Below are 278,602 nucleotides of genomic sequence, written 5' to 3' on the forward strand. Positions count from 1 at the left end.
CGGCATACCGGTGATGGCTCTCTTGGACACTGGATCACAGGTAACCACCATACCATACACATTGTACCAGCGGTATTGGGGGATGGACGAGCTGGCACCCCCAGATACTAGTATAACACTAATTGCTGCCAATGGACTCCCATTGACCCAAGTGGGGTATAAACAGGTGGCTATGACAGTAGGGCAAGCTGAACTGCAACACCAGGGTATGATTGTGATCATGAATGAACCCAGTGATCATAACTCGAAGATAGTGCTAGGAACCAATGTGATGGAGCACTGTATGGGTTATGTGTTGGCCCTACTGCAACAGCTGGCCGCCACGGCGGCGGGGAGCCGACAGAGAGCTGTACAGCGTGAGATCCGAGCCTTGATGTACCGCCAGCATGTAAACTCAACAGGAAGAGAGATTGGTGGAGTGAGAGTGATGGATGTTGCTCCGTTGATTGTGCCCCCTAGGAGTGAGATGATGATTTGGTGTAGGGCAGCAGTAGGGCCTCAGGGGCGTGACTACCCTGCCATGATGGAGCCCATACCCTCCGAGCACTGGCCCACTGTAATGGCCGCCCGAGGGGTGGTAGATGTGAAGAAGGGGAGAGTGCCCGTGAGGGTGCTGAACTGTGGGGAGGAAGAAGTCAGGCTTCCCCGGTATGCCACCATTGCCAAGCTGCTCACCCTGGATCCCCACACCATCCACGAAGCCAGTCCCTCAGTCTCTCCACCTACTACCAGCACTTCCCCACCTCCAGGGGAGGTAAATGAGTGGCACCAACAGCTACACGTGAGCACTGATGATACCCCTACACATCATAAAGCAGGAGTATACAGGGTGGTGCGGGAGTATGAACAGGTGTTCAGTAAACATCCACTAGACTTTGGGCAGATCAAAGGGGTCCAACACCATATCCCCACCGGTGAACATCCCCCTATCAAAGAGAGGTACAGGCCTATTCCCCCTGCACATTACCAGTGTGCCAAAGATATGTTGAGGAATATGAAGGAGGCAGGGGTTATTCGGGACAGCTGTAGTCCCTGGGCCGCTCCGTTGGTACTGGTCAAGAAGAAGGATGGTACCATGCGGATGTGTGTGGATTACCGGAAGATTAATCAGATAACCCATAAAGATGCCTACCCACTGCCCCGTATTGAAGAGTCTTTGGCCGCACTGAGAACTGCAAATTACTTCTCTACCCTTGACCTCACCAGTGGGTACTGGCAAGTGGCCGTGGCCCCGGAAGACCGGGAGAAAACCGCCTTCACCATCCCGATGGGGCTCTGCGAATTCAATAGTATGCCGTTCGGGCTGTGCAGTGCCCCAGGAACCTTCCAACGGCTGATGGAGTGCTGTCTGGGACACCTAAACTTCGAGACCGTCCTATTGTACTTGGATGATGTGATTGTTTACTCCCAGACGTATGAAGCCCATCTGGAGCACCTGGCCGAGGTATTCGCATCCCTTGCCAAATACGGGATGAAGTTGAAGCCCTCTAAGTGTCACCTGCTGAAGCCCAGAGTGCAGTACCTGGGGCACGTGGTAAGTGCAGAAGGTGTCGCTCCCGACCCTGAGAAGATCACTGCCATCCAGGGCTGGCCGAGACCAACCACCGTGAGGGAAGTAAGGCAGTTTCTGGGTCTGGTGGGATACTACCGGCGCTTTATCAAAGGGTACACGAAGATGGCTGCCCCCATGCAAGATCTCCTCGTGGGACAGACCAAAGGTGGTAGACCCATCGGAGCCCCACTGGTGTGGGAAGAAAAGCATGAGGAATCCTTCTGCCAGCTGAAAGCGGCCTTGACCGGAGAAGAGGTCCTAGCGTATCCTGACTATGGTTGCCCGTTCATCCTCTACACAGACGTCAGCAATGTAGGACTAGGAGCAGTCCTGTCCCAGGTCCAGGATGGGAAGGAGAAAGTGATTGCTTATGCTAGCCGGAAGCTTCGGCCAACTGAAAGGAACCCTGAGAACTACAGCTCCTTCAAGCTCGAGCTCCTGGCATTGTTATGGGCTATCACAGAGAGGTTCCGCCACTACTTGGCTGCAGCAAAATTCACCGCTTTCACGGACAACAATCCGTTGACTCACCTGGACACGGCCAAGTTGGGCGCGTTGGAGCAGCGGTGGGTGGCCCGGCTAGCCAACTATGACTTCACCATCAAGTACCGTGCTGGTCGTGTCAACATTAATGCTGATGCACTCTCCCGAATGCCCCATTTGTAAGAGGAAGGGTGCGAGGATGACGACCTCGAGGAGATCGAGTTGCCTGCATTTCACCAGCCACCAACTGAGAAGGTACAGGTACATCAACAACGGGTGGACCTGGACCCACGGCCCAGTCAAGAGTGGCAGGAAGCTCAAAACCAGGCGCCGGCTGTCCGCCTCGTCAAGACCCTGGTGGAACAAGGTGCTGTTGGAATGGACCCTGCCGCCCCAGCTGAAGCCCAGCGCTTGTGGAAGGAACGGAAACGGCTGTATCTACATCAAGGGAAGCTGTACCGTGAGCTGATCAACCTGAAGACTCATGAGAAAATCTGCCAGTTGGTTATTCCCCAAGCTGATGTGGCTACCGTTTTGCGGGCATACCATGATTGTGCTGGACACTTCGGGTGGAAAAAGCTGGAGATGCTGTTGAGAGAGCGGTTCTACTGGAGTCGGTAGAAGCCTGGTGCCGAGAGTGTGGTCCTTGCACGCTGAGGAGGAAGGACGAGACCAGCCAGAGGGCGCCCCTACACCCAATCATCACACATCAGCCGCTGGAACTGGTCGCCCTAGACCATGTCAAGCTCACCCCCAGCCGAAGTGGGTACGCCTACGCGTTGACCATTGTCGACCACTATTCAAGATTCATGGTGGTTGTCCCCGTCAAGGACCTAACTGGTCGAACTGCCGCTCGAGCGTTCCAGGCTTATTTCTGCCGACCACATGGATATCCAGAAAAGGTGCTTACTGACCAAGGCCCGGCTTTTGAAGCGGAGGTGTTCCATGAGTTCTGCCAGTTTTACGGCTGTAAGAAGATCCGGACCACCCCTTACCATGCCCAGACCAACGGCATGTGTGAGAAGATGAACCACTTGGTCCTGGGACTCCTCAAGACGTTACCGCTGGAAGAGCGGAACCTCTGGCCGGAAAAGCTACCCGACTTGGTCGATATGTACAACAATATCCCGTCCAGCTCAACAAAGTGCACCCCAGCATATCTGATGAGGGCTTGCCCCGGCCGCCTGCCGGTGGACCTGGAAATGGGGTTGGAGGCCCCAGAAGCACTCCCTTCGACAGCTGAATGGGAAACTCGGCGTAGAGCACAATACCGGCAGATTCAAGAATATGTCGAGAAGAACTTAAGTCGGAGTCGGGAACTGCAGGAGCAGCGCTTTAATCAAAAGGCATCTGCTGGCCCTTTTCAGCCCGGAGACGTCGTACTGAAGCGGAAGAGGAGAACCCACAAGCTGGATGATCAATGGGAACAGAACCCGTACGTCATACAGCCCACAGGCTGGGAAGATGGGAAGGCCTACCAAATCAGCCGTGATCAAGGAGGCACTTTGGCCACAGTTTCCCGGGACCATCTGAAAAGGTGCCCACCAGCCTTAAGAGCGGCGGCAGAAGTACCGGTTCCCCTACCAGCGGATAAGGCGAAAGAGGTGATCCACACTGCGATGGGAGACTTCCCAGCAGACTGGTCTACACAGAACGGCGCGGTGATTCTTCCAGTGATACTGTTCCCACAACCTGTGGATGAAGAAGTGGTGGAAGCGGTCAACCGTGAGCCAGAACCAGTGCCAGTGCCCAGGGATGAATCTGTGCCCAGCTCCCCTATGCCTCCGCCTGCCCCACACGATAGCCGGGAGGAGGAACCGATTGTTCCCTCTGCCCCACTGCCTAGCCACACTGACACCAGACCCCGGAGGTCCACCCGTCCCAACCTAGGTAGGCCCCCACTTAGGTACAGGGAAACCGTTCTTTAAAGGGGGAGGGGAAAGAAAACAGGGTGTTAAGTGTGTTTGTTTGAAAGTTTAAAGTGATGATAAGCAAAATGATTACCGTGAAAGTCATCTGATTAACCGTGATTGTGAGGAAACCGGCCGTTGCCGGCACCGTTGTCCCCATGGGGACCGTTCAAAAGGTTGCATGAGGAACTGCTCATGGACAAGCCCGTGAACTTGCAGGGCAACCACAAGCGTTAAGTGGTATGTAAATAAGTTGTTTTACCGTTACCGTTTCCACATTGCCGCCTCCGGAGAGGCAGGTTGGAGGGAGGGCCCTCAGCAGAGCAGGCTGGGGCCCAGCCACCACAGGAACCGGTGGCTACCCTCTGGAGGGGAAGGACAGATCCCGCTCGGGTAACTTGTGCTGGACTTGGGTCAAGGGGTGCTGCCTGTGTTTTAGGGGCAGCATCAGGGCCAGGTTGCTTGGGTGGGAGAGAGCGGAGACCGTAACCGTAAACCGTTTTGCAACGTTTAAGAAATGTGCCTCCCGTTGTGGGATGATGTTATAATTTATATTATGTTACCGTTTACCTTTTTTATATATTTTACAGAAAATAAAACCGGTGTTGGACGGGCAGCCCGCGGACGGTCTGCATTTTGCTAAGGGGGAATGTGACGCCCTGGGCAAGCCAGGGGTCACAGGTCATCACACCACCACACCCTACAACCCAGTTAGGAACACCAAGGCTACCAAAATCCTTGTTGCCTTCCTCCAGGGGCTGATGTTCACACCAGGGGGTGGGCCAGGCAGTTGGCTCCGCCCACCGAGGAGTTCACAGCCCTGGAGGCGGGAGGAACCAGGCAGTTCAGTGAGGGGAGTGAAGTGGAAGGAAGTAGTAGTGGAGCTCACGAGAAAAGCTGAAGTGACAGGAAAGTGGCAGTAGTAAAGCCTGAAGTTAGTCCGGGTGTGTGCCCTGGACTGTGTCAGCAAGGTCAGCAGACGGCGGTGATAGTCCGCAGGGGTGACTGCTCGGAGGTTGCTGGAAGGACCGCGGACGGGTAGTGGCCCGGCGGTCTGGAGCAGTATACGAGGAACAGTCAGCACCAGGGCAGGGGCCTTTCGGATCCCGGCAAGGCTAGGAGTCGCCATAATTTGCCAAATCCGTCAGTGAAGGGGAAGTCTGTCTCCTAACAACCAAGTCCCGATTGAAAGCAACAGTCCGACCGTTACAGAGAGACACCGCCACCGCCAGGGCACCAGTTTCTCAGGGCCAGCGCCTGCGGGCAAAGTAGGGCTCCTCCGGCCCATATCCAAGCCGGGGAGCGGGTTACCGATGGGAACCCATCGCAACCATCCTCAACTTAGGTGCATGACAGAGGGACCGTCATCGTCACCTACTGGGGAAAGCAAGTGCAGCCGTCCGTGGGAACCGTCTTTCCAGCCGTGTGTTTTACCGAAAACTGTGTCAACATCTCAGGCTGAGTGAGTACCACAGTGCCGCAAGGCACAGCGCTGCCCCCGCGTCCCTGCACCTGTAACGGGGGCAGGGGGCGCCTCAGGGGGTGTAGTCGTGGTCTCTCGCCCAGGGGGCGGCAGGCTGACCCCCGGCCCGGCCGTCACTGTTAAAACGGAGGTGTTGTTTGTGGGGCAGAGTGTAGGTGGCAGGGACGCTTCCATGTGGGCAATTTGCTTCTCGGTAACACCTTTTTCTCTCGGCTCACAGGCCTCTTCACCACTCCCAGTATAGAGCCACAGACAGGCAGTTGATGAACTAAGAAACATTTTATTGATCACAACTTCCGCTCTTCTTTACACCCTTCAGCATCAAGTCACTTCGGATTACAGCTTACACTTCTTGCTGACGGTTTCCTCTTTCCCCGGTAACTTTCCCTAGCCTGCAGGGGACATGCGTTAACCCCCTAGTAGCTGCACACTGAACCCGGATTTACTATAGGGCAGATCTAGCACAGACTACCGGCTCCGGATAAGTTCTCACCTCTCAACTTCTTTGCGGGGGAACTACTTCACTTGTTTTCTACGGACGTTTCCATTTACCTTCACGTCTTTGTCAGGGCACTACCCTTCGCCTGCAGGGGCCACTTGTTATCCCCCTGATAGCTGCACTGCACTGTAGTACACACTACCGGCTTTGGGACTAGTCTTGACTCTTCCACTTCTTCTGCCACTGCACCACTTCCACACTCTGCCCCGTCACCTCAGACTTCTTTCTCCAGTCACATCTCTCTGCACACTGGACTCTGCATTCAGAGACCCTTCCTTCCCCACCTAGACTGCCCTGCCCCTTCCTTCCCTGCCACTGTTACCAGGGGAACCACTGCTCTACACTGGTACCTAGTGGGGAAACAGTTTGACAGGTAACATTTTACCATTAACATTTACAATTTGCCACCATACTACTGTGGCGTCTTCAGGGGGGGAAAAACCGCTCCTTCACTACCAGGGGTCCGACCACCCCTTACATTCCTCTCCTCTTTAACCTCAGCCTCCTGGCGAGGTTCGTACCTGCAAAACAACACATGTAGGAAAACACACAGACTGGCACACACGTTTGGTGCCCGGAGTCCCTCCAGGGAAGCTCCCGGTCTTAGTCGCACATCTGCCCGGAGTCCCTCCAGGGAAGCTCCCGGTCTTAGTCGCACATCTGCCCGGAGGCCCTCCTCAGGCGCTCCCGGTCTTAGCTGACCTTCTGCCCGGAGGCTATTTCCAAGCGCTCCCGGTCTTTGGTTGGGCAGAAAACAACAAGACAACAAGATTCCTTCTTAACAGTCACGGAAGGAGTCCACGCACAGTTCTGCATTAAGCTCCTCCCGGGTTCAGTACTTTTAACGTTACTGTAACTGGAAACATTCACCGGCTTTCAAAAGTACCGGTTATTAACGGCAAACAAATCACTCTTCCGGACGATTACCTCCTCACTGCGGGGCCCGGCCATCATTTCTCTGGCTACCGTCTCAGCCAGGTGTCTCTCCTGCACTGGATCTACTTCGGGCGGTGCGGACTGTCTTTGGGTCGGGGGCGCCGGCTTCACGGGTTCCCAGACGAACCCCAACTCATCTACCTCTGGTTCTGGGATATCTTTCCAGTACGGGGCCTTAACTCCTGAAGGGGGCGGAGGGCCTACCTTAACAGACGTGGGCGCCTCCGGAATCTGTACGGATGCTCCTGGTGGCCCGCTCCCCAGAGTCAGCCGGGACTTGTAGGTGGCCCGGACTTCCGTCGTCGTTTCCCCGGTAACGGCATCCCATGAGCTGAACCACGTGACCTTCGCTGGTTTCTCCAAGACTCCAGTCACGGCCAGTATCATGCTTGCCGGCAACGTGATGGTGGGTAACTCTCCCACCGAGCTCTCAATCGGACGTCCTCTTCCGTGTCCTACGGGCACCAGCGCGCCCGCTACGGCTTGCTTGTCTGTCCTGGCCTCCATTCTGTTTAGCGCAGGTAACTGGAACTGTTGCTTCTGCTGCTGGGATTGCAATGGCGCCTGGGAGGGTGGAGGCGGTTCTTCTTTTCCCACTTTTGCACACACTCCGCCCCCGGCTTCACCCACCAGGTCTGCATATCGTTGGTGACGCCTTTTCTTTCTTGCGGCGCCGCCCACGTCTCTAGACCTCTGCAGCTTCTTAGGGGCAGGTACCTCCCCTCTTTGGGCGGTGCACTCCGGGCTTCTTCCTCCCAGGCCAGCCCAGCGTTTTTCGTTTGGCGCCAACTTTTCGCGCCTCCGCTGAGTCCATGAGGACGGCCGCCATCTTGCCGCCATCTTGTGGCCTGTTCAGCACGTCAGGCACCACTTGATCTTCCTCACAGTTTCTGGTCGGGGTTTCTTGCATGCAGACTTCATCCTGCCGACTACGCCAGTTTGTAACGGGGGCAGGGGGCACCTCAGGGGGTGTAGTCGCGGTCTCTCGCCCAGGGGGCGGCAGGCTGAACCCCGGCCCGGCCGTCACTGTTAACACGGAGGTGTTGTTTGTGGGGCAGAGTGTAGGTGGCAGGGACGCTTCCATGTGGGCAATTTGCTTCTCGGTAACACCTTTTTCTCTCGGCTCACAGGCCTCTTCACCACTCCCAGTAAAGAGCCACAGACAGGCAGTTGATGAACTAAGAAACATTTTATTGATCACAACTTCCGCTCTTCTTTACACCCTTCAGCATCAAGTCACTTCGGATTACAGGTTACACTTCTTGTGACGGTTTCCTCTTTCCCCGGTAACTTTCCCTAGCCTGCAGAGGACATGCGTTAACCCCCTAGTAGCTGCACACTGAACCCGGATTTACTATAGGGCAGATCTAGCACAGACTACCGGCTCCGGATAAGTTCTCACCTCTCAACTTCTTTGCGGGGGAACTACTTCACTTGTTTTCTACGGGCGTTTCCATTTACCTTCACGTCTTTGTCAGGGCACTACCCTTCGCCTGCAGGGGCCACTTGTTATCCCCCTGATAGCTGCACTGCACTGTAGTACACACTACCGGCTTTGGGACTAGTCTTGACTCTTCCACTTCTTCTGCCACTGCACCACTTCCACACTCTGCCCCGTCACCTCAGACTTCTTTCTCCAGTCACATCTCTGCACACTGGACTCTGCATTCAGAGACCGTTCCTTCCCCACCTAGACTGCCCTGCCCCTTCCTTCCCTGCCACTGTTACCAGGGGAACCACTGCTCTACACTGGCACCTAGTGGGGAAACAGTTTGACAGGTAACATTTTACCATTAACATTTACAATTTGCCACCATACTACTGTGGCGTCTTCAGGGGGGGGGGGGAAACGCTCCTTCACTACCAGGGGTCCGACTACCCCTTACACGCCCACCAAGCCCTGCATCTCCCACCTCATCACTGTGCCCCGGGATCACCAACCCCTACCCACGGAGGGGCAACACAACAACTGGCTGCTCCATACCACCACTCCCGGGATCCCCATACAGAGCAGCGGTGGTGTCAACAAATCACCACAACCGTGGGTGGCGTCACGGACAATAACCAATCCCCACACCCAAAAACCCCCTTTCACTCACGGGCGAGGAGCGCCGCTCGAGTCCCCGGGATCCGGCCCATCGCTCGAGCCACCGAGCAGCGTCAGGCCACAGCAGCCGCGGCAGCCGGACCCGAGCAGTGGGAGAGCGCGGCGTCCCCTCCTCCGCCCGTGACAACAGCATCAGGGGCGCCACACATACACACACGCACGCGCACACACACGCACACGAACACACACACACACTCAGCTTTATATAATAGATTAATGGAGCCCTTTCATTAACAAAAGACAGTGTACATTTATGAGCAGAGAAAAGGGTACTGTAAGGCCGAGGTCATCAACGATCGACAAACAGTGTTAGTGAATGGGATTTTATACAGATTCCCTTCCGCATGCTGCTCTTTTGGAAGTGATTCTTGGTGTTTTCATAGTTTAGCAGAATTGGGATGATACTTAAGATATCCTAAAATTTCCATTGTGTTATTTTCCAGGTTTAATTACCAAAATATCTTCTTTTATGAACCAAAAAAATCTCAATTCAGTTCTCCAAGTGGTTATAAATTAGGTATTCTCCAGAAAAGCTTAAAGGGGGTGTGGAAGTGTGTATATATATATATATATATATATATATATATATATATATATACACATTAATTTACATTTTTATGCCTAAAATAGTAAGTTATCCCTTATTAATAAAATAACTAATGAATGGAGCGGAGGTTGAACATTTGCATCTACACTATTCAAGATGGTTCTCCGCAGAGCCTGCTTCCTGGTTTCCCTTTTCTCAGGATTGCTGATGGTCCCAGAGGTTGGATTCTCAGCACTCAGTAAGTTAAGGGGGCTTTACACGCTGCGACATCGCTAATGCGAAGTCGTTGGGGTCACGGAATTGGTGACGCACATCCGGCCGCATTAGCGATGCCGTTGCGTGTGACACTTATGAGCGATTTTGCATCGACGCAAAAACGTGCAAAATCGCTCATCGGTGACATGGGGGTCCATTCTCAAAAATCGTTACTGCAGCAGTAACGAAGTTTTTCCTCATTCCTGCGGCAGCACACATCGCTCCGTGTGACACCGCAGGAACGAGGAAGCTCTCCTTACCTGCCTCCCGGCCGCTATGAGGAAGCAGGTGGGCGGGATGTTACATCCCGCTCATCTCCGCCCCTCCGCTTCTATTGGGCGGCGGTTCAGTGACGCAGCTGTGACGTCGCTGTGACGCTGAACGAACCGCCCCCTTAGAAAGGAGGCGGATCGCCGGTCACAGTGACGTCGCCGGGCAGGTAAGTAGTGTGACGGGTCTGGGCGATGTTGTGCGGCACGGGCAGCGATTTGCCCGTGTCGCACAACAGATGGGGGCGGGTAAGCACGCTAGCGATATCGGTACCGATATCGCAGCGTGTAAAGCGGCCTTTATTCCCTATTCTATGGACATAAGATAACATACTATCTTTGGAATATCCCTTTAAAGAGGATCTATCACTAAGTTTTTGATATGTAATTTGACAGGAGCATGATGTAGGGGCAGAGACCCTGATTCCAGCGAGCTGTCACTTGCTGATATGCATACTGTCATTTTTATGCAATCACTATTTACTCTTCTGGAGATCTAGCAGTGCTCAGGATGGTGAGCTCTGTATAACCCCACTCACTTCACTGATTGGCAGTGTGTAAAGGCAGATAGCTGCCAATCAGTGGTGGGCGTGGGTTTACAAAGAGCAGTTGACCAGAAGGCACTAGACACTTAGCTCTGTAATGATAACCTCCTGCTGATAAAACATTCATTTTATTGAAACATCAACAAACAGTCCACTAAGTGACATATCACTAAAAACATGCAGCTCTCAGATTACATAACAAAAACCTGGTGACAGATTCCCTTTAATGAGTTACTTATATTACTTACTAAAATAATTAAATTAGGCCGTGAACCCCTGTTGCTGGTAGCTGCTTGATCCTAGGATGCTTGGCTTACAGTCCTTTGCTTTACACAGAAACAGGACAGCAGCATGATCCAGAGCTGTATGTTCAGGGGACTGGTTGTAAAGTGGTGACTAAAAGGGTTTTACCAGACCCCCCAAAAAACGCCAGCAGGTGCCACAACACTCAGGGTATACAAGGGTTACAATACAACAGAAGACCCTTGCGCTAGGGAGAGGAGAGCAGGGTCAACACCTGTGAATGTACCCTGGACAACTTGACGTCCCTGTACGGGTTTTTTCACCCCGTTGTCAACCACATTCCTAAGCCCTAGCTTGCCCTAAACTCACCCTGACTAGTGAGCAAGCCGATAAGAGCACTAGTCTCGCCTCTACAATACAGAAACATAAGGGTAGGAAAACAGACAGGGGAAACAGATATGAAAAGGAAAAATACTCCAAACAGCTTCAATGCAGCTAACACCACAGCTGCACATGACACGAAAAACGTCTTCCACAGCAGGCTCCTTCCAAAGTGGACCATATAGAAATGAGGGAATCAGTGTCTATCGCCGGCATCAGCTGATCAGGCATAGGACTCTAAATAGTGAAGGGGAGTGATAACAAAGAGCTGCACCTGGGATTAAAAGTTACGTCCAGCAGCCAGGCAGGAAAGGGTGCTTAAACCTTACAGCTCTACTAGCAAGAAGATGTAATTCAGGTATCAGTAGTGGATTGCCAAGCAATAAGGTGTTGGAACGTTCTGGTTCCAGACTCGCTAGAGGTCTCCCCCAGGCGGGACATACACATGCCACTGGTTCACTGCTTATTTCAATAGATAACCCACGCTCATTGTTGGTTTATGTTTACTGAGAAGGGGCAGGCTTGGCCACAGAATCGAGCCCCTAAACACACAGATCTGAGCCATGTGCTGACACAAAACAGCACAGGATCAACACTGATAGAATGGCTTCAAGAGTAACAATTGCGTCGCCCACTTGCAGCGGTCGCCCCAGGGACACCACTCCACCTTAGGGAACGCCACAGGGTCTTCACTTTGGTATTTCTGGCAACAGGTATGTGGATTTAATTTACATGGGAGTCGTGACGCCACTCACGGTTTGTGGTCAGGGATATGGGTGACCGCCACTGCAGGTTTAACGAGCGTCTGGGGCTGATGGGGTCTGCAGTTGGGTGGTATGGCCTCCCGTGAGTGAGGCTGACCCCAGGGGCTCGGGTGTGTAGAACAACAGGTCCCAGAATATCTCAGTCTCAATTCAAGATGTCTTTCAACTTGTTTTACTCACTTTCAGTTGTTCTGTGAGGAACCCGGGCGATGCTGAGATTAAACCAGGAGAAACCAGGTATCCTTTAGGCTGGTCTAAGGGTAACCGTTAAATCGCCTTACTAGCATTTCTTGTTTCGGATAACCCCTGACTTGAAGTACTGTGGGATTCATCCAGGGAAGTCGCTACTGCCTTTTCTCCCCATTCTGGCCCGTTTGCCGTAAGCGTGGATCAAGGAAGATGGCTCCAGACTCGATCCTCCTTATGTGCCCCCTCGTTGCTGTTGATGGTCGGTCTCTAGTTGGTTGGTGTGGGACTTGTGGTTCCCCCCACCGGCAGGTTTAACAGACCAAATAAACGGACATCTACTCTAGGGACCTGTTCCCCGTGCGTGCCTAGCCACCAGGAGTCTCCGTACACGACCAGCTGACTTCCTCAGTGTCTTTCTGACCAACTTGCTGGTAACTGTTCTCCCCCGCTAACGGCTACTACACGTGCAGGGTCTGACTAGCGTGTCCGCACACGTTTCTCTTTTCTGCCACTCTTTTGCGCTTCTCCACTTCCAGACTGGCTAACTCCTCCTACTTTCCTGACAGCCACTGCTACCTTAGCTTCCAGCCCCTCCCCTACACCCCTAGCTGAGATGTGGAGGAAAGCCCCCTCTTGGGTCTGCCCAAGGGTCCCCTCTAAGGTGTGGGAGACCTGTTTGCTATGTGTCTGTGCGTACACACCCTATTCTGGCCTTCAGGATTACCTGGAAGTACTGTCCCAGCATGGGTGCAGTACTTTGTGGCGCCTGACCAGGTCAGGGGCGCCACACAATGACATCTGGCCTTATTGATATTCATTACTTGTACAACTTACCCTTTAAAAGCTCATTTTTGTATTTGTTTTGATTGATAACCTTCATAGATGGTACTATGGTGGTCTTAAAATATAACAAAAAAGCCACATACTCAACTGCCATTGTCTCACCTGGATTTCTTTTTCAGTTGAGGGCATCACGTGATGGCTGCAGCTAGTCACAAGTCATTGATTGGCTGCAGTGGTCACATTCAGTCCAAGCTAGGAGATTTAGCAGTTTCTTTCATCTCGGGCACAAAGTGACCACTGCAAAGAATTAGTAAAGTAGCGGACAGCCCCTTTAGGTGTTTCTTTGACATTACATACATAATCAGGATAACATGACTGCATATAACTCATTAAACATTCACATAGAGTATATTTATTTTTTAATAATTTGCATTAATTTACATTGTCTTCTCCCATATTTCATTTTTAATCCTGTGTCCTGGGAGATTTGCCTTCATATTACTTACATCTTGTCATTTTCACGTATGTATATATCCTACCCACTTGTCATGTAGGTAATTGCATGTTAAAAAAATAAATCCATAGCTAATTTAAATATGTTAATTCAGGATGTAATGAAGTGTGTGCAGGAGCAGAACGATGCACCCTACTTACAAAATGAAGCGGGAATTGTGAGCTAAACTGCCACCTAGTGAAGGAATAGATGTATGATCATTTCATTTATTAATATAATAATAATATTTATTCATTTATATAGCACTATTACTTCCACAGCGCTTTACATACAATGGCAACACTGTCCCCATTGGGGCTCACAATCTAGGTTCCCTATGAGTATATTTTTGGAGTGTGGGAGGAAACCGGAGATCCCGGAGGAAACCCACGCAAACACGGGGAGAACATATTTATTACAGGCCATACAGTACACGTCCATAATTTCCTTTCCAGAAAATATTAGAGAATTGCTAAACCATTAATCAGTGGTACATGTAGAACCCATGGGGGTCCCTCAAAGCAAAAATAAAAATCAGATCTTGACATATGCCTTACCACCCAGGACTGGAGATCTCAGTGACCCTATTTTATATTTATGATTCTGGTACATTTTCTGGCTCATGTTTCTATACCATCTAGGGTTTTCTGCTTTCAGTAAGCCTCTTTCTCACAGGTTTATGTTTGTGATGCTACTCACTACTTACGGATAGTATAGACGGAAGGGTAGTCAGACAAGCCTTGGTCAGGAAACACGAGGACACGACAGGACACAGGGAGTAAGCAGAAATGCAGTCAAGTCACAGGCCGAGAGTCAGAATTCCAGAAGAGTATTAGATTCTGGGAGCAGATAGAGACGTGGTCAGGTAAAGGTCCAAGATCAGAAGCCAGGAGGTAATGACAAGGACAGGGAGTCATGCAAATCAAAAAGGTCTGTGGAGCCTCTGTTAGGAGTCTCAACACAGAAACCAGCCAGATATCCCTCCGGGAAGGGCCCAGCCAAGGGGTGACTCGTTTTAGGAGACCACCATAACCACCATATTAAGTGGCCCTTTTAGTCAATATCCAACTTTTTGACAAGTTTAAAGATATGACAAGGGAAATACCAAGGCCAGGTATCCATCCACAGACAGCTGTTTCGGGTGTTGCCCCTCATCAGTGTGGAGTAGGATTCTGGCTGGGTGGGAGCAATGCCTAGTAGACCAACAAGACAAAACAATCACTGATCTCGGGGAGACCAGCCAGAGAAAACACTGCCGGCAGCCAGCGAGGGCGCTCAATACAGTGAAGTCCTAGGTACATTGCCCCCTGGGAAATATGCAAATCAAAAAGGTCCGTGGAGCCTCTGTTAGGAGTCTCAACACAGAAACCAGCCAGATATCTCTCCGGGAAGGCCAAGGGGTGACTCTTTTTAGGAGACCACCATAACCACCATATTAAGTGGCCCTTTTAGTCAATATCCAACTTTTTGACAAGTTTAAATATATGACATGGTTTCTGTGTTGAGACTCCTAACAGAGGCTCCACGGACCTTTTTGATTTGCATATTTCCCAGGGGGCAATGTACCTAGGATTTCACTGTCTTGAGCGCCCTCGCTGGCTGCCGGCAGTGTATTCTCTGGCTGTTCTCCACGAGATCAGTGATTGTTTTGTTTTGAAGGACAGGGAGTCGGCAGAGAGAGATCAATAAACAGTCCGAGGTCAAGAAACTTAGATCAGAACACAAACACTAGCCAAGAGCACAACTGCAGAACCAGAGAGTATGACTGGTGAGGGTCTGGGAGAACAAGTTCAGTAATGAAACAGAGCAATTACCAGGAATGTGGAACACCTGAGTAAAAGCACCTCCCAGAACCTGCATGGATACCTGTGCTGTCAACAACACAGCAGAGCATCTCCAAATTCAAGATGCTCTGCACAAAGGAATCATGTCACTGCCGGCTCTTTAATTCAGGAAGGCACGGTAGAGCATCACAGTGTGCAGTGTGTCACATATGGTGGAGGACAGAGATGCTTTGGGGGTGTTTTGCTGCCTCTGGTACTGGGGGCCTTGATTGTGTGCAAGACATCATGAAATCTGAAGATTACCAAAGATTTTGGATGACAATGTAGTGCCCAGTGTCAGAAAGCTGGGTTTGCATCCTAGGTCATGGACCTTCCAGCAGGACAATGACCTCAAACATACCTAGCGATGTCGCAGCGTGTAAAGCACCCTTAAATCTCATTGACACCTGTGGAGAGATCTTAAAATTGTTGTTGGGAGAAGAGAAGACGCCTTCAAATATGAGACACGGCCATTACATAGGACATGGCAGGGGCACATTTCTAACATTTACAGAGTCCAAAATAGGGAAGGGACGGCACTCACCAGGATCCAGCAAATTTCTTTATTAGCATGAGGTGCAATAAAAGCAGCAGAAGCAGAGCAGACAGCGAGCCCCCTCACGGATGACGGCCGTTTCGCGTATGAATACGCTTCCTTGGGTCGCGTTTCATACGCGAAACGGCCATCGTCTGTGAGGGGGCTCGCTGTCTGCTCTGCTCCTGCCGCTTTTATTGCACCTCATTCTAATAAAGAAATTTGCTGGATCCTGGTGAGTGCCGTCCGTTCCCTATTTTGGACTCTGTCAGTGAACGCTAAGTTGCTTTGGACGTGCACCTCGTTGCCAGCCAGCTAGGTGGAGGACCCCTGTCCATACCCTGGACTGTTGCCTTTGCTGATGTATGTCGGTGGGTTGGTGCGGCAATTTTTCTCCGTGGATTAATACATTTATAACATTTTCTCAGCACGAGAACATTTTTTTTAAACACGTCTAATGGTAGAAATTATTTTATTCTAAGATCTATTGAGCAAAGTGAATGTGGCTGAGGTGCAGTACCAGTTACAGCCCATGGACGAGAGTGGCGCTATTTCTGGAACAAAACCAGAGCCTATTTAATCTAGTTTCAAATGACCCTTTTTATATTGAATGTATAGAGGTTCTCTTGTGTTATGTTATAGGCTACAGCTTAATAAATCTTTTTTTTACAATCTTCAGCGTTAGAATCTTTTGGAACCACCTGTAATTTTATATGGATTTTTTATGTATTAGGTAATTGCTCTTTAAGTAATTGCCTTATATTTCCAATTGTTCCCTTTTCAAGGCAGTTGCAAAATTCACTGAAATATGTGAAGAACTATCCTAAGTAATAAATTTAGAGCGTTATTAAATAAAGTCCAGACAATCCAATATTCCTAATTTTCTGTCTTTTCCCTCGCCATCTTGCCCCGCTCCTGTTCTTTCTGGTCTGTGTTTTCGCTGTCCCTTTGTCCGCATTCCCGTCTGTCGCTCGGACGCTCCTTCCGTGCCCTGATTTCTCTCTTTCTCATTCATTCTGTCCCTCCAGTGCTTTTGTGTAAATGCAGTGTGGCTGAAAGAGATGGAGAGGTTTACATTTCAGCAATATCCTTTGTGTCCTTATGCAACATAACAGCCATCTGAAGCGAGGATGGTGGGAGCCCCCTCCCAGCATGGCACTGCCTGGCAGGGGACCAGCATACAAAACTTTACCATGGCACTGTTATGGCAGCACATTTGAATCAGTTTTAAAGCAACAGTACGTCTTATCACAAATCTGCACTCTTTTAATAGGTCGTACAGAGCACTGAATATGCTTTATTAGAAGCAAAATTAAAGGGAATCTGTCACCAGGTTTTTGCTCCCCCATGTGAGAGCAGCCTAATGTAGAGACAGAGTCCCTGATTCCAACGATGTGTCACTTACTCAGCTGTTTGCTGTCACGTTGCTAAAATCAATGTTTTTTTTCCTGCAGAGCTCATGACTATGCTGGACTACCTGCAGCACACCAAGTAGTCCTGTAATGATAATCTACTGCTGATTAAACAGTGATTTTATCAAAACTACACTAAGCAGCCCAGTAAGTGACACATCACTGGAATCAGGATCTCTTACCCTACTCTTTGCTCCTCTCAGATTAGGTGGCAAAAACCTGGTGACAAAGTCCCTTTAAGCAATGTGAGAAAACAAACATAAAAGCATAGATCATCCAATCATAACTGTAGATGTGCATGTCCATGTGGATAAATACATTGAATCTTATTCAAATATGTATACAATTCTATATCGATGGAATATATAAAGTTTCATGTGTATGTGATGCTCTATGTATAGGATACAGCTCGTCTATGTATTTAATATATGTATCCAATCCCATATGGATAAAAATGGAATGAATCAATTCTATACTGGCCGCGTGCCCCGTGGTGATGATTTTGAAACCTCTTGTCCCCAATTGGAATTTATTGTTCAAAAAACATTAAACATACAGAAATAAACAGTTACAACGCGTTTCGGTGGAAACAACCGCCTTCCTCAGGTATCAAGCTAGGAGATACCTGAGGAAGGCGGTTGTTTCCTCCGAATTGCGTTGTATCTGTTTTTTATTTCCGTACATTTAATGTTTTTTGAACAATAAATTCCAATTGTGGACAAGAGGTTTCAAAATCACCACTACGGGGTGCGCGGCCAGTATAGAATTGATTCATTCCATTTTTAACCTTTTCACCTGTGGGAATCTGTGGCTGGATTCCCACAAGATCAATTCAAGGCACGCAGCAGACCCAGATAAAGATTAGAAGCGTGAAGAGGCTTTGGAAAAATCATATATGCTTGAAGTTTTGTGGCAAAAGGTAAGTGCATAAATCTTCATTTAAAGGGCACCAGAGAGTCGCTTTGATAACGCACTGAGATTGGCGCCGCGTGTTTGTTTTTTATTATATACCCTGCAGGGAATCACATTCCTTCAATCCTATATGGATCACATACATAGAATCTTATGTATTTATTATGCATTAAAATGTATGTATCTGCTGTATGTATTAGAAACCATATTAATTAGATTAATAATCACTTGCATGTATCCAATATATGTATCCAATGCCATATGGATGGTGTCACAAGTGTGTTACGGCCTGATGTGATATCGGAGGGATATGGGATGAGAAGGTCACAGCGTAATTTGGATTGTAGATCCGTTTTAGAGCCTACTCGTCATATACCTTGAATTGGAGTGCATTTAATTCCATCCGATATAGAAGGAGTTAAGGTCTATTTCTATTCTGCATTGATCTAACTGCAGCTGCAGCCACTCCCCTCTGCTATAAATATCCACTCCTCACTCCTCCCTATGCTGGCTATAGCTCATACCTATGCTGTCCATGTAGTAACAGCATGGTGCTGCTTTGCTGAGGTGTCGTTTCTATTGCAGCTGCAAAGTTTCCTGGTGAAGAAACCAAGGAGTGCTATTTATTGTGTCTTTCCCCACCTGTTTGTCTTACCTTCCTCGTGTTGTCTTATTGAGTGGCGAGACTAGCGTCTCACTGGCCCTCACTAGTCAGAGTGAGTTTCTGGTCAGCAAGAACCTAGGCATGTGATCGGCGCACAGGGAAAAGGACCCATCTAGGAACGTTAGGGAGTGCAGGGATCAGCCTCAGGTAACTGTTAGGAGGTGACCCAACTCCCCTCTCCCTAACACCAGGGTCTTCCTTTGTATCGTTTTTCTGGTGTACCCTTTGTGTTCTGTCATTCGACGGGGTCCCTGCTCCTCCGGCATGTCAGAGTATAGGAAATTCAAGGCACGTATCTAATGCATATATCTCATGCTGTTTAGATGGGATACGTATCTGATATATTCTTATCGACACAATATAAATGGGGTAGATCAAATCTTATGTATGTGTTCAATAAATGTTACATAAAATCTCATGTAATTATATGATATATGAACATATTGTGGTATAAATGAGATACATCAGATACATAAATTATATTCTTTGTATGTGCCATATTAATGCCGTGCATCAAATCTTATGTGTCCATCTGATGTATGTATCCAATGTCATATATTATATTTATATAATGTATGGGATATGGTATGGATGGGATATATAGAATCTCGTAAATATACTGTATCTATGAGGAGATATGATATTATGTATGTATCTAATGCCATATAGATTGGGTATGTAAAAAAAAATCATCTATGTATCTCATACCATCTAGTTGAGATACATAAGAGGTAATGCATCTGATCCATTTTGAATCGCAGCCATTGTGCCTGGAATCGGCATTTGGGCCTCAGCTTCTTACAGAGCACATACAATGGAGTGAGACCACTCACTTTCTTAGCTCAGCTGTCTTTATTAACCAGTTTAGGGCCCTTTAAATGATGCTTTGTTATATAGATCCTCGAATCAATAGATTAATTGTGAAAGTGAATATATTCTCTTGTGAGTATAGCTAGGTGCCTTATCCTATGCCATAGACCTGAGTCCCCTTCCTTGCTAAGCACCTGTAATCCCGAGCCCCCTTTGATGGTGCTGATAGGGTGAGGACAGAGGAGGGGGATGCGGGCAGAGACGTCCAGCCATTGGTGGGCAGTGAAAGCCCCAGTGTAAGGGGAGAAGGAATAAAAAAAGATTTCTGTACTAAGTCTCTGGGAGAGGGAGGACCAGAAGGAATAGGCATTAGGATCTGATGTTTTCTTTCGGTATATTAAATCCCTCTTTTTCTGAAACATTTCTCCCCCTTAAAACTCTTACCATCATTCCTAATTATTCTCAGATTCATACTTCACATGCTTATCAATATAAGTTCTCCTTCTACAGGACTCCTCTCCTTCTCGAAATTCTCATTGTGTTGTAGTTTCACACTGATGTGTGTTCTCAGACTTCTCCAAGTTTTCCATCTTCTCATGGTTATTTCTCCTCAGTCTTAATTGTTCTACAAATTCTCTCTCTTCTTCATTGTACATTGTTGTCTTCATCCTTTATGAAGTTTCCTCTGTATTCCTTTTGTCTTAATCCTTTACAAGTTCTCTCATCTTCATCTGGTCTTCTTCCTTCTACATATTTCTATATTCCTCATCTTCATCTTGTCTTCTTCCTTCTAGATATTTCTATATTCCTCATCTTCATCTTGTCTTCTTCCTTCTAGATATTCCTGTCTTCATCTCATCTTCATCTTGTCTTCTTCCTTCCACATATTTTTATATTCCTCTCATCTTCATCTTGTCTTCTTCCTTCTAGATATTTCTGTCTTCCTCTCATCTTCATCTTGTCTTCTTCCTTCTAGATATTTCTGTCTTCCTCTCATCTTCATCTTGTCTTCTTCCTTCTGGATATTTCTGTCTTCCTCTCATCTTCCTCTTGTCTTCTTCCTTCTAGATATTCCTGTCTTCCTCTCATCTTCATCTTGTCTTCTTCATTCTAGATATTCCTGTCTCCTGTCATCTTCATCTTGTCTTCTTCATTCTAGATATTCCTGTCTTCCTCTCATCTTCATCTTGTCTTCTTCATTCTAGATATTCCTGTCTCCTGTCATCTTCATCTTGTCTTCTTCCTTCTAGATATTCCTGTCTTCATCTCATCTTCATCTTGTCTTCTTCCTTCTACATATTTCTGTCTTCCTCTCATCTTCATCTGGTTTTCTTCCTTCTAGAAATTCTTGTCTTCATCTCATCTTCATCTTGTCTTCTTCCTTCTACATATTTCTGTCTTCCTCTCACCTTCATCTTGTCTTCTTCCTTCTAGATATTTCTGTCTTCCTCTCATCTTCATCTTCTTCCTTCTAGATATTTCTGTCTTCCTCTCATCTTCATCTTGTCTTCTTCCTTCTAGATATTTCTGTCTTCCTCTCATCTTCATCTTCTTCCTTCTAGATATTTCTGTCTTCCTCTCATCTTCATCTTGTCTTCTTCCTTCTAGATATTTCGGTCTTCCTCTCATCTTCATCTTGTCTTCTTCTTTCTAGATATTTCTGTCTTCTTCTCATCTTCATTTACAAGTTGTCTTCCTTCTTCTAGACTATCTTGTTCTGCCTCTTCTTTTCCTTCTTCTTCAAGTGGTCTGGCGTCTTCTTATCTCTATCCTTCTACAAGTTCTTTGTCTTCTTCTTGTTTTGATTCTTCTGAAATTTTTCTGTCTTCCTCTTGTGTTCATCCTTGAAGACGTTCTGTCTTTCTATTGTCTTTATCCTTCTACAGGTTCTGTCTTCCTCGTTTTCCTTCTTTCTCTGTCTTCATCCTTCATCCAACATTAGATGTTCTCTGTCTTCCTTTTGTCTTCATCCTTCTACAGGTTCTGTCTTCCTCTGTCCTCATCCTATTAGATGTTCTCTGTCTTCCTTTTGTCTTCATCCTTCTTTGATATTCAGCCTCTCATGTCTTCATTTATCTTTCGAGTATTAACTCTTGTCAGTCCATTCTTCTTCAGCTCTTTTATCTCCTTCTGGCCAGTACTCTTAAATTCTCTTCCCTGTCTTCATCTTACTCCTGAGTGTTAACTCTTGGAAGTTTTTTCTTTTCTTCTTAGTATTGCAATTCTTAAATTCTGTTTCTGTCTTCTCTTATTTTCCTGAATTTTAACTTTTGTTAATTATTTCTGCCTTCCTCTTGCCTCAAATTCTTTTTTTTTTTTAGTCCTGAGTTTATTGTTCTCCCGATATTAAGTCTTGTCTGTCCATTCTTTTTCGCAAGCTCTTTCTTCTTTATCCTTTTCTTGAGTATTAACTCTTCACATTCCGTTCTTCTGTAAGTTGCCTTTGTCATCTCAGCATCTTTTAGTATTAACTCTAGACATTGAATTCTACAAGTTCTGCCTTTTCCTTGCCCTAATCCTTGAGTATTAACCCTTCCTAGTTCATTCTTTCACAAGTTTTCTCAACCTTCCCTCTCCAACTAATTCAAAGCCCTTCTTGCTTGCCTTGATGCTGCTGTAGAATCTCATGTGTCTTATGTGTCTTGATTATTCTCTTCAAGATCTCTCTTAATTCTTAACCTGCTAACTCTATATCTTCTCTTTAGCTATCACCCTGCTTATCCCAGTGCTAAACCTTCTCTGTATGAATTTGCACCATGACTTCTGTCGCTGTGACCTTTTTCCTATGGTTGGCCGGACAGTCATGTCTCTGGCCCCTGGCACAACTAGCTGAAAGGGACTCAGGTGTTACTATGGAAAATGATCTATCGATTTCTCAAACCAATGGATCACTTCTTGATGTGATGAGTTCTACAATCCAATGGATCAATAATCAGACGACTCGTCCAAATCCTGGTGGGAATAAGAAGAAAGTCATATTGAAAAGAGTAAATAAAAGGAGAAAGTCAAATCAGAAAGGACTCGCAAATGTAAGGTAAGAGGAAAACCCACCCTAATAACAAGTAGCAGCCTGCACATTAGGAGGGGATGAGAGGTTTTGTGTTTGGTTTGTCATGTGTGTTCGTAAAATATAGTAGGATACGGTGGGAGAAAGATTTGCAGCACCACATTTTGCTTATGTGGGTATATTCGTGTGCTCATAATCTTCAGTTTATTGCATACATCACTTCTAACTGTATTTAAACTGCCTATTTCTTCTATACACAGTAAGCCTATGTGCACACGATGCGTTTTTTGATGCATTTTTTTGAGAAATCTGCACCAAAATCTGCAAGCCTATCCTAAAGCCAGCAAAGTCTATGAGATTTCTAAAGTGCTGTGCGTACGTTGCTTTTATTTTCTTGCAGATTTGGTGCAGATTTTGGGGCAGAAAAGATCTGCTAATTGTTAGGGCGTTTTTTTTCCCCTGCGTTTTTAAGCTCCTCCAGCCATTGACTTCCTAAAAAAGCACCAAAAATGTATGTGTTTTTTGGTGCGTTTTTCTGCCAGAAGGTGTAGATTTCAAGCAGAAAATTTCTGCAGCGTGTATGTCCAGTTTAGAAAACATACTTTCATTACCTTTTAGGGAATTCTGAGTTAAGGGAAGACAGGAGAGTCCTCTGTTCAGGATCCTCATCCCTTGGTCAGAGCGTAGAGCATTTGCATTGATCATTTCTCCCCTTGGGGGACCTGTCCTATCCTATATTAGGGTCTTTGTGCACTGGGTTTCTTAAGCAAAATCCGCATCCTCTGGCAGAAGTCTGCACCTGCGGCAAAAAACGCACCCAAAATCCACATGCGGTTTTACAGCGGTTTTGGTGCGGAATTTCCGCGATTTTGTCCCTGCGGTTTTTAACCATTTATTAATGACAAAACCGCAGGTACCTGCGGAAAAGAAGTGACATGCTACTTCTTTTTGCTGCAGAAATTCTGCAGCAAAACCTGTAAGGAAAAAAAACGCAGTGAGTGCACAGCATTTTGGTTTTGTCATAAATTTTACTGGGGAAGGACTGCAGGAACATTATGAACAAAAACCGCATCTTTTCTGTAGCAAAAACTGCGGCAAATCCGTGGCAAAAAAATGCAGTGTGCGCACAGGGCCTTATACAGATAATCTATTGCTGTGTATGGGCATTTTTTAATGCTTCGCTTGCTGCAAAGTTTTCTTGCAGATGACAGCTGATCACTACTGGTACCAAAAAGAAAAAACTGTGATCAAATTTTTGTGCAAGGACCTTTAAGCCTGCTTTACACGCTGCAGTTAATCGTGCGATCGCACCCGCCCCCATCGTTTGTGCAGCATGGGCAATTTGTTACCCGTGTCGCACAAAGTCGGTAACCCCCGTCACACGTACTTACCTCCCGAACGACCTCGCTGTGAGCGGCGAACATCCTCTTCCTGAAGGGGGAGGGACGTTCAGCATCACAGCGACGTCACACAGCGGCCGGCCAATAGAAGCGGAGGGGCAGAGATGAGCGGGACATAAACACCCCGCCCACCTCTTTCCTTCTGTATTGCCGGCGGGTCGCAGGTAAGCTGTGTTCATCGTTCCCGGGGTGTCACACGGAGCGATGTGTGCTGCCTTGGGAACATTGAACAACCGGAACGCAGAAGGACGTTCGATATTTTGAAAATGAACGACGTGTCAATGAGCAACGATAAGGTGAGTATTTTTGCTCGTTCACACTCACTCGTAAATGTCACACGCTACGATATATCAAACGATGCCGGATGTGCGTCACTTACGACGTGACCCTGACGACATATCGTAAGATATATTGTAGCGTGTAAAGCCCGCTTTACAAGTATAGATTGTCCAACGGTGTAATGTGGTCAGTGTTGTTTCAACAAACGTTACACAAATCAGTAGTGCAAAAAAATATAAGAAACTTTGCATTATACAATGTGTGCAGAATTATTAGGCAAGTTGTATTTTAGAGGATTTTTTTTTATTATTGATCAACAACTATGTTCTCAATCAACCCAAAAGACTCATAAATATCAAAGCTTAATGTTTTTGGAAGTTGGAGTGGGTTTTTTTTAGATTTGGCTATCTTAGGAGGATCTGTTTGTGCAGGTAACTATTACTGTGCAGAATTATTAGGCAACTTAATAAAAACCAAATATATTCCCATCTCACTTGTTTATTTTCACCAGGTAAACCAATAGAACTGCACAAAATTTAGAAATAAACATTTCTGACATGCAAAAACAAACCCCCCAAAAATTAGTGATCAATATAGCCCCCTTTCTTTCTGATGACACTCAACAGCCGACCATCCATAGATTCTGTCAGTTGCTTGATCTGTTTACGATCAACATTGTGTGCAGCAGCCACCACAGCCTCCAGACACTGTCCTGAGAGGTGTACTGTTTTCCCTCCCTGTAGACCTCACACTTTATGAGGGACCACAGGTTCTCCATGGGGTTCAGGTCAGGTGAATAAGGGGGGGCCATGTGATTATTTTTTCATCTTTTAGACCTTTACTGGCCAGCCACACTGTGGAGTAGTTGGATGCATGTGATGGAGCATTGTCCTGCATGAAAATCATATTTTTCTTGAACAATACCGACTTCGTCCTGTACCACTGCTTGAAGAAGTTGTCTTCCAAAACTGGCAGTAGGTCTGGGAGTTGAGCTTCACTCAATCCTCAACCTGAAAAGGTCCCACAAGTTGACCTTTGATGATACCAGCCCATACCAGTACCCACCTCCACCTTGCTGGCGTCTGAGTCGGAGTGGAGCTCTCTGCCCTTTACTAATCCAGCCTCTGGCCCATCCATCTGGCCCATCAAGAGTCACTCTCAATCCATCAGTCCATAAAACCTATTTCTTGGCCCAGTCTTGACGTTTTATCTTATGTTTCTTGTTCAGAGGTGGTGGTTTTTCAGCCTTCCTTACCTTGGCCATGTTCCTGAGTATGGCACACCTTGTGCTTTTTGATACTCCAGTAACGTTGCAGCTCTGAAATATGGCCAAACTGGTGGCAAATGTCATCTTGGAAGCTTCACGTTTGATTTTCCTCAATTCATGGGCAGTTATTTTGCGCTTTTTTTGCCCAACGCGCTTCTTGCGACCCTGTTGACTCTTTGCCATGAAACGCTTTATTGTTCGGTGATCACGCTTCAAAAGTTTGGCAATTTCAAGACTGCTGCATCCATCTGCAAGACATCTCACAATTTTGGTTTTCTCAGAGCCCGTCAAATCTCTCTTCTGACTCATTTTGCCAAAGGAAAAGAAGTTGCCTAATAATTAAGCACCCCTTATATAGGGTGTTGATGTCATTACACCGCACCCCTCCTCATTACAGAGATGCACATCACCTGATTTACTTAATTAGTAGTTGGCTCTCAGCCTATACAGCTTGTAGTAGGACGACATGTATAACAAGTATCATGTGATCAAAATACTCATTTGCCTAATAATTCTGCACACAGTGTATCTTTATGAGAAAAATCTGCTTCTTTCTCCTCTTATGAGCCACTTCTCCATGGCTCCTGAAATCTTCATTAAATCTGTCAAACTGCCAAAATATTGTCTTGGTCAAAAAAAATCTCATTAAAAGGGTCAGAATACATCTGACTATTAAACTGCTAAATATTGGTCACATCAAAACAGAAATCTATCTAATTAAAAGGGTCAGATTGCAGCTGCCTATTAAAGTTTATGGAGAGGGGAGGAGGAAAGAGTCACAAATCTATAGAGATAATGCTACAGCTTTTGAAGTATTTATCTCAAGCCAGTGCTGGATTCACAGCTACACTGCTAAGTACTTCTGTATAATGACCTCCATGCTGCTGCTTCTTCTGAACATGTGCCACAAAGAGATAGGAGAGAAGAAATCCCTAATTTATGTGTACACTGTTTAAAGGAGACAGCAAAAGGAGTCAGATTGTATGCAATAGCTCGGAGACAACTGAAAAGCAGAGACAGAACCTGCAGTGGGGGAAATCTGGTGAAAATGCCATATACAAGTCATATAATGGCCAGTAATAGTGTTATTCCTCTTGTAAATAGGTTACATGAAATGACATGGACATTTTAAGATAAGCAGAAGATAGACATAGCTTTGATTTCTAAGCACTGATACAAAACTATAATCATCAACTACTTAACTATTATATACCCTGGGATCAGAATAGTCATTTGGTCACTTAAAGCGGACTTGTTGTCACACAGAGTTTTGCACAAAACTCGCCGACTGTCATGGCGGTGTCAGACTCTGTTCACACTGCAGATTCTGACATTATGGCCAATGGTTTGTCTAGTGCTTCTGATCAACTCAGGCAGACCCAGGCGTTGACGTGCTCATTGACAGACAGGCTAGCAAGAGTTAACCTCTGCTAACCTTCTTTGATCACATATTGTAAGGAAGCCACTCACTTTTGCTCCTGTCATTTTTAGGCTGGAGGAAATCTTTTACCTATGCCAACTATAGTTAATGCTTTGTTGGTCTGTGAGTTATGGTGCCCACACTTGTTGAAGAAAGAGTTGCTTTGTGCTTGGTGTTGTGGTGGAGTTACCTGTCATGTTGTTGTTTCCACCCTGCTCTTGTTTTCCTCCTAATCTTTTATTGTGTTATACCTGTGTGACAGTTTTTTTTATCCTGTTTGTCTATTTCTGTGGGTTAAACTACACTCTGGGGTAGGAGGAGAGGGCATAAGATCAGGGCTGGTCAGGAGCAGGGCCAGGAAGGAGACTCAGACATCCCCACCATTAGGGGTATCTCTGAGAATAGGGATAGCACTGGGCCCCCCTAGTCTGAGGGTCAGCTTAGAGGCCCTGGTTTCCCACAATCCCCATACTCCCTCATGACACTTGTCCCCAATGAGTTCACTCTTAAGTTTCATTTGGAAAATATTATGTCCAGTGGCGATAACATAAGTAGAGTTAGGGGTTCAATGGAGTTGAAAATACCTAATAAAATACCGTAGCCCGGTTCTGGTTCCGCATCACCGCCGGCAAAATTGAGAATAGCAGTATTACTCACCAAGGAAGCAAATATGCCCTAATCCAAATCTGGACAAGGTTACCATATACCATTCATAATCCTGATCTTCTTATAAGGCAGAGGGTTGTTTGGGCACCCTCAGATACCGGGTCATGGATGCACCTGCTACCTTTGCACCCCCCATATTTAAGCCTGTGATAAATATGAACTTGAGTAGGATAAATCCCCTTATTTTCCATTCTCTCTTTCTTGCTAGCACAATATAGTTATACTCATGTAGTGATATCCATCTTGGCCGCAGTTTATTTTATCTGTATACAATCTCTCTTGTAGCCCCGGAGTGTCTGTTTATACTGGCAGCTCTACTATAACACCCATCACAGCCACAGCTTATAAAATACTTTCCTAATAGTGCACACAATACACAAAGATGTGACCCCAACTTGTTATTACCGAATTGTATAAACCCGCAGACATATTAAATCCCACAGTCATAAAACCCAGGTATTGATACTAGCCACAAGTTCACCCCACGCCTGAGATATTGAGACTGATAAGCGGCATGGCTTCTTGTATAATCCGGGCTTGATGACAGACTGGCACTGGTCACACCTTATATTGCTCCGAAAATATCTCAAGGACGATGCCATTAAACCAAGAGGGGAGCTGTTTGGGAACGACTAGTCAATTATCTATTGTGATATACACAAAAGGTGGTATTATATACCAAAAACGGCCCAAAAGTATGAAAGATTGCGTAGTGTTAATACATGGTTACCTTGTAGTATATAAGATATTTGTATATACTAGAGGGTAGGTTTGCTCAACTCAAAGGTAATGGACTCAAGGATATAACCACATAAAAAGTGCACACAGTAATGTCATAATATTGGGATAATTTATCAGGGCCATAGAGTACAATACCGCTCTACAGTATGATACCCCTCAAACATTATGATGGCCTGATGGACCCAACAGTACAATACCCACCACAAAATATTATGTCCCCCACAGTATATTTCATGTCATACAGTATGATGCCTTCACAGTATGCTACACACAGTATGATAACCCAAATCACCCCTACTCACAGTATGATGGCCCCAATCTCCCCTACTCACAGTGTGATGGCCCCAATCTCCCCCACACTATATGATGCCCTCACAAGTCCTTCACAATGATGCCTCCACAGTCCCCTACACAGTATGATGCCTCCACAGTCCCCCTACACAGTATGATGCCTCCACAGTCCCGCTACACAGTATGATGCCTCCACAGTCCCCCTACACAGTATGATGTCCACCAATAGTCCCCCTACACAGTATGCCTCCACAGTCCCTTTACAAAGTATGATGTCCACCAATAGTCCCCCACACAGTATGTGTCCACCAACAGTCCCCTTCCCACACAGTATGATGGCGCCAACAATCTCAAACACATATAATATGATATCCCCAACAGTATGATGTCCCTAGTGTTTCCATAACACAGTATGTTGACTCCACAGTCCTCCACGCAATATGATGCCCACTAACAGTCCCCTTCGCACACAGTATGATAGCCTCAATCCAACAATCCCCTTCACACACAGTACAATAGCCCCAACAGTATGATGACCCTAGTGTTTCCACCACACAGTATGATGCCTTCAGTTTTGTCACATTAAATGATACTCAAAGTGTCCCCTTTACCCTGTATGATAATTTCACAGTCACACATAAGCTGCTACAGTCTTACCACACAGTATTATGTCCCCATATACAGTATGATGTCCTTTCCAGTGCCCCCACTACAGACAGTATCATGTTCCTCCCACACAGTATGATGCACCTATTCTCCCAACACACACAGTATGAGTCCCACACAGGCACGGACTGGCCCACAGGAGGGCAGGAGAATCCTCTGGTGGGCCCCTTAGCAGTAGCATGTCACATACCCCCTCATTATCAGTAGTTGGCACAATACTTTTGTTTAACCATTTACAGTCAAAGGAAGGATCTCTTTATTCATTTTACAAAATACCCAATATATTATTATTTAGAAATGTGGCGCCCTGGACAAGCCAGGACGTCACAGGTACTGCAACAACACACCCCACACCCCGGTTAGGCACATCAGCCGCACACACAAAATCATTGTTGCCTCCCTCCAGGGGCTGATGTCCACACCAGGTGGGGTGGAGCCAGGTGGTTGGCCCCACCCACCGAGGAGTTCACAGTCCTGGAGGCGGGAAAAGAGTAGAGTTGAGTTGGAGAGTTGAGTTAGGACGGTGAAAGTGAAGGAGTGAAATGGTAAAGGAGCAGTCTGACCGTGTCCGGGTACGTGGCCCGGGCACAGAAACAGCAAGGTTGGCAGACGGTGGTGACCGTCTGCAGGCGAGGCCGATTGAAGCACAACCGTAAGGACCGGGGACGGGCGGTGGCCCGCCGGTACCGGACCGGGGAGCGAAGAGAGGCCAGCACCATTCGGCAGGGCCTACGGACCCCGACCAGGCTTGGAGTCGCCGTTAAACCGGTCAAATCCGTTAGCGACGGGAACCTCCGGGGTTTCCCAGCAATAAAGACCCGACTGAAGGCAACCGCTCAACCGTGAAGGGAAATACAGCTACCGCCACAGCTAGAGTTCCCAGGGCCAGCGCCTGCGGGCAAAAGGGGCTCCTCCGGCAAACATACCGCTGGGGAGTGGGTTACCGGTGGGAAGCCATCGGGGCCGAGAACATAACACCGATGCAGGGAGAGACAGTTACCGCCAACCTAATGGGAGTGACCGTCGCAGCCGTCTGTGGGACTCGTCCATCCAGCCGTTGTTTTACCAGGGACTCCGTGTGCATTACTGGCTGAGTAAGTACCACCGTGCCGTCTGGCACTGCGCTGCCCCGGGACCCTGCACCTGGTCAAGCCCCGCAATCCATCAAACAGACAACCACTCCGGGCCCCGGGACTACCACAACCGCCCTACCCACGGAGGGGAGGAAAACATCCCAGCTGCTCCCTGTCACCGCTCCCGGGATCCCCGTACAGAGCAACGGTGGTGCCCCAACCTCACCACACACCGTCACAAACCGACACCCCAAACACCAACAAAACACCCCTTTCACTCTCGGGCGAGGAGCGCCGCTCGAGTCCCCGGATCCGTCCCACCGCTCGAGCCACCGAGCAGCAGCAGCAGCAACGCCGGACCCGAGCGTGGTGAGCGCAGCGCCCCGCCGCCCGCGACAGAAGCATAGGTAACTTTGTGAATTTAATATTTCCACGTAATTGAGAGGGTCCGCAGAGTCAAAGTTACTGGTGGGTCCCCAACGCCCCAGCCTGACACTGGTTCCTCACACATAGTATGATGCACCCAGAGCCTCCCTGCCTATACAGTACATTACCCCCATAACCTCGCCATCCACACAGTATGATGCTCCACACTAGCACCCCCTTGGCTTTGTGTCCTGCTTCTCTGCTGCTGAGTTGTCCTCTGATGTAGTCACCTGAAGGTCCTTCAGTCTCACCTCAGACTGAATGGTGGGACCGCACACAGATGGCTTCCTCCAGCACAATTATATGTAGCTGTATATGTGTCATCAGTGGGCCCTGATAGAGATTTTGAATTGGGCCCAAAAGCTTCATGTTAGACCACTGCATTTCATAATTAGTAGTCACCAGTAATTGCCCCATAGATGCTGTAATGTAATTACACCTATGCTTTTATTTTAACCTCAGACATCTCTATAGCAAGTGAATCTCCATATAGTGGCACATACCACCATATTGTTATATAGCTTGATGTAGCCTTACATAAAATCGTACAGTCAGGAAACCTCCATATAGTCACATACACCATTGGACACATAGAATGCAATTATATATCCTCATGCACAACCGTATATTCAGTAGATAGATAAATACCTGTCACGCTCCCCGGGTCCCCTGCTCTGCTCCCCGGCTCACCTGCCACGCTCCCCGGCTTCCCTGCTTCGCTCCCCGGCTCCTCTGTCAGGCGTCCCCCGCTCCACAGTCTCCAGCCTCCATCACCTGCGGTCCCCAGGCGGCCCGGTCCCCGCTCCCGGCGCCCGTCGGCAGCTCTGCTCCAGGCCGGCTCCCCTGCTTCCTATACACCGCTCCCTGCCCTGGCTTCTGGCACCCGGGCCTCGCGCATGCGCATTAGGGCGCGCGCGCGGTCATTGACCCTCTCTTAAAGGGCCAGCGTCCACTGACAGGAAATTGAACACACAGGTACAGGGTATAAAGGGGTTTAATGTCCAAGTGGGCGGGGCCTGTTCTTCGTGTTTCCTAAGCTAGGGGTCAGGTCTCCTTGTGTCTGTGATATACTTACCTATCTCTCTTCTAGAGCCGCTCCTGCTTCGCCATCCGGTCCTGCCGATTCCCGAACCCCGTACGCTGACTATCTGCCATCCCGTCAGTCCGTACCATCTCTGATCCCTGTGGTGATCCGTCCTCTCGCTCCATCGGTTCCGAACTCTGCCTGACAACATCTCGGTCTCCGAACCTGAGCTCCGTCACCCGGACTACCATCAGTGACTCCGTAGTCCCAGGGACTTCTCCATTCCACTCTTTTGCACGGACTGTCCTGCTACCCGTAGTGCTCCGGCTACCGGACCCCTTGCCTTCAGTAAGGTGTTCGGCCCAGTGGATCTACCTCCTGGGTCTGCCCGTCCACCTGGCCCTAACAGTAAGAACAGGCCATGGATCCCGCCGAAGCACTAGCGGCCTTGCAGGAAGAACTCACACGCCAGCGTGAGACCCAGACCCGCATGCTGAACTTCATGTCTTCTGTGGACGCCCGCCTGAACACGCTGCAAGCGTCGGTCACATCTTCGGCATCTCGAGCTTCCACTGTACAATCCACGGCCACAGCTCCCGTGGCAGCCTCCTCGGATGCTTCCAGACTTCGTTTGGCCTCACCACCCCGGTACGCCGGAGATCCCAAGACCTGCAGGGGTTTCATCAATCAATGCTCTCTCCATTTCAAGCAGCTGCCGCACTTGTTTGCCTCCGACCAAGCCAAGGTCGCGTTCATGATGTCCCATCTAGAGGGTGAGGCACTGGCCTGGATGAACCCCTTGTGGGAGAAGGAGGATCCGGTGACCACCAACATCCAGGAGTTCCTGCAGGCATTTCGTGGCACCTTTGACGAGCCCGGACGCGCCTCCGCATCTGCCTCATCTCTCCTCCGGCTACGTCAGGGGACTCTGACGGTGGGCCAATATGCCATCCGTTTTCGCACCTTGGCTTCGGAACTCGGGTGGAACAATGAGGCTCTAACCGCCGCCTTCTGGGAAGGACTCTCGGGTCGAATTAAAGATGAGCTGGCTGGTCGTGACGTGCCGTCCACCCTGGATGCCCTGATTGCCCTAGCGACTCGAGTGGATCTTCGCTTTCAGGAACGATCCAAAGAGGTGTCCCGTGAGAGACGTCCGATACGGCCTTCCTCTCCTCCGCAGAAGCCCGCCGTACTTCAGTCAACGTCATCTGGTGTCTCCGTCCACGAGCCCATGCAGATCGACCGTTTGCGGCAGTCCGAACAACGCCGAGCAGAACGGCTCGCCAAGGGCCTCTGCTTCTACTGCGGAGAGGGCACACACCTTCTACGCTCCTGTCCAGAGAGGCCGGGAAACTCCAAAGCCTAGGGTTGGTAGGAGAGGGCACCCTAGGTGCTGGGACTCTCTCAGACCCGGTTACGTGGACTGTTCAAGTGACAACGGGAGAGACGCGGTTCACGGCCGAGGCGTACCTCGATTCCGGGGCAGCAGGCAATTTCATCCAGCAGGTCACGGCGGACAAGTACCAGGTGCCTGTTACTCCACTCGACAAACCCCTCGTGATTGCCTCTGTGGATGGGAGACCCCTCTCTGACACCATCTCGTGGATCACCAAGCCGGTGGAACTGCGTATCGGTGCCCTGCACACCGAGAACATCGCTCTCTATGTCCTCCCACACATGTCTCATCAAATCTTGCTGGGACTCCCCTGGTTACGGACACACGAACCGTCAGTCAGCTGGGGTACTGGTGAAATCACCCGATGGGGCTCCTCTTGCCACGAGAACTGTCTGAAGACTATACAACCCATCCGACGACCTCCGGTTCCAGAGTCCCTACCGGGACTGCCCTCGGCCTATTGGTCCTTCGCGGACGTCTTTGATAAAAAGGAGTCAGAGGTACTGCCGCCACATCGTCCTTACGATTGTGCCATCGACCTGCTCCCGGGAACTACACCACCTCGAGGACGGATATATCCGCTGTCTCCTGCCGAAACAAGGGCCATGTCTACCTACATCACAGAGAACCTGGCAAGGGGATTCATTCGGAGATCCTCCTCTCCTGCTGGAGCAGGCTTCTTCTTCGTTAAGAAGAAAGAGGGCGACCTACGCCCATGCATTGACTACCGGGGATTGAACCAAATCACCGTGAAAAATAAATACCCCCTGCCGCTCATCCCCGAATTGTTTGATCGGCTTAGAGGAGCTCGTGTGTTTACCAAGTTGGATCTTCGGGGTGCCTACAACCTGGTCCGCATCCGCTCTGGGGAAGAATGGAAGACCGCGTTCAATACTCGCGATGGGCACTATGAATACTGTGTGATGCCCTTCGGCCTGTGTAACGCACCAGCAGTCTTTCAGGAATTGGTGAACGACATGTTCCGGGACCTTCTCTACGTCTGTGTGGTGGTGTATCTTGATGACATCCTGGTCTTTTCTCCGGACCTCCAGACCCACAGAGAGAACGTGCAGCTGGTACTACAAAGACTGAGGGAAAATCGTCTGTACGCCAAGTACGAGAAGTGTGTCTTCGAGCAGTCTTCTCTTCCCTTCCTGGGTTACGTAATCTCCGATACCGGCCTGCAGATGGATCCGGAGAAGGTCTCTTCCATTCTCAACTGGCCCCCTCCTTCTGGACTGAAGGCAATCCAATGCTTTCTGGGATTCGCAAACTATTACCGTCAGTTCATCCCTCACTTCTCTGCTCTGACTGCACCTCTCTCCGCCTTGACCAAGAAGGGGGCTAATCCAAAGGACTGGTCACCTGCGGCCGACGCCGCGTTTGGCTCTCTGAAGCGGGCATTTGCTTCCTCCCCTGTGCTCCACCGTCCGGAGTTAAACCGACAGTTCACCTTGGAGGTGGATGCCTCCTCCTCGGGAGCCGGAGCAGTGCTCATGCAGAAGTCCTCCTCCGGGAAGATGGTTACTTGCGGTTTCTTCTCCAAGAGCTTCTCAGCGCCTGAACGCAACTACACCATCGGTGACCGAGAGCTATTGGCAGTCAAACTGGCTCTGGAGGAATGGCGCTACCTTCTGGAGGGAGCAGTGTACCCCGTGATCATTTACACGGTCTACAAGAACCTGGAATACCTGCGGTCTGCTCAGCGACTGAACCCACGGCAAGCCAGGTGGTCCTTGTTCTTTGCCAGGTTCGATTTCCAGCTCCATTTCCGACCCGCGGACAAGAATGTACGCGCAGATGCCTTGTCCAGGTCATTCATGCCCATGGAGCAGGAGGAGGAGACATCCCAGCCCATCATCCCTGCTTCGCTCCCCGGCTCCTCTGTCAGGCGTCCCCCGCTCCACAGTCTCCAGCCTCCATCACCTGCGGTCCCCAGGCGGCCCGGTCCCCGCTCCCGGCGCCCGTCGGCAGCTCTGCTCCAGGCCGGCTCCCCTGCTTCCTATACACCGCTCCCTGCCCTGGCTTCTGGCACCCGGGCCTCGCGCATGCGCATTAGGGCGCGCGCGCGATCATTGACCCTCTCTAAAAGGGCCAGCGTCCACTGACAGGAAATTGAACACACAGGTACAGGGTATAAAGGGGTTTAATGTCCAAGTGGGCGGGGCCTGTTCTTCGTGTTTCCTAAGCTAGGGGTCAGGTCTCCTTGTGTCTGTGATATACTTACCTATCTCTCTTCTAGAGCCGCTCCTGCTTCGCCATCCGGTCCTGCCGATTCCCGAACCCCGTACGCTGACTATCTGCCATCCCGTCAGTCCGTACCATCTCTGATCCCTGTGGTGATCCGTCCTCTCGCTCCATCGGTTACCTGCCTCATCTCTCCTCCGGCTACGTCAGGGGACTCTGACGGTGGGCCAATATGCCATCCGTTTTCGCACCTTGGCTTCGGAACTCGGGTGGAACAATGAGGCTCTAACCGCCGCCTTCTGGGAAGGACTCTCGGGTCGAATTAAAGATGAGCTGGCTGGTCGTGACGTGCCGTCTACCCTGGATGCCCTGATTGCCCTAGCGACTCGAGTGGATCTTCGCTTTCAGGAACGATCCAAAGAGGTGTCCCGTGAGAGACGTCCGATACGGCATTCCTCTCCTCCGCAGAAGCCTGCCGTACTTCAGTCAACGTCATCTGGTGTCTCCGTCCACGAGCCCATGCAGATCGACCGTTTGCGGCAGTCCGAACAACGCCGAGCAGAACGGCTCGCCAAGGGCCTCTGCTTCTACTGCGGAGAGGGCACACACCTTCTACGCTCCTGTCCAGAGAGGCCGGGAAACTCCAAAGCCTAGGGTTGGTAGGAGAGGCCACCCTAGGTGCTGGGACTCTCTCAGACCCGGTTACGTGGACTGTTCAAGTGACAACGGGAGAGACGCGGTTCACGGCCGAGGCGTACCTCGATTCCGGGGCAGCAGGCAATTTCATCCAGCAGGTCACGGCGGACAAGTACCAGGTGCCTGTTACTCCACTCGACAAACCCCTCGTGATTGCCTCTGTGGATGGGAGACCCCTCTCTGACACCATCTCGTGGATCACCAAACCGGTGGAACTGCGTATCGGTGCCCTGCACACCGAGAACATCGCTCTCTATGTCCTCCCACACATGTCTCATCAAATCGGACACACGAACCGTCAGTCAGCTGGGGTACTGGTGAAATCACCCGATGGGGCTCCTCTTGCCACGAGAACTGTCTGAAGACTATACAACCCATCCGACGACCTCCGGTTCCAGAGTCCCTACCGGGACTGCCCTCGGCCTATTGGTCCTTCGCGGACGTCTTTGATAAAAAGGAGTCAGAGGTACTGCCGCCACATCGTCCTTACGATTGTGCCATCGACCGGCTCCCGGGAACTACACCACCTCGAGGACGGATATATCCGCTGTCTCCTGCCGAAACAAGGGCCATGTCTACCTACATCACAGAGAACCTGGCAAGGGGATTCATTCGGAGATCCTCCTCTCCTGCTGGAGCAGGCTTCTTCTTCGTTAAGAAGAAAGAGGGCGACCTACGCCCATGCATTGACTCTGTGAATTTGTGCCTGAGTGAGTACCACAGTGCCATCCGGCACTGCGCCGCGCTGCCCCTGCAACCCTGCACCCCAGCCCTCCAGCCTCCCCGTATCACTACCGGGCCCCGGGATCACCAACCCCTACCCACGGAGGGGGAAACAACATCCTAGCTGCTCCCTGCCATCTCTCCCGGGATCCCCGTCACCAGCAGCTGTGGTGCCCACTATCACCACGACCCGTGGGTGGCGTCACGGACTATCTCCCCAAACAAACCAACCCCCTTTTGACTTGTGGGCGAGTCACCGGGCCCGGCCCACCGCTCGAGCCACCGAGCAGCAGCAGCAGCCGCGGACCCGAGGAGTAGCGAGCGCGGCCCCTCCGCCCGCGACACATGTACAGTTAATTGATCGGTGGTCATTTAATAGCCTGCTTAGACTGATCACTCACACCTTCATGCACACAAAACAATCATCAATGCAATCATTGTGTGAGCATAGAATGTAATTGTTCTCATCAGCACATACCCTGCTTATCTGAGGTGATGTGCTGCCAGGCACTTTGATTTTTCATCATTCCCCTCCCCCACGATCCAGCATTTTTTTTCAGCTCATTGGGTGATTGGGGGGCTGTTTAGAAAGGCCAATAATCTGGAAATGGGCATTTCCAATTATTGGTCAATGTGAATGCACCCCAAGGATTCGCTCACACCAACATATAAAAAAAATTATAATTAATTTCTGTGAAGGTAAGGTGGTGTATATCCAGTACCCGCAATAGAAAATACAGATATTTAAAACATCACGTGTATTGAAAAATAGTATAAAATGGATGAAACAAATGTAGACTCCGTCTACGCTTTTCAAGCTTAACAGCTCTTAATCATTTTAATTAAGACCTGTTTAGCTTGAAACGCGTAGACAGAGTCTTATATTTGTTTTATAACAATTTTATACAATTTTTCAATAAAGTGATGGTTAAAATATCTGTATTTTTTATTGCGGGTACTGGATACACCTCCTCTTACCTTTATTTGGATTCTTCGCCCAGCTAGTCAGTGTAGCCGTGTTGGTGGAGAGCAAGGGACTGGAGCTCCTAGACTAGCCCTCAGGCTAGGGTACCATAGCTATCCCTCAATATAGAAGGACCTCTTATGGTGAGGATATCTGGGCCGCCTTCCTTGCCCTGCTTCTGACCAGCCCTCATCTTATACCCCTTCCCCCCAACCCCTAGAGACGGCAGGAGTGATAAAACTAACAGAAATAGACAAACAGGGGAAACCAAATCTCTAACTAAAGGCAAACACACGGCAGCATAAGACAAAAAAGGATTAAAATAAGAGCAGTGAGGAAACAAGACAATGGGAGAACTCCACAACAACTCCACAGACAAAGTAATACAATCACCACCAGGACGGGGGTACAACAACACACGAGCCGATTTAGCAAAAAGCTATAGTTGGCATGGGAAGAGAGGCTCCTCCATCTTAAAAAGGTGGTGAGTGACCATGATAGGCTTCCTACAACATGTGATCCAAGAGGTAAACAGCAGGCTAGCAGAAATTAACTCCTGCAAGCCCGATTACTAATAAGCACACAGCTGGTCAACGCCAGAGCTTGTCTGTGTAACTCAGAAGCACCAAAGGAGGCATAGTATGGAGTGTCAGGCTCTGCAGTGTAAACAGTGTCAGATGCTGCCATGGCACTCGAGTTTAGAGCCAAACACCATGTCGCAGTCGGACTGGACATCCATGTTCACCTCCTCTATTGTGGTGTCTTTGCAGTGAGTGAGCTACAGAATGGTAATGTATACATAAAAAACGGATGACACACAGATGGTCCACAGGTGTACCGTCCGGTTTTTTTTCTAACATTCATAGACTTTCATTGGCGAGTCTTGTCCGATTTAGGAGGCTAATGCTGAAAATTTTTCCTCATACCAAGTACAGCTGAGAAAAAAAACACAACTCTGCACTAACTCACAGAATAAAATTGGTCCCAGTGCAATACGATTTTTTATCAGATTGCATTTGTTGTATTTATATGCAAGTGTGAGCAAATCATTAGGAGATGGGTATAAATAAGTGTAAACAATGGCTTTGGAGCCTTGACGTTAGAATATCAGTTTTTTGATGGGTTTTGACATCAAAAAGATTATTTATGGGTTCCTCCGGCATAACACAGATACAAATGCGATGGTGTTGCTGTCCTTTAAGGACCTCATGCACTTTGTTACACCGAGACAAGTTTTAATTAGCAGAAATATCCTGGCACACATTGGACCCCAAATTGTCAACAAAACTAATCCTTTTAAAGTTTGAGGCACGTAACCATATTAATGACACGTTTTCTGGGTCTCCTAGGTGTCCTTATTCCATATTTCCTTGCACAAAAATGAATAGGTACATTCCTTCTATAAAACTTTAGTTTTGGATATCTTAGATCATAGCAAAAATCCAAATTAAATAATGAAACACTCACTCTACCTAAACACACAACTTTGATAGAGGCTGAGTCCTTTTCAAAGTTAAAAAAAAAAAAAAAAAAAAAGAGTATTACCCTACAAGAATAAGTGATGTATGTGTACCGCCCCGCGGGCTCGGCTGCGACCGCCGAGCCGCTCGGATCCGTGCTCATACGGTGGGTGGTGGCTCGAGCTCCTCACGGATCCGGGGGTCACGTCGCTCTGCAAGGGGGTTGGCGCTACTGTGACGCCCTGGGCAAGCCAGGGGTCACAGGTCATCACACCACCACACCCTACACCCCAGTTAGGCACATCTAAGCTACCAAAATCCTTGTTGCCTTCCTCCAGGAGCTGGTGTCCACACCAGGGGGTGGGCCAGGTGGTTGGCTCCGCCCACCGAGGAGTTCACAGCCCTGGAGGCGGGAAGAACCAGGCAGATGAGTCTAGGAGGAGGAAGTGAGAGGAGTAAACAAGGAGTCGAGTTAAGGAAGTAGTAGAAAAGCTAAAGAGAAAAGCTGAAGTGACAGTAGTAAGCCTGAAGTTGGTCCGGCTGAGTGCCCGGACAGTGACAGCAAGGTCAGCAGACGGCGGTGACTGTCTGGAGGGGTGACTGCTCGGAGGTTGCTGGAAGGATCGCGGACGGGTGGTGGCCCAGCGGTCTGGAGCAGTATAAGAAGAACAGTCAGCACCAGGGCAGGGGCCTCTCGGACCCCGGCAAGGCTAGGAGTCGCCATAATTTGCCAAATCCGTCAGTGAAGGGGACGTCTGTCTCCAAACAACCAAGTCCCGATTGAAGGCAACCCGTGGTAGAGAGACACCGCCACCGCCAGGGCACCAGTTTCTCAGGGCCAGCGCCTGCGGGCAAAGTAGGGCTCCTCCGGCCCATATCCAAGCCGGGGAGCGGGTTACCGGTGGGAACCCATCGCAACCAACATCAACATAGGTGCAGGACAGAGGGACCGTCACCGTCACCTACTGGGGAAAGCAAGTGCAGCCGTCCGTGGGAACCGTCTTTCCAGCCGTGTGTTTTTCCGAGAACTGTCATCGTCTCAGGCTGAGTGAGTACCACAGTGCCGCAAGGCACAGCGCTGCCCCCGCGTCCCTGCGCCCACCAAGCCCTGCATCTCCCACCTCATCACGGGGTCCCGGGATCACCAACCCCTACCCACGGAGGGGCAACACAACAACTAGCTGCTCCATATCATCATTCCCGGGATCCTCATACCGAGCAGCGGTGGTGCCAACAAATCACCACAACCGTGGGTGGCGTCACGGACAATAAACTATATCCCAACACCCAATCCCCTTTCACTCACGGGCGAGGAGCGCCGCTAGAGTCCCCGGGATCCGGCCCATCGCTCGAGCCACCGAGCAGCAGCAAGCCGCAACAGCCGCGGCAGCCGGACCCGAGCAGCAGTGGGAGAGCGCGGCGTCCCCTCCTCCGCCCGCGACAACTTGGCGTCATGAACAGGATCTTACCGCTCTGCCGTCTGGTAGAGGTACGCCTTGTTACTGCCGGAGGTGTCCGGCCAGAAAATTTCGGAAGCCGCCATCTTTGGCGCGAAAAGTTCCCGCTCGAGCGTCTTCTCGAGTAGCAGAGGCGCGAAGGCCGAAACCCCGCCCCGAGAGAGGAGGGGCCGGAAAGAGCTAAGGGGGACGGAAACAAGATGTCTGCGCCCGACGGAGCCGCTGGAGGAGCGGCGGTCGCAGCCGCAGTGGCACCCGCGGGTGGGAATGGGCCTGCCCAGGCCCCGGCCGCGCTAGCGGGAGGTGCCGCGGCCCCCGCACTCGCTCAGGTGATGCCGTTCTCCTTGCCCTATGCGCCCGGAGCTACCTGGCTACCGCAGTATGACGGGAAACCTGATGCTTTACAGGTCTTCCGGAAAAAGCTTAACCCGTTGCTAGAACTGTACCCCCTGACCGATAAGCAACGGGCGGCGGTAGTGCTGGGCCAGTTAACCGGCGCGGCCGAGCAGGAGGCGGAGACCTGGGTCGAGGGGGATCGGCTCTCATCTTTGAGAAGCTACAGACTTTTTTGAGACCCGAACTGAAGCTGAGCTGAGGATGCAGTTTTACCAGTGCCGACAACGGGCTGTGGATAGCATTCGGGACTATGCTTTACGTCTGCAAACTGCCCTCCGCACGCTAAAGAGGGTGAATCCTATCAACGAGGTGGACAGTAATAAGATGTTAGTAGAGCAATTTGTGCAGGGGATGAGGTCCCCTGAGGATCGCAAGCAACTCCGGCTCTGGGCCCTGGAACACCCTGATGTGGACTTTGCCGTGTTAAAAGAGCGGGCCATTAAAGCACTACAGCCCTCAGCTTCAGAAAACTTGGAGCCAGCCCCGTGGCCCATCGAGACGGCCCCCGTTGTGGTGGCCCCGGCCCTACCAACCTCTCCAGTACCTGCAGCCCCAAGCAGCACAGTGGAAGAACTGGCAGCCCAGGTCCGTCGCATGGACGGAGACCTCGCCAAGATCCTTGCTGCACTCCAACCCTTGACCAGATCTCAGCCTCCAGCACAGATACAGCTTGCTGACAGCCCTGAGGATGTCCCCTGGATGCAGCGGAGAAGTGCTAACAACCCGCGGAGCAGACCTCCAATCTGCTACAAGTGCCGTAAGCCTGGGCATTACTTCCGACAGTGCCCGTTAAACGAGCAACCCCTGGGGCCCCGGGCCAATCCTCAGGAGTAGAACACCGTGGCCCCCCAGACTGGCGGGACCGATGTATCGGGGCCCGGCCCATCATCCCCGTGGCTGTGGACGGCATACCGGTGATGGCTCTCTTGGACACTGGATCCCAGGTAACCACCATACCATACACATTGTACCAGCGGTATTGGGGAATAGACGAGCTGGCACCCCCAGATACTAGTATAACGCTAATTGCTGCTAATGGACTCCCACTGACCCAAGTGGGGTATAAACAGGTGACTATGACAGTGGGGCAAGCTGAACTGCAACACCAGGGTATGATTGTGATCATGAATGAACCCAGTGATCATAACCCGAAGATAGTGCTGGGAACCAATGTGATGGAGCACTGTATGGGTCATGTGTTGACCCTATTGCAACAGCTGGCCGCCACAGCGGCGGGAAGCCGGCAGCGAGCTGTGCAGCGTGAGATCCGAGCCTTGATGTACCGCCAGCATGTAAACTCAACGGGAGGAGAGATTGGTGGAGTGAGAGTGATGGATGTTGCTCCGTTGACTGTGCCCCCTCGGAGTGAGATGATGATTTCGTGTAGGGCAGCAGTAGGGCCTCAGGGGCGTGACTACCCCGCCATGATGGAGCCCATACCTTCCGAGCACTGGCCCACTGTAATGGCCGCCTGAGGGGTGGTGGATGTAAAGAAGGGGAGAGTGCTCGTGAGGGTGCGGAACTGTGGGGAGGAAGAAGTCAGGCTTCCCCGGTATGCCACCATTGCCAAGCTGCTCACACTGGATCCCCATACCATCCATGAAGCCAGTTCCTCAGTCTCCCCACCTACTACCAGCACTTCCCCGCCTCAAGGGGGGGTAAAAGAGTGGCACCAACAGCTACACGTGGGTACTGATGATACTCCCACACATCACAAAGCAGGAGTATACAGGGTGGTACAGGAGTATGAACAGGTTTTCAGCAAACATCCACTAGACTTTGGGCAGATCAAAGGGGTCCAACACCACATTCCCACCGGTGAACACCCCCCTATCAAAGAGAGGTACAGGCCTATTCCCCCTGCACATTACCAGTGTGCCAAAGATATGTTGAGGAATATGAAGGAGGCAGGGGTTATTCGGGACAGCTGTAGTCCCTGGGCCGCTCCGTTGGTACTGGTCAAGAAGAAGGATGGTACCATGCGGATGTGTGTGGACTACCGGAAGATCAATCAGATAACACATAAAGACACCTACCCTCTGCCCCGTATTGAAGAATCTTTGGCTGCCTTGAGAACCGCGAATTACTTCTCTACCCTTGACCTCACCAGTGGGTACTGGCAAGTGGCAGTGGCCCCGGAAGACCGGGAGAAGACCACCTTCACCACCCCAATGGGACTCTGCGAATTCAACAGTATGCCGTTTGGGCTGTGCAATGCCCCGGGAACCTTCCAACGGCTGATGGAGTGCTGTCTAGGACATCTGAACTTCGAGACCGTCCTGTTATACCTGAATGATGTGATTGTGTACTCTCAGATGTACGAAGCCCATCTGGAACACCTCGCTGAGGTGTTCGCGTCCCTTGCCAAATACGGGATGAAGTTGAAGCCCTCCAAGTGCCACCTGCTGAAACCCAGAGTGCAGTACCTGGGGCATGTGGTGAGTGCGGACGGTGTTGCCCCCGACCCTGAGAAGATCACCGCCATCCAGGACTGGCCAAGACCAACCACCGTGAGAGAAGTGAGGCAGTTTTTGGGTCTGGTGGGGTACTACCGGCGCTTCATCAAGGGGTACACGAAGATGACTGCCCCCATGCAAGACCTCCTCGTGGGACAGACCAAAGGTGGTAGACCCATCGGAGCCCCACTGGTGTGGGAGGACAGGCATGAGGAATCATTCCGTCAGCTGAAAGCGGCTTTGACTGGGGAAGAGGTCCTAGCGTACCCTGACTACGGCTCCCCATTCATCCTCTACACAGACGCCAGCAATGTGGGTTTGGGGACAGTCCTGTCCCAGGTCCAGGAAGGAAAGGAGAAGGTGATTGCCTACGCTAGTCGAAAACTCCGGCCGACTGAAAGGAATCCTGGGAACTACAGCTCCTTCAAGCTCGAGCTCCTGGCACTGGTGTGGGCTATCACCGAGCGGTTCCGCCACTACTTGGCTGCAGCAAAATTCACCGCTTTCACGGATAACAATCCGTTGACTCACCTGGACACGGCCAAACTGGGTGCATTGGAGCAGCGGTGGGTGGCCAGACTAGCCAACTATGACTTCACCATCAAATACAGGGCCGGTCGTGTCAACATCAATGCTGATGCCCTCTCTCGGATGCCCCACCTGTCAGAAGGTGGGTGGGAGGATGATGACCTCGAGGAGATCGAGTTGCCTGCATTCCATCGGCCACCAACTGAGAAGGTACATGTCCACCAACAACGGGTGAACCTGGATCCGCTGCCCAGTCAGGAGTGGCAGGAAGCTCAAAATCAGGCGCCCGCTGTCCGCCTAGTCAAGACCCTGATGGAGCAAGGCGCTACTGGAATAGACCCTGCCGCCCCAGCTGAAGCTCAACGCTTGTGGAAGGAGCAGACCCGGCTGTGTCTACATCAGGGGAGGTTGTACCGTGAGCTGATCAACCCAAAGACCCACGAGAAAATCCGCCAGTTGGTAATTCCCCAAGCTGATGTACCCACTGTTCTGCAGGCGTACCATGATGGTGCTGGCCACTTCGGGTGGAAGAAGCTGGAAATGCTGTTGAGGGAGCGGTTCTATTGGAGTGGGATGCGAGAGTCGGTGGAGGCCTGGTGTCGAGAGTGCGGTCCTTGTACGTTGAGGAGGAAGGACGAAGCCAGCCAAAAGGCTCCCCTACGCCCAATTGTTACACACCAACCGCTGGAGCTGGTCACCTTGGACCATGTAAAGCTCACCCCCAGCCGAAGTGGGTACACTTACGCTCTGACCATAGTAGATCATTACTCCCGGTTCATGGTGGTTGTCCCGGTCAAGGACTTAAACGGCCGTACCGCCGCTAGAGCGTTCCAAGCTTACTTCTGTCGACCTCATGGCTACCCTGAAAAGGTGCTTACCGACCAAGGCCCAGCCTTTGAGGCGGAGGTGTTCCATGAGTTCTGTCAGCTGTACGGCTGCAAGAAGATCTGGACCACTCCTTACCATGCCCAGACCAACGGTATGTGTGAGAAGATGAACCATCTGGTCCTTGGCCTCCTCAAAACGTTGCCGTTGGAGGAGCGGAACCTGTGGCCGGAAAAGCTGCCTGACTTGGTCGATATGTACAAGAATATCCCGTCTAGCTCGACGAAGTGCACCCCAGCGTATCTGATGAGGGCTCGGCCTGGCCGACTGCCGGTGGACCTAGAAATGGGACTGGAAGCCCCAGAGACCCTCCCCTCAACGGCTGAATGGGACACCCGGCGGAGAGTGCAGTACCGACAGATCCAGGAGTATGTGGAGAAGAACCTGAGTCGGAGTCGAGAACAACAGGAGCAGCGCTTCAATCAGAAAGCGTCGGCGGGCCCTTTCCAGCCTGGAGATGTGGTGTTAAAACGGAAGAGGAAAACCCACAAGCTGGATGATCAATGGGAACAAATCCCGTACGTCGTCCAACCCACAGGATGGGAAGATGGAAAGGCCTACCAGATCAGTCGTGACCAGGGGGGTACCTTGGCCACGGTTTCCCGGGACCATCTGAAGAGGTGCCCACCGGCATTGAGGGCGATGGTTGAAGTACCGGTTCCTCCACCAGCAGAGAAAGCAAAAGAGGTAATCCACACTGTGATGGGTGACTTCCCAGCAGACTGGCCTACACAAAACGGCGCGGTGATTCTTCCAGTGATACTGTTCCCACAACCCGTGGATGAAGAAGTGGTGGAAGCGATTAACCGTGAGCCAGAACCAGTGCCAGTGCCCAGGGATGAACCTGTACCCAGCTCCCCTATGCCTCCGCCTGCCCCACACGATAGCAGGGAGGAGGAACCGATTGTTCCCTCTACCCCATTGCCTAGCCCTACTGATACCGGACCCCGGAGGTTCATCCGTCCCAACCTAGGTAGACCCCCACTTAGGTACAGGGAGACCGTCCTGAAAGGAGGGGGGGAGAGTGAGGAAGCCTGTGTGAGTTGTTTTGTTTGTTTGACGAGTTTTGAAAGTTGAAAAATGATAAGCAAAGATGATTACCGAACAGTAACCTGATTCTACCGTGATTTGGAAAACCGGCCGTTGCCGGCACCGTTGTCCCCGTGGGGACCGTTTAAAAAGTTATGCATGGAGGACGTTCCATGGACAAGCCCGTGAACTTGCAGGGCAACCACAAACGTTAGTGGAATGTAAATAAGTTGTTTACCGTTACCGTTTTCCGCATTGCCGCCTCCGGAGAGGCAGGTTGGAGGGAGGGCCCGCAGTAGAGCCGGCTGGGGCCCAGCCACCACAGGGACCGGTGGCTACCCTCTGGAGGGGAAGGACAGATCCCGCTCGGGTAACTTGTGCTGGACTTGGGTCAAGGGGTGCTGCCTGGGCTTTAGGGGCAGCATCAGGGCCAGGTTGCTTGGGTGGGAGAGAGCGGAAACCGTAACCGTGAACCGTTTTGCAACGTTTAAGAAATGTGCCTCCCGTTGTGGGATGATGTTATGATTTATATGTTACCGTTTACACTTTTATATATTTTTCAGAAAATAAAACCGGTGTTGGACGGGCAGCCCGCAGACGGTCTGCATTTTGCTAAGGGGGAATGTGACACCCTGGGCAAGCCAGGGGTCACAGGTCATCACACCACCACACCCTACACCCCAGTTAGGCACATCTAAGCTACCAAAATCCTTGTTGCCTTCCTCCAGGAGCTGGTGTCCACACCAGGGGGTGGGCCAGGCGGTTGGCTCCGCCCACCAAGGAGTTCACAGCCCTGGAGGCGGGAAGAACCAGGCAGATGAGTCTAGGAGGAGGAAGTGAGAGGAGTAAACAAGGAGTCGAGTTAAGGAAGTAGTAGAAAAGCTAAAGAGAAAAGCTGAAGTGACAGTAGTAAGCCTGAAGTTGGTCCGGCTGTGTGCCCGGACAGTGACAGCAAGGTCAGCAGACGGCGGTGACTGTCTGGAGGGGTGACTGCTCGGAGGTTGCTGGAAGGATCGCGGACGGGTGGTGGCCCGGCGGTCTGGAGCAGTATACGAAGAACAGTCAGCACCAGGGCAGGGGCCTCTCGGACCCCGGCAAGGCTAGGAGTCGCCATAATTTGCCAAATCCGTCAGTGAAGGGGACGTCTGTCTCCAAACAACCAAGTCCCGATTGAAGGCAACAGTCCAACCGTGGTAGAGAGACACCGCCACCGCCAGGGCACCAGTTTCTCAGGGCCAGCGCCTGCGGGCAAAGTAGGGCTCCTCCGGCCCATATCCAAGCCGGGGAGAGGGTTACCGGTGGGAACCCATCGCAACCAACATCAACATAGGTGCAGGACAGAGGGACCGTCACCGTCACCTACTGGGGAAAGCAAGTGCAGCCGTCCGTGGGAACCGTCTTTCCAGCCGTGTGTTTTACCGAGAACTGTGTCATCGTCTCAGGCTGAGTGAGTACCACAGTGCCGCAAGGCACAGCGCTGCCCCCGCGTCCCTGCGCCCACCAAGCCCTGCATCTCCCACCTCATCACGGGGTCCCGGGATCACCAACCCCTACCCACGGAGGGGCAACACAACAACTAGCTGCTCCATATCATCATTCCCGGGATCCTCATACCGAGCAGCGGTGGTCCCAACAAATCACCACAACCGTGGGTGGCGTCACGGACAATAAACTATATCCCAACACCCAATCCCCTTTCACTCACGGGCGAGGAGCGCCGCTAGAGTCCCCGGGATCCGGCCCATCGCTCGAGCCACCGAGCAGCAGCAGGCCGCAGCAGCCGCGGCAGCCGGACCCGAGCAGCAGTGGGAGAGCGCGGCGTCCCCTCCTCCGCCCGCGACACTACATGCAGGGACTTGATGGAGAAGGTTTGGTTTGGGATGTAAGTTCGTGACACCACCCACGGGTTGTGGTGAATGGATGGACACGATCGCTGCCGTTAACTAGGCCTCCCCGGGGACGGTGTTGCGCAGCTTGGTGTTGACCCCTCCGTGGGTAGGGGAGTGATGGTCCCGGTGGCCCGAGGGAGGTGCCGAGGCGTGGGAGCGGGTGCGGGCGTATGCTGAAGCGGTGCGGCGCGGTGCGCAGCCCAAAGGCACTGGTGTACTCACTATGACACAATACACTGGAGTCTCTAGTAAACCAAACGGGATGATGAACGGGGCCCGCAGCCGGCTGCAGCTTCTCCCTGAACGAGTTGATGGTTTCCGCCTTTCTCCTGCACCTTTTATATGAATGTTTGACTCCTATGCCTAAGCAACGGTAGTCTGCTCCCCGACTTGCTGGTTGTCGGAAGAGCCCTGTTTGCCCGCAAACGCTGGCCCTTTGGGTCTCTATGCCTTGGCAGTGGCTTTACCCGGTATGGTTGGGCTGTTGTCCTCTAACGGGTCTTGTGTGGGAAAGGTCCTTAAGTCCTGACCTCAATCAGTTGATTTGACTTGGCCCTGTCAGTTCGGGGCTTTGTACTGGGTCTGAGTACCCCTCCTGGTGCTCCGGTTTCCAATCGGTTCCCCGGTTCAGTACCGGCGGGCCACCGCCCGACCCCGGTCCCTACGGTTCCACCAGCTGTAATCCCAGCTCCTGCAGGCAGCCACCACTGTCTGCCTCCTTGCCAGAGGTGACTGGGCTCCGACCCAGCCACCTGAGTAGACTGGTGGCAGGCCTGGACACAGGTCTGCCCTTTAACTCGTCCTCCCTCCTTCACTGTCAAGGCTACTCTTCACTCCGCTCTGGAACTTCTGACTGAACTTTTGTCTTTTCCACCTCCAGGCCTGTGAACTCCTCGGTGGGCGGAGCCAACCACCTGGCTCCGCCCCCTGGTGTGGACATCAAACCTGGAGGGTGGTGACAAGGGTTTCTTGGTTGGCTGCTGTCACCTACTCGGGGAGGGGGTTGTGTGTGTGTGTGACTACCTGGGACGACCTGACTAGTCCAGGGCGTCACATATGAATACATGGGAAGATTTTAAGTAGGAACAGATATAGAATTCACAAATTATGGAGTTTCTTGAAATGTTATTACTCAATTACATTAGGAATAATAAACAGTAATGTGGTATTATATAGGCTTGTGCCCCTCTAGGGTCAACTAGTGGTGTGACCTATATAAGTTGTCATGTCTGTAAAATGCCTATGTGCTTTAATATTAGGTGCATCACCACCATCATTAAAAGCAGGAATCCTTTTCCACTTTAGCATTTGGGTTGTAGTTAAAAGGGTTATTGGGTGTAGAACCCCATGTTCAATTGCCCATATAAGAGTACCCTGCCGGTGATGTCATCCACATCACTGAGAAAAATCTCGCACCTGCGCAGAGAACTCGCCGGTCCGCGCAGGTGCAGCTATGTTTTCGTCTCTGCCCGCAACGGGGCAGAGCAAAGCGTGCCTGTGCAAGCTGGGAATATGGAGATTTTTCCCGCCTACATGGATGGCGTCCGAGGCATCATCCACGTCAACCAGCACAGGAGGAGGGCGAAAGGAGGGACAGGAGGTGCAGATTAGGACACCCATTGGTCCGGACCAGACAATTTATATGCAGGGCGGGGTCTATGGGGGTGCAGGGGGTAACGTGCACCTTTATAGAATGCAGCACAGGTAATGCTTAAGGTGCTGGTTTTAGTTTAGAAGGACAAAATCTGATAGGTTCCCTTTAAAAATGCCTTCTAAAAATCCCGATTTCTCAGTTATAAATTCCCTTAATGGTAGAAAGTTTACATTCATCTGATCGCACTATCCAGCAGACATCTACTTGAGACTTTCCCACACTCTGGGATAATAAAGCTTCATGTCTCCTCTTTACTACCCCCAGATTCCCCCTTTGTAGAGACTAATAGTTTTCCCACTTTAAGCCGTACAGGAGAGTCCGTCTCACACAGTTTCACTGCTGCCAAGGAATACTGGAGGTTATTTATCCACAGTGCGTGACAGACCCCGTGGCTGACCCCACAGTTGAGAACCACATTGGGGGAATTAAAAGGATTTGGGGGGAACATACAATGTACATATTGTAAAGTCTCCCTACTTCATTCAATCTCCTGGCTCTTTGTCTGAAGTCGTAGAACTTAGAACAGAAATGAAATACCATCTGGGTTCTACATACAGTTATGACCACATCATGGAAAAGAAGGATCAGGCATGAATTTCTGCATGCCCAACTCCTTTTTTCCTCATGGTGTAAGCAGCCACCAGAGGTGTCAAGCATCGGTTTACTCCCCTCTCCTCCTCCAGGACACAGGCATGCCAGGCCAAGAGTTTATGTGTATGGAGGGGTCAAGAGATGCTGGACAAACCTTTGGCTGACAGCTATCTGATTCCTATAGACAACTTACCTGTAAGTGTGGCGCCCCTGAGGCTCCAGGCGCCACAGGGTATTGCACCTGACTTAAGGTGGGATATTCATCCCAGGTTCGGAGGAGGACAGTGTTGGTTCCACTACATCCAACATCACACATACACACCATTTCCCATTCCCTCACCGGGAACCAGGCTAGGGTCGGGTCTGTAGGGTGTCCACCTAATGGTAAGGGCCTCCTACCCACTAGTCCAGGTCTCCAGGATGGGGAGGGGTGATGTTCGGGAGAGGAAGGAGTCAGTAAGAACAGGGAGAGAGCCGAGGGGAGTGAGGAGGAGACGAGTGGAACTGGTGAGACGAAGGAGAAAACGGTCGCTGAGGGGATACAGAGTCAGCTCCCCCAGGACCAGTGCAGACGGGGTGCAGAGTCCTAGGTTAGAGGGAACTTCATGGCCTTTAACAAATCTGCCGGGTGAGGAGATTTCAAGTGTCCTTCACACATCTCAAGTGCCCGGGGCACAGCAGCAAACAGAGCCAGGAGCCGGGACCACGGTTCGGTCCAACAAAAGACTTGCGCTGCATGCTAAACGGGACAGAACTTAAAAGTACAGAGAAGGGACACTGTGTAGCTGTAGGTCACGGGGACCCATTACACACCGCGCAAGAAGGTAGGGCTCACCGTCCACAACACCGGCACTGGTCTCCGAATTATCCGGGATCGACTGGAGCCCATCTTGGTGAAAACCGGCACTCCAAGGGTGATAATCTGACTGTGCGTAACGAACTTGAACCGCAGACCCTGTGTCGTCCCCATCATTGCCATAGCCGTCGTGCTCCAGCGCTAGAAACTACCACAACCATCATCCTCCCTGAGGCCTAGCTCTACCTGTGGAGAACTGAAACACCTGAGCTGTGTTACCATCCGCCCCAGCAGAGAGGGACCTTCCGCAGCGGCAGATTCCCTCATAACTGCATACCACAGGTGGCGTCACAAGACAACTACTCCCAACATCCCCGACCGCCTTCATCTTTTATTGACACCTCGGGGCCACGGAACTGGGCCAGGCCACTGTGAAAACCCAAGCCATCGCAGAGCTGGTGACAAGTGCAATCCAAGGCCCTGTGGGCACGTCATAAGCATTCTTGTGGACCAAAAAGCAAGGAAGTGTCACACGGAGGTTTTACAAACATCGCTGACTGTCATGGCAGCGTCAGAATTTGTGGAGACTACATACAGACTCTGGCACTTTGCCTGCTGACTTCTCTGATGTCTGTAATCAGCGCAGGCAGACTCAGACGTCGACCCACAGACTTGTTTTCATAGGCAGGATTGCAAGAGTTAATCTCTGCTGGGCTGCTTCTTAGTCTCCTTTGATCACATGCTGTGGGAAAGCCAATCACATTTGTTCCCCTCCTATATATGCTGGCTGGACTCTTCCTTTAATGCCAGCTATAGCTTCTCTATACTGGTCTGATAAGGTTGTGTGATCCAAACTAATTGTTGGTTTTAGTACTTTGTTGCTGTGAGCGGATGGGTTGTTAAACCTTGTTGTTCTTTTGTTTCTGCTTTCCTTCTCTTGCTTTTCTCCTTAGTTTCTTACTGTCTCTTCCTGTGAGTTTGCACTGTGTCTGAATTCTGTTTTTTCCCTGTCTGTCTTTATCTGTGTTGCCATCACACCCCTGCTGTCTTGGCATGGACTAAGGGAAGGTCCGGTGTGAGTTAAGACACACAACAGACAGAGGTTTTACCAATACAAACAAGGGGTACACCGGGGACACATTGACAACGGTGGGCACTGATGCTAGTGAGAGGGAAGATGGACACTTCCTCCACTTACCTGCCGCTGTATCCTGCACTCTTAGCCAGTCCCTATACAGGTTCCTCACCTGTCCCCGAGCAAGAACCTGAAGCCCTAAGAGACCTTGCAGTAAGCCCTGCCTAGTGAGTGGGAAGGTAAGGATCATTAGTCCCACCACTGCACTAAAACAACACACCAAGGGAAGGTAAGACAGACAGAGGGGAAAACAACAACAGACTGACTTCAACTAAGCTGCAATCAGGCACCAGTACTGCAGCCTACACCGCTACCAACAGCAAGGACTCCAGCAGCTCCAGGCCCAGAATCCAAATGGCAAAGAGAATAACTGGCACCCTCTGCAGCCAACAAAGGGTATATAATGGGACTGGGAGTGGTCCCAAACACCTGACCAGGAGTCAGGAGCTGCTGGGAAGGAAAATTGACACTAACCCTTGCCACGTCCAAACAAAAAAAAAACCACATTTAATATGTGGAGTCTCAGATGACAAGGAGAGACTCTAGTCCTGATCCCATCATTAGTCTCAAAATACAGAGAGACGACCGTGACATCTGCCCCTTCTTTCCCTGTGGAAGGGAACAAATTAGCACTGATCAGTAGAATAGTAAAGCATGGGACTCTGCCATCTCCACCATCAGGGGTAATCCGAAGGTTAGGTATAGTCTAGGGTCCTCTAGCTCGAGGGACAGTATAGAAGCCCCGTGTCCCTCGTTATCCTACAGTCACAGTGACAGGAAGGCACCTGATGAAGGCCCCAATCCGAAGCAGAAACATTTTTAGCATTTTTTAATGCTTATAAATAAAACTGCTATACAGCGGATTCAGTCCAATCTTTGGGATTTTCCTTTTCTTTACATATCTCTACTCCTAATGGAATATCATGTGATTGCCGAAATATTTTTCCTATTTACACACTGGCTGGATACCCCCGATGATCCGGCAAGGCTTGAACCTCACAATCATTGTCGTGTCTCATATGTAGTATGCTTATTAGTTTTTCTTTTTTCGCCGTGTCTGCAAATTCAAGAGTACAAATTATCAGAAGCCCAAAAAGTGTCGGACAGCCCCTCTAAACTAATTAATTTGTATCTGGATATCACTCTTTTTTGTCGGGACATGAATCAAGATTTGAAGGTCAGTCTCAGAAGGTTTTCCAGACGTCTTTAGACAGAAACTGATATTTTTTTTGTCTTATAATTGTCTATATTTCAACAGATTAAGTGAGAACTGAAGGAAATACGAATCCTTCCGTCAACCTGACACTGAAGTCACTAAGGCAAAGCAGCAGAGAAGTCAATACTGTTCACAGGGATATCAATTATCACATATAAAACAATTTACTTCCTAATGGCTTCTGTGTGCAGATCAGCATCCCCTCCGTCAAGAAAAGCCTTAAACCCATTAGGACTTTTGGCAAGAACAGAAAGCTCGTCCACCGCCCCCGACCCTTCACTGGTTTTCTCATTTCCAGAACTCCAGGGAAGCAGCGGGGGTATGAGAGGAAGCACCTGAGCCGGTACGCCGGATGTCCTCCAGCTCATTACAACAATCTGGATATAAAGCGCGAGCAAACGCATGGAAATCAAGGGATTATTCTATTTCATGTACGTCTTCATTATTTCCTATTAACTGATGATCTGCGGTAACTTCTCCTATAGGCCTAAGGGGTACTTTGCACGTTGCGACATCGCTACTGCGATATCATTGGGGTCAAATCGAAAGTGACGCATATCCGGCGCCGGTAACGACGTTGCAATGTGTAAAGCCTAGTTGCGCCGACAAACGATTGCAAAACCGTTGAAAATTGGTGATCTGTGTAGCGTCGGTCATTTTCATAATGTCGCACCAATAGGAGATACGATCTTGTTCCTCGTTCCTGTGGCAGCACACATCACTGTGTATGAAGCCACAGGAGCGAGAAACATCTCCTTACCTGCCTCCACCGGCTATGCGGAAGGAAGGAGGTGGGCGGGATGTTTACGTCCCGCTCATCTCCGCCCCTCCGCTTCTATTGGCTGCCTGCCGTGTGACGTCACTGTGACGCCACACGACCCGCCCCCTTAGGAAGGAGGCGGTTCGCCGGCCAGAGCGATGTTGCAGGGCAGGTAACTGCGTGTGAAGCTGCCGTAGCGATAATGTTCGCTACGGCAGCTATCACAAGATATCGCATGTGCGACGGGGGCGGGGACTCTCGCGCTCGGCATCGCTAGCATCGGCTAGTGATGTCGCAGCGTGCAAAGTACCCCTGACTCCTAAACCAGACCGGAAGGTATTTATTCATACGTTTTCCTCCATCTCCTATCATCATGGGGTTAAAATACCTGTGCGGATTCACGTCGCTTTAAGAAAAGAAAATATTTAAAAAATTTTAATCCATGAACATGTCCCTACTTGGAACCTGCTCATTGGGTCATATTTTACTTCCATGGTCTCAGTATACAAATTACTATTCGTTGACTTATAAACCATGGGAATACATAAAACTTGGCAACAATGTTTTGTGTATGGGGGGGGGTACCCTATGTTCCAAAATGGCACATGTTGGCAAAAAAAGGATGGATAGAACACAATGGAGATCACACAGTAGATAAGCCACTGACTAAGGGCTGGTTCACACTAAAGCTGGGTTTACACACTGCAACATCGCAAAGGACATCGCTGTAACGTCACCGGTTTTGTGACGCAATAGCGACCTCCCTAAGTCTCTGTTAAGTCGCTGGTTAGCTGTCAAACAGGCAAACCTGGCCAACAACGCAACAGCGATCCGGACCTGCAGAGCGACCTAGCTGGTTGTTGGGGACGTTGATAAGCAGCTTTTTGAAAGGGAAGTTGCTAACAAAGTCGCTGCAAAGTCTTCACACACTGAAACTTCATGCTGCACAGCGGGAAACAAAGGATCTAGGAATGGTCCTGAACGACTTGTAGCGATCAGCAACTTCACAGCAGGGGCCAGGTCGCTGATAGGTTTCACACACTGCAACATCGCAAACAACATCGCTATTGCGTCACAAAACCGGTAACGTTACAGCGATGTCGTTTGAGATGTTGCAGTGTGTAAACCCAGCTTATGCGACAGCGAGGTCGCTGTTACGTCACCATTTTCTGTGACGTAACAGCGACCTTGTAAGTCGCTGTTATGATCGCTGCTTAGCTGTCAAACACAGCAGACGCAGCAGCGATCATAACCGCGAGAGCAGGGAGCCGCGCACACTGCTTAGCGCTGGCTCCTTGCTCTCCTAGCTACAGTACACATCGGGTTAATTAACCCGATGTGTACTGCAGCTACATGTGCAGAGAGCCAGAGCCGGCAGCACAGGCAGCGTGAGAGCTGCGGAGGCTGGTAACTAAGGTAAATATCGGGTAACCACCTTGGTTACCCGATGTTTACCCTGGTTACAGCTTGCTGCAGCTGCCAGATGCCGGCTCTTGCTCCCTGCTCGCTTCATTTCGTCGCTCTCTCGCTGTCACACACAGCGATCTGTGTGTCACAGCGGGAGAGCGGCTTTGAAGAAAACGAACCAGGGCTGTGTGTAACGAGCAGCGATCTCGCAGCAGGGGCCAGATCGCTGCTCAGTGTCACACACAGCGAGATCGCTAATGAGGTCACTGTTGCGTCACCAAAACCGTGCCGTAGCAGCGATTTCGGTAGCGATCTCGCTATGTGTGAAGCACCCCTAAGGAGTCTGTTGGTGGCGGATTCCTCTCTCCCCATTGAAATATAAATGCCTCATATGACTGATGGAGTTGGAAGATAAAACTATAGGCCAGATGGGATGGGTGTGGACCCACTGCGCCACAGGCCAGGCTTACCTCAGGGGGACGAAACTAAGTGCCTACCGGGTATTCACCAGATCCTCTGATGGCGAGTTGGGCTTGGCTGCCGGTAGACACCAGGTACCACTCACACCACAATATTCCTTTCATCTCTTTTAGGACTGACTGAATGCATGGTCGCCCAATCCTACCTTCAAAAATAGGGATTGAGGGCCCTCCCTTTTTTGCAATGATAGACAGCTCAGAGGCAAGAACATCACTAAAGGGGTGGTTCACTAATCACTATTAGTGGCCACATCGCTGAAAAACTCCTAGGAAAGGCTTTTGTCAAATACCTTGTTCAGCCAATTCTGCCTCTGAGTGGTGGTATTGCATCCGCTCATCCCCATGTAGTGACCCCCGGTCTCCGTGACCTCTGAAATTCAGTGATGTCACGTCAACTTCCTGTTGACCCAACATCACCGAGGTGGCACCAGTCTTCCTGAGTGACTGGGCTGTGGGAGGTGTTTCACCACTTTTCCAGCCATGTATCTCTCGTGCTCTCTACTTCACTTCAGGGCGCCGCAAACAAGAGCGAAGCTGGGCTGTGACGAGCGGGGAAACGTCACCCACAGCCCAGTCACTTAGGGAGACTAGGGAGGGCTGTGGTGATCTGGAAGTTGACGTGACATCACCGGTCCTCAGAGTTCACACATCCCCGGGGTCACTTGATGGGGATGAGAGGACCGCAATAACGCAGCCCCGAGGCAGAGAAAAACCTTCCCTAGGAGTTTTACAGCGATGTGGCCACTAATGGGTGAGTAGTGAACCACCCCTATAATCTAAATGATAAAACCTGTCTGACCTACATGATATAAAAATAATATAATAGTTTAGACAAATGATGAATATGGCTCATGTGGCAATTGTATTGACACATTTGCCATTGGTTATGGTTGGTCATCAGTTGCTAGGCATTTTCAAGTTAATAAAGCTATGGCAAACATAAAGGGTTAAAAGAAGAGATGGCACAATGACCCTATAGTGGGTTGAGATGATAGGAATATATTTGTGAAGAGAGGTGCTATAAAGAATGGTCCATACAGACAGGTGATAAGATACAGGACGTGTTAGGCTATGTGCACACAGTGCGTTTTTCTCGGCGTTTTTGCGCGTTTTTCGGGTGCGTTTTTGGCCTCAAAACTGCATGACTTTGCTTCCCCAGCAAAGTCTATGAGTTTTCATTTTTGCTGTCCCCACACAGCGTTTTTTTTTCAGCTGCGTTTTTGTGGTGACCACAAAAACGCAGCATGTCAATTATTCCCGCGTTTTTCACTGCGCTTTTCATCCATTGAGTTCAATGGGATGTTGAAAGACGCAATGAGAAACGCAAATAAAATGCAGCTATAAACGCAGGAGGTGGGTAGTAAAGTGACGTGTACAGGAAGAGGATTCCTTCTGTCAGTATATACAGAAGCGTGAATCCTCCCGGTACCGTCACCGTCGCTTCCACCTCCCGTCCTGTGCATGTATGCTGCCGTGCGGCGCCATGTCTGGGCGGGAGGTGGAAGCGGCTGCGAAAACAAAAGTGTACAGTAGAAAAAAAAAAAGTTACACTCACCTGTCTGCAGCCTCCCGGTGCCATGCCCGCTCCCAGATCCTCTCACGGTATCGCCACCCCCGCTCCGGCTGTGTGCAGACGGCCGGGAAAGCTCCGATGGATTCAGGACCTGGCGATGGATCACCTGATGCAGTCACCTGACGCATCAGGTGATCGTAAGTATCGCGGTGACGCGGGCGCCCGGCCGGTATCAGCGGATGCGTCAGGAGACTTCATCCCTGATTACCGGCAGCTGCTGCAGCGATCGGAGGGGATCAGACTCCCGCCCCATCGCTGCAGGAGCTGCCGGTAATCAGCACATAAGTGAGTATTATTTTTTTATTTTTTTTTGCACCGATGCATCAGCTGATTGTATAATCGGCGTTTATACAATCAGCTGATGTGTGATGGGATTCAGGCACTTGATCCTGACACATCATCTGATCGCTTTGCCTTCCAGCAAACCGATCAGATGATATTGGATCCGGATTGGACGGCGCGGGACCCTAACCCAGGATTACTGCGGAGGGGGGTTCTTTATTTCAATAAAGATGGAGTCACTAATTGTGTTGTGTTTTATTTCTAATAAAAATATTTTTCTGTGTTGTGTTTTTTTTTTATCTTTACTAGAAATTCATGGTGGCCATGTCTAATATTGGCGTGACACCATGAATTTCGGGCTTAGGGCTAGCTGATAATATACAGCTAGCCCTAACTCCATTATTACCTAGCTAGCCACCCGGCTTCAGGGCAGCTGGAAGAGTTGGATACAGCGCCAGATGATGGCGCTTCTATGAAAGCGCCATTTTCTGGGGTGGCTGCGGGACTGCAATTCACAGCGGGGGTGCCCAGAAAGCATGGGCACCCTGCACTGTGGATTCCAATCCCCAGCTGCCTAGTTGTACCCGGCTGGACTCAAAAATTGGGCGAAGCTCACGTCATTTTTTTTTTAAATTATTTCATGAAATTCATGAAATAATTTAAAAAAAAAGGGCTTCCCTATATTTTTGGTTCCCAGCCGGGTACAAATAGGCAGCTGGGGGTTGGGGGCAGCCCGTACCTGCCTGCTGTACCCGGCTAGTATACAAAAACATGGCGAAGCCCACGTCATTTTTTTTGTTTGGGGGGGGCAAAGAAATCCTGCATACAGTCCTGGAAGGAGGATGCTGAGCCTTGTAGGTCTGCTCCCCCTGACTCTCCCTCAAGCATATAGTCCTGGATGGAGCATGCTGAGCCTTGTAGTTCTGCAGCTGCTGTCTGCTCTCCTGCATACACTATTGGATGGAATATGCTGAGCCTTGTAGTTCTGCAGCTGTCTTCTCTTCTGCATACACTAGTGGAGAATGAAGAACACATTGAAGAAGGAAATGACATCAGACCTTTTTTTTTTTGTTCACTGATAAAAAACGCATAAAGACGCAGTGAGCAAAAACGCAGCAAAATGCAGCAAAAAAACGCACCAAATCGCGGCAAAACACGTGCGGTTTTTGCCGCGTTTTTTCGACGCAAGTGCGTTTTTGTGCGTTTTTAGCGGCCAAAAACGCACAAAAACGCAGCGTCAAAAAGATGCAGTGTGTGCACATAGCCTTATGCTGGATAAGAAGAACTGGAGGTACTTTGTTGTACTCCTTTGTAGTGCAGCTCTCTGCCCAGATAATGTGGCCTCCCGAGGAATCGTGTGTCCTAGTGAGGAGGTGTAGGCTGAAGACACCTTCTAGCACCCATGCACGACATGTCCACTAATCTCTTATTCTGATACTTAAGAGCAAAGCACAATCATAGCAGATAATGGAAAAGTGCTTAATGCACTGGCTGGGGCCTTTTGTCTTCAGATGTCTTTCCTAAGTGTCTAAGAATAAGGAGGCAATGTGGTAAAAGTTCACTATCGGATATGTTCCATAGTGCATGGACCCAACTGCCCAAAACATGACTTGAGCCTTCACAGATTTTTGTGGTTTGAGGAGTCTACAAGTCATTCATCATCTCTTGACCCAGAACATTTTTTGGCCATAGACAAAGAACATTAAGTCAGATGAGAGCCATCTATGTGCCCTAATGGTGAATATGACATGCGCTAAGGAGAAACGTAAGGCATAATAGAGTCTAATCCCAAATAAAGAATTGTGAAGAAAGTTGGAGTTGCTCATCTGGAGGGGTTGTGTGATGGCGAACACAAGAAAGCTTGGAAAATTTTAAGAATGTTAAGCTGGCACATGCACGTGCTACTGCCCTAGTGATAGAAGAAAGGTGGTCCAAGTGTCCTCCCAAAAGCAATGACAGGGACAAGAGGCCTGACTGCTTGGAAGTATAGGACACCTTGGGTTACAACGAATTTGGGTTCGGCTAAAGTAAGGAGTGGGGAACTTTGGGACTCCATAGTTTCTATCCTTAACCCCTATATAGAGATCTGGAATCTGCGCCAGGTCAGGTCACGGGTGACAGACAGTCATGTGGTTTCTGGCCATAGAAGGTCATAGTGTTTGGCTGCGCAGAATGCTCCCTGACTTTACATTGTTTGTGCTGTCAGTAGCTAGTTTTCCTGCTGGATTCATCTCTCCCCTTTTGGACTCAGCAGGAGCTCACTTTCCACCCAGCTGCTGATCATCAGCATTCACCACTTCCTTCCTTGCACTGATGCTGGTGATATTACTCAGTTCACTCAAGCCTTGGTTCCAAGCAGGTGGCTTCCTCCTTGTATATTTGCGGAAAACTTTGCTGAAATTTTACCTATGTCATCTGTTGATAAGTAGATCATGCATTTTCCCCCGTGTGTCCATCTTGTGTCATCTATAGTGTTTAGTGGGGTTAATGAGCTCATCCTATCCATTCCCTATTTAGAGCCCAGCACTAGGGATATCTAGGGTCAGGTATCCGGCTCGGCGCATAGGTGCGGAACCTATCTAGGGTGGTGAGGGAGCCCAGGGACCAGCAGTAGGTTTGGTCAGGGGTCACCACCTTCCCTTTCCCTAGACACAGGGTTTCCCTTCCCTCTCGCCACTTGCTTGGTACTCCCCCCGTACCTAGCATGACACTCCCAGACACGTGACATAATCGACACCAAGATGTAGAGTCAAGATAAGTTCCATGTTAAGTAGCCAGAAAAGCTGGGGTCAGGGCAGGCAGAGATCAATCCATATGGTACACACTAAATGAAGTCTAGCGGCAGTCAAGGAGTAAAGGGCGCTTTACACACAGCGACATTGCTAGCGATGTCGCTCGTGAAAGCACCCGCCCCCGTCGTTTGTGCGTCATGGGCAAATCGCTGCCCGTGGCGCACAATATCGCTAACACCAGTCACACGTACTTACCTTACGTTGCTGTGGGCGGCGAACAACCTCTTCGTTAAGGGGGAGGTTCGTGCGCCGTCACAGCGACGTCACACAGCGGCCGACCAATAGAAGCGGAGAGGCGGAGACCGGCCGCATTAACGACACGTGCGGACAAGAAATAAAGTACCTTTTACTAACGCAAGGAACATTCAAAGTATCCTGGGTCAACTGAGCATACTATAGATTGATGGACTAAAATGCACAGGAGTCAATGGTAGAGGCAGGTTCTGGCTGCAATGGGAGTGTAGAAGAACAGGGAGGTGGAAGAGAACCGAACCATACCAGAAACAAAAGTGTAAAATCTGTGTTCCTCTGATGGGGTCCAGGATAAAATTTGGCAAGTCATCCACCACGGGGGTCCACTGTGACTGCATCATTTATAAAGGACCCGTCACTTGCTTCAAACATTTAAGTTACATAGCGTGTAAAAATGATTGTGTTCCCCTGATCTTGCACCGTTATCCGTTTTGCTCTGCGTCGCTCCATTGCAGAGATGTTCCCATTTCATACTTTTGGAGCGCAATATGTGAAATCTCTGCTTGTGGTGCAACTGGGCGTATCTTCAGAGTCTTCTTTGGAGGCGTGTGCTTTCACCCCTCTCACCCTAATGCTACCAATCACAGCTCGGTAGCATCTGAGACTCTTGATCAGCTGCTGAGCTGCGATTGGCAGTGCCTGAGAGGGAGGGGTGAAAGTGAACACCCCAAGAGGAAACTCTGAAGGACCACCCAGTTGGACTGCAAGCAGAGATTTCACATTATGTTCTAAAAGCAACAAATATGAGTATCTCTGCAATGGAGTGAAACTGCATAAAATAAAAGAGTGGCAGAATCAGGGGAGTACAGGGATTTTAGAAGGTTTTTGACTATTTTTTTTTTTTTTAGCAAGTGACATTTTCCGTGAAGCCAGCCCTATTCGTGTGTAAAAACTTAGTGAACTTAATCTGAAATACTAATGTAGCTCAAAGCTAAACAGACCTTGCAAAGGACATTGTCACACGGAGTTTTGTACAAACTTTGCTGACTAAAATATTATATACCCTGGACTTTGCAGTCAAGGATCAGAATAGTCATTTGGTCACTTAAAGGGGACTTCTTGTCACACTGAGTTTTGCACAAAACTCGCCTACTGTCATGGCGGCGTTGGGCTCTGTTCAGATTGCAGATTCTGACACTCCGTCCGATGGTTTCTCTGGTGTCTGGGATCAACACAGGCAGACTCGGGCGTTGACCTGCTGTGTGCTGATTCATAGGCAGGCTAGCAAGAGTTAATCTCTGCTGGTCTGCTTGCTTTTTTGATCACATGTTGTGGGGAGGCCTATCACATTTGCTCCCCTCCTATTTATGCTGGTTGAATCCTTCCACCCATCCCAGCTATAGTTCGTGAGGTGTGGTGTCTCAGACTTACTGGTGAAAGTTGTGCTTGTTGCTTGGAGCGGTTGTAGAGTTTATCCCTGTTTTGTAGCTTCCTTCCTGCTCTTGCTTTTCCTCCTGAATCACTTATTATATTATCTTTACCTGTGTGTGTGTGTGTGCGCTGTGTGACAGAGTTTTGGTTTTCCCTTGTCTGTCTTTATCTGTGGGTTTCATTTCACTCCTGTCATGTCACTCCCTGGGGGAAGAGGGAATTAGATCAAGCCTGATCAGGAGCAGGGACAGGGATGAGACTACGGTATCTCCACCATTAGGAGTATCCCTGAGATTAGGGATAGCATAGGCCTCCCTAGCTTGAGAGACAGCTTAGGAGCCCCGATTCCTCACTATCCCATAGTTAACATGACAGACACTAGAAATACTGTGTATATAGTGCAAAGATGGTAGAGTTAAGGGCGCCTTACACGCAGCAACATCGCTAGCGATGTCGCTCATGAAAGCACCTGCCCCCGTTGTTTGTGCGTCATGGGCAAATCGCTGCCCATGGCAAACAATATCGCTAGGCCCAGTCACACATACTTACCTTCCTAGCGTCGTCGCTGTGGCCGGCGAACAGCCTCTTTTCTAAGGGGGAGGTTTCTGCGCCATCACAGCGACGTCACACGGCAGGCGTCCAATAGAAGCGGAGGGGCGGAGAGCAGCTGCATGAAAGACACGCCCACCTAATTGCCGGAGGACGCAGGTAAGCTGTGTTCATCGTTACTGGGGTGTCACACGTAGCGATGTGTACAATCAACGATTTGGTATTTTGCATCGTTAGCGGTCGCTCGTACGTGTCACACGCAACGACGTCGCTAACGAGGCCGGATGTGCGTCACGAATTCCGTGACCCCGACGACATCTCGTTAGCGATATCTTTGCGTGTAACGGGGCCTTTATATAACTAACGGTCATAAGAATATTAATGAGCAGTTTTATATCACTAACCTATTCTTCAGTGTGGTAGAGAGAAGCCGTATTATCGATTCCCTGCACTATATGATTTACAATATGTAAATATGTGTCCGAACGTTACATTAGGAAATGATTTCCAGTGTGATCCGTAATGCAAAAACAATGTCAAATGTACATCAGCCATGTCATGTCTCGCCTCCTTACAGGTCAGCCAATGCTAACATACAACATATAGGCAAACAAACAAAGCGACTAAGAAAGGACACACATGCTGTGAATAGCGCACACATACAAACACACATAACACACACTCTGTCCGCAAGAATATAAACATTGTAAAGCAAATTGCTGCAAAAACAAACAACAATTACACATAAGTGGACGTCGGGGATACAGATCTGAGCAAGACTACAATGAGCAGCACACATGGATGTATCTTCCACCGTTAGTGAATGCAGCTCATGTGCTGACCTATTTGTCTTCAAGGTTACTGGCTACAAACAAGCTCCATATTCTGCCCGCTTGTGCTGATGGCTTTTATTGTTATTATGGACAAAATCTTGGTGCACATTGTAGTATTATTTCATCCTAATGTATACAATTTGGCAGCATTATTTGTATTTTCTATATAGTGACATTGGTTTTGAACACAGTTTGGCAGCATTATTTATGTGTTTTGTATAGTAGCAGTAGTTATGAGCACAGTTTGGCAGCATTATTTATGTGTTTTGTATAGTAGCATTAGTTATGAGCACAGTTTGGTAGCATTATTTATGTGTTTTGTATAGTAGCAGTAGTTATGAGCACAGTTTGGTAGCATTATTTATGTGTTTTGTATAGGAGCATTAGTTATGAGCACAGTTTGGTAGCATTATTTATGTGTTTTGTATAGTAGCAGTAGTTATGAGCACAGTTTGGTAGCATTATTTATGTGTTTTGTATAGTAGCAGTAGTTATGAGCACAGTTTGGTAGCATTATTTATGTGTTTTGTATAGGAGCATTAGTTATGAGCACAGTTTGGTAGCATTATTTATGTGTTTTGTATAGTAGCAGTAGTTATGAGCACAGTTTGGCAGCATTATTTATGTGTTTTGTATAGTAGCAGTAGTTATCAGCACAGTTTGGTAGCATTATTTATGTGTTTTGTATAGTAGCAGTAGTTATGAGCACAGTTTGGTAGCATTATATATGTGTTTTGTATAGTAGCAGTAGTTATGAGCACAGTTTGGTAGCATTATTTATGTGTTTTGTATAGTAGCAGTAGTTATGAGCACAGTTTGGCAGCATTATTTATGTGTTTTGTATAGTAGCAGTAGTTATGAGCACAGTTTGGCAGCATTATTTATGTGTTTTGTATAGTAGCATTAGTTATGAGCACAGTTTGGTAGCATTATTTATGTGTTTTGTATAGTAGCATTACTTATGAGCACAGTTTGGCAGCATTATTTATGTGTTTTGTATAGTAGCAGTAGTTATGAGCACAGTTTGGCAGCATTATTTATGTGTTTTGTAAAGTAGCATTAGTTATGAGCACAGTTTAGCAGCATTATTTATGTGTTTTGTATAGTAGCATTAGTTATGAGCACAGTTTGGTAGCATTATTTATGTGTTTTGTATAGCAGCAGTAGTTATGAGCACAATTTGGCAGCATTATTTATGTTTTTCATAACAGCATTAGTTATGACCACAGTTGGCAGCGTTATTTGTGTTTTGTATAGTACGGTAGCAGTCAGGGCTGTGGAGTCGGTAAGCTAAACCTTCGACTCCGACTCCTCAATTTCTCTTGCACCGACTCCTACATATATTGCTTATAGTTAAGTGAAAAATGTATTGTAGTACATGAACATGTGTATGTGAACATCAGACATTTAATAATTTTTATAATACAATAACCAAGATATTTGGATAGAACATAAAATATATTTATTGGATACAACTTTAGAATACAAAAAACTTGTAAATATATAATACACTATTTAATATACAGTAGATTACATATACAGTGCCTACAAGTAGTATTCAACCCCCTGCAGATTTAGCAGGTTTGATAAGATGCAAATAAAGGCTACTTTACACACTGCGATATCGGTCCCGATATCGCTAGTGTGGGTACCCGCCCCCATCTGTTGCGCGACACGGGCAAATCGCTGCCCGTGTCGCACAACAGCGCCCAGACCCGTCACACATACATACCTGTCCGGCGACGTCGCTGTGACGGGCGAACCGCCTCCTTTCTAAGGGGGCGGTCCGTGCGGCGTCACAGCGACGTCACTGAACCGCCGCCCAATAGCAGCGGAGGGGCGGAGCTGAGCGGGACGTAACATCCTGCCCACCTCCTTCCTTCCTCATAGCGGCCGGGAGGCAGGTAAGGAGAGCTTCCTTGTTCCTGCGGTGTCACACGCAGCGATGTGTGCTGCCGTAGGAACGAGGAACAACCTCGTTACTGCTGCAGTAACGAGATTTGAGAATGGACCCCCATGTCGCCGATTAGCGATTTTGCAAGTTTTTGCAACGATGCAAAATCGCTTATCGGTGTCACACGCAACGGCATCGCTAATGCGGCCGGATGTGCGTCACGAATTCCGTGACCCCAACGACTCCGCATTAGCGATGTCGTAGCGTGTAAAGCCCGCTTAAGTTAGAGCCTGCAAACTTCAAACAAGAGCAGGATTTATTAACAGATGCATAAATCTTACAAACCAACAAGTTATGTTGCTCAGTTAAATTTTAATAAATTTTCAACATAAAAGTGTGGGTCAATTATTATTCAACCCCTAGGTTTAATATTTTGTGGAATAACCCTTGTTTGCAATTTCAGCTAATAATCGTCTTTTATAAGACCTGATCAGGCCGGCACAGGTCTCTGGAGTTATCTTGGCCCACTCCTCCATGCAGATCTTCTCCAAGTTATCTAGGTTCATTGGGTGTCTCATGTGGACTTTAATCTTGAGCTCCTTCCACAAGTTTTCAATTGGGTTAAGGTCAGGAGACTGACTAGGCCACTGCAACACCTTGATTTTTTTCTCTCTTGAACCAGGCCTTGGTTTTCTTGGCTGTGTGCTTTGGGTCGTTGTCTTGTTGGAAGATGAAATGACGACCCATCTTAAGATCCTTGATGGAGGAGCGGAGGTTCTTGGCCAAAATCTCCAGGTAGGCCGTGCTATCCATCTTCCCATGGATGCGGACCAGATGGCCAGGCCCCTTGGCTGAGAAACAGCCCCACAGCATGATGCTGCCACCACCATGCTTGACTGTAGGGATGGTATTCTTGGGGTCGTATGCAGTGCCATCCAGTCTCCAAACGTCACGTGTGTGGTTGGCACCAAAGATCTCGATCTTGGTATCATCAGAACAGAGAACCTTGAATCAGTCTGTCTCAGAGCCCTCCAAGTGATCATGAGCAAACTGTAGACGAGCCTTGACATGACGCTTTGAAAGTAAAGGTACCTTACGGGCTCGTCTGGAACGGAGACCATTGCGGTGGAGTACGTTACTTATGGTATTGACTGAAACCAATGTCCCCACTGCCATGAGATCTTCCCGGAGCTCCTTCCTTGTTGTCCTTGGGTTAGCCTTGACTCTTCGGACAAGCCTGGCCTCGGCACGGGTGGAAACGTTAAAAAGGCTGTCCAGGCCGTGGAAGGCTAACAGTAGTTCCATAAGCCTTCCACTTCCGGATGATGCTCCCAACAGTGGAGACAGGTAGGCCCAACTCCTTGGAAAGGGTTTTGTACCCCTTGCCAGCCTTGTGACCCTCCACGATCTTGTCTCTGATGGCCTTGGAATGCTCCTTTGTCTTTCCCATGTTGACCATGTATGAGTGCTGTTCACAAGTTTGGGGAGGGTCTTAATTAGTCAGAAAGGGCTGGAAAAAGAGATAATTAATCCAAACATGTGAAGCTCATTGTTCTTTGCCTGAAATACTTCTTAATACTTTAGGGGAACCAAACAGAATTCTGGTGGATTGAGGGGTTGAATAATAAATGACCCTCTGAATAAACTTTTCACAATTTAAAAAAAAAAAATAAAAATAAAAAAAGAAATAACATTCTTTTTTGCTGCAGTGCATTTCACACTTCCAGACTGATCTACAGTCCAAATGTCACAATGCCAAGTTAATTCCGAATGTGTAAACCTGCTAAATCTGCAGGGGGTTGAATACTACTTGTAGGCACTGTATATCGTGTGTGTGTGTGTGTGTGTGTGTATGTATATATATTATATATATATATATTACATATTGTATTACATATTTCCAATTTATTCGTTTTTTGTGTTCTAAAGTTGTATCCGATAAATATATTTTATGTTCTATCCAAATATCTTGATTATTGTATCATAAAAATGATTAAATGTCTGATGTTCACATTGTACTACAATACATTTTTCACTTAAATATAAGCATTATACTAAATGTTATTATTTAGTAAAATATTCAGCACATTCTGCATTGCACTACTGTCCCCAATTTTTTATATATTTTAGGAGTCGGAGTCGGTGCATTTTATACCGACTCCGACTCCACCAAAATGAGCTCCGACTCCGACTCCAACTCCAAGACTCCGACTCCACAGCCCTGGTAGCAGTAGTTATGAATACAGTTGGCAGCATTATTTATGTGTTTTGTATAGTAGCATTAGTTATGAGCCCAATTTGGCAGCATTATTTATGTGTTTTGCATAGTAATAGTAGCAGTAGTTATGACCACAGTATGTGTTTTGTATAGTAGCATTAGTTATGAGTACAGTTTGGCAGCATTATTTATATGTATTGCATAGTAGCACTAGTTATAATAATAATAATAATTTTATTCATTTATATAGCACTATTACTTCCACAGCACTTTACATACATTGGTGATACTGTCCCCATTGGGGCTCACAATCTAGAGTCCCTGTCTGTATGCCTTTGGAGTTATGAGCACAGTATGTATTTTGCACAGTTTGGCAGCATAATTTATGTGTTTTGCATAGTAGCAGTAGTTATCAGCACAGTTTGGCAGCTTATTTATGTGTTTTGTATAATAGCAGTGGTTATGAGCACGGTTTGGCAGCATTATTTATATGTTTTGCATAGTAGCAGTAGTTATGAGCACAGTTTGGCAGGATTATTTATGTTTTGTACAGTAGCAGTAGTTATGAGCACAGTTTGGAATCATTATTTTTGTGTTTTATATAATAGCAATAGTTATGAGCACAGTTTGGAAGCATTAGTTATGTTTTTTGTATAGTAGTAGTTATGAATACAGTTTGGCAGCATTATTTATATGTTTTGCATAATAGCAGTAGTTATGAGCACAGTTTGGCAGGATTATTTATGTTTTGTATAGTAGCAGTAGTTATGAGCACAGTTTGGCAGCATTATTTTTGTGTTTTGTATAATAGCAATAGTTATGAGCACAGTTTGGAAGCATTAGTTATGATTTTTGTATAGTAGTAGTTATGAATACAGTTTGGCAGCATTATTTATGTGTTTTGCATAGTAGTAGTAGTTATGAGCACAGTTTGGCAGCATTATTTATGTTTTGTATAGTAGCAGTAGTTATGAGCACAGTTTGGCATCGTTATTTTTGAGTTTTGTATAATAGCAATAGTTATGAGCACAGTTTGGAAGCATTAGTTATGTTTTTTGTATAGTAGTAGTTATGAATACAGTTTGGCAGCATTATTTATGTCTTTCACATAGTAGCAGTATTTATGAGCACAGTTTAGCAGCACTACTTATGTGTTTTGTATAGTAGCAGTAGTTATGAGCAGTTTGGCAGTATTATGTATACGTTTCGTATATAGTATAGTATATAGTTACAGTAGTTATCAATACAGTTCTTTATTATACAAAAAAGAGCAATAAAGGCAATAATCTCACCTCCAATAAAGTAAAGTTATTTTATTGGTGCACGGAAACCTCCCAGAACAGATATCCAGATTGGTGAAAAATCCAAATAGAATCATAGGAAGAAAAAAACAATGTGCTTTGACTGCACTCATGGTATAAGATGAAGTGAAAAAAGGGGCAGGTAATATAGGTTAGCAAATATCCACTGACAGCTAAGAAATCTGTTATTCTATATAGTGATGGTAGATAAGACCACAGTTTAGCAGCGTTATTTATATATTCTACATAGTGACAATAGTTATGAGCACAGTTTGGCAGCTTTATTTATGTGTGCTGTATAGTGACACTAGTTATGAGAGCAGTTTGTCATCTTTATAATGAGTTCTATATAGTGGCATTAGTTATGAGTACTGCATGGCAACATTATTTATTCATTTTACAGTAAAGACACGGATTGTCTATACTAAGTATGCATAACCTTACACATTGACTTCCCTTTTATGTATTGTGTAAATTCTGTATTCAGTTCTCATAGCAAATTATTTGTGTCCAGGCAATTTTCTGAGAGCTGAATAGTTTGTACTTCAGGTGTATACACTGTTTTTTTTGCTTTCTCTTATAAAGGAGATGATCCATGACCACTGTAGCCAGTTAGTAGCTATAGCGATCACTGATTGGCTGCAGCAGTCACTAGGTGTCCCAATACAGAAGAGTGGTGGGGGATCTGTAGTTGTTGGTTGGGGGGTGTTATCATTTTTAGAATATGCTGTGTCCAGTGAGTTTAAAAAAAAGGATGGACTATCCTTTTAAGATGTATTTAGAAGCAATGGGAACGTTGATGAGCAATTTTTTATTTTTTTTTGCCAAAATTACCATGTATTAAAGAAGTATGTGTCATGCCTTGGATTTGATCTGGCAGCCTCCTCTGCTGTGGTCCATTTCTCTCTTCACTGAGCCAGTCAGGTTCAGTTACTGTCCTGGTTCTGAACTCTTTGTCTCTGTGTGGTCACTTTGTGTGTTCACTGCCTTTCTACCAACAAGTGTTTCCTATGCTATAATTCAGTCTGCCCTATCACCCGGCAGGTGTAAGGCTATGTGCGCACGTTGCGTAATTACATGCAGTTACGTTGCGCTTTGTAGCGCAGCGTAACTGCATGCATCCTGCGTCCCCTGCATAATCTATGGAGATTTTGCAGGGGCTGTGCGCACGTGGCGTCTTAGAGTGCAGCGCTTCGGCTGCTGCCCGAAGCGCGCGTTCTAAGAAGTGACATGTCACTTCTTCTGTGCGCTTTGCCGGCAGCCCCTGCTCTGTCTATGGCAGGAGCTGCATGCAGAGTGCACGTTCTCTGCCGGCACCATGCGCTTCAGAACGCAGCTTTTCAGCTGCGCTCTGAAGCGCACCTTTTAGGTGCAGTGCAGGGCGCACACGTGCGCACATAGCCTAACTATTAAAAGCTTCCTCGGGCTTCCATTTTCTGCCGGTCATATATTGTTTTTTAAGTGGACCTTGCTTGGAACTACAGGCTGTTTGTTGTGTGTTTTTCCTGGCAGATTATGACTTTTGGTGTACCAAAAGTATGACTTTCTGGTACACCATAATCTGTACTCTGTACCTTCCCCTGGATTTTAGAAGCGGTACTTGGAACCTTTCATGGTTGCTGAGAAAGCAAAGGTCCAAGCGGTCATCTGAGTCATCCAGTTAGGGTTGTTTCAGTCTGTGCAGGGACCTTTAGGGACTGCGTCGCTGGGACTTCTAGTCTGTACAAGAACTGGGCTGGTTAGGTGCAGTAGTTTTAAGACCTTACTTTACATTATTTACCACATCTGCACTTTAGTGCGCATAACAGTGTGGCGCCCTGGACAAGCCAGGACGTCACAAGCACAACACCAACACACCCCACACTCCCGGTCAGGCACACCGAAGTCAGACACAAAACCCTTGTTGCTGTGGCGCCCCTGACCTGGTCAGGCACCACTGAGTACTGCACCCATGCTGGGGACAGTACAACACAGGTAATCCAGAAGGCTGACCGAGGTGTGACTACACAGGCGCATAGTGATCAGGTCTCACACATGTACCTTTGAGAGGACCCCTGGGGATCCCAGGAGGGGGCAAAGCCTTCACCTCCACTTGAGGAGTGGAGGGGGCGAAGCCTCCATCTCCACTCAAGGGGTGTGGTAGAGAGCCTGGTTGCTAGGTGGCGTAGGCAGGCACAAGGGGAAAAGAGAAGGAGGAGTGAGCAGTCTGAAGCAGAGTGTGGAGGAGTGAGGAGCATGGAAGTGGAGCTCAGACAGGAGCAGCAGTGCAGGTCCCACGAGTGAGCCGGTTTAGTGCAGCAGTCCAGGGAGAGCAGACGTCAGGAGCAGACCCCTGGGGCTGTTGCAGTCTAACAGCGTCCGCGCAGTGACTACCGACGGGGGAGAACGGTCACCTGGTAGTGCTGCCCGAACACCACACACAGCTGGAGAGAGAGCCGCGTAGTGGAAAGTACGGAGACTGCCAGGGAGTACCAGGCCCAAACGGGCGGCAGATCCCGGTGCGGGGATAGATCCACCTTTCCTTGCTAAACCTGCCGGTGTGGGGCCCTTAAAGCCCACGCCACAACACCACAAAAGCCGCAGCCACGTAGCCACAGTTAGGGCCCATAGTTCACAGGAGGCAAGCAGCTGGAGTGATCTGGCCCAGGCGACAAGCAAACGGCAAACAAACGAGGGGAGCAGTTACTTCCCTGGGTGACCCCCATAGGGACTAAAAGTCGGGGTTACCACAAACCACAGAAGGGCTAAGGAAGGCGAGTCGGTAGCCACCCTCATCAGTCAGCCTGAAGGACACCTGGTTCCAGCCTGGTTCATCCCAGCTACGCCCGGGTTACTCACCCTGCCACCTTCTGTGAGTAAAACCCCTGAAAGACATTCTGCTTGTGTGGAGTTATTCTGCGCCTTGTGGTTCTACACACCTACACAGGGCCCTGGGGCTTGCCTCACTCTCAGGAGGCTATTACAACTGACTGCACCCACCATCAGCCCCAGGCATCCCTTAACCTGCAGTGGCGGTCCCCACTGACCGCAATTCTGAGAGTGGCGTCACGACAATCCTAAAAGAAGATCTCCTACCTGTGACAAGATCCAGCTGAGTGGAGTCCCTGAAGGTAATGCACCGACACAATACTTGCGGGGCTTCACATTGCCTTCCTCCAGGGGCTGATGTCCACACCAAGGGGTGGGCCAGGCGGTTGGCCCCGCCCACCGAGGAGTTCACAGTCCTGGAGGCGGGAAAAGTAAGGCAGATAGAGTTTGGAAGTGGAAGTGGAAGGAGGAAAGTGGCGGTTAAGCAGCCTGAAGTTGGTCCGGGTGTGTGGCCCGGACAGATCAGCAAGGTTGACAAAAAAGACTGACTGCACTCCTCGACCTGACGTGTGAACAGGTGCATAACTGAACATGACATAAAATACAAAAAAACAGTTTGCACTCTGATAATGCTAAAGTATGGAAACCATGAATATGTGAACATGGACCTGCATTACTGCTAAGGAAAATCTGAGAAAAATATGAGATATTTAGCATATATAAATGGCCATTTGTATATCTGCCCAGTTGCCCCTTCACGGCATATCTCGTAACTGGGTCCCTGACGCTATGCTGAAGCGTCCTAGAGAGAGGCTTCAGCATAGTGTCAGGGACCCAGTTACGAGATATGCCGTGAAGGGGCAACTGGGCAGATATACAAATGGCCATTTATATATGCTAAATATCTCATATTTTTCTCAGATTTTCCTTAGCAGTAATGCAGGTCCATGTTCACATATTCATGGTTTCCATACTTTAGCATTATCAGAGTGCAAACTGTTTTTTTGTAGATCAGCAAGGTTGGCAGACGGTGGTGACCGTCTGCAGGAGTGGCCTATTGGAGCTAGCCGTAAGGACCGTGGACGGGCGGTGGCCCGGCGGTACCGGACCGGTACGCAAAGAGAAGCCAGCACCATCCGGCAGGGGCTTATGGACCCCGGCAAGGCTGGGAGTCGCCGTGAATTTGCCAAATCCATTAGCGAAGGGAACCTCCTGGGTTTCCCAGCAGCCAAGTCCCGACAGAAGGCAACAGTCCAACCGAGAGAGGGAAACACAGTCACCGCCAAGGCTAAAGTTCCCAGGGCCAGCACCTGCAGGCAAAAGGGGCTCCCTCAGCATCCATCCAAGCTGGGGAGCGGGTCACCGGTGGGAACCCATTGGAACCGTACACGTTACACAGGTGCAGGGAAAGGCAGTCACCATCAACCTGCCGGGAGGAGAAACACCACAGCCGTCTGTGGGACCCGTCCATCCAGCCGTGTGTTTTACCGAGAACTGTGTCCTCATCATTGGCTGAGTGAGTATCACAGTGCCGTGCGGCACAGCGCTGCCCCCGTGACCCTGCACCTCACCAGGCCCCGTAGCCCGCCTGCAATCCATCCCTACCCCATCACCGGGCCCCGGGACAACCAACCCCCTATCCATGGAGGGGAGAACTAACATCCAGGCTGCTCCCTGTCACCGCTCCCGGGATCCCCGTCCAGAGCAGCGATGGTGTCACCAATATCACCACGACCGTGGGTGGCGTCACGGACAATATCCAATCCCCACAATCAATCCCCACCCTTTTCACTCACGGGCGAGGAGCACCGCTCAAGTCCCCGGGATCCGGCCCATCGCTCGAGCCACCACCGAGCAGCAGCAGCCGCAGCCGGACCTGAGCAGTGGGAGAGCGCAGCGTCCCCTCCTCCGCCCGCGACAACTGCATGATTATTTTCTTATATAAACAGAGGTTCTCGTCTCCATAGATTCTGTTTAGGATTGGTCCGTATATGTTTGTATTTAGCAATGCATTCACATGAATTAGACTGACCTGCAATACTACACACAGCCTATAGGCTGAAGTGGCGCTTGTTCCTGAAGAAAGCAGCATTGTTTTTATAATCGTAACCTCTTTAATTTACTGATATGATATTTGCATTTCTCTCTTTTAGTTCCAACCTCTGCGGAGATCAGTGCTGTCCAGGATGGAGCGTGGCCCCTAATACAGGGACGTGTACAAGAGGTAAGAATTCTGGAAACTGGTGTACGAGTCTAAAGAGTGAACTTCTATCTTATTCCTGTCCATTTCTTCTATTCCACAGCTATATGCACCCCAAAGTGTAAAAACAGAGGTGTCTGCAGGAAACCCCAGAAATGTACATGTAAGGTGGGCTTTCAAGGGTCTCGTTGTGAAAGAAGAACTCCACTGCTTATGACCAGATCCACACCTCTCGCAGGGGTGTCTATTTCTTCTCCTTTTGGTATAGGAGACAAGGCAGCGGCTATCTCAGGAGATATACACTCTGCTACATTTTATCCGATACCCCTCAACTTTTCTCTACCAACCACTCGGATGCCGTCTATGGACACCATGTACTCCTCCAGCCCAGTGCCCACCATCAGCACTTCTAGCCCGGTGCCCACCATCAGCACCTCCAGGTCATTGCCCACCATCAGCACCTCCAGTCCTGTGCCTACCATCACGACCCTGAAATCTGGAGACATCCAGAGGCTCAACTATTCAGCTAAGAGCAGCACATCCCTAAACTGGCAGCTACTCACGTAAGTGTCTTGTTATCCTCTAGGCCAGGGATGGGGAATCTTTTTAAATCACAGGAGGGGCTGGGGACATATACATCACTGGAGGCACTGGGGGCATATATGTAATAGGGTGTCCAGTGCCTTACCGCCCCCACTTCGAGCTGGTGACTTGTAGCATTGTGATGTATGTGTTTTCTTTTACTGCATTACATTGTATTATATGAAATCACCTCCTGTGTAATACGGCCGGCTGCCACCAGGTGTCACTGGTTCCCGGGTCCCTTAGTGGGAAGGGATGGATAGGAAGTGACAGGGAAGCAAGGGTTAAGGGAGGGGGGTGGTTCACCAGCACAAGAAGAGATATAGGGCAGAGAAAGGAGCTCGTCTGCGGTGAAGTGTAAGTCCAGGGAGCAGAGAAAGGAAAAATTGGGCGCCCCTACCTTAGACTGGCACCTGCTAGTACTTGAGGGAACGCAGTCGCAGCAGGAGGGCAGCTTAATCCATCCGTTTATGAGCCGAGCCGAACGATCCGCCATCATGGTGAGGGATTGGGTTAAAAGCAGGAGGACAAGTCGCCCCCTGGTGGCCGTCACTGTAGAGCTGAGCCGGGTACAGAAACTAATGACTGTAAATGGTGATGATTATGATGATGATGATGACGACAAATCTGCCTTAAGAGAAGTGAAAGCAACTGTAAAACGCTTGTTCAGTAAAGTTATGGAAGTTTTACCTGGCGGTCGTCTCCTTACTGATCGTACCGGGCGCAAAGCCCATGGAAGTGAACGGGACTCAAAAGTACAGCAAGAGAAAGGTGCAATCTCCACATTCACTCCATACACCACTCTGCCCCCACTGTTTGTACTGTGTCGGGGTGGGTTGAGGACTGCAACCCTCGCCCACGACTGCCCCTCCCTGGCACTGTCTATATACATCTGTCCGCTGGCCGGACGTTCCCCGCCCCTGCTCTAGGCCACGTTCTCATGGGGCAGAGTTATTGAAGATTCCACAAGTATGATATATATGAAAAAACTGACTGCTGGTGTTAACATTCGGGGGTGACGCTGCCCCCTTTGACACTGTCCAATCAGTGATGACAGCAAGGACCCCCTTTTTGTGTCCGCCAGTGGGTACCAGGATATAGCTCCTATTATATATCTGGGGATAGGGGGACCCAGGACCCTACAATCCGTCATGTGTAAACAGTTTCAGAGTTGTCTTTATCATCTCATTAATTAAATAGAGATGCAGAACATACAAAATGACGACCAGAGGAATTTCCAGGGTAGATGATGTCCTGTTAATGCTGCCATAATTGAGAACTGTAATACTGCCCCCTGCTGGATACAGTGAAGACACACACGTGTGCTCAGAAACGTTTTCAGTTTACAACTGTTTATGATCCTGCCTTTCCTCCCTCTGACCAGCAGGTGGCAGGATTGGACCAGTGTTTGCCCCGTCCATCATTTCTCCATATCTGATGGCTGCAGAAGTGTTGGAGCCACAAGTTGAATTATATATGGATGTATAATGGTTTAGCATGTGAACGATTCGTACCCGTAATCAGGATAGAGCAGAATGCAGAGGGGGAGACGCAGGAGGGCGATTTTGGGCAAATGTTGATGGATACAGGACAGGATGGCTTAACCCTCTGAGTTCATTTTATCCTAATTTTATCATTTTATCCTATAGTCTTTGGTTGCCAAATTAGCACATTATTACATGTAAAAATAGACTAAACTAGATGTAGTGTTTATGCTAAATTGTGGACCAACTGGCATTTAAAGGGAATTTGTCAACAGGTTTTTGCTAAGTAATACTAAAACAGCATGATGTAGGGGCAGAGAGTCTGATTCCAGCGATGTATCACTTACTGGGCTGCTTAGTGTAGTTTGGGTAGAATCCCAGTTTTTTCTGCTGTAGATGTAGCAGAGCTCGGAATGCTGAGCTGTATATAACCCCGCCCACATTCCATTCGCAGTTTCCTGTGATTTGTGAGTAAACTGCCAATCAGTAGTGAGGGCGGGGTTACACAAAATCGCCTGACTGCATGTGAGACCTAGTCCGGCAGTGATAATCTCCTGCTGATAAAATAATGATTGTGTTGAAACTACAGCAAACAGTCTAATAAGTGACATATCCCTGGAATCAGGTTTTCTTGCCCTATGTTATGCTGCTCTAAGATTAAATAGGCAACCCTGCTGAATGATTCCTTTTAAAGGAGTATCTAAAACTGTTATGGCAAATCCACAGGATAGTCTGGACAGTGTGCAACAAGGCTTTGTTTTTTTAGATAGATGCTGTTGCAAGGGTGGGACCCCCAGATTATCTGACATCTATGATTATCCTGAAAACATGCCATACATGTCAGAGATGGGACAACGCTTTTTAAACATAAAATTCTGTTTTCCTGCAGCCACCACTAGAGGGAGCATTGGAGCCTTCTGCATACTGTAAATTCAATAACACAGTATGCAGCAAGCTCCCATGCTCCCTCCAGTGATAGCTACAGGAAAACCAGAAATATATGTTAGAATTAGAAGTCTATACCCTGGGTTTTAATACTTTTTACAAAATAACTATGGTGTCATTAAGAGCTATATGACATTTTTGCAACCATTTTAGTTGTCATTTGGAAAACTGAAATGGCTTGCTTATGGTTTAAAATGGATCAATTAGCTTTGGGGCATTGTTGTAAACACTATTTTTTCAAAAAGATCATTTCCACAGGAGGCCTTATATTTTTCTGCTTTCCTTGCCATACAGCCACCACCAGGGGGAGCTCACTGTATTCATACACATATGGTGCCAGTAGTTTCATTCCACATGACGTGAGCTCCCCCTAGTGATGGAGCTGTACAGCCACCACCAGGGGGAGCTCACTGCATACATACACATATGCTGCCAGTAGTTTCATTCCACATGACGTGAGCTCCCCCTAGTAGAGGAGCTGTACAACCACCACCAGAGGGAGCTCACTGCATACATACACATATGCTGCCAGTAGTTTCATTCCACATGACGTGAGCTCCCCCTAGTAGAGGAGCTATACAGCCACCACCAGGGGGAGCTCACTGCATACATACACATATGCTGCCAGTGGTTTCATTCCACATGATGTGAGCTCCCCCTAGTGGTGGAGCTGTACAACCACCACCAGGGGGAGCTCACTGCATACATACACATATGCTGCCAGTGGTTTCATTCCACATGATGTGAGCTCCCCCTAGTGGTGGAGCTGTACAGCCACTACCATGGGGAGCTCACTGCATACATACACATATGCTGCCAGTAGTTTCATTCTACATGACGTGAGCTCCCCCTAGTGGTGGAGCTGTACAGCCACTACCATGGGGAGCTCACTACATGCATACACATATGCTGCCAGTAGTTTCATTCCACATGATTTGAGCTCCCCCTAGTGGTGGAGCTATACAGCCACCACCAGGGGGAGCTCACTGCATACATACACATATGCTGCCAGTAGTTTCATTCTACATGATGTGACCTCCCCCTAGTGGTGGAGCTATACAGCCACCACCAGGGGGAGCTCACTGCATACATACACATATGCTGCCAGTAGTTTCATTCCACATGACGTGAGCTCCCCCTAGTAGAGGAGCTGTACAACCACCACCAGAGGGAGCTCACTGCATACATACACATATGCTGCCAGTAGTTTCATTCCACATGACGTGAGCTCCCCCTAGTAGAGGAGCTATACAGCCACCACCAGGGGGAGCTCACTGCATACATACACATATGCTGCCAGTGGTTTCATTCCACATGATGTGAGCTCCCCCTAGTGGTGGAGCTGTACAACCACCACCAGGGGGAGCTCACTGCATACATACACATATGCTGCCAGTGGTTTCATTCCACATGATGTGAGCTCCCCCTAGTGGTGGAGCTGTACAGCCACTACCAGGGGGAGCTCACTGCATACATACACATATGCTGCCAGTAGTTTCATTCTACATGACGTGAGCTCCCCCTAGTGGTGGAGCTGTACAGCCACTACCATGGGGAGCTCACTACATGCATACACATATGCTGCCAGTAGTTTCATTCCACATGATTTGAGCTCCCCCTAGTGGTGGAGCTATACAGCCACCACCAGGGGGAGCTCACTGCATTGCATACACAAATGGTGCCAGTAGTTTCATTCCACATGATGTGAGCTCCCCCTAGTGGTGGAGCTGTACAGCCACCACCAGGGGGAGCTCACTGTATGTACACACATATGCTCCAAGTAGTTTCATTCATGATGTGAGCTCTTAATATTGGGGGACATATACAGCCACCACCAGGGGGAGCTCACTGGATACATATACATATACATATGCTGCCAGTAGTTTCATTCCACATGACGTGAGCTCCCCCTAGTGGTTAGAGTTATACAGCCACCACCATGGGGAGCTCACTGCATACATACACGTGCTCCCAGTAGTTTCATTCCACATGATGTGAGCTCCCCCTAGTGGTGGAGCTATGCACTCAGAATGATAAAATTTATCAAGTAAAAATAAAAAAAACTCCTATTGATACATATAATGAAATTTACCAATTAAAATGGCATGAGATAGCATTAATATAGGAAATTTACTAACAGCTGAGGGCCATGCTCAGGATAGAATTTGTGGAAGTGCTTTTATTGCTGCTTATTAATTTCACATATTGTTAATTATTAGAATTAATTGGTTTATTAATGGTCTTGTGGTCAGTGTACAGGAGCTACAGTCAATTCTGCAGAGGAACGGCTTAGCAAAAAAAGACAAGATGGCCGCGCTACTGACGAAGCACCTCGAAACGCAAAAGAGTCAAACCGCAAAAGAAAGCTGGAAGGAGAAACATCGGACGCCCAATAGTATCCGGACAGCTAGAGGCGAATACAATATTCTCAGGCAGTCCCACACAAATGGTGAGTGCTGGGATTTTACAAGGGTGGATAGTGACTTTACGACTCTGGGGTCTTGGGATGGTGCAGGGATTAATGGTGCTGGTTTAGGACAGGAAGATGCCGCTATATTTTAACCATATTCCACTAGTGTAGTTCCCACACTCTTTATGAGGTCAGAGCTCAGTTTTTCTGATACAGAGCTCCAGATCCCCAGCTTCTTTTCACATACACACATAGACATGGCGTTACCTGATAAAATTCTGTCTGCCTGCAGCCACCACTAGAGGGAGCTCACTGTCCTTCAAGTGACGTGTGTTCCCCCTAATAGTGGTCTTTTTTTTTTTTCATGGAATCTGCCATTGATTTCTGCCACCCAATCTGAGAACAGCATAATGTAGATAGAGGGAGACCCTGATTCCAGTGATGTGTCACTTACTGGATTGCTGGCTGTAATTCTGATAAAATCACAGTCTTATCAGCAGGGGATTATCACTAGAGAGCTGGTAAACCTGCTGCCATATTCATGAGCTCTGTATAACCCCACTCCATCATTGATTGCAGGCTTTCTGGATATGCACAGTGCACACAGGAACCTGCCAATCAGTGATGTGGGCGGAGTCATACAGAGCTCAGCATTCAGAGAACTGCTAGATCTGCGGCAGATAAAACAGGGATTTTATTTTTTAAACTAGGGTGTGTCTAAAGAATACAGGTGGATAGGTGATAACTTGTTGATTGTGGGGTCCGACCACTAGAACCTGCACTGATCTGCAGAACAGGGAAGATTTTGTTCTCGTTAAAATTGAGCTGCAGTGGACATGCTCGACCAATTCTTATATATGGGGCTGCTGAACGCTGCGCTCAGGTTTTTCTGGGAGCCCATTAGAGAATGAATATCTGACTTGCTTCTCTGAGTTAGGGTTCGGTTCCACTTGCACATAGCTTGTGATGCGAGAGCATCAGAACGATATGCTAATGACCCTCTGCTGCGAGTGTCAGCCGATGGTCATGCGACTGTGATCTGATCTAGTGATCAGATCACAGCTGTGGAGGAGAAGAGGGAGGAAGCACTTTCTCCCCATCTCCTCCGCGGTCTGTCTCTGCGTAAATCGCACTGTGTTCGGATGACATACAAGTGCAGTGCGATGTTTCACACGCTCCCATAGACTTGTATGGGGGTGCGTGAGCCGAGACTCGCTGCCAAACACAGCATGCTGTGATTCATTCCACATGCCGCTGTGGCGTGAGAAATCAATCACAGATGGATGCTGCTGTGACACCCCCATGCTAGCAGCCAGCGCTGCTCGGCTCCGGGACCCACGTTACGGCTCGAGGGGTCGCCCGGACCCGGGGGGCGCGCGGACATTCCAAATAAAAAAGGGGGGGATGTATTTATACGGGGATGTTTGTAGAATGTTCGTGACGCCACCCACGGTGTGTGGTGAAGTGGGACACCACCGCTGCAGTTGTAGGGGACACCTGGGGACGGTGTAATGGCAGCTGGATGTTAACCTCTCCGTGGGTAAGGGTGGGTGCCCCGGGGCCCAGTGCAGGGTATGGCGTTGGCAAGGGCTTGCACGACCGGAGGGACCGGGGAAGAGTTGTTTACTCACTTTGGAAGAAATCACACGAGTCCTTTGGTAAACCAAGGGTTGGTGGCCGGCCGCCGTGGCCGGTTGTACTTTGGTCCCCCACCCGGGCTGGTGGTCGCCGTCCTTTCCTCTGCACTAGTGTGGTTGTGTAGTTTGACTTCCCGGTGTAGAACACGTCTGCTTTCGGCTGGATGTGGCCTGTGGAACCGTGCCCGTCTGACGCTGACCCGTGGGATCTACAGGCCCTGGCGGTGGCCCTATCCCTTTCGATGGGTGGTTGTCTACTTTTCGGGACTTAGGTTGGGACAGGACCTATAATCCTGCCCTCAATCGGTTGATTAACTAGGCCGCTATCTTCGGTCCTAGCTTCAGGGTCCGAGTACCCCCTGTGTGCACGGTTTCCAGTCGGGTCTCCGGTGTCAGTACCGGTGGGCTCCAACCCTTCTCCGGTCCTCCTCGGATCTGCCGAGCCATCTTCCCGTCTCCTGCTGCCGGAGACCACCGTCTGCCACCTAGCCAAGGCACCAGGGCTCCGACCCTGGCACCGCTCAACTTGAACCTCCTCGGCTGGAGCTACACCTAGCCCCAGCCCACACTCCTCTCAACTTGAACTCTACAACAGATCTGCTGTCTAGACCCCTAGGTGGGCGTTCCCTAACCGCCTGGTCCCGCCCACTGGTGTGTCTGTCTTGCCCTACAGGGGGGGTGACTAGGGTTTCAGGTCGGCTGTGCGTGTCCTAGGTGAGGGAAGGGTGTAGTGTAGGGGCCTACCTGTGACTACCTGGTTTTGCCAGGGCGTCACACTGCCTTATAGTTTTGCATTAGAGTGAGAGCAATCCCATGTTTTATTGGATTGCACTCATCTATGCAAAACACAAGTGGATCCGAGGCCTCAGTGGATGACTTTCTCAGGACAGACCCCAATTTAACTCATGAATGTGGACTCCAAGAAAAAGGAACCCCCCACCCCCAAATACACTCCTTAGGATGGTGTATAGTGGTGTATGGAACTGTATATACCACAACAAGGGGCCTGGAAGGATGTTAGGAAACATGGAGGACGTAACAGGGTCAGCGGTGCAATGTTTCCCTATTCTGGTTTACAAAGGAACTGATCACTTCCTATTAGATTCCAGGTGATCGTGACCAAAGGGAAGGACACCTTCTGCGTTACACTGTGTTCAGACGTTGCATTTTTTGCTTTGTTTTGGGGTTTTTTTCCAGCATTTTTTTCATGGGTTTTATGAAAATTTAAAAGCCGCTAATTACAGTATGAGCAGAACCATGAGATTCCAGAAATCTCACGGAAATGTGGTGCCAGCATGCCAGATTCTGTAGTGGGTCATGCAAAAGATTTGCTGTGGATCTTTTTTTTGCTGAATCAAATAGTAAAGAAGAAATCCATATTAAAGGAGTTGTGCAACTTTTGACATTTTTATTATTTAAATTTGAGCAATTTTGGATAAAAATTATTTTTAAAATTGTTTTTTTTAAAATTTTGCACTATTTAAAGGGAGTCTGTCACCAGAATTTGCCACCTAATCTGAGAGCAGCATAACATAGGGGCAGAGATCCTGATTCCAGTGATGTGTCACTTACTGGGCTGCTTAGTGTAGTTTTTATAAAATCACTGTTTAATCAGCAGGAGATTATCATTACAGGACTACTTGGCGTGCTGCAGGTAGTCCAGCATATTCATGAGCTCTGTCTAACTGCTAGATCTGCAGCAGAGAAAACAATGATTTTATCAAAATGACAGCAAAAAGCTCAGTACGTGACACATCGCTGGAATCAGGGTCTCTGCCTCTACATTATACTGTTCTCAGATGTGGGAAAAATAACCTGGTGACAGATTCCCTTTAACGTCTGTGTTTTGCACTGGGCGGCACGGTGAGTCAGTGGTTAGCACTGCAGTCTTGCAGCGCTGGGGTCCTGGCTTCTAGTCCCACTAAGGACAGCATCTGCAAGGAGTTTGTATGTTCTCCCCGTGTTTGCGTGGATTTCCTCCAGGTTCTCCGGTTTCCTCCCACACTCCAAAGACAAACTGATAGGGAATTTAGATTGTGAGCCCCAATGGGGACAGTGTTCCTGAGGAATGAAAATGTAAAGCGCTGCGGAATATGTTAGCACTATATAAAAATAAAGATTTATTATTTGTTGACTGTAGAATGAGTTATTTGAGAATCCATCAGTGAGTTTTTTCTGACTGTCCAATGGGAGCGTTTCTAACATTTTTTTTTTCTTTTTAGCTGATTTACAATTACAGACCGCAATATAATTGAATGTGACACAAAAGACTCTGCAACATGAAACAGCAATTTTAAAGTAAAATGGTTCAAATTTTAATTAAACCAAAATTCATATTATATATATATATATATATATATATATATATATATATATATATATATATATATATAAAAATGTATTAATTTTTTTTTTTTTAGCCTAAAATACATGTATTTAAATAAAAAAAAAATGTTGCCAGAGATGTACAGCCCCTTAAATCATACTGTTATGGCTGCTGCAAATAATTGTTTAAATCCGATCTGTTTTCAGAGTTAAAAGCACAAATTGCATACACTATAAAGATATTAGACCTGATGAGGCGGGTATACTGATGTTGAAAATCCTTGTCAGAATTGCTGTATAATTTTCATATAGATATCAAAATTGTAATAGTCCTGCTAGACCTGGACTCATAAACATGCTTATTCTAATATGAGGCATGGAAACTTTTCAAAAAAGACAGCGGGGAACTGTCAATCATGCTAGAGAGGTGGAGATTGAGTTTACATTTTCAAAACGGATTATACAGCCATTCTGATGTGGATTTTCATAGTAAATACACCAGCCTCATCCGGTCTAAGATCTCTATTCAATAATGTAGTCCATATCGTAAAATCTGGTGACAGATCCATGAATAGGATGGAAATATAAAAAACTTTGTGCAAACCCTTTAAAATGAAAATTCAGTGCATCCTCCTCGCCCATCCCTTGGTCATTCATGGTGATAACTCTGGTCCTCACCTGTTTATTGACCCCCAGCGTTGACATGTCAGATGGACACATGAGCCCTGTAGCCTTGCAATACATTTTTTTGGTGTTTTTTTTTCGTGTGTCCTGAGCAGGGTAAGTATATGGCTGACCTCAGTCTTATCACCAGCATAGAAAGCAATGTAAGGTTTAGCTCCAATCTGTGTCCTGTCTTTGTTTTTCTGTCTGCTCCCAGGACTTAGGGCTGAAAACGCCCAGCAGAAAATAACATTATTCAGATTGATATGAATTTCCTGCAGAATTCCATTAAATCAGACTGTGATGACAGATAGAAAACTCTCTTCCCGCCCAAATCTGCTTATTACCGCTCCATGACAGTTCATTTTATTCTATGGTATCTACTTGTTTGAGGCGCTCCCCCAGAACGAGACAGATCTTGTAATTGAACCAGCAGTTTATGAAACAGAGCCACAACCTTTAAAAATGGGCCTTAAACCAACAATGAGGATCTCAGGGTAGTCCATCAAGCAATGAAGGTTATATCGGGGTGGTCCTTCAACCATAAACAGAGATCTAAGGTTGATTCTTCAACTAGGAGTGTGGATCTCCAAGTGGTTCTTCAACCTGGGAGAGAGAGTCTCGGGGTTTTCCTTCAACAAGGAATATGTTGCTATGGGTGGTCCTTCAGCCAGGGATATGGGTCTCAGGGTGATTCTTCAATCAGAGATGAGGATCTCAAGGTGGTCAATCAAGCAAGGAAGGGTATATCAGGGTGTACCTTGAACCAGGAACAGGCAATGAAGGTTAGTTCTTCAACCAGGGATGTGGATCTCTGAGTGTTCCTTCAACCAGGGAGAGAAAGTCTCAGAGTGTTCCTTCAACAAAGAATAGGCTGCTAATGGTGGGCCTTCAACCAGGTACATGAGTCTCAGGGTGGTTCTTCGATCACACATGTGGATCTCGGGGTGGTCCTTCAGCCGAGGATTGCATTGGGGGACTTTCACCAGATCCGTGGTTCTCAGGGAGGTCCTTCAATCAAGGAAGAGAATCTCAAGGAGGTCTTTCAGTCAAAAACAGGGAGCTCCGGGAAGACCTTCAACTAGAGACAGGTATTTTAGAGTGGTCCATCAACCAAGGATGGTGATGTTAGGATGTTCCTTAGAATAAGGAGGAGGACCTCAGCATGGTACTTAAACCAGGGAAAGGAATCTCAGGGTGCCCTTAAACTAGATAAAGCAACCTTAGGGTAGTCCTTCAGAAAGGGACGTGGATCACAGAATGGTGCTTCAACTAAAAACAGGGCTCTCTTTGTAGTCCCTCAGCCGAAGATATGGATCTCACGGTGGTCTATTAACAAAGACAAGGGATCTCAGGGTTCCCCTTCATCCATGGACCAGGATCTTAAGGTGGTGCTTCTACCTCAGATGCAGATCACAGGGTGGTCCTTAAGTCAGAGACAGATATCCCAAGACCAGCGACGAGAATTCCCACTGGATTGGGCTGATAGTAGTTCTTTGAGGACCCTCTACCACAGCCTGCCATTTAAGATGTTTATATGCAATATCTAGTCAAATAGGTGGGGGCCCAGAGATGGAAATTCCATTACCGAGATTATTTTAGATGAGGTAGCCACATCAGGAGGAACAATAGATGGAGATGCAATGGGACGCTTTAAATTCGGGTCTATGGGTGTTATGGAGACTGGAGAAGCTCGAGAATCTTGTGTAGATATACGGGTTCTTTTATTTTTAAGAAAGACTTGGATAGATTACCAATGTAGACTGCTAAAAATGGACAATGACATGAAAATGATTGACTGTTTAGTGCCACCACTCAAAAGTCAACATCACCGATCATTAATCCATGTTACTGCCATCGTTTTTTTGGTTGATTGTCCAATATTATCCCACGTGTGGACAATACTGTGTGAACCTCTTCAGGTTTTATTAAGAACACGTGAGATGTGAATACATCTTGCAGACACGTGGGTATCGCCATTAAGTTAGCAGTTGCAGAGCTGAACTCACTGGTATCTCCCATTCCCTCATGCGTCACCACTTGCCCTCTCGCTTCCAGTGTGAGCTGTTTGCCGGGCAGTGAAATCATCCGGTATTGCAGCGTATGACTTCACGCTCTGGCCGGCATATACAGTCAGATTGGATAATGGCTAACACTTGTGGCAGAGCCGCACTAGAGAATCACGCCAGCTGCTTGTCAGAAGCCATTTGGGGCCTGACATTCAGCTGCTGTTTGTTTATGAGGGACAGAGGATGTGAGCGCGTTGCCTGGCACTTAAGAGGTAATATTAACTTAAGTGATCTGAAGCCAGGACCCTGGGGGGCATTTTAAGCATGTAATTTGGCAAGGAGTGGAAGGGAGGTCACCGGAAATTTTGGAATAAGGCATCAAATGGTCATTTTTATTTCTGACTGTCCAAACTGTGACTTTTTGTAGCCCAGGTTGGCATCCATTGTCCGTGACTTGACCATCTCTGATATTTCATCTATACCCTACCATATATTCCATTTTTGCAGGCTGTATTGGACTTGGATTTATTACAGTCCTTTGGTCTTCAAACTATGGGTGAGACCTGCCAAAGCTCCAGAAAAGAAGATATACTGAGGTCTTGCCAGAAGGCCCCAGAGCTTCCATCAGACCTGGCTTAGGTTGAAGGCATCAGTGTCACGCTAGGTACGGGGAAGTACCAAACGAACAGAGAAAGGGAAGGGAAACCCTGTGTCTAGGGAAAGAGAAGATGGTGACCCGTGACCAAACCTACTGCTGGTCCCTGGGGTCCCTCACCACCCTAGATAGGTGCCGGATACCTGACCCTAGGTATCCCTAGTGCTGACCTTAAATAGAGAATGGATGTGATGAGCTCTTTGTCAACCCCACTAAACACTATAGACAACACAAAGAGGACACACAGGGGAGAATGTGTGAACTACTTATCCACTGATGACACTGTTAGAAGTTTAGCAAAATTTTCAGCAACGATACAACAGTACAATCCACCTGCTTGCAACCAAGTCTTTAATTAACTGAATAATATCACCAGCATCAGTCCAAGGAAGGAAGGAAGGGGTATTTAAGCACCAAGAGAATATTGATGATCAGCAGTTGGGTGGAAGGCGAGCTCCTGCTGGGTCCAAAAGGGGAGAGATGAATCCAGCAGGAAAGCTACCTATACCAATGAATACTGACAGCAGGAACAATGGAAAGTCAGGAAGAATTCTGTGCAGCCAAACGCTGTGACCTTCTATGGCCAGAAAACACATGACTATCACCCATGACATACCTGTGGCAATCAGATTCATCATATTTAAGTCAGATGAAAGATACAGAATTCTGTATCTACAAAGGCCAGGAAATGTACAACTTAAGGGTAGAGTTGGTGAAAATCAATTTGTCAAATCCAGTCAAACAGCTACGTCAGTAATCTGGGGGCACTGGACAAGAGCCCTAAGAACCTCATTTTAGATGATGGCATGCCTGGTCTCCTGTTTTCTTTAAGCAGCATGGAGCACATCATCGTAATGAACATGTGGCATCAGACCAGGCCTGCTAGTCAAAAAAAGAGCCAGGAGTACCAATCAGGAAAGAGGCAGTTTCAGGGCTACCTTACAATGCCCGCAGATTACAAATGCACTCACTTGACCATGCCAATTCACACCAAACACACTTAATTGTACCTCTACATGGTGTCATGGGTGGTATGGAGATAACAGGGGATTCTTAGACTGGCCCTCAGGCCTGTTTCCAGAGATACCTAGAGATACCTCTGAAAGTGAGGATGTCTGGGACTCCTTCCTGGCCTGCCCTGATCTAATACCCTCTCTCCCCCTCCACAGGAAAGGACCGGGACAGGAGTGGTTGAGCCCACATAATTAGACAAACTGGACACCAAAACTCAATCACACAGCATGCTCACACAGAGGTATTATACAACAAGTGCTATGGAGAAAATAAGAGCAGGGAGGAAGCAAAGAGAGACCTCCACAACACGCCAAGCAGTATACAGAACAAACACCTGCAAATTGGGACACACAGCACACGGACCGGTTTAGTAGAAGCTATAGTCGGCATGGGAAGACAGATTCTACTATCTTAAAAATGCAGGGAAAAACTGATTATGCAAGTCAGAAGCACCAGACAAACCATAGTGTGGAGTGTCAGAGCCTGTAGTGTGAACAGCGACTGATGCTGTCATGACACTCGGCAAGTTTTGAGCCAAACTCTGTGTGACACATGGTTTGGGTGAAAACTGATCACTGAGGGACTGCCAGCCAGATTACTGATTCTTTCTGAAGTCTATTGAGAGGAGAAGGGGCTGAGAGAGGTTGACAGATTGTGCTCCTTTTTTTATAGTAAGTGTTTATCTCACCCAGAGTTGGATTCACAGCTCCACTGTTCAGTATTGCTCTACAATATCCTCTATGCTGCTTCTTCTGAACAGGTCCTACAGTGAAAAGAGAGCAGGACTCCTCCATGTCTGTGTGTGCTTTAAATGGGAGAACTGCTAGCAGCTAGTTTCTACCCAGTAGCTCAGAGACAACTGAAATTTTGTGATTGCTACTGAAGAGGAGCTATTTTTGAATAAAAATAATATCAAGGCCAGAAATGGTGTTATTACTCAAATACACACACATAAAAGTTTAGTCTACAATGTTACTTGAAGTAAAAGTTATGTTCTAGTGGTAAAAAAGATCTTAAAAGTGTACGTACTGGGACATATAAATAATTTACCAGTGCACATCTCGCATCATATGCCACTCTATAATGAACTTGAGAAAAGACAGAAAACGAAGGAGCATTTAAAGGCTAATTATAAAAATATCAACTTCATTAAGTACAAAATTGTAAAAAAATCCAATTTTTTTCAAAATTACAATATGATGGTGCTAGATGTTATGATGGATGAAAACCCACATGTTACTGGGGGACCAAGGCAACCAACACAAGAATAATGGGAAGTCCAAAAAGGGGCTCTGTATATATATAATATAATATGGCTGACAAAAATGCCTCTAGCCGCTATGAAATCTAGAAGGATTTTAGCTTAATACATATATACCTTCCCTGAAGAAGCTAAAACATCTACTGTTCCGCGAAACGCGCGTTGGAGGGTCTTTCATGTTGGTGTGGGACTTTTGATTGACCACCGCTTGAGTTATGGGTAAGTCTTTGGGCGATTGATCCATCTTTGGCTGACTATTTATGCTGCCTCATAGATATATTTAGACTGACTTGGTCATCTGTACGGAATTGGATGTATTAAGCTAAAATCCTTCTGGATTTCATAGCGGCTAGAGGCTTTTTTGTCAGCCATATTATATTATATACAGTACAGACCAAAAGTTAGGACACACCTTCTCATCTCTAGAACAACTATTAAGAGCAGACTTTGTGCAGCAGGCCTTCATGGTAAAATAGCTGGTAGGAAACCACTGCTAAGGACAGACAACAAGCAGAAGAGACTTGTTTGGGCTAAAGAACACATGGACATTAGACCAGTGGAAATCTGTGCTTTGGTCTGATGAGTCCAAATTTGAGATCTTTGGATCCAACCACCGTGTCTTTATAGAAAAGGTGAACGGATGGACTCTACATGGCTGGTTCCCACCGTAAAGCATGGAGGAGGAGGTGTGATGGTGTGGGGGGGCTTTGCTGGTGACACTGTTGGGGATTTATTCAAAATTGAAGGCATGCTGAACCAGCATGGCTACCACAGCATCTTGCAGCGGCGTGCTATTCCATCCGGTTTGCGTTTAGTTGGACCATCATTTATTTTTCAACAGGACAATGACCCCAAACACACCTCCAGGCTGTGTAAGGGCTATTTTACTAAGAAGGAGAGTGATGGGGTGCTACGCCAGATGACCTGGCCTCCACAGTCACCAGACCTGAACCCAATCGAGATGGTTTGGGGTGAACTGGACCGCAGAGTGAAGGCAAAAGGGCCAACAAGTGCTAAGCATCTCTGGGAACTCCTTCAAGACTGTTGGAAAACCATTTCCGGTGACTACCTCTTGAAGCTCATCAAGAGAATGCCAAGAGTGTGCAAAGCAGTAATCAAAGCAAAAGTTGGCTACTTTGAAGAACCTAGAATATAAGACATATTTTCAATTGTTTTACACTTTAATTATTTCATTCCACATGTCTTAATTCATAGCTTTGATGCCTTCAATGTGAATCTACAATTTTTAGTCATGAAAATAAAGAAAACTCTTTGAATGAGAAGGTGTGTCCAAACTTTTGGTCTGTACTGTATATACAGAGCCCCTTTTTGGACTTCCCATTATTCTTGTGTTGGTTGCCTTGGTCCCCCAGTAACATGTGGGTTTTCATCCATCATAACATCTAGCACCATCATATTGTAATTTTGTACTTAATAAAGTTGATATTTTTATAATTAGCCTTTAAATGCTCCTTTGTTTTTTGTCTTTTCCAAAGTGTACGTACTGTAAGATTAATAAATGCACCAAAAAAATGCTGAAAAAAATAATAAAATATTATTGTGAAAATGCATAATTTTGGAGGGGGTTTGGGAATGCTGCCAAAAAAAGTCTAAATCAGAAGAGGATATGTGGTTTTGCCTGAGCTCTGGTGGTGCGCGCGTTCTCCAGACGTGGAGGTCATACAATGCCACTCCGAATCTCCTATAAATGACTTTTTGCCATAGTTTATTGGAAATTTAATGGTGCTCCACCCATTAGCAATAGGGTCAAGAGTATATAAGCCGCCCAGAATAATTGGGTTTGATAGCTTTGTAATATATCTTGGCAGCAGAGGTGTAACTTGAAGCCCCCCGGCCCATTTCTAATACTGGGGTCTTCTTATGTGGCAGAGGGCCTTTGGGCACCAGACAATAGGGCTTGGGTGTGACTGCAATATAGTGAATTGTTACGCCCCTGCTTGGCAATTGTAATACATGGATAATAAATATCACAGCATCAACCAACTGTTATAAAATATCTATTAGTGTTGGAGGCTATTTTAGTGTTTCTATTTGCAGAAAGCTGCTTTTGTCTTGGAAGAAGCTCGGACATAAATTCCTCCCGCTATCCTGGACTAGGAACCTTTTAGCAAAGGCTTTCTAAGTATAAAGTATAAGCAGAGAGTTTGCCTAAGGGCACGCACAGTGCTAAATAAGGTCCTGCACGTAGCCGAAATTACCGGAGAAGTTATTTCATAAAGATTGTGCACATAAGACTTCCTAAAAAGTCAAGGAAGACTTTTTTTCTTCTTCCCTGCAATGCCTAAAGGGGCAGAAGTACAGTATGATGCTCCTCATGCGATCATCTGACATGTCTGGTAGTATACTCTATACTTGCATTCCTTCAAATTTACAATTCTGGAACATTATTTCTTAGGCTACGTTCACACATCAGTTTCTTGGCATCAGGCACAATCCGGCGGCGTGTGCCTGATGTAACGGATCCGGCGCAGAATATGCAAAAACGGATGCGCCTGATCATTTTTTTGTATGGATCCGGTATACCGGATCTGTCAAAAAACTGATCCGGTGCATCCGGTTCGTCCGTTTTTTTGCTGGATCCATTTTTTCAATAAATTGGAGCATGCTGTCACGCTTCCCGGTCCCCTGGCCCCGCTCTCCGGTCCCCGTGGCCCGCTCCCCGCTCCCCGGCGGCGTCCCCTGCTCACCACTCTGGTCCCGGCCTCCTCTTCCCCGCCTGCGGCCTCCATGCGTCCAGCTCCCCGCTCCCGGCGCTCCTCTGCGACGTGGGACTTCTAGCCGGGCACCCCTGCTTCCTCCGCACCGCTCCCTGTACTGGCTTCTGGTACTCGGGCCTCGCGCATGCGCATTAGGGCGCACGCGCGGTCATTGACCCTTTCTTAAAGGGCCAGCACCTAGAAATAGGAAATTGCATAGACAGGTACAGGGTATTTTAAGATGCACTTTCCTGGTGGGCGGGGCCTGTTCTACGTGTTTAGCAAGCTAGTGTTCAGGTCCCCGTATTGCTTTGCCCTGTGCTTTGCCTTGTATTAACCCTGTCTGTCTCGCAGAGCCTGCCCTGCCACGCCAGCCGCTCCGAACCAAGTCCATCCCTGGACCTTGACGGTGACTTCGGCGGATGTTCCACCACCTCTGCAGCTCCGCCAGTCTCCAGTCCCTGGCTCCGTTCGGTGACCCGTTCCATCGCTCAGCAGGTTCCGGATCCCGCCTGACCCTACAACCCGGCCTCGGACCCTGAGCTTCGTCACCCGGGCTACCGTCCAGAACTTTGTGTGCTCTGCGCCATCCACCTTTCCTGCTCCTCTACGGACTGTCCAGCTACCAATTGTGCTTCGGCTGCCGTGCATCAGGACCCTCTGGAGGGGTGACCGGCCTGGCTGCCTCCTCAGGGGAAATCGGTGTACGGTCCAGTGTTTCCACCACCCGGTCGTAACACATGCTCAGTTTAAAAAAACGGATCCATAGGCTTCCATTGTAAATCATGCCGGATCCGGCGAGATACGTTTTTTTTTCAGAGACCAAAAACGTTCAATGAGACGTTCCATCCGGCCGCCGCATTGAGTAATTACGCCGGATCCGTCAAAAGCCGGATGCAACGCAAGGCCATCAGACAATCCGGCGCTAATACAAATCAATGGGGATAAAACGGATCCAGCGCTGGATCCGTTTTATCCGTTTTTTTCCGGATTGTGCCTGATGGAAAAAAACTGATGTGTGAACGTAGCCTGAGGACTTATGGTATTCCTTCTGAAAATGTATGAAAAAGATGAATGCTGGGTGATAGTCTTCCCCTTATAAATGGGACATATACCCACCTACACAAGGGGCAATTGACAAGGGAAATAGTGTTCCCCAGTTATCAGGGGCATTCATACATTTCCAAGAGCCATAATGGAGGAACTTCATAATTCAGGTTTTCTAAGAAAAGATCTTCCAAAATTCCTTTTCATTTTTTTTAAGGAATTGTCACTCACGTGCCTGGAAACCCCCCAGAAGATGTTACAACACACAGGGAACACATGGGTTTCGATACAACGGAGGTCCCTGCCGCTTGAGAGAGGGGTGAGGGGACACCTCCTGAACTCACCTCAAGCTGATTCGTGAGCTCCCTAGTGTCTCTATACAGGTTCTTGCAACCTGTGTGTTACGTCACCGCCGGAGTCTGCTCCAGCGACTTCTGCTCCGATCGCCAGGCGACGCCGTGTTCCTGCCGTGGATGGTGCTGGTGATGGGAGAGGAGTCGATGCCAGCGGCACTGGTGGGCGCAGGCTCCGATCATCCACTGGGCTGGGTTATCTTGGGATCTGCAGTACCACTGGCTGACTGTGGGTGGCGTGTGTCTTCCAGCTGAAGTTGCCAGCGTTCAGCTACAGCCAATGGGAAGACACCACACCCTTCTTATTCCCCCTCCTGTCACATGACCACTGCCAGAGATAGTTCTGATTTCCTGGCTCCTGGTCCGCCCTATTCTGTTTTGGGATTCCTGTGTGCTGACTTCTGCGTGTTTTCTGACTACCCTTCTGCCTGCTGTTTTTGTACCTCGCTGCCCGATCCGGATTTGACCTCTGCTCCGTTTTCTGATTACATCCTTGCCTGCCGATTCTGTCCCTGTTCTGCTATTCCTGGTTTGATCCTGCCTGACGACTACTCTCATCGGACTGCAGCCTTCCACAGGTAGTGATCTCCAGGGCCCTGTGTAATTCCAAATCCCTGTATAGGGGTTAAAGAGTTTCAGGGTTCTGGGGGTCCTGCTTGGTGAGTGGCTTCACTCTAGTCTGTCCATTACATCCCCCTGAGTCTGTTGATCCAGGCAGGCGTTACACTGTGCCAAGACAGATACCTTAGGCCCTTAGCTAGCCCTCTACTCACCCTGGCTAGTGAGCAGGCTGACGAGATCACTAGACTCGCCACTACAATACAGAAACACAAGGGAAGGAATACAAACAGGTGAAATAGACATGCAAGGAAAAGACACTCCAGGCGGCTTCAATGCAGCAAACACCATGACAAACTTGTTCCAGAGCAGTCTCCTTCCAAAGGGGACCACATAGAAATGAGGATTCAGTTTCTATCACAGGCATCATGTGATCAGATTATATGACTTAAATAGTGAAAGAGAGTGATCCCAAAGAGCTGCACCTAACATTGGAAGCTACAGCCTGCAGCCAGGCAGGAAAGGATGCTTATGCTTAACCCTTTTATAGCACTATAAGCAAGGAAATTATTATTATTTTATTATTATTATTTATTTATAGAGCACCATTAATTCCATGGTGCTGTACATGAGAAGGGGGTTACATACAAAATACGTATACAAGTTACAGTAGACAGACTAGTACAGAGGGAAGAGGGCCCTACCCTTGCGGGCTTACATTCTATAGGATTATGGGGAGGAGACAATAGGTGGGGTGTAGGTCAGGCGGCGGCTCCGCACGGTGGTCGGGCGGCAGCTCCGCACGGTGGTCGGGCGGCAGCTCCGCACGGTGGTCGGGAAATGTTATCAAATAACAGTCGTGAACCTGCCAACGGTAAAGCGCTGTGACCTTCCGACACCAGATTCACCCGGGGTCTCAACCAAGCGACATACACTCATGACAGGAATACAATTATTTGCAAAAATAGGCATGTAACAAGAGGTGATTAGAGGGTTATTCTAAAAACAATATCAAATAATCCCCTAACCATGGTGCAAGGGAAAACCTGCTGATCACTTGATGACCAACCACTGGGACCCCCAGTGATCTCCAAAATGGTTTCTAGAAACCGAGAACAGATCTTTGGTGCAGTCGGCAGTCCCATGAACTATGAATGGACATGCGCATCTCCTCTTCAATCAAGATGGGGCATCCGAGCCATTAACAAATTAAGGTAGCCTCTATCTTATAGATAGGGGATAACTTGCTACCTACTTGGGGTCCGAACACTGGGACCCCCAGCGAGCTCCAAAATGGTTTCTGGAAACCAGGAACAGGTCTTTGCTACAGTTGGCAGTCCTGTAGACTATGAATGGACATGCGCGTCTCTGCTGTAATCAGGATGGGGCGTATCAGCCATTTTCTCCCACCGATCAACAAATTAAGGTAGCCTCTATCTTATGTATAGGGGATAACTTGATATTTTGGAAATAAACCTTTAAGTGATATGACTGCCGGGACCTGTATTGACGATGTATTTGGCATTTTCTGGCAGCCCCTTCATGAATGAATTGAGCGGTGATTGTGGATCTGACTTAACGCTTCATTCTAAGGAGGATATTAATGCCGATAAAAGTTTCTTGCTGAGCCGATCTGGGTCCCACCGGTCGGACCCCCACCAATCGATGGTGAAAATTAGTTTTCATTGGACAGCGCCTATAATCTTAAGATATACAGTTTTAGATTTTATTTGCTGATAATGGTGGAAGGTCTCACGGAGCCCTGAAAATTTGATTTTATGGGGTTCTGAGTCATTATGCTCCAATTTATTCTTCAAAGTCTGAGAAACAAGGAAGGGATGTGTAAGAGAAGGGAAGTGTTTTCGGTGTATTTTTTCCACCACGTCCTAGAATACAAATAGCACAAAATAGTTGTCATGGACAAACTGACTTTATGAGGTGGCTCTGAAGACTCCGGAGAGATTGTGTTTGGTTTATTGGCTCAGCTGAAACGCGTGAATAGAAAAATAATACTTTGCTTGACAGTATTATAAATATAAGAATATGGCAGAATCCTTCATCAGTCCAGCAGATATTAGGTAGTGCTCTGTATACAGACATGGAATCCGCCTGTGAAGCTTATGAGCCCAAGTGGGCTATGAATGGCACAAGGATTCTCCCTTTATAGCCTGCGTCATGTATCGCCCCCTAAGGCAAAGTCAGATGTTTGTGTATCGTGACCCGAGTCCGGACTGGCCGTGAATCTCCGGACCCTAGCGTAATGCCAAATACATCCACTCCAAATTGGATTTGGGGATGTTGGCAGGTTGTAGGTGGATCACAGGGATCCCATCCAGCGAGCACAGGATCTGATGTAGCTGCTGGACCAGGGTCTTGGGGATCAATTTGCTCATTAGGGAAGTTAAAACACTCGCTGCCAGGTTCCTCTACCCATTACAAGTAATTGAAATCCCAGTGAGAGCCCTCAAAGTGTGAGGAGCTGAAGTAGTAGCTCCCGGGGAGCTAGAGAGGCGACAGGTTGGGTCGCAGACAGTGGTCCGGGACCAGAGGAGTCGGGGATCGGTTGCAGGGACGTTAAAGAGGGGTGTGACGGACGTAGTCTTGGAGGGACTGTCGGCACCAAGAAGGCACAACAGAACAGACCGTTACCGAGCATGATGGGGTACAAGACCGTAGGTCAGGAGCCGATTCAAGGTCCTGGCAATTAACCTGCAGAGGGAGAGGATCTTCAGGACCTTCCCTGAGAGCTCAGAGGTTGAGGGCATCAGCACACCGCGGGGGACAGGGTTTTCCAAACAAAGCAACCCACTGAAATCCCAAGTGCCAGCTCTCAACAGCACAGCTCCACTACACATAGTGAGCGAGGCCCCCCAACACCTTCAAGCCACAGGGACCACCAACAGTTAACAAGCTGTACACGGAGGCAGGCTCCGGATCACTAAGTGACACTGGTGGGACTGGGTACTTGGACGGGTTCCCCGCAGCGGCACTCAGAGACTTTGGTTTACCTACAGTGTGTGTGACTACTTTATAAACCTCATCCAACACCACGACTATCCGCAGTGAGTACCCTGTTCTCCCAAAGCTGTCCTCCCAAACCTACCAAACCCCAGAGTCCGGGGCGTTCCTTACCTGCGGAGGGACTGACACCTTGCTGCTTCACACCATCTTCCCTGGTACTCCTACCAGCAGCGGCGGTACTCCCATTACCGCAACCCGCAGGTGGCGTCACGAACTTCTCCCTTGTAAATAACCCCTTCTCAAGTTTTGAGTGCTCGCCGAACCCGGCTCCGGACCCCTCGAGCCACGAGCACCCCGGATCCGAGCACCCCGGTCATCACCAGGGCGGCACATTCATATGCCATTAAACTTTGTGGAAAGGCTGCAGTGCAGCCAAACAACAAACTCTTCAGCATTTGGAAGATGCCTGTATGCTGCTGTGAGCAAAATAAATGGAAAAAAAAAAATGACTTGGGGACCCCCTTTTTTGATAACAGCCAATGTAAAGCAGACAAGGGGCTGGTATTATCAGGCTGGGAAGGCCCATGGTGAGTTTGCCTTTCACATCCTAAAAATAGCAGCTGCCCCAGAAGTGGTGCATCAATTAGATCCGCCCATTTTGGCACTTTGCCCAGCTCTTCCCGATTGCCCTCGTGGTGCGGTGGCAATCGGGGTAATACCTTTGGGGTTGATTTCAGCTGTGAATTTACAGCTGGCATCAAGCCCAAGGGTTAGTAACGGAGAGGTATCTATCAGACACCCCCATTACTAACCCGGAAAGTGAAGAGTTAATAAAACACAGACATACACAAATAGTTTATTTGAATAAAGACTCCTCCACACTACCTAGTTCACTAGTTTATTAATTAAACAGAAATCCTCAAAGTCCTGTCATAATCCAATAGTGTAATGTCCTAGAATGAGCATCGAATCCTATGGAGCTTTGTTCTAAGAACGAAGCTCCATAGGATTCAGTGAGCATTGTGGTACATTTTATTGCAATTTTGGCACTGTGGATTGCATGTCTCCAAAATTTTCTGCTGATCCATGGGTAATCTGCATCACTACAATATAATTGTGAATTTTTATTTTCCGTTTGAAGTCAATGAGTACAATCTACCTCCAAAGGGGTTGTCCAGGGCATAACTTTAGCACACCGGGGCACAGAAGAAAACCTCTTTCATAATCAGTTGGAGAGTGGCAAATGGAGGAGGTACTCAGTAGTGATGGGCAGTCTGGCTCTTTTTGGAGATCCAGCTCAGATGGCCAGCTCATTCGGATCCTAAATTGATCCCTAGTAAATAAGTGTTCACCCCAGGGAAACACATATTTAAGATATTAACGCTGCCAAATCCCATGCCCACCCGCTGATAACCCCGCCCACTCACATTGGGCCAATTAAATTGTTGAGTGGGTGGGGTTTAGTTCAGGTGGGCAGGTTTTGTTAAGTGAACGCTTGACTTTTAAGGCGAGAGCCATTTAGAGAATTTAGTGGCTCTCACTGGGATGCCGGCTCCTGTCAATCACAGCAGAGAGTCAGATCTTTGTGTCAGATTCTTCGCGACCGACACATCACTAGTATTCAGTTTAAATTTAGAAAATCCATGGAAAGATCCCCTTTAAGTGGCTTTCATTAGAAAACAGATCCAGCACCTCGATTATGTACTCCTTTAAAAATTGGTGAATTAAGCCTTATATTGGCTCGACATAAATGCCAGAAATACGCCATCATGGCCAGGGGCACCTCCGGTTATGCATGCAGAGGTAACAATTTCCCGAGGTCCCTGGTACATGAGAAGGTAAAATCTGAAGATGTTGATATTATCTGCGTCTTAAAATCCGAATATAGCTTAACAGGAGGTGGAGAATTGGAGAGGGTGGGCTGGCGGCCTGTTGGCTGCCACTCTGTGTTGGCGGGCGGTCGGGTGGCTGTGCGGACTGCGGTGGCTGTGCGGCAGGTGTCCCAGTCTGTCCGCGATCCCGGCTTCAAATGATGGCGCTGGGAGTCAGCACATGTGCATCTGGAGCTCTTGGATGAGAGGTCCATCTGTGCATGCGTCGCTTCGGGCGCCAATTCTTTTAAGCCCGGACCGCGGACAGACTGGGACACTGGTTGTACCACCACACAACCATCGCGGCTTCCGCTGCCACCACTGACCCGCCGCTGCCACCACTGACCTGCCGCCGCTACCACCACTGACCCGTCACCGCTGCCACTACTGAACCACTGCCACCACTGACCCCGCTCCACCACTGCTGTCACACCCCTCGGGTAAGACAACACCGGAGTATAAGACGGACCCCATATTTTTTTTTTATCTCTAAATTTGGGGTGCGTCTTATAATCCGGAGCGCCTTATAAAACGAAAAATACGGTATGCTAAATAAAGGCTGTTGTGGCCATTTCATCCAACTTTGTTGTCTGTGGTTATATTGCGGCGTTGGGTTAAGGGGTTAGATGGAAAAGGTATGTTTAGGGGGTTCACCGGAACTCGACTATACCAAAGTCATGGAGCTGAATCTTGGCCATAATATTACTAAGTGAAGTGTCAGCTTAGAATATTACGTTGATGGGTGACCCTTGTGGCTGATATTGGTTGGAATGAGCACCAGTGTGGGGAATATTGGAGAGGAGTGATCCTTCCGTGCATGGGAAGGAAACATGTTGCTATCTATATTGCCCCTGCTGTTATCTGCACTGAGAGTGTAAAATAAATGTTTAGAAGCAGGGAGTGAATGGGGTTAACGTGAGCCCAACTAATGGCTGACGGGATACCCTTGTAAACATTGTTGTTGGATGGGTGCCCAGTGACTGTTTTTAATTAGTTGATCCACATTTCATATTGTAGCCAGCATGCTGTGTAACTGTTCTCGCTTTCTGTCACTCCCTCATCCGTCCTCTCGCACTCTCCCTCTTTTTTTTTTTTTTTCCTTCCTTTGCTCTAATAAAGTCAGAGTGTCATTCAGTCCCAGTCTCTATTCTCCCGTATTAGGGACCCCAAAAGGAGCCCGTACCCAGATCCCCACATCTCTCTCTCCCCCCCCCCACCACCACCATCATCATCCTCTCTCCCTCCTTTCCCCTTCTACGTGAGAGGCAGGAGGAGTTCAGGAAGAACATAATCTCTGCAAAAAACCCAACACAGCCCCCAAGAAGAAAACTTAACCCCACTCCCTGAGGCCCCCATCCCCCCAAGAGCTAGCAATCTACCGGGGCCTCTGGGAGTAAGAGATCGCAATGGAGGGGAAACTAATTCTTCTTTCTGTGTCTCTTTGCTGCTTGGGGTGGATGCCAGCCTCCGGACAGGTGGAGAAGGTCCGAGTGATGTTCACACCTATGATATGTCGTGTGCACTGCGTGAGCAACCGGTGCACCAACGTGTGCGAGAAAGGGAACATGACCACCGTCTACAGCGACGAAGCCGCCAGGAACAATGGAGAACATGGATTTCGAGCCTGTGAGTATCCATTTATTATGTCACTGACCTGTGGCTTTGTCCAATCTGTTACTACTTATATTCAATGTCTATATTTTCCAATAATTTTTATTGAATTTTCAGTTATTGCTAAGCCTAAAATGTGTTCGCGCTCTGATATAATGTCCTAGCAGCCGCAATATTCAATCACATTAAGGACCATCAGCATTTCACATTTTTTGCCAAATCATTCATCAACGTTAACATTAGAGGAGGCTTATTAATGATTCCAAAGCACGAATGCAAAAAGGGAGCAAATAAACTGCATTAATCCAAATGGTGCAAGCATTATATTTTTGGACCAACTCAACGGACATGTTGGGGTTCATGGAGACGTCCGGGAAACTGGGTCCGAGTGTGGACTGCAGTGCATGGACCATCCATGGGTATACTGATACAAACATGATAGCCTTGTGCTTGGGCTGAGTTTTATGGGCGTCTGCATGGGACCTTTAACACTTCTCTTCTTTTTGGCATAAGTCACAAAAAATGTTTTAAAATGCATGATCAATAGAGTAGAGCAAATGGATTCATAGGACCCTAGTCCAGTGGCCACGTTCTGGACCAGAGCATTGTGACTCTCTTAGTACCTGTGGCATCTCCGCTGCTCCTCTGGTTAAGAGGCCTCCACAACGTCATATGGTGCATTATATCGGGGATGCTGTAGGTAGTAGGGGTTCGCCATGCTCTGGTCCAATGGCCACAGAACCCCAACGTGGCAACTGGACCAGGGTCTTGGGAATCTTTTTGCTCAACTCTAATAACTAACTATCACAAATCCTCTGTGCAGAGCCTTGTGCACACAGGTGATGCTCTGCTGCACCTTCCTGAATTACGGAGCCAGCAGTGACAGTATTTCTTTGTGCAGAGCATCTTGCACACACGTGATGCTCTGCTGCATCTTCCTGAATTACGGAGCCAGCAGTGACAGTATTTCTTTGTGCAGAGCATCTTGCACACACGTGATGCTCTGCTGCATCTTCCTGAATTACGGAGCCAGCAGTGACAGTATTTCTTTGTGCAGAGCATCTTGCACACAGGTGATGCTCTGCTGCGTCTTCCTGAATTACAGAGCCGACAGTGACATTATTCCTTTGTGCAGAGCATCTTGCACACTGTGATGCTCTGCCGCGCCTTCCTGAATTACAGTGCAGGCAGTGACATGTTTCCTTTGTGCAGAGCATTTTGCATTTGGAGATACTCTGCTTTGTTTCTTTAAGCACTAGCTGACAGGTTGTTGACAGCACAGGATTCAAGCATGTTCTAGTAAGTGCTTTTACTCAGGTGTTCCATCTTCCTGGTATTTGCTCTGTTTCATTACTCGTCATGACCTCCCAGAACCTCGCCAGTCATACATTCTGGTTCTGCAGTTGTGCTCTTGGCTCGTGTTTGTGCTTATGTTCTGATCTCAGTTTCTTGACCCCGGACCGTTGTTTCACTCCTCCATGTTCTTGTTGTTTCCCCCTGGCTTTTGACCTTGCACCTTTACCTGACCACGTCTCTGCTCCCTGACTCTAATACGTACTCTCCTTGAATTCTCACTCTCGGTTGTGACTTGACTGCGTTTCTGCTTACTCCCTGTGTCCTGTCGTGTCCTCCTGTTTCCTGACCCTGGCTTTTCTGACTACCCTTCAGTCTATACTATCCGTAAGTAGTGACTAGCATTACTCCAACTTAGCACTTGGCACAAGCTCAATTAATCTGATGCCGTTTACTAGTATTTTCTCTTCCACTGTTTCTGATTGGGATGACTAGTAAAAAGATGAAGTGAAACATTAACGTTCCTTGGTAGGTTTCCTAATATAAATTAATAAAGCTATATAATATAGTTTAGTTATGAAAGCTGCATCGGTTCAGCGTTGATTGCTCCATTCCTTGCTGAGCTTCCTCCTCTTCCCTATGTTGGGAACTTGCAAGAATTGAGGTTGGCTGTCCGTCACAGTTTAGTGGCTAAACCATCCATTTTTTCTGCATCAACCAAAATGAAGCTAATGAACTGAGCCTGACCCGGACCAGCCCAAGGCTGGAACTGCTCAGAGTTGCTGAGCTCAGTGATTGGCTGCAGCGCTGTTAACGAGATGTCAGCGCTGCAAAAAATAACAGATACTGGGAGTAGTGGTGGAGAATTCGTGCGGGACCTGGGGAGGGTGAATAAAGCACAAACTTCAGCCAGAGTATAGGGATTTTTTTTTTTTAAAAAAAAAAAAAACTGGAAAACTGCTTTAAATTACCACTCCAGTGTGTTGGTTTTTTTTTCTAATTTCAGCACTAGTGTGGTGCTTGAAATGTAAGACCCATGTCCCTGGTCTTATACTCGCCTGCCACCATCTTCATCTTTTTCAAACGTCTCTCCGTCAGTCTCCAGCGATTTGTGACCTATCGGCAGCTCCATTGTTTCATGGAGCACGCTGGACGTCACAACTCAATACAAGTCTATGAGAGCCTCATTCTTGCTCTTATAGACTTGCATTAAGTGCTTGTGATGTAACTTTTAACTTCCGGCCAGTCAAAAGTTACGGGTACAGGATTGCACCGTGGGATAGAACCAGCGCCCAAAAAAAGGTGAAAATGCCGGAGGGTGAGTATAAGACAGGTGGCTTAGATTTAAAGCACCACTCCAACTCTGAACAAAAAGGAAACGCTGGAATGGTGCTATTAGACATTTTTCGGGTGGTGAGAAGTGCCTTAGAGCTAAGACACTTCTCTCCACCCCAAAAATGTCTGATAGCACCACTCCAGAGCTTGTTTTTTGTTCAGTGCTGGAGTGGCGCTTTAAATCTAACCCCCTGTCTAGGCTATGTTAACACAGGGCAACTTTTACTGCGTTTTTGGTGCATTTTTGAGGTCACAAATGAGGGGTTACTGTGGCTCGAGGGTCTCCGGACCCGGGGGTTTGCGGCCACTTCGAAGTGTAAAAGGGGGTATTTACAAGGGAGAGTTCATGATGCCACCCATGGTTCGCGGTAAGGGGAGTACCGCCGCTGCCGGTGGGAGTACCCGAGGGAGATGGAGCGGGGCAGCCAGATGATGTCACCTCCACGGGTAGGGTGGACCCCGGGAGTCTTGAGGATAGATGGAGGATGGCATGGTACGGGCTGTGGGGCAGGCAGGACGCAGGGTGGGCAGTGTACTCATTCAGGCCGTGTGGATGTTGGTGCAACCATGAAGCAGACTCTGACACAGAAGTAAACCAAGTCTCTGGGTGCCGCTGCCACTCTGGGGAGCCCATCCGGGAATCCGTCCCCGCTAGTATTGTCTGGTGGACTGGAGCCTGCCTCCATGCACTTGTAGATAGAGGTTTCTGAGTGACCCCTCGGCCTGAAGCTTTCGGGGTCCCGCTCCCTATAGTTAAATAGGGGAGCTGTGCTCTCGATGGCTGACACTTGGGATTTCAGTGGGCCGCATAAGCTGGAAAGCCCTATCCACCTCGTTGTGTGTTGGTGCCTTCGATCTCTGAGCTCTTGGGGAAAGTTCATAAAGAGACTATCCTCCACAGGTGAATAACTAGGTTGCGTGAAGCTACTCCCTGATCTAGGGTCCTGTACCCCGCCGTGCTCGGTACCGGTCTGGTTCCTGGACTTTCCTGTGCCGACCGTTTTCCAGAACTAAGTCTGGGCACCCTTCTCCAATACCCTGCGACCGGGTCTCCGACTCCTCTGGTCCCAGACCACCGTCTGCAACCTAACCAAAGTCTCCCAGGGAGCTACAACTCCCTCAGCTCCTCACTCTCTGAGGGCTACTCTAAGACTGACTATGTCCCTCCCACCAGTCTGCCTGACCCCTAGGCGGGTAGCCCTTTTCCAGCTAGACCAGCCACTGGTGTGCCTGGCAGGGTGTGGTGCGAGGTGTGGTGCTAGGTGTGGTTAGGATTTGAGTGCTGATGGAAACAATACCAGAGTTAGGATCCCAGAACTATGGAGGGCAAGTTCTGCACCATAAGAGAAAGGAGTGCAGTTCCCTGTGACACCCTGATGAGGTCAGGGGTGTCACAGAAAGATGCACCCAAATGCATGCATTTCCTTCCCTCAGCAAAGTCTATGAGATTTCTATTTTGCTGTCCACACTGGGCATCTTTTTTTGGCTGCATCTTGGCTGTGTTTTTGAAGATGCAGCGTGTCAGTTCTTCTTGCATTCTGCGAGTATTTTTGAGCTCCTTCAGTCAATAGACTTGACTTAAAAAAAACGTATTGGGCAAAATGCGGTTAAAACGCGTCAAAAACACATTGTGTTTTTGGATGCGCTTTTGCCGCGGGTGTGTTTTTTGGGACCAAAAATGCTCCATCTTTGTGGTCAAGAAAAGATGAACATAGCCTTATACGTAACCTCCGGCATTTTCACCTTTTTTCGGCGCCACTTCTAGCCCACGGTGCCATCCTGTGCCCGTAACTTTTGACTGACCGGAAGTGTCTGCCTACGTGATCTCCACCTTATCTTCCATATCTCTGTTGCTAAAACCCTACGGAGACGTTTCCATTGATCCGTGTGAATAACATTAGCAGCTCTCTTTAGCATTTAGTATTTGTGCCTCTTTAAATTTCTGCCTTAAAGGATATCCCTTGTCCTTGCTCCACATCCTTACAGGAATTCAGGCTAGGGATACATGCCGCAGAGCGGCGGGCAGACGTACATGTGTGAGGATTCGTGAAGCGCAGCGATATGATGTCATACAGGATGTTTCAGGAAAGGTTGTATGGGATAATGGATGTGAAATAAACAAGTCGCTGGGAGAATAAAAGGCCTCATTACGGACTGACAATCTCACAATAAACAGCGTTCATATAACTGCGTATGAGCATGTCGAAACCAGTCTTCTTTTGGAAGGCATTTGGAAAAAGTATGGGACTACTTATCTAAGGAGGTCAACCTCAGTTCATAAGTGATGAGATACAAAATCTTCCAGTGTCAAGGTAGTCATCTAGTGGATCCTGCAAAACAATATATACTGCATGTATACCGACTTTACTGTGGGAGTCCACGGAGGGGTTACGCACCTGTGTAGGGACAGTAGCACTTTTGAGACATATGTTCAGCAGTGAATGTGCACGGCAAACGGTTCCCCGAGGGGACTTTATGTTTTGTCATTGTATCCCACTGTAGAAGAAAGAACAGCAGGACAGGGGTTAAATACTCGTCACCGGGCCGGTGATGTCTGGTCTGGGATGTCACGGGTGGCCCTGCCCGGCTTCGTGGCTCAGAGGCGTACAATAAAGGGGGTTGAATGGAGGATGGGATGGAAAGGATGAGGGTAGTAGTGGATGAGGGTGAGGAGGATTGTCTCATGATGCCACCAGGGAATTAGCCGCCGCTGCGGTCACTGTCCTCCGGGGTGGATGGTTGTAGCAGCCAAGATGGTTCTGCTCCCCACAGGTGGAGCGGGCCCCGGGTAGGATGATGAAGGTGGTAGTCTATGGTGTTGTGCACTGGGGAGCGGGGCTAAGGACGCCAACAGTAACTGGATGACACAGGCTGGTAGTTTCCTTTACCTTTTACTGGTCAGTTGTTATGATCCCAGGTTACAGTGGTCCGGTCAGCTGGGAAGCCCTGAGGAACCCCTTCTCTGCCAGGTACGTTGGAGGCCTTCCTTAGTGCGCTCTCACTGTAGGTCGCTGTGGCCTGGAGCAGCACAGCGTCCCTCTTCCTAGATGTGATTTTCCTTGTCCCTTGTGGTGGGCAGCGTGAGTCAGATATAAGGCCCGCCTGTATTTCTGTGGCCCCTAGCTCTATTATGCTACTGCACCTTTGGAGTCTCTGTTGGGCCAGGCGGTGTGGAACCTCCTGCCCTCTGGGTTTACTGCTGGGCCTTTAGTACCCAACAGTCGAGGACCCCGGTGTTTTGATTCAACGCTCGGTCCTGGAAAGCTTGAGACAGCTTTCTAACAGCGACCATTCTCTTTCACTGCTACTAGAGTTCGGAGTTTTCTCTTCCTGTTCCTCTCTCTAACCCCTACCCAGCCCAGAATGCACAGGGAAGCTTGCCCCAAACAGGACTTGGGCTCCCCCTTCTGGCCTGGATTAGGAAGTGTTGTGTGTGTGATTGTACCTGGCATATAGGTCTCCCCGCTGCTTCCAGGCATCGCATTGCCCTCCGGTGAGGAGAACGATGCCACTGTGGCTCCCATGACCACTGGGGTGCCACATTTGTATAGGTGATAAATATTTACTCTGGTGCCCTATGATTATTGTGTATGCTCTGCTTTTATATCATTACTATTGGAGCAAGTGTAATTGGTTAATTCTTGTTCCATGGATCATAATTGAATGTTGCATTGTTGCACTCTATCATTGAGCGGCCAGATGTTTCATATTTGGCTGGTGCACAAATGTCTTCCAGGGGGGTTGTACAACATTTGTCTTTAATGTAAGTACCATTCCTCCGTTGTATGAAAATTGACATCTGGTATCCTGCATTACTGATATCTCACCATCCTCTGCGATGTCTGATCTAATTACATACTTCACTATGATACAAAACAGAGCGAAAATCAGCAGAGCAATTGTAAAACGTCCCATTGGAAGACAGGAAATTATAGGTATCGAAATGTAATAAAAATGCATAAAATTACATTTTTATTTATATGATGGTTTACATTTAGATAAGGCTAAGACGATAGCATACCATTACAATTAGTATAAGAAAACTGGAAAAGTCAATGGAGGCACTGAACTGTAAATCCCTGTGTCTGAGCCAAAGCAGACATCCATCTGGTGGGCAATGTAGGAATATCCCACCAGCCGGACAGTCCTAGATAAACTGTGGCCCTTGGCAAAAAATTAAAAGTGGGGCCCCAAATGCTAACAAATTGCATTGTCACACAAACATTTACATAAACCGTTTTCAGACCATTAAACCTGTGCCGATCGATTATATTCAAGTTCTTCTTGTCACTCTCTACAAGGAGAGAAGTTACACCTTTGATCCCAGTCAGTCGCCTCTCACCCAGCCAAATCAGATCTCTAGCATTGCACTGAGGAGGGACAATACCCCGAAACATGTCTGCAAATGAAATATCTGGTTTGGCTTTTATCCTGAGTCAAGGCAAGGCTCATTGAAGGATTGATATTGACTTTTTCCGACGCTATTTTCAGTAGGTGGCACTTGAGATCTAGTCCTCTTCTGAAGGTGGCACTAAAGATCTAGTCTTCATCCTTTCTGAAGAGGCAATCTGTGTACATTGACACGGATATGCACAAGAGCAGTTTTCAAACTGTTAAATGTATGCCAATCGATTATGTTCATGTTATTATGGTTACGCTCTTCATAAGGAGAGAATTTATACCTTTGACCCCAGTCAGAGGCCTCTCATCTAGTCAAATCAGAGCTCTGGCATTGCACTGAGGAGGGACAATACCCCAAAACATGTCTGCAAATAGGATAAAAGCCAAACCAAATATTCTAAGTCAAGGCAAGGCTTGTTGAAGGATTGATATTGACTTTTACAGTTGCTATTTCCAGTAGGTGGCACTAGAGATCTAGCCCTCTTCTGATGGTGGTACTAGAGATCTAGCCCTCTTCTGTAGGTGGCACTAGAGATCTAGCCCTCTTCTGATGGTGGTACTAGAGATCTAGCCCTCTTCTGTAGGTGGCACTAGAGATCTAGTCCTCTTCCGATGGTGGCACTAGAGATCTAGTCCTTTTACAAAGGTGGCATTAGAGATTTAGCCCTCTTCTGAAGGTGGCAGTAGAGATCTAGACCTCTTCCGATGGTGGCACTAGAGATCTAGCCCTCTTCTGAAGGTTGCACTAGAGATCTAGTCCTTTTCCGAAGGTGGCACTAGAGATCTAGTAATTTTTCGAAGGTGATCTAGCCCTCTTCCGAAGGTGCCAGTAGAGATCTAGTCCTCTTCCAATGGTGGCACTAGAGATCTAGTCCTTTTACGAAGGTGGCACTAGAGATCTAACCCTCTTCTGAATGTGGCAGTAGAGATCTAGTCCTCTTCCAATGGTGGCACTAGAGATCTAGCCCTCTTCTGATGGTGGCACTACAAATCTAGTCTTCCTTCCTTTTTGAAGAGGCATTTTGTGTACATATACACAAAAATGCATAAGAGTAGTTTTTAGACCCTTAAACGTATGTCAATCGATTATATACAAGTTATTCTGGTCACTCTCCACAAAGAGAAAAGTTACACCTTTGACCCCAGTCAGAGGCCTGTCACACAGCCAAATCAGAACTCTAGCATTGCACTGAGGAGGGGCAATACCCCAAAACATGTGTCTGCAAATAGAGTATCTGATTTGGCTTTTATCCTAAGTCATGTGGCATAGCTCGTTGAAGGGTTGATCTTGACTTTTACAGTTGCTATTTCCAGTAGATTGCATTAGAGATCTAGTCCTCTTCCGAAGGTGACATTAGAGATCTAGTCCTCTTCCAAAGGTGGCACTTGAGATCTAGTCCTCGTCCGAATGTGGCACTAGAGATCTAGTGCTCTTCCCAAGGTGGCACTAATCTAGTCCTCTTCCGAAGTTGGCACTAGAAATCTAGTCCTCTTTTGAAGGTGGCACTAAAGATCTAGTCCTCCTCTTTTCTGAAGAGGCAATTTGTGTACATATACAAGAACATGCACAAGAGCAGTTTTCAAACTGTTAAATGTATGCCAATCGATTATATTCATGTTATTCTGGTTACTCTGTTCATAAGGAGAGAAGTTACACCTTTGACCCCAGTCAAAAGCATCTCACACAGCCAAATCATATCTCTAGCATTGCACTGAGGAGGGGCAATACCCCAAAACATGTGTCTGCCAATAGAATAAATAACAAACGAAATATTCTAAGCCATGTAGCAAGGCTCGTTGAAGGGTCATTATTGACTTTTATGATTGCTATTTCCAGTAGGTGGCACAAGAGATCTAGTCGTCTTCCGTCCTGAAGAGGCAATTTGTGTAGTACAGACAAACATGCACACAGTAGGTGCTCTCCTCTTCAGTTCCTCCAGATTCTTGCAGTGTGAAAGACAATAGGTTTCGTGACCTAAGGTCCTTCTATACTGCTAACCTCTGAAACTGCACTGTCAATGCAGAACAGGTATTATCAGTGCAGTTTCTAGCTGGGGGCCTTTTTGGGGATGTGGGTCTTGGGTAATTGCACCATCCCACCCACCCCTCACCTCCACCCATACAAGTAAAATAACTTTTTTTTACAATATTGTAAATCCCAACTGTTTGGTGTTCTGAAGGTGGAACTAGAGATCTGGTCCTCTTCCGAAGGTGGCACTAGAGATCTAGTCTTCTTCCAAAGCTGGCACTAGAGATCTAATCCTCTTCTGAAGGTGGCACTAGAGATCTAGTCCTCTTCTAAAGGTGGCACTAGAAATCTAATCCTCTTCTAAAGGTGGCACTGGAGATCTAGTCTTCTTCTGATGGTGGCACTAGAGATCTAGTCCTCTTCTAAAGGTGGCATTCATCATAATGCTGGAGGATTCATCATAATGCTGATAGAATTATGAAGATGGATTGCAGAGGAATCAATTGTCAAGGCACAAATAAGTGCAGATCACTAATAAAGAAATTACATGAGATGGAAGGTATTTCAAAATAGATTTAATGTCCCACTGTCACAGTCTCTCTTTCGGATTGGACCACACAATTGCATTAAACAGGCCCCCCAATGAGGAGCTAATTGAGGGTCATCAGATTTTTAAGGCCTTTCCTGCTAAATCATCTTTTATTGCTGGGGAGGTAGGCGATTCATTTTCATGGAGCAATATATGAGCAAGCTGGGACCCCCAAATGGAGAAAGGCTCTTTGTAGCAGCTCTGGCTATTAAAGGGTGTCCCACGTAGGGTTGTAGTCTAGTCTTTATTACATCCATATGCCATAATAAGGCATATGTGAACCAGACAAACATCCTTTTTTTTTCCAAAGATGTAAGGTGTATGAAGTTCTTTCAGAACTAATCTTTTTTTTTTTGGTTGCAGAATTTTCATTAAAGATTACCTGACTCCAAAATTAGAAAAGTTTAGTGGACTTACGGAAGAAGGATGTCTAAAGGAGGCATATAATGAAGGGGCAGGAACGTTACCATTCAGGGTGGAGGGGTAGTTGTACTTGAGCCTAGGGGTATCCCAACGATCTCCCTCCAAGAAGACACCAAGTTTTATAAATTACTTTTTATCGATACCCAAGAACATTCGGGACATACAGTAATTAAGCTCAAGAGCAGTGTGAGGTGTTTCCTTCTCCTTGAGGTACTCACAAAGCCAGGAAAAAGGGAGTGAAGTATCACAACTCCTTAAAAAAATGTTCTATTCTCCAGTTATTCTATTTCTTGAAGAAAGATTTGATTAAAACGCACACGAAGGTCGAGCCCTCGTGTCTTTCTGTCTGCCAAGTTTCGGTCAATTGTTGGAAATCTCTGCCAACACAACCTACAAGACTCCACTGTAAAAAAAGTAATACAATTCCTGTGTGAGGCCTTATTGTTTTCTTCTTTGACCTGAAATGGCATCCGGGGTCGATCATTAATGAAAATTGGCATTCTCCGGAGATTGAGATATTTATTTATTTATTTATTTTATTTTCTTGAGGAGATGATCCTTACTTATGTTTCTTCTGATCCTCTGAATGTCTCGAGAAGAAGGTTTCACAATGTCAATGCCTGGAGAGGTGGACTGATATATTTATAGAGGTTACGTAGGCTTAAAGTGAGAGGTCATGGAAGTATGTCTCTGGTCAGACAATAATGAAGGTAATTAAGACAGGAGAGAGTCTAGTTGGCGTGAAAAGTCTGACTTCAGCTGTACTGGATTCCAGGTGTGAGCACGATCTCCAGGTTTCAAAGGAAATTCCATTGGAGTGAAGTTCACATCATGACAATAGGAATTAATACTTGGACTGGATTACATGCCGTCTTCGGACACATTGGACACATTTTATATTCATAGATGGATAGATAATTGGCTTGCTATGAAGCTGCAGGTGTTCTTCAAGCTGTTTGCAAGGAAATACAGTATTCATTTGCCAGATTACAAGACTACAAGTCACTTCTGCCTTTGTGTAGTGTGAGTGGCATACACATCATACTAAGTGAGCAGTCATTGGAGAAAGACATTATTATGGTTGGAAGAATAGAAGGAAAAAGGCAAAGAGGAAGACTAGCAACCTGATGGCTTGATACTATCAACATAACGACGGAGAAGACCCTGGTGGACCTATCAAGGTGGAGAAGATCCTGATGGACCTATCTAGGTGGAGAAGATCCTCATGGACCTATGTAGGAGAAGATCCTTGTGACTTATCTAGGTGGAGAAAACCCTGATGGATCTATGTAGGAGGAGAAGACCCTGGTCAACCTATCTAGGCGGAGAAGACCCTGGTTGACCTATCTAGGTGGAGAAGACCCTGGTCGACTTATCTAGGCTGCACATGAGAGAGTTCATCCATCAAGTCGCCATGGCTTGAGATCGAGCTGAAGGCCATTAATAAGAAAAAAAGACCTGGCATACAGTCAGTATACACCACTCTAAGGGAATGTTTACACAGATTTTTTTTTTACTGACAAAAATTATGAGTTTTCTAGTGGAAACTATGTCAGGAAACGCTCCTATTTTGGGGTATGGTCTTTGTCAGTTGGATTCCGCCTAGAATCCGCCTGAAAAAAACATTACAAAAAGGCAATAAATATGAACATAATTGTCAGGCTAGGAACAGGGAGGTACCAAGCAAGTGGCAAAAGGTAAGGGAAGAGGACCCCTGCGTCTAGGGAACGGGGAGATAGTGACCCCTGACAAAGCCTACTGCTGGTCCCTGGGGTCCCTCACCCAACTAGATAGGTTCCGCACCTATGCGCCAAGCTGGATACCTGACTCTAGGTATCCCTAGTACTGGACCCTAAATAGGGAACGGGTGGGATGAGTTGTTCGTCAACCCCACTAAGACAACAGATGACACACAGGGGAAAATGCATGAACTATTTATCTACAGATGACTTAGGCAGGAATTCAGCAACGGTACTACTGATGAGAACAAGCCAACTGCTTGCAACCAGAACTTGAATAAACTGAATAATATCACCAGCATCAGTCCAAAGAAGGAAGGAGTATTTAAACACCAAGAGAATTCTTATGATAAGCAGTTGGGTGGAAGTCGAGCTCCTGCTGGGTCCAAAAGGGAGAGAGATGAAAATCCAGCAGGAGAGCTGCCTAATACAATGAATAACTGACAGCAGGAACAATGGAAAGTCAGGGAGAATTTTGCCCAGCCAACCACTGTGACCTTCTATTGCCAGAAACCACATGACTGTCTGTCACCCGTGACAATAATGCACTGCAATGTCAAAACGGCATGGTGTGCACATGTTCCGTTTCACAAGACATCTTTTTAATGCTTCAGAGTTCAGAAAAGTGGTTAAAAGAAGTGGTGCGTTCATTCTGCGGGCGGCTTTCGCCAAGAAGCCATCTGCTCTCTATACTTAATAATATAGAGTAAGAAACGCTTCCACGAGCATGACAGTGAAGCTGCCTCAGGCAAATGATCACCAGTGTTTTCCTGGAGCAGCTATGACTGGGAAAACTTGATAACTGTGCCTAAAAGACACCGTGTGTGCATAGGTTTGGAGGGGTTTTGCATCTCCTGAAAATTAACTAAAAAAATGCATTGTGTGAGCATACCTCAACACCACTTCATACACATGGACCCTGGAGCGGATTTACAGTTACAGCCATAGGAGGTAAAGGGATTGTCCCATAACCAGACCAGACCGCAGCTAAGGGGTTGCTCGGGGATGCTCGGATCCGGGGCTTTACTGTGGCTCGAGTGGGAACCGGACCCGGGCTCGAGCAGCGGTCCGCCACCCACAAGTGAAAAAGGGGATATTGACAAGGGAGATTTTCTGTGACACCACCCGTGAGTTGCGGTGATGGATGGTGACACCACCGCTGCCTAGATATGGGGGTGCCCGAGGCTGATGAAGCGGGGCAGCAAGGTGGGATCCCCTCCACGGGTAGGGGAGTTGAAGTCCCGGGGCCCAGTTGGGAGTTGTGGTGATGGCAGGGATTACAGGGAATAGTACACACACAGCTCGGTTGTCCTGGTGCTGGATGAGGTTGTATTGATGTGGACGGTCAGTAAACACAGAGTCTTTTGTAAACCAAATTGCTGGTAACTGGTGCCCTCGGCTGCTGTGAGGACGGGCCCCTCACCCAGGGGTGTACTACAGGTGCTCTTCTCCTGCCTGAGGTCTGTGTCTGCTCCGTGCACAGGTTCGGACCGGGTCCCGACAGTCGGCACCGGGGGGCCACTACCCTGTCCCGGTCCACTTCGGGTCCCACAAGCAGCTGGCCTATTCCTGAGGCCCTTACTGCCCCTCTTGCAAAGCTCCACACAGGAGCTCCTTCCAGACTCTACGCTTCCTGCAGACTGACTGCTCACTGCAAACTGGAAACTCCCTATATAGTTCCCTCCCAGACACTTCAGACCTCTAAGCTCCGCCCACTGGTGTTGTGTGTCACTGTGTTAGAAACTCCCCAAGGGAGAGTGAGATCTGCACCAGAAGATGGATGCAAACCTCTGTGACACCCTGGTTTTGCCAGGGCGGCACAAATGCATGACAGCTGGAGGCTTAGCTGTAATACCAGACACAGCCCACGGCCAAGAGTGGCTGAAAAGGTGTAAAAACAGGTTAGGAAACCTGAAAGCAAAGGGTGGCATGCAGTTCCCCTAAATTGCTGTATAACTCAGCCACTTGCCCTCATCTCCTTACCTTGATTCTCTTTTGGGAATCCATTTGCAGGTTCTCACCACCTCTTAAAAAGGATGCTGTGAACTTGATCCAAGTTCCCCATACAGATGACATGGTGACCACTCTTGGTATTATGCTTTTACCACCTAAGACAACATTTTTAAGTTCCTGGCTCAATGTGAAATCTGTTTCTGAGCCCTCAAAACTCACATACTGCCACGCCAGGTACAGGAAAGTACCAAGCGAACGGCGAAAGGGAAGGGAAAATCTGCGTGTAGGGAAGGGGGTGACCCCTGACCAAACCTACTGCTGGTCCCTGGGTTCCTTCAGCACCCAAGATGGGTTCTGCACCAAAGCGCCGAGCCGGATACCTGACCCTAGGGATCCCTAGGACTGGACCCTAAATCAGGAACAGGTGGGATGAGGTCTTCGTCAACCCCATTAAACACTAAAGAAAACATTGAGGTTACACAGGGAGAAAATGCACAAACTACTTATCCACGGATGACACAGATAAAAGTTCAGTAATGTTTCAGCAACGATACCACAGAGGAGTACAAGCCATCTGCTTGCAACCAGAGCTTGAATGAACTGAATACTATCACCAGCTCAGTCCAGGGAAGATGGGAGTATTTAAGCATAAGGGGAATACTGATAATCAACAGTTGGATGAAGGAGAGCTCCACTGAGTCTTAAAGGGGAAGAGATAAGAACCCAGCAGGAAAGCTACCTAATACAATGTATACTAACAGTAGGAACAATGGAAAGTCAGGGAGCATTTTGTGCAGCCAAACGCTGTGACCTTCTATTGCCAGAAACCACAGGACTGTCTATCACCCGTAACACACCTGTGAAACATACATTTTATAGCATTTTGCATAATGTAGAGAAGTCTTTGGGGCTCCACATGCAACAGGACCAGACTACGGCAATATTCTGTGTAATAGCCACAGCTTGGCCACGAGACGTTTCTTACGTATATGTCTGCAGACATCTGTTTTAGATTGTTCATACGGTAATTGGTGTAGTTGTCGCGGGCGGAGGAGGGGACGCTGCGTTCTCCCACTGCTCGGGTCTGGCCGCTGCTGCTGCTGCTCGGTGGTGGCTCGAGCGGTAGGCCGGATCCCGGGGACTCGAGCGGCGCTCCTCGTCCGTGAGTGAAAAGGGGAATGATGGTGGGGATTTATTGTTATTGTCCGTGACGCCACCCATGGTTGTGGTGATTTTGGTGATACCACCGCTGCTCTGGACGGGGATCCCGGGAGCGGTGACAGGGAGCAGCTTGGTTGTTAGTTCTCCCCTCCGTGGGTAGGGGGTTGGTTGTCCCGGGGCCCGGTGATGGGGTAGGGATGGATGGCAGGCGGGTTACGGGGCCTGGTGAGGTGCAGGGTCGCAGGGGCAGCGCTGTGCCGCACGGCACGGTGGTACTCACTCAGCCCAATGATGAAGACACAGTTCTCGGTAAAACACTCGGCTGGATGGACGGGTCCCACAGACGGCTGCGGTGTTGTTTCTCCCGGCAGGTTGATGGTGACTGCCTTTCCCTGCACCTGTGTACGGTTGTTGGTTCCGATGGGTTCCCACCGGTAACCCAACCCGCTCCCCAGCTTGGATGTGGGCTGGAGGAGCCCCTTTTTGCCCGCAGGCTCTGGCCCTGAGAAACGGTTGCCTTGGCGGTGGCGGTGTCTCCCTCTGTTGGTTGGACTGTTGCCTGCTGTCGGGACTTAGCTGTTTGGAAACCCAGGAGGTCCCCTTCACTAACGGATTCGGCAAATTCACGGCGACTCCTAGCCTTGCCGGGGTCCAAAAGCCCCTGCCAGATGGTGCTGGCTTCTCTTTGTGTACCGGTCCGATACCGCCAGGCCACCGCCCGTCCACGGTCCTTACGGTAACTCTGATAGGCCACTCCAGCAGACGGTCACCACCGTCTGCCAACCTTGCTGTCTCGCCCGGGCCACACACCCGGACGCTGTCAGTCAGTTGCTCCTCTACTACACTTTCCTCCTTCCACTTTCACTGTCAAAACTAATCTGAGTTCTTTTCCCGCCTCCAGGACTGTGAACTCCTCGGTGGGCGGGACCAACCGCCTGGCCCTCCCCCTGGTGTGATCATCAGCCCCTGGAGGAAGGCAACAAGGGTTTTGTGTCTGACTTCGGTGTGCCTGACCGGGAGTGTGGGGTGTGTGGGTGTTGTGCTCTGTGGCCCCTGGCTTGTCCAGGGCGCCACATTATTTCATGTTTTGGGTGGGATACAGTGGAGAGAGAGGGTTAAAATCTGGTCTCCAAATTCCATAAATTTACAGCATTTAGTGTGAAGAATGAAATTTCTAATATCTGCTTAAACATCATTTTTTTTTAACATATTTTATTTGATGTCAGCAAGCACATATCATCATTTTTACATTACTATACTTTGATATATCCCACCGCCTGCACCCACCATATTCTATTTTCCAGCTTCATCCATAATCGGGGTCTCGAGTTTATTTTTGATGTTCGTGTGAAGATTATTAACTGCAGAGCTCACATTCTCCGAACATGTAGGAAAGGACTTTCATGTTCCCCACTTGTTAGCTGGATATAACACACGCCGTGTCCCTGTGGAGTATCAGCGGTGTGAGCTCATAGCTGGAGACGTAGCACTTAGCCGCTCTGACACTATGATGGGCTGCCTGCCAGCTATGTCGCCCCTCTGCCCTACACCATACACGACATGGGTTACTCCCTTTAAGCCAATCAGATACATAACATAATATATAGGGAGGGTGCCGGCACATGGAAACCACACGTTGGGCGTCTCTGAGTTTCCATGTGCTCACTTGCTCGCCCAGTGGGCATTAATTTGGTGGAATGGGTGGAATGTCACAGTTGTAATGAGGTACAGGACCTCCTGGAGCATGTGTCTCTCTGCAGGAGGGAAACCTTCACTAAAGCTCAAGTGTACCCTAATCATAAGCAGATCTACAGACTGTAACATGGCTCTTGTTTACCAAAGGCAAAGATTTAGTTTGCGGTCATAAAGAAACTGGGTTAAGACAGAATGAGTTGTTGGTGATGCCGGCACGTGGTTCACATGTCCAGCAGACCCTTTCACTCATTGCTATGCCTCTGCCACAAACCCTAGCTTAAAGGGGTTGGCCACTACTATCCTTGGGATAGGTCATCAATGTCTGGTCGGCCAGGGTCCGACACCTACCACTCCCGACGATCAGTTGTTCTTGCTGCCTGCGGCGGTAGCAGGAAGCTGGAAATAGTTGTGGAGCTGCCCTGTTAATTGTTAGTGGCCGCGGCCGGGTACAGGAGGTGGATGTACAGTACCCAGTCTCGGCTGCTATCAGAGGATGGGGCCGCTCCGGAACTGTGCGCTTCCGGCCACAGATTGCCACCGATGATGGAACGATACAGGTTGGACCATTATACCTTGGACAACATTTCAAGTCTCTAACAACAAATAAATATTAGCAGAAATACAATATTGAAGCAGTGCTTTTTACAGGTCCTCCTGAAACTGGGCAGATGGTAAGAGAGTAGATTTTTGGCCAGAATACGGAAGGATGTACCATTATTGCATTATATCTGAATATGCTCTTTCTGGATTGCCATGAACAAGGGTCATGCTGCTTGCCAAATATCTGCCATTGTCTCATAATGTAGAGTCACATAGGACCCGAGGATCGTTAGATCTAGTCCTGTTTACACAAAACGTCAATATGACTAAAGAGGAACAATGATTAAAGGGGTTGTCCACTACTTTTATATTGATGGCCTATACTTAGGATAGTTCATCAATGTTTGATTGGCCAGGGTCCGACACCTTGCACCCCCACCAATCAGCTCTCTTCAGTCTTCTGATAGCAGCTGTGGCCGGATACTACACATCCGCCTACCATTCTAATCAATAGGAGGATGTGCAGTACCTGGCCTTAACCCTTATCAGAAGACGGAGCAGCTCCGGAACTGAGCATTTCCAGCTGTCAGCGCCGGAACCGAGAACAGCTGATCGGCGGGGGTGCGGGATGTCGTACTGTGACCGATCAAGCATTGATGACCTACCCTAAGGATAGGTCATCGATGTAAAAGTAGTGGACAACCTCTTTAATGAAATTTCTTTTTGCTCTTTGGATGTCTTCATGTAGACCTCTGTTCATTTAGAGTGCCACCTTCTCTCCTGGGAGGGCAGTGTTTCTGTAGGAAGAGCAAAGCAAGTCATCAAGTCTATAATAGAAGTGAACATAGGACTTAAGGGGTCCTGTAAAGACTACTTTTGAATAACAAAGGGTACTGTCATTCCACAGAGTACTTTACTGTTTGTGTGGATGGGAGTGAAGGGAAAACAGTAAGTGAGAGCAAACCTCCCACTTCGCTGTTCACATTGACTTCTTTATTTTAGGGGTCACCACTTTTATATACCAAACGCACTAGTTGTCAGGACTTGTACCCAGAGACACCAGGCAGAACCTCGTGATTTCCTAGTTGACTCCAGCCTCTGATCTCATGATTGAACACCATATTTAAACCTGGTTTTCCCTTCCTTCCTTGCGTGATAATTGAGCTCCCGACCTTTAGTCAAGCTCTCCGTCTACCTGCTGGTTCTCCATGCAATACTGCTCCTCCTGTGTACCTACCGGTGACTTCCCTGACTACGCCACCTTCCTGTGGTTGCAGTACAAATTCTCCAATCAAGGCCCAGACCATAACAGAATAATCTAGCTCAAAATGATGTCCATTGTAACCACCTTGAGGCAACAAGTTGCTGAACTTCAGTATCTGGTTTTGTCCCTCCTGATACTGACCCAGCTTTGTTTGACCATCCATGCTTGCTTGCTTTTGCGGCCATCAGCTACTCTGTGAATGCAACCAAGAGGACCCTTTTGATAGTCCAGATCCTTGTATATGGATTTCCTGTGGCATCTACTAGATGGAATGGCATGAGCCAAGTATGTCCAAAGTAGGACTGACAGCTTTTGACAGACATCATATTTTAGCCAATTTGCTTTGGGAGTGTGCAAAATGTAGCAAAAATATACAAACTCCTACTGGCCATTTCTTGGAGTTGTCCAGTAGTTTACTGTTAAATGGACCTCTAATTAGAGATGGGCGACCCGCAGATGTTCAGCGGGTCCGTCCGGCCTTTAAAAAATAACAAAAAGTCCAGTTCGGGACCGGACTTGAACTCGAACTTGAGCCCAAACCCCATATCAGTCTATGGGAACCCGAACTTATGTGCTGTAAGATGGTAGTAGTAAGGGCTATGGGGCTACAAAAGGAAGCAGAACAAGGAATAAAGCAGGACAGTTAAATGTTCCAAGTCTCCGCACAGCTTCCGGGTCCACTCATTAAAGCTTATGAATATTCACTGCTTCCCCGCCCACTCTCTGTGACAACGTCTTTTGATTGGTTGCAGTCAGACTGCCGGAGTATGTGATTGGTTGCCCTCACACTAGCTGGCTGGGTCCACAGAGTGGAGAGTAAAAAATAAATAAATAATTGGGAAAAATGGCATAGGTTCCTCCATATTTTGATACCCAATGCAAATGGACCATTACCCACTACCAAACTCGGGCTTGATGACAGCTGTGATTTTTTTTTTTTATAAATCACAGCTGTCATTAACCCTTATTACCTCGATTGCCATAATATGGTGGCAATCGGGAAGAGTTGGGTAAAGCACCGAGATTGGCACATCAAATGGATGCGCCAATTTTGGGGCAGCAGCAGGCTGCTGTTTTTAGGCAAAGAAGGGCCCAATAACCATGGACGTCTCCAGCCTGAGAATATCAGCCTGTCTGCTTTATCTTGGCTGGGTATCAAAATTAGGAGGGACTGCACTCTTTTTTTTTTATTTATTTAAATAATTTAAAAAAAAAAAAGCCACATGGAGTCAATTGTATTTTGATGCACAGCCAAGATAACGCACACAGCGTTTTTACACTCCACTCTGGGGAACGAGACAACTAGTGTGAGGGCAACCAATCACAGATGCTGGCAGTCTGACTGCAACCAGTCATAGACGCTGTCACAAAAGATGGGTGGGGGAAGCAGTGAATATTCATGAGATTTAATGAGCACATCCGTATGCAGTGTGACAGCTGTGCAGAGACTGTCCTGCTTTAATAAAATTTTTGCTTCAGTTTTCTTTTTTCTTGTTTTTCTTCTTTTTTTTTCCAGGTGGCCGAATCCGAGCAGTAACACAGACTACCCTGAGTAGTCCATTTTCAGGGTTCTGTGCAGACACTAGGTGTCCGATATGAACCCTGAACTTTACAGTTAGGGTTCATACATCACTACCTGTAATATATCCCTCATTGTTACCCTTAAAGCATAAAATTAATTACAATACACTAATGTGACGTGGCTGATTCCTTTCCAAAATATGGCTTCAAATACAACCATTTAGAGCTTGGCACATGGGTACTATTATATCACTGCATATTTCTGAGTTATTTACATATACGGAACATTTTATATATATAATCACTTGCATATCCAATTGCTTACATATTCAGAACTGTTAGCAATTATGTGCATATATTAAATTATACGTATTTACTAACGACCTGAATATGTAATTGTATATATACAGAAAATATTTATACTGTGCATATCTGTTTAGCAGTCTCTAGGGCTTTAGAAGGAGTCAGGCCCTTGTACTTGTCCATCTTGGACCTAACCTTGAACTTTAAACCCTTCTACATCAGATGGAGTCAGACCCTTGTACTTGTCCATTTTGGACCTTTGCTTGATCTTTACACCTTTCTACATCAGATGGAGTCAGGCCTTTGTAATTGTCCATCTTGGACCTATCCTTGATCTTTACACCTTTCTACATCAGATGGAGTCAGGCCTTTGTACTTGTCCATCTTGGACCTATGCTTGCTCTTTACACCTTTCTACATCAGATGGAGTCAGGCCTTTGTACTTGTCCATCTTGGACCTATACTTGCTCTTTACACCTTTCTACATCAGATGGAGTCAGGCCTTTGTACTTGTCCGTCTTGGACCTATGCTTGCTCTTTACACCTTTCTACATCAGATGGAGTCAGGCCTTTGTAATTGTCCATCTTGGACCTATCCTTGCTCTTTACACCTTTCTACATCAGATGGAGTCAGGCCTTTGTACTTGTCCGTCTTGGACCTATGCTTGCTCTTTACACCTTTCTACATCAGATGGAGTCAGGCCTTTGTACTTGTCCGTCTTGGACCTATGCTTGCTCTTTACACCTTTCTACTTCAGAAGGAGTCAGGCCTTTGTAATTGTCCATCTTGGACCTATGCTTGATCTTTACACCCTTTTACAGTAGATGGAGTCAGGCCTTTGTACTTGTCCATCTTGGACCTTTGCTTGCTCTTTACACCTTTCTACATCAGATGGAGTCAGGCCTTTGTACTTGTCCATCTTGGACCTATACTTGCTCTTTACACCTTTCTACATCAGAAGGAGTCAGGCCTTTGTACTTGTCCGTCTTGGACCTATCCTTGATCTTTACACCCTTTTACAGCAGATGGAGTCAGGCCTTTGTACTTGTCCATCTTGGACCTATGCTTGATCTTTACACCCTGTAGAAGGGTGTAAAGATCAAGGATAAGTCCAAGCAGGGCATATAGCAGACGTACAGACCTGCTACAAGTACCTCAGCATCCCACCGGAGTATGATAATCATGATGAAGAGGCAAGAAAAGCAGCAACATCCAAATACCATCAGGGTAAAACAGATCCTGAAGAGCCAGCTCAATGGGTAGTATAAGATACACGCTATTACTACATGCGCTCTGCCTGCTATTAGATACCCTTAAGCCATTGTGTGCAGGCCAAAAGTAGAGATGGAAGCTGCAGATGTGAATACCCGGAAGCTCCTTACAATGTATGGAGGTTTCCACTCTAAATCGAACACCCAATGATTGTATACCAACAGATAGGAGGGTAGTTGGGGTTTGAATGATGTCCAAGCCAGCATCACAGGCGAAACAAGGAGCATCCAAAAATACATCAGAAAAATGGCATCAAATGATGAGATGCTAAGTGACAGCCTAAGGCCCCCTTCACACGTCCGTGAAAAACCATGAACGTTTTTCACGGACGTGTCAGAAGTGCGTGTTGCTCTCCGTGACCCGTGTTTATTGCCTACGTGTGTTCTCCGTGTGTTATCTGTGATAACACACGGAGAGCGAGTACTTTCTACTCACCTGTCCCTGGTGTCGCTGTCCGTGGTTCTGATCGTCGGTCTCCGGTCCTGCCGACTCCCCGCAGCTGCTGCTTCCGGCAGTGAAGTGAATATTCAATAAGCATAATGAGCGTCGGTAGGCAGCAAGTGACAGCAGCGGCAGAGACAGGAGGGCTGGAGAAGGTGAGTAAAGTTTTGTTTTTTTTATCTCAGACACATGTGTTTTCTCCGGCGCGGGTCACACGGAACACCTCCATGTGGTCCGTTTGCGTTCCGTGTGACACCCATGATGCGGACATGCTCCCGTGCTTCACGCACCAACAAGCGTATCACGCACACGGACACACGGACCATATGGAAAAATGCACGTGTAACTCCATACATTGATTAACATTGGAGTACGTGTGCCCGTGTCTCCGGTACGTGCAGGAACGGACCTAACACGTACCGGAGGCACGTGCGTGTGAAGGGGGCCTAAGGCAGCGATAACAGCAGTCCTAGAAAGAAAGAACAGGAACATGGAGTCCCATGGCAAGATAAGCCGCTGCATGGGATGTACCATCGACAGATAATGAAGGTGGCTGACATGGAGAAATCCTACCAATGGCTGGAAAAAGCTGGACTTGAAGACAGCACAGAGGCACTAATCAGCGGCACAAAAGCAGATGCTAAGTACCATATCCGCAGGGATCTACCACACAAGAAAAGACACAAGCTGCAGACTATGGAAAGACACCTTGGAATCAGTACAACACATAGTGGCAGGATGCAAAAGCATGAACACCGTATACCGAACGCCACAACCAAGTAGCGGGAATTGTATACAGGAACATCTGTACAGTGTATGGGCTAAGTCCAGGTGGTAGACCCTAGAAAAGGTTGCAGAAAATGAAAGGGCTAAAATCCTGTGAGACTTCAAGATCCAGACTGATAAGCAGGTGGTGGATAACCAACTAGATATAATGATAGTAGACAAGGATCAGAAGATGTGGCAATGCCAAATGATGGTAACATCAGAAAGAAGGAATATGAGAAGCTGGAGAAATCGAAGGGTCTCAAAGAAGAACTGGAGAAGATGTGGAAAGTGAAGGCAACTGTGATTCCAATAGTGATAGGAGCACTTGTAGCTTACTGGGGCGTTCTGGAGCAGGGTCAGAGGAGGCAAAAGCAATGCTGGGGCTGCGGTGGCTGTGCTGCTGGAGGTGCGGACGGTGAGGGCTTCAAATAATGGCGCCTGGAGTCGGTATGTGTGTACCGCGCCAGCAGCCAAGCCGCCGCTCGGATCCGGATTCGCGGTGGCTCGAGGGGTCTCCGGACCCGAGTGGGGTCGCGCGGACACTCGAACTAAAAGGGGGGTATTTACAGGCGATTTTGTGGTTAGAGTTCGTGACGCCACCCACACTGTGTGGTAAGATGGGATACCACCGCTGCTGTTGGGAGCGCCCAGTGGCGGTGGAATGGCAGCCAGATGTTTAACCCCTCCGTGGGTAGGGGGGAGATGCCCCAGGACTTGGTGATGGTGAGAGGGGGGCACTGTTGGAGAGGAAAGGGGCACTGCGTACTCACTCAGTCCAATAACGCTGACACCGACAACTTGTAAACCAGAATTCTTAGCACCGCTGCAGCAAGGAGGGAGCACGCTGGGATCCCGTGACCTATGGTGTTGCCTGTTAGCCTGTGACCTTGACCTTGGCACCTCTGTCTGTAGTTGCTCCCTCTCAGCTTGAAACTGAACGGGTCCCGCTCACCCGTATGGCTAACGGAGTGAGTTCGCTCTCAGGGTTCACGCTTTGGATTTTCTGGACTGTATATTGGGAAAGTCCTATCCCCCTCGTTGCGCTAGTACCCCGATTTTGGAACGGGTGGAGGACGAATCGTGAAGTCTTCGCCCTCATCGGGTAAATTACCAGGATGCGTGAAGCTACTTCCCGGCCTAGCGTCCACGTACCCAGTCGTGCCCTGGCCCCTGCCCGGAGGTGGCTCAAGGCAGCCGGCTGCCCTGCTCGGCAGTTCCGTGCCCCTTGACACGATCCCCTGCGACCAGGGTTCCAGCTCCTACCAGGCCCAGACCAACGTCTGCCACCTAGTAACTGAGGAGCCCAGCTCCTAACCTCCTCCAATGGCTTGTGACCTCTCCTCTCGAGAGTCACCACTTGACTGACTACTCCTGACACTCCTGACCTCCCCTTACCAACCCCCCAAGTGTCCAACCCTATTCCCTTCAGGCTGTCCACTGGTGTGTCTGGTGGGTCTGGTGCAGAGTGTTTCTAGGATTTTGATTAGCTTGTTCTTAGCAACACCATAGGTTAGGGATCCATAACCAAGGAGGAGATTGACCCCATGCAGAAGGGCAGATTGCACAATGTCCTGTGACGACCTGATAGGCCAGGGCGTCACATTTGCGCAGATGGAGCTCTCGGCTCAAGATCTCATCTGCTCACGTGACGCCTTTGGTCCATTGATCTCTCAGCAGCGGACTTAAGGAAAATGGCACCCAGAGGTGGCGCGTGCGCAGATGAGATCCCGGCATGTCATTGAGCCGATTGCTCATTCTGCGCACACGCCGACCAACATCATCTGGGACACCTGCCGCATCGGAACACTGGGACAGCATCTGGGACACCCACCGCAACCCGACGCACCACCCTCAGCATCACCCTGCTCTACCACCGCCTCTGCCTTCTGTGACCCCACTCCACCACCGCTACCGCCCCCACCCGGTAAGAGACCACTGGATTATAAGACAGACCTCATTTATTTTTCACCTTTTTTTCTCTAAATTTGGGGTGTGTCTTATAATTCGGTGTGTCTTATAAACCGAAAAATAGGGTATACTCATATATTTTAAACTCTAAGAAGTGGTATGATACCCACATCCCCAGCTCTTTCTTTACCTCTGTAGCAGTATACATAGATTTTATTTTTTTTCTCACAGGCGACCTTTAAGTGATCGCAACTAAATACTACTTGCCATTAGACATGCATTTTTATATCTGGCGCCATTAGCATTATTGTACTTGGCATCGGGCATGACATTATTATATCTGGCAATGATTAGTGTTATACTTGGCAGTAGTTACAGCATTTTTTTACATGGCAACGGCACTGAACATGAGACTTAGCACTTTTATTTAGGGTGCCTCTATTATAGGTGATAATAGGCACGGCAGTATTTTTCTAGGTGGCAGTGTTATACTTGGCAGTGATGAGAGTAGTACGACTAGATCGACATACATCAGGGTTGTGACTGAATTGCTAACGGCAATGCAAAAATGTGATTGGAATAGTGCAATGACCCAATATACTGCATGTCATACATGTCGGTGCGCGCTAGATATATACTAGTACCATATATTTAGCATCACATCTAGTTCAAAATTTGACTGCATAAAAATTTTGAAGTTCCCCGCAAAAGGATGCTTATATCTGATAACTCCTGTGTCTTAAAAAAAATGGGGGAATGTTTGTCCCGGAGAGCGCCAAGTTGGCATGGGGAGACTTATAAGCCAGACAGTGCTCCCTGAGAAACAGAAATTGCAAGTTAGCACTCTTCCAAAAGGAAAAAAGCAAGTTTTTATTACCAACGATGTAAAGTAGCCGGCCTGTCCATTAAAGGAGTCTCCTTGAGCAACCAGCATCCTACCCTGCCTCCGATTCTCTGGTGGCTCGTCTGTGCGTTCTCTCCTTCCAGGGCAGGGGGGGGACTTCTCCTTAATCAACCCGGGGTGCTTGTCTCCTCTGGATGGCGTCTCTTCTCATTTTTGGAATCAGGATCTTCCCAAACCGGTACTGGTTCGGCGGACATCAGGGCTCTGTCATGGTCCGGCTTGCAATGTCTCTCGCAGCCCGGGACTGTAGCTGTCTCCTAACCGCCATTCTCGGAACGTCTCTCTGGTAATCTCTTCAATCAGGTGACCCAACGTTTCCTGTTCCCACCCCAAACTCCTCTCCCACTTTTTCTCTCCTTCCCACACTTTTAGGGAAGGGTTCGTCCAACTGCACAGTTCAGAGGGGAGCGCCGACTCTGCCGGCTAGTCTACAGGTAACCACTGTCTCTTAAAGGTGTAGCATGCTTAACCGTTCATAGGGGTAACACCCCTACATTGTGGTGAACATAAGAGGAACAATCCTAAAGGCGAATATGGGGCCTGAACTTGAAAAATTGAAAACACAACGATGCACCATCAAGTTAGTATATAAACAATAACTTGTAGTAGGTGGAGGGGGGTAGAGTTGGATACACAACTCTATCCAATGGTTTGGGTTGAGTAGTAGACAGATGCTGTCAGTGATGGATTGATGCCACTGATGCTTCAATCCCTTAGAAGCCAGGGTCCACCAACCTTGCCGGGAAATACAATGGACTTGATTGTTGGGTCCAACTGAGGTGATGCCAGTGAAAAGATGAGTACATGAAGACACAAAGTTGGAAGTTTTAATAAACTCTATTGCGTATTACCATCACGGTGGACATTCTTAGCTCCTTCACATACTCATCTATTTACTGGTATCAAATCACTTGGATACAATAATCTAGTTCTAGATCTCCTGACTGGCTTTTCCACCAAAGACCCTCTTCACGTTGTTTCCAGGTCCTGTTAATTAATTCCCAATCAAATATGTTTCTAATTCTTAAGCAGAGACGGAATCTTTGACTTACGGACTTTTGTGAAGGAAAGACTATATCCAACTTTCCGGATAGGGTTTATTATCTGCTGCGTCTACGGTATCTACGTTCTTGCCTAGTTGGTACCCAACAGGCCTCCTTGGCCTAGTAAATTGCTCAGATGCCAAGCATCTACAAACTCACAACACTGTTTTCCATGGTTGGCATTTATAACATTGGTTAGAGCCGGTCGGTTCCAGGCACTTCATTTTACCAGTCCAGATCATCTTCGTGTCTGATTAAACCTGTCGGGATTGTTACACTAAGCAGGTGTCTGTCTTCTGGAGCCAATATTTTAGTGGTAGGAGTTTATCAGAATACATGTAGGCAGCCATTACTCACGTAGATTAAACTTGTCAAACCACTCAGACATTATTAGAGTGACCTTCGTGAGAGCCAGACCCCCACCAGATCTCTCACGCCTAGGAATGAAAATAATGCAGAGAAGTTGGCAAATCCAATCCCGTCTGAAGCTATTAATAAAGACTTCTTAATAATTCCTTCAAGCGTTAGTGCTGTAATCATTGCATATTCATAGCTTTTAACAACTGTGGAAATGTACAAAGATGTATATACATATATGCACATATTATATACAGCCGGTAAAATAAATTTTGAACAGATCACCAATTTTCTAAGTTAAATATATTTCTAAAGGTGCTATTGACATGAATTTCTCACCACATATTGGTAACAACCCATCCAATCCACACAGGCAAAGAAATCAATCCATGGATATCCATAAATTAAGTTATGTGTAATAATTAGAAATGACACAGGGAAAAAGTATTGAACACATGAGAAATAGAGGTGCAAAAAGCCATGGAATGTCATGACATCAGTAATTAGAAAGCAATCCTGCCACTTAGTGAAAAATAACATCAGCTGGTTCAACTGATGGCCTACAAAAAGACGTCTTATTGCCAAGGTGTCACACAAGAAACATCTCAAGAAGGGTAAAACCAGTGAGCTGTCTCAGGACCTTTGCAGCCTTATTGTTGCAAAATATACTGATGACATTGGTAATAGAAGAATTTCTAAGCTACTGAAGGTTCCATGTGAACTGTTGGGGCCATAATTCGGAAGTGGAAAGAACATCATTTAACCATACACCAGCGATGACCAAGTGCTCCCAGCAAGATTTCAGGCAGAGGAGTGAAAAGAATTCAGAAGAGTTATTCAACAGCCAAGGACCACCTGTGGAGAGCTAGAGAAAGACCTGGAATCAGCAGGTACAATGGTTTCATAGAAAACAATAAGTAATGCACTCCTCTCCATGGCCTGTATGCGCGCTCACCACGCAAGACTCCATTGCTGAACAAAAAGCAGGTTCTAGCTCGTTTAAATTTTGTTCAGCAACATTTAGACAAGCCTGTAAAACACTTGGAGAATATAATCTGGTCAGATGAAACCAAAATCAAACTCTTTGGATGCCATAATACACACCATGTTTGGAGGCCAAAAGGCAGCACTGCATATCACCCTAACGGGTACTTTGCACGCTGCGACATCGCTAGCCGATTGTAGTGATGCCGAGCGCGATAGTCCTCGCCCCCATCAGAGATGCTATCTCTTGTGATAGCTGCCGTAGTGAACATTATCGCTACAACAGCTTCACACGCACTTACCTGCCCTGCGACGTCGCTCTGGCCGGCGACCCGCCTTCTTCCTAAGGGGGCGGGTCGTGCGGCGTCACAGCGACGTCACCTGGCAGGCGGCCAATAGAAGCGGAGGGGCGGAGATGAGCGGGACGTAAACATCCCGCCCACCTCCTTCCTTCGCAGGTAAGGAGATGTTCCTCGCTCCTGCAGCGATGTGTGCTGCCGCAGGAACGAGGAACAACATCGTACCTGTCGCTGCAGCAAAATTATGGAAATGACCGACGCTACACAGATCACCGATTTACGACGCTTTTGCGATCGTTTATCGGTGCTTCTAGGCTTTACACGTTGCGACGTCGTTACCGGCGCCGGATGTGTCACTTTCGATTTGACCCCGACGAGATCGAAGTAGCGATGTCGCAACGTGTAAAGTACCCCTAAAAGTCTGTTAGCATCTACCAGGATGATGAAGATGAAACGAGGGAAGACATTTCATCAAGACAATGATCTGAAACACCCGGCCAAGGAAACTCAATTGGTTTCAGATAAAGAAAATAACACCTACAGCCTAAGGCTATGTGCCCACGTTGCGTTGTTTCCCGGCAGAAATTTCTGCAGCGATTTGAACAGCACACGTGCGCTTCAAATCGCTGCAGAAACACTGCGTGAAAAAGCCGATTTGATGCGCTCTGGATGCAGCCCCCACCATAGACAGAATGGGAGCTGCATGCATAGCGCACGAAAGAAGTGACATGTTGCTTTTTAGAATGCAGCGATTTGGCAGCATGCTAATCGCTGCGTTCTAAAACGCAATGTGCGCATGGATTATGCACAATCTTCATAGATTGTGCTGGGGACGCAGGATGCATGCAGTTACGCTGCGGTGCAGAACGCAGCGTAACTGCATGCAATACGCACACGTGGGCACAGAGCCTAAAGCGGGCTTTACATACAGTAACATCGCTAGCGATGTCGCTGGTGAAAGCACCCGCCCCCATCGGTTGTGCGTCACGGGCAAATCGCTGCCTGTGGCGCACAACATCGCTTACACCCATCACACGCACATACCTGCCTAGCAACGTCGCTGTGGCCGGCGAACCGACTCCTTTCTAAGGGGGCGGTTTGTTCGGCGTCACAGAGGCATCACTAAGCGGCCGCCCAATAGAAGCGGAGGGGCGGAGATGAGCGGCCAAACATCCCGCCCACCTCCTTCCTTCTTCATTGCCGGCGGCCGCAGGTAAGGAGAGGATCCTCGTTCTTGCGGTGTTACACGTAGTGATGTGTGCTGCCGCAGGAACGATGAACAACCTGCGTCCAGCAACAGCAACGATAATTGGGATTAGAACGTGTCAACGATCAACGATTAGGTGAGTAATTTTGATCGTTAACGGTCGTTCCTGCGTTTCACACGCAACGACGTCGCTAATGAGGCCGAATGTGCATCACGAATTCCGTGACCCCAACGACATCTCGTTAGCGATGTCGCTGCGTGTGAAGCCCGCTTTAGACTATGTTTTGGAGCAGATTTACTTTAAAATTTTGTAAACTGCATGAAACATTCTTCCTACTCATTTCTATTGGAAATCCAATTTGCTGTTCATATAAGGAGGGGTTTTTTTTTTTTTTAGCTTTTGTTTCCTCTTAAAAAGGTTCTTAAAAATTCCTGTTGTAAAAAAAGAAAAGAAAAAAGGGGTCATCTCACTTTTTTGAAGCAAATCGAACAGAAAACCTCTCCAAACTGGGCACTATCACATCAAACTAAAGGCTAAAAAGAACACTTCAGGGGGAAAAAAAAAACTATTGCAAAACTACAAGAGCTTGTTCACACTACCTCTTTTTTCAGTGGTCAAAAACCTTTGCTTTCTGAGCGGAAGAGTCTTCAGGGATTTCTTTTTTTTTACTGAGGATTTCTCAGCGCCTTTTAATCCTGAATGCTTTTTTTTTAGAATTTTTTTTTGTCCTGGGCAGTGCCATTTTCTGAAGTAATGACTAAGACATCAACGTTTTATTTTTTGTGAGCAAATATGCTTACTAAACGCTCAAAAAGACATCTAGAAGTCTTCCAGGATTTTTATTATTTTAGCCTTATCATTGAATTGTGTTGTAAAGTATGGTGCAGCTTCTTACTGGAAAAAAGCTGAAGAATGGTCAAGTAATTTCTTTGAAATACTTGGAAGTTTTAAAATCGTAAAGTGGGCGGTTAAAGGGAATTTGGTTTTTGCTCCCCCATCTGAGAGCAGCAAAATGTAGAGACAGAGACCCTGATTCCAGCAATGTGTCACTTACTGAGCTGTTTGCTGTCATGTTTTTTCTTCTGCAGTTATGCAGAGCTCATGAATATGCTGGACTACCTGCAGAACGCCATGTAGTCCTGTAATGATAATCTACTGCTGATTAAACAGTGATTTTATCAAAACTACACTAAGCAGCCCAGTAAGTGACACATCACTGGAATCAGTATCTCTGCCCCTATGTTATGCTGCTCTCAGATTAGGTGACAAAAACCTGGTGACAGATTCTCTTTAAATGATATTTAAGAGAATGATATTTGAAAGCCTGAAAAAGTGGTTTGTGTTTAGAGATGAATAGGATGATTGTTTTGAGTATTTTTCAAGACCTTATTCCAGTTATTTTTGAACGTGACTTGTCAAAAAATGCCGTAAAAATTAACCCCCGCAGTGTGAACATATCATAAAACTGCTCCAACAATAGAAAACTCTTCCTCAAAAATGGAACGTTTCCTGAAAAAGTTTTTAAACCTCGTTTGAAAAAACTAGTGGTTTCAGAATGCCAGAAAAAAACTCACTCAGTGTGAACATCGCCTTACCTTTCCTGCCGCGGTCTCTGCTGCATTCCTTAGCATTTGGTTAGCCAAACCCGGTGTATTGGCTTTGGGCCAGGATAGTGTCATACTGAATCCTGTCAACTTGCAGCCCTCTCTCTGCTAGGAAAATACATTGATATAACCTACATCTAAATCTAAACTTACTATATATATATTTTTTTTTTAAATGTTAATTATACAGTGATCAGTACTACGGTACCAAATATCACAGACTTTATCTTTAGTGTATGAAACTATTAACAAAAAAAAAAATCACCGTATATCCAGGAGTTGAAGGGTTAATCAGCCCAGGAGGAAGGGGCCTCGATTATTCATGTAAACAGCTCCAGTCTCCATCTGGATCCGAGCCTCGGAAAATAAAATGTGCACTGTTATGTGTTCCCTTGTTGATGTGTATACAATAGCAAAGCTTGGAAATGGTACAGGGAGATTGGGGGGATTTCGAGGGCGGCCCCATAATGATGTCCATTTGCAGAATAAACATTTAGCAGGAAGCGTCCTGGCAACAATTCCCACTAGACCACTGCCGGCTGAAAAGTTTCTCCGAAGCCAAAAAAGTTTTAGAGGCGGAAAAGCATCTGAGCGGTTACAGCACTAAAGGGGGCTTTACACGCTGCGGCATCGCTAACAATATATCGTCGGGGTCACGGTGTTTGTGACGCACATCTGGCGTCGTTAGCGACATCGCAGCGTGTGACACAAACGAGCGACCTAAAACGATTGCAAAAGAGGTCAAAATCGTTTGCCACGGAAGGGTCGTTCTGAAACAAAATATCGTGGTTTGGGCACTAGCGATGTTGTTCCTCGTTCCTGCGGCAGCACACATCGCGGGCGGTGACACCGCAGGCGCGAGGAACATCTCCTTACCTGCGGCCGCCGGCAATGCGGAAGGAAGGAGGTGGGCGGGATGTTATGTCCCGCTCATCTCCGCCCCTCCTCTGCTATTGGGTGGGCGCTTAGTGACGTCGCTGTGACGCCGAACGCACCTCCCCCTTGAGGGAGGGATTTTTCGGCGGTCACAGTGACGTCGCTGACAAGGTATGTGCGTGTGACGCTGCCGTAGCGATAATGTTCGCTACGGCAGCGATCAACACATATCGCACGTACGATGGGGGCGGGTGCTATCGCGCTTGACATCGCTAGCAAATGCTAGCGATGTCGCAGCGTGTAAAGCCCGCTTTACTCTATAGGGGGCTTTACACACTGCGACATGGCTAGCGATTGCTAGCGATGTTGCGAGCGATAGGACCAATCGTTGGTGCGATATTTGGTGATTGCTGCCGTAGCGATCATTATCGCTACAGCAGCGTCACACGCACTTACCTTCTGTGCGACGTCGCTGTGACCGGCGAACAATCCCTCCTTCAAGGGGGAGGTGCGTTCGGCGTCACAGCGACGTCACTAAGCGGCCGACCAATAGCAGAGGAAGGGCGGAGATGAGCGGGTGGAATATCCCGCCCACCTTCTTCCTTCCGCATTGCTGGTGGACACAAGTAAGGAGATGTTCGTTGTTCCTGCGGTGTCACACATAGCGATGTATGCGGCCGCAGGAGCGAGGAACAACATCATACCTGCAGCAGCAACGATATTAAGGAAATGAACGACGTGTCAACGAGCAAAGATTTTTCAAGTTTTTACGCTCATTGATCGTCATTCATTGGTTATTCACGCTGCGATGTCACTAATGGCGCCGGATGTGCGTCACTAACGACGTGACTGACTCGGCCACCACAGGGCCTTAGGTGACTCGGTGTCGGGCCGGACTAGTCCGGGGTAGTCAGCGGTGGCGGGTCCCGACTCCGTGACCCTGGTGGGGTCAATTAAAGTGGCCGTATGGAGGGGTGATGATCAATAATAAAGTTTGTGGAAATATATATATTCGTGACGCCACCTGTGGATTGCGGCTATGGAGCCGCCGCTGCTGGATAGAGCCTCCGGGGCTGATGTAATGGCAGCTGGGATGGTTCTGCTCCCCACAGGTGGAGCGGTACCCCGGGGCAACCGTTGGTGCTTATGAAAGTCTATGCAATGGTGGGGGCGGTGCAGGGCCAATCAGGTAGTGTAAAGAACCGACACAAACAACAGTCTCTTCACCTTCTTTTCCTTGGCAACAGTTTAGTCCTGGGAGACCGTCACAGGTGATAAGGGTGATCCAGTCGGCCTGGAAGTACCTGGGGTGATCTCCTTGGCCAGTCGAGTAATGAGGCCTACTCCCTGCTCCTTCTCTGCTTCTACAGGACCGTGCAATCTTGGTTTAGCAGTGGCCCTCTTGCTGCTGGGACTTGTGGTACGTCCCTTTCCCCGTGTGGTAGGCTGCGCAGGCCCTCTCTGGTGTTTCTCTGCTGGAGTCCACACCAGGCCCCTGTGATGCAGCTGGACCTTCGGGTTCTTTATGGGGCCAGGGGACCTGCAGCCCTCCTGCCCGTCGGATTCGGCTACTGGGGAAGGGTTTTACACCCTGGCAACCACAGACTCCGATGTCTGATGTTTTGTTGCGTGCTCTTCCGAGGCGAACAGGTTCTGACCCGTCCTCCTCTAGCGTCTTCTCTACGTGCCTCGCTACGGCTCCTGCTTTCCTGGGTTGAGCTCACCTAGCTCCACACCCCAGCTCACAAGACTGTACTACTCAGCTCCTCTCTCCTTGAACTTCCCTCACAGACTACCTAACTCCGCCCCCAGGTCAGAGCTTAAGCGATCCTCCCTGGAACTCCAAGTTTAGAGCTCCCCCTGCTGGCCTGGGAGAGGAACGGTGTTGGATGTTGGTACTTACTGGCCAATAGACTTCCCCAATTACCTCCAGGCTCAGCATTAACCCTTTGGAGGGGCAACACTGTTGTGGCAACCAGATGCTGGGGCGCCACATGACCCCGATGATATATCATTACCGATGTCGCAGCGTGTAAAGCACCCTTAAGAAGGAGAAGAGATCACAGATTGGTGGAAATTACAGAACAGGGAAAGGCACAGAATGGCTCGTTTAGTAAGGAGACCATAGGGTTTTCTATGAAGCGCGAGGATGTGCATCATCCCAAAATAAGGAAGGCTCCTGGAATATAGGGGAAGACCTTACAAGCTCCTGGAAGACTTAGCAATAGTGATGAGCGGGCACTACCATGCTCGGGTGCTCACTACTTGTAACTAGTACATAAGTATAAGGCTGCACATCAAAGCTAGATAATAGTATAATGCTATAAGCATACCGAAAAACATTGAAGCATACAATGAAAAATGCCACTTGCTAACTTCAAAGTGTGAATAATGAATTGCATACCTGCCATGAATATTAGGAAAAAGGAGATATTTAGCAATCGCATTGATCAATGTAAATGAGCCCCAAAACCTCGTCAAGGTATATCTCTATATTGTTGCCCCTAGCTCTATGACCCTAAAGGTCCAGTCACACTAAACAACTTACCAGCGATCCCAACAATGATAGGGATCGCTGGTAAGTTGCTAGGAGGTTGCTGGTGAGATGTCACACTGCGACGCTCCAGCGATCCCACCAGCAACCTGACCTGGCAGGGATCGCTGGAGCGTCGCTACACGAGTTGCTGGTGAGCTCACCAGCAACCAGTGACCAGCCCCCAGCGCCGCGTGGAAAATGCTGTGTCGCGGGCGGAGGAGGGGACGCCGCGCTCTCCCACTGCTCGGGTCCGGCTGCCGCTGCTGCTGCGGCCTGCTGCTGCTCGGTGGCTCGAGCGATGGGCCGGATCCCGGGGACTCGAGCGGCGCTCCTCGCCCGTGAGTGAAAGGGGTTTGGTTGTTGGGATAGTTTATTGTCCGTGACGCCACCCACGGTTGTGGTGATTGTATGGACACCACCGCTGCTCTGTATGGGGATCCCGGGAGCGGTGACAGGGAGCAGCAAAGTTGTTAGTTCTCCCCACCGTGGGGGTGGTTGTCCCGGGGCCCAGGGATGAGGTGGGGGATGCTGGATGGCAGGGCCGGTGCAGGGCTTGGTGGGGTGCAGGGACGCGGGGGCAGCGCTGTGCCTCACGGCACTGTGGTACTCACTCAGCCTGAGACGGGGACACAGTTCTCGGTAAAACACACGGCTGGAAAGACGGTTCCCACGGACGGCTGCAGTTGCTTTTCCCCAGTAGTTGACGGTGACAGTCCCTTTTCCTGCACCTAAGATGATGATGGTAGCGATGGGTTCCCACCGGTAACCCGCTCCCCGACTTGGTTATGGGCCGGAGGAGCCCTACTTTGCCCGCAGGCGCTGGCCCTGAGAAGCTGGTGCCCTGGCGGTGGCGGTGTCTCTCTCTAATGGTCGGACTGTTGCCTTCAATCGGGACTTGGTTGTTGGGAGACCCAGAAGTCCCCTTCACTGACGGATTTGGCAAAATCACGGCGACTCCTAGCCTTGCCGGGATCCGAAAGGCCCCTGCCAATGGTGCTGACTGCTCTTCGTATACCGCTCCGTCCACGGTCCTTCCGGCAACCTCCAAGCAGCCTCTCCTGCAGACAGTCACCGCCGTCTGCTGACCTTGCTGTTCTCAGTCCGGGGCACACACCCGGACCAACTTCAGGCTTTCTTAACTGTCACTTTTCTGTCACTCTTACTCTTCTCACTAGCTCCTCTACAACTTCCTTCTCCTTCACTCCCCTAGCTTGAACTGCCTGGTTTCCCCGCCTCCAGGGCTGTGAACTCCTCGGTGGGCGGAGCCAACCGCCTGGCCCACCCCCTGGTGTGGACATCAGCCCCTGGAGGAAGGCAACAAGGATTTTTGGTTAGCTTTGGTGTACCTATCTGGGGTGTAGGGTGTGGTGGTGTTATGACCTGTGACCCCTGGCTTGCCCAGGGCGTCACATTCCCCCTTAGCAAAATGCAGACCGTCCGCGGGCTGCCCGTCCAACACGGGTTTTATTTTCTGCAAAGATATAAAAGGTAAACATACAAATAAAATAACTTCATCCCACATCGGGAGGTTCATTTCTTAAACGTTACTAACATTTTAAACGGTTGCAGCTGCCGCTCTCTCCCACCCAAGTAACCTGGCCCTGATGCTGCCCCTAAAACCCAGGCAGCACCCCTTGACCCCAGTCCTGAACCAGTTACCCGAGGGGCATCTGTCCTTCCCCTCCAGAGGGTAGCCACCGGTTCCTGTGGTGGCTGGGCCCCAGCCTGCTCCACTGCGGGCCCTCCCTCCATCCTGCCTCTCCGGAGGCGGTAACGGTTAGCTGCAACAACATATTTTATTTACAAGCCACTAATGTTTGTGGTTGCCCTGCAAGTTCACGGGCTTGTCCATAGAGAGTTCCCTATGCAGCTAGATGGTCCCCAACGGGGACTGTGCAACGGTGCTCCGCTGCCCTACTCAGAGTCCTCAGCATAACCTGAGGGAGGGGGCTCAGCGCTCACACGGGACTCCTGGCTGCCCCTTAACTTGGCATCCAGCGCGAACCACCCCCTCTCCCCACAGTGCCGGGTGTACTGGACCAAGTCGTCCGGCATCAAGTTCCGACCAGGGTGCTCCTCTGGCAGGTGAGCATTCACATCCCGTTGGGCTATAAACACTTCGGCCTCCAGGCCCGGTTCATAAATAAATCCATAGCCCCGGCGGACATCAAACCGCCTCACCTGCCCTTCATACAACGGGCCCCGGACACGGAAAGTTGCCTGACGGAGGTTCTCTTTTTCCCGGATCGCACGTGCCACCAACTCCGCCTTCTTCCTTTCCCTCTCTTCAATCTCCAGGCCCAACGGTACCGGCTCCCTGTCCCAGTACGGCGCTGCTGCGAGCTGCGGCGCACGGGTCGGGCCCCGCGGGACATTTTGAACGCTGCCCACTGTTAGGGATCTGGGCGGCAGGTCCCGCGGCTTCTTGGCCTTGGACGCCGCCTTGCAGCGGCAAACCGGCGCAACTTCAGCCGAGGTGTGGGGGATGGGCACAGGGGCTTTCCGCGGTTGGGCCTTCGGCACGGAACGGGTTATCAGCTCCGGCTCGGGGGACTTCTCAGGGAATGCCTCCGGTTCAGACTTCGGGGCCTTCCATGGCAGCACCTCCAGTTTGCTACGGGCTCCGGCTACAGGTCGGCCCGCCGGGGCGGGCACGCTGGGTATCGCTACACCGGTTGCGGTGGCAGCGGGCCTAGTGGCGGGGTCACGGCTTCCGAGACGGGTGGCGAGGGAGGTAACAGGGCGAGAGGGTTTAGACCGGGTCCCGCAGCCGCGATGACCGGCCCTTCAAGGGCATCGGGGCGTGGGTCACTCACCCTCCCTTCCTCAGCTTCCTCCTCACGTCTCCGCACGGTTGCTATCACGTCCGCCATGTCGGTCTCCCACTCCTCCATGAGGAGCTGCATCTTGACCTGCAGCCTCTGGTAGAGCTGCGCGGTCCGGATCTCCACCCACGCCGCGGTTCCCGGCGCGGGGGCTACGGTGCTGTGGGACGGCATCCACATGTTGCTGGCGGCTTCTCCCAGGAACAAGATGGCTGCAGAGTCCTGGCGTCCCTGCTTTTATAGCCGTGGCTACATGCACTCAGTCGCCATTTCGTCCCCCTTAGCCTCTTTCCGGCCCCTCCTCTATCGGGGCGGGGTCTTGGCCTTCGCGCCTCCGCTACTCGAGAAGACGCTCGAGCGGGAACTTTTCGCGCCAAAGATGGAGACTTCTGAAATTTTGCGGCCGGACACCTCCGGCGGTAACAAGGCGCACCTCTACCCAACGGCAGAGCGGTAAGATCCTGTTCGTGACGCCAAGTTGTCGCGGGCGGAGGAGGGGACGCCGTGCTCTCCCACTGCTCGGGTCCGGCTGCCGCTGCTGCTGCGGCCTGCTGCTGCTCGGTGGCTCGAGCGATGGGCCGGATCCCGGGGACTCGAGCGGCGCTCCTCGCCTGTGAGTGAAAGGGGTTTGGTTGTTGGGATAGTTATTGTCCGTGACGCCACCCACGGTTGTGGTGATTGTATGGACACCACCGCTGCTCTGTATGGGGATCCCGGGAGCGGTGACAGGGAGCAGCAAAGTTGTTAGTTCTCCCCTCCGTGGGTAGGGGGTGGTTGTCCCGGGGCCCAGTGATGAGGTGGGGGATGCTGGATGGCAGGGCCGGTGCAGGGCTTGGTGGGGTGCAGGGACGCGGGGGCAGCGCTGTGCCTCACGGCACTGTGGTACTCACTCAGCCTGAGACGGGGACACAGTTCTCGGTAAAACACACGGCTGGAAAGACGGTTCCCACGGACGGCTGCAGTTGCTTTTCCCCAGTAGTTGACGGTGACGGTCCCTTTTCCTGCACCTAAGATGATGATGGTAGCGATGGGTTCCCACCGGTAACCCGCTCCCCGACTTGGTTATGGGCTGGAGGAGCCCTACTTTGCCCGCAGGCGCTGGCCCTGAGAAACTGGTGCCCTGGCGGTGGCGGTGTCTCTCTCTAACGGTCGGACTGTTGCCTTCAATCGGGACTTGGTTGTTGGGAGACCCAGAAGTCCCCTTCACTGACGGATTTGGCAAATTCACGGCGACTCCTAGCCTTGCCGGGATCCGAAAGGCCCCTGCCAATGGTGCTGACTGCTCTTCGTATACCGCTCCGGTACCGCCGGGCCACCACCAGTCCACGGTCCTTCCGGCAACCTCCAAGCAGCCTCTCCTGCAGACAGTCACCGCCGTCTGCTGACCTTGCTGTTCTCAGTCCGGGGCACACACCCGGACCAACTTCAGGCTTTCTTAACTGTCACTTTTCTGTCACTCTTACTCTTCTCACTAGCTCCTCTACCACTTCCTTCTCCTTCACTCCCCTAGCTTGAACTGCCTGGTTTCCCCGCCTCCAGGGCTGTGAACTCCTCGGTGGGCGGAGCCAACCGCCTGGCCCACCCCCTGGTGTGGACATCAGCCCTTGGAGGAAGGCAACAAGGATTTTTGGTTAGCTTTGGTGTACCTATCTGGGGTGTAGGGTGTGGTGGTGTTATGACCTGTGACCCCTGGCTTGCCCAGGGCGTCACAGCTGCGCTTGGTAACTAAGGTAAATATCGGGTAACCAACCCGATATTTACCTTGGTTACCAGCGCATGTAGCTACACGTGCAGAGAGCAGGGAGCAGCGCACACTGAGCGCTGGCTCCCTGCTCTCCTAGTTACAGCACACATTGGGTTAATTACCCGATGTGTGCTGCAGCTACATGTGCACAGAGCAGGGAGCAGCGCGCACCGGGTGTAGCTGCACAGGGTACATATATAGGGTATAGAGTACAGGGTGCAGCTGCACAGAGCAGGGAGCAGCGCAGAATGCTTAGCGCTGGCTCCCTGCTCTCCTAGCTACAGCACACATCGGGTTAATTAACCCGATGTGTCCTGCAGCTACATGTGCACAGAGCAGGAGCCGGCACTGACAGTGAGAGCGGCGGAGGCTGGTAACAAAGGTAAATATCGGGTAACCAAGGACAGGGCTTCTTGGTTACCCGATGTTTACATTGGTTACCAGCCTCCGCAGAAGCCGGCTCCTGCTGCCTGCACATTTAGTTGTTGCTGTCTCGCTGTCACACACAGCGATCTGTGATTCACAGCAGGACAGCAACAACTAAAAAATGGCCCAGGACATTCAGCAACAACCAACGACCTCACAGCAGGGGCCAGGTTGTTGCTGGATGTCACACACAGCAACATCGCTAGCAACGTCACAAAAGTTGTTCGTTAGCAGCGATGTTGCTAGCGATGTTGCTTAGTGTGACTGGGCCTTAACTGTGTGTCATCTCATTGCAATTAAAAACTGATGTGTGTGGAGAGGGGTAACCAAGGACTTTCTTATATAGGAAATGGAAAAAACATGGCCGAAAGGGGCGGAGCTGTGTTCACATTCAGAAAAAAAACTTCATAATAAATCGCATTGATCAATGTAAAATCAATTGATCAATGCGATTGCTAAATATCTCCTTTTTCCTAATATTCATGGCAGGTATGCAATTCATTATTCACACTTTCAAGTTAGTAAGTAGCATTTTTCATTGTATGCTTCAATGTTTTTCGGTATGCTTATAGCATTATACTATTATCTAACTTTGATGTGCAGCCTTATCCTTATGTACTATGTATTTTTTTGGCTTGCACTCATAATATATATTAGTGCTCACTTCAGTTATCCTATTCAGTACTTGTAACTAGTGATGAGCGGGCACTACCATGCTCGGGTGCTCGGTACTCGTAATGAGCAGTCAGACGCTCAGATGGGCGCAACTCATGTACCGAGCATAATGGAAGTCACTAGGGAACCCGAGCATTTTTCCGGAAAATCTAGTGTAGGGACCGCTCATCACTAGTTACGAGTACTGAGCACCTGAGCATGGTAGTGCCCACTCATCACTAGTTACCAGTACTGAGCACCCGAGCATGGTAGTGCCCGGTCATCACTAGTTACCAGTACTGAGCACCCGAGCATGGTAGTGCTCGCTCATCACTAGTTACGAGTACTGAGCACCCGAGCATGGTAGTGCCCACTCATCACTAGTTACCAGTACTGAGCACCCGAGCATGGTAGTGCCCGCTCATCACTAGTTACCAGTACTGAGCACCCGAGCATGGTAGTGCCCGCTCCTCACTAGTTATGAGTATAGAGCACCCGAGCATGGTAGTGCCCGCTCATCACTAGTTACGAGTACAGAGCACCCGAGCATGGTAGTGCCCGCTCATCACTAGTTACGAGTATAGAGCACCCGAGCATGGTAGTGCCCGCTCATCACTAGTTACGAGTACCGAGCACCCGAGCATGGTAGTGCCCGCTCATCACTAGTTATGAGTATAGAGCACCCGAGCATGGTAGTGCCCGCTCATCACTAGTTATGAGTATAGAGCACCCGAGCATGGTAGTGCCCGCTCATCACTAGTTATGAGTATAGAGCACCCGAGCATGGTAGTGCCTGCTTTTTAAGTGTGTACCTGGAGTAACTTGCTAGAAAACCACTAAAAGTGAGTAATGCACAGCCTGGTGTGTAGTAAAAAACGGCAGGTTAGAGTTCAGCGCAGAGAACGACAATCTGTTCTGCATCATTATACATGTGGATATGGATAAACCTGAAACACATGGTGCCATGAAATCCACTGCAAAACAAATGTGCAATAAGACGACCGGTTCATATATTTTTTTTATTATTCCCCTATGAGGGAATCAGCGGGAAAGTAAAGGGGCTGCAGGCGACGTTCACTATAACGGTGGGCCAGATTTACAGCGTTTTTTCCCTCTAAATCCATACTTGGTTAGAGCAAAATGTGCCAAATTTACGGGTTCAGCAAATTAACAGAAAACACTGGCTATTTGTGATGAGGGACCTTGTTGGGATTGATGATCACAGGTTTCCTTGAAAGGGTAGGTTCACATGGGGCGGATATGTTGCAAATAAATTGTTTCCCCAAAAATAAGACAGAGTCTTATATTATTTTTTTCTCCGAAAGATATTCTAGGGCTTATTTTCGGGGGATGTCTTATATTTTCCAATTCACATTTATTCAAATCTAATCCTATCATGACATTCCAAAACAGCGACATTTTGCATTAATCCTATTACTGGATCAGATTCACATTTTCTTATCTGATCTTCTATTTTCATGGTGCAGGACCAGTCCTATAGTGGAGGGTACAATGGTGTAAATTACCTGCTTAAATGTATTATTCTCTATGTACTGCTAAGTTTAGCCAGAAAAGAAAGCAGACACCCCCTAAAAGAATCGCACTTACCAGACCCCAAACAATTAGAGTTGGTAAGTGAATGGGCTCTCACATACAAATCTGCATCACTGTGAGGTCCCCTGTGTTCTACAGCAGATGGCTCCCCCTGGTGGTTGGAAGCAGTATCACTCACGCGGAGTGATCTTGGTACCTGATCTGTGTGTGAGAGCTGCAGTGCAATACAGCTGGAATGGAAAGGGACCTGACAGCGATGCAGATCTCTGTGTGAGAGCCCATCCACCATCAGCACTTGCCAATTGTAATTGTTTGGGGTCTGATGAGAGCGATTTTTTTTTTTGATTTTTTTTTCTTCCTTGGGAGGTGGGGGGTATCTGCTTTCTTTTATGACGAGTCCTACTGTGTTGTTTAACTTTTTTAGCTGCTTGGACACTTTCTTATAGAACAGCAACTAGGGCTTATTTTTGGGGTAGGGCTTATATTATAGACATACTCAAAAAAGCCTCCCAAAAACCCTACTAAGGCTTATTTTCAGGGCAGGTTTTCTTTTGGGGAAACAAGATAATCAAAACAGGTTCCTTATCTTTATTCGTCAAAATGTGTGCACAATATTGGATGAGTTGGTGCAAATTCAAAGATGTTTTTTCTCCTCCCTTTTTTTACTTTGTGCCCACGATGAATTTTTAACCCTGCGTATTTTAACTTTGTAAAACGTAGCAAAGTTGATGGGATTTTTTAGAAATCTCCGGCCCTACGTGCTATTTTTTTTTTTTACGCAACGTAAACTGTTTAAAATCTGCAACGTGTCCATTTTTCTTTGTATTTCTCTTGGTATGCTGAGTTTTATGTGCAGATTAAAGAAAACTCCTATGTGTTTTTGAGGCTTTTTCGATACGAAAATGCACCAAGACCACATGTAATCCGTACATAAGTGTATTGCCAAACTTTTTCAAAAGCCAAATACCAGGCAGTATTAAAAACCAAGCAGTTTTGTTGAAAACAAAAAAAACAGCGTCAAAAACTCAATAAAAATGCACTCAAAAATACAAGTGACCTAAGTTACATAATTGTTTCAGAAAATCTGCAAAATCAAAGACCCAACAAAAGCTCATGGTGGGGACGGAGCGTAAAGCCCAGCTGCAAGTGATGATCTAACATGTTCACTTTTCAGTATCTAGAGTCCTATTTGTGGACTGTTGGAAGTATGTTACTGTATGTGAATATATTCCCTGCACATATACTCATTATCTATCACCTTATGGAGAGCGCAGGTCTGGAATGACCCCGGAGGGATATTACACTCAGAGGGTTTATTATTATAATTAATGGCTTATACAACAAATCCAAGAATGATTAATCCCAGCGACTTACACCGGAAACCAGCGTCTTAGGGAGAGAGCGTGATCTGGTAATGCAGGGCTGGAGGGAGGTATGTGCAATGCAGGGGGCTAATACATGACGATGGGGATGGGGGGGGGGGAGTATTTTTCCGCACCAGGAGTATGTTTTCCTTTATATTGAAGGTTGGCATTTTTAGGGTGTGAGTTTGTGTGTGTATATATATCTAAGGTACCCCACAGATCATGTAGTTCTTAAACGGTTTGTCCATTTTATTCTCGAGAAAGTAACTGTTTTTTCAGAATTTGTTACAAAATGCCATTCTTATAGCTTCATGCATCGCTCAATGACTCCAGTTCAAAACATTAACCATGACATACAAAGCCATCCACAACCTGTCTCCTCCATACAACTGTGACCTAGTCTCCCGGTATCTACCTGCACGCAACCTCAGATCCTCACAAGATCTCCTTCTCTGCTCCTCTCTTATCTCCTCTTCCCACAATCGCGTACAAGATTTCTCCCGCGCATCCCCCATACTCTGGAACGCTCTACCTCAGCACATCAGACTCTCCACTACCGTGGAAAGCTTCAAGAGGAACCTCAAGACCCATCTCTTCCAACAAGCCTACAACCTACAATAGCCCTCAGTCCAGTAGACCACTGCGCAACCAGCTCTGTCCTCACCTATTGTACCCTCACCCATTCCCTGTAGACTGTGAGCCCTCGCGGGCAGGGTCCTCTCTCCCCCTATACCAGTCTGTTTTGTACTGTTAATGATTGTTGTACGTATACCATCTTTCACTGTAAAGCGCCATGGAATAAATGGCGCTATAATAATAAATAATAATAATGTATACGTCACAGTGTCAATCATGTCCGTACATTAGAAAGGTTATGGTATGCAGTACGGGTAGATGATGATGGTCAATGGTAGGATGGATAATATATAACTATTAGAAAGACCACCACACTGTTTAGTTGTACGGTAGTGTAGAAAACTACATTTATTGATGCATTGGCATGTCATTTTGAGGGGTTCCATCATTTTCAAGTTGGCCAAGGTTTTGGTCAACACTGACCTTGGTTGCAATATCTTTGGGACAATGTAGTGGACGCTCTTTGGAGAGGAGGACGTCATGTGGTATCTGACTGCCGCACCATTAAAAGTCCATTATACTGCATCTAGAAGGTCATGGCTAGAGTTCGTGTGAATCGTTTCCCAGAACCAGGTCCCTCGGCCACATCGGTAATCTGTGACAACTGGATGGGAGCCCTAAGAGTTGCCACCTACCTCCTTGGAATCTGTGACACTTCTTGAGATGTGATGACACATCCAAACCAAGACTTTGCTCTAGGCCAACCAATCACAAGAAATGCCTGGTATGTTGGGAGGTAGGAGGTGTTTCTCAGGACACAGATTCCTGACGTGGCTGATGGACTGTGTCCTGAAAATTGATTGGAACCTACTCTGATCATCACGTTAGTCATCTTGTAATAGGCCATGACCAAGGTCCTGGTGGATCAAAACGTTGGCCATCTTGTAAAATGTGGACCCATTGGACATGACATGCTAACACATAAATGAACCTAAGCTACTGCTCATATAGAGAGGTAATGAGTCCACTCCTGTACAGGAGCCCACCAGGAGATTCTCCTGTACCCCTGTGGGCCAGTCTGACACTGATTATGTACAGTACAGTATATGACAATAGGGGAAAATGAACTTCACTCTCAATCATTGTGCTAAATGTTATAGGGCCTATACGATCCCACACATGGGTATGGACACAAGGAGTATTTTGAGGAGTCTTTTGGAACACGTCTGATCCAAAAGACGCCTGAATGATCATTAAAAAAACACCTCAAATACCCCTCTCATTCATTTATTATGTAAAATCGCTTTGTAAGTCTTTTCAGCATTTTTTCCGCTTCAGGTTTCAAAAAAGGCCTGGTTGGGAGAAGAAGTGCATGTCACGTCCCTGAAGTGTCTCCTGGTGGGATCAGTACTGATCTAAGCACAATTCAATCAGAAGCCTGCAAACAAAAAAATCTTAAGGAAAAAACTCTCCAAAAATGTATCAGGAAATGCTTCATTAAAAGGGAACAACTCCTCTAAAAAATTCCCCAACTAAGGAGCATTTCCTGAAGCAGTTTCCACTAGGAAGCCTGTTGTTTTTTACCCCCTGAAAGAAGCTTTGTGTGCACGTTGCCTTATCCTCACCTTTGATAAACCAGAACCTCATGTCCTTGAACATGTCACTGCCCCGTCTTTTGTATATAACATACATACCGCTCCGTCAGCAATCACAGATGGCTTCACGTGTTATATATGTTTCATTCTCCCGTGCCTTTCTTTCTAAATCCCCCTGTCCTCAAATTCCCCGTGCTGAGATGTAAGCCAGCTTTACCCTACACCAGTAGGGAGTGTCTATCAGCCCCGTATTCAGACTTAGCCTGCTTTAGGCTCTATGCCCTACAGGGTTTGTGGAAAGCTAGGTGACATTGAGAACTGCTATGGTCTTTATTATGTTTGTAAGGTATTTTTACTTATAGGGGAAAATTAGCTTTTAGTTTAGTCTGTCATCACCACATAAATGGAGAGTTTCCATTGTCTTATAAGCTCACACTTAAAGGGAATTTGTCATCAGATTTTTGCTATGTAATATGAGTATAGCATGATGTAGGGGCAGAGAGCCCAATTCTAGGAAGGTGTCACTTTCTCAGCAACTTGATGTAGTTTCAATATAACCAGTGTTTTATCAACAGGAGGTGATCATTATGTGGTGCCCCTGAGGCTTCAGTCGCCACAGAGGTGCTGCACCTCAGCCAGAGATGTGGTATTCCATCCACCGGTTCACACAAAACACACAACACTCTCAGTTGGCAGCTCCCACCGGGTCAGGGTTGGAGCTTGGTGCCATCAGTCTATGTAAAGCCACTGTGAGTGATGGCACCTCCCTCTCCCTGATCCAACGGCCTTGGGGTAGAGTCTAGTGTATGAGGGAAGTCTGTAGGAGAGGAAGTCAAGAAGGAGCAGTGGAGGAGTGAAGACCTGTGGTCTGGAGCTGGTGCAGCTTGACCCAGGCACAAGACAGAAGGGGTGCTAGGGCCCACAGGGAGTGCGCCAAACCCCCGTGGACTTGTTCCACATACAGAACATTGGAGTGGAGGGACTTGGCCGCAAACGGGGACCCGGTCCCTAGACTAGTGGAGAAGAACCAACGTGCTCATCTAGTAAAACTGTAGGCCTAGGTAACTTTAAAGGCAAAGCCAAACCCGCACACAAATCTGCTGGAAGGTGACAACAGAGGACCAAAAGGACCAGGCCAACAGACTCCCCTTGTGAAGGATCCGCGGACACTGCCACAGGGCACTGTGTGCGTAGGCACAAGACAGGACGGCGAGTAGTCAGCATAGGAAGGCAACCAGGGAAGGAAGACATGAAGGGTGCACCGGTATTGACCTCCGAACTATCCGGGATCGACTGGAGCCCATCACAGTGAACCCCAGCATTCCAAGGGCAGCATTTGATCGTCCGGACGTGATAATCTGGAACCTGCCTCAGTGAGTAAAAACCTTTGAGACTGCATCCCTGTGTCTCTCCGTTATTCGCCTGCGCCTCCGTCCCTGCACCCCCGCCATCATAGACTACTACTCCCATCCGCCCTGGGGCCCAGCTCTATCTGTGGAGAGCTATACCAACCAAGCTGCGTCACCATCTGCCCCAGAGGTCTCATCCCGCAGCGTCGGCTATCTCTGTCCGAGTACCATAGAGGTGGTGTCACGACAAACTACCATCCCCATCATCTTCCCCCTTTTAACTGTCACGGAACCGGGCCTTACCACCGCAGCGTCCCAGAAGCAGAACCGCGGCCCAGTGACGAGAGCCCCGCGGCTCCGGTGGGAGCGTCAATTACAGGACAGGATGTTGCGTGCATTCTGGTCACCTGCTGTGTGTAACCCCACCCTCACCACTAATTGATAGGTTTCTGACAATATACAGTGTTAACAGGAAGCTGTCAATCAGGGATGTCGGTGCGGATACACACAGCTCAGCATTCATAGCACTACTACATCTACAGCAGAGAAAACCGGTATTGTATCAAAACTGCACCAAGCAATCCAGTAAGTGACACATCACTAGCATCAGGCATCAAGTTCTCTGCCTCTATATCATGCTACTCTCAGATTATGTATCAAAACCCATCTGATAGATTCCCTTTAAGTGCTTCACAACCTTTAACATAGTCACACAGAGGTTCACTATCTATGACGTAAACTTATGTCACGGCGACCACACGGGCACAGGAGCTGTGCCTGCACAATCGCTGCGGGAGCTCGATGTAAGTTATAGCCAAGCTGTCACAGCCGGGGACGGTGCTCCTTGCCGTTTATACAACTAAATGGCGTGATTAATAGCAATTGCAGCATTTCGGAGGCTGGGAGAGGCAATTGTCGCGGGCGGAGGAGGGGACGCCGCGCTCTCCCACTGCTCGGGTCCGGCTGCCGCGGCTGCTGCGGCCTGCTGCTGCTCGGTGGCTCGAACGATGGGCCAGATCCCTGGGACTCTAGCGGCGCTCCTCGCCCGTAAGTGAAAGGGGATTTTTGGGTGTGGGGATTGGTTATTGTCCGTGACGCCACCCACGGTTGTGGTGATTTGCTGACACCACCGCTGCTCTGTATGGGGATCCCGGGAAGTATGGTATGGAGCAGCCAGTTGTTGTGTTGCCCCTCCGTGGGTAGGGGTTGGTGATCCCGGGGCCCAGTGATTAGGTGGGTGATGCAGGGCTTGGTGGGGTGCAGGGACGCGGGGGCAGCACTGTGCCTTGCAGCACTGTGGTACTCACTCAGCCTGAGACGTTGACACAGTTTTCGGTAAAACACACGGCTGGAAAGACGGTTCCCACGGACGGCTGCACTTGCTTTCCCCAGTAGGTGACGGTGACGGTCCCTCTGTCCTGCACCTAAGTTGATGATGGTTGCGATGGGTTCCCACCGGTAACCCGCTCCCCGGCTTGGATATGGGCCGGAGGAGCCCTACTTTGCTCGCAGGCGCTGGCCCTGAGAAACTGGTGCCCTGGCGGTGGCGGTGTCTCTCTGTAACGGTCGGACTGTTGCCTTCAATCGGGACTTGGTTGTTAGGAGACAGACGTCCCCTTCACTGACGGATTTGGCAAATTATGGCGACTCCTAGCCTTGCCGGGATCCGAAAGGCCCCTGCCCTGGTGCTGACTGTTCTTCGTATACTGCTCCAGACCGCCGGGTCACTACCCGTCCGCGGTCCTTCCAGCAACCTCCGAGCAGTCTCCCTGCAGACTGTCACCGCCGTCTGCTGACCTTGCTGTCACTGTCCGGGGCACACAGCCGGACCAACTTCAGGCTTTACTACTCTCACTTTTTCTGTCACTTCAGCTTTTCTCTTTAGCTCCACTACTACTTCACTTCCCTCACTTAACTTCACTGTTTACTCCTTCACCTCCCTAACTGAACTCCACTGTTTACTCCTTCCACTTCCTCCTCCAAACTCTATCTGCCTGGTTCCTCCCGCCTCCAGGGCTGTGTACTCCTCGGTGGGCGGAGCCAACCGCCTGGCCCACCCCCTGGTGTGAACACCAGCCCCTGGAGGAAGGCAACAAGGATTTTGGTAGCCTAGGTGTTCCTAACTGGGGTGTAGGGTGTGGTGGTGCAATGACCTGTGACCCCTGGCTTGCCCAGGGCGTCACACAATCAGCTCATTTTCCCATCCGATTGAGAGCCCCGTGATGTGATCATGGGGCTTGATCATTGCAATAGTTATCTGAGGTGAAATGGCACCCTCTGGGTTAGTTGGCCTACGGTATCTTGTTAGACCATGCCAGCAGCATTGTCTAACAGGAGATCTATCAGTGTAACAATGACAGGTATAATGTTTTTGTGCCGCCCCCGTGCCAGCAGCCGGCGCTGCTTGGATCCGGGCCTGCTGGGGTAGTGGCTCGAGGGTCTCCGAATAAATGGGGGTACGTAGATGTACGGGCTAGGCCGTATTAAGTTCGTGACGCCACCCACGGTGTGTGGTGAAGTGTGACACCACCGCTGCTGTTGCAGGGCACCCGGGGGAGATGTTGTGCAGCCAGTTGTTAACCCCTCAGTGGGTAGGGATGGTGGCCCCGGGACCAGGTGACTCGGTGCAGGGCATAGCGACCGCAGGGAGTGTTTGTGTACTCACAGTTAATAAACCACACAAGCCTCTGGTAAACCAAGGTGATTGTGGCTGCTGCCGCGTCCGGTTGCATTCGGGTCCCCCACCTGGTTGGTGGTCTCTGTCCTTTTCCTGCACTGTTTTGTGTAGGTGTACTTTCCTAGTGTGAAACTCAAAGTCCGCTCCCGGCTGGATGTGGCCTAAGGAGTCGTGCCCGCAGACGCTGGCCCGTGGGATCTATGGGCCCTGGCGGTGACTTCTTATCCCAATCGGTGGGCTGTTGTCTTCTATGAGGGACTTTGGGTGGGACAGGACCTCTAGTCCTGGCCTCAATCGGTGAATTAACCAGTCCGCTTGGTTCCGGTTTCTGACTTCAGGGTCTGAGTACCCCCCTTTGTGCTACGGTTTCCGGGTCGGTTCCCCGTGTCGGTACCGGCGGGCTACAACCCTGTCCCGGTCCACCTCGGTTCTGCTGAGCCGTCTTCCCGTCTTCTGCTGATGGAGACCACTGTCTGCCACCTAGCCAAGGCACCAGGGCTCCTACCCTGGTACCGTTCAACTTGGACTTTCCTGCTGGAGCTACACTTAGCTCCAGCCCACACTCCTCTCCAAACTGAATTCCAAACACTTTCTCTGCTTGTTTTCCCGCCCCGGGCTGTCTAGATCCCTGGGTGGGCGTGTCCAACTGCCTGGTCCCGCCCACTGGTGTGTCTATCTTTCCCTAAGGGGGGGTGACTAGGGTTTCAGGTCGGCTGTGTGTTTCCTAAGTGAGGGAAGGGTGTTGTGCAGGGGCCTATCTGTGACTACCTGGTTTTGCCAGGGCGTCACATATTACAATGTATGTGCATCACAATACATTATACCAGCAATCAGTGTTTTAAAGGTTAATGTCTCAAATAGGGACTAAGTAAAAAAAAAGTGGGGAAAAAAATTGAAAAATTTTAAAAAATTCAAAAAATAAAAAAAACAATAACAAAAAAAAATATACACCAATATTTTTAAGTAAATACAAAAATAAATAGAAAAGTACATCTATATCACTCTCCGGAACAACGCAATCTATAAAACTGTTACACTAGTTAATCCCCTCAGTAAACCCCATGAAAAACATAAAGAACGTAGCAAAAACTTTGTCTTTTAATCATACAGCTGACAAAAAATTGGAATAAAACGTGAAACAAGTAAAATATTGAAGGGTTCCAGAGTTTTTACCTTAAAAATTGACGCTGGTCAGAATTGTAAAATTTGACCTGGTCAGTAAGGTGAAAGCAGGCTGGGTGGTGAAGGGGTTAAGATAAAGGCACCGAGGTGATATAATAAAATACCTTAGGTATCCACCTTCTCGGTTTGACTCTTCTTGGCACATGGCTCTCCATATTCATTACGTTCTGTAATCTTTTCCGCCAGCTCTAATTGTCAGGCACACATCCAATATAACTGTACAACCGGAGACGTAACCCTAAACATCTATAAAAAAAACAATGTAAGCTCGAAGCTCAGCCCAAGTTCATCGACAACCACCTAAAATAATGAGACCTCAATTATCCCTTTACCTCTTTTCTTCCACCGTCTAAGAACACTACCTCTCAATATCTGTTCCTACCCTAATATCACGCTAGGTACGGGAATGTACCAAGAAAACGGCGAAAAGGAAGGGAAGGGAAGAGAAACCCTGTATCTATTGGTCAGGGGTGGTGACCCCTGACCAAACCTACTGCTAATTCTTCGGGTTCCTCACCACCCTGGATAGGTTCTACACCTATGCACCGAGCCGGATACCTGACCCTAGGTAACCCTAGTGCTGGACCCTAAATAGGGAACGGATGGAATGAGCTCTTCATCAACCACACTAAACACTATAGACGACACAGGGAGGACACACAGGGGGAAAATGAAAGAACTATTTATCCATAGATGACACCTGTAGAAGTTCAGCAAAGATTTCAGCAACGATACCACAGAAGAGATCAAGCCATCTGCTTGTTACCAAGGCTTGAGTGGATTGAAAAATATCACCAGCGTCATTCCAAGGAAGCAAGGGGTATTTAAGCACCAAGAGAATACTGATGATCTGTAGTTGGGTAGAAGGCGAGCTCCTGCTGAGTCCAAAAGGGGGAGAGATGAATCCAACAAGAAAGCTACCTATACCAATGAATACTGACAGCAGGAACAATGGAATGTCAGGGAGCATTCAGCCAAACGCTGTGACCTTCTATGGTCAGAAACCACATGACTGTCTGTCACCTGTGAGACCTTATCAATCTGTTGCATTTCTTGTCATTCTTAAATTTCCACATTCAGATATCTGCAACTTTTATATAAGTTTCGGCAGGGTAAAAATAAGGCATCTATGGAGGTATATGGGCCAACCATCAGCCAAACAAGTGATCATACGAACAATTTTTTCTGATTGTTGGTAGACCTCATTCATCAGCTGATTGCATGTTTTATGCTGGCTAAAAAATGAATTTGTACACAGTCTGTTTCCCAAACTCATACAAATTGTAAGGGGAGGAGCAATTAATATCAGCCCACATAAAGAACGTTTAAACCAATCGATCGGATATATCGTCGTCAATTGACCCTCATCAATGGCAGAAATCCACCTGCGTAAATCCATCCTACGACCTCCAATGGGCCATGGCCCTCCAGCATTAGTTGTAGCCTTCGAGCTTCATGTATTTCCTTGAGTGAAGTTGTTTAATATTAATGATTTCATTTCTCATCTACTTTTCCATCCACCCCCATGAGAAAACCCAAAGTGACACCAAAAGAAGCTAAAGGGGCAGTGCCAAAAGAAGACATCCAGAGCTACACGAACCCTTTACCGGCACTCCCAATAAAGTTTATCATCATGGGTGCTATTCAATAATGTGTTCACTTCAAAGACTCAGCACCCTGTCAAAAAAGTAGACATGACAAAAAGGGCTACCAATATGAACTAGCCAATATTAGGATGGCAGATTGGTCCCCCTGAGCTCTGCTCTTCCTTTCAGAATATACCCTTCCATCCACCCTTCTTTACGCCTTGTGTAATCATGAGCAGACCCCACCATCACCTGCGGGCCACGGTTCTCCTGACCCAAACGCAACAGCCTCCCAGTCAAATATGAAGCTCTGGGCCAGTTCGTATTTGGACCTTGAAAGTTGGTCTTGTGGAACCGATCTTATATGTTTTCCTGTCTCTTCATAATCCTCCAATTTAATTTATCTACCGGATATAACATGCTTTGTGGCTGTTTGCAGCAGTCTAATTTAAAGTTGGTGGAGGTACAATAACTTATTCAGTGATTCATCAAAGTGTTTTTCTGCCAGAAAATTGTTGTTAAAAAAATTTGAAAAATTGCAAGATTTTGGTGCAATGTGGAGTTTTGCAAAAAAATGAAGACATTTAGTGCTGTCACGCCAATAACAAGAAGCTGTGCCAAAAAGGGGTGGAATTAGAGAGTAGCTTGGATGGGCCATGGCTACACCTGACAGTCAATTTCAGAAAGTAGTGGCATTTTTTTTTGTTTTTATGCCAGAAATGTTACTCTAGTTCCTAAAAATATGCGGCGATTTCATTAAGTGGTGTCTGTTAGTAAAATCGGTGCTTCTTATTCTTGATGGCCACCATTAGGACTGCTGCATAAAATAATGGTCTTAAAGAGGTTGTCCACTACTTTTACATTGATGGCCTATCCTTAGGATAGGTCATCAATGTCTGATAGGCCAGGGTCCAACACCCCACACTCCTGCTGATCCGCTGTTCTCGGTCCCAGCGGTGGAAGCAGGAAGCCAGAAATGCCCTGTTCCGGAGTTGCCCCGTCAACTGATAGCGGCCGAATAATGCCTCCTATTCAATCGAAGTGTAGTACCCTTCTGCTCCATGGGAGGTTTCTGGCCTCCTGAGCTTGCCTTAAGACACCTGCGTTACGATTTGACAGGTGTACTGCCCCGCTATGAGTTGACGGAGCAGCTCCGGAACTGATCATGTCTAGTTGCCGCCGGCACTGAGATCAACTGATCGGTGGGGGTGCGGGTTATCGGACCTTGGCTGATCAGACATTGATGAGCTATCCTAAGGGGAGGCCATCATTGTAAAAGTAGTGGCCAACCTCTTTAATGAATCAGAGCCATAATATTTGATCTTCATGCAGCAGGTCATAGAGCAGAGGGAGCTGGGTAGGTTGATATGTAGTTTGTAGATAAGTTTTGGTCTAACCATAATTTTTTTACTTTAAATCCATTCTCCTGGAGTCAAGTGGGCAGCTCTACTTGTTAGTTGCCAGCTATCTGTGTATATATAGGAAATGCTGCCAATTACTGGTTAAGAATGTCTACTGGACTCCTATGTCGATAAAGAGCAACAATTAATTGGAATAAAATACAAGTTATACTGCATTTTTTTTTCTACAAAAGTATATATCAATCCGCTCGGCGCCTCCTGCTCTATAACGTGCCGCTCGCAGATCACACACCATGCTCAACATGACAGGTTCCCTTTAGGCTGGAAAACATCCAAATGGACATCTGTTCACAGTTAAAGTGCTTCTCTCTGACTGTGTGAGATATAGATGGACACGGTGTTGACTCCGATCTTCCTATGCATGCGTAATTCTTGTACAAATGTTGTACTTTGTACACCATAAGAGTTAATCAGGCGTCCTTCCTCCCTGGACGCACACTCAACCTCAATTATGCATCGCGTTACTGTTCCTGTGAGTGTCTGCTTTACATCAGAAGTTGCTACACGGTGGAAGATCCAGGGGGTGTTTTGGACCAAGATCTAGCAGACCAGGAATGTCCTGGACCTACCCTAGGCCTGTCTGTTTCTGCTCACTGTCACAAAATGCTCAAGGACCTGCGTCTTTGCGATGACCATGTGGGTGGAAAAGACCATGTGGGTGGATCAAGGCCGATTCGCAAGGTGGCCTACAGCAAAGTTTGCTTTGTCATAGCTATCTCGAATATGTCATTGCTTCACATGTGGGTGGGCAGCTGTGACGCTCAAGTTAGGCAACGTGCTAAGAGACTGCCAACTTTTCTGTCCCAGAGCTTGCAATAAAATGACAAATGTAAAACATCCTTCCCCACCCAATTCATAGCTGTGATTCATTGACCTCCTGCTAGAGATGGCTGTTTGATATACAGTAATATACTGTAGTAATGCAATATATTAGGCAGGTCATACTCTAGAGATTATAGATGACTAAAATTACTGATTTAGACCACTTTCTTCTTACTGTTGGTTCCTATTCTTGGCACAAAAGAGAATGACCAAAAGCAATTATTAATAAAAAGGTCCATTTGCTATATTGGATTTTTCCAGCTATCGTCAAGCGCAAATGTTTCCATACTCGGACAATTACTCGTGACAAATGACAGCTATACATCATAGTGCATGCTTGTTTATATGATGAGACCACCCTCCACAATACTTCCTTACTTTATTCCTAGATTAAAGGTCCACATAAATGTTGGATAATAGTTGGCAATACCAGCCGATTTTTGGTGGGAACGGACAACCATCTAATGTGTATGGGGGCCTCCCATCTCTCTCCGATGATGTTTGGTGAGACACAGATCCGACCTATTGAATTTCAAAAGCCGATTCTTTTGATCTTTGGGATATAAACCTTAAAGAACTCATAGAGAACAGGAGCACTAAGCCGAGCGGAGTATTTTTGTGTATGGGGGAAATAAACATTGGCCTAATTATCTAATGACTTTGGCCAATTTTTCAAGGAAAAAGGTAGAGAACAGATGATAAAGGTGTCATGATTGACTCCTGGCTCAGCTGGAGCTGAGCCTTTTTTTTAGTTTCACTTCTGATGCAGGTCACGTTAGGGGTTAATCCTTTCTGCCTCGTTCTGGAGGTCAGGCTGCTTTATTAGGGCACTGTTTCTCTTGGACTTCGCCAGTGATACTTCTGGCTCTGCTGTGTTCTGCTCTTGAGTGACCTGTTGTCTGCCCTGCCCCCTCCTGACCTCCATGTTCACCTGACCTGGTAACCTCCTCTGTTGTCTGTTTCCATCAGTGTCTCTCCGGCTGTCTCCCTGTTCGTTCCTTATCTGTTTACCTTTATTCTGTCTTGTCTTCCCACTCCCCCTCGCTTCTAGGCTCTGATTTCCCGGCTACTGACTATTTGCTTCCCTCTGACTCTGTTTAGACTTTGCCCTTGTGTACTTACAAGACCTCATGTTGTGACACGGCTTTCTGACGATTCTACTGCCATATGGTGGGCTTGACTAGTATTACCTCTGCTAGGGAATTCCCTGCTCATACGTTTCCTCCACTTTTACGCCCCCTAGTGGTTTACCAGCTAACTACCTTCTCAGATAGTTTCAGGAATCCTCTCAGTCCCACATTACTGCGCTGTACTGCTATTGTACATCTTAGAGTACAGCGTGACAAAAGGTTTATCATTTTATTGGGGTTGAACAGGGTAGCTGATCTTTATGTGACCCCACTGTTGGGGCCTCCGCTAATTATGAGAATAGGGATCCTGTGTTTCCCAGCATGGCTCTTGCATGTACAATACCAATTCATTCATAGTCTACGGTGGTAATGGACGACTTCATTCCAGAGTGTAGACTTTGCATGAAATAACATTGTGCATACTTGATCACCACTCTTGTTATCGGTGAGGTCCCAACAGCAAGATCCCCATCGATCACGCACTGTTGGGGCCTCCGCTAATTATGAAATTGAGATCCTGTGTTTCCCAAAATGGGTCATGCATGCACAATACCACACCATTCAAAGTCCACGGTGGTAATGGCTGAGCTCAGTCCGGAGTGTAGACTTTGAATGGAATAGCATTGTGCATGCTTGATCACCACTCTTGTCCTCGGTGAGGTCCCAACAGCAAGATCTCCATCGATCACGCATGTATTGTCTAAGTTACGGATAGATAAATGTTAAGGGGCCGCCTCATTTAGCATTGTTATTCAGGATGACCAGTTTCATGGACCAACTTACTTTAGTGAGTGGCCATCAAACATCTTTAGTTGATGCCTAGCTATCTCATTCCTTGCAGGTCAACCGGCCAAATAAAAGTTAAGAAGAGATTACTAGTTCTATCTCCAGTGACGCATGAATTTGCGATATACAGAAATCCTAACCTCTTAACTGCCTTTAAATTTGCCATATGACATATGTGGAGAAACTTAACTTGCTCTTACATCATAACCAATATACCAAGTCCGCAGATGAGCTGTACAAATGGGTGCTTTACACGCTGCGACATCGCTAACGATATATCGTCGGGGTCATGGTGTTTGTGACGCACATCTGGCGCCGTTAGCAACATCGCAGCGTGTGACAGCTAGGAGCGACGATCAATGATTGCAAAAACGGCAAAAATCGTTTTCATAATATCATTGGTGGTGCATGCCGCTGGTTGTTCGTCATTCCTGCGGCACCAAACATCGCTATGTGTGACACCGCAGGAACGACGAACATCTCCTTACCTGCGTCCACCGGCAATGAGGAAGGAAGAAGGTGGGCGGCATGTTCCGGCCGCTCATCTCCTCCCCTCCTCTTCTATTGGGCAGCCGTTTAGTGACGCCGCTGTGACGCCGAATGCACCTCCCCCTTGAAGGAGGGACTGTTGGTCACAGCGACGTCGCTGAACAGATTTGTGTGTGTGACGCTGCCGTAGCGATATTGTTCGCTACGGCAGCGATCACCAAGTGTCGCACGAACGACGGGGGCAGGTGCTATCACTCGCAACATCGCTAGCAATCGCTAGCGATGTTGCAGTGTGTAGAGCACCCGTAAGACCTAGCATCGAAACACGTAGATCTCACTGAGATCTATATCATGAGCTGTTATGCTGGATTTTAAGAATTTTCTAATAAAGTGGAGTATTTTTATTGGACAGCGCTGGAATTTTCTCTTTGCAAATGGATGAGGAATCAATTAGAGGATATATTTTTGATGAATAAACTTTTTTTTCTAATGTGCTTTAAACAGTGTAATAGCTGTTAAGAAGATGGGGAAAACGAGAGGAGACGAGAAGGGAAGGAAAGGCAAGGAACGATAGGGAGATGCGGCCATTAATGAGCCATACTTAATAAATTCTTGAAAAGACAATCTTGTTGGGTTATCTGGTGCAAAAAGAAGATTTAAGAAGACCTATAAGGATAATTTGGACTGGAGTAAAAAGTAGAGTTCTTTATCTGGTAATTTCTTTTCTCACAGCGGAACATTAACATTTGCAGCCAGATTTCCTTGCCTCTATAAAAGGAATATCTTCAATATATCCACATTTAGTTTACAAACTGGAGGTGACTTAGATTGTAATGTGCATCTCAATAAATTAGAATATCATCAAAAAGGTAATTTATTTCAGTAATTAAATACAAAAAGGGAAACGCATATATTATAGAGTGATTACACACAGAGGAGCTATTCCTATATATTATATAGCGTTATTACACACAGAGGGATCTATTCCTATATATTATATAGAGTCATTACACACAGAGGGATCTATTCCTATATATTATATAGTCATTACACACAGAGGGATATATTCCTATATATTATATAGTCATTACACACAGAGGGATCTATTCCTATATATTATATAGCGTTATTACACACAGAGGGATCTATTCCTATATATTATATAGAGTCATTACACACAGAGGGATCTATTCCTATATATTATATAGAGTCATTACACACAGAGGGATCTATTTCAAGTATTTTTTTCTGTTAATGTTGATGATTATGGCTTACAGCCAATGAAAGAAACAAAAGTCATTATCTCAGAAAATTAGAATAATTGCCAGAAAACACCTGCAAAGGCTTCCTAAGCATTTAATATGGTCCCTTAGTCTGGTTCAGTAGGTTCACAGTCATGGGGAAGACTGCTGACTTGACAGATGTCCAGAAGGCAGTCAATGACACACTCCACAAGGAGGGTAAGCCACAAAAGGTCATTGCTAAAGAAGCTGGTCGTTCACAGAGTGCTGTATCCAAGCATATTAATGGAAAGGTGAGTGGAAGGAAAAAGTGTGGTAGAAAAAGGTGCACCTGTATATAATTGCAAAGAAACAAATATCCAGCTCACCCCAAGACGTCCGCACTCCTGGCGGTGTTGAAGCACGAGATCCCACTGCTGTTCAGCGTCTGAGGCACAGGTGAACAAAGGAATGATCCAGCTTCACGTTTCCATAAAAACACAACTTTAATGAAAAACTTTTTTTAAAATACAAAGAATACTTTTCTTGTAATAAAGATAAGCCACAAAAGTATATTATCTCTGAGTCAGAAAAAATCCGAAGGTTCTTTAAACCGCATACCAGACGCGTTTCGAAAACATGGCTCTTAGACCTGTATATACCATTGCCTAGCAAACGTCTTTTGATCCTAATGAGCTGGAAGCAACCAGTATATTTACCGATCTTTCCTCTTTTCACAGTTCTTTGTCCTCTATTGTGTAAGAATGGAGGTGTATGCATTAAAAAGGACAAGTGCCTCTGCCCGCCAAACTTCACAGGGAAGTTCTGCGAGACTTCTTTATCCGCCAGTCCAGGAATTGCTGCATACACAATCAGAAACAGTAGTTTGGACCACAATGTGAAGACATACACATTGCCTCTGTCCAACCATCAGCCAGAGAAAGACGGTAAGAAGAACGATGGCAATGACCGCCATGTATATAGGTTCAACTAGATTCAATTCCTAAATATAATTTCTCTTTTATTTCCTCACATCCTTCAAGATTTCATCTTTCTATAATGAGGAACCTTCGTTGTTTTTTTTCTCTAGGGGATGACAATCTGTCCTGGTTGTGTGAAGGACACATAGGTACAGGTCTTGTTACAGATGTGTCTTGTAATGAGCAGATCACCGGTGTGTCCATCCCGTGACAAGGACAGATCTATATTCTGGAAATGAAGGACAATGAATGATAAGCGGATGGCAAGCACAGTAGTGATGCACGAAGACCTCTACAAAATTAAATGGACCCCAATATCAATCAAAGGGATTTATTGGACCCCATTGGAATTGTTAGTACCCATTTACACTAGCCAGTTATTGAAAACGAGCATTCCTGATAACCAGCCTGTCTAAAAAGGCTGACAATCGCTCGAAAGTTGGGTTAAGTTATTTTTACACTTGCTCTCTGCAGCACATTGTCCTGTGCAATCAGGACCTGTGCCGCCGAGAATAATTTATGCGCACAGAACAGTCGTATGAAGGATTGTCCAACTTCAAAAAAACACAGCACAATGTGGTATCCATCGGTTTTAAAGAGGTTGTCCACTACTTTTACATTGATGGCTTTTCCTAAGGGGCACTTTGCACACTACGACATCGCAAGCCGATGCTTGCGATGTTCAGCGCGATAGTCCCCGCCCCCGTCGCAGCTGCGATATCATGGTGATAGCTGCCGTAGTGAACATTATCGCTACGGCAGCTTCACATGCACTCACCTGCCCTGCGACGTCGCTCTGGCCGGCGAACCACCTCCTTATTAAGGGGGCGGGTCGTGCGGCGTCATAGTGACGTCACACGGCAGGCGGCCAATAGGAGCGGAGGGGCGGAGATGAGCGGGACGTAAACATCCCACCCACCTCCGTCCTTCCGCATTGCCGGCGTGAGCCACAGGACGCAGGTAAGGTGATGTTCCTCGCTCCTGTGGCTTCACACACAGCGTGTGTGCTGCCGCAGGAACGAGGAACAACAGTCCTTCCTAAATTATGGAAATGACCGACGCTACACCGATGATATGATTTGGACGTTTTTGCACTTGTAAATCGTATCAAAAAGGATTTACACACTACGATATCGACTGCGACGCTGGATGTGCGTCACTTTCGATTTGACCCCACCGACATCGTAGCTGTGATGTCGTAGTGTGCAAAGTGCCTTTTAGGATAGGTCATCAATGTCGGATTGGCCGGGGTCCAACACCTCGCACCCCCGCCGATCAACTGTTCTTGGTCCTGGTGTGAGAAGCAGGCAGCCGAAAATGCTCAGTTCCGGATCTGCTTTGTCTTCTGATAACGGCCGGGTACTACACATCCACCTCCCATTAATATCAATAGGAGGCGGCTGTGCAGTACTCGGCCACAGCCGCTATCAGAAGACAGAATAGCCCCGAAACTGAGTATTTCCGCCCGCCTACTGCTGCGGCAGCACTGAGAACAGATGATCAGCGCTGGTGTCGGGTGTCAAACCCCTGCCGATTAGCCAATGATGACCTATACTAAGGAAAGGCCATCAACGTAAAATTTGTGGCCAACTTCTTTTAAGTCTGATGGATAACATTGTGCTTTGACTGTTTTTTGTAACCTGACGTCGAAAAGGGAATGTATCTAAACGACCTATTGTCTAAAACATTAGATTTTTGTGTTAAATGTATTTTAGAAACATTTTTGTAGGGATTTTTTTTTTTCATTTCACAATCTGCCAAAAAATGTTTTTAAACTTCCAATTTTCATAGAATTGTGCTTGGCCATCTTCCTATCTTCAGTGCCATAGGCTTTGGATAAAAAGGCAGAGCACAAGCACCACTTGTCACTTGAAAACCTGGGTCCTTCCTTCTGGCATTGGGTAAGGTAGGGGGCTACGCCAATAGAAACCACTCCAATCCAACAGCCACTTATCCAGTGGCTAGTTGACAATTCCCTTGAACCTAGATGAGAACAAACCCTTGTATAGAAATGTGAACGTATTGACTGCTATCTGTGTATAGATCACTATGGACCTGTACTATACATTCAACATACATGGACAAGTTTAACCTGACGCACGTGTTATATCCAAACTCTGTTTCTCTACAAACAGGAGGAACATCCATTGTCAATGTCCATGTAAAACAGCCTCCGGAGGCTTCAGTGAGCATCCATCAGGTGGAACGTGTGGACAGTCATGATGGCTTTGCAAATGCTAACCGTAGGGTCCTCTCTCGCACCCCGGAGAATGGAGTCCCTATGTATAGGATACAGGCTCAAAGCAGCCCTCGAATCAATGGCTACACTGAAAACTCCGGCTATGGGTACTGCTTCAGAAGACTTGAAAATGGCCAGGTATGAGAAGTGTCTAGTCTGAGACACCAGACATTTTATCACTATGTTCTCCAGTCCAAGTTAAGTTTATTTCCTAAATATATGGGTGTCCAAAAGGGTCAAGAAAGCACGGACATGACCAACAGAGGTAGGTGGAAATCAGAGACTTCAAAATACCTAGTTTTAGGTTACAGACCTTTAGACCGATCCCACCTGCCAACCTCAACCAAACGACCCTGTGAGTTCCAGAGTAGTGCCAATACCCCTATTGCTTTGGTGGAAAATTCCTTCTTCAGGCCTAGATTCAGTTGTAAAATAGGTCCAATTGTGTGTCCAGGTGACATTTGAAACTATCTTACCTAAAAATAGTCCAGTCTAGGTCATTAGGTTTGTAGAAAGTCTTTGAAGACCATGAAGTGATGATAATTTTTAGTATAAGGTTGAGTTTCCAAATTGTGCCTAAGATTTACACAATTAAGTGCAAAGCTGGTGCCCATAGGTGCATGAAATTTTGTCTTATCTGCTTCTAGGACCATGAATGGGATCTATTCCAAAGCACCTATAGAATCAGATGTGGCATCTCTTAACCTTCAGGGTCTCTGGGGAATTATGGATGGAAACGAGCACTAACACCTCTTACAAAAATCTGTGTTTCAAGTCTGTGTTCTTCCCATGTTTTTCATGGAAAGACAAATGTACCCATTATAGTCTATGTGGCAGTACACATATCTGGTTTATTTTATGGACTTAAGCCCGCTTTACACGCTACTATATATCTTACGATGTGTCGGCGGGGTGACGTCGTAAGTGACGCACATCCAGCATCGTAAGTTACATTGTAGCATGTAACAGCTACGTGCGATTGCGATTGAATGGTAAAACGTTCATCGCATACACGTCATTCATTTCCTAAAAATTGAATGTCAGGTTGTTCATCGTACCCGGGGTAGCACACATCGCAGTGTGTGACACCTCGTGAACGATGAACAGATCTTACCTGCATCCTGCGGCTCCCGCTGGCAATGCGGAAGGAACGAGGTGGGCGGGATGTTTACGTCCCGCTCATCTCCGCCCCTCCGTTTCTATTGGCCGGCTGCAGCTTGACGTCGATGTGCCGCCGAACGTCCCTCCCACTCCAGGAAGTGGATGTTCGCCGCCCACAGCGAGGTCGTATGGACGGGTAAGTACGTGTGCCGGGGGGTTATTAGATTGTGCGACACATTCAACAAATTGGCCGTGTCGCACATACGATGGGGGCGGGTACGATCGAATACGATATTGTATGCTTAATTGCAAGGTGTAAAGCAGGCTTAAGTGTCTGTAAAAAGAAACCAAGTGTCACAGGTGACTAGGGGACGCAGGGAGACCTATGCTAGCCCTAAGACTAGGGCACCTGTGCTCACCTTCAATCCAGAGGTACCCTTAAAGGTAGAGAGGTCTGGGCCCCCAACCTGGCCCTGTCTCTTGTCTGGCCCTGACCTAGTACCCCCGCAACCCCCACCCAGGGCTGGGCTGGCGACAAAGCAATAAACCTCCCACAAGTCAAAGACAGGGGTGTAAAACTGAAACTCACGCACACTGAATAGATCCACAGAAGGGAGACAAAAAAACAGTGGAGGGGATAAATCAAAGGGGAAGGAGAAAGTCACACCAAGGAACTTTCATAGACTGCAGACAATAAGTCTCTGGTCACCAAAAGGAAGATTGCCATGGATGGTGGAATATCGCAACAGCTAAGCAGATACTATCTTCGGCGATAACTCAGAAAGCTCCCCAAACGTAAGTAGGAGGAGACCAGCTAAAAGTGGTGATTAGCAACCTGGTTCTCTGAGAAGCCAGACACTGCTCCAGGAGACATTAACTCCTATAGTGCCAAAAGAAGTGGTAATGAAACAATCGACGCCTGGCAGAACAGAGCTCCTCAAAAAAAGCCATGTTGCTTGTTGGATTCTGAAGTGTGTACAGAGTCCATCTTTGTAATAGCAAACTGCGGGTAGTGCATGATAGGTTGTTTGTCGGACTCAGCAGTGAGGACAGAGTCCGTCATGGTAGTAGTGATCCGCAATCGTGGATCTGAACCGCGCATGACACCGAAATGTCTGTTTTGATTCTATTAATGGTTCTTCCCATGTTTTTCACGGAAAGAACATGTATCCATTATAGTCTATGTGGCCACACATATCCGGGTTGTTTTGTGGATCGAGTGTCTGCAAAAAAAATGAAAAACAGAGACATTAACGTTAACAACCTCACCCATACAAGTCTATAGGTCTGAGAATAATTCAGGCTGCACGCAATGTCATCCTGGATATATCCTACAGCTGTCCGTTCTTCACTCACCTCCATTAGTGTTTTCTGAATGCATGAAAAACTGATGGTAAACATTGACAAACACTAATTTTTTTTATTGATTTTTTTTTGCATGTACAAGAAAAAAAAACAAATGAGATCTAAGGGGTACTTTGCACGTTGCGACATCGCTAGCCGATGTTAGCAATGCCAGGCGCGATAGTACCTGCCCCCGTTGCACATGCGATAACTTGTGATAGCTGTCGTAGCGAACATTATCGCTACGGCAGCTTCACACGCACTTACCTGCCCTGCGACATCGCTGTGGGTCGTGCGGCGTCACAGCGACGTCACACAGCAGGCGGCCAAGAGAAGCGGTGTGGCGGAGATGAGCGGGACGTAAACATCCCGCCCACCTTCTCTCTTCCACATAGCCGGTGGAGGCAGGTAAGGAGATGTTCATCGCTCCTGCGGCTTCACACACAGTGATGTGTGCTGCTGCAGGAACGAGGAACAACATCGTATCTCCTATTGGTGCGACATTATGAAAATGTCCGACGCTACACAGATCACCGATTTACGACGCTTTTGCGATCGTTTATCGGCGCATCTAGGCTTTACACGCTGCAACGTCGTTACCGCCGCCGGATGTGCGTCACTTTCGATTTGACCCCGACGATATCGCAGTAGTGATGTCGCAACGTGCAAAGTACCCCTAACACTATCCGGCACAATTGCTTTCTCATGGCACACTAGACAACACAGAACTTAGAAACAAAAGGAATACAAAAACAATAGTAAATATTTGTCAAAACAGGATTTATACAATTAAAGCATAAAATGCAGAGAAAAACACAGGAAAAAAATTAACTTTAATAGAATCCAGTCAAACTGAGCTTAACTGGTCACCAGAGCGTCTCTTACACAATCCTGTAAAGCAGTCACAATGTGAACGTTTTCTTTATCGGTTCTGACACCAAATATAGGCAACGAGGAGCTGCTCACACATGGCTTCAATCAGACCCCTGCAGGTGCAATTACTTTGGCGTTTTGCCCAAAATCTCATCTGGATCTGCTTTTCTCTGCTTTTCATTACATTTGTGAAAATTCATAGATAGATCTGGAACGTAGTACGAGATGAAATCTCACAAAACACCAGAGAGCCGAGCCGGCCGTAGATGTTAGAGGGAAAGTCTGTAGGACATAGATAGGCAATTGTTCCCAACATCATAAACGTCGCTGCCGTTCTTTGAAGTCTTTGGTGCCCGTAAACAAAAAAGTTCACCAAAACGCTGATTAAAAATTGGGCACGTTCTCTGGTCACAACTGTTCATCGTCATTTGTGAAGGCCAAGAAAAAGCTGAACAACCATAGATGAAAGTCTGGAAATGAATCCATCCAGGCCAATCAGATATCTGTCAGTCTTGGAAGTGATGAGGTTTATTTAATAGTTGGCCAAAGCTGTCAAAACCATTGTAGCAGATTATCGACTATGTCATTACTTCACGATGCTGCCTTCTAACACGTATTAGTGGTTAGCTCTTGGCCGATTAGTTGGCATCGTCTCCGAGGCTAATAATTGACTTCTCAATTTTATGACTAATGGAGAAAATGTGTTTTCCAAAATATGACCACAATATTCTTGGGGTGTTAGCAAGGAGCCTTTTCTTCAGGACGGTTCAATATGACAAATCAACCTAACGTCATAGAAAAGCACATAGATGAGTGTCCGTCACTGAGAACAATACCACCATTATAATATTTGGAAAACTTTGCCTGACTTAACTCATTTCATAAATTTTGATGCCAGAACATCTGCGTTTCTGTCATTTCCATTAATTAAGATGTATTCTTCTTTTCCAGTGTGGATCACCTGTCCCCGGCCTGCGGACTCAGGATACCTGCTGCCGGGGGACTGGAGTAGCCTGGGGGGTCTATGACTGCACACCCTGCCCTGCGCTCAATGGTAAGATTTTCTTTCTATGAGATCTGCATCTTGGCCCACTCTGCTAACAATTAAATTATGTAGTCTGACATAGTATCCTCTTTTGGCCTGTCATCTTGCACCTTTTGTGCAATATGTGAATCCATAATTTTATTTATTCTTGGAGAATACGTTAACCTCCCGAAAATGAACCTAATAAATATGGCTATAACCTGCAACATCCCTCTTGCAAAGTGTGTGTGTATATGTTTGTGTATATATATATATATATATATATATATATATATATATATACATGGTATGTATGTGTGCGTGTATATATACAGTATATATATATATATATATATATATATATATATATACATATATATATATATATATATATATATATATATACATACACATACACACACACACACAGTGATGATAATTAGTATTTTATACACTGCCGATTTTGCAAGTTTTCCATCTACGAAGAATGGAGAGGTCAGTGTAATTTTTATCCTACACTTAAACTGTGACAGACACAATAAAAAAAATGCAGAAAGTCACATATAATTTTTAAATAATTAATTTGGATTTTATTGTATGTACCGTAATAAGTATTTGATACAATAGAGAAACAGAACCTAATATTTGGTAGAAGCCTTTGTTTGCAGTTAGAGGTCGGACGTTTCCAGTAGATCTTGACCAGGTTTGCATACACTGCAACAGGGATTTTGGCGACTGCTCCATACAGATCTTATCCAGATATTTCAGCTTTCGGGGCTGTCTCTGGGGAACATTGGTGTTTCAGCTCCTTCCAAAGATTTTCTATTGGGTTCAGGTCTGGAGACTGGCTAGGCCACTCTAGGACCTTGAAATGCTTCTTAAGGAGCCACTCCTTACTTGCCCTGGCTGTGTGTTTTGGGTTATTGTCATGCTGGAAGACCCAGACACGACCCATCTTCAATGCTCTTAATGAGGGAAGAAGATTGTTGTCCAAAATCTAACGATACATGACCCCATCCATCCTCCCTTCAATACGGTGCAGTCGTCCTGTCCCCTTTGCAGAAAAGCTGCCCCAAAGTATGATGATTCCACTGCCATGCTTCTCTATTGGGACGGTGTTCTTGAGGTTGTACTCATCCTTCTTCTTCCTCCAAACACGAAGAGTGGAGTTGATACCAAAATGTTCTATTTTGGGTCATCTGACCACATGACCTTCTCCCATGCTTCCCCTGGATCATCCAGATGGTCATTGGCAAGCTTCAAACAGGTTTGAACATGTGCTGGTGTGATCAGGGGGACCTTGCGTGCCTTGCAGGATATTAATCCATGACAGCGTAGTGTGTATTAACGGTAAGCTTTGAGTCTATGGTCCTATGCCCCCTTCAGGTCACTGACCGGGACCTCCCATGTAGTTCTGGGCTGATTCCTGACATTTCTTAGAATCGTCCTTACCCCACAAGGTGAAATATTGCATGGAGCCCCAGACTGAGTAAGATTGACAGTCACCTTATGTTTCTCCCATTTTCTAATAATTGCGCCAACAGTTGTTGCCTTCTCACCAGGCTGCTTGCCTATTGCCCTGTAGTGCTCTGTCAAGCATCCGATCATGTGTTTTGGTTTATTGGGGCAAGAGCGACGTATATACTGGGCACTAGGCGTAGTGGCATTAAATGCTGTTTAATAAATATGTATATTAAGGTGCTGCACCCTTGGCGAGAGCCAGATCTCGGGGTACCATTCCCCGGGATACCATCCCCACCCCCTATATTTTGTGTGGACTACTCATTCCGCAAAATTATAAGGACATATGAACAGCCCCATAGACTACAATGGGTACAAGTTCTATCTATGAAAAGCACCAAGAACTTGTATGTAAAAAAACTGAGGTCTGAATGAAGTCCAACTGGTGCATCAGTGTAGCGAGGAGCCGCGGCTGAGAAGTCTGTGTGTGTGCACAGCATCGGCTCCAACTAACAGATTCTGTTCAGGCAGCGCACGCTACAGGCAAGTGAGCGCTGTCAATCAAGGTACAGGGAGGTAATTCAAGGGGCAAAATGATGCACTGAGCTTTGGGGGCCACGACAAGGGTGCAGAACCCCAACTTCCATATTGATTAAACAGCGTTTTCTAGACACTAAAGGCAATAAGGTTTTGCCTTTTGTAGGGCTGAAGTATGTTGAGGGGTGAGAGGAGTTGTCCACCCTTTTGAGACATTTTTTGTTTGTTCCTAAATGCATGTATTTTGGGCTAAATGTCATTTTTGTACATTGTGCTTCATTAAAAATGTTGCACCATTTGGCTTTTACAGTCTCTTCATTGTCCTACACATTCAACTTTGATTTGGTCAAAAATCAGCTTAGAGGAGCTCAGAAAAAGAGAGAACGAACTCGCTGATGATTCTTAGTTAACTCACTCTGCAACCAGTAATAAACAGTGCAATAATGTCACACGGAGTTTTACACAAAACTCGCCGACTGTCATGGTGGCAACAGACGCTGATTCTAACACAATGCCCGATGGTTCTCTGGTGTTTCTGATCAACTCAGGCAGACTCGGCCATCGACCAGCAGTGTGCTCAGTCATAGACAGGCTAGCAAGAGTTAGGCCGGATTCATACTAGCAAATGACTCGCGCGAGCCTCGCATCGGCATCACCCAGTGCAGCCTGCCACCCTCCGGACAGGAGTGTCTCAGCTACATAGAAATTCATGCAGCAGACCTGCTCCTATCATGACAGTGTGAGGCCGTGTCGGGTGATGCGATGTGACACTCGCACGAGTCACAAGCGAGCCACTTGCAAGTGTGACTTCAGTCTTAACCTCGGCTAGCCTGCTTGTTAGGCTTCTGTGATCACATGTTCACATGATCACATGTGATCACAAGGAAGCCAATGACATCTGTTCCTCTCATATTTATGTTGGAGGAAATCTTCCACCCATGGCAACTATAGTTGCTGCTGTGTTGGTCTGTGTGCTGTTGTGTCCCAGATTTGCTGGAGAAAGTTGGCTAGTGCTTGGTGTTGTTATGGAGTTTACCCGTCATCTTGTTGTTTCCACCCTACTCTTGTTTTCCTCCTAATTTCTTCGGTGTGTGTGTGTGAGTGCTGTGTGACAAGAGTTTTGGTTTTCCCTGTTTGTCTATTTATATGGGTTAAATCACAATTCTGTTCTCGCCTACACTGGGGGAGGGGGTAAAAGATCAGGGCTGGTCAGGAGCAGCGCCAGGAAGGAGACTCAGACATCACCACCATTAAGGGTATCTCGAAGAATAGGGATATAACAGAGCACCGTAGTCTGAGGGTCAGCTTAGGGGCCCCAGTTTTCTGCTATCACCATAAATCTAGACAAAAAAGACTGACGGCACTCCCAAAATAGCAATGTGAACAGGTGCATAACTGAACATGACACAAAATGACAAAAAAAAGACAGTTGCACTCTGAAATGCTAAAATTGAAAACCACGAATGTAAGAATATAGACATGCATTACTGCTAAAGGAAATTTAGGAAAAATTGAGACATTTAGCATACAAAATGGCCATTTTCAGATTTGCCCAGTAGCCACGTCAAGGCATACCTTGTATACTACCGTAGAAACCTACTTTGAACTGAAGCCTTTCTCTAGGTTTAAAAATAAGCTCCTGTGTATGGGCAAGTAGGAACCTGCTATAGAAAATGAAAGTTCAGAGTAGGTACCTAGTATATGAGATATGCCTTGACGTGGCGACTGGGCAGATATGAAAATGGCCATTTTTGTATGCTAAATATCTCAATTTTTCCGAGATTTCCTTTAGCAGTGATGCATAGCTATACTTTTACATTCATGGTTTATGATTTTCATACTTTAGCATTTCAGAGTGCAACTGTCTTTTTTTCGTCCTTTTCCCCGCTATCCTCATAGTCCCAGCATGACAAATAGAGAGACAATAGAAGTCAAACTGTAAACGTTTTAATGAAACCCAAAACTTCTACACGCATTTAAGTGAAGAAAATAAATTGTATGCAAAAGGTGGATAACCCCTTAAAGTTCTAAAGTGCAGTAACATGGCGCCATTCGTTTTCATCCAACTTTCAACCTTTGTACTGTATGTTCCTGACTGTGCACTATGTGTCAATATTTTTTTTTTTTTTTAAAAAAAAAAATGAGATAGGAACAGTTTGCGTTTCTAAGTGTAGCCCGTCGCGTTTTACAGGACCGGGCCGCCGATATTAACATGTTTATTTCCCACTGTAATGTGATCATTTTAAGGATTAACTGGAATGACACAATATGTACTTAACCGATAAGTGATAGGGACAGGCTGAACTTGCGCAGAGTACGGGATAACTCTGCAGCGCCATCAGTCATTGCCTCTGGCGAGACGTTGCTGAGTTGGGGAAAAAAAAAATATGCAATCAATCCTTCGAGGGGGAGCGAGCATCTTCCAAAAACCACCCACATCATTATACTGAGAGAGTGATGCCAAGCACACATCTGTCCCATCTGTCCTTACCCAGACGGCAGAGATCTGCTCCATCTGTGATAGATAAATGTGATTACAAAACAAGAGAAAACTTTATTGGGTTCACGGGAGTTCTTCCACTCATAAGTCTTAACCATCGAGAACGGCGAGCCAATAACACGCACAAAAGACCCCTCTGTAATGCTGTAGTTTGGCAAAGCCGCGGACTAATATCTATCATCTCAGTCACAAATTATGTTACTAATGTAGTGCAGTTAGTAAAGCTTGGCAAGAAGAAAGGTCTACTGTTTATAGGAATTGTGGGATTCATTGTTGTAGTGATGTTATAAATAAAGTAGGTTTTACCTCTCCAAAAGTGGCAAAGTATACATCCATGAATCCATCCATCAATCCATCCATCCATCCATCCATCCATCAAGCCCTCTCTGCATTTATTCATCCATCCCGCTCTCCATCCATCCCTCTCTCCATCCATCCATCCCTCCCTATATCCATCCCTCCCTATATCCATCCCTCCCTATATCCATCCATCCATCCATCAATCCATCAATCCATCAATCCATCCATCCATCAATCCATCCATCAATCCATCCATCCATCCATCCATCAAGCCCTCTCTGCATTCATTCATCCATCCCGCTCTCCATCCATCCCTCTCTCCATCCATCCATCCCTCCCTATATCCATCCCTCCCTATATCCATCCATCCATCCATCCATCCATCAATCCATCAAGCCATCCATCCATCAATCCATCCATCAATCCATCCATCCATCCATCAAGCCCTCTCTGCATTCATTCATCCCTCTCTCCATCCATCCCTCTCTCCATCCATCCATCCCTTTCTCCATCCATCCATCCATCCATCTATCCATCAATCCCTCTCTGCATTCATTCATCCCTCTCTCCATCCATCCCTCTCTCCATCCATCCATCCCTCTCTCCATCCATCCCTCTCTCCATCCATCCCTCTCTCCATCCATCCCTCCCTATATCCATTCATCCATCCATCCATCCCTCTGTCCATCCATCCCTCCGTCCATCCCTCTCTCCATTCATCTCTACCTCTCTATATCCATCCATCCCTCTCTCCACCTCTACATCCATCCATCCATCTTTTAAAGACTATGTACAACCTATGTACAACTTTCTAAATAGTCTTAGGGGCCCTTTGCACACTACGACATCGCAGGTGTGATGTCGGTGGGGTAAAATAAATCGAAAGTGACGCACATCCGGCCTCGCTGTCGATATCGTAGTGTGTAAAGCCTTTTTGATACGATTAACGAGCGCAAAAGCGTCGTAATCATATCATCGGTGTAGCGTCGGTCCTTTCCATGATTTGGAAATGACCGATGTTACGATGTTGTTCCTCGTTCCAGCGGCAGCATACATCGCTGTGTGTGAAGCCGCAGGAGCGAGGAACATCTTCTACCTGCGTCACCACGGCTCACGCCGGCTATGCGGAAGGAAGGAGGTGGGCGGGATGTTTACGTCCTGCTCATCTCCACCCCTCCACTTCTATTGCCATGTGACGTCGCTATGACGCCGCACGACCCACCCCCTTAATAAGGAGGCGGGTCGCCGGCCAGAGAGATGTCGCAGGGCAGGTAAGTGCATGAGAAGCTGCCGTAGCGGACATTATCGCTACGCCAGCTATCACCATGATATCGCAGCTGCGACGGGGGCGGGGACTATCGTGCATGGCATCGCAGCATCGGCTTGCAATGTCGTAGTGTGCAAAGGGCCCCTTAATCATTTTCGATCATTTTACAGTAGCAGAGCCTTTATCTAGCTGAGTGTTCTGCAAAAATGTTACAAATCCATCCAATCATACTTCTGCCAGCTCTGTGCTTACTCTCCACCTGCCTTCTCTAAGGGGTACTTTGTACGTTGCGACATCGCTACTGCGATATCGTCGGGGTCAAATCGAAAGTGATGCACATCCGGCGCCGGTAACGACGTCGCAACGTGTAAAGCCTAGAAGAGAAGATGAACGAGCGTGAAACAGTCAAAAATCGCTGATCTGTGTCACGTCGTTCATTTTCATAATGTCGGTGCGTCCGCAGGTACGATGTTGTTTGTCATTCCTGCAGCTCCACACATCGCTGTGTGTGAAGCCGCAGGAGCGACAAACATCTCTTTACCTGCGCCCGCCGTCCACCGGCTATGTGGAAGGAAGAAGGTGGGCGGGATGTTTACGTCCCGCTCATCTCCGCCCCTCCGCTTCTATTGGCCGCCTGCCGTTTGATGTCGCTGTGACGCCGCATGACCCGCCCCCTTAGGAAGGAGGTGGGTCGCCGGCCACAGCGACATCGCAGGGCAGGTAAGTGCATGTGAAGCTGCCGTAGCGATAATGTTCGCATGTGCATGTGCGACGGGGGCGGATGCTATTGCGCTCAGCATCGCTATCATCGGCTAGCAATGTTGCACCATGCAAAGTACCCCTAAGGGTTAGAGATAGGAGCAGTGAAGGGGCTTTACATTGATGTCCACATTGTGGATGTATAGTCTCAGAGAGGGTAAAGAAAACAAGCTACAAATAAGGAGGAAAGCACTGGGATAAGTAATCGGTGCTAAGCTGAAATACTGTATATTACAAAGCAAGTACACCCCTCATGTTTTTGTAAATATTTTATTACATCTTTTCATGGGACAACACAGAGGATCTGACACTTGATTTTGCTATATAACCTACAGCCAGTGCTATACTGGCACTATCAGGCTGATTCTAGACATATCTTTAGTGGTCAGCTCGGATGTATAGGTTTTGAATCACAAGCAAGTAAAGTTTGTAAAATAAGCAGCTTTTTGAATGACAGCAGCTGAGGATCAACCCATAGCTGGGGTGGGTTTTGATAGTGATTCCCGTCTCCTGCCTGTCCGTCCTCACCCTGTTATTTATGCTAATTCTATTATAGAATTGTTTTACTATCTGACTAGAAGGACCAGTGATGATGTCATACCTATGTGACCAGAAGGGGCGGAGCCTCAGCCAACATAGCTGATACCAGGAAGCAGCATTATTTTTCTGTTGGCTGAGGCCCCACCCCTTTTAGTCTCATGGGTATGAAATCAGCACCGGTCCTTCTAGTCATATAGTAAAACGAATCTACGCCCCATCACATGACAAGTTACATCATATCGGTCATTCTAGCATCTACCATAAAAGGCAGGGGGGCGGGAATCACTATGAATGCCCACCCCAGCTATCCGCTGATCAGCAGCTGCTGTCATTCAAAAAGCTGCTCCTTTTACAAACTTTACTTGCTTGTGTTTCAAAACCTATACATCCTAGCTGACAACTAAAGGTATGTATAGAATCAGCCTGATAGCAGCAGTATAGAATGGCTGTAGGTTATATAGGAAAATTCTGGTGATTGGTGTGCTTTAATGTCTAAACAAAAGTGAGTACACCCCTAAGTGAAAGTGGCCGACTGCATCTTCTAAGTATATTGATACGCCCGCACTGTACTCCGACTGCATCTTCTAAGTATATTAATACGCCCCCAGTACACTCTGAATGCATCTTCTAAGTACGTTGACACGCCCCCTGTGCACTCCCAGCCTAATTTGCATATGGTTTCCACACTAGATTTCTCATGATCTCTACAAATAAAATATCAACTTTTACTGGGGGACCAGCGCCAACACAGCCATACCACTACTGCCATATGTAAAAACGTGCTGACAGGTTCCCCTTAATGCCAGAGTGGTCCGAATTTGTGATAGCAACACTAAGCATAGAGTACATACATTGCAAGTAATTCTAAAAGCTTAGAGACAGACACTGAATTGCAAGCTGTGTTTTCTGTCCATCTCTTAGAAAAGTATATATTAAATAAATAACCCCATCCCCCCCAGACGACTTTCTCTGGCTCCGCTACTATAAAATATACAACTGTCTAATATATGCACTTGTGCTGAGATATGTCCTGGCTGTTCTTGACAGTATGCAGTTGTAGCTCACAGAAATGTATGGGACACGATGTGTCCTCACTCCTAGCGCTGGCTGCTCTCCTTAAAATAAGCCATTAATATCAGATTGGTGGGTATTGACCCCCAGCGACCTCGGCAATCATCCAACTGGTGCTCTAGCGGGTGCTCCAACCACAGCGCCATACACTTTGTAGTGGCTGTGTTAGGTACTGCAGCTCGTTAAGCTGTTTGGCGGACAGAACCCCACCAACATGATATTAATGGTCTATTCAATATTCCCGTGCAAATAAATCCTGAATGTCAGTCTCCTGTTTTAGTGTAAGATTCTGCAGGTAAAGAAAAACTGGGCACCTAATTGTAAAAGCTGCCATGTTAATTTTCATCCAGCTAAGGGCAGAATCAGTGAAGTTTCGGACTCCATGTGTGTCACGGGTGTACTTTCGTGAACCCAGGGAAGCCTATACTGGCCCAAAAACTGGGGCCCCTCAGCTCACCCTCACACCCTGAGGTACCCTTAATGGTAGGGAGGGCCGGGCCTCCAACCTAGGCCCTATCTCCTGTCCTCGTCCCTGATGTTATGAACACCCCCTCCAAAACCCATCACCCGGGGAGAATGGGCAATAACAGAAGACTACACCCCACCAACAAATATGGACAGACAGGGGTGACAACAAAACAACTACTCGTACATATGGCAAACACACACAAAAGGAGCGACTAAAGTACTGAAAGTAAATTACTAAAGTAAATGAGGGAAAACAAACTACTGGAAAACTAGCATACAATAAGCAGGCAAACCTGAAAATGCTGCAGCAAACACCTATGCTGCAGCCCAAAGCACAACAGAAAGAGAGCTCCACAGCCCCTTCCACTTCCTGGCCAAGCTTAGAAATGAATGGAAATAACCGGCACCCTCTGGTGGAAGTTGAGGGTATATATAGGGCCTGAGCGTGGTCCAAACCAGAATCACCGGACCAGGAGTCAGGAGCTGTTGGAAGGAAACCTGGCATTAATCCTCTCCTCCCCAAAGGAAAGGGATTACATTTAATAAGCTGAGTCCCATAAATCAAAGTAAGAATCCTTCACACGTCCGTGTCTCCGGTACATGTTCAGGCCGTTTCCTCACGTGCCGGAGACACGGGTACACGTAGACCCATTAAAATCAATGGGTCTGTGCTCACGTGCGTGTTTTGCCATGGCCCGTGTGTCCGTGTGGAGCATACGTGTGCTTGTGTGCGCAACACGTAGACATGTCCGTTTATCTCCGGCATCAAGGGTGTCACACGGACCGCACACGGACCGCACGGATGTGATCCGTGTGACACGCATTGGAGAAAACACACGTGTCTGTGAATTAAAATGAATTTCTATACTCACCTTCTCCAGCGCTGCTGTCTCTGCCGCTGCTGTCACTTGCTTCTGACCCCTGCTCATTATGCTCATTGCATTTTCACTCCACTGCGGGCCGGAAGCAGCAGCAGCAGCGGGGAGTCAGCAGGACCGGAGACCATAGATCAGAACCACGGACAGCAACGCCAGAGACAGGTGAGCAGAAAGTTCCTGATGTCCGCGTGTTATCACGGATAGCACACGGAGAACACACGTGTGCCATAAACATGGCACACGGAGGGCAATATGCACCTTTGACACATCCGTGAAAGAGGTGCTTGATTTTCACGGACGTGTGAAAGAGGCCTCAGACTCAGAACCAACCATCAAAACCTGCAACCGAGGAAAGTCCATCACAATGTGGTAAAGATTATGGACCCCTTAAAGAAAATGTCCTTTGGCATAAATAGGTATTTTTTTTATATGATAAAAGGGGTTAAAGGAGGACCTGTCACTTGCAAGAAATATGTAATTTTTTTACCTGATATAATTGCCGCTCTTCTCCTGAATCCGGCGTTGTTTTTCTTTTGTTCCTGCTCCTCTCCATTCCAGAGATATAGGCTCTTTGCTCCATATATATCTTGCCTTTTTAATCAAGTGGGCGTGGTCCTCTCTGTGGGAGTGTTCTTGAGAGCCACGCCCAGAGGGCTAAAAAAGACAAGTATTATATACAGGGAAGAGGAGGCCATATTTCAGGATCAGAGAGGTGCAGAAATAAATGAAAATCAACGTCGGATTCAGAAGAACAGCGGCATTTACACCAGGTAAAAAAATTACGTATTAATGGGAAGTGACAGGTTCTCCTTTAATCCTTTTATAGTCATCATTATACAGTTACAATGAATACTGCCTTTAACTGAGGTGTCATAGGTCCTTTCTGCTCATGAGAACATCCCAAATGCCTGCATTCTGTTTTTCTAGAAGAAGATGACTAAATTCTACCTATCTTGCGCTTAGATTTCTGTCTCTGTGTTTTGTGTCCTTAGGAGACTCCACGTCGGGAAGTCTTTCACAATCACCTTGTCCTAAGGGTTTTGAAAGAGTCAACGGGACATGTGTAGGTAAGTTCATCAAAAAGCGATGGATGAACCATTCTGAGGGTCATGCAACGCTTCTCCCCTACATGAAAGAGGAAAGAGAAGTAAACCTTTCTTGGGATCCCCTTCCTGTGATCCCATGAGGGGTGTTGTGCATTAGGAGGGAGACCCCACTTTATTTTTTCTTCTTGTAAACATCCAGTTCTTCTACCCTCTTACTTTGCAGATGTAGATGAGTGTAAGGACCCAACGCTGTGTCAGAATGGTGACTGCACCAACACGAGAGGGAGCTTCTCCTGTCTGTGTAAAGAAGGATATCTCCTCGATTCCTCAAGGAGCAGCTGCATATGTGAGTTTGCCTTCATTGACTTATGATATGACAATTTTTGTGGTATGCGTCTTTATCATTGATAGTGGTAATTTCGAACCAGTTCAAGAATTCAAAGGGCCACTAATCATTGCTGATGGCGTTTAGACTAATAAAAGTCGCAAGTCTGGAGCCAGTAATGTTACTAAGGGTAAAAACATGAAGCACCTGGGCTCCAATGCAAAATCTGTAATGATGTCACCACCTACCATATGCAATATATTATGCTGGTGACAGAGGCAACATTGGTTCCTCTATGCCACCAGGGCTCCTGCTAACTTTGCACCATTATATTGCTGTCACGGGGTATGTAATGATGGAACAGGGGCTCCTAGGCTGGCCCTCAGATTCAAGACCTTGCACTATCCCTTATCTCAGAGATAGACTTGATGGTAGCCAGGTCTGAGCCTCCAGCGTGACTCTGACTCCTGTCTGAGCCCTGATCTTACTCCCCCACCCTGGGAGTGGAAACCCAGTAATAAAACCCCCCAGAAAAAACATGGACAAGGGAGAACGAAAACTTGAACACACTACACTCAGACACAAAGGAGAAACAGTATGTGTACAAGGGAATAAAGCAAATCGTAGGAAATAAACGCACAACAGGGGAACTTTCACACCACGCAGAATAGTAACTGTAGTTCACCATCAACTGGATAACCACAAACACCGGGATCGCTGGAGCTAAGCTGAAGCTATCTTCGGCGGTCTCATAACACACTTCCCAGCCTTAAATAGGAAGAGACCAGCTGTGATTGATAATCAGCAACCTGACTCAAAGAAGAGTTGCACCCTGCTCCAAAAAGGATTAACTCCTGCACAGCTTGGAGCAGTGAATCAACTCAGCCGACGCCCAGCAAAGCTGAACACTTAAGAGAGACCAGGATGCCTGCCATAGCTGTAATCCGTGACTGCAGATCTGGAAAGCCCAATTGCTCTCCTGACATGTCAGCCAGTAGCTTTCTCCGGGAGAATACATGTGCCCTTGGCTGATCACACACTCCTGTGTATGAGAGAGTTGACAGCCGGCTGAACAGTCATCCAAATTATCATTCCGCCAACTGCTATCTAATGTGTATTACCAGGAAAACTCTCTAAGGGATCTCCATCCTGATGAAAATGTAGTAGCAGATAGTAAAAAAATTAATGACTTAAAAAGGTGATGTCTACATTGTATATGACCCCACTGTAAAATCTCTATATATGACTTGTGTCTTTCTCCTCAGCTCATCATGTAATTTCAGAAGCCAAAGGTCCCTGTTTTAGGGTCTTGCGGGATGGCGGGTGCTCCCTTCCTATCCTTAGGAATATCACCAAACAGATTTGTTGTTGCAGTCGTGTGGGAAAAGCTTGGGGCAAAGGATGTGAAAGCTGTCCTCCGTATGGCACAGGTAGGAAGCCGTCAGTGAAGTTTTCCATTCTGCTCCAAATGCTTTTATAATACTTTAATATAATTTTATTATTTCATGTTGCAGAAGGATTTAAAGAGACTTGTCCTGCCGGTCCAGGTTACCATTACTCAGCTTCAGACTTGAAAATTAACCATCGCTTTGTTGGTCAAGATCGTGTCCCTGTCCTACGACAACCTGGATCCAGAATTCTGACCCTAACCACTGCTCTACCACCAACGAAACCAGTTACCAGTAAGAAATTGGTCGTATCTGCTGAAATTTATGACATCTATAGTCCTCATCATGCACATTTCTATGCGATGTCCTAGTAAGATGCAAGTACTATTATCTTATGAAGATATCAGAGTCAAAAAATGCTCTGCTTAGTAAATGAGTAGAGGCTAGGGGCTGTGTCATGAGTGTGTCACAGCCTGATGTGATCTTGGGACATCAGAAGGTCACAGCGTATTGTTGATTGCTGATCTGCTTTAGTGCCCGATCGCCATTTACCCTGAATTGGGGCATATTTAATACATCAGGTACTGAAGGGTTAAGGTTCCTTTCTATCCTACTGTGATTGAACAGGTAGTTGTAACCTCAACTGCAGCCACTCCCTTCTCGTGTAAATATCCACTCCTCACTCCTCCCTATGCCGGCTATAGCTCATACCATGCGGAATAAGCTCGTTGCTGCATAGCTGTGATGTAGTTTCTGTTGCAGCTTCGAAGGTTCCTACTGAAGTCAACCAAGGAGTGCTTTTTTATTGTCTTTCCCCACCTGTTTCTTTCCTACCTCGTGTTATGTTATTGTAGTAGTGAGACTAGAATCTTGTTGGCCCTCACTAGTCAGGGTTAGTTCAGGGCCAGTGAGGGCCTAGGCAAGTGATCGGCGCATGGAGACCATCTAGGGACGTTAGGGAGTACAGAGATCAGGTGAGTGTTAGGAGGTGACCCCACTCCCCTCACCCTAGCGCAAGGGTCTATCATTGTATTGTGTACCCCTTGTATTATGTCGTTTGCCAGGGTGTAACACTATCAAGGTGTTCCCGGTGTGTTGCGCCGGGAGACCTCTCAGACCTGGTATGACACCTGTAGTCACATCGTGACAGGCTGCACTATCCATGCGGCAAGAAAAGGTCAACTAATTGGGTTGGGGTGGAAGGTTTTATGTAGGTAACCAGTTATTTTCTGCACTTTGATCACATATTTGTCTTCACATTTTGACCCCAGGCAGTAAAAATGTACAACGCACCCTTGGCAGTGGCATTGTAAAAAGTGTTGCGCTTGATGTTGGACCTCAATGGAGATAGGGAATGATGAGACGGCTTCCTCCGTGCTGCTCTGCAGAATATGTCAGCACTAGATTAGACTTAATCTTTAGGGATGATCGAATACCTCAATTATTTGGCTTCGCGAATATTTGCCGAATAGGTCGCCGCTATTCGACTATTCACGAATATTCGATGCGCAATGTAAGTCTGTGGGAAACCCGAATAACAACTATTCAGGCATCCCATAGACTTACATTGCACATAGAATTTTCGCATAGCGGCGTCCTATTCGTCGGATATTCGCGAAGCCGAATATTTGAGGTATTCGATCATCCCTATTAATCTGGATTTGCATTTTCAGGCCGTTTCATTGTGGAGGAGAGAAGACCAGAGAGCGATCAGACCCGGACATATATTCCACCACAGAGCCCTGATAGGACGCAGATCCAAATTAACAGGTCTCCTTCTATTATACAAAGGCTTCTTCCCACCAGGTCACCACCTCCAGTGGATCGTGTAGACCCAGAAGATGAGTCTCCCCCGCAGGGTAAGGAGGATTAAGAAAAGTGGATTTACTGCTTCACACTTTATTACCCCAACAGATTTGTCGGAACACTCCGTCTTGTCTGGAGTTCATGGATAACTCAGTAGGCACCTCTCACGATCGATGGGAAGCGCTCATCCTGTTCCAACACTTATAGTTAGTCCTTAATGGGGATTTCTGAGATTTAGACACATTTTTGGAGAACCCTTGTATATGGTGAAAAAGTAAAAATAATTCACATATACGGAGCAAATTGATGGCGCTGCCGCCATGGCAGTTAGCATTTTATATATGTACATCTCTGTTTTTCTGTTGCAGAAACCAACTTGTGTGAGCTGAATCCACAAATCTGCGGTCCTGGTCGCTGTCAGCCGCGTCCCGGCAGTTACACCTGTGTGTGCAACAATGGCTACTGGTTGAGCACACAAGGCACCCACTGTATAGGTGAGAAATGAATAATTTCTGCAATCTTTAAATTTTCTCTGTAATTTTTGTATTCCTAGCAATAAATAAGGTGACGCAATTTTCCTAGGGACACCGACTATATTATATCTATATATAATAAATTCTCTTTAAAAAAAATGAAGGCTAAATATTTACAAAAAGTTTGATGCGATTGGATAATAGAGATATCCCTTCCAGTCAAATTTTACAACTGAATCTAGCCCAGTGATCATCTGATCAGCGCAGATTGACGTTTCTGAGATCCTCATTGAGCAGCTCATATTGTTGGGGAGCATTGTGTATGGCCATACATTTTCCCTACAGTGGCCACTTATCACTCTTGCTATGTATAACAAGCGTGGCACGTGCGTTCAGACCAGCAGGGAGCCTGACGCACACCAACAATACAACAAACAATACCACAAGTAAGGGGGAACACAGAGGACACTATAACAAAGGTGGGCCCTGGCGCTAGTGAGAGGGGTAAATGGGGAACCTCCTAAACTCACCTGCAGCTGTCCCTGCTTTCCTAGACAGGCTGTATACACTCTCCTCAACTGTCGCCGAGCAGGAACCTGTGACCCAGAGAAATTCTTTAGATGCCCTGGCTAGTGAGCTGGCAGGTGAGGTTCACTAGACCCACCGCTGCACTAATATGATACAGAGAAAGATAAGGCAAACAGGTGAAAACAACAGCAAAAAAGGATAACATCCGACTTCTGGAACACAGGACCTTCCACCAAGGCGGCCAGAATACAATAGATTTGTATCTTCAGCAAAAGGGGCGTGGCTACTAAGCAGCTGCAGCTGAAATACTCTGCTAGGAGCTGCTGCCAACAAAACTGACATTAACTCCTGAGGTCCGAAAAGAAATTAAACTACAGTGGAACCTTGGTTTACGAGAGTAATCCGTTCTGGGAGTGTGCTTGTAAACCAAGTTACTCGTCTAGCAAAGCAAAATTTCCCATAGGAAATCATACAGTTGACTTTTGGCCACATTGACACCTACAAATAGCCGATCGTAGCAGTGCCAGATGTCGAGCCTCTACCAATATGAAAATGATGAGATATCTTATGCCATCTGTATTCAAGCCCTGGAAACCAACTTAAGCCACTGTGCTACTATTCTCCCTATTAAACACTTCTTTGGAGATGGAGCCTCCAACACAGATGTAAACTAAGCCTTAGGAAAAGTCATGAGGAGCAGGTGCAATAATATTAACACTTGTATGGCGAGCCAACTGTTGCACAAACCGAAGAAAACCTTGGACGTCCCGTCTTCCTAACTTCTACCACACCTGCTGATTTGGCGGTTCTATCTGCTTCGATGAGTTATGTGGACACCGGATTATGGGTCCATCATTAGATTCCTTATCTCTGTAAAAAGCCAATTACACAGAAATCTGAAAAGGTTCAGTTTGGGTGGAATTAACAGAGATAAACGCAAATACCAAGATGAAGAACATTTGTTTTTTTGGATGTTCCTTAATTCCACCAGCAATTAAGGTTTTAACTTTCACATGGAATTAGCCTTTAATGCGTGATGACGCTTAGCAAGAAGTTTTGGCAATGGACAAATTGGCATCGGTTTCTGTTGAACAATCAGAGCTCCATTACATGGCTGATTAACAAGATGACTTTGTATTTGGAATGAATATGTCCAGAAATTCCAGGAAATGCATTCTCATAGTTTGTTCTTTCCAATTAACGGCTATAAAAATGCAAAACATTAATCAAGTGAAGAAAAAAAGCAAGAAACAAACTGTAGCTGGCAGCAATTCGCACAAGAATGTTATGCCACATCTGTAGCCTGGAAGTCTGATGTTCATGATGATGACGCCTTTTCTCTTGGAGTTTCTCAATCCTTTCCTCAAGTGTTGGGTTTATAAGGAGATCATGAAGCTGAAACAACAATCACTGTGATTGTTTATATGTACAATATGGTTCTGTTTCTCATATACAGACCTCTATGGGTTTCTGTAAAAAAGTAGATGAATTTCGGGTCGGAGTTTTGACCTGTTTAGACCAAGATCTAAAACAGAAGAAAGAAGCAGATGTGACCGTTTTTCCAGTTCGATATTACCTGGATCAGTGATACCACAGGCTGTTGGAATATATGCTGTGCAATCACTGGAAAGACAAATATTAGTACCCGGTGAAGAATACCGGACAATAGCTTCTTAATAAACATAGGACCAACTAGAGATAAAGGAGAGATCGGACCCTGGAAATAAAAATAATGAAGGAATCCATACTTAAGTTTTAGGCTATGTCCCCACGCTGCGGATTTCGCGCGGATTTTGCGCGGATTTTGCCGCGGATTTGCCGCGGATTTCCCGAAAATCTGCAGCAGCAGCACTTCCAAGCCATTTCAATGGCATTTTGGAAATGCTGTGTCCATGCTGCGGATTTTTCCGCGGATTTTGATCCGGAAAAATCTGCAGCATGTCAATTGTTTGGTGCAGATTTGATGCGGATTTTTCGTTTTGAATGGGGAAAAAAAAAAAAAAAAAATCCGCAGCAAAATCCGCAGCAAATCCGCGGCAAATCCGCGGGTGCGGATTTGCAGCGAAAGTCGCAGATTTTCAGGCAGAAAAATCCGCAGGTACCTTCTACCGTGGACACATAGCCTTAGAGTCTTTAGGAAGAAAATTGTGTAAAATACATAATGTGGAGAAAAGTACTGGTTCACTAACGGGAGCTTTTTCAACATCCCAACCTAAATTCATAGACATTAATATGGAGTTGGTTTCTCCTTTCTGGTTATAACAGCTTCCGCTCTTCTGGGAATATGTCATAAAAGATTTAAGAGATTTTTGTGAGATTTTAACCCATTGATCCTCATTGACTCTCACGTTGGGGAGAGTGCTGAGGTCACAATCTCCATACTAGTTTATACCAAACTTGTTGTATGGGGTTGGAGTGCGGCCGGTCATGTTCTTCCTCACCAAAGTACCCCAACTATGGACCTTGCTATGTGAATTGGGGAAAGTCCTGCTGGAACAGAAAATGGTCCTCCTCAAACTGTGCTCACAAAGTTGGAACCTACAATTGTCAAAAATGTCTTGTATGCTGAAGCATTAAGATTTCTCTTTATTTGAACTAAAGGTTGGCGGCTGACCCCAGAAAATAAACAAACTTATCCTTCTTCCACCAAACTTTACAGATGGAACAATGCAATCAGCCTGTAATGTTCTCCTGGCATTCGCGAAACCCAAACTTGTCCATCAGATGCAGATAGAGCAGTGTGATCCGTCACTGCACAGAACACGTCTACTCCAGAGTCCAGTGGTGGCGGCTTTACACCAATCCATCCGCCACTCGGCATTGTGCTTGGTGATGTACGGCTGCTGCAGCTGCTTGGCCATGAAGCAGTGTTTATGCTGATGTTACCAGAGAAGGTCTAGACTCTGCAGTTATAGTGTCATGCAAGGTATCGAGAAGTACACGTGAATGGCAACAGGGAAGAGAAGGGAAACCCTGTTTCTAGGGAAGGGGGAGATGGTGACCCCTGACCAAACCGACCATTGGTCCCTGGCTCCCCTTGCCACCCTAGAGAGGTTCCACACCTATGCGCCAAGCAGGATACCTGGCCCTGGTTGACCCTGAACTGAGTTCTAGGTAAGGAACGGATGGGATGAGCGCTTAGTCAACCCCACTAAGAACTAAAGAACACACAGGGAACACAGACAGGGCAAAGTACTGTATATGAACAACTTATCTCCAGGATGACTCTAGGAGAGGTACAGCAACAAACAACGTTTTTTTCAGATGAATACAAGCTAAATGAATACAAGGTCTGTATAGGAATATAACTCTCACCAGGAAACAGCAAAGGGAAATGTGTGTATTTAAGGACACAAGTTGAAATGATGATGATGATTAACAGTTGAAAGGTGAGGATATCCGCAGGGTCTTAAAAGGAAAGGGATAAACCCCAAGCAGAGAAGATACATAGAATACCATTTACACCACAGGAGGAAAAATAGAAGGTCAGGGAGCAGTTTGTGTATCCAAACGATGCGACCTTCTACAGCAAGACACCATAGTACTGTGTCAACCGTTACCCACCAGTGACATATGGAGTCAGCAGAGCGTTGGAGACTTTTCTTCCCACTGCTCCTCAGCACTCGTTGACCCTGCTCTGTAAATTTACTCTTCAGGGAGTACAGGAGGTCACCCCCTTTTTCTTTATGTCCTTCCAGATATCAGTGGAGTATACATTCAGCACTAATCAATGTATATTGTATGTATCTCCTAATATTTCAGAGGATTACATTAATAGGATACAGAGTTTTATTCGGCCTCCACGCTCTCCCCAGACACTCGAGGTGAATAATTTATTAAAGGGCCTGAATTCCTTTGAGTGAAGATCAAACCCCTATGGTCACATTTTTTTGATTAATTGCTTCTTCTCCTTCTAGACCCCAATCTAATCAACGCCAAGTGAACTGCAATTTAAATAGTCCAGTATGTGGCCATGGATGGATTATAATTTGATACGATGCTTAGAGTGTCTATTCTTGATCTTTAAATATGAAATATACAACAAAGGAAAAAAAAGCATGTAAAGATACAATATTTCTTAGTTCCACAAGGAACTATAAGAAATGCAAATCAAAAGAAAGATTAGAAAGCCTGGAGTTACAGGAAATGTCTAGAAGATATTAGTTCTGCAGAAGATGGGTTATGAAGGAATGACTGCAGGTGTGGTGTACACTGAAAGACCCTACGAAACAGACGCTGTCTGTGAGATTGCGCAGAAGACAAGTAATGAAGGTCCATATTGGAATTTAAGAAGTTCAGACGGGAATGCAATTGTTCTTAGCAGAAAGAGAAGAGTAAGCCACTGCCTGAGCCTCAGTTTAAAAAGGATTAGGCATGTTGAAATCCATATGCCCAATCTTTATCTCCTCCGCAGTGGTGTAAGTAGAGTTTGATGAGCCCAGGTGCAAAGTGTGACCTGGCGTCCCGCAACCGTACACCGACACTCCGGGTACGGGATAATGATGCTGACACTCCGGGTACGGGATAATGACGCTGACACTCTGGGTGTCTGACACTTTGCTCTTTCCCTCAGCACCCATGTTTCCCATGCTCTGAAATCCCTCTAACAGCACCCAGCTTTCCTATGTTCTGATATCCAGCTTGTCCTCAGCATGCACCTTCTTCAAGTTCTGCTATACATTTTTCCCTCAGCACCCAGCTTTCCCATGATATCAGAGCATGGGAAAGCTGGGTGCTGATGGGAAAGATGTATAGCAGAGCATTGAAAAGATGGGTGCTGAGGGAAACAGCCTCTTTCCCTCAGCACAAAACATTCCCATCCCATACTTTTATCTTTGTCCTCCCTCATATATAGCTCTCCCAATACTATAATGGCCCCCACATAGCCTTCCATATAGTATAATGGCTCCCACATCACCCTTCATATATTAGAATGCACCCCCATAGTCCTACATGTATTATAATGCCCCTCCCATAGTCCTCCATGTGAAAGCTGAAAGAAAAAGAACGCCAATATGGTCTTACCAGATACTATAGGGAGATTCTGTAGGTCACAATTCCTAAGCAAGCCCCAGATAGGTTAAACTTCAGTGCTGGAGAGGAGAAACGGGTTAATGCCGCGCTTCTGCCGAAGTAATGGACTGATTTAATCAATTCTTCTTTATTTGACAGGTCTACGTGTTTCAGAGGTCAAAGCTCCTTCATCAGAACGAAGGAAACATCAACAATGTATCATAATAATAATAATACATTGATGATTTCTCCTTTGTCCTGATGAAGGAGGCTTTGACCTCTGAAACGTGTAGACCTGTAAAATAAAGAAGAATTGATTAAATCAACAGTCCATTACTTCGGCAGCAGTGCAGCATTAACCACGTTTCTCCTCTCCAGCATTGATAGTCCTCCATGTATCAGATAGCCCTTCAATTATTATAATGCACCTCCCATAGTCCTCCATATATTATAATGCACCCCATAGTCCTCCATATATTATACTGCACCCCATAGTCCTCCATATAGTATAATGCACCCCATAGTCTTCCATATATTATAATGCACCCCATAGTCTTCCATATATTATAATGCACCCCATAGTCCTCTATATATTATAATGCACCCCATAGTCCTCCATATATTATAATGCACCCCATAGTCCTCCATATATTATAATGCAGCACCCATAATCCTACATATTTTATAATATACCTATAGTCCTTCATATTGTATTATGCAGCCCACATACTGTTTAATGCACACCGATACCCCTCCATATATTACAATGCAGCCCCATAGTCCTGCATGTATTATAATGCACTCCCACAGTCCTCCATGTTTTATAATGCAGCCCCATAGGCCTTCATTTTATATTATGTAGCCCGCATACCACTTAATCCACTCCACAGGACTCCATGTATTATAATGCACCCTCATAGTCCATTTATAAGGTGTCTTTCATATTGCAATATGCAGCCCCCATACCGTTTAATACACTCACATAGGCCTCTGGCCACCGTGTACTCACTGATTAAAAAATAATAAACAAGTCGTCAGCTTTCCTCGTTCCCCCGCTGCTCCGGTCAGTGCCCCACGCTGTGCAGTCTCAGTTCAGCAGCGCGCAGTAGTCGCGTCACGGCGCTCTGCTGCACTGAGACGTCGAGTGCAGGCACAGGGGGAGAATGATGAAGGATGGAGCGGAGCGCTCTGCTCCATTCTTCATTATTACTTTGTGCGATGACGGGCGAGGGTCCGTGGGTGAAGGTAGCCCTGTGCCGCTACTTGCACCAGGCCCCGTAGCAGCCACGTGGTCTGCCACTGAACAGGAGCCGGCTACCTCTCTGCAGGGCGGGAATTAGGCCTCTAACCCGGCCAAGCCCGGTCGCCGTTGTGATCTCTGCGACCGCGGTGGTTAGGCCTCTGCGTCCTCCAATGTAAGGAGAAATTCAAACGGCTGCTTCTTCAGAAATTGTCACTAAACATCAATCAGGCCAATCTAAAAACACTAATATCACAAATAGGTAATAAGAAGAAATTACAAAAAAATTCCATAGTGTAAAGGTTAGCGCATCAGACAATTTTTTTGATGTTTGTTAGTGCTATTGAATAATGACATAGCCACAATATAACATCAATCTATTCACATTGTGCAACTTACTGATTGCTGCTGATCCAAATCCTTGGACCAAAGCTCCGCAGTCTTGAATGGCGCCGTTACCCACGGTCAGCCTCTACTCCATACATCGTCTTTGGGCCTGCCGAAGAACGTCCGGCAATTCCATAGACAACTAATGGAGCAAGGACAGAGCATGCACCCTCCGGGGTTAGTAGAGCTTGGTTCAGGGGTTACAGAACCCAATCTTGGAATTGCTGTGGGTCCAAGCAGTCAGATTCCCAGCGATCAGTAAATTATACTGTATCTTATAGATTTTTGGAATTCCCCTTCAACTAATCATGCGCTGATCTGGAATTACTGTACGTCATCTACATGATATACGTATACATGATGTTGGGGGAGATTTTTATCATGGTAGATTGTTACAGGCTTCTCATTTTTTTCATCCAATATGTAAAGTGCATTCATTGTTTAGTTAAAATATTACTTTTCGTCCTACAGATATGGATGAATGTCGGCAGAGACCAAGCCCTTGTACCAATGGACGCTGTGAAAATACAGTGGGCAGCTATCGATGCGCCTGCTCGGCTGGATTCAGAACTAACCCACAAGGCACTGAGTGTACAGGTCAGATACAACCTCCGGTCTGACTATATACAACTAAACTGCACAGTCTGATTGCAGATAATCTTTTACGCTACAGAATCGTCCCATTCATGTTCTACGTCCAAAAAGTTATTCCGGGAAAAAAACAAAACAAGTTAAAGCTTGCTTATTACTATGGGTCTTACCCCCAAAACCATTAACGATTTTGAGAATGGGGCTCTGAAACCTCATGAATGGAAAATACGCAACCTCCAGTCCATTCATTGTCTCTAGGACTACCTCAGAAAAACGGAGCACTGTAGTCGGCTATTTCCAGTAGTCTTATAGACAATGAATGGAGAAGAGGTTGAGCATGCATAACATGCTCTACTGAAGACGAGGCGCTGCTCCTCTGATAACAGGAGATAACTTTGCTTTTTGGGGAGTAACCTGTTACACTAGGTACGGGAAGAGAAGGAGAAGGAGAACCCTGTGTCTAGGGAAAGGGAGGAAGGTGACCCCTGACTAAACCTACTGCTGGTCCCTGGGGTCCCTCACCACCCTAGATAGGTTCAACATCAATGCGCCGAGCTGGATACCTAACCCTAGGTATCCCTAGTGCTGGGCCCTAAATAGAGAACGGATGGGAGGAGCTCCTCGTGAACCCCACTAAACACTATAGAAGACACAAGTAGGACACACAGGGGGAAATGCATGAACTACTTATCCACAGATGACACCGGTAGAAGTTCAGCAAAGTTTTCAGCAGTGATACAAAAGAGGAGTACAAGCCACCTGCTTGCAACCAAGGCTTGAAGGAACTGAAACATATCACCAGTCCCAGGAAGGAAGGGGAATATAAGCACCAAGAGAATGCTGATGATCAGCAGCTGGGTGGAAGGCAAGCTCCTGCTGGGTCCAAAAGGGGGAGAGATGAATCCAGCAGGAAAACTACCTATACCAGGGTTCCCCAACTCCATTCCTCGAGGGCCGCCAACAGTGCATGTTTTCAGGATTTCCTTAGCATTGCATGGGTGTTGCAATCATCAACTGTGCAGGTGATTAAATTATCACATGTGCAATACTAAGGAAATCCTGAAAACATGCAGTCTTGGCGGCCCTTGAGGACTGGAATTGGGGACCTATGACCTATACCAATGAATACTGACAGCAGGGACAATGGAAAGTCAGGGAGAATTTTGCGCAGCCAAACACTGTGACCTTCTATTGCCAGAAACCACATGAATGTCCGTCACCCGTGACACACCCGTGACATAACCCAATTATAATTCTCCCTTCAAGTTGCTGATTATTCTATCTTGTGATTGTCCTTTTTCAGATATTGATGAATGTAACAGTGGCCAACAACTATGTTCCAATGGACGATGCGAAAACACCCCTGGCAGTTACCGATGTGTCTGCCCATCAGGGTTTAGCCTAAATGCACAGGGCAACACGTGTGTAGGTAATGTATGGCTACAGTGTGGTAATAATGGCTAATGAGATATGGTGGACTATAACAAGGTGACAGCTTGGTGTTTTCAGGCTCGAAATTTGACTGCAAAACGCATGATCATTAACAATCAATTTAAAAATGGCGCTCATCACATCACTACATTGGTTTAGCCCACTCCAACTTATATGTGTGTATTAGCAACATAAAATCTTGACTTAGTTATCCTAAACTGATCCTAAGTTACAGCTTGAATTATCCTCCAGAGCTGTATTCACAATTCTGTTGGTTGTAGCTGGGATTGATGACGATGTGTGATGAGAACAATGTGGCCTCTTTTTTGTCTCCCATAGACATCGATGAGTGTCGCATCACTCCTAGACGGCTGTGTCTTAATGGACGATGTGAGAACACTCCTGGGAGTTACCGCTGTGTGTGTCCTGCCGGGTTTACTGCCAACTCCCAAGGCACCGATTGTCAAGGTAAGAAAATGCCAGTTATACAGTGTGTCCACCGCCATTAACTTGAGAACGGTGGCAGCTATAGGCATATAAGTGGTGTCTAGGTATAGTAAAGTACCCATGCGCTATGCAATGAATCCAGAGATGCTCTGCACAGAGAATCGCGCCAGTATGGTCATATCCCGGCTGGTATAACAACTTGAGCATCTACAGTTAGGTCCAGAAATATTTGGACAGTGACACAATTTTCGCGGGTTGGGCTCTGCATGTCACCACATTGGATTTGAAATGAAATCTCTACAACAGAATTCAAGTGCAGATTGTAACATTTAATTTGAAGTTTTGAACAAAAATATCTGATAGAAATTGTAGGAATTCTCACATTTCTTTACAAACACTCCACATTTTAGGAGGTCAAAAGTAATTGGACAAATAAACCAAACCCAAACAAAATATTTTTATTTTCAATATTTTGTTGCGAATCCTTTGGAGGCAATCACTGCCTTAAGTCTGGAACCCATGGACATCACCAAATGCTGGGTTTCCTCCTTCTTAATGCTTTGCCAGGCCTTTACAGCCGCAGCCTTCAGGTCTTGCTTGTTTGTGGGTCTTTCCGTCTTAAGTCTGGATTTGAGCAAGTGAAATGCATGCTCTATTGGGTTAAGATCTGGTGATTGACTTGGCCATTGCAGAATGTTCCACTTTTTTGCACTCATGAACTCCTGGGTAGCTTTGGCTGTATGCTTGGGGTCATTGTCCACCTGTACTATGAAGCGCCGTCCGATCAACTTTGCGGCATTTGGCTGAATCTGGGCTGAAAGTATATCCCGGTACACTTCAGAATTCATCCGGCTACTCTTGTCTGCTGTTATGTCATCAATAAACACAAGTGACCCAGTGCCATTGAAAGCCATGCATGCCCATGCCATCACGTTGCCTCCACCATGTTTTACAGAGGATGTGGTGTGCCTTGGATCATGTGCCGTTCCCTTTCTTCTCCAAACTTTTTTCTTCCCATCATTCTGGTACAGGTTGATCTTTGTCTCATCTGTCCATAGAATACTTTTCCAGAACTGAGCTGGCTTCATGAGGTGTTTTTCAGCAAATTTAACTCTGGCCTGTCTATTTTTGGAATTGATGAATGGTTTGCATCTAGATGTGAACCCTTTGTATTTACTTTCATGGAGTCTTCTCTTTACTGTTGACTTAGAGACAGATACACCTACTTCACTGAGAGTGTTCTGGACTTCAGTTGATGTTGTGAACGGGTTCTTCTTCACCAAAGAAAGTATGCGGCGATCATCCACCACTGTTGTCATCCGTGGACGCTCAGGCCTTTTTGAGTTCCCAAGCTCACCAGTCAATTCCTTTTTTCTCAGAATGTACCCGACTGTTGATTTTGCTACTCCAAGCATGTCTGCTATCTCTCTGATGGATTTTTTCTTTTTTTTCAGCCTCAGGATGTTCTGCTTCACCTCAATTGAGAGTTCCTTAGACCGCATGTTGTCTGGTCACAGCAACAGCTTCCAAATGCAAAACCACACACCTGTAATCAACCCCAGACCTTTTAACTACTTCATTGATTACAGGTTAACGAGGGAGATGCCTTCAGAGTTAATTGCAGCCCTTAGAGTCCCTTGTCCAATTACTTTTGGTCCCTTGAAAAAGAGGAGGCTATGCATTACAGAGCTATGATTCCTAAACCCTTTCTCCGATTTGGATGTGAAAACTCTCATATTGCAGCTGGGAGTGTGCACTTTCAGCCCATATTATATATATAATTGTATTTCTGAACATGTTTTTGTAAACAGCTAAAATAACAAAACTTGTGTCACTGTCCAAATATTTCTGGCCCTGACTGTATAAAAATAATAGGCGTCAGATCTGAGAACGTCAAGACAGGTCTGAGACTGGCAAGTGATGTCTTAGCTAACCACTTTCAACTAGGGTCTATTTCTAATGAAATAATCAAAAATACCTTATAAGACCTTATTTACGATCGGTCCTGAGGGTGCAATGAGAACATTTCACACACAGAACAGATTACAATGTAATTAGGAGTGGATAAGCACATGTTCTGAATTCAGTGATGGTGGGCCCTCGGAAAAGCTTCCTTTGGATGGGTCTAGAAGAGGCTCACCGGGTGAGGTGGATTCTCCAAGGCGTAGGTCAATGGGAGCAACACGGACCGGAGGTGATAATGCAACAGAGCTGGACTTGCCGGATGGCACGTGAATCAACGATGACCAGTACAGCTTGGTATGCAGGATGGCAGATGGGCAAGCTGAGCTGGAGGCAATAGATACAGCTAAGCCGGATATACAGATAGTACAGAATCAGAAGAGATGTGTAGGGAATTGATATCTTTCTGCAGGAGTTAATTTACACAGGCGAATAGCAGAGATTTATATGTGACGCCCTGGCTGGGCCAGATAGTCACAAATAGGGCCCACATTACACCCTTCCCTCACAGGTAACACACAGCCAACCTTAAAACCCTAGTCACCCCCTCAGGGCTTGATAGACACACCAGGGGGCGGAACCAGGCGGTTGGAAGACGCCCACCAAGGAGTCCTAGATAGCCCGGGGCGGGAAAAAGCAGAGAAGAGAGAGAGAGTTTAGAGTTCAAGTTGGAGAGGAGTGTGGGCTGGAGCTGTGTCCAGCTCCAGCAGAGGCGAGAACCCAAATTGAACAGGTGCCAGGGTAGGAGCCCTGGTCCCTCTGGCTAGGAGGAAGACGGTGGTCTCCGTCTGCAGGAGCCGGGAAGACTGCTCGGTGGAACCGAGGTGGACCGGGACAGGGTAGTGGCCCGCCGGTACTGACCCGGGGAACCGACTCGGAAACCGAAGCACAAAGGGGGGTACTCAGACCCTGAAGCTAGGTCTAGAAGCAACTGAGGGCTAGCTAATTAACTGATTGCGGCCAGGACTAGAGGTCCTGTCCCACCCAAAGTCCCGACTGAAGGTAACAGCCCACCGAGGGGGATAAAAGGCCACCGCCACGGCTCACAAATCCCACGAGCCAGCCTCTGCGGGCAAAGGGTTCCTCAGGCGACCACAAGCCGGGAGCGGACTCCTGAAGTTTCAAGCACAGGCAGTCCACCATTCTAACACAGGTGCAGGAGAAAGACAGAGACCACCAGCCGGGTGGGGGAACCCGAACGCAGCCGGCTGCGGGCACCGACCACCACCTTGGTTTACCAGAGACTCATGTGTGTTTCTAATAGTGAGTACATCAGCACCCTGCGGTCGCCCATCTCCCTGCACCGCCAACCCCCAACAGGTCCCGGGGCCGCCATCCATGCCCACGGAAGGGTTAACAACTTGCTGCACAACATCTCCCCCGGGTGCCCCGTAACTGCAGCAGTGGTGTCCAATATCCCCAAACTCCGTACGGCTCAGCCCGTACATTTACGTCCCACATCCACCATCCCATCACTACCCCTTTTCATTTGAAGTGACCGTCAGGCCCCCGGGTCTGGAGACCCTCGAGCCACCCACAAAAGGGCCGGATCCGAGTAGCTCGGCTGCTGAGAGCGGGGCGGTACACCTCGGCAAAGTGGTAACTTGCTTGCAGAGATGTGGTTATTATCTGGAATAGCATAAATTCAAAGGCAAACTGGTATCTTGCTTCTAGAGATGCAGGTACACACAGGAATAGCAGAGTAGCAAACGTGGAGAGCATCAGGATAGCAGGGGGAGGAACACGGAGCGCAGCTGATGATGCAACAGAGCTGTACTTGCCAGATGACACTTGAGTCAGCAAGGGCCAGTACAGCAAAGTATGCAGGATGGCAAATGGGCAATCTGAGCTGGAGGCAATAGATACAGCCAAGCTGGATATGCAGATAGTACAGGATCAGCAGAGATGTATAGGGAACTGATATCAGTCTGCAGGAGTATATTTACACAGGCGAATAGCAGAGATGTATAGGCAAACTGGTAACTTGCTTGCAGAGATGTGTCCACCGCCTGTTGTCAAGTGTAATCCATCTCAGCAGCAGAAATGCCGAGACAGAATTAAGGATCTGGGGACAGGTCTTTGTCTCTTTGCTTTTTCTCTCCTGTGTGTCCAACTACATAAAAGTATAAGGGAGGCAGGCTTTCACTTCATGGCAGATAAGGCTATGTGAGCACGCTGAGTATTTGGTTGCAGAAATTTCTGCACCAAATCTGCATCTCCTGGCAGAAAAAACTCTTTTGCTGCGGTTTCGGTGCGTTTTATTATGCTTTTTTTTTTGCTTATGTTTTTGCCATGCGTTTTTCATGCATTAGTGGTGGAAAAACTCTGGCAAAAATGCTGAAAGAATTGTTATTTTCTGCACCAAATCTGCACGTAAAAAAGAGGCAACATCTGCACAATGCTTCACAATTGTTATTGACTTTGCTGGCATAAGGTTACGCATGCAGTTTTGTGACAAAACTGCACCCAAAAATGCATACACAAACGTAGTGTGTGCACATAGCATTGCTCCTGATTTAGGCTAGCTGAGAAATGAGGGACTTTCCGTTTCTATAGTGCTGAGAAGAAAGCAAAAGGAAGTCCCAGCTCCGTTAGTGCTGGCAGAATGCTGATAAAAGGGAAGTGCCCACTGAAAATGAGTGGATGACATGTTATAGGGGCCATTCCTGAACATATTACACTGTTACTGCATGTGCACCAAAAACAGTTGTACTTAGGGATAAGGGCAGCAAGACTTAGAGGTTTAGTATGAAAGTTGTGTTATGCACTACTGTATATCTTCAATATTGTTCTGTGCCCTGTGGATAACTCGCCCACCCCAGGGCCTTAGGTGACTCGGTGTCGGGCCGGACTAGTCTGGGGTAGTCAGCGGTGGCGGGGCCCGATTCCGTGACCCTGATGGAGTCAATTAATGTGGCGATATTGGGGAAGTGATGATTATAATAAAGTTTATGAAAGATTCGTGACGCCACCTGTGGTAAATTGCAGCTCTTTAGGGTCGCAGCTGCTGGAAGGGAGCTCCGGGGCTGATGTTATGGCAGCTGAGGTGTTTCTTGCTCTCCACAGGTAGAGCGGGTACCCCGGGGCAACTATGGTTTTTGTGGACGAGGTGCAGAATGAATCAGACGACACAGGGCTTGCACTTTAGGTCTTTTACTCACTGTTTGCAGCACACCGGTTGCCCACAGTATGCTGGGATTCACTGTCAGGTGCCTCCGCCGATCCTGGGTAGTTCAGGGGTCAATACCGTTGCACCCCTCCGGTGTCTCTGTCCTGACTGACTTCCTAGCCTTGACCGTTGTAGCTGAGCTGGTCTTAGCCTCCACCACAGGGCCTGAACAAAGGGGGCTAACCGCAGTTGTATCTTGCCCCCTTCACAGGGGATCTGTGGCAGGTGGTGGCCCTGGGCGCTTGCAACCACCCCCGGCCCTTCGATGTTACTTTTGAGGAATTGTCTTTCTTCCCTCTGTCTGGGGACCGTCCCCGATTGCAGCCAGATCCCTCCACCCGATCTTTCAGTGGAACAGGCCACGAGCCAATATGCTCTTCCGTGGCCCTGGAATCCTTTCTTTCTTTAGGTGTCACCTGGGCCTAACTAGACCCCAGGATCTCCACCAGGAACTTCCTTCTGTCACTTTCTCCTCAGACTTTATTCCTTCACTCTCCTGAGGTAACTACCTCCCTCTCCTCCTCCCTCTGTCTTTCTCAGACTCACTGACCTTGAACTTCCTGGTTCCCTTGTCTATTCTCTTTCTGACTCCTCCCACACACCCTCTGGCTAGGCCCCACCCACACTATTTGGACCAGGATTGGGACTTATGACCCCATGAATACATCTATGGGGGTTGCTGCCACTATCCCTGACCCAGTGTATGCCTACCAATTGGTGTGTGCAAGTTTAGTCTGTACACCGGTAGGTGACCCCATTCTTACCCAGGATGGGAAATCACACCTCTGGCTGAGGTGCAATATCTCTGTGGCGACGGAAGCCTCAGGGGCGCCACACGGACACATAGCAATGAGTAAACCTACGACCGAGTCCCTGGAGAGACGGAATTGAAAAATAGCCTACATGGCGGTAATGACAGATATCTGCTGCTATATTGTATCAGCCGTGTATAATGCGAATTTCACTCCTGGAACATGGAGACTTGTGGGCACTTGACCAAAAGCTCAACCAGAGACGGCTTGTCCTGTGCTTAGTGAAAGATATAGGCTTATTAGCAATGCTGTATCCCAGGCGGCAGCTTCGCTGGTGTCTCCGCTCTGCCAGCCGGTGCCGGATTGGTAGGGAGTTTGGGTATATTCTCACTCAGTAGATTTGGTGCAGACGTTTCCGCCATTATCCTTCTTTTGAATGGGGCTTTTGCAAAAATCCACGCACAATCTGCAGAAACATTTGCCTTTTTTATGCCAGTTTACGAATCTGTCTCCACATACAGATATAGATGAATGCCGGCAGACTCCGCGCCCCTGTGGATCGGGAAGATGCCTGAACACTGCTGGCAGTTTCCGCTGTACGTGTCCAGCCGGCTACAGACTGACCCCACAAGGCAGTGACTGCATTGGTGAGACGCCTCCGATACTTGTCCTATCAGTTCACCCTTTTATTAACCAATAGTATATTTCATGTCGCCGGCATTCATACACCTAAAACTACGTTCACACTCAGAATTTTTTTTTTTGCTGCTGATTTTTGCAAATCTGTATAAATTTTACTGCAGATCTGGTATGGATTTTATCCTACGCACTACTGAGGGTAAGATCCGTAGTGGAAATCCACAGCAGAAACTGACACACTACCGTGTTTCCCTGAAAAATGCGCTAGGGCTTATTTTCAGGGTGGGGCTTTTGCTCAGGGAAACACGGGTTTGGGGTAAGTTTACCCCCCAAAAAAGCAGACCCCCCCTTCCCAGCGATGTCGCTACTGAAAGCACCCGCCCCCGTCGTTTGTGCGTCACGGGCAAATCGCTGCCCGTGGCGGACAAAAATCGCTAGTACCCGTCACACGGGCTTACCTGCCTAGTGACGTCGCTGTAGCCGGTGAACAACCTCTTTTTTAAGGGGGAGGTTCGTGCGCCGTCACAGCGACGTCACACAACGGCCCACCAATAGAAGTGGAGGGGCGGAGAGCAGCCGCATTAATGACACGTCCACCTCGTTGCTGGCAGGACGCAGGTACGGTGTTGTTCATCATTCCCGGGGTGTCACACGTAGCGATGTGCGCTGCCTCAGGAACGACCAACAACCTGCGTCCTGCAACAGCAACGATATTTGGGAAAGGAACAACGTGTCAACAATCAACAATAAGGTGAGTATTTTTGATCATTAGCGGTCGCTCGTACGTGTCACACGCAACGACGTCGCTAACGAGGCCGGATGTGCGTAACGAATTCCATAACCCCCAACGATATCTCGTTAGCGATGTTGTTGCGTGTGAAGCGGCATTTATACTTAACAGACACTGGATGTCTGCGTCACACTCAGGTTCTCCTGCAATCTTCGGCGCTCCACAGGTATGCTCCTTGCGGTGCTCCCCTGTTTACGACCGGCCACACGCATCACTCACCACATCCGGCGATACCGATTGCTTCTGGCCAGCAGGGGGACCTGCGGTGGAACGCATGGAGGACCTGCGGTGGAACGTATGGAGGACCTGCGGTGGAACGCATCAATGTGTTCCACCGCAGGTCCTCCATGCGTTCCACTGCAGGTCCTCCTCTTCAGAGTCTGGTGAGTACGATCGCGGGGTCTTCTTTCTTCTTTCTTTTGGGGGTGTCCGCTGTCTATAATGAAGTGTCCTGCAGTATTCCTTATCTTTTGTTAGCTGCATGGACACTTCATTATTGAACCACAACTAGGTCTTATTTTCAGAGTAGGGATTATATTTTAGCCTTAAGGCTACTTTACACACTGCGATATCGGTCCCGATATCGCTAGTGTGGGTACCCGCCACCATCTGTTGCGCGACACGGGCAAATCGCTGCCCGTGCCGCACAACAGCCGTCACACATACATACCTGTCCGGCGACGTCGCTGTGACGGGCGAACCGCCTCCTTTCTAAGGGGGCGGTCCGTGCGGCGTCACAGCGACGTCACTGAACCGCCGCCCAATAGTAGCGGAGGGGCGGAGCTGAGCGGGACGTAACATCCCGCCCACCTCCTTCCTTCCTCATAGCGGCCGGGAGGCAGGTAAGGGGAGCTTCCTCGTTCCTGCGGCGTCACACGCAGCGATGTGTGCTGCCGCAGGAACAAGGAACAACCTCGTTACTGCTGCAGTAACGAGATTTGAGAATGGACCCCCATGTCACCGATTAGCGATTTTGCACGTTTTTGCAACGATGCAAAATCGCTTATCGGTGTCACACGCAACGGCATCGCTAATGCGGCCGGATGTGCGTCACGAATTCCGTGACTCCAACGACTCCGCATTAGCGATGTCGCAGCGTGTAAAGCCCGCTTTACGCCGAAAAGGCTGAAAATTCCTGCTAGGGCTTATTTTCGAGGTAGGGCTTATTTTCGGGGCAACACGGTACATATTTCATCTTGACATCCCAGGCCTATTCCCGACGCAGATCTCTTCCACTTCACTTTTATAATAAAATGCTGTGGATTTTCTGCCTCCTAATCCATACAGAAAATCAGCAACATATCTGCCACATGTGAACATAGACTAAGCAACCTCAGTCCAAATTGCGACTAAAATTACATTCGTCACCCAGCTTTCCTGGAGTCCTGATCAGTGGATACAGACTGGATATTCCGGTAAGACGCCCTGTAAGATCATGTATTATATATTGATATTCTGTTTCCTCTCTACAGATATCAACGAGTGTGAGAATCCCGGAGCCTGCGCGGGTCAGGAGTGTGTGAACACCCCGGGGTCCTTCCAGTGCAGGCAGTGCCAAGCTGGGTACAGGCTCCAGAACCGGCGCTGTGTGGGTGGGTGTCATCGCGCTCCTGACATCCGTCACGTATTAGAAACACTTTTATTATGTTTTACTCTATTGACTTTGATGGATTTTTTTTGCCGCTTATTCACTTATATACGGGTCAGACAGCGGCGTCCCATCCGGGGAGGCGTCATAGTATTGTGCTTGTCTGCAGCTGCCACTAGAGGGAGATTAAAAGGAACATGTCATCAATGACGCATTGATGTTTTATCTAAAATGTATTTTTTTTTATATTTCACTATTTTTATTTTTGTTTTCTGCAGTTCTGCATATCATTATGGGGATAAAAAGAAAATCAGAAAACTTGCAACTTTCACACTGGCCGCTAGGCCTCATATTAGACTCCAATTTTTTGTTCTGTATAGAAGACTATTCAAGAGTGATAAACCCTATACATACAGTAGATAACACAGGATCCACCATTTACAGTAGGTGATGTCACAGCTCACCTTCTCCTCCAGTGCAATGACTGATAACACCTCTTTATACAGTAGATAACACAGGATCCACCATTCATAACGTGATGTCACAGCTCACCTGCTCCTCCTCCTGTACAATGACTACACCTCTATATACAGTAGAAAGGATCCACCATTCACAATAGGTGATGTCACAGCTCACCTCCTACTCCTCCTGTACAATGACTGATAACACCTCTATACACGGTACATAACACAGGATCCACCATGGTATTACAGCTCACCTCCTCCTTCTATACAATGACTGATAATACCTCTATATACAGTAGACAACACAGAATCCACTATTCACAAAAGCTGATGTCACAGCTCACCTCCTCCTCTTGCTGTACAATAAATAACTCCTCTATATACAGTAGATAACACAGGATCCACCTTTAACAATAGGTTATTTCACAGTTCACCTCCTCCCCCTTCTGTACAATGACTGTTAACACCTCTATATACAGTAAACAACACAGAATCCATTATTTACAATAGGTGACATCACAGCTGACCTCCTCCTCCTGTACAATGACTGACAACACCTCTATACATACAGTAGATACCACATGATCCACCATTCACAATAGGTGATATCACAGCTCATTTCCACCTATACAATGACAGATAACCTTTATATACAGCAGATAAGACAGAATCCACCATTCACAATAGGTGATATCACAGCTGACCTCCTCCTGTACAATGACTGACAACACCTCTATATATACAGTAGATACCACAGGATCCAGCATTCACAATATGTGATATCACAGCTCACCTCCTCCTCCTTTACAATGACAGATAACCTTTATGTACAGTAGATACCACATGATCCACCATTCACAATAGGTGATATCACAGCTCATTTCCACCTGTACAATGACAGATAACCTTTATATACAGTAGATAACACAGAATCCACCATTCACAATAGGTGATATCACAGCTCACCTCCTCCTGTACAATGACTGACAACACCTCTATATATACAGTAGATACCACAGGATCCACCATTCACAATATGTGATATCACAGCTCACCTCCTCCTCCTTTACAATGACAGATAACCTTTATGTACAGTAGATAACACAGGATCCACCATTCACAATAAGTGATATCACAGCTCACCTCACTCTCCTCGTGTAATGACTGACAATACCTCTATATATACAGTAGACACCTCAGGATCCACTATTACCATTAGGTGATATCACAGCTCACCTCCTCCTCCTGGTTTTGATTTTTCACCATTTTACCACATTTGGATTTGTTTTCCAGCACATTGAATAAAAAAAATGTATGCCCTCGTACAGCTACATCGACATAAAATGAAAAAAAAACAAAAAAAACCATCAATCGTGGAACAGGGGGAGGGAAAACCACAAAAAGAAACCTAAAACTGCTTGCAGTGAATTTCTGTTTGCGGTTGGCTCCTTCTAGTGGCGGCTTTGTGTAATTACCGTATCTATACTTAGTGTTCAGTAGAGAAGAAGCAGCACTTGGTGAATTCAAAGTATATTCATAATTTTGATACTGATATGAAAGGGAACCCGTCAGCAGGTCTTTATGTATTGGCAGTATGGCCACGCCCCCTGTGCACTGGCATGGACACGCCCATGTGCACTTCCAGCCTGATTTGCATATGACATCTACATTAGATTTCTCATGACTGGGGCATCAGAGCTCGACAAAAAAGGTATAATTTTTATTAGGGTACAAGCACCTACACGGCCGCACCACTGCTTCTATATGTAAATATTTGCTGATAAGTTCCTTTTAATGGTGGAATTAAAAGAGAAAATGGAGATAACGCCCCTAAAATGTAACATTATATATATATATATATATATATATATATATATATAAAAAGGTGTTTTTGTATTAACCCGTTTCCACCATTCCCTATAGATATCAATGAGTGCCTGACTGAGGCGTCCTGTGGGCCTAATGGAAAATGCATAAACACGGATGGCTCCTACCAATGTGAATGTGCCCCTGGATTCAGACAGAGCAGTGATAAAACGCAGTGCACAGGTCAGAGGATGACAAAGGTGTAAAATTCTGCTTGTGCCATGACATGCTTTTCTGGTAACGCCAAATGTCAATGTGAGGGTGGTCCTCCAGCACTCGGCTATGGCCGTCAGTCCCATAGACTTAGCATGAAGCATCAGCCAACCTCTACTATTTACATTTGAGGCCACAGAACCCCTGCATGTTTATTGGTGCAGTTTTGACAGCGGAGCCCTGTCACGGTTAACAAATAACCCTGTGGTGTCCGGCTACAGAAGGTCGCTGTGTTTGGCTGCTCAAACTGCTCCTTCATATTTCATCCTTTCCTCTGTGTGTCTTTTCTGTTGGGGTTTACTCTTTCCTCTTTAAGACCCTGCGGAGGTCTTTTTCTTTCAGCTGTTGTGTCTTTATATACCTATTTTCCCCTTGGTATGTTGCTGGTGATAGAGTTCAGTTTAAATATGGTCTTGATTGCATGCAGTTGTCTTGTAATCATCTGGAGAAACGTTGTATGTTGCTGTCCCTGTCCCTTTACTCTTCTTGGAGATTAGTTGTTTGCTTTCCCCTGTTTGTTTTTAGGACTTAGTGGGGTTGACTAGCGCTCATCACACTCGTTCATTAACTAGGGCCCAGTTCAGGGTCAGCCAGGGCCAGGCATCCTGCTTGGCGCATAGGTGTGGAACCTATCTAGGGACGTCAAAGGAGCCATGCGGAAGATTTTATCAGGATTACCATCTCCCCCTCCCCTAGACTAAGGGGCCCTTTGCACACTATGACATCGTAAGCCGATGCTGCGATGCCGAGCGCGATAGTCCCTGCCCCCGTCGCACATGCAATATGATGTGATAGCAGCCGTAGCGAACATTATCGCTACGGCAGCTTCACATGCACTCACCTGCCCTGCGACGTCGCTCTGGCCGGCGACCCGCCTCCTTCCTAAGGGGGCGGGTCGAGTGGCGTCACTGCAACGTCACACGGCAGGCGGCCAATAGAAGCGGAAGGGCGAAGATGAGCGGGACGTAAACATCCCGCCCACCTCTTTCCTTCCGCATTGCAGACGGGACGCAGGTAGGAGATGTTCCTCGCTCCTGCGGCTTCATACACAGCGATGTGTGCTGCCGTAGGAACAAGGAACAACATTGTAACGTCGCTGCAGCCAAAATAATGAAAATGACCGACACTACACCGATCATACGATACCGACGCTTTTGCGCTCGGTAATCGTAGTTAAAACGATTTACACACTACGATGTCGAGAGTGCGTCACTTTCGATTTGACCCCACCGGCATCGCACCTGCGATGTCATAGTGTGCAAAGTACCCCTAAGGGTTTCTCTCTGTTAAGATTTACTTTTTCCCATTTAGGACCCTGCAGAGATCTTTTCCTTTCGACTACTAATCATTATCCCTCACCCTATGTGTCTTTATATACCTGCTTTTCCCCTTGGTATGTTGCTGGTGGTAGAGTTAAGTTTCTATACGGTCTTGATTGCAAGTAGTCGGCTTGTGATCATTTGGGTAAACGTTGTTTTATCTTGCAGTTCCTCTCCCTCAATTTTATTGGAGATAAGTTGTTTGTTTGCTTTCCCTGTGTGTTCTTTAGGACTTAAGGTGCTGTCACACACAGCGACAACGACAACGACGTCGCTGCTACGTCACCATTTTCTGTGACGTTGCAGCGACGTCCCGTCGCTGTCGCTGTGTGTGACATCCAGCAACGAGCTGGCCCCTGCTGTGAGGTCGCCGCTCGTTGCTGAATGTCCAGCTTCATTTTTTGGTCGTCGCTCTCCCGCTGTGACGCACACATCGCTGTGTGTGACAGCGAGAGAGCGACGAAATGAAGCGAGCAGAGAGCAGGAGCCGGCGTCTGGCAGCTGCGGTAAGCTGTAACCAAGGTAAACATCAGGTAACCAAGGTGGTTACCCGATATTTACCTTCGTTACCAGCTTCCGCCGCTCTCACGCTGTCAGCGCCGGCTCCTTGCTCTCTGCACATGTAGCTGCAGTACACATCGTGTAATTAACCCGATGTGTACTGTAGCTAGGAGAGCAGGGAGCCAGCGCTCAGTGTGCGCGGCTCCCTGCTCTCTGCACATGTTGCAACACAGCGACGCGTGTCGTTATGATCGCTGCTTCGGCTGCTGTGTTTGACAGCTAAGCAGCGATCATAACAGCGACTTACAAGGTCGCTGCTACGTCACAGAAAATGGTGACATAACAACGACGTCGCTGTCGTTTAGTGTGACCCCAGCTTTAGTGGGGCTGACTAGCGCTCATGCCATCCATTCATTACCAAGGGCTCAGTTCAGGGTCAGCCAGGGCCAGGTATCCTGCTCAGCACATAGGTGCAGACCCTATCTAGGGACATCAGGAGAGCCAGGGGCCAGTAGAAGGTTTTATCAAGGGTCACCATCTCCCCCTCCACTAGACTCAGGGTTCCCTTCTTCCCTTCCCTCCCCTCCCTTTCTGCTATTCGCTCGGTATTTCCCCATACCTAGTGTGACAAGCCCCCAGTGATCAGACACTTATCACCTATCCTATGACTGGCAGGGTTCCTGGTCCTGACAAATGTCGATGGCCAATCTAGACTAACAGTGACACTGAAATTCAGTTGGACAGAATAAAATATATAGGCACTTTTAGAAGTAACTTATTTTTACTTAAATGCATATAATCCATTTTAGTATTCTAGTTCTTAAAAACAAATTATGTACAGTTTGCCTTTGCATGGTTTATTCCAGATTGAATAATGAGCTAACTGAGAATCGGTCAGTGAGCTGGTTCTGACTTAAGAAGTTTATAACTCCTCTCTTCTTCACATTGAGCTCCTCTCATCTGATTTATCACTACATGGAAGTCCAACTGAACTTTGAGGTGATAAATCAGCTAAGAGGTGCTTAAAAGAAGGGAGGTAAGGGTAGGGCCAGAAGGTAAAGCAGAAGCAGGCACATGCCAATAGCTGCATGATGGTGAAATATAAGCATACGGGAATTGGCCATAGAGGTGAGTGGAGTCTTATCTGTATAGGGCCAGGTGCACCAAGAGTTATAAACGTTCTCATCAGGGAGAGCTCACTAATGGATTCTCAGTTAACTCATTTTCAGAGAAGCAATAGACAGTGGCTATAAGAGGCAGATGGTGCAATATTTTATTAAAGTTATTTTTTAACCAAAAGAACATGTATTTACATAAACAATATTGCGCCCTAAGGCATCTATATACTATATCAACAATTACTCAATATTGATTATGGTGCAATTACCAAATATTTTATGTACTGCAGATATTAATGAGTGTCTAGAAGGAGACTTCTGTTTCCCACGTGGCGAGTGCCAGAATACGGAGGGGTCTTACAGATGCGTGTGTGCGGAGGGCTACGTCACCACCGCCGACGGCTCATCGTGTGTAGGTAAGGACAGAAACTTAATGGGCAGTCACCCACCACCAGCCGTGTGCAGTATAAGCCACGGGGTCAGTGGGGCATCCAGTTCACTTCTAGGGTCCTTATCATTGATGTATTCTTAAAAAAGATAAGGATGAATGTCAGACGGGCACCTTCTGCCAAGGAGGACGCTGCACCAACACGGTGGGATCCTTCCAGTGCGCCTGTCCAACCGGTCTGAGAGCCACCGCTGACAACAGCAACTGTATAGGTAAGATAAGACGGTCCATCACACCGAGGATGGATGTCACATAATCACACCATGAAATAATATAGAATATGCCCTCCAGATATTAATGAGTGCCAGGAGCGAGGAGCGGCCCTCTGTGGCACCCAAACCTGCGAAAACACCCTGGGGTCGTATCGGTGCATTGCGTCCTGTGATAGCGGATATAGACTGACGGCCTCCGGGGACTGCGCAGGTAAGGACACATGTCTGGTGCTGTCCATTATCTCTTTCTCCTGTTCTGTGAGGCTGACCATACACATCAAGGCTCGAATCAATCAATATGGGGGGGGGGGGGGTAAGGAGGGGTTGGTCACTTTCCTGTGTTGTCTTGTGATAAAAGTGGACATATTTGCCGCCAAATTCATGAAAATGGCACACGTGATTCAAAGGTGTGGAGCAAAGTAAAAAATCGTCATGTTTTTCTGTGTTGAACGGCTTTTGTGACTTTTGGCTCCAAAAGGTAGCAATTTGTCATCAAAACTTGCAAAAAATGCAGCAATATTTGGGCATACTCCAAAAAATACTGGGGGAGGACTAGAGGGAAATGACACCAAATGTAAAGAGTCACGATTGATGAGCCAAAAACATTGTGAATCAACATCAACTTGGGCACTGAAGTATCCGCTGCTCCTAGTTTTTGTGATTTTCTACACTGTTGACATCACATTTTCAGCGCTGCAGCCAATCAGTGAGCTCAGCAACTCGTGTTGTCAACTTGGGCAAAGACGCTGCGCTCAGTGATCACTACCGGTATGTATTATTATTATTATTTATTATTATAGTATTATATATATATATAGTAATATAGTAATATAGTAATATATATATATTATATATATATATTATATTTATTATTTATTATATATATATGTATGTGCTGCTCCTAGTGTCTGCTATTGTCTGCAATGCTGAAGTCACGTCAACAGCGCTGCAGCCAATCAGTGAGCTCAGCAGCTCGTATCGTAAAGTTGAGCACAGACAATGCACTTACTGATTGCTACGTATGCGCTGCTCCTAGTCTCTGCCTTTGTCTTCAGTGCTGACGTCACATCAACAGTGCTGTGCAGCCAATCAGTGACCTCAGTAGCTTGTGACGTCAATTTGGGCAAAGACGCAGCGCTCACTGAATGTCCGCGGCTCGTAGTGTGTGCAGTGCTCACGTTACGTTGACAGCGCTGCAGCCGATCTGTGAGCTCAGCAGCTCTTATCATCTTGGGCACTAACGCTGCGCTCACTGATTGTTAAGTATCCGCTGGTCCTAGTTTTTGCTATTTTCTGCACTATTTCCGTCACATGCCGTGTGCCGTCGCTGTGACGCCGCACAAACTGCCCCCTTAGAAAGGAGGCGGTTCATCGGCCAGAGCGACGTCGCAGAGCTGGTAAGTGCATGTGACGGGGACTAACGAGGTTGTGCGCCACGGGCTGAGATTTGCCCGTGTCGCACAACCGACGGGGGCGGGTACGCTCGCTAGCGATATCGCTAGTGAGATCGCAGCATATAATGCCCGCTTAAGTCTGCGCTGCTCCGAGTGTCTGCAATGCTGAAGTCACGTCAACAGCGCTGCAGCCAATTAGCGTGCTCAGCAAATTGTATCGTCAACTTGGGCACAGACGGGTCGCGAACTATGCGCTGATAGTGTCTGCTATTGTCTGCAGCGCTGATGTCGTGTCAAGAGCGCTGCAGCCAAATCAGTGACCTCAGCAGCTTGTGTCGTCAACTTGGGCACAGTTGCTCCACTCATTGATCTCTAACTATGTGCTGCTCCTGTTGTCTGCTATTGTCTGCAGTGCTGACATCACATCAACAGTGCTGCAGCCAATCAGTGAGTTCAGCAGCTCGTGTAATCAACTTGGGCATAGACACTGCCCTCACTGATCGGCTGCAGCACTGTTGACGTGACGTTTGCACTGCAGACAATAACAGACACCTGGATGGAACGGTGGACATTTAGAGCTGGACCAAAGAAGGGTGAGAAAAGCACAGGTTTCTGGGTTGTTCTTTTTTCTCTTTTCAAAACTGCAGTCAGGGAACGAGTTTTCCAATAGCGATAAAACCCTATAACTCATCGCAACCATTCTGATTGCAATTCTATTCATCTCTGCCATCCGTCACTTCTAATTTTCCAATAAATTACAGGCTAATGAATGTATTCATCATTCTATAGATATCAATGAGTGCGCCAATAACTCCACGGTCTGCGGAGACAACGCCGTTTGTGAGAATCTTGTAGGCTCTTACCGATGTATATGCAACTGGGGCCATGAGATGTCCAGTGAGGGTCAGAATTGTGTAGGTATGTAACATCTACAGCGGCTACGGAAAGTATTCACACCCCTTTACAGTTTTCACTCTTTGTTTCATTGCAGCTATTTGGTAAATTCAAAAAAGTTATTTTTTTCTCATTACTGTACACTCTGCACCCCATCTTGTCAGAAAAAAAACAGAAATGTACAAATTTTGGAAAATTTATTAAACAAGAAAAACTAAAATATCACATGGTCATAAGTATTCAGACCCTGCCTGCCTGACCTTCCCTCCCCCTGTCACCGTCATAGATGTTAATTCCGGCTCAGGCAGACAGACAGGGGCGGGAATAGAGAGCAAGACCTGACCCTCGTATTTCCTTCCTGTTGCACCTGTCAATCAACCTGTGCATTGCTGGAACTTTTACTTGCACATATTTCTGAAATAAAATATCCAATCTCAAAACAAAAGGTATTTTTAGATTCAGCATATTAGCCCCAGTATAGCACTGGCTTTACTTTATAGATGAAAATCCTGCTGGTTGGTTCCCTTTAAGCTCTTCAACTGCTGACATCTGGCACTCAGAACAGCTGTTTGATGGGGGTGGTGCATGGTGGACCCCCATCTATCTGATATTCCCAGCCTATCCTGAGGATCGTCCATCAATAAGTAGTGGTGAGCCCCTTTAATGGCGCCGATGATTCGGGCAGCATGGATCACTGTCTCTTTTATCCAGCCTTAGGGTAGGGTGGTGGAATTTTTCAGCCGTGGATCTCACTGAAGTGATTCTGTTGCAAAATTTATTGGCTCCATGCGGTTGTTTTGAAGATTTCATTTAAGGGGGTAGAGTAAATATGGTAAAAATCCACCACATACTTGTTTTTCTGCCTGGAATTTTTTTGATGCATGGGCATGGCATTTCATATCCTGTTCAAATTAATTTTGTGGTTATATGATGTAAATTTACGATGTAGGAATTAGAAAATTCCAATTTTTATTGCCCAAAAAAGGAGAAAAACTTTAAATAATTGAGGATCGAAATTATCGGGGCAACATGAGCACAGAGCCATATGCAGGGGCAGACATATCATTGGTCACAGAGCCATATCACAGGGACCCAAGAGGTCAGGTGGCCCAATTCTACCTCCAAAGGGGTGGAATTGTGAATTTTGATGAGTTATTGGACTAAAAAGGGCCCATATACTGTTCTTGCAAGGGTCCCCCTTCTGTCTGTGTCCACCAGTGCACAAACAGTATATATAATCTGCTGTTTGTTCCATATGAAAGATGGGGGGCCCATATACATTTCTTGCACAAGGGCCCCAAGCCATCAGTGTCCGCCCCTTGCCGTGTGATATGCTTTGCTTAGAAATGTCCAGGAAGCAGGAATCTACGGCAGACACCATCCAATTTTCCAAAGTGCTTTATTCCAATATCATGTGCAGTTAAAAGTAGCGGGGAGAGAGCCGGGTGCAGGCCCCCTAATGGACGACGGCCGTTTCGCACATCCTCTATGGGTCCCGTAGAAGCACAAGGACGTGCGAAACGGCCGTCGTCCATTGGGGGGCCTGCACCTGGCTCTCTCCCCGCTACTTTTAACTGCACATGATATTGGAATAAAGCACTTTGGAAAATTGGATGGTGTCTGCCATAGATTCCTGCTTCCTGGACATTGTCTTGGATCTTCTTTCCTCTGTCTACGTGCACCCATGACCATTGTTTCCATAAGGAGGACTGAAGCTGACCTAAAAACCCGGTTTGGTGCAGAAACCACCTCTGCATAGTATATTTGCTTAGAAATCCCCCAATCCTTTCCCCCAGAAATCATTCTTCCTTTCACCGAGTGTCCTCTGCTATGATGAATTCTTCCTTCTTCACATCTGTATGGATAAAAAAACACTATCAAGCAATGTCAAAATGACTCTGTGCACATGCTCCATCTTTTGTCACTTATTTTAACCGCGTCAGGCTTAGAAAACCATGAAGCGACTTAAAAAAGTGACTGGCCCATTTTTCTAGGGGATTCCACTTGGAAGCTGCCACTACTTTATATACATAATGTAGAAAAGACGCAGGCAGTGAAACCTCCGCAAGAGTTGTCCGAGAACACGTCACAAAAGATGCATCTTGTGCTTCAAAAAAAGATATGGGAACACCAGCATCTAAAAGACGTGGTGTGCACGTACCCTAAAGGGGGCTTTACACGCAACGACATCGCTAACGAGATGGGGTCACGGAATTCGTGACACACATCCGGCCTCGTTAGCGACGTCGTTGCGTGTGAAACGCATGAACGACCGTTAACGATCAAAATTACTCACCTAATTGTTGATCGTTGACACGTTCTACTCCCAAATATCGTTGCTGTTGCAGGACGCAGGTTGTTCGTCGTTCCTGCGGCAGCATATATCGCTACGTGTGACACCGCAGGAATGAGAAACATCAGCTTACCTGCGGCCGCCGGCAATGAGGAAGGAAGGAGGTGGGCGGGATGTTACAGCCGCTCATCTCTGCCCCTCCGCTTCTTTTGGGCGGCCGCTTAGTGACGCCGCTGTGACGCCGCGCGAACCGCCCCCTTAGAAAGGAGGCGGTTCACCGGCCACAGTGACGTCGCTAAGGAAGGTAAGTACGTGTGACCGGTGTTAGCGATTTTGTGCGCCACGGGTAGCGATTTGCCCGTGACGCACAACCGACGGGGGCGGGTGCTTTCACCAGCGACATCGCTAGCGTGTAAAGCCCGCTTTATGCACTCTTATATCTGGTCTTTTGTAATATTTCAATAAACAGATGTGTTTTTTTCCTTTATGTAGATATAGACGAGTGTTTGGAATACGGAGATTCGATCTGTGGATCTTTACGATGCCAAAATACACCAGGATCCTACAAATGCATAAGTGACTGTGAGCCCGGCTATCAGTTGTCGTCTTCTGGAGACTGTACTGGTGAGAACCCAAGCTGGCCATCATTTATAGGCTGAAATGGTTATGCACATAGTGGTGTGACTGTGGCTTTACCATCTTGCAATCATAAACTAATAAAGGAGGGATGTTGGCTGGAGTCCTAACCCCGGGTATGTTCATGTGTCAGATATCGACGAATGTCTAAATAAGACTGTCTGCGGTGAGCACGCCTTGTGCCTCAATCTAGTTGGATCCTACCAGTGCCTGTGTGACCAGGGCTATGAGGGGGAGAGGGGCGATCAGCGCTGTGTGGGTGAGTGCCTTCATTTTGGGCCAAATAATAGGCTATAGTACTGGTATTATAAAGAACAATTACTACTTAAGATGAACATGCAACTTAGATTTCTTGTTCAGCCAACAGCTATCATTCCTTAAAGCACCACTCCAGCATTTTTTTGTTAGCGCTTGAGTGGCGCTTTAAATCTAAGCCCCCTGCTCCGAGTCTTACACCCCCCTCAGGAATTTTCACCCATTTTTGGTGCCGCTACGGTCCCGCAGTGCCATCTTGTGCCGATAACTTCTGAATGGCCAGAAGTCAGAAGTTACGTCACAAGCTCCCAATACAAGTCTATGAGAGTCAGAACGAGGCTCTCATAGACTTGTATTGACTTGTGATCTCCAGCTCAATCCATGAAACACTGGAGCTGCCGGAAGGAGCGACATTGCAAACAGATAAAGACAGTGGCGTGTATAAGACCGGGGGTAGGGGACTTAGATTTAAAGGGAATCTGTCAGCAGATGTTTGCTATGTAATCTGAGGACAGCATGCTATAAGGGTTAAAATACAGAATTCAGCGATGTGTCACATGCCACTTCCTGTGCTGATGTTTACTTAAACTGAGTGTTTTATCACTAGGACCTTATCAGTGCGGTGACTAGCTGGCTCTGCCATGGTGTCCGACTGTGATTAGCAGTTCACTGTCTATTGCATTGTACATACAGAGCCTAGTGTGGGTGGACGCAGCTATTTCAGCTCTGCTGCATGGCTAATCTAAAAACTGATTGTGTCAGGACCACTGCACCCAGTAATCTAAGTGATGCATTGCTGGAATCAGGGTCTCTTTGCCTATATCATGTTGCTTTCAGATGAGCAAAAACCTGATGACAGATTCCCTTTAAGGCACCACTACAGCTGAAATAAAAAAAACAAAACGCTATGAGTGGTGCTTTAATAGTGAGATGGGATGAAATCTCTGCCAGATAATTCTGCTGCCAGTGGCCATTGTAAGCTGCCCAATCATTTTATTTCCTTGAGAACAAAATGATCAGACATGTTGAAATGCAAGATGCCCAATCCTTCTTTCGCTCAACACCTGCTGTCAGGAGAAAGTCGGCACAATCCCATATACATAAGATGTCGGCTAATCAAGTGGTTTCAAATACAAAAAAATAGTTAGTGTAGGGCAGCGCCTCACCACAGATACATTTCTATGTAGGTAATGGTTACACGTATGCTAAAAAGAAGATGATCCAATCCTCCATAAGATCCAAAAGTGAAGAGACCAATAACAGCATCCATGGTACCAAAAAGTATCTTCTTCTTTATGTCAGCCTACAGTACAAAGTGCCCTTTCTGGAATATAAATAAATGGGGGAAATATTCTCTGTTTTTCCCAAAATCCATTATATATTTTAGGCAATGTTTTGCACTTTTCTAGACAGTGTCATGGGTGGATAGCTTAAAAAAGGTCATGTTTTAAATGCATCAGCGTGAGTTAGCATTTTGGAACATCGTCAATAAATCTGCCGCACTGGCTCCAATTAATAGGTTAAAGTGTTGTATACACCAGCCTTAGTCAATGACATGATTATGCTTCTTAAAGCCTTTGTAATAAATTGGGTTCATCTTGGGCTGTCCTATAGACTCTAGGGGGTCCAATTATTATTTTTTAGAATAACTTGCAACTCTTTACATCGTTTTTATGTTGTGCGACAAATTTAATAACAGTTCGCAACATATTTGCGCCTAAAACCGAGTTTTCTTTTTCCTTCCCACTACTTCTGCTCCATTTACCTTCGCTTTGCTGTTGCCTGCCCTCATTTACCTTTGGTATCTATATTTATGCCTTCAATTTGCCATGTCTTTAGGGTACGTAGAGATTGTGCAGGGTACATTATATCTTTTTCCATGTGTTCCCATCCCTCCCCCAACTTTCTTTTCTGATTCTTTGCTTTTAGCCATAGCAAACCTGTATTTTCATCTATTGATAGACTTGGTGCGTATAGATTGTCACATCCCAGTCCATCGACCACAACAGTGGTTTGTGGTCTCCACAAGGGAGTTCTACCGAAATCCACGGCTCTTCTATTGATTAGGTGAGGTGCAATGGCTTAAGTGACATCACGCCAGGCTGGCTAATGAAAAGAAGAGCCAGGGATGCCAGTAGGTAAGAAACGCTCCAGTTCGGTGGCCTCAGACCACCATTGTGGCCGACGGAATGCGACGTACGAATCGATTCAAACCAACCCTATCTGAAGACCATCCCCAGGTGTTTCTGTCACCCCACTTACAAGTTCCTGTGCTGTTTTAGGTTTCTGCCAAACTCCACATACACTGTGTTCCATTTTATAAATTTTGTGCAATGTCCATTGGCTTACAAAAATATATTTCATCCCAAAAAAGGGCTTCAAAAATGCCTTGATAACACATGGATTATATGTCCAGTGTGAGCAGGTGCAGAGTTATCCTAAAATTGGCCTCATCTTCTGTTCTTAGCAATAGTAAATCTGTCAGACATGCCTCCTCCTGTTACTCTTACAAAATTGATAATTTTAAGACCAATGATAAATTCCAGCTAATGTGTTTTGGGTTTTGATTAATCGTCTTCGCCAAGACTGGATCGTCGCTGTAAATCTCTTAGTGAAGTATTTGACGTATGCTGTTCTTCTGAGGTCGTATTCGGACAAAGTTTCAGGTTTCTTGCTGAATATTCCGTAAACAAAGCGACATATATACTTACCGTAATTATGGTGAAGCAACCTCCTTTGGAGTTCCAAAATTAAAAAATAATTTTGTTGCCTGCTGTGCAGTCATGTTCTGTTCTTCTTTTTCTTTTGGAGTATTACATGTTGACTTGGCTGAATCTTGGGTTACATGACCTTGGTATCTCCTTCCTTCCAGATGTTGATGAGTGTGTGACGTTACGAGGTGTATGCGGGACAGCCCTATGTGAGAACGTGGAAGGATCCTTCCTCTGCATCTGTCCGAACAGCAATGAAGAGTTTGACCCAATGTCCGGAAAGTGCATACGGACAAGCTCGGCTGGTGAGTGCCTCCCGGGAGATCTCGAGAGTAGGACTATGATCGATTGTTTAGTGGACAGTTTGGATCTTGGATGTTTCTTACATTTTCTTTTCATATTTAAAAAGTTATCATTATTTTTTTCTTCTTCTTCATTACGACAGAGCGTCCTGCATATCCAAGCAATACCGCCTTAACCAGGGTAGAGTTTGTGCCTACCCAAGGCCTTAAGGAATGTTATTACAACCTGGAAGACCCCAATGTGTGTGACAATGTGTTATCCAGGAATGTCAGCCAGATCGAATGTTGCTGTACAGTCGGCAAAGGATGGGGACAAGCCTGCCAAATTCAGAGATGTCCCAGCATGGAATCCGGTAACATCTTGCAGACCTCTTTTCTAGAAGGGTTTGTTTAAATTTCGGGATTGTATCGCCGTTCCTACAGTGTCTCCAGACTTGAATGACATCTAAATATTTGATCCTCATATCTCAGCACCCCTGATGTCACTAGGTATTAATATTCCTTACGACCAGTATAGCATGTGTGATGCTAGCCACTACTTACGGGAAGTATGGGAGGAAGAGTAGTCAGGAAAGCCGGGGTCTGGTAACGGGAGGACACGTATGAGCACAAAGAGAAAACAGGTGTAGTCAGGTCAACATCCAAGGGTCCAAAATCAAGGAGTGCACGTCCGAGGTCAAAGGGTAGGAGGTAACGACAGGAACAGAGAGTGGGCAGAGGGGAGTCAAATAACAGTCTGGGGTCAGAGAACAAAGATCAGAATACAAGACAACAGCACAACTGCAGAACCAGAAAATACAACTGGTGAAGTTCTGGATGAGCATGCTCAGTAAATAGTCTGAGCAATGATCAGGGAGCTGGAACACCTGAGTAATCAGCACCAACATGGAATCCAGTGCTGACAATCAAATTGCTAGCTCAGTAACTCAGCAAAGCGCAGCAGAGCATCTCCAAAGGCAAGATGCTCTGCACACAGGAATCGTGACAGCATGCTTACTTAAAGACACATGTCTCCAAGGCTTTCACCCACTGGGAAGTAGTAAAGAGTTGTCCAGGACTAAAATACTGATGAACTATCAGCAGGATAGGTCATCACTATGAGATTTGGCAGGGGTCTGACACCCGGGACCCCCACTGACCAACAGTCATGTCCATTGCTTAGTCTCCGCGGACATGTACTGCAGTTTGTTTTCCGATTTGCTGTGTCAGAGTGAAATTCAGTTGTTTGATTAGGGTGTTGAGTGTCAGACCCACTATTGATCTCCTACTGATAACTAATGATGAGCGAGCATGCTCGCCACTGCTCATTACTCCATCAAGCATCGGGTTCTTGAGCACAAATCGAGTACCGAGTGTAATGGAAATCAATGGGAACTTGAGCATTTTTAAACTTTGATGCTCAGTTTAGTAAAAAGTAGTGGTCACCACTCTCACTCATCACTACTGATGACCTATCCTATGGTCATCAGTAGTCATCTCTGGACAACCTTTTGAGGAGAGGCTATACACACTAGATAAAACTCAAAAGGATTGTCCAATATAGTATGTAATGTATTTAGGCCATCAGCAAATGGCCCATTTTCATCTAAAGTGTATGGCAGCCATAAGGGATACTGGCAGGGCATGTTCTCCAAGGAGAAGGTGCCAGGTGAAGAAAATCCTAATAAAATCCTAGGATAGCCTAGCCTACCCTTGCACATTCTAAATAAGCAGTATTTCCAGAATCATTAGGTAGTAAATTAGTAGAAATTGATTATATAAACTATAAAAATGTAATAAGTACATGGCTAAGAAATGTCCCACCATGCCGGAAAATCTTTAGAGGCTTTGTCAGTAGGACATTTTTCAACACATAAGGATAATCATAAGCATTAGGACAAATGCCTCCGACATTAAAGGGCTATTCCCAACTGGCCAAATTATCACCGATCAACGGGATAAGTGAAAACCTGCCGATCTTTCAGAATCCGACAGCTGAGATCTCCACCGATCCAAAAAAACAGGTCTCTGAAATGCCCCATTAGATTGGAGCACCCCATTCATTGTCTATGGGACGGCAAGCACATTGGCTATTTCAGGGCTTGTTCTCTGGATTGATGGGGGCTCTAGTGGTCATACATCATCCAGTGATCAGGAGGCTGTCATCTATCCTCTGAATAGGTGATAACTCGTGTGGGTGGGAATTTTAAGTAGCCTTTTAAGTATCTTCCGACACCTTAGACAGTGTACCCCAATCTTGTGCACTGTAAGAACGAATTGAACTGGTTGTAGTATTGTTGGTACTGTTATTTGGGAACTATATATTATGTAGGCGTGACAAGTTATTTTAGGTAGGCATCGTATGCTTCTATTTGGCACTGAATAGTAGTGGTAATAGGCGCCATTATATGAGAAGTACACTATATGGCAGTTCTTCTTCGCCTTTTTGGCCTTCATGCATTATTTGCCCAGGAGTCTCCATCACATCTAATACAGCTTCGGTTCTAAATGCTTTTTTCATTGTCTTTTTCTTTTTTTTTTAGCTGAATACCGAAAGTTGTGTCCTGATGGAGTGGGTTATATCACGTCAGGGCAAGGAAGCAAAGGTACGTGCCAGGGATACAATTCTGTATTGAAGATCAGCATCGTTTGAGGTTGTATTGTGGTGCCCTATTATCTCAATAATCATATACTTACTATATTTGTTCTATTTAAGATGTTGATGAGTGCAAGCTCTTTGGACAAGAATTGTGCAAAGGAGGTGTATGTCTTAACAAGGATCCATTATTTGCCTGTTACTGCTCTAATGGCTACTACTACGATGTCCATCAAATGGAGTGTGTAGGTAAGGCTCACATAATGCTACGTGGCAAGATCCAGTATTTGTATAAAATAATAATAATAGTAATATTTATTCACTTATATAGTGCCCTTAAAGGGAATCAGTCAGCAGGTTTTTTTCTACCTCATCTGAGAGCAGCATAATGTAAGCAAAGAGATCGTGAATCCAATGATGTATCACTTAGATTACTGGCTGCAGCTGTTCTAATACAGTGAATGATTTGAGATTTCGCATGAGGCAGTGCTGGGAGGGCTACCCCTGCCCAAACCATAGACAGAAGGTGCTAATCACAGAAGAGGGCGGAGTCGGACTAGAGCTCACAAGCTGCTGAGATCCACTAATGATAAAGATAAAAGGCTTACACTAACATTGCAGGTAAAGAGACTGTGAAATAAGACATGCAGGGCTGGATTTTCTGTTTTATCCCCTGCAGAATGCTGACTTCAGATTACATTGCAAAAACTTTCTGACAGAGTCCCTTTAATGCCATAGTGCTTCACATACAGCAACAACACTGTCCCATTGGGGCTCACAATATAAATTCCCTATCAGTATGTTTATAGCGTGTGGGAGGAAACCCTCGCAAACATGGGGAGAACATACAAACTCCTTGTAGATGTTATCCTTGGTGGGATTTGAACCCAGGACCCCAGATATGCAAGACTGCAGTGCTAACCACTGAGCACCGTGCTGCTCACATTCTCTTAATTGTACATGATGAAAATTCCCACTCCACCATCATTGTCCTACAAGCCCTAATATATAAGGGCAGCACTACCTAGGACTCATAAAAGATTAATGTAATCTTATATAGCAATAAATACAGCGTTGAGATCTTGTGTTAACTGTAGTGGCGGCGTCTCTGCAGAGACGCCGACTTACTCACTGCACCTGCCAGGTTGTGTCCTCCCCCACACTGCCCCGGCCATCCATGTGTGCTGCTGCCTCTTTCCCCTCCCAGGGCCTGTACATGCCACACAGGGTTCCCAGGAGTGCACCTAAGATGCGTGCGTGCGCACACTGGTCCTCCTCTTAAAGGGCCGGCATGCTACTTCCGGTTCCTGTCCTGGCTGAGGTGGAAGCTTAGAGGAGAAGCTCCTGCCACCCCTCACAGAAACCGACTAAAAACAGACCCCCCCGGACGAGCCACCAAACAGAGAGCAGCACAGGAGGTTACCTAAAGCAGACAGCTATGGAACGGTACCTCCTGAGAAGTGCTGGGAGCGGTGAGGCAGCCTGGAGAAGCTTTGATATGGACAGGGGAGAAGATAAGATAATGGCGCCGAGCCTGATGGGGGAGGAGCCTGAACACATGGCGCGAGACACAGAAAAGCAAACACAGAGCTGGAAGGGGAGAGATAAGGGAGATATGAGCGAGGAGACAGGAGATAAGGAAGATATGAGCGAGGAGTCACAGGAGGACACAGCAGGAGAGAGGTGGATGCAGGGGACTGATGACGGTGCATCGCAATGGGAGGATGAAGGGGATATGGAGGCAGAGGGGAGAGAGGATGCAGACAAAGCAGGGCAGCTCAGAGACACAGCAGTGTTGGAGGATGAAACTGACAAACAGCACAGGGAGATTAATCCCACTCAGACTCACAGGAAGTCAAATGCAAGAATTCATAGTACCCCTTCCAAAGGAAACAAAAAGCAGCCTACTACACCAACATCACAAGCCTGCAAGCTATTGGGGGATGGAGGTGGTGGCCCAGTCCAGACAAAGAGAACTAAGAAAACAGCACCACCTGCAGGCCAAGACAAGTACACACAAAAGCTTAATGTGGACTATAAAAAACTGGCTGAAGAAGTGACATCACACTTGTCAAAAGAGGTTAAAGTGGCTATTGAGGCAGCCATACAAACATCATTAGCTAATATGCAAAAACAGATAAATGCCCATGCCTCTAGACTGGCAGAATCAGAGCAGAGAATATCTGACTCCGAGGAGACAATACTGGCTATGCAAGCACAAATAGCAGCTCTAGCAAAATCTAATGAATACTTGAAGGATAAAGCGGACGATTTGGAAAACAGATCGAGACGAAACAACCTACGTATAGTCGGGTTGCCAGAGTCTGTGTCGATTGGACAGTTGGATAATATATGCGAGTTGGAGCTACCGCAGGCCCTGGGCATAAAGGCGAAATTCAGAGTTGAAAGAGCCCACAGAGTGGGTCCACTGAGACACCAGGAGGCGAATAAGGGAGAGGGCCAAAACTCAAACAAGAATACCCCGATAAGAGCCAGACAGGTGATTGTCAAGTACCTTGATTATAAGCATAAGGAGGAAATATTGAGGGCCTTTAGAGAACGAAAGCGTCCACTACAATATCAAGGCAACAGACTGCTAATTTTTGGGGATTATTCAGCGGAAGTATCCAGAAGGAGAAAAGAATTTACCAAAATTTGCTCATTTCTGTACAACAAAAAAGTAAAGTGCCAGCTATTATACCCTGCTACACTGAAAGTTAGAAACCCCAATGGCTCGTTTGTATACTACAAGGACTACAAAGAAGCAGAAAACATTCTCATGGCAGAGCTCAACAAGACTAGGTCAGAAAGGCAAGAAAAAGGAGCTAGTGGAGAAGGGAATAATAGAAGAGGATCCCCCACAAGCTCAGGAAGAGATGTGGGACGTCTTGGGGGACAAAAGCAAGTCGAGACCAGGGAGGAAAGGAGGCCAAGCCCGGGTCGACACCATAATTCTCGCCTGGAACACAGGAACCAACCCTTGGAGAGAAACCATGATACCTGAACTGGAACTCGCTCATTGTTTTTCCTTTTTTTGCCTGTTTTTTTTTTTTTTTTTTTCTCTTCCCAAACAGGGAGAGGCGTTGAGGAGGATGCATTACGGAGAGAGGGTTGGGGAGGTGAGAGGAGGAGGGGGAAGGGAGAAAAGAGAGGAAAACATCCCAAAGTCTGGGTCCTCTCCCCCCCCCCCCTCTCTTTTTTTTTTTTTTTTTTTTTGTTCTTCTTCTTTCTTTCTCCATGTTCTCTCCCCTTGGTCTTTTTTTCTTTTTCTCCTTTGTCCAGGAACATCATCCAAATTCAAATGAAGTGGGCCTGTTCTGGGCGGACTGATGGCTACCTGGAGTCAGAGATAAGTCGGACTGGAGAATCTTGCTGAGGTTTTGACATACTGTGCTAATTTTTGCGTAATTTTCAAAGGCTTATTCAAGTTAGTCCGGGGATAGGACATATATTTTTTGGGGGGTGATTAGGGAGCTACATATTTTGGCTAGGAATAGGGGAGCTCACCAACGTGGCGGGAAGCGCCGTGGATTTCTCGGAAGGGAAAATATGTTTTACAGTTACATGCTTTTTGTTGTATTTGTTATATTTGCAAGGTGGGGAAAGGGAGTGTCGATTTTGTGGTACCAACTGTGATTCTAGTGTCGAACATCTCGTCTTCCTTGATGCAGGGGCCCATAGGGGAGGGAGTAGTAAAAGCAGAATACCCAGGTAAACATGATACAGATAACTACGTGGAATGTTAAAGGGCTGAGATCACCTAACAAACGAGCAATGATATTGAGACATCTGAAAAGACTAAAGACAGACATTGCCTTATTACAGGAAACCCACTTAGGGGGGGAGGACTTTTTCCGCATGAAGAAACATTGGGTGGGCACCGTTTACGGGGCAGCGGCACAAGGTAGAAAAGCGGGCACTATGATCCTAATAAATAAACAATTCAGTCATGAGGTAGTGGCACATGAGGCAGACGACCATGGAAGGTGGCAGCACTTAACAATCGTTAGTCCAGCGGGTAAACTCAGTGTTTATAATGTCTATGGCCCAAATTCACAACAAATCACATTTCATGATGACATAAAGGCCACCATATTAGCAGATGGGGAGGCTAACATTATAGTGGGAGGCGATTTTAACACCGTCCCAGACTCAGCTGAAGATAGGAGGAGGGGCGAGGAGGGGACAGCTAATGTGGGCAGGAGTTTAGACAATAGGGATGTAACATTAGAAGACGTAGGACTGAAAGACATCTGGAGACTAACTCACCCACATGACAGAGAGTATACACACTTCTCTCACCCTCATGATAGCTGGTCACGTATTGATCAGTTCTGGATCTCGCAAGACTTACTGAGTGGAACGCAAGATTGTGTGATAGAGAATATGGTGATCTCTGATCATAGTCCGGTGAGATTGGGCATTAGAGAGAAATTCAGGAGAGGTACAGATATCATATGGAGATTCCCATCGTTCCTTTTCAGGCAAGATAATTTCCACAAGGTGCTACAGGAGTGGTGGGGAGAATTCGCAGAGGACAATAAGGAACATAGAGAGTCCCCAGTGATATTTTGGGAAACGGCAAAAGCGGTCCTAAGGGGCCGTCTGGTGGGGTACGCAGCCATGATCAAACGGAAAACCAATGAGAATTATAATTTCCATAGTGAAGCAGTACGGGTAGCATATACAAATTATGTGACAAATAGATCTCCCATGACAAAAGGCAGATGGCTGGAGGCAAAAGAGGGATTTGACGAATGGGCCAAAAAAAAGGAACAACTATTCTGGTCGCACAAGGAGGTTGACTTACATAGGTTTGGCAACAAGGCGGGAAGGATGTTGGCCAATCTGGCAAGGGGCAGCAGAAAGATGACAGTGATCTCTAAACTGAAAACAAAGGGGGGAGAGGTGACTACGGATCCTAAGGACATGACTGATGAGGCAGAGTGGCTAAGACAAGCCCAAATGCCTAGCTTGACGGAGGAAGATTTGAGTGCCTTAAACGCAGATATCACAGTAGAGGAGGTGACGAGAACAATTGGGGAGCTTAACACCAACAAGGCACCGGGACCTGACGGTTTCAATAGTGAATTCTATAAGGCTCTGAAGGATCTGATCTCGCCGGATCTAACCTCAGTCTTTAATGCTTTCCTGGGAGGGGCGGAAATACCCAAAAATTCCAACATAGCATATATTAAATTACTCCCCAAGGGAACCAAGGACCTGGATGATCCCTCTAGTTATAGACCTATATCGCTCATAAATCAGGATTTAAAAATTATGTCCAAGATCATGGCTAATAGACTGGCCGAGATCTTACCTAGAATCATTACGAATCACCAGGTGGGGTTTATTAAGGGGAGAAATGCCGTTACCAATATCCGAAAGACAATTCTAGTGGTAGACGCGGTTAGACTGGGTCTCACTGAGGGAGGGGCTAGACCTGCCCTAGTTACACTTGACGCAGAAAAAGCGTTTGATAATGTAAATTGGGGGTGTTTAGACAGGGTAATGGAGGCCATAGGGATTGTAGGCAAGATGAGACTTTACATTAGAAACCTTTATGCCAACTCAGGAGCTAGGGTACACACTCCGGGCTTTCTATCAGACGTGTTCCCTTTGATGAAGGGAACAAGACAGGGCTGCCCATTATCTCCTCTTTTATTCAACCTGGCAATCGAGCCGTTGTCAAGAATACTACAGGGACAAAATAGCTTTAAAGGAATCAAGATAAGGGGTTCAGAAGTAAAGACAGCGCTTTTTGCTGATGACATCATACTTTATATGGGGGACCCCGGTGCGGATTTGCCACAGACTCTTGCCTTGATTGAAAAATTTGGCTCATTCTCCGGTTTCAAACTGAACAAAAAAAAATGCGAGATCATGTTCCTAAAGGGGCATCATGGGACAATGGGGGGACAAATAAGGGATGGCTGTCTATGTGGAATTCCTATAGCACAATCTTCAATTAAATACCTGGGAGTGCATATAGGAAGATCGGTGGAAACAATCTATAACTTGAATTATGGACCGCTAATCAGGAAAATTATAGTTCAATTAAAGGGATGGAAAGGTCTGCCACTTCCATTACTGGCAAGATGTCACCTGATAAAAATGATGAGCTTTCCTAGGCTGCTGTATCCCTTCCAGACAATCCCGCTATTGCTAAAACTAAAGGATGTGAATAAGCTCAACTCCGCGTATACATAATTTCTGTGGAGGGGAAGGAAACCCAGAATAAAGCTGCGTACGCTGATGAAGTCAGCAGAGGAGGGAGGTCTAAACTTTCCAGATGTCCAAGGGTATAATCTTGTATGTATCATGAGGCATGTAATTGATTGGGTGAGAGGAACGAGTAGGCACTCAGATCATGCGATGGAAACTAAATATGCGTCACCGTGGGATCTGACGTCCATTCTGCACTCCCCACTATCCAGGGTTGAAGGGCACATAAGGAACTCAATTATATTCCGAGACACCATGCTAACATGGAAGTCGGTAAGGAAAAAACTGGGGCTCTCATGGAAAGTGTCCAAGTACTTGAACCCCTGGGCATTCCCAAATTTTCCCCTGGGACGAGAAAACAAGCTATTTACTAGATGGAAAGAGAGGGGAGTCAGGAGAATGATAGATGTTATGAATGTGGAGGACAGGAGGTGGATGACAGGTCGGGAAGTGTTGGATAAGTACAACCTTAATAGCTCACATGTCATCCAGTATGAACAATTGAAACATGGAATAATAGGAGACCTGGGTGTGGTTGGAAGAGAGCTGAACAGAAGTTCGATTGATGAGTTACTGGAATGTGATGTAACAAGTATAAATGTCTATAAAATTTATCGATCGCTAAGGGGGGTGCTTATCTCACGGGAGGATAGTCGGACTTTAAAAGCGTGGGGGAAACAATTGGGAAGGGAAGAAGTGGTGGATGATATACTGAGAGGATGGGTACAAGTGCGAAAACATATTACCAATGAGAGATGGAGAGACACTCAATTCAGAATTCTACATAGGGCCATTATAGGTTTCAACATACCAGGTAGGGATAGGTGGTGTCCTAAGTGTCAAAAAGAAAAAACGGATATGCTGCATGGGCTATGGGAATGTGAGACAATCGCTAGGTTCTGGAACCAAGTCAGACTATTTACCCAGTCAACATGGGGAATTTTCAGCAAACTAGACTTAATGGTGTGGATTTTCCACTCCTTTGAGGGAGGAGTAGGAGGAGGACCGAGTACGCAGGAAAAGAGGAAATACGCAATAACGCATGACATAGCCATGATAGCTAAGCGTTGCATCTTAAAACACTGGATTCAAAGGGAGGGCCCATCCATAAAGGAGGTTGTGGGCGAACTACACAACCTTCTGAAGTGGGAAAAACTAGAAGTGGAGAGGGATAAAGATGGGTTGACAGCCAAGTTTTTTGTGAGATGGAGACATTTTATTGAAAGCCAATTCACACAGGGAGAAATAATTAACCTGATGGCACCTTTTGTTCACTCGGAGTGGTATATCCTGAGCGATATCCAGGACAGCCTGGGTAAACTGAGAATCACCTAGGAGGGGGCTCTGGCGGGAGGGGGAGACGAGACGGTTGGGAATACCAAGACACGCTAGCAAAATTGAAATCATTCAGGGACGACACAGAGATTTAACGAATTGTATTGCATATGTTATATTATATTTCATTACCTCTGTTTTGGTTTAATGTTACTGTATACTATCTTAAATCGAACAGCAACATGGAACTCCAAATTGGTGTATCACCCACCTCTATGTCACATTTTGTCAGACGAATGTTCTTCTTTTGCAATGATACTTGTTATGTTTTTACAAATTTGAAAAATCAATAAAAAACGTTTTGGAAAAAAAAAAAAGGGCCGGCATGCTATTTCCAGGAAATGTCTCTCAGCCATTTGCTAGGGGGCACAGTGTATTTAAGGCACCTTCCCATTAGGGGAGGTGCCTGTGCAACACCTCTATTTAGACAGTCAGTCTCCAATCTGTTACATAGTTAGTTGTCAGGTCCTGAACTTCTGTCTCACTATCTGTGTGTCAGTCACCCTGTACCGGCCTTCCCATACCTACCTGTCCCTGGTGTGCCCACTGTTCCTGTCCATACCCGCCTGTTCAGCTTACCTCAGTCATTCTACCTGAACCGGAGTCCGTCTCCTGTCCTGGGGCTCAGCTGCCACAGTGTCGGAGACTGCGCTGGGAGTGGAACCTGGCGTCTGCCTCGCTGTGGGCGGTTTGTACTGCCCCTCTCATTAAGGGGTAAGCCCGGGTACCTCCTGTGATCCGGTGGATCCACTAATCCTGCTTGCTGCCCCTACACTGGCCGCAAGCATTACATTAACGATTAACGTTGGCATAATAAAGAAAGTCAGATATGGGGGCGCTATCCTATCTTGACTGATCATATCTGAAGTAGGTTTTAGTATTTCTTAATACCATGTTACCTGTTAGTGATTTTGACTCTGCACTCGTACAAATAATATGGCGTATTTCTGCTAGTGCCAGGATCCATTGTCTAGCACTCAACCCATACATGTCCTTTAGTGCCTGTGAATCTTTATTCTTAGATCTTTATTCTATAAAGGTATGTTCACATAGCACCTATTTTTGGACTTTTTTGAGTGCCTCCTCAGCTAAAAATATCAGAAGAATCGTTTACGAAAACATTCAAAAGGTCAAGTAGGCTCTGTCAAATCAGTAATATGCAAAAAGAAAAACTGTTCAAACCACGTAAGGAGACATAAAACTCCTCCAAAAACTTTCCAAAGAAGGACCATTTCCTGAAGCAGTTTTCACTAGGCCACAATTATCAGGGCCAACATAGTTCACCCCAGTCTTGATTACGGGTCAGGAGCACTTGACTCATTTAGGCTAATTTCACACTTCCATCGTTTCAACTCTGCCAGGTCCGTCGTTGCGACTGAACGACGGATCCGTCGGTTTTTTTAGCCGTCAACGGATGAGTTATTTCACAGGATTCCATTCATTCGTTGTGCGTCCGTTTTACGACGGATCCGTCGTGATCCCTTTGTTTTTGGGACAGCCCAATGGGAGTGGCAGACATGCTGGGCATGCTCAGTAGAACATGACGGAATCCAGCACTGGATTCCGTCGTGTGACCGATTACAGCAGAATCCAGCACCATAGACATCCATTATACCTCTTGACGGATTGCGACGGAATCCTGCGCATTGCGTTTTTTGACGCTCCAAAAAACTTTAGTGTCAGTTCCTTTCGCCCGACGGTCAGTCATTCCACGACTGATCCGTCGCGCAGCGGATGCAACGCCAAGGCCATCCGTCGTCAACAGAAGTCTATGTGGAAAAAACTGAAACCTGCAAAATATTTGCACGATACCGTATTTTCTCAAGGCAACGGATTGTGACAGATGGAAAAAGACTGAAGTGCCGCTTACTGAATCAGGCAGGTCTTAAAAGTGACGTGCACCTCGCCACAAATATCATGAATTAGACAAATGGGTGCCGCCATGCCCCATCTTTGACCATTTGTTTGAAGAGCTCACCAAAACTGGTGTGAAGATGCCAAAAGTTACACAATTTTTTTTTCGACTTATCAAATTGTTTCAAACTAGATTTCCGGAGTAAAAACCTTAATGAAATGGGGTCATAGCCAGAAAAAAAGATGTAGTGTGAACACACAGTAAGGCCGGGTTCTCAGGCCTGCAACACACATCCGTGCCGCCGGTACGTGTTTGGGACTTTTTGACACGTACCGGCGGCACAAACACACGTGCACCAATGTTACCCTATGGTAACACGGCACACACACGTAAAGGCACACGGAACATGTGTCCGTGTGGTTTGTACGTGTGTGCGTTTTTTCACACGGATGACATGTCCGCGTTTCACCGGTATCACGCAGACACGGACCCGCTAAAGACAATGGACACGGACGTGTGTTTTCCATACGGTCCCGGTGTTTTTTTTTTTAAAAAAAAAAAATGGTGAAACGGCTCAAGACACACGGACTGCACACGTACGTAACTCACGCATACAAGGACATTCAATACGCACGCACGGCAAGCATACGCCATCACACTCATGTCACACGTACCGGAGAAACAGACATCCAAAACGGAACACGGACCCGAAAAAAAAGGACCGCGAGACACGCACGTGTTTTTTGCGGACGTGTGTTTCAGGCCTCAAAGAGGTTTTTGAGCAGATCCACTTCAGATACTGCCTCGGGGCGGGGGGGGGGGGGGGTGGAACATCTTCCTATTCATTTCATTTGAAATCGATTTTACTGTTAATTGGAAGAGTTTTTTGAACTTTTCGGTTTTTCTTCCTGAGGAGCCTGGTAAAAAAAAATAGAAGTCCATGTTGATTTTTGAGCCAGATTCCTCCTGCTGAGCCTTTGCAATAGCAGGCACAGGCTATGGATGTGAGTGGCGCTATTTCTGCACCCAAAAAAAGGCTTCTTTCTAATTCTTGATAACCTTTTAATGGAAATTTCTTCCTAAGATTGACCTGGACAAAGCGCTAAATATTATAGAAAATCGTTCTGCTCTTTTCTTTCAATGACCAATGCAAAAAAAAAAAAAAAAAAAAAATATCGAAAAATGTTGATGGGATAAAGTGCAAACCTTTGTGTTTTATGATCAGTGTAAATATGTATATATTTTTTTTACTTGCAGATAATGATGAATGCCAGGAAGAAGATGTATGTGAGGGTGGTAACTGTATAAATACAGTGGGGTCCTATTTCTGCACATGTAATCCCCCACTGGTGCTGGACACAACCCTAAGAAGATGCATCACCAACACCAGCCAGGCCACAGGCGAGTGCACCGCAAAAAACTACACAAATGTCTAATTATAAGCAATTTCACCTTAGCAATTGAATTGGGAAGATCCCGCCTGATGAGGCTGATGATAATTACATTTTCTTGTCCCTTAGAAAATACTGTGGCCTTGTGCTGGCGAACGGTGGGAGCAGATCTGGTGTGTAAGCGCCTTCTAATGGAGAGACAGACAACATACACAGAATGCTGCTGCCTGTATGGTGAAGCCTGGGGCATGAATTGTGCTCTTTGCCCAGCCAGAGACTCAGGTACGCTTAGCTATAGACTTAGCAGGTGCTGCAGGGCGCCAGAGCAACCAGATGGATCCACTCCCCTTCTCCAGGCTGCAGCTGTGCAAGCCAGGGAAAAATAATCCCCCATTTCTGGCGACTTGTGGGGAGTCCCACACAAATTTCACTATCCTCACCTACCCAGTGCATAGGGGGTAGTAGATTAATGGGGAATGACAATGTCTTATATGGGGAATAAAGTGATAGCACGCAAGCATGGCCCCTGCTCCTTTCTGACGTGAATAAGTGATAACTAGTGATGAGCGAGCACTACTATGATCAGATGCTCATAACAAGCAGTTGGATGCTCATGTACCGAGTATAATGGAACTCTATGGGGAACTCAAGCATTTTTACTGAAGATTTTGCGCCCATCCAAGCATCCAACTACTTGTCACAAGTAGCGATCATGGTAGTTTTCACTCATCACTAGTTACGAGCACCTGAGCATGGTAGTGCTCGCTCATCACTAGTTATGAGTACTGAACATGGTAGTGCCCACTCATCACTAGTTACGAGTAACGAGGACCCGAGCATGATAGTGCCCGCCCAACACTAGTTACGACTACAGAGCACCCGAGCATGGTAGTGCCTGCTCATCACTAGTTACGAGTACTGAGCACCCGAGCATGGTAGTGCCCGCCCATCACTAGTTACGAGTTCTAAGCACCCGAGCATGGTAGTGCCCGCTCATCACTAGTTACCAGTACTGAGCACCCGAGCATGGTAGTGCTCGCTCATCACTAGTTACAAGTACTGAGCACCCGAGCATGGTAGTGCCCGCTCATCACTAGTTACGAGTACTGAGCACCCGAGCATGGTAGTGCCCGCTCATCACTAGTTACGAGTACTGAGCACCTGAGCATGGTAGTGCCCGCTCATCACTAGTTACAAGTACAGAGCACCCGAGCATGGTAGTGCCCGCTCATCACTAGTTACGACTACAGAGCACCTGAGCATGGTAGTGCCCGCTCATCACTAGTTACAAGTACTGAGCACCCGAGCATGGCAGTGCCTGCTCATCACTACTAACGACTACAGAGCAGCCAAGCATGGTAGTGCCCGCTCATCACTAGTTACGAGTACTGAGCACCTGAGCATGGTAGTGCCCGCTCATCACTACTAACGACTACAGAGCACCCGAGCATGGTAGTGCCCGCTCATCACTAGTTACGAGTACTGAGCACCCGAGCATGGTAGTGCCCGCTCATCACTAGTTACCAGTACTGAGCACCTGAGCATGGTAGTGCCCGCTCATAACTAGTTACGAGTACTGAGCACCCGAGCATGGTAGTGCCCACTCATCACTAGTTACGAGTACTGAGCACCCGAGCATGGTAGTGCCCGCTCATCACTAGTTACCAGTACTGAGCACCTGAGCATGGTAGTGCCCGCTCATCACTAGTTACGAGTACTGAGCACCCGAGCATGGTAGTGCCCGCTCATCACTAGTTACGAGTACTGAGCACCCGAGCATGGCAGTGCCTGCTCATCACTACTAACGACTACAGAGCACCCAAGCATGGTAGTGCCCGCTCATCACTAGTTACGAGTACTGAGCACCTGAGCATGGTAGTGCCCGCTCATCACTACTAACGACTACAGAGCACCCAAGCATGGTAGTGCCCGCTCATCACTAGTTACGAGTACTGAGCACCCGAGCATGGTAGTGCCCGCTCATCACTAGTTACCAGTACTGAGCACCTGAGCATGGTAGTGCCCGCTCATCACTAGTTACGAGTACTGAGCACCCGAGCATGGTAGTGCCCGCTCATCACTAGTTACGACTACAGAGCACCCGAGCATGGTAGTGCCCGCTCATCACTAGTTACGACTACAGAGCACCCGAGCATGGTAGTGCCCGCTCATCACTAGTGAAAACTTTTAATTTTGAGACTAAAGGAGTTGTCCAGAAGTAAAACACATTGGTTGCTTTTTTCTTTAAAAAGTGGCACACCAATCCACAGCTTGTGCAATGCATTACAGAATTAGCCCTATTCACTTGGTTAAAAAATGTACAGATGTGTGGGGTTGTTTTTGGAAGAAAGCATCCATGTTTGTGTAATCCTGAACAACCTCTTAACTGCGCCAATCCCCTCCATTCTGGTATGTCAGCTTACCTCCATCCACTTGAATGGAGATTAGCTGTAGTACCGTGCGTGGCCTATAGACTATAGTGGCGCTGTTTCTGGTTAATAAAAAAACACTTACTTTTGTAATCTGATACACCAACTTATAATACAAATATACATTACAAACTTTTCATTAATCTTCTGTAATAAAGCCTGGCTTGACACTGATTGATTTATTTATTTATTTATTTATAGATGATTTTGAGGCTCTCTGCAATGGCTTGAGATCTCCTTATGATTATGGATCCGAATATGGTCCAGGGTATGGAGTCCCGTATGGAGCCGATTCTTTTGCTAACCCTGCTCCTGGAATAGTCAGACCTGGATATGAAGCCTACCCTGCACCTCCTGGAGTGGGGTTCGGCTCCCGGCCACAGCCACCCTATGGCTCACGAGACTCTGTGTACAGCCTCCCACCTTTTGAGTCCCCAGACTTTGAGTCTGATATCTCATATCCAGATCCAGGTTTAGATGAGCCGGGACCTCCCTTCCGAAGACCAGAACCTCCTTATGATCCTAGATTGCGACCATCTCCACCACGTACCAGACCTAGAAGCCCTGGATCCACAGGGGTTGGATATGAAGATGGACGAAGGACACAGCCATGGAGGCCTACAGGACTTGATGAAGATGGCCTCCCTAGTTGGAGAGGAGGGCTGAGAGAAGCATATGATGGTAAAATATAGCAATTTGGGGTTTTCTTTAGCTGGCTCCAAGTACTGCAATATCTTTATATATGCTTTTCATTCCCCGCAGACCGATATGAGCAATTTGAAGGGCTCCAAGCTGAAGAGTGTGGGATCCTCAATGGTTGTGAAAATGGCCGATGTATTAGAGTCCCAGAGGGTTATACCTGTGACTGTTATGATGGTTACAGGTTGGACATGACAAGAATGGCATGCATGGGTAAGAAAGAGGACACAGTTTTCAATCAGCCTTCAATAGAGCGCGATTGTTCCAAAATCCATAAAGGTTGCAGAGAGCTCTGTTGGGTATTTTCTATCTCTGGAGACCGCTGAAATGCCCGTAAATATCTCATTCAAGGGTAAACACCTTCCCTATCCAGAGATAGTGGTAACCCAAGAACTAAGATCCACTACCCCAAGAGGAAAAACCTGGAAAACCCAGAAAAAAATATAACAAAAGTAGTTGGTAACTAACAGGTGGCAATTCCCTGACTATATATACACAACTAGAAGTAGCGGTGGGGCGTGCCTACTCTACCTAGATGCCTCATCACCGCCTAAGAAACTAGATAGCCTCAAAGATGAAGAAAGGAATCCTAACTTGCCTCAGAGCAGCCCCAAAGGGATAGTTAAAGCCCCCAACATATATTGACGATGATACAAGAAGCAAACAATACACAGTTGGTTAGAAATAGACTTGAGCAAATAGAGGCCCTGCTAACTAAGACACAAAAGGATAGGATAGATCACTGGGTGCAGCCAGCAAAAACCCTAATATATGCCAACTCCTGATGATCAAAACTCCCGTAGGATCACAAGATCATTCACCCACTACATCAGGGAACTCTTGTGCAGGACACCAGACAGAATCAGCATCCAAGAGAGGTTGTTTCAAAAATCGGCCAAGTAACAACTGCCATAGGCAAAAAAATATTCAATGTCCAACAGGATTAATAGTGAGCAGTCCATTGATGTGGCATAATAAACTGTATACTAATTACAACAAAAAATAAATATGCAAACATGATGGAAAAAGGTCTTCACTGGATTCTCAGCAATGTCCCTTTGTTAAAAAACATCAGTGGGAACACAATGGAGCACAAAATGCATATATGACCAAAAAACGCAAGACCGTGTTCAAACAGAGAAAAAAAACTCCACTATGCGTTTTTTCACTGAGAATGAACAGTCTTCATAGCAATTAAAAACTAATTGAAACAGAAAAAAAATAAAAATTGCACATGAGAGAAAAATGCATGAAAACTATTCTGTCACAGGCTAGAAAATAAAGTACTTATCCTAGACTCCAAAGGCGAGATTAGGATAACTAGAAAAAAAATGGCAAAAATTTAATCCAATCCACAGAAGCAGACAAACTGTAGCAGACAATACTGGAGATCTCCAAGAGAAAAAGACAAGCAGGAGCACGCTGGAGAAGTGTCCGGCGGGTCACAGGCACACGGCCGACATGACAGGAGGACCTGGTGTTCAAGACATGTTCACTGGAGGAAAACTGACACAGGAAATGATATCACCGGCATCAGCTTGAGGCAGAATCTCTTCCTTTATACACCAAGGGCTGGACATGGTTGGCACACTGGAATTAAAGCCAAGCCTTGCACCTGTCTCACTAACAAGCACAGGACCTGACTCACTTCCAGCACTGGCCACAAGAGGGAGCCCAGAAACATCCTCAGGAAGAATCGTAACCCCTTCACAACCAGCAACAGCCAAACGAACAGAAACACCATCTATAACAGAAAAGGTTAAAACACTAAGCTGCCGTGGAAGGACGAAACAGTCGGGATAACTTAAATGTGATGTCTTTTGACGCGTTTCGGAGATGGGATCTCTCTTTCATCAGGAAAATCACCTGTGAGTTTCCTGAAGGACATATCCCATCTCCGAAACACGTTGAAATAAAATCACATCATCCTGACTGTTTCGTCCTTCCACAGCTACGCAGTGTTTTAACCCTTTCTTCTCCAGCCTACGATTTTTGAAGTGTCGGAATATATTAAGCAAGTGAATCTGAAGCAAGTTCTTGAAGTTGATGTGTTAGAAGAAGGGAAAATGGACTAGGGATATGCGTGACGTTGACATGGGCCAAAACGTGATGGCTACATGACTAGGTCATGGAATCGCCAAAATGGCAGGTCTAAGGATTGTGATGCAGTTTTACCAGTATGAAATGATTGGTATCAACCAGAAGTAATTTAGGGAAGGACAGCTAATGAGTTGATGTCAGTGATATGGGTGCACAAAGTGCATTGATGTGCATGGGGAGTGAGGGCTACACTGTCTGATCTAATCCCAAAAAGCTGGTGTAAAAAAAATAAAATAATTAAAAGGGTTATCCCAACAAATAAAGTCAGTAAAAAATATGTTAGAAAATAACAAAAAATGTCTATTCTTCCCTATCCCCCACTGAACCAGCGTCAAACTTCCAGTAAGTAATAAGAAGAAAACAACTTTTCAGCTCACCCGGAATCTGGGAAGCACATACACAACTGGATGCTCGCAGTCCACCGGATAGGCAGGTCCGTAATACAAGATCAATGGAAAATGAAGGGGGTTGGGACTCAGCACCGATTCCAAAAAATAAAAATCAGAAACTTTATATAGTCATTTTAGAAATTCATAACACGAAAAGTTCCATGAAGTACTTCATAGGGCTTGACGCGTTTCGGACAAAAAACAGATAAAACCAGTCCTTAATCATAAGCATTGAGATGTGCACGGAACAAGATATGTGTTCCGTGCACATATCAATGCTTATGATTAAAGACTGGTTTTATCTGTTTTTTTGTCCGAAACGCGTTAAGGCCTATGACGTACTTCATGGAACTTTTCGTGTGATGAATTTTTAAAATGACTAAATAAAGTTTCTGATTTTTATTTTTTGGAATCGGTGCTGAGTCCCAACCCCCTACTTTTTCCGTTGGTCAAACGTCCAGTGTCAGCCTTTGTTTATAAGTTGCCAGATTGTGACTTCTGCAGCCAAATGGTGTCTGTAATGGTTACGCCATATAACTTGCATCACTGCTCAGCAATGAGAACAGGAATCCAATAGTACTGCTCATAAACAAAAACCCATTGGACCACCAGATTATGATGCCAAGCACCCAGGTGTAATGAGATGCTTAACCACTAGGAGTCGCTAGATACCCTAGTGGAGGAGATCAGTGGGGAAGTTGAACAAGCCAGGGGTCAGGAGCCTGGAAATAACGTCAGTGACTGAGGGAGTGAGAGAAGCCAAAGCCACTGTGCGAGACAAGAGTCAGTAAACCAGGAAGTCATGTAAAATACCAGGAAGAAAGCGGAGCCGGGGTCAGGGTATAAGCAGAGGTAGGAAACCAAGTGGACAAGTCAGGTACATGGGAGAGAGCGGAGCCGGGGGTCAGGAACAAGCCGAAGTTCAGGGAGGCAGGAAGTCAAGACAGAGTAGGAGAGGAGACGGGACGGGGTATAAGGAACTAGAAAGCAGGACAAGATCAGGACAGTCACTTATGGGAACCAGAGACATACACTGCCAAACAGGAACTATCACTGGTGATCCGGGTGGCCTGGCTCTCTGATAAAGCAAGCCATACCCCGGAACCAGGCTTCCGAGAACAGACCCCTCCCCCACCACACAGGACTAAAGGCTGCTTTACACGCTAAGATTTCATGAGCGATCGCATGTGCGATCGCACCCGCCCCCATCATTTGTGCGGCACGGGCAATTTGTTGCCCGTGTCGCACAATGTTGTTAGCCCCCGTCACACGTACTTACCTTCCAAACGACCTCGCTGTGGGCGGCGAACATCCACTTCCTGAAGGGGGAGGGACGTTTGGCGTCACCGCGACGTCACACAGCGGCCGGCCAATCGAAGCGGAGGGGCGGAGATGAGCGGAACGTAAACATCTCGCCCACCTCCTTCCTTCCACATTGCTGGCGGCCGCAGGTAAGCTACAGTTCATCGTTCCCGGGGTGTCACACGGAGCGATATGTGCTGCCTCGGGAACGATGAACAACCGGACGTTCGATTTTTAGAAAATGAGCGACGTGTCAACGAGCAACGATAAGGTGAGTATTATTGCTCGATCACACTCGCTCGTAGCTGTTACACGCTACAATGTATCAAACGATGCCGGATGTGCGTCACTTACGACGTGACCCCGACGACATATCGTAAGATACATCGTAGCGTGTAAAGCCCGCTTAAGACCGGGAACAACGAATTCACTTGATGAAAATATGAGGCCCAGTACATGCTCTGTAGGAGAGAAGAGTGCCACTAATCAGAATCATGACCTAGAGCTTCAGCTTTGAATCCATGGAAGATATAATAGTTTTTTGTTTTCATTGTTTTATAACTTTTTTAGGTTGAGTTTTCAGGGTCAATGATTCGATATCCTCTTCTTTCTTTACTTCTTCCTTTAGATATAAATGAATGCGATGAAGCTGAGGATCTCTCTCTGCTGTGTCTGAACGGGCAGTGCCGTAACACGGAGGGATCCTACGAGTGCATCTGTCCCCGTGGCTTCGTCATGTCTCGACAACACAACTACTGTGTACCCTCCCAGGAATAATTTTCTTACAGTCCATTTCTTGAAAAACCAAAGACTTCCTGTGATGTCCACGTCGTTGTGTGTGGAACTAGGGGGGGAGCTTGCGTGAAAGGCAGGAGGGAGATATTTATTTTTCTGTATATATTGCCAAATGTTTAATGGTCTTCTTAGTGCAGTCAGTTGTGGGCAACCCCTGAAAGTTTTATATGTTAATACCCCTCCCTCATCTGTGTATTTTTTTTTCTTCTTTCGGGAACATGTGGTATTGGCTTATTTCCATTGGGAATGGAAGTCTTCAAGACAATAGTTAGAAATCTTTCATATAGTAATTCCGCAATTCATTAAATATATAAAGGAAACCTTGGCCTGTGGGTCTTTGAGGATATTACCTCGCTGCATCGACACCGCAGGTCAATTTCCATTACTGCACCATGTGGATGAGATTTGTAAAATGGTATCCACTTGCTACTGTATTCCACTATGGACCTACCCTTATTGGGTTTTTATCCCATAAGAGACATAACTCAAGTAATTACAAATACCATCTCATGCAATATGCAGCGTCAGCGATCCGTTGGGATCAATATCTCTCCAGTACTAGCTGCTAACATAGGACATGCATTGAGAGCCACCGTAGTGATCGTGCACTTCACATTGTGGGTCATCACATATTTCTAGGCCTTGGCCTGCTCACCAGAGGTTATAGAATCTACATTTTCTTACGAACAAGACACCTATTTCATTTTCTACACAAATGCGAATTGTGACTTTTATACACTTTTTATAGTCAGTCATTGTTTATAAAAAAAAAATCTAATGAAATAAAACTATATATGTATATAATAAAAACTTCTGTTTGTGGCTGAGTTATTTCGAGGATGTATGAACATCAAATATGGTTTAAAAGGAATCACTCAAAGTTACCATCAGATATAGAAAAAGTTAGACTATGAGGCAAAAACTATGGGATTTGGAAAAATAAGCATCAATATGTTAACAACTAGCTCAGCTATAAAAAAAACCCCAAAAAGGTGGTTATTAATGGAACATACTCAAATTGGGTCTCAATTAACAGTGGGTCAGTATTGGGTCCTCTTTTTTTATAAATATTTATTAGTGACCTTGTTGAGAATTTTAATATTTACAGATGACAGGAAGCACCTCAAGGTAAAAAAGCACTAAGGAGGATAATATAAAATTACAGGTGGATTTTTGTAGGCTGGAGATATACTTTGGGTTGTTCTCCTGCTGGGACACTATGTCATCCTTTTCATACCCATAGTACTCGAGTGTATAAAGTAACTTGTCTTATAGGATACTCACATACAGTATAACTCAGCATTGAGACCACCATCGATCCTGGTCAAGTATCCAACACCTTTGGCTGTGAAACACCCCCATATCATCAGGAATCCTCCTTCGAACTAGACAGTTTCTTCAATTTCTCAATCTATTGCCCCTTTTTCCCTTCTTTCTTCCAGACCCTTTTGCACCCATCAGAGCCTAGCCTATTGAGTTTCATCGCTCCAAATCACCCGAATCCAATCTTCTACTCTCCACTTTTTTTTTTGCAAACTTGAGCCGATACTTGTTATGATGATATTGAAGTTGAGGCTTCTTCACCTTTTTTCAGGCCACCATTCCAGACGTCGTACAGTACTTGCATGGACGTCTGTGATCTCACTATTATGAAGCATACGAGACGCCTCCACTGCTGGGTTTATCACCCCAGAACTGATAGACCTTGTGATGAGCCAACTTGTTGACTTTGATATTTTGCCTGGACATCACCTCTTGGCTTTTGAATAGGTGAACAGACTTTATTTCTTACTAGAAGGTGGCCCGATTCTACGTATCGGGTATTCTAGAATTTACGTATTGTGTAGTTCATGTATGATTTTTGTTATATATATATATATATATATATATATATATAGAGAGAGATGTTGTTGTCTATAGTTACCAAGTGTTTGTGTAGGGCGCTGTACATGTTCTGGGTGTTGTCTGGGTGTGACGGGGGGTGAGAGCGGTGTTGTATGTGTGTTGCGTGTGTTGCGTTGTTTGTGGAGCGCTGTGTGTCTGTAGCGTTGTGTGTGTGTTGCGCGGTTTGTGTGTGTGTGGTGTGTTTTGGGGGGAGGTATGTTTTGTGCAATGTGTGTGTTGTGCGGTATGTGCGTATATTTGTGTGTGCCGCGGTGTTTGTGTGTTGGGTGTTGTGTGTGTGCAGCGTTGTCTGTGTGTGTGGGTGTCTGTGTAGGGCAGTTGTTTGTGGTTCCCAGTGTGTGTGTGTGTGTGTGGTGTGTTGTGCAGTGCGCGCGCGTGTGTGTGTGTGTGTGTGTGTGTGTGTGTGTGTGCATCAGCCTCTCTTCTCTCAGCCTACCTCTCCCAGCCTCCCTCCTCCCAGCCTCCCTCAGCATCAGCCTCCCTCTCCCAGCCTCCCCAGCATCAGCCTCCGCCAGCATCAGCCTCTCTCCTTCCAGCCTCCTCCAGCATCAGCCTCCCTCTCCCAGCCTTCCCCAGGATCAGCCTCTCTCCTCCCAGCCTCCGTCCTCCCAGCCTTCCCCAGCATCAGCTTTCCCCTCCCAGCCTCCCTCAGCATCAGCCTTCCCCAGCATCAGCCTCCCGTTCCCAGCCTTCCCCAGGATCAGCCTCTCTCCTCCCAGCCTCCTTCCTCCCAGCCTTCCCCAGCATCAGCTTTCCCCTCCCAGCCTCCCTCAGCGTCAGCCTCCCTCAGCATCAGCCTCCTGTTCCCAGCCTTCCCCAGGATCAGCCTCTCTCCTCCCAGCCTCCTTCCTCCCAGCCTCCCTCAGCATCAGCCTTCCCCTCCCAGTCTCCCCCAGCATCAGCCTCCCCAAGCATCAGCCTCCACCAGCATTAGCCTCTCTCCTTCCAGCCTCCTCCAGCATCAGCCTCCCTCTCCCAGCCTTCCCCAGGATCAGCCTCTCTCCTCCCAGCCTCCGTCCTCCCAGCCTTCCCCAGCATCAGCTTTCCCCTCCCAGCCTCCCTCAGCATCAGCCTTCCCCAGCATCAGCCTCCCGTTCCCAGCCTTCCCCAGGATCAGCCTCTCTCCTCCCAGCCTCCGTCCTCCCAGCCTTCCCCAGCATCAGCTTTCCCCTCCCAGCCTCCCTCAGCATCAGCCTCCCTCAGCATCAGCCTCCCGTTCCCAGCCTTCCCCAGGATCAGCCTCTCTCCTCCCAGCCTCCTTCCTCCCAGCCTCCCTCAGCATCAGCCTTCCCCTCCCAGTCTCCCCCAGCATCAGCCTCCCCAAGCATCAGCCTCCACCAGCATTAGCCTCTCTCCTTCCAGCCTCCCCCAGCATCAGCCTCCCCAAGCATCAGCCTCCACCAGCATCAGCCTCCACCAGCATCAGCCTCCACCAGCATCAGCCTCCCTCGTCCCAGCCTCCCCCTCCCAGCCTCCCCCAGCATCAGCCTCTCTACTCCCAGCCTTCCCCATGATCAGCCTCTCTGCTTCCAGCCTCCTCCAGCACGCCGTGCTCCTCTGCCGACACTCACACACCCGATCGCATCCACTCACACACACCCGATCGCATCCACTCACACACACCCGATCGCATCCACTCACACACACCCGATCGCATCCACTCACACACACCCGATCGCATCCACTCACACACACCCGATCGCATCCACTCACACACACCCGATCGCATCCACTCACACACACCCGATCGCATCCACTCACACACACCCGATCGCATCCACTCACACACACCCGATCGCATCCACTCACACACACCCGATCGCATCCACTCACACACACAGACACTGACGATATCGCACATACGCGCTTATACTCACAACATCCGGGGATATCACATGCTTCTGGCCATGTGATCCTCCGGCAGGTCCTGGAAGATCACAACAGCACAGTATCGAGGCCGAGAAGCAAGCGATATCCCAGGATGTTGTGAGTATGTGGATGCGATGTGATGTGTGAGGTGTGTGTGATCTGATTTGTGTGTGTATGTGTGTGTGTGTGTGCTGTTATGTGTGTGTATGTTCCGCAGCTGCAGGACCTTGATGTGTGGATGCGATGTGATGTGTGTGTGAGAGTGAGTGTGAGCCGGTAAACACTGGTAACTATGATACACATCGGGTAACTAAGGGACCTTAGTTACCCGATGTGTATAATGGTTACCAGCTTTCACGGCCTCCGTGAAGATCCCAGCATCGCAAGGTTATGTGTGGCGCTGCCGGGATCCTGACGGAGCCGGTGTAGAAGCAAGCGATATCCCAGCATGTTGTGATGTGTGAGGTGTGTGTGTGAGTGGGATGTGATGTGTGTGTGTACTCACCTGGGAATCGGGGCTCCGTGTCAGTTGGGCCAGAGCGAGCGTGGATTGCGTGAGGGGGGCGGGGCCTGCAGAGAGCCGGGGCGAGAGGCCAATCCGTGTGGGGGGGCGGGGCCATGGCGAGCCCAGCGGCCAATCAGCTTTGTGTCACCGTAAGGACACAATTTCGGAGCATGACAGACAGACAGACAGACAGACAGAATAAGGCAATTATATATATAGATTCTTCCAACTTTCGTGGCCTCATATGATGCAGTTTGGCAATCTTTTGGGCCAAGAGATCACTATCGATGAGCTGGATGATGCTGTTTCTCTTTTCTTGGGAAATCTTCCTCATGGATTGTCCTTGTTTCGAACCAGTGACCTTTCACTTGGGAATCAACCTAAAAACACACTGAGCTATTAGGAAATGTGAGAACAGGTTGTGGTTTGTAGTATACAGGAAAAAAAAGATTTTTCTACCACCAGAAACAAAACAGTAACAATGCAATGACATGACAAGAATCTGCATAACTAATCAAATGCTAAATAGTTACAAATCAAATTTATATATGAGCCAAGATGGTTATGTATGAAATGAAGATTGTCTCATGTTCAAAGCTGTAGTGGATGGTGAGATATGGAGCCTGAAAGTCAAAAGTGCAGAACATTGTTACCCTTTTGCTCGTTAGTGTATTACAGGTTATGGGGACTAGATTCTGCAAATGGATGTTGCCATAACCAGGAAGGATTTTTCCCCTAATATGAGCTAATTAGCGTCTGCCTCTTGATGAGGTTCTTTGTTTTTCAACTTGTTAGTGTATAGGTTGAACTCCATAGACCTTTGGAACTATGAAAATGTTTAGGAAACATCTATAAATCCTTTTATATCCGGCAGAAATTAGAATAAAATATTATGCCAAACTGTTGGGAAGTTTACTAATAATGATGCAATATTTCACTTTTCTAATATCTAACCTATCACTAACAACTGGTGTATTCCCTTCATGCTTTAAACATGCCTCCATCACACCCATCCTCAAAAAGCCCTCCCTTGACCCTTCCTCTATGTCAAACTATCGCCCCATATCACTTCTCCCCTATGCCTCAAAACTACTGAAACAGCATGTCCATCTTGAACTGTCCTCACACCTCTCTTCCTGCTCTCTCTTTGACCGGTTACAATCTGGCTTCCGACCCCATCATTCCACTAAAACTGCCCTGACCAAAGTCATTAACGACCTACTCACCGCAAAAGCCAAGCGACACTACTCCGTCCTCATCTTCCTGGACCTGTCCTCTGCCTTTGACACAGTGGACCACTCCCTTCTACTACAAATTCTCTCATCTCTGGGCATCACAGACTTGGCCCCATCTTGGATCTCCTCATACTTAACCAACCGAACTTTCAGCATCTCCCACTCTCACACCACTTCCTTATCTCACCCCCTATCTGTCGGTGACCCCCAAGGTTCAGTTCTTGGACCCCTGCTGTTCTCCATTTACACCTTCGGCCTGGGACAGCTCATAGAGTCCCACGGCTTTCAGTATCATCTCTACGCTGATGATACACAGATCTACCTCTCTGGACCTGACATTACCTCTCTACTAACCAAAATACCACAATGTCTGTCTGCTATTTCATCTTTTTTCTCTGCTCGATCCCTAAAGCTGAACATGGACAAAACTGAATTCATTGTCTTTCCCCCCCATCACTCAATCCCCCCACCTGACATATCCATCAATATTAATGGCTGCTCACTTTCCCCAGTGCCACGTGCTCACTGCCTGGGACTAATCCTAGACTCTGATCTCTCTTTCAAGCCACACATCCAAGCCCACTTCACCTCCTGCTGCCTACAACTCAAAATATTTCCCGGATCTGTACATTCCTTTCCCAAGAAGTTGCAAAAACCCTAGTACATGCCCTTATTATCTCCCGCCTGGATTATTGCAACCTCCTGCTCTGTGGCCTCCCTTCTAACAGTCTCACCCCCCTACAATCTATTCTAAACTATGCTGCCTGGCTCATCCACCTGTCCCCCCGCTACTCCCCGACCTCTCCTCTCTGCCAATCCCTTCACTGGCTTCCCATTGCCCAACGACTCCAGTTCAAAACACTAACCATGACATACAAAGCCATCCACAACCAGTCTCCTCCCTACATCTCTGACCTATAGTCTCCCGGTACTTACCTGCACGTAACCTTCGATCCTCACAAGACCTCCTTCTCTACTCCACTCTCATCTCCTCTTCCCACCATCGCATCCAAGATTTCTCCCGTGCCTCCCCCATACTCTGGAATGCTCTGCCACAACACATCAGACTCTCGCCTACCCTGACAAGCTTTAAAAGGAACCTGAAGACCCACCTCTTCCGAAAAGCCAACAACCTGCCATAACCCTCAGTCTGATACAGCGCCGCACAATCAACTCTACCCTAACCTACCGTATCCTCACCTATCCCTTCTAGACTGTGAGCCCTCGCAGGCAGGGACCGCTATCCTCCTGTACCTGTCTGTATTTTGTATTGTTTATGATTATTGTACTTGTCCCTATTATGTACACCACTTTCACATGTAAAGCGCCATGGAATTGATGGCGCTATAATAATAATTAATAATAATAAATAATAATAATGGTGAATTTTTACATCTGAGCACCAAACGGGGAGGTAAAATTAAGCGAAAGAGTGTGGAAGTTGTCAATCAATGTGGTAGAGGCAGAGCCGGAGTGTACAATTGTGGGAGGATGCATCCTACTGACGACGCTGCCCTGCCCACGCTGTTCTTAGACCCTCATTTGCATATAAACATAAAAATTGTTTCTCCCAAACGACCCAGCGGATTTTTACACTAAAGGTAGGGATCCTCCTAGTACGAGGTTCCTTACTAGCACCTGTGTTTACTTTAATATGGATTTAGGAGCTAGCCTTCTCCTTTTTAAACTAAAGTAGGAAGAAGAAGCGCAAAATTTTATCAGTGGCTGCTTCACTTTATATGATAAATCAGGTGCATCTTGCTAAACGGCTTCCTCTGCCAAACTCGATTCAGTTTTGATGCACATTGGAGTTCATTTAATTCCACACCGTTTTTTCCATAAGGCAACGCTGTCACAGTGTTGGTGGAAAGCAGGTGACAGGGGCTCCTAGACTGGCCCTCAGACTAGGGGGCTCTAGCTAACCCTAGTCCTAGAGTTACCTCTGATGGTGAGGATATCTGGGCCGCCTTCCGTGCCCTGCTGCTGTCCAGCCCTGATATTATACCCCTGTGTAGGGCCGGGTCAGGAATAATAAGGCCAACAGAAATAAACATACAGGGGAAACCAAATCACTATCTCACACGGCACACACAGAGGTATTGTCACGCAGTACTCTAAGATGTACAATAGCAGTACAGCGCAGTAATGTGGGACTGAGAGGATTCCTGAAACTATCTGAGAAGGTAGTTAGCTGGTAAACCACTAGGGGGCGTAAAAGTGGAGGAAACGTATGAGCAGGGAATTCCCTAACAGAGGTAATACTAGTCAAGCCCACCAGATGGTAGTAGAATCGTCAGAAAGCCGTGTCACAACATGAGGTCTTGTAAATACACAAGGGCAAAGTCTAAACGTAGTCAGAGGGAAGCAAATAGTCAGTAGCCGGGAAATCAGAGCCTAGAAGCGAGGGGGAGTGGGAAGACAAGACCGAATAAAGGTAAACAGATAAGGAACGAACAGGGAGACAGTGGGAGAGACACTGATGGAAACAGACAACAGAGGAGGATAACAGGTCAGGTGAACACGGAGGTCAGGAGGGGGCAGGGCAGACAACAGGTCACTCAAGAGCAGAACACAGCAGAGCCAGAAGTATCACTGGCGAAGTCCAACAGAAACAGTGCCCTAATAAAGCAGCCTGACCTCCAGAACGAGGCAGAAAGGATTAACCCCTAACGTGACTTGCATCAGAAGTGAAACTAAAAAAAAGGCTCAGCTCCAGCTGAGCCAGGAGTCAATCATGACAGGTATAAGACAAAAAAAACCCAACAAGACAACGGGAGAACTACACAACAATTCCACGCACAAAGTAATACAATCACCAGCAGGACTGGGATAAAACAGCACATGGATCGGTTTAACAAAAGCTATAGTCGGCATCGGAAGACAGTCTCCACCATCTTAAAAAGATGGAGAGTGACTGTGATAGGTCGTGCAATATGTGATCCAAAAGGTAACCAGCAAGCTAAACTCCTGCAAGCCCGATTACTAATAAGAACACAGCTGGTCGACGCCTGAGCCTGTGTTACTCGGAAGGAAACATAGTGTGGAGTATCAGATTCTGCAGTGTGAAACTCGACGAGTTTAGAGCCAAAGACCGTGTGACAGACGCCACCTTTTCTAAAACACATACAAGAATGGTGCCAGGCTGTACTCCGTTTTTATCTTTCTTTGTTGTTGCAGCTGAATCATAATTCTGGTATCTCTACATATGTTAGAAATACGGAGTGTGACACGTATGTTATCCAGTCATTCAGATAATATAACTATAATTTTTCCTTTTACTCCTAAATGTGAGGCCAAGACCTAAAACAAAGCAGGAGCCAAAAAATACGTCCTTTGATGTTTTTGAACAAAACATCGGGGAATAGAGGAATCCAAAAATGAAGTATCTTCTGGAAATCTGAGGTTGTGTAAATTCTCCTCGTACATCTGTTCCTCTGTTAACTTAACATTTGCTGTCAATAAAATTTCACTTTCCCTCGATCATCGAAAGTGATGTGTGGAAAACCTTCTCTACTCAATGTCTACATGGTGAAAACGCGCGAGGTGCCCTGTTCCTTGTTAGACATGGCTCGTCAGGAGCTTCCTGCACTCATCTTACTCATATGGTAGAAGATGTTCTAAAAATACTACTCAAGTGCTACCAAAAAAAGAGAGGGAAATTCAAAAAGTGAGAAGATGTATTTCAAAAATTAAGTAAGGGGCATTATATGCAAAGATGTTGATTTAATCTCTTGGAAATGCAGCCTTTTTTTTTTTTTTTCAATTTTTTCCTCCTTGCCTTCCAAAAAGCCATAACTTTTTTTTTTACTTTTGTAGTGACATAATCATACCATGGCTTGGGGTTTTTCTTGTGAACGAGTTGTAGCTTTGAATGAAACAAATCATTATACCGTGTAATGTACTTTCAAAAATGGGGAAAAAATCCAAGTGGTGTAAAATTGAAAAAAAAAAAAAACAACAAAAAAACAGTGAATCCGACATTGTTTTTTGGTTATTGCATTTACAACTTTTACTTGGTGGTAAAAAATTATCTGGTACCTTTATTCCATGGATCAGTATGATTATGACGATACTAAATGTATGTATACGTGTTTCCCCTTAAATAAGACTTAACCTGAAAATAAGCTCTAATAGGATTTTTAGGGCTTTTTTGAGTACGCTTAAAATATAAGCCCTACTCCAAAAATAAGCCCTAGTTACTATTCCATAAGGAAGTGTCCAAGCCACTAAAAAGTTAAAGAATACAGCAGGTCTCTTCTTAAATAAAGCAGACATTCCCAAAAGAAGGCACCCCCCACGAATGAAAGCAGCCACCTACCCCCCCCCCCCCAAAAAAAAAAACAAGATCACACTAACCAGACCCCAAATAATTTCAGTTGGCAAGTGCTGAAGGTGGATGGGCTCTCACACAGAGATCTGTGTCACAGTCAGGTGTTTCTTGCCACTCCAGCTGCATTGCACTGCAGTGCTCACAAACAGATTGGGTACTAGTATCACTCTACACGGGTGATACTGCTTGTAGTCACCAGGGGGAGCAACCGCCGTAGAATGCAGGGTTGCTACACAGATTTGTATGTGAGAGCCCATTCACTTGCAAACTCTAAGGGGTACTTTACACGTTGCGATATCGCCGGGGTCAGATCGAAAGTGACGCACATCCGGCGTCGGTAACTACGTCGCAACGTGTAAAGCCTAGATGCGCCGATAAATGATCGCAAAAGCGTCGTAAATCGGTGATCTGTGTAGCGTTGGACATTTTCATAATGTCGCACCAATAGGAGATACGATGTTGTTCCTCGTTCCTGCGGCAGCACACATCGCTCTGTGTGAAGCGCAGGAGCGAGGAACATCTCCTTACCTGCCTCCACCGGCTATGCGGAAGGAAGGAGGTGGGCGGGATGTTTACGTCCCGCTCATCTCCGCCCCTCCGCTTCTATTGGACAGCTGTCGTGTGACGTCGCTGTGACGCCGCACGACCCGCCCCCTTAGGAAGAAGGCGGGTCGCCGGCCAGAGCGACGTCGCAGGGCAGGTAAGTGCGTGTGAAGCTGCCGTAGCGATAATGTTCGCTAAGGCAGCTATCCCAAGATATCGCAGCTGCGACAGGGGCAGGTACTATCGCGCTCGGCATCGCTAGCATCGGCTAGCGATGTCGCAGTGTGCAAAGTACCCCTAATTGTTTGGGGTCTGGAAAGTGCGATTCTTTTTGGGGGTGTCTTCTTTCTTTTGGAAGTAAAATTAGCAGTACATAGAGAATAAAAAATGTAAGCGGGTGATTTACACCTTTGTAAATGTGGTCTGTGCCCTCCACTATAGGACGGGTTCTGCACCACGAGAACAGCGGATCAGATAAGAAAATGTGCATCTGAGCCAGTGATAGAAGTAACACAAAATGTTGATTTTTTTCAAGAATAAATGTGAATTGTTGTTCATGGGAAAATACAAGACATCCCCTGAAAATGAGCCCCAGTCCATCTTTTAGAGTAAAAAATAACATGAGACCCTGTCTTATTTTTGGGGATACATGGGTATATATTTTTTATTATTTTAATACTTGAAAAATTGCCTCCAGTCACCATCTTCTGAGATATATATATATATATATATATATATATATAAAAAATAAAAATATATATATATGTATATATACATACACACACACACACACATTGTAGATTGTAAGCTCTCATGAGCAGGGTTGTCTTTTTTCCTTACTCCAATTATTGTATTTTCTATAACTGTTGTTTGTGTATGACCCTCCTGAATTGTAAAGCGCTGCGGAATATGTTGGCGCTATAGAAATAAAAATGTATTATATATATATATATATATATATATATATATAATAATAATAATAATAATAATAATAATAATAATAATAATATATATATATATATATATATATATAATATACACAGTATATTATTAATTATTATTGTTTTTTTATGTTTCTAGAGCACATCAGGAATTGATTTTGAAGATTTAGTTATCATTTGTGTCACTTTATGGTCCAAACAAGTTTTTGTTCCATTATTTTCCTTTGGGAGATGAAGTAACAAAAAAAAAAGCAAACTTTCTATTTCAATCACTTTTCCATCTTGATGTTCACTGTACTGGACAAATATTTTCATATTTTATTAGTTTGGACAATTATGCACGCGTCTATACCAATTAGATTAATTTTTTAGATGTACATATTTTATTATTTCATTAACTACATATTGATTAAATGAGGGGGGGAGGTGATTTAAACTTTTAATTGTTTTATTTATTAATTTTTAAATATTTTTGAATGTTCTTTACATTTTTTTATTGGTCTCCCTAGGGGATATGAACATACGCCTTTTGTATGCCTGTACAATACACTGCAATATTGTAATATCACAGTTTATTGTATAATCTGCTTCACGATCTTCATTTTAAAAGTGCTGGCAATAATTCTTCACCAAGGCATGTAGAACAATGAATATTGGGAATATAGACTTGCATTATTGCTACAAAAAAACATGCAAAAATTGAGATCCTTGGCACACAATTTATCGGCGGATAAGAACCTGCAAATGGCGATTTTAATTCTCCATTTGCAGGTTTCTATCCGCCCATAAATTTGTAGGTTTTTTTTAACCCAAAGAGAGGCATTAGTTTGATAGAGACCCAACAAAAAGAGATCACCTTGCCGTTGGCTGTTGAGCTCACATAAAACTGGCCATTTTTGTGTGCTACGTATCTAAATTTTTACGTTTTTTTCCATAGCAGTAATGCATGTCTATATTCCCATATTCATTGTTCCACATCTTAGCACTACAGAGTGCAACTGTCTCCTTTTGTTACTGCGTTTCATGTTCAGTTCGCATCTGTTCACATTAGAAAGGTGGGAGGTGCCATCAGTCTTTTTCTATAATTGTTCACCAGCCTAAAAAAGGATTGAATATTGGTCATTTATAGATCATAGCATATAAAACCAGCTTTCTTATTTGTTATATTTGCTAGGTGTTAGTAACAGGGGTCTAGATAACTATAAAAAAAAGAGAGAATTACAGCCTGGAATACAGTAGACGTGCACCACCTAGTGGTCTTTTTTGTTACCTAGATTCACCCAGAGTAAACAAGGGTTTTTCCAATCCCAAACTTTTATGGAAAATATTACGTTATTCTAAAAGTCTTTGATCGGAAGAGTTCAGGTCACAGGTACCCTTATCAATCTCGAAAATTGGGTCCCGTGCCCCACATTTGCAGAGTAGAGGGTGTCCCGCATTGATACTGCAGATTTTACCACTTTCAAAGTAAATGGACGGCGCCTGTATAGACCAAGGTCATGCTTACGATTTATCAAGTTCCAACACACACATAGACCGGAGATTATTAGAAAACTACAAAGGAAAATGGATATCAGAAAGCAAACATTTCATTATCATTATTATTTTCACGGCTTATTTTCCAGCGCCGACTACAAAAAGTTCTGTGAATGACTGTAAGGAGCGCCACGTGCCATCGTATATTGATCTGTACACTACTATGCTCCAAAGCTACAATTCCCTAGAAGCCATGCTCCCGTAATATAGCATCCAATGCAGTGTGCCATTATTTAACTCTTCATTTTAAAAAATCTATATAAAATCTTACCTATTGTTGCTGTAGGGTCTGTGGTACTCCTTCACACAGTTGGTTATTCTGCTGCTTATGATATAAATTTGAGAGTACATTGCTCCTGGCTGTACAGTGTCTTTCGATCTCCTCTGGTTAGATAAATCAAAAGTTATGTGAAGGAGGTTGGGTACTACAGATCAGAGTGTTAAAAGGAAGGAGAGTATCTGAACTTCCAGTGAGGTGTTATGCACGTACTTAACTCAAACACGAGTAAAGGGAGAAATCAAGCCTACAACCCAGCAGCCACACCAACAATCTACTGATTCCTGTACGTACTAGAAAACCCCAGCAACACAACTAAAAAAACATCAACTTGGACCTTAATCCCTTAAAGGCTATTGAGCAGTTTCTCGTACCTCCTGAGAAACCAGAGGAGAGGCCGCTACACACAACTAATCAAGAGAGGGAAAGTGTGCAGAGCTAGATGGGGACCCAAGGTGAGGAAACGTAAAGTACATGCACATGGAGGGAAAAAAAAAAGGAGTATACCAAAGGAAAGCAAGCTAATTGAGGAGAGAGGAAAGGTTTTCAGTAGGTAGATAAGAAAACACAGAGAAGTAAAACAACTGGTCTCTGCCTAGCAAGCAAAATCCATTTTTTGCAGGGCTGGCTCTCCTTAGGAAACATCCACCAAGAGCTATAACCAGCAAAGAAGGCTGGTGCAAGGTGAGGATAAGTAGCCCCACCCAGGATGTGATAGGACAGAGACTAAATAGGAAAATGAGAAACACCTGACTAACAATCAAGCCAAGGGAAGAAAGGAAAAAAAAAAAGAGAAGAAAAGAAAGGGAGGAAAAAAAACACATCAGGTTGTTTGCAGGGCAAAATGATGAGCCTAAAGGCCGCTTTACACGCTACGATTTATCTAACGATCTCAGTAGCGATGTGACATGCCCAGATCGTAGTTACTTTGTGCCGAGATCGCACATAGGTCGTTTATTAGCGGTCACACGTAACGATCACACAAGCGACGCAAAATCGTTCAGCGATATATTGTTTGACCAAGGCGGTCGTGTGGATGTTGTTCGTCATTTGCAGAGTGTCACACGTACCAATATGTCTCCTGCGTTCCAAACGATGAACAATATTTTGAAAGTGAACGACGAGTCAACGATCAACGATTTTCAACCTATTTGCGATCGTTCGGAGTCGCACGTAGGTGTCACACGCAACAACGTCGCTAACGATGCCGGATGTGCGTCACGGAATCCGTGACCCCGACGACATATCGTCAGATAAATCGTAGCGTGTAACGCCGCCTTAAGGCCCGTTTCACACATCCGGCATTTCACCGGATACCGGATCCAGCACGCATGCAGTACAGTACATTCATTTACAGTGGAAGCGCGACACCATGCACACAACCACATTTGTTCGCATGGTGTCGCACTTCCACTGTAAATGAATGTACTGTACTGCATGCATGCCGGATCCGGCGAAATGCTGGATGTGTGAAACGGGCCTTAAAAACACTTCATGTGTGGGGAGTGAGCAAATCACAGACTCCTCCACATCAGTGTCTGACAGCTCAATGGAAGAGTCATCCCTCATTATTTATACAAGAGAAAATCATTCCAGGAATAAAGCTGTGCTAAGTAGAAATGGACCGATCAATATCCGGAACATTGGGTCACGATAGTAGCCTCTGGCTGTTTCGCAGGAGGCTCGTTGATCTCTTACCGTCTGGTTCTTCTGTTGATTAGCCGGGCTGGCACGATGTCATCATTGCAGCGTGATGACATCACACCAGCACTAGCTATTCAAAAGTCAAGTCAGGGATCCCGGAAGGTAAGAAATTCACAAACCAGAGTCCCAGGAATCGATCCGCCCATCTCTAGTGCTAATACATAAGATCTAGTAAAGGTAGCAGCATGCTAGGCAAAAAAAAAGTCATATTACCAGGAAGGACGTCCACTTGTGATGTCTATAGGGGCCTATCAACTTAATCCCAACAAATAATGTTGAGGATGGGAAGAATCGTACAGTTGGAATTACAACAACCTAATTCTATGTATTAAGGGAAGAAAAGCCACTGCCTGAGGTGTCTGGCAGCAGCTTTATCTTCTCTCGCTATAGAAAAGGGTAGAACTGTAAAATAGTTGTCTGTTGAAGAAAAATTCAGTCGACAGCTATCTCATATGAATAACCAGGTTAAAGGGAACCTGTCATCATATTATTGCTGCTCAAACTATGACCGCATGACAGTGCTTCTTCAGACACCGGCTGCACGATTGCAATCAGGTATGCTTTACTTGGAAAAGGTGCAGTGTTTCAGAAAAGACATACCTTCAAAGGCCGGCTAGGGACTATGAGTTTTTGGCCGCCTAGTCCATAACCGGACCTCGATGGGTTCTCCCCGCCCTGATCTCATTGACTGACAGGTGCCTCCAGATACAGTCATAGTTACATGGAGCATAATGATCACAGTCTGCCTTTTTCTGTCATTGTGAAGGAAGGCCAAAGACTTCCCAGTCGCCTAAAAAAACAAATGTAACATGAGAGCCATTACTGGAGAAGGACATATTGATTGGAAAAATAGAGGGAACAAGGCAAAGAGGAAGACCAGCAACCTAATGGCGTGATATAATCAAGATAACGGCGGACAAGACTTTGGTGGACTTACCTAGGAGGAGAAGACTGTGGTGGACCTATCTAGGAGAACACCCTGGTGGATCTATCTAGGAGGAGAACACCCTGGTGGACCTATCTAGGAGGAGTACACCCTGGTGGACCTATCTAGGAGGTGAACACCCTGGTGGACCTATCTAGGAGGTGAACACCCTGGTGGACCTATCTAGGAGGTGAACACCCTGGTGGACCTATCTAGGAGGTGAACACCCTGGTGGACCTATCTAGGCTGAGAACACCCTGGTTGACCTATCAAGGCTGAGAAGACCATGGTGGACCTATCAAGGCGGAGAAGACCCTGGCGGACCTATCTAGGAGGAGAACACCCTGGTGGACCTATTTAGGAGGAGAACACCCTGGTGGACCTATTTAGGAGGAAAACACCCTGGTGGACCTATTTAGGAGGAGAACACCCTGGTGGACCTATCTAGGAGGAGAACACCCTGGTAGACTTATGTAGGAGGAGAACATCCTGGTGGACCTATCTAGGCTGAGAACACCCTGGTTGACCTATTAAGACGGAGAAGACCATGGTGGACCTATCTAGGCGGAGAAGACCATGGTGGATCTAACTAGGCGGAGAAGACCCTGGCGGACCTTTCTAGGCGGAGAAGACCCTGGTGGAGCCATCTAAGCTGCACAAAATTCATCTTCCTACAGAACGTTCATTCATCAAGTCGCTTGAGATCAAGCTGAAGGCCGTTAAAAGAAAGAAGAATGGAGATATGTGTTGGTTTATCACATGGTAATAGAGTAGCACCAGACAGAGCTTTTTCTTATATGTTGAGATCACATACAGATCCTACATAGTCTGTATTCACTGCATGTGATGGAAATTTCAAGCTTTGTCTATGACCACTGAAAGGTTAGACACACTTGAACGCATGACCTTGGAGACTGTGATATGGTATAGTTCCCCATCTTCTGGGGGTGAATTCTGTATTGGTACATAAGATGGATGTGTTGGTCCTTATCTGTCATCTAAGCCTTGCAGCTTCAATGATCCGACCTTGCAAGGCTTTCACCCATACATTTCCCTTCTAGAATAGCTAACGAATCTCCAGTTGTGTATAATATGTCTTCTGGAAAAGAAGAAAAGCAACAACATGTGCTTAACAAAGACAAACATGTTTATTGTAGCGGCCAGAGCGTCCACCTCATCCATATGGGTAAACACAGAAGTATTCACACCCCCTCTCCTCCCTCTGCACAGGACAGGTGTTTATTACAAGCATCACTTCCTACACCTGCCAACTGGCACCGGGCTTCTCCGCAGCGGCACATACTCAAGTGACCCTCAGGAGGGGAGTGGGAGATTCCTCCGCAGCGGCACATACTCAGGTGACCCTCAGGAGGGGAACGGGGGACTCCTCCGCAGCGGCATATACTCAGGTGACCCTCAGGAGGGGAGTGGGGGACTCCTCCGCAGCGGCACATACTCAGGTGACCATCAGGAGGGGAGCGGGGGACCCAGCACGAATGACAAGTCTGGACGACAGGTAGGTCTCTGCCATAACTAGCCAGGATTTAGCAGAGTTAGATCTATGGGATGGCGACACCATCCCAGCACTCACGAGATGCCCAACTGTGTCCTGTATATCATTAATAAACTAGAGAGGAGCAGCTTGGCACACTATAACTCCTAACATGTACCATCACTGTGCACTACAACTCCTAACATGTACCATCACTGTGCACTACAACTCCTAACATGTACCATCATACACAACTATTTATCTATTTCATATCACACAACTGCAGGTTTTACCCTCTGCTCTCTATACAGACACATCTGCAGGTTTTTCCCTCTGCTCTCTATTCAGACACATCTGCAGGTTTTTCCTTCCGCTCTCTATACAGACAGATCTGCAGGTTTTTCCTTCCACTCTCTATAAAGACACATCTGTAGGTTTTCCCTCCGCTCTCTATACAGACACATCTGCAGGTTTCCCTCTCCGCTCTATATACAGACACGTCTGCAGGTTTTACCCTCTGCTCTCTATACAGACACATCTGCAGGTTTTTCCCTCCACTCTCTATATAGACAGATCTGCAGGTTTTCCCTACGCTCTCTATAAAGACACATCTGCAGGTTTTTCCCTCCGCTTTCTATACAGACACATCTGCAGGTTTTCGCTACGCTCTCTATACAGACACATCTGCAGGTTTTTCTCACTAACATGAAATTAAAATAAACCTTTCCCGTTTTAGGTCAATTAGGAACTAAAATTATTTATATTTGCCAAATGCCAGAAAAAAAAAAAGAGCGAGAGAATGTTTACGGCATTTTTGTTACTTTCTGCAAAGCCAAAAGTTTCCCTCCATGTCAGTAGTATTTGGTACCATTGCCCTTACACTGTATGACTTGGGTGAAACGTTTTGGATCTCCTTCAACAAGCTTCTCACAATAGTTGGTATGAATTTGGGCCCATTCCTCCTGACAGAACTGGTGTAACTGAGCCATGCTTGTAGGTCGCCTTGCTTGCACCGGTCTTTTCGGCTTTGCCCATACATTTTCAATAGGATTGAGATCGGGGCTTTGTGATGGCCACTCAAAAACATTGACTTTGTTATCATTAAACCACTTTGTAACCAGTTTGACAGTATTCTTCTGGTCATTGTCCACTTGGAAGACTCATTTCCTCCCAGGCTTTAATGACACTGGTCATTATGGCCAAACAGTTCAATTTAAGTTTCGTCAGACCACAAGACGTCTCCAAAAATTAAGGTCTTTGTTCCTGTGTGCATTTGCGGCTTTTTAATGTTTGTTTTTTTGAGGAATGGCTTCTTCTTGACAGAGTATTTGTTCCACTGTGAATAATGACACAATCTTATCAGCTTCCGCCAGCATCTTCACAAGGTCTTTTGCTTTTGTTCTTGAGTTGATATGCACATGTCTGACCAAAGCACGTTCATCTCTAGTACACAGAATCCGTCTCCTTCATGAACGGTATGATGGCTGGACATTTTCATCATGTTTGTACTTGCATATAGTTGTTTGTACAGATGAATGAGGCACCTTCAGGTATCTGGAAATTGCACCCAAGAATGAACCAGACTTGTGCAAGTCCAAATTCTCTTCCTGAGATCTTGGCTGATTTTTTTACTTTCCCATGATGCTACACAAAGAAGCAGTGTGTTTCAGGTGTGCATAAAAAAACATCCACAGGTCTGTCTCTAATTAACTCAGATGTTGCCAATAAACCTATCAGAAGCTTCCAAAGACATGACATCATCATATGGGCTGTCCTATATTATTTAAAGGCATATTGTACTCTCAGTGTATGTGAACTTCTGACTTTGCAAAAAGTAATAAAAATGCCTTAAAACATTCTCTCTCTGATTATTCCGGCATTTGACAAATATAAATAATTTTGTTTCTTAATTGACCTAAGGCTAGTTTCACACTTGCGTTGGGCGAAATCCGCTGGGTCCGTTGCTGTGTCGTTTTGACGCATCTGTTATTTTTCTGATGTCAACGGATGCAACAGATCCGTTATTTCACAGGAATCCGTTAGCTGATTCCTGTGAAATAACGGACCCGTTGCATCCGTTTGGCGTCCGTTAGGCATTCGTCTAACGGAATGCGTCGGCTCTGGGGTTTTTTTTTCATTTTTTTTTCATTCTGGGCATGCTCAGTAGAAATTAGCGGAATCCAGCAGCGGAGTCCGTTGTAAAACACTTTGCAACGGAATCCGCTACCATAGGGAGCCATTATAAATTTTAACGGAAGCAACGGAATCCGCTGCTCGGCGTCATTTTGACACAAGCAATTAACGTTACATGATGCGTTGCTTCTGCCGAGCGTCGGCCAACGGAAGCAACACAGGTACTTTTGGCACAATCCGTCATCCATACAAGTCTATGGGAAACAGCGGAATCCGTTAAAGGATTCCGCTGTTTTCCAAAAGGGAAGATTGCGACTGAAGGAAAACAACGCAAGTGTGAAAGTACCCTAAAACGAGAAAGGTTATTTTTTATTTCATTTCAGACAGTGAGAAAAACATGCAGATGTGTCTTTTTAGATAGTGTATGTAAAGTTCCGGTTTCACCTGTATCTATACATCAAGTGCAGATCGTTCAGCGCTCGTTACGGGCAATTCCTCTGCCTATATTATAGGACTCATGCAGCCGGCCGTGTCCTATCTCAGTTATTCACTCTTAGAACTTGAACCCATTATATATTACAACTGCAAAAAAATAGTAGACGTGGTTTTTTTTTATCAGCTCTGTGAATCAAAATTGCTCATTCAAGTCAATGAGTCTGTGGAAAATAAAATGGACCGCGCACGTCTGCCATTCGGGTGCATTCTAGGTGTAATGTGCAGGAGAATATTATTTTTTTTGCATAGGAGAAAAATGAATGCCACGCTGATGTAAAAACAGATACACGCAGAGACCAAATAGGTAGGAAAATTAATAAAAACCCTGATCAAAATAGATTCTCTTAATTTTGTGCAAAGAAAGCTGGACTTAAAGGGTTTGTCCAGGACTATTTTATTTTTTTACTATGGTTATGAGAACTAACAGGTAGGTAGTTGCTAACTACTTACATATTCTGTGCAGCATCTGCTTAGATCGGTTATAGGCCGTCCCTCCTAGAGATTCTGCGGCTTATGCTGATGTCATCTCGACAGAGCAGCTTCTTCTCTTCCACCCTGTTCTGTCCATTTTATTTTTTTACTATGGTTATGAGAACTAACAGGCAGGTAGTTGCTAAGTACTTACAGTACATGTTCTGCGCAGCATCTGCTTAGATCAGTTGTAGGCCTTCCTTCTCAGAGATTATGTAGCTTCTGCTGATATCACAACGACAGAGCAGCTTCTTTTCTCTTTCCCACTGCTCTGTCCATTTTATTTTTTTACTATGGTCCTGAGAACTAACAGGCAGGTAGTTGCTAACTACTCACATACTCTGCGCAGGATCTGCTCAGATCGGTTATAGTCCGTCTCTCTTAGATATTCTGCGGCTTCCGCTGATGTCACGTCGACAGAGCACCTTCTTCTCTTCCCCACTGCTCTGTCCATTTTATTTTTTTTACTATGGTTATGAGAACTAATAGGCAGGTAGTTGCTAACTACTTACATGTTCTGCGCAGCATCTGCTTAGATCGGTTGTAGGCTGTCCTTCCCAGAGATTTTGTGGCTTCTGCTGATGTCACGTTGACAGACCAGCTTCTTCTCTTCCGCTCTGCTCTTTCCATTTTTTTTTTTACCATGGTTCTGAAAACTAACAAGCAGGTAGTTGCTAACTACTTGCTTGTTCTCCTTGGCTTCGACTCAGAACAGTTATAGGCCGACCTCTTAGAGGTTCTGACATCATGTCGACAGAGCAGCTGCTTCTCTTCTGCTCTGCTCTGTTGCTGGGGTGTGACTGAAAACATCATACTGATTGACAGCTGGCTCCTCGCTGCCTATCTCCTAGGAGTTGGCCGTTAATCAGAATGACGTTGGCAGTCACACCATAACAACAGAGCAGAGCGGAAGAGAAGCAACAGCTCTGTCGACGTGACGTCATGAGAAGCCGCAGACTCTCTAAGAGGTCGGCCTATAACTGTTCTGAGTTGAAGCCAGGCAGAAAAAGCAAGTGGTTAGCAACTACCTGCCTGTTAGTTCTCAAAATCATAGTAAAAAAATAAAATGGACAGAGAAGTGCAGAAGAGAAGAAGCTGCTCTGTCAATGTGATGTCTGCAGAAGCCGCAGAAATTCAGAGGAGCAGGCTATAACTGATCTGAGCCGGGTGGAACAGGCAGGTACGGTAGTTATCAACTACCTGCCAGTTAGTTCTTATGCCTGGAGTAAAAAAAAAAAAATAATAGTCCTGGACAACCCCTTTTAATAATGAGCCCTTCTATAAGTTGGGTTTTATGATGGTGGAGTAAATTAATGGTACAGATGTAGTTGCAATTCCCCGGGGACTTTCTTTAGAAGTCATTTAGACTGATCTGATATTGGCACAGCCCTAGACATAGATTTCCCCATATTACCACTGAAGGGAAGTGGTCGTCCCATAGTCACAGCCTGGATCCTCCTCGCAGCTAAGCCCCGCCACCACAATCCTAATGATGAAACAGTGACAGGTCCGCACTGTCTGACATTATATCTAACACCGCCGGTGCCGTCCCACCTGTTTCTGCTTTAGATAACTCCTTTTTCATTTATGCTATTGGGGCCTTTTGAGTTTTTAGAGCGGACGCCTTCCTTCATTTGGGCCTTTACTTTTATCCCAAGAGCATCTTCCTCTAGGGGATCCTCCATGTTCATCCGTTACCAAAACTTTAAATAAGCATCATGTAATGCTTAAGTTTAACCCCTGGGGGTGCTGCAGGGGGATTGATTTTTTTTTCCGCCAGGTTACCCAAAAATTACAAAATGAGTGCTAGGCGCTCTTTTAAATAAAAAGATTGTCCCAAACAAACAATCCACTTATAGAGACCCTGTCTGTAGCTGTAGATTCACCCTAATCTAAACCACCCCATGCGTATTTTGCTCTTAATAGCTTTAAAGGGATACTGTCACCAGGTTTGGGGCCTATAAGCTGCGGCCCCCACCAGTGGGCTCTTATACACAGTATTCTAACATGCTGTATATACAGTCAGGGCCAGAAATATTTGGACAGTGACACAAGTTTTGTTATTTTAGCTGTTTACAAAAACATGTTCAGAAATACAATTATATATATAATATGGGCTGAAAGTGCACACTCCCAGCTGCAATATGAGAGTTTTCACATCCAAATCGGAGAAAGGGTTTAGGAATCATAGCTCTGTAATGCATAGCCTCCTCTTTTTCAAGGGACCAAAAGTAATTGAACAAGGGACTTTAAGGGCTGCAATTAACTCTGAAGGCGTCTCCCTCGTTAACCTGTAATCAATGAAGTAGTTAAAAGGTCTGGGGTTGATTACAGGTGTGTGGTTTTGCATTTGGAAGCTGTTGCTGTGACCAGACAACATGCGGTCTAAGGAACTCTCAATTGAGGTGAAGCAGAACATCCTAAGGCTGAAAAAAAAGAAAAAATCCATCAGAGAGATAGCAGACATGCTTGGAGTAGCAAAATCAACAGTCGGGTACATTCTGAGAAAAAAGGAATTGACTGGTGAGCTTGGGAACTCAAAAAGGCCTGAGCGTCCACGGATGACAACAGTGGTGGATGATCGCCGCATACTTTCTTTGGTGAAAAAGAACCCGTTCACAACATCAACTGAGGTCCAGAACACTCTCAGTGAAGTAGGTGTATCTGTCTCTAAGTCAACAGTAAAGAGAAGACTCCATGAAAGTAAATACAAAGGGTTCACATCTAGATGCAAACCATTCATCAATTCCAAAAATAGACAGGCCAAAGTAAAATTTGCTGAAAAACACCTCATGAAGCCAGCTCAGTTCTGGAAAAGTATTCTATGGACAGATGAGACAAAGATCAACCTGTACCAGAATGATGGGAAGAAAAAAGTTTGGAGAAGAAAGGGAACGGCACATGATCCAAGGCACACCACATCCTCTGTAAAACATGGTGGAGGCAACGTGATGGCATGGGCATGCATGGCTTTCAATGGCACTGGGTCACTTGTGTTTATTGATGACATAACAGCAGACAAGAGTAGCCGGATGAATTCTGAAGTGTACCGGGATATACTTTCAGCCCAGATTCAGCCAAATGCCGCAAAATTGATCGGACGGCGCTTCATAGTACAGATGGACAATGACCCCAAGCATACAGCCAAAGCTACCCAGGAGTTCATGAGTGCTAAAAAGTAGAATATTCTGCAATGGCCAAGTCAATCACCAGATCTTAACCCAATTGAGCATGCATTTCACTTGCTCAAATCCAGACTTAAGACGGAAAGACCCACAAACAAGCAAGACCTGAAGGCTGTGGCTGTAAAGGCCTGGCAAAGCATTAAGAAGGAGGAAACCCAGCGTTTGGTGATGTACATGGGTTCCAGACTTAAGGCAGTGATTGCCTCCAAAGGATTCGCAACAAAATATTGAAAATAAAAATATTTTGTTTGGGTTTGGTTTATTTGTCCAATTACTTTTGACCTCCTAAAATGTGGAGTGTTTGTAAAGAAATGTGTACAATTCCTACAATTTCTATCAAATATTTTTGTTCAAACCTTCAAATTAAACGTTACAATCTGCACTTGAATTCTGTTGTAGAGATTTCATTTCAAATCCAATGTGGTGGCATGCAGAGCCCAACTCGCGAAAATTGTGTCACTGTCCAAATATTTCTGGACCTAACTGTAAGAGCCTAGGCCGCTGTGAAGAACATAAAAATCACTTCATAATATTTACCTAATTGGTCGATACGGTGCAGACTGGTCGGATGGGTGCCTCTGTTCTCCGGTTCCACGTCTCCTTTTTTGGCCATGTTTGTCCTCCTTCTTCTGAAGCCTGGGTGCATGACGCACCCTACGTCATCCACACTAGTCGACATTGAGGTCCTGCACAGGTGCACTTTGGTCTGCCCTGAGCAGGGCAGAGCAAAGTATTGTAGTGCGCCTGTGCAGGACCTCAATGCCGGCGAGTGTGGATGACGTAGGGTGCGTCATGCACCCAGGCTTCAGAAGAAGGAGGACAAACATGGCTGAAAGAGGAGGCGCCTTTACCCATTCGACCAGTCTGCACTGTACTGACCATTTAGGTGAGTATTATTATTAAAGTCATTTTTACGTTCTACACAGTGGCCAGGGCTCTTATATACGGCATGTTAGAATGCTGTATATAAGAGCCCACTGGTGGTGGCCACAGCTTATAGGCCCCAAATTTGGTGACATGTTCCCTTTAAGATCAACTGTATTATATTGCATTGACTATCCTATTATCATCCTATATGTGCTTTATGACTTATCGTCTTGACACTACTCGGCAGTTGTTCCTATAAACCTTCAAGCAATCTGGAGTTTAATCTTACAGCTGATTCATGCTGCCCGAGCCAATGACAGTCGGAATCCGGCTCCATTATTTCAGCCACGCATGCTTTACTCTGAATCGCGGTGGTATTTCTGGAGAAAGCCTACTTTTAATAGCAGGCAGGTCACTGACCTGCTCCCCAAGACTGAAAGGGCTCTTACTATACACACATGGGGAGAGACCTGTCAGTCATGGGGGATGGGGAGGGGAGAAGCCACCGCAACCCTGCCTCTTGGACTAGTCATCCAAGTTGCATTGTACCCGTTTGGCTTTTAAAAGTATGTTTTCCTCCAAGGGCCGCAGTGTTTCAGAGTAAAACATAAGTGGCTGAAAATACAGAATTGGACTAATTCAGGTATGAGCTGCATATCTCTGCTGTCATGTTGCCTTTAAGCTATGTCTGCTTGGCATATTCCTCTCTCTGCTTTATGTTAACATTATGCATGTGCCTTACCTAATTCCATCTGGCGGCTCCTTGCACATGAACAGTGTGCAGGTATATCCGAGGGAAGTGCATGCTGCTCCAATGTGTATCCCGAGGATTGCATAACTCTCGTGGGGTGTGTCGGGATCTCATGGGACAGGGAAGCCTAAACTGACCCTCAGGCTAGAGAAACCCTAGCTGACCCTGATCCCAAAGGTACGCCTGAAGGTGATGATGTTTGAGCTGCCTTTCTTGCCTAAAGCGGGCTTTACACACTGCGATATCGGTCCCGATATCGCTAGTGTGGGTACCCGCCCCCATCTGTTGCGCGACACGGGCAAATTGCTGCCCGTGCCGCACAACATCGCCCAGACCCGTCACACGTACTTACCTGCCCGGCGACGTCGCTGTGACCGGGGAACCGCCTCCTTTCTAAGGGGGGCGGTCCGTGCAGCGTCACAGCGACGTCAGTGAGCGGCTGCCCAATAGCAGCGGAGGGGCGGAGCTGAGCGGGACGTAACATCCCTCCCACCTCCTTCCTTCCTCATTGTGGCCGGGAGGCAGGTAAGGAGAGGTTCCTCGTTCCTGCGGTGTCACACGGAGCGATGTGTGCTGCCACAGGAACGAGGAACAACCTCGTTACTGCTGCAGTAACGATTTTTGAGAATGGACCCCCATGTCACCGATGAGCGATTTTGCACATTTTTGCAACGATGCAAAATCGCTCATCGGTGTCACACGCAACGGCATCGCTAATGCGGCCGGATGTGCGTCACCAATTCCGTGACCCCAACGAGTTCGCATTAGCGATGTCGTAGCATGTAAAGCCCCCTTTAGCTTCTGAACCACCTTGGTCCAGTGGCCCCCTCCTTCCACTCAGGAGAGGTCCGGGACACTAGTGGTAGATCCCACACAAATAAACAGACAAGGGAAAAACTAAAACTCAAATTCTCAGCAATCACTCACAGAAGTATAGACGGGAGGAAACTAAGCGAAGGGAGGTAACAATCAGACAACAAGACTATTTCCACAACACACAAAACAGCACATAGACATTCACCAGCAACTGGATCACAAATCACAATGACCGATATCGCATAAAGCTATAGTCGGCATGGGAGAACAGACTCCACCATCTTAAAAAGGGCGGAAGCGACTGTAATAGCTCTGGTGCAATATGTGACTCCAGTAGCAATCCACAGGCTAGCAGAATTACTAACAAAAGCACAGCTGGTCAATACCTGAGCCTGTCTGTGCAACTCAAAAGCAGCATCGTGTGGAGTGTGCGACACTGCTGTGTGAACATCGTCAGAAGTACTCCTCACACTCGGTGAGTTTTGAGCCAGACACCATGAGACAAGGACTAATTACAGGATTGGCACTGCCCAAATGTCTATTCAGACATATTTAGCATTATAAGTTTGTTTTTTTCACAATTTCTTTAAAAACCACTATGTGTTAGTAGTGGTTTAAAGGATGGAAGCCAATTCATAGGTCCCTTTAAATAGTCATAAATACTGTTCCACTGCATTGGCAGAGAGGAAAAACTTGTATTTAGCATGAAATATCACAGCACAGCATATTTTTCCCTTTGGATGCCAAGGACATTCATCCATACTATTGGGCACTCTGCCATCTTGAAAGCTGCACATTAACAGCTGAGACCATAAGAAGGAGCTAACAAGAAAAAAAGACCAAAATAATCCCAAATTTAGGCTGACAGTTAGGTCTGGCCCGGAGTATTTGTGTATGGAATGTACGGCCGCGTTTCAGAACTTGACATTAGTGTTAAAAATAAACTCCAAACCCAAACAAGAATATCCTCATGGCTCCCGTCTTTGTCTTCTTATGCAATATGATGCGCAAATGTTTTAAAAAGACTTCTGGCATCTCTTGTCAGTCAATCTTAATGGTATACTTGTTATAAGTGTTCTGTGTGTGTTATATTCAGTCACGGGGAGCCTTCTAGGAAGGAGAGATGCCATAAAACCTGACGTTCTCCCTCCTACTATAACTACACGGTGTGCAGAATTATTAGGCAAGTTGTATTTTAGAGGATTTTTTTTATTATTGAACAACTATGTTCTCAATCAACCCAAAAGACTCATAAATATCAAAGCTTAATATTTTTGGAAGTTGGAGCGGGTTTTTTTTAGATTTGGCTATCTTAGGAGGATATCTGTTTGTGCAGGTAACTATTACTGTGCAGAATTATTAGGCAACTTAATAAAAAACCAAATATATTCCCATCTCACTGGTTTATTTTCACCAGGTAAACCAATATAACTGCACAAAATTTAGATATAAACATTTCTGACATGCAAAAACAAAACCCCAAAAAATTAGTGACCAATATAGCCCCCTTTCTTTATGATGACACTCAGCAGCCGACCATCCATAGATTCTGTCATTGCTTGATCTGTTTACGATCAACATTGCGTGCAGCAGCCACCACAGCCTCCAGACACTGTTCCGAGAGGTTGACTGTTTTCCCTCCCTGTAGATCTCACATTTTATGAGGGACCACAGGTTCTCTATGGGGTTCAGATCAGGTGAATAAGGGGCCCATGTCATTATTTTTTCATCTTTTAGACCTTTACTGGCCAGCCACGCTGTGGAGTAGTTGGATGCATGTGATGGAGCATTGTCCTGCATGAAAATTATGTTTTTCTTTAACGATACCAACTTCTTCCTGTACCACTGCTTGAAGAAGTTGTCTTCCAGAAACTGGCAGTAGGTCTGGGAGTTGAGCTTCACTCCATCCTGAACCTGAAAAGGTCCCACAAGTTCATCTTTGGTGATACCAGCCCATACCAGTACCCACCTCCACCTTGCTGGTGTCTGAGTCGGAGTGGAGCTCTCTGCCCACTACTGATCCAGCCTCTGGCCCATCCATCTGCCCATCAAGAGTCACTCTCATTTCATCAGTCCATAAAACCTTTGAAAAATCAGTCTTTTAAGATATTTCTTGGCCCAGTCTTGACGTTTTATCTTATGTTTCTTGTTCAGAGGTGGTGGTTTTTCAGCCTTCCTTACCTTGGCCATGTCCCTGAGTATGGTACACCTTGTGCTTTTTGATACTCCAGTAACGTTGCAGCTCTGAAATATGGCCAAACTGGTGGCAAATAGCATCTTGGCAGCTTCAGGCTTGATTTTCCTCAATTCATGGGCAGTTATTTTGCGCTTTTTTTGCCCAACACGCTTCTTGCGACCCTGTTGGCTATTTGCCATGAAACGCTTGATTGTTCGGTGATCATGCTTCAAAGGTTTGGCAATTTCAAGACTGCTGCATCCCTCTGCAAGACATCTCACAATATGGACTTTTCAGAGCCCGTCAAATCTCTCTTCTGACCCATTTTGCCAAAGGAAAGGAAGTTGCCTAATAATTAAGCACCCCTTATATAGGGTGTTGATGTCATTACACCACACCCCTCATCATTACAGAGATGCACATCACCTGATTTACTTAATTGGTAGTTGGCTCTCAGTCTATACAGCGTGGAGTAGGACGACATGTATAACAAGTGTCATGTGATCACAATACTCATTTGCCTAATAATTCTGCACACAGTGTAGTCTGATTTAAAGGGCTGATCTGAAGCCGCTTACTATTGAGTGGTCCCGCAGGAAGAGAGCAGCACCAGCTATCCCCTCTCCTCTAAGGGGTTTTCTGGCAAATTTGTACGTATATTTCATCATTTTCTAGATCCAAGCTTGTTTTTAGTGAATGGAGTAATCCTTGCTGAATTCACATGTCCTGTAATCATCCCTTAGAAAGGATCCTGCAGAGAACCATTGGGAAAAATGTTCGGCTGGATCCGTTTTTTTTTTTAGCATTGGAGTCAATGGAGAACAGATCCGTTAACGGATTGCTGTTTACCTTCCATTTTTAATGGATCATGTAAAAAAACAACAAACCCATTACAAATGCAAGTAAAATGGATGTCTAAATAGCAATACGTTAATGCATGGGTGGGGAACCTCCAGTGCTGTCTGTGGCCCCCAAGTGCTGTCCACGCCGCCGCCAGTGCTGTCCGTGTTCCCTATTCTTGTCCGTGCCCCTCTAGTACTGTGTGCCCCCCTCAGTGCTGTTTCCCCCCCATTGCTTTCCGTGCCCCACCTCACCCACCCCAGTGCTGTCTGTGCCCCACCTCAATGCTGTCTGTTCACCCCAGTGCTGTCTACGCACCCCTCCAGTGCTGTTCATGCCCCCCTGTCGATGTCTAGGCTCCCCAGTCTGGTCCATACCGCCGTCATTGCTGTCCGTGTCACCGCCAGTACTGTCTGTGCCCCCAACTGCTGTCTGTGCCACCGCAAGTGCTGTCTGTGCCGCCGCCAATGCTGTCCTTGTCCCCCAGTCCTGTCTGTGGTCCCCGAGTGCTGTCCGTGCTCCCCCAGCGATGTATATGCCTCAGCTCCTCCTGTGATGGATATGCCCTTCCTGTGAAGGATATGCCCCCAGCACCTCCTGTGATGTATATGCCCCAGCATCTCCTGTGATGTATATACCCCAGTATCTCTTGTGATGTATATGCCCTATCCCCCTCCTGTGATGTATATGCCCCCAGCCCCTTCTGTGATGTATATGCCCCAGTCCATCCTGTGATGTATATGCCCCACCCTCTTGTGATGTACAGTATGTTCCCCAGAATCTCCTGTATTGTATGTGCCCACAGCATCTCCTGTAATGTATATGCCCCTAGCCTCTCCTGTGATGTATATGTCCCCAGCCTCTCCTGTGATGTACATGCCCCCAGCCTCCCAGTGATGTGTATACCCATAGCGACCTGGCCACAGGTCAGTATTCAAACATGATAATGACCCCAAACACACCTCCAAGATGACCATTGACTTGCTAAAAAAAACTGAGGGTGAGGGTGCTGGACTGACCAAGCGCCTCCAGACCTAAACCCTATGGGGTATCTCTGGGGCCTCCTCAAATGGAAGGTGGAGGAGCGCAAAGTCTCATCCACCAGCTCCGTGATGTCATGATCTAGCGGCTCCTGTGAAGTTCTAGTGATCTCCATGTCCAGGATTAAGGGAATGCCTGAAAATAATGGTGGCCACACAAAACATTGACACTTAGTGGCTAAACTGTACATTTTCATTTAATGGTGTACTCTCTTTTGTTGCCAGTGGTTTTGACATTAATGGCTGTGTGTTGAGTTATGTAGAGTGTTATATACACAATTATACAAGCTGCAGACTAACACTGACACCGTACATTGTTTCACAGGGTCAGATCCTCAGTGTTGTCATATAAAAGAAGGGAATTTTGTTACTTACCGTAAATTCCTTTTCTTCTAGCTCCAATTGGGAGACCCAGACGATTGGGTGTATAGCTACTGCCTCCGGAGGCCACACAAAGTATTACACTAAAAAGTGTAAGGCCCCTCCCCTTCTGCATATACACCCCCCGTGGGATCACGGGCTCCTCAGTTTTAGTGCAAAAGCAAGAAGGAGGAAAGCCAATAACTGGTTAAACAAATTCAATCCGAAGGAACATCGGAGAACTGAAACCATTCAACATGAACAACATGTGTACCCGAAAAAACCAAAAATCCCGAAGGAAGCAGGGCGGGTGCTGGGTCTCCCAATTGGAGCTAGAAGAAAAGGAATTTACGGTAAGTAACAAAATTCCCTTCTTCTTCGGCGCTCCATTGGGAGACCCAGACGATTGGGACGTCCAAAAGCAGTCCCTGGGTGGGTAAATTAATACCTCAAGTTAGGGCCGTAAAACAGCCCTTCCCTACATGGAGGCAACCGCCGCCTGCAGGACTCTTCTACCTAGGCTGGCATCCGCCTAAGCGTAGGTATGCACCTGATAATGCTTGGTGAAAGTGTGCAGACTCGACCAGGTAGCTGCCTGGCACACCTGCTGAGCCGTAGCCTGGTGCCGTAATGCCCAGGACGCACCCACGGCTCTGGTAGAATGGGCCTTCAGCCCTGATGGAACCGGAAGCCCAGCAGAACGGTAGGCTTCAAGAATTGGTTCCTTGATCCATCGAGCCAGGGTGGATTTGGAAGCCTGCGACCCTTTACGCTGACCAGAGTCAAGTACAAAGAGTGCATCCGAGCGGCGCAGGGGCGCCGTGCGGGAAATGTAGATTCTGAGTGCTCTCACCAGATCCAACAAATGCAAATCCATTTCATATCGATGAACTGGATGAGGACAAAAGGAAGGTAAGGAGATATCCTGATTGAGATGAAAGGGGGATACCACCTTAGGGAGAAACTCCGGAATCGGGCGCAGCACTACCTTGTCTTGGTGAAACACCAGGAAGGGAGCTTTGGCTGACCGCGCTGCTAGCTCGGACACTCTCCGAAGAGATGTGACCGCTACCAGAAAGGCCACTTTCTGTGAAAGTCGAGAAAGTGAAACATCCCTCAGAGGCTCGAAGGACGGCTTCTGGAGAGCAATTAGTACCCTGTTCAGATCCCATGGGTCTAACGGCCTCTTGTACGGAGGGACAATGTGACAAACCCCCTGCAGGAACGTGCGTACCTGAGGAAGTCGTGCTAGGCGCTTCTGAAAGAATACAGACAGCGCTGGGACTTGTCCTTTAAGGGAGCCGAGTGACAAACCTTTTTCCAAACCAGATTGCAGGAAGGAAAGAAAAGTAGGCAATGCAAATGGCCAGGGAGACACTCCCTGAGCAGAGCACTAAGATAAGAATATCTTCCACGTCCTGTGGTAGATCTTGGCAGACGTCGGCTTCCTAGCCCGTCTCATGGTGGCAATGACGTCTTGAGATAATCCTGAAGACGCTAGGATCCAGGACTCAATGGCCACACAGTCAGGTTCAGGGCCGTAGAATTCAGATGGAAAAACGGCCCTTGGGACAGTAAGTCTGGCCGGTCTGGTAGTGCCCACGGTTGGCCGACCGTGAGATGCCACAGATCCGGGTACCACGACCTCCTCGGCCAGTCTGGGGCGACGAGGATGGCGCGGCGGCAATCGGAGCTGATCTTGCGTAGCACTCTGGGCAACAGTGCCAGAGGGGGAAACACATAGGGTAGCTGGAACTGCGACCAATCCTGAACTAAGGCGCCTGCCGCCAGAGCTCTTTGATCGTGAGACCGCGCCATGAAAATCGGGACCTTGTTGTTGTGCCGAGACGCCATTAGGTCGACGTCCGGCATCCCCCAGCGGCTACAGATTTCCTGAAACACGTCCGGGTGCAGAGACCATTCCCCTGCGTCCATACCCTGGCGACTGAGGAAGTCTGCTTCCCAGTTTTCTACGCCCGGGATGTGAACTGCGGATATGGTGGATGCTCTGTCTTCCACCCACATCAGAATCCGCCGGACTGCCTGGGAGGCTTGCCGACTGCGTGTTCCGCCTTGGTGGTTGATGTATGCCACCGCTGTGGAGTTGTCCGACTGAATTCGGATCTGTTTGCCTTCCAGCCACTGCTGGAAGGCTTGCAGGGCAAGATACACTGCCCAGATTTCCAGAACATTGATCTGAAGGGTGGACTCTTGCTGAGTCCACGTACCCTGAGCCCTGTGGTGGAGAAAGACTGCTCCCCACCCTGACAGACTCGCGTCTGTCGTGACCACCGCCCAGGATGGGGGTAGGAAGGACTTTCCTTTTGACAATGAGGTGGGAAGAAGCCACCACTGAAGAGAGTCCTTGACCGTCTGAGAAAGGGAGACGTTCCTGTCTAGGGACGTCGACTTCCCATCCCCTTGGCGGAGAATGTCCCATTGCAGTGGACGTAGATGAAACTGCGCGAAAGGGACTGCCTCCATTGCTGCTACCATCTAGGCTAGGAAGTGCATGAGGCGTCTTAAGGGGTGTGACTGGCCTTGAAGGAGAGACTGCACCCCCGTCTGTAGTGCACGCTGTTTGTCCAGCGGAAGCTTCACTATCGCTGAGAGAGTATGAAACTCCATGCCAAGATATGTCAGCGATTGGGTCGGGGTCAGAATTAACTTTGAAAAGTTGATGATCCACCCGAAACTCTGGAGAGTCTCCAGTGCAACGTTCAGGCTGTGTTGGCATGCCTCTTGAGAGGGTGCCTTGACAAGTAGATCGTCCAAGTAAGGGATCACAGAGTGACCCTGAGAGTGCAGGACTGCTACCACTGCTGCCATGACCTTGGTGAAAATCCGTGGGGCTGTCGCCAGACCGAAGGGCAGGGCTACGAACTGAAGATGCTCGTCTTCTATAACGAATCGTAGCAAACTCTGGTGCTCTGGAGCAATCGGCACGTGGAGATAAGCATCCTGATGTCTATTGATGCTAGGAAATCTCCTTGAGACATTGAGGCAATGACGGAGCGGAGGGATTCCATCCGGAACCGCCTGGTTTTCATGTGCTTGATGAGCAGTTTTAGGTCCAGAACGGAACGGAAAGAGCCGTCCTTTTTTGGCACCACAACCAGATTGGAGTAAAAACCGTGACCTTGTTCCTGCAGAGGAACAGGGATTACCACTCCTTCTGCCTGCAGAAGAGCATCGGCTCGGTCGGGAGGTGGGGAAGTTCTGAAGAATCGAGCCGGAGGACGAGAACAGAACTCTATCCTGTACACGTGAGACAAAATGTCTCTCACCCACCGGTTTTTGACCTGTGGCAGCTAAATGTCGCCAAAGCGGGAGAGTCTGCCACCGACCGCGGATGCGGAGAGAGAGGGCTGAAAGTCATGAGGAAACCGCCTTGGTAGCGGTTCCTCCGGCTGCCTTCTTTGGGCGTGATTGAGCCCGCCAGGAATCTGAGCCCCTCTGAGTCTTTTGAGTCCTTTTGGACGAGGAAAACTGGGACCTGCCCGAGCCTGGAAAGGACCGAAACCTCGACTGTCCTTTCCTCTGTTGGGTTTTGTTTGATCTGGGCTGGTGTAAGGAAGAATCCTTACCCTTGGACTGTTTAATGATTTCATCCAATCGCTCACCAAACAGTCTGTCACCAGATAATGGCAAACTGGTTAAGCACTTTTTGGAAGCAGAATCTGCCTTCCATTCCCTTAACCACAAGGCTCTGCGTAAAAACCACGGAGTTGGCGGACGCCACTGACGTACGGCTCGTAGAGTCCAGGACAGCATTAATAGCGTAAGTCGCAATGCAAACATATGCGAGGTTAAGGACGCCACCTGCGGCACAGATGTACGTGTGACAGTGTCCACCTGCGCAAGACCAGCTGAAATAGCTTGGAGTGCCCATACGGCTGCGAATGCCGGAGCAAACGACACGCCGATAGCTTCATAGACAGATTTCAACCAGAGGTCCATCTGTCTGTCAATGGCGTCTTTAGGTGAAGTCCCATCTTCCACTGCAACTATGGATCTAGCCGCAAGCCTGGAGATTGGGGGATCCACCTTTGGACACTGGGTCCAGCGCTTGACCACGTCAGGGGGAAAGGGATAACGTGTATCCTTAAGACGTGTGGAGAAACGCTTGTCTGGATAAGCGTGGTGTTTCTGGACTGCTTCTCTGAAGTCAGAGTGGCCCAAAAAAGTACTGAATTTACGCTTGGGATACCTGAAATGGAATTTCTCCTGCTGCGAAGCTGACTCCTCCACTGGAGGGGCTGAGGGAGAAATATCCACCAGTCTATTGATGGACGCTATGAGATCATTCACCATGGCGTCACTATTAGGAGCATCCAGATTGAAAGCGGTCTCAGGATCAGAATCCTGATCAGCTGCCTCTGCCTCATCATACAGAGAATCCTCTCGCTGAGACCCTGACCAGTGTGTGAAGTCGAGGGTCTCTCCCAGCGAGCTCGCTTAGGCTGACTGGGACTGTCGTCCGTGCAGAGCCTTCAGCCTGGGATGTATGGGACCCCCTTGGAGCACGTATTAGTTCCAACTGAGGGAGACCGGGGGGCATTGATTCAACAGTGCCCATTGTCTGAGTCACCGGCCTGGACTGCAAAGTTTCTAGAATCTTGGTCATAGTCCCAGACATTTTATCAGCAAAAAACTGCAAACTCTGTCCTCTGGACAGTTTCACAGGTGGCTCTCTCTGGGCCACCACTAGCAGAGACTCTACCCAATGGGGGTTAGTGGAACCTGCCGGTAAAACAGCCTCACATGCGGTACAGACAGCATAGAAAGCCTGTGCCTTGGCACCCTTGCTTTTCTGCGGACGACATGCTGTTGTCTCCTCAGAGCAATCTAGGGGTATATAGCCAAGAAGCGACCGTACAGTGCAAATATAGGTACAAGCATAAAGTACACAAAACACTGTGGCACTAGTGGGGTCAGCACCAAGGTGCTGCTTACCGCCCGCTTAAGCGGGTGTGTGGTCGCCAGAATCCCTTGACCGGGTCTCCCAGAGCCTGTGTCCGTTCTCCAGCTTAGACTGCATGCAGGAATGGCTGCCGGCGTCCTGTGAAGAGGGGCGGGCCGTGGGCGTGCCCCAGACAAAGAGCGGGAAACTGGCGTCCCACTGTGCCCAGTGAGGGGGCTGGAGTATGTAAATAAGACTCCAGCCCTCGGTGCTGACCATTGTACAGCGTCTCGCCCCTTCCCTGACTGGCAGGCCCGGGGGCGGGAAGGAAACGAAACTAGGCCGCAAAAGCCGGGGACTCGATTTATAAGCGCTGCCGTCGTAAAAGCACGGTCAGCGCGGAAGTCCCCGGCGCACCACAAGTCTCATCCGCGCCGCGGCTTCTAGCAGCGGCCGGCGCGGCAGTTTCCCACACATTAACTCACTCAGCTAAGCTGCAGTGAGTATAGCCCCAGCGCGCAGCGCTGTTGTCCCCGGCGCACTAACACACCCAGCATGCTGGTGTGTGTGTGCGTGGTCTGTACGGGGACACAGAGTACCTTAACGTTGCAGGGCCTTGTCCCTAACGATACTCAGCTCCATTCCAGCAGGATCTCCGGGTCTGTGGATGGAGCCCGGCCTCAGAGCCTGGAGGCCGGTAAGATCCCACTTCACCCAGAGCCCTCAGGGGGATGGGGAAGGAAAGCAGCATGTGGGCTCCAGCCTCCGTACCCGCAATGGGTACCTCAACCTTAACAAACACCGCCGACAAAAGTGGGGTGAGAAGGGAGCATGCTGGGGGCCCAAGTATGGGCCCTCTTTTCTTCCATCCGACATAGTCAGCAGCTGCTGCTGACTAAACAGTGGAGCTATGCGTGGATGTCTGACCTCCTTCGCACAAAGCATAAAACTGAGGAGCCCGTGATCCCACGGGGGGTGTATATGCAGAAGGGGAGGGGCCTTACACTTTTTAGTGTAATACTTTGTGTGGCCTCCGGAGGCAGTAGCTATACACCCAATCGTCTGGGTCTCCCAATGGAGCGCCGAAGAAACATATAATAAAATATTTACAGAAATGTGTGGGGTGTACTCACTTTTGTGATATACTCTATGCATCATTTGCTCATAGACTCAAGTTAAAAAATGTATACCTCGTGATAAATGTTTAATTTTACAACCGTTTCGTCTTGAAAAGCATAGTTAGCAATAAGAAAAACATTATTTCATGAGAATCAGGGCCGGCTCCAGGTTTTTGTGGGCCCTGGGCGAAAGAGTCTCAGTGGGCCCCATCCACACACAGACATGCACAGATACATACACATACAGGCATACGTACACATACTTATTTAAAGAGAAATTCACAAAAACACATAAATAGACATAAATCTAGACACAGTCATATACACTGCCAGATAGATACACATCATACACACACACACACACACACACACACACACACACACACACATTATTTTTATATATTTATCCTGTATATATATTTCTAATATTGGGAAGCCGGCAACAGCCTCATTCACCTCCCGGCTTGTCTAACAGACATGGCTGCACATAGGGCACACTAACACTGCAGTATATACATCACAAGAGAGGCTGGGGACAAACACAATACTGGGGGGAATACATATTACTGAGGAAAGGGGTATACAGCTCTAGAGGAGGGCAGTGACTGAGGTGGGGGGGACAGCTGTGAGGTGGGGGGTTGACATGCAGCTCTGGGTGTATACAGCTCTGGGGTGGGGGGGGGGGACATACAGCACCTGGGTGGAGGGGACATACAACTCTGGGGGTATAGTAGTATGCAGCCCCCATATTGTGTTATGAAGCCCCCATTGTCCTCCATATAGTATTATGTAGCCCCCGTATGCACTATGCAGCACCCATATAGCACAATGCAGACCCAGATAGCATTAGGCACCTTCATGTAGTATACAGCACACATATAGCACAATGCAGACCCAGATAGCAATAGGCACCCTCATGTAGTACACAGCCCCTAAATACCACAGTGCAGAGCCAGATAGCATTAGGCACCCTCATGTAGTACACAGCACATATATAACACAGTGCAGAGCCAGATAGCATTAGGTATCCTCATGTAGTACACAGACCTATATAGTACAGTGCAGACCCAGACAGCACAGTGCAGAGCCAGATAGCATTAGGCACCCTCATGTAGCATACAGCTTGTATATAGCACAGCCTGTATATAGCACAGTGCAGAGCCAGATAGCAGTAGGCACCCTCATGTAGCATACAGCTTGTATATAGCATAGCCTGTATATAGCACAGTGCAGAGCCAGATAGCAGTAGGCACCCTCATGTAGAATACAGTGATTAATACTCAGTGGCGTAACTAGAGTTTGATGGGCCCTGGTGCAAAATTTGGACCGGGGCCCCCCTCCACGTACACCGACACTTAGGGTGCGGGATAATGACACTGACACTCGGGGTACAGGATAATGATGCTGACACTTGGCTCTTACCCTCAGCACCCAGGTTTCCCATGATCTGAAATCCCTCTATCAGTACCCAGCTTTCTCATGTTCTAATATCCATCTTTCCCTCAGCACCCAGCTTTCCCATAACAGAGTAAAGCTGGGTGCTGAGAGATGTATAGCAGAGCATGGGAAAGCTGGGTGCTGAGAGATGTATAGCAGAGCATGGGAAAGCTGGGTGCTGAGAGATGTATAGCAGAGCATGGGAAAGCTGGGTGCTGAGAGATGTATAGCAGAGCATGGGAAAGCCGGGTGCTGAGGGAAAGAGCCTTTTTCCCTCAGCAGAAAACATTCCCATCCCATACTTGTATCTTTGTCCTCTTTATATATAGATCTCCAAATACTATAATGGCCCCCACATAGCCTTCCGTATAATATAAAGGGTCCCACATAACCCGTCATATATTATAATGCACCCCCATAGTTCTCCATGTATTATAATTCACCCCATAGTACTCCATATATTATACTGCACCACAGTCCTCCATGTTTTATAACGCACACCCATGTGTGTCCATGTGTAAGGTAGCCTCCATATTTCTCCATTTATTATAATGTAGCCCCCATAGTGCTATATGTATTATAATGTAGCGCCATAAATCATCATATTGTATTATGCAGCACCATACTCCTCCATGTATAATGCACCTCTAGTCCATGTATAAGGTGTCCTTCATGTTTATTATGCAGTCCCATAGACCTCCATGTATCATGGAGCCAGGCCCCTCCAGGCCTCCATGTGTCATGCAGCCAGCAAAATAAAAAACAAGTACCTCTCTTCTCCTTCCGACCCCTGCGACTGCGGTAGTTACGCCCCTGCCCCCATATGTCACACACCCTGCACCCCCATATCACACACACTACACCCCCATATCTCACACACCCTGCTTCCCATACAGCCTGCACCCCCATATCACACACACTACACCCCCATATCTCTCACACCCTGCTTCCCATACAGCCTGCACCCCCCATATCACACACACACACACTGCTCCCCATACAGCCTGCACCCCCCATATCCCACACACTACACCCCCATATGTCGCATACCCTGCTCCCCATACAGCCTGCACCCCCATATCACACACACTACACCCCCATATCTCACACACCCTGCTTCCCATACAGCCTACACCCCCCATATCCCACACACACACTGCTTCCCATACAGCCTGCACCCCCCATATCCCACACACACACACTGCTTCCCATACAGCCTGCACCCCCCATATCCCACACACACACACTGCTTCCCATACAGCCTGCACCCCCCCAGATCTCACACACTACACCCCCATATGTCACATACCCTGCTTCCCATACAGCCTGCACCCCCCATATCACACACAATACACCCCCATATCTCACACACCCTGCTCACATATCTCACCCTGCCTGTACCCCAACTTACCCCTCTCAAACACTCTGCACCCCTTCACATGCTTCTGTCACAGTCTGCAGCCCTCATATGCCCCTCACCCTGCAGCCCCCCTCACCCTCATGTCCCCTCTTTTCTTATTACCAGTCATCATGTGTCCAAATCTCCTTCAGGATTCAGTATCTTGCTTTCTGCCCGGCCTCCTGTGTCTCCTCCCACACAGTCACATGGGCGTGACATCATCGCAGGTCCTGCAGGATGGAGATTCCGTCTGATGTGCAGGTCAGGACTAGCACTCCTGCAGCTCAGACATGGCTGGTGGCCTCTCCAGGTCAGGGGCCCCTCTACTGACACTGGGCTCCCCTGACTCACAGGTCGGCCACTACACAGCGGCACTACACATAGACGCAGAGCGGCTGCCGGGCCCCTATGTGTACTTGTGCCGCTGTGTAGTGGCCGGCCTGTGAGTCAGGGGAGCCCAGTGTCAGTAGAGGGGCGGCTCACTTCTCGTTCCCCCGCTGATCCGGTCTCCTCAGCGCATCGTCCACTGCTGTCGCTCGCTCTGACCTCTCAGCAGGCGCGCAGTGATGACGTCACCGCGCTCGCTGCAGAGCTGTCAGAAGAACGCCGACAGTCACAGCGGGGAGAATGATAAGAGAGGGAGCGCGCCGCTCACTCTCTCATCATTGCTCTCAATTGTATCGGCACCTGCGATGCCGATGCAATTGAAAGCTCGATCCTCGGCGGGGGGCGGTGACAGCGCGGCCACCGGGCCCCCCTGAGTAGCGGTGCGCCACTCCTGCCACCGCGAGTGGGCACCCCCGGCAGCTCAGGGCCCCGGCATTTGACCGGGTTTGCCGGGTGCTGCCGCCGGCCCTGATGAGAATCTACATATGTTTCAAGCACAATCTTTTGACACGTTGGCTAAATTAAGGATTTTTGAACATATTCAAGAGGCAAATTTAGTAAAAATTCGAAAATAATGAGATTTTAAAAAATGTGAAAACTTAAAGGTTAACGTTGCCTAAAATCTTAAAAATAGCCTCCTGTTTTGTGCCTACAGTGACTTTAGAAACCAACCTGACCTAAACCCCATAGAGAATCTGAGGGACACCAGAGCCAACAATGCAGTCTAGCTGAATGCTGCGATCAAAGCGACCTGGGCTTCCATAACACCTCAGCAGTGCCACAGGCTGATCGCCATTGCCACATTGATGCAGTAATTCATGAAAAAGGAGCCCTGACCAAGTATTGAGGCATTTACTGTACAAACTTTTCAGTAGGCGCCAACATTTCTGGTCTTATATAATATTCTAATTTTCTGAGATAACGACTTTTGGGTTTTCATTAGCTGTTGCCCTGAACAAAGACTCCATTAGCAGTCTTACCTAAATTTCTCCCTTAACAAGGCATAATCATCAACATTAAGAGAAATAAATATGTGAAATAGATCCCTCTGTGTGTAATGACTCTATATAATATATAGGAATAGATCCCTCTGTGTGTAATGACTCTATATAATATATAGTGATAGATCCCTCTGTGTGTAATGACTCTATATAATATATAGGAATAGATCCCTCTGTGTGTAATAACTCTATATAATATATAGGGATAGATCCCTCTGTGTGTAATGACTCTATATAATATATAGGAATAGATCCCTCTGTGTGTAATGACTCTATATAATATGTAGGAATAGATCCCACTGTGTGTAAGGACTATATAATATATAGGAATAGATCCCTCTGTGTGTAATGACTCTATATAATATATAGGAATAGATCACTCTGTGTGTAATGACTCTATATAATACATAGGAATAGAGCCCTCTCTGTGTGTAATGACTATACAATATATAGGAATAGATCCCTCTGTGTGTAATGACTGTATATAATATATAGGAATAGATCCATCTGTGTGTAATGACTCTATATAATATATAGGAATAGATCCCTCTGTGTGTAATGACTCTATATAATATATAGGAATAGATCCCTCTGTGTGTAATGACTATATAATATATAGGAATAGATCCCTCTGTGTGTAATGACTCTATATAATATATAGGAATAGATCCCTCTGTGTGTAATGACTCTATATAATATATAGGAATAGATCCCTCTGTGTGTAATGACTATACAATATATAGGAATAGACCCTCTGTGTGTAATACCTATATAATATATAGGAATAGAGCCCTCTGTGTATAATGACTCTATATAATATATAGGAATAGATCACTCTGTGTGTAATGACTCTATATAATACATAGGAATAGAGCCCTCTGTGTGTAATGACTATATAATATATAGGAATAGATCCCTCTGTGTGTAATGACTCTATATAATATATAGGAATAGATCTCTCTGTGTGTAATGACTATACAATATATAGGAATAGATCCCTCTGTGTGTAATGACTGTATATAATATATAGGAATAGATCCCTCTGTGTGTAATGACTCTATATAATATATAGGAATAGATCCCTCTGTGTGTAATGACTATACAATATATAGGAATAGACCCTCTGTGTGTAATACCTATATAATATATAGGAATAGAGCCCTCTGTGTGTAATGACTCTATATAATATGTAGGAATAGATCCCACTGTGTGTAAGGACTATATAATATATAGGAATAGATCACTTTGTGTGTAATGACTATAAAATATATAGAAATAGATCCCTCTGTGTGTAATGACTCTATATAATATATAGGAATAGATCACTCTGTGTGTAATGACTCTATATAATACATAGGAATAGAGCCCTTTGTGTGTAATGACTATATAATATATAGGAATAGATCCCTCTGTGTGTAATGACTCTATATAATATATAGGAATAGATCTCTCTGTGTGTAATGACTATACAATATATAGGAATAGATCCCTTTGTGTGTAATGACTGTATATAATATATAGGAATAGATCCCTCTGTGTGTAATGACTCTATATAATATATAGGAATAGATCACTCTGTGTGTAATGACTCTATATAATACATAGGAATAGAGCCCTCTGTGTGTAATGACTATATAATATATAGGAATAGATCCCTCTGTGTGTAATTACTGTATATAATATATAGGAATAGATCCCTCTGTGTGTAATGACTATATAATATATAGGAATAGATCCCTCTGTGTGTAATGACTCTATATAATATATAGGAATAGATCTCTCTGTGTGTAATGACTATACAATATATAGGAATAGACCCTCTGTGTGTAATACCTATATAATATATAGGAATAGATCCCTCTGTGTGTAATGACTCTATATAATATATAGGAATAGATCCCTCTGTGTGTAATGACTGTATATAATATATAGGAATATATCCCTCTGTGTGTAATGACTATACAATATATAGGAATAGACCCTCTGTGTGTAATACCTATATAATATATAGGAATAGAGCCCTCTGTGTGTAATGACTCTATATAATATATAGGAATAGATCCCTCTGTGTGTAATGACTCTATATAATATATAGGAATAGATCACTCTGTGTGTAATGACTCTATATAATATATAGGAATAGATCCCTCTGTGTGTAATCACTCTATATAATATATAGGAATAGATCCCTCTGTGTGTAATGACTCTATATAATACATGCGTTTCCCTTTTTGTATGGAATTACTGAAATAAATTAACTTTTTGATGATATTCTAATTTATTGAGATGCACCTGTATGTGGGGAAATCCCCCCAATGTACACATTTGTTGTACCTGTAAATGCAGCGTGAATTCACCTGTATCTAGATACGAGACTAGAATAGCCAACTGGATCTTTGCCCTCGGTAGCAGCAGAGTCTAGTTACATGACACCTTGGAACTCATTTATACCCCCTGGCAACAGCACATTAATGTTAGAGGAATACTTTACTCCGCGTCAGTCACACTACGTAATCCTCTTATCTCCAGCTATACAAAGCTAGAAACGTCTTACACGCGTTTCGAATGATTGAGGAAAAACACTACAGAGTAAACAGTCCCTTTACGGGAGAGCAAAAACATGAGGCGGGCGGGTGACTTCACAGGGCAGGAAGTAGGAGCAGTTTACACAGGCGCTGGCGGAGATAACGTGTCGTACACATAGGCAGGTGTGCTGCATGTAAACACAATGTGGGCCGCACCACTCAAGATGTGACACACAAACACGGCCGTGCCCAGTCCTCGGGGCTTGCCAGCCTACCATTCACAGCCACCAAAACAGCATGGCATGTAAACATCCACTACAAACAGCCTGCTCAGCTCCGGGTAATTAATATGTCTTATAAATAACACTACATGAGTCATTTGGAATTGGGTTACCGCAGATGACCTCCACATTTACGCACTTACCTATGGTTGGTTGGGGCGACGTATGCCAACATCTATGGTCTGCGCTGGGCTTCTAAAATCTAAAGAATAAGCAGAAACATATTTGTCATTCGAAGCCCCAAAAAAGCTGGGGTAACGGGACACAAATGTGACCATCGGTGGTCTAGTTCTTGTAATAATGGAAGTCCTGGTGATCAAACATGTGAAGGCAATAAATAATAGGAGATAAATCTATTCTGAGGGCAAATTTAAAGGCGTTTTCCACATTTGGTAAACTTAACTAAAAAAACAAAACTGTGCTTTAGGCCTCTTTTACACGTCCGTGAAAATCACGCAATCGTGTCAAAGTTGCGTATGGCCCTCCGTGTGCCGTGTTTATGGCACACGTGTGTTCTCCGTGTGCTATCCGTGATAACACACGGAGAACGGGAACTTTCTGCTCACCTGTTCCTGGCGTTGCTGTCTGTGGTTCT

General features: G+C 47.0%; 1 protein-coding gene across 2 annotated transcripts; it reads left to right on the forward strand.

Annotated features, from left to right (window-relative positions):
* Window positions 1–20,528: 20,528 nt before the first annotated feature.
* LTBP4 (latent transforming growth factor beta binding protein 4) lies at window positions 20,529–235,370 on the forward strand. Of its 2 annotated transcripts, XM_075323655.1 has the most exons (35): window positions 20,529–22,629; window positions 73,986–74,056; window positions 74,136–74,595; window positions 79,296–79,492; window positions 99,989–100,150; window positions 158,663–158,869; window positions 161,038–161,279; window positions 165,411–165,513; window positions 176,257–176,331; window positions 176,534–176,656; window positions 177,901–178,065; window positions 178,150–178,317; window positions 179,697–179,882; window positions 180,198–180,323; window positions 187,942–188,067; window positions 189,365–189,490; window positions 189,832–189,960; window positions 196,344–196,469; window positions 198,724–198,843; window positions 201,227–201,352; window positions 204,611–204,736; window positions 204,858–204,980; window positions 205,060–205,191; window positions 207,164–207,292; window positions 210,054–210,185; window positions 210,331–210,456; window positions 213,325–213,468; window positions 213,609–213,818; window positions 215,988–216,050; window positions 216,161–216,289; window positions 226,713–226,856; window positions 226,976–227,128; window positions 229,477–229,956; window positions 230,038–230,187; window positions 234,394–235,370. In XM_075323655.1, the coding sequence occupies exons 1-35, from the start codon at window positions 22,352–22,354 to the stop codon at window positions 234,540–234,542; spliced, it is 5,706 nt and encodes a 1,901-aa protein (XP_075179770.1). In that variant the 5' UTR covers window positions 20,529–22,351; the 3' UTR covers window positions 234,543–235,370. The 2 variants fall into 2 exon arrangements, with proteins under 2 accessions (XP_075179770.1, XP_075179771.1); XM_075323656.1 differs by lacking the exon at window positions 210,331–210,456 and having other exon boundaries at window positions 20,531–22,629.
* The last annotated feature ends 43,232 nt before the right edge of the window (window positions 235,371–278,602 follow it).

This window comes from Anomaloglossus baeobatrachus, chromosome 9 (genome assembly GCF_048569485.1).
Source record: "Anomaloglossus baeobatrachus isolate aAnoBae1 chromosome 9, aAnoBae1.hap1, whole genome shotgun sequence".
Lineage (NCBI taxonomy): Eukaryota > Metazoa > Chordata > Amphibia > Anura > Aromobatidae > Anomaloglossus > Anomaloglossus baeobatrachus.

What these genes read in the sequence shown, in the direction of transcription:
- LTBP4 (XM_075323655.1), top strand. Translation starts at nt 22,352, where the DNA reads ATGACTTCTGTCGCTGTGACCTTTTTCCTATGGTTGGCCGGACAGTCA. An exon ending in CCATCAGCCAGAGAAAGACG is followed by an intron (nt 158,870 to 161,037) that starts GTAAGAAGAACG and finishes CTCTACAAACAG; the next exon opens with GAGGAACATCCATTGTCAAT. An exon ending in ACAGGGCAACACGTGTGTAG is followed by an intron (nt 189,491 to 189,831) that starts GTAATGTATGGC and finishes TGTCTCCCATAG; the next exon opens with ACATCGATGAGTGTCGCATC.